The sequence below is a fragment of the Plutella xylostella genome, chromosome 20, assembly GCF_932276165.1.
Source record: "Plutella xylostella chromosome 20, ilPluXylo3.1, whole genome shotgun sequence".
NCBI classification, from domain to species: Eukaryota; Metazoa; Arthropoda; class Insecta; order Lepidoptera; family Plutellidae; genus Plutella; species Plutella xylostella.
Window position 1 is genome coordinate 4,613,355 of NC_064000.1, and position 208,051 is coordinate 4,821,405.

The 208,051-nt window shown below is 40.0% G+C and overlaps 14 protein-coding genes across 37 annotated transcripts; 7 read left to right on the forward strand and 7 right to left on the reverse strand.

Annotated features, from left to right (window-relative positions):
• Window positions 1–1,776: 1,776 nt before the first annotated feature.
• LOC105380983 lies at window positions 1,777–38,483 on the forward strand. 8 transcript variants are annotated; one of them, XM_048628382.1, is made up of 35 exons: window positions 1,777–2,081; window positions 2,868–2,982; window positions 3,168–3,243; window positions 3,553–3,588; window positions 3,795–3,937; window positions 13,443–13,636; window positions 14,321–14,446; window positions 14,932–15,076; window positions 15,416–15,580; window positions 16,698–16,880; window positions 17,139–17,291; window positions 17,664–17,773; window positions 19,074–19,192; window positions 19,947–19,994; window positions 20,660–20,772; window positions 21,221–21,340; window positions 22,284–22,390; window positions 23,240–23,347; window positions 26,005–26,150; window positions 26,630–26,738; window positions 27,088–27,250; window positions 27,653–27,844; window positions 28,325–28,474; window positions 29,396–29,493; window positions 29,934–30,013; window positions 30,774–30,908; window positions 31,261–31,423; window positions 31,769–31,906; window positions 32,126–32,199; window positions 32,425–32,564; window positions 33,075–33,260; window positions 33,477–33,647; window positions 35,838–35,943; window positions 36,254–36,446; window positions 38,114–38,483. In XM_048628382.1, the coding sequence occupies exons 1-35, from the start codon at window positions 1,951–1,953 to the stop codon at window positions 38,205–38,207; spliced, it is 4,530 nt and encodes a 1,509-aa protein (XP_048484339.1). In that variant the 5' UTR covers window positions 1,777–1,950; the 3' UTR covers window positions 38,208–38,483. The 8 variants fall into 8 exon arrangements, with proteins under 8 accessions (XP_048484339.1, XP_048484341.1, XP_048484340.1 ...); XM_048628384.1 differs by having other exon boundaries at window positions 29,949–30,013; XM_048628383.1 differs by having other exon boundaries at window positions 27,103–27,250.
• On the reverse strand, window positions 38,475–53,406 carry LOC105380981 (collagen alpha-1(XIX) chain). The gene is made up of 20 exons (XM_048628088.1): window positions 53,046–53,406; window positions 49,835–49,893; window positions 49,272–49,485; window positions 48,081–48,273; window positions 46,098–46,175; window positions 45,083–45,169; window positions 44,391–44,459; window positions 44,144–44,188; window positions 43,993–44,061; window positions 43,810–43,872; window positions 43,534–43,614; window positions 43,235–43,322; window positions 42,815–42,876; window positions 42,535–42,640; window positions 41,952–42,028; window positions 40,799–40,918; window positions 40,402–40,456; window positions 39,559–39,726; window positions 39,408–39,470; window positions 38,475–38,903 (listed from the first exon to the last, which is right to left on the reverse strand). The coding sequence occupies exons 1-20, from the start codon at window positions 53,057–53,059 to the stop codon at window positions 38,800–38,802; spliced, it is 1,815 nt and encodes a 604-aa protein (XP_048484045.1). The 5' UTR covers window positions 53,060–53,406; the 3' UTR covers window positions 38,475–38,799.
• A 2,009-nt stretch (window positions 53,407–55,415) lies between these two features.
• Window positions 55,416–58,894, forward strand: LOC105385975 (eukaryotic translation initiation factor 2 subunit 1). The gene is made up of 7 exons (XM_038109815.2): window positions 55,416–55,565; window positions 55,665–55,902; window positions 56,138–56,366; window positions 56,643–56,875; window positions 57,115–57,230; window positions 57,814–57,925; window positions 58,702–58,894. Exons 2-7 carry the CDS (start codon window positions 55,665–55,667, stop codon window positions 58,770–58,772), a joined length of 999 nt encoding a protein of 332 aa, XP_037965743.1. The 5' UTR covers window positions 55,416–55,565; the 3' UTR covers window positions 58,773–58,894.
• Window positions 58,895–59,616: 722 nt separating this feature from the next.
• LOC105385974 (endonuclease G, mitochondrial) lies at window positions 59,617–61,891 on the reverse strand. The gene is made up of 6 exons (XM_011556446.3): window positions 61,539–61,891; window positions 61,217–61,419; window positions 60,787–60,910; window positions 60,516–60,628; window positions 60,128–60,305; window positions 59,617–59,793 (listed from the first exon to the last, which is right to left on the reverse strand). Exons 1-6 carry the CDS (start codon window positions 61,761–61,763, stop codon window positions 59,698–59,700), a joined length of 939 nt encoding a protein of 312 aa, XP_011554748.3. The 5' UTR covers window positions 61,764–61,891; the 3' UTR covers window positions 59,617–59,697.
• Window positions 61,892–61,955: 64 nt separating this feature from the next.
• LOC105385973 (probable phenylalanine--tRNA ligase, mitochondrial) lies at window positions 61,956–64,106 on the forward strand. Of its 3 annotated transcripts, none has more exons than XM_011556444.3 (4): window positions 61,956–62,075; window positions 62,254–62,829; window positions 63,057–63,701; window positions 63,895–64,106. In XM_011556444.3, exons 2-4 carry the CDS (start codon window positions 62,311–62,313, stop codon window positions 64,060–64,062), a joined length of 1,332 nt encoding a protein of 443 aa, XP_011554746.3. In that variant the 5' UTR covers window positions 61,956–62,075; window positions 62,254–62,310; the 3' UTR covers window positions 64,063–64,106. The 3 variants fall into 3 exon arrangements, with proteins under 3 accessions (XP_011554746.3, XP_011554747.3, XP_037965446.2); XM_011556445.3 differs by having other exon boundaries at window positions 62,007–62,141; XM_038109518.2 differs by having other exon boundaries at window positions 62,037–62,163.
• On the reverse strand, window positions 64,096–73,527 carry LOC105385972. The gene is made up of 7 exons (XM_038109517.2): window positions 73,358–73,527; window positions 72,471–72,627; window positions 71,774–71,919; window positions 71,245–71,412; window positions 70,613–70,803; window positions 68,862–69,752; window positions 64,096–68,676 (listed from the first exon to the last, which is right to left on the reverse strand). Exons 1-7 carry the CDS (start codon window positions 73,486–73,488, stop codon window positions 64,310–64,312), a joined length of 6,051 nt encoding a protein of 2,016 aa, XP_037965445.2. The 5' UTR covers window positions 73,489–73,527; the 3' UTR covers window positions 64,096–64,309.
• A 6,997-nt stretch (window positions 73,528–80,524) lies between these two features.
• On the reverse strand, window positions 80,525–85,946 carry LOC119691718. The gene is made up of 4 exons (XM_048628322.1): window positions 85,791–85,946; window positions 84,349–84,516; window positions 83,712–83,870; window positions 80,525–83,544 (listed from the first exon to the last, which is right to left on the reverse strand). The coding sequence occupies exons 1-4, from the start codon at window positions 85,855–85,857 to the stop codon at window positions 80,936–80,938; spliced, it is 3,003 nt and encodes a 1,000-aa protein (XP_048484279.1). The 5' UTR covers window positions 85,858–85,946; the 3' UTR covers window positions 80,525–80,935.
• A 1,713-nt stretch (window positions 85,947–87,659) lies between these two features.
• Window positions 87,660–99,865, forward strand: LOC105385997. The gene is given in 24 exon segments (XM_048628377.1): window positions 87,660–87,952; window positions 88,347–88,501; window positions 89,036–89,176; window positions 89,358–89,439; window positions 89,525–89,620; window positions 89,724–89,941; window positions 90,049–90,274; window positions 90,379–90,494; window positions 90,584–90,832; window positions 91,034–91,185; window positions 91,277–91,407; window positions 91,627–91,712; window positions 93,156–93,317; window positions 93,786–93,974; window positions 96,129–96,244; window positions 96,519–96,645; window positions 96,647–97,421; window positions 97,520–97,662; window positions 97,918–98,050; window positions 98,332–98,428; window positions 98,554–98,637; window positions 98,745–98,854; window positions 99,086–99,188; window positions 99,563–99,865. Coding segments are annotated over 24 exon segments (3,975 nt in total). The 5' UTR covers window positions 87,660–87,819; the 3' UTR covers window positions 99,714–99,865.
• Window positions 99,866–103,494: 3,629 nt separating this feature from the next.
• On the reverse strand, window positions 103,495–120,478 carry LOC105380947 (far upstream element-binding protein 3). 8 transcript variants are annotated; one of them, XM_038109458.2, is made up of 17 exons: window positions 120,264–120,478; window positions 119,805–119,935; window positions 119,237–119,430; window positions 118,807–118,945; window positions 117,500–117,611; window positions 115,201–115,329; window positions 114,574–114,741; window positions 114,062–114,192; window positions 113,468–113,543; window positions 112,687–112,849; window positions 111,460–111,620; window positions 110,989–111,171; window positions 110,566–110,695; window positions 109,996–110,025; window positions 109,095–109,255; window positions 106,979–107,187; window positions 103,495–104,607 (listed from the first exon to the last, which is right to left on the reverse strand). In XM_038109458.2, the coding sequence occupies exons 1-16, from the start codon at window positions 120,345–120,347 to the stop codon at window positions 106,981–106,983; spliced, it is 2,199 nt and encodes a 732-aa protein (XP_037965386.1). In that variant the 5' UTR covers window positions 120,348–120,478; the 3' UTR covers window positions 103,495–104,607; window positions 106,979–106,980. The 8 variants fall into 8 exon arrangements, with proteins under 8 accessions (XP_037965386.1, XP_037965385.1, XP_037965381.1 ...); XM_038109457.2 differs by having other exon boundaries at window positions 115,201–115,332; XM_038109453.2 differs by having other exon boundaries at window positions 112,687–112,846; window positions 117,500–117,641.
• Window positions 120,479–124,578: 4,100 nt separating this feature from the next.
• LOC105380946 (protein DEK) lies at window positions 124,579–142,969 on the forward strand. Of its 4 annotated transcripts, XM_048628230.1 has the most exons (17): window positions 124,579–124,727; window positions 126,103–126,262; window positions 127,028–127,143; window positions 128,084–128,182; window positions 128,563–128,672; window positions 129,102–129,203; window positions 129,284–129,326; window positions 129,764–129,892; window positions 130,301–130,463; window positions 130,791–130,949; window positions 134,835–134,920; window positions 135,209–135,370; window positions 136,133–136,249; window positions 136,719–136,833; window positions 137,395–137,579; window positions 139,266–139,418; window positions 141,682–142,969. In XM_048628230.1, exons 1-17 carry the CDS (start codon window positions 124,686–124,688, stop codon window positions 141,694–141,696), a joined length of 1,956 nt encoding a protein of 651 aa, XP_048484187.1. In that variant the 5' UTR covers window positions 124,579–124,685; the 3' UTR covers window positions 141,697–142,969. The 4 variants fall into 4 exon arrangements, with proteins under 4 accessions (XP_048484187.1, XP_037965797.2, XP_037965798.2 ...); XM_038109869.2 differs by lacking the exon at window positions 129,284–129,326 and having other exon boundaries at window positions 129,102–129,249; XM_038109870.2 differs by lacking the exon at window positions 129,284–129,326 and having other exon boundaries at window positions 126,103–126,172; window positions 129,102–129,249.
• Window positions 142,970–145,639: 2,670 nt separating this feature from the next.
• LOC105393822 lies at window positions 145,640–165,144 on the reverse strand. Its single transcript, XM_048628185.1, has 15 exons — window positions 164,863–165,144; window positions 162,371–162,603; window positions 161,861–162,035; window positions 157,846–157,962; window positions 156,573–156,718; window positions 154,836–154,926; window positions 154,215–154,378; window positions 153,664–153,833; window positions 153,122–153,210; window positions 152,854–152,918; window positions 152,232–152,396; window positions 150,727–151,772; window positions 149,932–150,034; window positions 146,293–146,395; window positions 145,640–145,860 (listed from the first exon to the last, which is right to left on the reverse strand). The coding sequence occupies exons 2-15, from the start codon at window positions 162,566–162,568 to the stop codon at window positions 145,736–145,738; spliced, it is 2,757 nt and encodes a 918-aa protein (XP_048484142.1). The 5' UTR covers window positions 162,569–162,603; window positions 164,863–165,144; the 3' UTR covers window positions 145,640–145,735.
• On the forward strand, window positions 162,931–164,047 carry LOC105393813 (protein SREK1IP1). The gene is made up of 3 exons (XM_011565623.3): window positions 162,931–163,139; window positions 163,339–163,532; window positions 163,781–164,047. Exons 1-3 carry the CDS (start codon window positions 163,038–163,040, stop codon window positions 163,935–163,937), a joined length of 453 nt encoding a protein of 150 aa, XP_011563925.3. The 5' UTR covers window positions 162,931–163,037; the 3' UTR covers window positions 163,938–164,047.
• A 150-nt stretch (window positions 165,145–165,294) lies between the features above and the next one.
• Window positions 165,295–166,942, reverse strand: LOC125490081. 2 transcript variants are annotated; one of them, XM_048628170.1, is made up of 3 exons: window positions 166,046–166,942; window positions 165,893–165,949; window positions 165,295–165,442 (listed from the first exon to the last, which is right to left on the reverse strand). In XM_048628170.1, exons 1-3 carry the CDS (start codon window positions 166,779–166,781, stop codon window positions 165,414–165,416), a joined length of 822 nt encoding a protein of 273 aa, XP_048484127.1. In that variant the 5' UTR covers window positions 166,782–166,942; the 3' UTR covers window positions 165,295–165,413. The 2 variants fall into 2 exon arrangements, with proteins under 2 accessions (XP_048484127.1, XP_048484126.1); XM_048628169.1 differs by having other exon boundaries at window positions 165,893–166,942.
• A 6,462-nt stretch (window positions 166,943–173,404) lies between these two features.
• On the forward strand, window positions 173,405–177,049 carry LOC105393821. 4 transcript variants are annotated; one of them, XM_048628180.1, is made up of 4 exons: window positions 173,405–173,606; window positions 173,981–174,164; window positions 174,983–175,160; window positions 176,761–177,049. In XM_048628180.1, the coding sequence occupies exons 2-4, from the start codon at window positions 174,038–174,040 to the stop codon at window positions 176,900–176,902; spliced, it is 447 nt and encodes a 148-aa protein (XP_048484137.1). In that variant the 5' UTR covers window positions 173,405–173,606; window positions 173,981–174,037; the 3' UTR covers window positions 176,903–177,049. The 4 variants fall into 4 exon arrangements, with proteins under 4 accessions (XP_048484137.1, XP_048484136.1, XP_048484134.1 ...); XM_048628179.1 differs by lacking the exon at window positions 176,761–177,049 and adding an exon at window positions 176,259–176,428 and having other exon boundaries at window positions 173,406–173,606; XM_048628177.1 differs by lacking the exon at window positions 176,761–177,049 and adding an exon at window positions 175,806–176,009 and having other exon boundaries at window positions 173,408–173,606; window positions 174,983–175,167.
• The last annotated feature ends 31,002 nt before the right edge of the window (window positions 177,050–208,051 follow it).

Sequence of the window (208,051 nt, forward strand, 5' to 3'; positions counted from 1 at the left end):
AACTCAAACAGATCTTTATTTATTCCCGCCATAACACAAATAATAATATACATTTTTACTACTGGGAAAGAGTATTTGTTTGTCAACAACTTTATTCCCAATTTGTCTGCTGGTCTGAAAGTTACAGCCTGTTTTTTCCTTCGTATAATACTGTAATACCTATGCTGAGGACTAAGGTATCGTATAGTGATATAAATAGCGACGACCTCGCTTCTGAAAATTCGGATATTATTATAAGTAGACTCCATAATCTTACAAACTTGACTTACATGATAAACGCGAAAGTTTGTATGGATTACTCTCGGCACTCGTTGACGCAAAAAGTATTGAACGATTTTTTATAATTGATTAAGTTTTAATTAACTTTTTGGTCCACTATAAAACAACGCGAAACTAGAGTCACCACAACCGCGCTGAAAGAAAAAAATAACTCCACGCAGGTTTAGACGCTGCCTGTCCAATATTGTCAAAATCAGTCTGGCGCAAGACAGTCTGGAGAAAAATAAGTATGGAACGCGTACGAAAAATAATGGCGAGCACCGCTCACAGAGTACTTTGTACGCTATCATAGACATCTTTGGCTTTTGTCATCTGTCAGTGACAGTCAGTCAATCGTTTAGTTTGAAAAATAATTTTAAATCATAAATAAATTAAGATTTAACAGTTATTTATATATTATTATTACTGTGGATAAGTGCACTGTTTGTGTGTAGGTACCTAACTATTAGTGTTGCTTGATATTATTGATAATAATTATGTTTTATAAAACTTGTGAAATATGTGGTTTAGGAGCCGCTAGCCGGTCGTATAGATGGCCAAAAGAGAATTTTCATGGCCAAATTTCCACTGGGTGAGGAAAGGTAAGCTACAATTAAAGGCTAAAGCATAGGATTTAGATTATTTATATGTATAAAGAAGTTAAAGTCTAATAAAATAACTGGAGGGTCAGCACAACCAACAATTATAGTGCATGAATGTTTTTTTTATCGATATCGATATTTTTATTTATCATTAGTTCGCACAGCTCATCAATCAGAACAAATTTTGTCTACTAGTTTTGGAAATTAGCGAAAATTGAATTCGGATCTCCATACAAATATTACCAGTGACTTTTATTATACCTACTTAAATAATACATATTTAATTGTTTAATAATAATGATAAAAATGTTGTTTGCAGATGTAAACAGTGGGTTAAGATGACCGTTAAGGAGGATCTGGTTTATGTGCCTATTGAAAAGCTACATCAACTTAAACGAATTTGTGGCAATCATTTTCTACCACAAAATTTTAAGAACACTATTGAAAAAAAAAAAATTCCATGTGTGGGACTTACTGCAGACACTTTATTTTATAATAAAGAAATATAATTATATTTTTCCACTTTTATTTTATTTCATCATTATATCATAGCACTTATGTCAACGGAAAATCTCGAGTTTATTTTATGGATTATATTTTTGTGTTCAAATAGGAACATAATATAACGTTGAACCGATTGGTGTCAATGTGTAACACTTATTGTGTAAAACTGAAATTAAAGTAATACATACACTCGCACTTTTTTTTTTACTGGGTATCGATAAAAAATATCCATAAGAAGCACATCACTATTTCAGCGGGGCTATGTTGGCAGTTTTGTACGTCATAATTTTTGTTTTGTTGGTACCCTGTGTTAGTACGCGTGTATAAAAAAAAATACAAGTATTTTTTGCTTTTTTTTTTCCTTGCACTCCCATCTCTTAAAACGTAGTGTTCTTTTCTCTATGGTCAAAATTGTTATGACATTTAACTTATTTACCAACTTTTCAATTTTATAATTCATATTTTTACAGATTTTCCTCAATATTAAACTGGTGCATTCAGCTCACCTGAATATGGATAACGCTTCATAGTGTTACTTATCAGTGCTGATATATTTTTATTGTAATTTTGTTACTTTACCCGAGAAATGAATGTATTAAAGTCTATGTTCGGAGGTGGTTCAGGATCGACTGAAAAAGGGGAGGTTCACGACACAGTGAGGAGAATATTCGGCAATGAGATGCTGCTGAAGGACAACACGCATGACCACGACTCACAGTGAGACTAGTATATTATTGATATTGAAACTTCATCACAACCATTGAACTAATATTACTAGATTATAACCCATCACGTCCCCACTGCTTAGGCTCGGAGACCCTATGAAGGAAGGGTTTTAGGCCTAGTCCACCACGCTGGCATAGTGCGGGTTGTATTTTTTGATATTGTAACTTAGTAAGTTACAATATCAAAAATATAAATTTATAAGGGGCTACACATGTTCACGAGTGGAGACGGGAGGGTTAAAGAGTTACCTGTAGTCTGTTAGTTAACGAACGAACGAGAGCGGTCGTGCAGTGCACGTTTAATACAACGAGATAGAGCCATTGACTTATATATTACTAGCGTAAGGACAGGCCCCACCGCTGTAGAAAATGACACCCTCGCGTTGGCCCTAAAATCTCATAAATCTGTCATATTTTGTATGAATTAGGGCCAGCGCGCGGGTGTCATTTTCTTTTGACAAAACGGTCTGACGGGCGTATCCTTCCTTTTGAAATTATTGTATAGAGCCGTGTGGCTCGCGCAGTAGCACTCCGAATTCTTTATCGGCGGCCTTAGAGCGGTAGCCAGTAGTGGCTGGATGGGGAAGGCCGAGAACAGAGTATTGTGGCGCTCCTTGAGAGAGACCTAAGTCCAGCTGTGGACGACTACGGGCTGATAATAATGATGAACTTTCAGGGTTTGCACAAGGCAAAAAATCCTTTACCATAATTACAGGTAAATAAGTATATGTAAGTACTTAGATTTTTTATTTAATTAATCCCAACAAGCTATTTTTAGGAGAAGCAAATACCTCGGCCATATAAAGGAGAATCTGAGCAAAATGTTGGACACCAAGGTGGCGGCTCCCTCTCACAAATCTAAATCTAAGAAACACACTCCCGTGCCAGCTGAAGTGAGTCTATAATCTTCATCTATAAGACAGCATTTATTACATCGTGTTAGAATAGAATGATCTTTTTTTATCATGGAAGAACTGACTGTGAGTGATGCAAGAAGCACTCACACTTCATCTTGTTCGTATATTGTTAATCTAAGGCTATACCCATATTATCAATAAAACCACGATTACCTTCTAAGGGGCTGAATCCTGATGCAGCCGATGACCGACCCGGCAGGATCGGGCCGAAAGTAGTTGTCTTCGATGCTTCTACCGGTAAGAATGACATTATTATGTCATAAACTACAGCAATAAGGTTACTACTTAAATACCTTATTTGGCGATATCCACTACAGCGATAAACTTCCACTTTTAGCGATAAGGTCGCCCTTATTGTATTATAGATTTTAAGTAGGTATTAAATGTTATTTAGTGTTTTATGTACAATAAAGTTATACTACTACTATAATTAATTACTACTATAATTAATGGGTGAACAAGGATTTTACGGTTGAATTGCGAGACCGGGCTTTTTTACAAGTTTTATGTTTTTTATTGTTTTTTATTTTCTTTCTTGAATTCCAGCCTACCAATATGACAATAAGCTGTACGTTAGAATAGGTAAATCAAATATCATAAATAAAATAAATCAATTAAGTACCTACTTACTCATAAAATACTTGCTACAAATTTCGTGTAAATCGCTGAAGGAAATATAGAGCACCGTATAAGCTTTTAGAGGTCATCCTAAGGCAAGTTTTAACAATGATCAAAAATGTAAATACTTGGTAAAAGAAATCACTCAATTGTGACACTTATCCCCACAGGCACAGGGCGCCTGGTGCTGGTGGGTGACGAGCGGGTGAGCGTGCAGGGGTTGTCAAGCTTCGCCACGATCCGGGCCACGGCCTGCGCGTTCGCGGGCCGCTGGATGTATGAAGTGCAGCTTGGCACTAAGGGGATTATGCAGGTAATGTTTACATATACAGGGTGTTGCAAAAAGGGTATATCAAGCCGAAACCAGCATGTGCAGCATGTTATATCTAAGCCCGAAACTGAAATCAGAATTTCAAAATAGTTTACCGTTTTCGAGTTATTGACGATTGAAGTTTCAAAAAATCACGCAGAAAAAAAGTGGTCTAACAACCCTAAAACAGCTGATTACAAGACCCACTGACCTACATGTCAATGAACTCTGTCTCTGTTACTAGGACATCATGCACAAAATTTGAATAATTGCCATTTTACCCCATTTTCTCTTTTCCCTAAAAGTAGGGAAAACTAATTCACAACAGAATTTGAATTTAGCTACATTTAAGTAAGTGCTTACATGTGTGTGTGTTTGTGTGTGTCAAGTGTTCAGGAAATGTAAAACTAAGATAATTTACGTCATAGGTATAGGTACCTACAATTGCCTACTACAGCCTAGAATCAAATTAATCGTGTAACTAGGTATAGGTAGGTACTTACGTGCGACATCCAACATCCCGAATATTCTAATAAACACAAAACACAATCACACTTACCCACTATCACTTGATTTTAACGCACAATAAATTTACCTACCTATTTCTTCCATAGTAGGTACAAAATAAATTAAAAACTGTCTTTACAACAAACATTTCGCGACAGAAATATGTAAAAGCACTACACAGTCTACACTACACTTGTGTATGCTTAAAAGTTTGCAATGTGACTAAATCAAAGTACCTAAATAACAACAAAAATAAATGTGCATTTGTCAAAGCCGCCGCCCTTGGCTTTGATATCGCCGCCTGACGATGCCGATGCCGCCGCACCGCGCGCCGCGCCGCGGAACTTCTTTGATCTAGTTAGAAGAATAACGTATTTCCTATTCATACCTACCTACTGATTTTCTGTTAATCGCGAGCGCAACACACGGGTCAATGCAGGTGTGTGTACTTTACTTACTAATTAATCATATCTCCCCAGCGATCGGGTTCTGCCAAAGCTAGTTTCAGGTAATTTATTTATTTGATTCTGGTATCCCATAGGCACTATCTTATCTAAACCATTATTAAACAAAGATAGAAAGAAGATAAAAAGAGAGACGAGAGTTTTGACCAATAGCAAAACCAATAAAAATTTATTACTTTTGACCGGTGGCTCTCCAACTTTAAGAATTCGCGCGCGAGCAGCGCATAGGTCTCCTGGTAGTATGTCGCCACGCGACGCTTGTTCAATCAAACTGATAATCACCGAAAAATTGCATGAAAAAAGGCATTGAGCTCGTTTCATAGCACAGTGACGTGAGGGAATACTTAAGGATAACTCTGCTTCTAAATAAGCTTTCACCACTTAGGTAACAAAACAATGTGCAATGTACTATTGTAGGTATTTTATTCACGAATTCGATTCGATTGAGTGAATTACTACTTACTTTCATAGTGTGAGTAATGAGTATTAATACGTACTTTTACCTTCATAATCATAACCAATACCAACACGACAGTGACAAACCCTAGTTCAGGTCTAATATTTTCACCGACACGCTTAGGAGAAGAAGTAGGTACTTACCTACCTCAACGTATCTACGGTATCCACTTTACCTGAAAAAACTTTGAGAACCAATGAACTCAGATTGTCCTAGTAAAAGTAACTACATTATTAAGATAGAAAAAGAAAAAAGATATAACTTATCTATCAAGTAAAAGAGAGATAGATACTTCTTTATTTGTATTACTTTAAAGTATTTTAATGTCTAATTGTCTATGTATGTGTTAATATGATGATTTGCGTAAGAAAGAGATAAAACTTTTCGTTGTTAATAGCCTTCGCGTGAAATAGAAAGAAACAGCATAATAACATGCATTTTCGTCCTTAAAGCTAAGCCTTTTGTCAACACAACTGCATTTCCTCAGTGACGCTATGATTGGTTCGCGGCGCGTCAATATTTTCGGCGCGAAATTAGAAATTAAAGGACTCAAAGGAATGCCGCCGGCCGCCGGGCGGTCTCTCAATCAGTTCAGTTGGTTGCCCTGGCGCATAGCACCGCGAAGCATTGTTATGCTAATTTAATTAGTTATTTGGGTTTCTTCGCGTAATATTGGTGGCGTAATCCGTGTAATGTGAAGTGAGAGTTCATAAACAACCTGATTGTGTTTATTTGATACGGCGATAATTAGGTATCTAAGCATAATCTTTAAAAGTGTAGTGAAAAACCTAATATCGTATGGTAGACCTTGGAGTGAAAAGTAAAAGGTCAATTAAGTGTCCAAGTTCAGTTGTAATGTGAAGTGTTAATAATGATAAACAAAATCATGTGCCGGCCGGCGTTATTTCACGGTTACCAGAGGATTTTCCTCTTACCTACTATTGGATGTAAGAGGTATGCTACCTATCTTTATTTAATGTACGTAGGTAGTATTTTTTTATTATCTATGGTATTTATTTTGGTACTTATGAAATTCGTTTGATGAAGTCATTAGTAGGCAACTGGTTAGGTATCTAAGGCTTGTCTAGTGCAAATCCACGTTTAACGTAAAAAAATGGTAGGTACCAGGGTGGTTGAGCCGTGTCCGCCAGCCAGGAGATGCGTGCTTGTGCTATAGTGCATCTAATACTTATACAGAAGTGGGGTACTAGGGTTATAGCGTATAAGGTCGTCTGGTATGTCATGTTTGTAGTTATACGGAAGTAGGGTACCAGGGCTACCAGAAACAATCATCAGGGTTGTCAAAAAAGTTACAAATAAAATATGGATTAAGTTTTGTATGGAACTTTTTTTTATTCGTGCGCCCAAATCTGACATCGCCAATGACTTTTCCAGAACGAGTTGTGTGGACCCTTTTCGGCTTGATATACCAATTTTGCAACACCCTGTATAGATAGATTAATGAGGCGTTTGTTAAAAAAAAAAAAAAGTTCCTTTTTGGAGAAATAGATGGCGTTGTCTGGGGTTGTACCAATTTTCAAACCCTCAGAACACACTCAGATCACAATATGTTATTCTGTGAGGCTAACGAAATGTGAAAGTGACGTATAGTGCCACAAACTTATCTGTTCCGGTGAGAGCGAACTAAATTGGTCCATATAATCTATGTCAATATGAAATTCATTAGTACAGTAAGTAATGAGGTATGGACCAATTTAGTTCGCTCTCACCGGAACAGATAAGTTTGTGGCACTATAGGTAGGTAGAATTGTAGTATTATTTTCTCTATGATGTCGATGTCACTGTTGCTTCAGCGTTCAGTGCGATTGCGCGTACAGCCGTTCTTTTCAAGTTTTCTCATCAGTTCTCGCACGCAGCACCCGTTCAAACGGCGCGCATAGAGAAAAGAACACTACGTGACGGCGCGGGTAGAACTATTCACAGAATACTTAGCACTATCCCAAGCCACATGCAGTCTGAGCCTCGGAAGGATGGCTCGCGCTACCACCCGACATTTAATCACAACTAGTGAGTTCTTATTCTGAGTTTAGTACTCTTTGCTCTCTATGTAATTTTTGACAGTTGGTACACTGCGTTTTCACGCCATCTATCGGCTTACCCAAAAGCTCAACTGACAGCTGTCAAGGAAAACGGCTCATTGTTTATGTACTTATGTTGGCAAAAATATTATATTCCTACCAAAAAGTCCGGCTGTCATTGTTCCGAGGTTTATGCTGGCAGAATTATCTATTTCGGAACGCAGTCTACGGCGAGCGGAGACGGAAGTGACGTCACGCAACTGAACGGAAGAACAAGATGGTTGAACGAAGCCACTCTCGGTAATGGCGGTGTTGGCTTTTTTCTGCGGTTGCGGATATATTGGATGGTTTCTAAGAAGTGTGTTATGAACATTGGTTTTCTTATCAGCGTGTGGTCGGTGTCAGGTTATTTGGGCTTTGAAGAGCTCTCGGGACTAGTTTAGTGGGGTGTTTTGCAAGGGAACGTGTTTGTGCCGGACTTGGACTCGCCTATTCTAATTGGTTTAACATCAGAAGTGCTAACAATCAACGCCTACAAATGGGAAGACGATCTCGATCGCGGGTTCGTCGCGATCGTGATGCAGCTACGAGAAGCAAGCGCAAGCGATGCTCGTCGTCGTCGAGCTCGAGTTCTGCCACGCCCTCGCCACCACCTCCAAAGCGTAAGCGCAAGGTAAAAGCGCCGGAAAATGTGAGTACGCAGTCAATTACTTTGAACAGCATGATACCAGAATTTAACCCGTTAACAGACAATGTAACGTCTTGGCTAAATATAATTAAGTCCTACTCCACCACGTTCTCTTGGACGGATAGCATGGTTCGTTATCAGGCTTTGAACAAGTTAAAGGGTTCCGCTAAAATCTGGTATGATTCTTTACTACGTACAAATAATGATTGGACTACATGGGTTTGGGCAGATTGGGAAAAAAAGATTGCAACTACATTTCAAATAAGGCGAAATATGTTTCAGTTGTTGAAAGAGATTTTAGATAACAAACCGTTTGAAAATCAGTCCTTGTACGAATTTTTTTTCGAACAAAAATGCAAAATTGATCGGTTGTGCCTGAATTTTACGGAACAAGATATTGTTTCTATAATTTTAGGTAACATAGGTGATAATAATCTCAGATCGTCGGTAGAGGCTAGTAATTGTAATACTTGTGACAATTTAGCCGGATTTTTGCATAGTAGGATACATAAAACGACGAATTCGAAATTTGTTAGCTATAAAAAGGATAGCCATTTTAAGCAAGCCGCTACTATTGTCCAGCCGTCGACTAGTCAATCGAGCATGCCCATGGTAACAAAACAGTCGGATAATTCGCATCAAAAACCTATTAGTTGTTTCACTTGTGGTGGTGCTCATAAAAGAGCGCAATGTGATGTAAAATGCAATTTTTGTAGTAGAAAAGGGCACGTGGAAATAAATTGTTTTAAAAAGAAGAATCAAGAAGCAGCTAAGCAGGAAACAAACTGTGTTGTTTCTTCAAACTCGAAAAAGAAATTTCATAAGAGGTTGATGTTAAACGAATTTTCACATGACGCGTTCATTGATACGGGCAGTAGCTGTTCCCTGATTGTTGCTTCAATAGTTGAAAAGTACGCATTGCAAAAATATACTTTGGAGATTCCTGTTTTATTGCAAGGTTTTTCCAAAGAAAGCCAGAAAACTATTACGCAAGCGGTAAAAGTAGACATACAGCTAGATTCTGTGCATATAAAAGATGTAGAAATGTATGTGATTGATGAGTTAACTGGGTGTGAGATTTTGATCGGACGAAATGTTACGGAACGTTCAGATTTGATGTATTCTCGTATTGCGGATCAGTTAACGTTTGATTACGCCGAAAAATTTACAAATTTTTGTAATTCAATCTCGGAGGTAGAGTTAGATACAGATTCTCATAGCAGTGAATTGGTTGTTCTATTTCGTAAATATGAAGACTGTGTTTCGCAAACCATTGACAAATTGGGAAAAGTCAATGAGTATGAAATGAAAATATCTTTGTTGGATAATAGGCCGATTCAGTGTAGACCATATAGGGCTTCTCATGCAGATCGAAGCGTCATTCGGAAAACCGTCGAAGAATTAAAAGATAATGGTATCATACGTGACAGTAATTCATCTTATGCGAGTCCAGCTTTGCTTGTTAGTAAAAAAGACGGTCAGAAACGTTTATGTATTGACTATCGAGAATTGAATAAAATCACAGCTAAGGATAAATACCCGATGCCTAGGATTGAGGACCTAATTGATAGGTTAAATGGGGCAAAAGTGTTCTCAAATTTAGATTTAAAATGTGGATATTACCAATTAAAAATGGCGGATGACGCAATTGATAAAACAGCTTTTATCACAGAGGATGGTCATTACGAATTTTTGCGTCTACCGTTTGGTTTAGTGAACGGACCATCATTTTTTCAACAAGTGATGAATAAAGTGTTAGGTAGCTTGAGATTTGGCAAGGTAATAATATTCTTGGATGATTTGTTATTAATCAGCGAAACGGTTGATGAGAATTTAAATCTCTTGGAAACAGTACTTAAAATTTTTCGAGAGTACGGGTTAACACTAAACCTAAAAAAATGTCATTTCTTAAAGTCGGAAATTGAATTTTTGGGTTATAAAATAACGCAAGACGGAATTAAACCGAGCGAATTGAAATTAACAGCGGTTAGAGATTATCCTGTACCTAAAACCGTTCATCAATTGCGTCAATTTCTCGGTCTTATCAGCTATTTTCGTAAGTTTATTCGAAATTGTGCGGTTTTGTCAAGTCCTTTAACCAATCTGTTAAAAAAAGATAGTACATGGAAATGGGAGGACGAACATAACCAATGTTTCTTAAATTTGAAATCAGCGTTGACACAGGATAACATATTGGTTATATTCGATCCTGAAAAGGATTCTGTACTATATACTGACGCGTGTAGAGAAGGTATAGCGGGAATATTGATGCAGGTTACAGATGAAGGGGAAAAACCTGTACACTATTACAGTAGACAAACTACGGAAGATGAAAAGAGATATCATTCTTTCGAGTTGGAATTATTAGCCATAGTGGCATCGTTGCAAAAATTTCGGTTGTACTTACTGGGTTCCGAGTTTAAAATAGTTACGGATTGTAATGCAGTTCGGTTTGCATTAACAAAAAAAGAAATAATTCCTCGGATATCTCGTATTTCTATCTCTGGGTATTAGCAACTCAAGAATTCGATTATAATATCGTTCATAGGGAGGGTAGAAGAATGCAACATGTAGATGCATTGAGCCGCAACCCTGTACAGTCCGGTGAAAAATCTGAAGCCGAAATTATTATGTCGATTACTGAAGCGGACTGGTTGCTTTCGGTTCAAATACAAGATCCTAAGTTGACCGAAATTAGGAAGGCTTTAGAGTCAGGGGAGTCCGAGAAACATAAACATATTTACAAGAATTACGAGCTTTTAGGCAATAAAGTTTACCGACGTACTGCTCGTGGCCGACGTTGGGTAGTGCCTAAAAAGTGTATTTGGCAAGTAATTAAATGTAATCATGACGATCTTGGTCATTTTGCCGAGGACAAAACGGTGGAGCGTCTTGAGTATCAATATTGGTTTCCCCGCATGAGGAGAACGGTAAAAAAGTACATAAAAAATTGTTTGAATTGTATTTATAACAAAAATAAACATGGAAGAAAAGAGGGAGAATTATTCCCGGTGCCCAAGTACGCTCAGCCGTTTCATACCTTGCATTTGGACCATTTGGGTCCTTTCGTTAAGTCGCTGAAGGGTAACAAATACTTGTTAGTAATGGTAGACGCATTTACTAAATTTGTGTTTATATCAGCGGTACGCAACACGGATGCTAGTAACGTGATTAAAGAACTAAAAAGTCTCTCTAAAATATTTGGCCACTGTAGAAGGTTGGTAACAGACGCAGGGTCGTGTTTCACTTCTCACGATTTTATAAAGTATTGTACCGATAGTAACATTCGTCTACATACGGTAGCGACGGGAATGCCGCGATCGAACGGTCAGGTCGAAAGATTTAATAAAACTATCTTAGAGGCTATGAGAGCTATGGGTGCAAGCGTTTCGGATGATAGATGGGACGAGTGTATTCCCATTCTGCAGCAGGCTATGAATAGTACATATCATAAAACAATAAAAGCTGTACCTAGTGAAGTTTTCTTTGGCTATAGATTAAGAACAGATAGCGACCGTTTGGCTCCGGAGCAGGATAGTGACCATGCGATTGACGTAACCAAATTAAGATCGTGGGTGGATGAAAATATAAAACAGAGTGCGACACAGCAGAAAGAAAGATTTGACAGCACTAGAATGAAAGCCAGACAATATACCGAAGGGGACTTAGTATTATTGAAAATACAAAGTCAGTCTAATGATGGAAGGAGTAAAAAGATGCTTCCAGTATTTAAAGGGCCGTTTCAAATTAAGAAAGTTTTGGGTCATGATCGGTATGAGGTGGTGGACATGAGAGGCAGTGAGCGCTGTAACAAACCATACATTGGTACAGCAGCAGCTGAGAATATGAAACCATGGATTAGAATCGACGACTGGACTACAGAGTAAATTACCGTGTTGGCAAAGGTACCTACTTATTGTTATTTACTTTATAATTTAAAAATGATGTCAGATACAAAAGTTTTTTAGAATGAAATAGAATATTTGTGAATGGTTGTACTTATTTTGTTGGCTGTGATCTGGAAGGATATGAGCGTAGGTACTCCAATTGCCTAGGTATGGAGGTGGTCTTTGACGAGCCTGGGTTTCAGGTGGTCCTTGACGAGCCTGTTTGTCAGGTGGTCTTTGACGAGCCTGGGTTTCAGGTGGTCCTTGACGAGCCTGTTTGTCAGGTGGTCTTTGACGAGCCTGGGTTTCAGGTGGTCTTTGACGAGCCTGGGTTTTCAGGCGGTCTTCGACGAGCCTGGGTTTCAGGTGGTCATTGACGAACCTGGATTTAGAGGTGGTCTTTTGACGAGCCTGGATATCAGGTGGTCATTGACGAGCCTGAGTTATGAGGGTATTTCAGACGAGCCTGGGTTACAGGTGGTCTTTGACAAATAAAGTTGAGAAGAAGCTTTGGCGATTTTGGTTGAATTATAAAATGGCAATTTGGAAGGACCTATAATACTCATAGAATACCAGTTTCACACAAACCACACAGCAGCACATTCATTTATTTGGCTTTGATAAATACTATATGCTGTGTTTGTTACAGAAATGCTGAGCGTTAGTGCCTGAGGGCAGGCACAGCGCAGGACGGCCGTGTTGGCAAAAATATTATATTCCTACCAAAAAGTCCGGCTGTCATTGTTCCGAGGTTTATGCTGGCAGAATTATCTATTTCGGAACGCAGTCTACGGCGAGCGGAGACGGAAGTGACGTCACGCAACTGAACGGAAGAACAAGATGGTTGAACGAAGCCACTCTCGGTAATGGCGGTGTTGGCTTTTTTCTGCGGTTGCGGATATATTGGATGGTTTCTAAGAAGTGTGTTATGAACATTGGTTTTCTTATCAGCGTGTGGTCGGTGTCAGGTTATTTGGGCTTTGAAGAGCTCTCGGGACTAGTTTAGTGGGGTGTTTTGCAAGGGAACGTGTTTGTGCCGGACTTGGACTCGCCTATTCTAATTGGTTTAACACTTACTTAACAAAATACACTTAATATACTTAACAGACAGACAACAGATAGGCAACATGTGTATTAAGAATGTTAGCAAAAGGCTTCTGGCTCAGCGTAATGCTATGATTATTAATAAATAACTGGTATTCTGCCAGTACCGACTGAGTGAGTGACAAAGAAACTTCCACCAAACACAAAATTACAAAAATCGGTTTACACCAGTCAGTGAGGCGTAGGATGACGGGTTCTCGAGTGGAGAACATGAATAAGCGATAGTTTCCACAGACGACGACGTTAGACAGGTCTAGTAGTGACTGAAATGAAAAAGGCCATGAAATGCACCCTGAATGACGCCAAAATTATTGCCGGATGATAATGTTTCTCTCATATCTATTCCCTACTATCCCCTCCAGATCGGCTGGTGCACGTCAGCCTGCACATTCTCCATGGACACGGGAGTGGGGGACACGGCCAATTCGTACGCGTACGACGGCGGCCGCGTGCGCAAGTGGAACGTGGTCACCGCGCCGTACGGGCAGGCCTGGCTGCCGGGTGACGTCATCGGGTCTTGTATCGATCTGGATAAAGGGACCCTGGAGTATTACAGGTTGGGAATGAGGGATTTTACCGTTGATATTTTTCGTTTGCAGTGGTATCTTTTTTGGTTTTATGGAGGTAATAGTAGAAGGTATTCTTTGTAAATGCTTCATGTACATGTTTATGTATATTCGTATATGTATACACGCGTACGACGGCAGCCACGTGCACAAGTGGAACGTCGTGACGGCGCCGTACGTACAGGCCTGGCTGCCGGGTGACGTCATCGGGTCCTGTATAGATCTGGATAAAGGGACCCTCGAGTATTATAGGTTGGGAATGAGGGGTTTTGTTGTAGCATTACTATTCGCTTGCAGTATTTTTGTGTTTTATAAATAGTAGATGGATGGAATGCTTTGTAATTTACAGGATTCGCTTAGGTTTTAGAAGAAGCAATGCATAAATTCAATGCTTTGTGCTTGATTGCAATAGCTCAAGTCATGCTTTTGATATGCGTACAAAAGACATTCCCTAATTACTCATTTTTATGATATCGATCTTACTTTTTTGCGCTTTAACCCTAAGCTTCCCCTCAGTTACCGTACCACCCCCGACACATTAGCAATTAATAATACATAAGCAGCGGCAGCTAGGCCCGCCTGTCAAATATATCTGTCATATCCATAAAATAGTCACGTCAGATTAGACAAGTGAGCGACGCTTAAGCTAATGTTCGGTGGTGGTAACCCCACAGGAACGGCAAGTCTCTAGGCGTGGCGTTCGCCCAGGTGTCGCACGGCGCGGGGCTGGCGTACTTCCCCGCCGCGTCGCTCGCCATGCAGGAGCATCTGTACGCCAACTTCGGACACGTTCCTTTTGTGTGAGTCTACCTATGCATGGATTCTATTGCTCTATGTAATATGAGATAGATGATCAACGTGATATCTTCGCCTACGGGGTATAGCCGGTGGCGATGGCAGGAACAGAAAGGTTACTCTATACTGACGAAAAACGGACGAACGATAGCTAACGAGCAATCTGCACATTTAAACGAGGTAGAGTCGTGGCTCGGGCATCAGTGCTCCAAACTCTCAAACTTAGTTTTTCGTCATATAGAGTGACCTCCCTGTAGAGGACTATCGAAGGTCCACGAATATAGAGCACATCTGGCGAAAGAAGCGGTAGCTTTAAGCAATAGCGAGAGTAGACAAAATGCGATAGAAGACTCTAGCAGTGAGCGGAGCGCCTTACAATCTACAGCTTCGAAAATAATATGTTTTTTTTTTATTTGTGTAATGGATGGAGAATTTTATTTTTAAACGTCGCATACACGCTCCATTATTCCTATCCCAATTTCCTCTACAGGTTCCCAGTGGAAGGGTTCGCTCCTCTCCAAGCGGCGCCGGCGCGGGACTGCGCGAAGGCCGCCATCTTGTTCAAGTCTATAGACGCTCTCCTTGACGAGCTCGGTCGAGTCACGGACGCACCGGTCACTAACAAGTCCAGCAAGGTTAACATGTGCCCCATATTATAAAACGTAGACTGAATAAATATAGATCTGGTTTAGCAACGGTTGTATTCCACAGCTTTCTTACAAATCAGTAGTCTATAACGGGGTACCTGATTACTCTAACTACTAAATTTGGCAGCTACATTAATTATAAGCTGTAAGCTGTAAATGTGGACCACGAAATCCCTCTAATCATGATTGAATTAGTCTTCCACCGCTGGAAATAGGCCTCACTCTTCACCGAAGGAGCACCAACTGTGGGTCTTTATCAAGCTGTACGCTTCCATTGGATAATGAGGATGATGATACAAACATGAGTCCATCTCCCTTCCCTCACAGACGAAATCCGAGGGTTCCCGGAGTCCAGAAGGAGAGATAGCACTAAGGATACACAGCCGCGACTCAGCATACTCGGCGCCCCCGCCGTCCCCGACCAAGGACCCCCAGTCCCCGCCCGCTGGCGTGCCGAATAGCGATGCCAATGCCAAACGGATGTCCAAGAAGGTACAGTTTAGTAAATGCTACGGCTATTGGCCAGCATTCATCAGTAGCGTTGTAGTTCATGGTTACTTAAAAAGGACATAATAAGGATAAATAAATAAATAAATAAATAAATAAATATGTGGGGACATCTCACACACGGCCATCCGACCCCAAGCTAGGCAGGACCTGTGTTATGGGTGTCGGACAGCTGATATATAGATATACAAATATATAGATAGATAGATACTAAATATAAATATCAACACCCAAGACCCGAGTGCAAATATCTGTGTTTAAACAAATATCTGCCCCAGCCGGGAATCGAACCCGGGACCTTCAGCTCAGTAGTCAGGGTCACTAACCACTGCGCCATTCGGTCGTCAGGATATTCCAAATTGCGGAATTTCGTTGCATGATTTCGTCCTTTATTTGAAACTGCGGTTTCAGACCTTGTTATATGCTAATACTAAACGGACTCTTTTATAGCATACGCATAAGGAGAAAAGAGATTGAAATAAAAACTTTTCATTTTTCCGTGCCGCAAGTGTTAGAACTTTTGAAATTAATTACGTAAGTCGAAGACCCTAACATCAATAACATTTACAAATGAGGGCATAACTTTTGCACAAGAGTTATGTGACAAGCTAAGTCCCCGCACATGCTCGCACAGGCTAGGGCAACAGACGAGGATATTAAAATGTGAATGTGAGTATACGTAACAGCAACTCCAAACATACGCATTTCCAATTCAAAAAGAAATGAATCTACTTAAAAGTACCTACTTTTAAATGGAACAAGCTGATGAGCTGGTGCCTTTTTGACGCTCTGCTGGACAGCAACCTTTTATGTAATTCTGTACTGTTTTGTTTCTTGTAACACTGTCGTGTATTTATATAGTCAGTGTGTTGTCAGTGTGTCAAATCAATGTTTCTTTACCTTTATCTTTTATGTTACCAGGAGGATTACTCTATACTGACGAAACACGAACTAACGGGAGATGTTGTGTAATCAGAGTCATGGCTCGCGTACTAGAGTAGCGCTCCGAAAGTTTCTTTCTGAAATTTTCCGGTTTCATTATAAAAAGTGATCCCCAGCAACATTTTCCATTATTTTGTACGGCAATCCCATCCCTATCCAGGCGTTCCTGGTCTCCCTGGCTCGTATCCTGGTGACGGAGCTGGGGGCCTCCCTGCGGCTCTCGTACGTGGTGGTGGCCGAGCTGCTGCCGCGGTTCCGGGGAGCCCTGGGGCTGCGGGCCAACGGCAAGAAGACTGATGACGTCGCCAGACAGTTTTATAATGAAGCAAAGGACGCGAACTTTGTGAGTTTGTTGTTTAGTGAACAGTCTCATTAAAAAAAAATCTCTATTTTGTTCTTTATACGGTAAGTGTTTTGCTATTGCACAATGATATTGGTAACGGATATAAATGACTTTGCAGAGATGTAGAGCAAATGTTGCTCAGAATGACCATTGACCATCAGCCACCGTCTTTTGGGCTATCAATACGAGTCCTTTTGCCAACACCCTGTTCCTGTACTTACCTGTGAGCACCCAAACAATTTTTCCACTCTCACCCAGGTGGACCTGTCCTCGAAGTTCCTCAGCCAGCCTCAGCGGCGGCTCTGCTCGCTGCTGGACCTGCTCTGGACCTTCCTGGATGAGGCGGCTCTCTGTGACGTGCTGGAGCACTGCGTCATACGCGAGTGTCTGCTCTACGACCTGGTCTCACAGGTGATACACTCAAATGAAAGCCCTTAAACAAAAGGGTATCCTCTGACCATATGTTGATCATCAGCCCGTAATCGCCCACTGCTGGCTATCTGGCTTCGGCCTTCCTCATCCAATATCTACCGGATCCCTGTCTAAGGTTAGTTCAGCGGCCTCCGTGCCTCCTGTCCGTGGCCTCTACTTGAGAACACTTCTACTGTCACGGTCTCTATGAACGGTCTACAGCCACAGCCGATTTAAAGAGCATGTCAGCAAATCTTAACTTTCTAACAAATCACAACATTTCTGATGTGATCCTTCAGAAGACATATCGTTATACCTGTTTTCTGGAGTCTGTTGGCTTGGTCCACCGGTTGTTGACCACCTCTGTTGCAGGACATGTCGTTCTCGGCGCAGCTGCAGGGCGTGTTCGTTCTGTGCGGGCTGATGCAGCACCGGGAGACCAGGCACCACCTCGTCAAATACGTCTTCTTCAACAAAATCACGTGAGTACCATCAGTACCACGACCGGACTTTAGCAATTAACAATCCTAAGGCAGCGTCGCTCGCTCGTCATCGCTGTCAAATCTGACGTTACTTGTACGGATCTGACAGATGTTTGATAAGCGCGCTACGCTGCTTGTTGCAAGCTCCCCAGACAGTAAAAACTTTTAGGGCTGAATTTGAAGATCCCAATTATCGTGGTTCAATAGGTTTTAAAATCTGAAGTGTATCGTTCTAATAAATGTTATATCAGAGCGGACACAGAAAGCTGCAGTGTGAATTGGTGGGTAAAATGAAGGTGAAATGCTCAATGCATTCTCAAAAGTGTTTGAATAAGAATCACGTATCGAAGCCATTATTCTGGAGGTACGTTGAACAAGTGCCAACGTCGACCCCGCACTGGGGTCTCAAAACTTCCTATCTGAGAATAAGATCTGATTTATGATGTCGGCAGCTGGATCGGTCTCTTTATAGAGTTTGAAATAATGCGGATACCGTGAAAGAGTTCAATAAAATAAAATTCAGGAAAATTTAGAACTATACATAAGTACATGTACAGCATTTATTGAGGTGTGTATATGTAATGTTGAGGTAGGAATATAAACAGATAGATATTCTTTATTTGTGCGTAAGTACTCATAAAGAATATCTCTATCAGTCTATTCCTATGTAGGTAACTTTTCAAGACCTAACAGAAGAACTTACCTACCTGAAATCCTGCAAACATACATACCTACATACCTACACTATGACATCACAGTTTAAGCATTTGTTGAGAGGAAATGTTTGAATTTCCGAATGTCTGAACAACAAGAAACTAAATTGGCTCAGGTAAACATATACGGCGCTCGGCCTTGACCGAAACCGACGAAATAAACAACTTGTATGGAAACGATGTTTATACGAAAGAACCGTAATTTATAAATAATGAGTACGCTAAGCAGATCTGTACGCAAATATACAGAGTGATTCGATCACGTGTAAATGAAGACCACCTACCTATGCGATCGAATTGATCAACGTTTAAAAATAAAACTTTTATTACGATTACAAAATACCTCATTTGCGATTATGCAGACAACTGATCTAACTTTTATCCTTTGATAAGCAATACGAACTAGATGCAGTGTCGGTGAAAAAAGAAACACACACAACAGCTCACTTTCAAAGTGACTCTTATTTTGAATTAGAATGTCGATCGGAGTTGGGTTCGAAGATTTATGACTTCAAGCAGGTTGAATTAGGGCTCCTTTCGTGCAGAAATTCACTTTATAATTTTCACATCATTATCCCCTGTCCCAGGTTCGACAACTTCCTGAACGTGAAGTGTCCGGACGAGGCGGTGCTGCGCGCGCTGGTGCGGCGGCCGTGGTGGCGCCGGCCCACCTCCGTTCAAGGGGAGACCGACCCCAGGATCGCTGGTACTGCTTTTAGTGTTAAGTCCACCTGCTACAGTATCACCGCCATCACATTATCAATCATAACTTGTCTTTCAAACATCAGTCTGATCCATAGAACAACCGTCCGCGTTTTATAGTGTCGCCAGATTAGACAGGTAAATAATTTGTCGATTGCCAATAACACCGCTTTCTGTATAATTTAGTTAGGTACTTTATGCATAACATACTACTAAGGGTGGGTTGCACCATTTAACTTTAACTATTACAAACGTCAAATCCCTTGAAGATTGATCTCTCTCGTCAAGGGATTTGACGTTTGTAATTGTTAAAGTTAAATGGTGCAACCCACCCTAAGGGCCAGTTTTTTGATCCGTGGTCAACTTTAACCATTAGTCAAGTCACTTGTCAAGCATGACAGCTGCATACAAATTTGGGTGGTTTTTAACTAATGGTCGCCATTTTTGACCAATGGTTGAGTTAACTAGGGATCAAAAAACTGGCCCTAAGTTGTTCAATATTATAGCGTGTCGGCCACCAGCACTAAGGCTGGACTAGGGTTTGTAACCGTGGTGACAGGATATTTTGTCTGACTCTGACTACCCAGTCACTCGAAGACCCCGAAGAATAAATAAATACTTTCTGTGTCAGGTAGGACATGGCATTTATTAGTTATTTTATGCGACAACGTGTATTCTAGGTACAGCGAATCATTAGATTTTTCCATTCTCAAATAAAAGCTGAAATATACGTGTCCGAAATACATTTATATTTTCAGAAATGGCTGAAAAGGGCACCATAGAGCGACCGAAATGTCCGGCGCCAGGTGAGTGAGGAAGCGTGTTCCTGTCACTGAGTGTCACTCACTCACACTTCAATGTGGGGAGATCGCATTAACTGCGTGAATTATTTGCTGCCTAAATTGGAGTAAAAATACCATGATTAGGCCCGGTTTCCACCAAAGCGGAGAGGAGAGCAGATGTGTTATTTCCACTTCTCCTCTCTCAAATGCGGAAATAATGAAATCTGATTGGTTATCAAAATACATTTCCTCTCCTCTCCGCTTTTATAGAAACCGTGCCTTAGTCCACGTCGTGGTAACACTGACTGTAGGGCTTGATTCAAAAATAACTGGTTCAATATCATTAGTTCTCATGCCAGCCGTAGCGATATTATTTCCAATTTTCAATATCTGAAAGATTTTATGTATTATTTGTCTTGGGTCCCAAATTCCTCTAATCTTGGAGATTTTCTGTAGTATTGCTAATGGACAGTTATAACTATGTAGTTGTGTTTGTGTGTGAGCATGTTTTATCCTTCTTACCAAGATAGTGAATAATATGATCCACAGTAAGACATTGTGTACAATACATGATTGGAATACTAGGGCGCTTACATAAAGAATCGGGTTCCCTGTATCTACCCGTACCGGTAACTTGATTAGGTGTGCGAAATCGCTCCTCTCTAATCATCAAACAATATTTTTATCAGAAAAAGTATTGAAATCAAAGCCATCGCTCCAAGAAGACGCCCTCATTGAGAAACAATACAGAGAAGATTGTTTTAAGATCACTAAAGCTATAGAACCTTTGGAGGAGATACAGGTAACTTTAAACTTTGGGTATAGGTAGATATTGTAGCATCATAATATCGATTCACTATGTCCAAAGCAGCTATTTTATCTCAATTTCCAGTATAAGATGCGGCATTTTTATAAATTTTGAGTGTTTACAGTAAATTTTCAGTTAAATTAAACCATGCGCAATAGCATCTTATGAGGCTTATTAGGCATTCCCTTCATTCATTTTTAGCCGATGACAACCCACTGCAGGCTATAGGCCTTCTCCATGTTACGCCAAGATCCACGGTCCTGCGACATTCCTTTATGTGGGTTATGATGTCTCATGGAATATACAGGTGTTGTAAAAAGGGAAAATTATAAGAAAAATCGAATTATTACATTCTGATTTCATTTCCGGGCACACGTAGGTTTCGGCTTATTATACCCTTTTTGGAACACCCTGTATACTTACTTATACTTACTCTGAACAGTTGCAGTTCCTGCTGATGCTGCTAGACAACACTGACGGCACCAACATGGTTCCCTCCACACGCAAGATATTCCTCGAGAAGTTCCGGAGATACATCATGGACAATTGCATTCTTGATATGGTTTGTAATTATTATCGTCAACATTATCTTGCAGCAGTAATGGACTCCTCTAAAACCTTGGAGAAGTACCTACTTGAAGTAGCGTAGTGACCACGTCAAGTAGGTACTTCTCCAAGGTTTTCATCAATCGACTGTATCACCACTCACATCATAGGCCTCTCCCTAGTCCCTATAGAACGCACTACACTCTCTTATATAGGCTTACCATCATACGACAGCTGCATACGAATTTAGTTATTTATTTTACTAATAGTTGCATTTTTCACCAATGGTAGATTTAACTACGGGTCAAAAAAGTGGCCCAGTGATTCCTAGAACCTAACCTGACTAATATAGGTACTTATTCAGCTACCGAAATATTCTAATTGTTTCCGCAGAGGGATTAAAATAGTTAGCAACAGTTGGATACCAGCTCCAGACGATATGAAAACAAGCCCATTAGTTTAGATCCACAAATGTTTGCTAGCGCGCTGTAGCTATACATACCTACTTGCCTATCAAATAAACATAAATGTGCCTCACAAATGGGACCGCCCTACTGCTGCTGCTGGCCTCTAGTGAAAACTCATATTTTCAGTTGTAAAAACAAAACACTACATCTAGGTTGCTTTTATTCATCTTCAATCTGTTTCAGTAGATTTTCTAGACTTATAACATGAAGGTAATGTATGTTTTGTCAGATTATAGCGGGGTTATAACAAAAGCGTGATTTCTAACACGAGTCAACAACATCGGTGTATCTAGGGACCTAGATAGATATGAGATTAAAAGTGTGAAATAGAAGCAAAAAACTTTACAATAACAATAATGATTCATGGAAAATATTTTTTACCGGAGGATAATCGAATCAAAATAAACCAGAAATTACCTACAACTGCTTTGAAACTCATTTCAAATCAATTTAATATCAGAATAATATCCTAATGTTACCAGCTTATTCCAGAGGTTGTTCAACATATCGCGCAACTCCCCGGCGATCTCGTGGTGTTGCCATGCGCGCCTGCTCTCCGCCGTGTTGAGATTGCAGCGGGAAAACCCGTTGGGAAAACCGTTAGTGCGACGCCATGTTTGTTGATTCCAATTTTGAATTTACGCTTCAGTTGTTTACACTAGGACTTTGGTAATGTAGTTTGCGAGTGTGAATCCTTAGAGATACATGCTGGTTGTATGTAGTAAATATATGTATAATGCCTAAGTACTTTTCTGACAACTACTGTCTCAAATGATGATCTTAAAAAATCTCCGACCTATTTACTCGAGCGTCTATATGTTTTCCCAAACAATTTATTATTACCGCTTGCTATAAAACATCCAAACGGTCAATATCACCATAACTCATCAATATTTGGGACATTTAGTTACAGACAAATAAGCGAATCGATATAAGTAAGTACCTACTCTTAATTTGTATAGGTATAAGACCTAAAACGAGGCCATTACAATACCTAGTATTTACATTCTGGAACTAACGGAGCAAACTTTGATGGCGACGGCTGGCGCGGAGTTTTATTCAGAACATTGAAGACTCGAGAAGTGATCTTACAATGTCGTATTTATAGAAACAATCCGTTGTGGTTAACCATCCTCCGTATTTAAAAAGAATTCCACTGATAAACATAAGAGTTTAACTAGGGTTAGCCAGTTTGTCGGTTATCTGTCGCTGCCTGCCCAGGGTGTTATACCTTTTACCCGGACGGAATTATATGTATAAGGCACAGTATACGTCAATCGAGAAAGCTTATTGCGTCTACACCTTTATAGAAGTTACAAATATTCTGAGAGCCATACACGATTTTCTACTGTTTCTGTGGCCAAAAAGCCATCATTATTGTGCCACGTAGTCCCTTCCACCGGAACGTTTTATTCCCAAGTTTTATGGCAATTTGTAACAATTTCCAGAAACGTCCCGCCTCATATACCCACAAGGACGTTTATCGACGGTGAACTGGACTTCTACAACGTGGACAGACTCGGAGGCGTCCTGCCGTTCCTCGTCAGGACGTTGCGGTAACGTTATCGTTGTCGTTACTGTTATTGCGCAAGTTTTGAGCATTCATCTAGTTACCTAGTACACTTGGTGTCTCCAAGTCTTGGTAACTTGCAAAGTTGTGACTGCTTCAGCTATAAAGACTGTCTAAGTACTGGATGAAATTGTTTGTTTTGTATTTCACAAAGGCGTTTGAATGTCTCTGTAGCCTACCTATGTATTAGAAACAAAATAAGAAATCCATTATTTTTGAGATGCCCTCACAGTAGAGACATAATTTTACATCTTTTCCCAACATCGTATAATTGTTTGGCTTGTATTTAAACCTCCACCAAATAATATTAGGTCCTTACATATGAAATTGGCGTTTTGTCGTACTGGCCACTTTGATCTCAAATATTACCTTTATGGTTAGGAATTCCAAATTCAAATTCATACAGCTATTTACTCATGAATTTGTGTTTCAAACCCCCTAATTCATTTGTTTTTTCTTCTTTTGTTTTTTTCTTTGTGTCACTCTGTTTACAAAATGGAAAACTTGAAATATCGCGTTATTTACGAGTATGAGTTCCACCGTGGCACCAGTGCTGCATAAACGGCTCGAAGGATTAATGATGTGTATGGTGACGGTGTCGCAAAAGAAAACACAGTGCGTTTTTGGTTCCAACGTTTTCGTTCTGGAAATTTGGACCTGCAGAACAAGCCTCGTGGACGGCCGGAGACCAAAGTTGATAATGAAGAATTGAAGGCTGTTGTGGAAGCGGATCCATCGCAAACCAAGTCCGAGTTAGCTGCAGGCTCCGGTGTTAATGATAAATATTCTAATCCACTTGAAGCAAATTGGGAAGGTGAAAAAGCTTGAAAGGTGGGTACCTCATGAATTGAGTGAAGCAAACCGACAAACGCGCGTCGACTGCTGCGTTACGTTACTCAACCGGCACAATAATGAAGGAATTTTAAATCGTATCATTACCTGTGATGAAAAGTGGATCCTCTACGATAATCGGAAGCGCTCATCGCAATGGCTGAACCCTGGCGAACCAGCCAAATCCTGCCCTAAGCGAAAATTGACTAAAAAAAAGTTGCTTGTAAGTGTTTGGTGGACTAGTGCCGGTGTCGTTCACTACAGCTTTCTTAAATCTGGCCAGACGATTACGGCAGATATCTATTGTCAGCAACTGCAAACCATGATGGAAAAGCTAGCTGCTAAACAACCGAGGCTGGTCAATCGCTCTAGGCCACTGCTGCTTCAGGACAACGCTAGACCACACACTGCACAACAGACGGCTACCAGACATCCACCGTACTCTCCGGACCTTGCTCCAATAGATTACCATTTTTTTCGCAATTTGGATAACTACTTGCAAGGAAAAAAATTCAACTCCGATGGGGCAGTCCAAACCGCCTTCAAAGATTTTATTGATTCCCGCCCGAATGGTTTTTTTAGTAAGGGGATCAATGAACTACCTATGAGATGGCAAAAGTGCATACATAGCAATGGTACATACTTTGATTAATTTAATATATTTCATTAAAAAAAAAACGATTTTATGTTCCTCCTATAGAAAACGCCAATTTCATATGTAAGGACCTAATATTCAATTCTGCCTCCAATAAATTCGAAATCTCCGCCAAAACGGATAAATCGTCTCCAAATCATGTGTGCTATAATATTTCAGAAATGAAGCAATTATTTTTTTACTGTATACCATAAAACTATATCAACACCATTTAAATTTATTTTAAACCAGATAAGTTATATTGTCGCTAAGTAAATGTAACCAATATTTTATTTTATGAGTATCATTGTATTAACCCTGCGAAGCCAAAAAAAATTTATTGTACCCTAAACCAAAGTTACTTGTTAAAATACTTTTAGAATTAAATATAAATAACGATATATTATAGTAGGTAGTATATATTATAGTGGGGATAGGGATCGGCTCGGGCACCTTGGGCACCCTGGGGCACCTCTGGCACCTAGGGAAAATTGGGCACCTAGGGCACCTAGGGAACCTTGGGCACCTAGAGCACCTTGGGCACTTTGGACACCTGGGGCACCTTGGGCACCTTGGGCACCTTGGGCATTTCGGGCACCTTGGGCACCTAGGGGAATTTGGGCACCTTGGACACCTTGGGGACGGGACGAGGACGGCAACATACCTTATTTGGTCTGAAATAAATTTTAATGATGTTCATATATAATTTTTATGGTATGTAAATAGTGCCAACATTTCTACAATATTATAGGAAACATGATTTGGTGATGATTTATCCGTTTTGGTGACTAAAAAGATTATCGTAAATATTAAATATTTATCGTAAAAATTTTAATATTATTGTAAACTTGCAATTATTTGGAGGCGTCTTCATTTATTTTGGAACTTAAATGTTTTTTTTTGGGATTTCGACTTTGGAGTTGGTTTAATTAATTTGGTTTTTATTATTTTTTTTGGTGCAATGTATTAGCGTACAAATATTTTTTTTGGTGATGATTTAAATTGTTCCCTAATTGTTTAACCCTCCTGACACTCAATGTCGCGGTTCACCAACCCTCCTCCTTCCCCCTTATTATGTTTCACGTAAGATGTGGCGGTCAATAGTATCCGAAGCTCCTAGTGGCGTTAACCCTATTCTCTTTTGGCCTTAAATCCTCACCTTCCCCATAAATCCTCAGGAAAGAGCTGATAGAAGTCCTCGGCGAAGACAACCCGTTCATCCAGAGCTTCGAGCCGAGCTACAACCGCGCGGGCGGCGTCGACGCGGGTATCAGCTCCCTTAGAACCCTCACGTCCATCACTGCCCAGATCCATGACCTCCTAGGTGTGGTCCTACCCACTTGCACCGGCTTTTGCAGCGGTACACGCAAGAACTTTAGGGTTACCATCACCAAACTTGGCAATTAACAAACCATAAGCAACGTCGCTCGCCTATCAAACATCTGTCACATCAAGTTACATCAGATTCGACAAGCGAGTAGGTACTTAAGGATTGTTTATTGCCAATGTGTCGGTGATGGTACGGTAGCTGTATCTAGTAGACGATTTGACAGGCTGTTCGTAGAAGGCCTATTGGAAAAAACACAATGGCATTTTGTATGCATATCTTTTTGGACCAGAGGTCACCAGATAACATGGATTTTGTGTGTATCGATGCAAAGTTTTCTTTTAGCTTAGATATTATGGTCTAAGTAGCATTTCATAGTTTACTGACCCAATTCTTCCTAACCTAAACCAGTTTTAAAAGCATAGTTATGATAATTTCAATTGTCATTATTTGATCGATTTCTCTGTTCTTCCCAGGTGTGAGCGACATGCCGTCAGCCGGCTCCCCGGGGCTGGCGACGCTGCCTCAAGTCATATCCTCCATGGCCCGGTTCATGCATCCGCAGACTCTGCCTATGCAAAATAGGTACGAAATAATATGTGTCTGTCATTAGTGTTATAATATTTTTTATTTTTTTTCTTGTTATTTCTGGTTTCTTCATCATCATCTTCAGCCAGTAATTGTTTACTGCTGGACTCTAAGAGCTTAATTTTATGGCTTGCTTTATATGTACTTTTTATTGTATATATCTTATTTTTCTTATGCTGTCGTTGACAAACAAAATAAATACTTATAACATAGGATTGTCACCAAAAGCTGGCTGCCTAGGGTAATAAGCTTATGTGTTAGCTATGTTATGACATATTTAACCAAGACAAAGGCCGAAACAAGCTTTTTGCAGCCGTGTATAGAGACTCTAAAAACGTAAATTCAGCTTCGTCCTAACCAGGCCGACGGGCGAGACGGCGCTGGCGCTGAAGGGCACCCGCTCCGTGATGCCCGGGGCCGGCAACGTGGACGCCAGGCACGCCCACCTGCGATTGGTGGACGGACTGCTGGCGTTGTATCATGGGACGGCTGTTAAACATGCTGAAAAGGTAAGGATGGTTTATTGTAGAGAGGGAATTTGGATTTGCGTTCATTGTTATCAATAAACATAAAAACATTGTGGTAGCTCTCGAATCCCTAGCATTGTACATTGCATAATATATTGTATAAATACTTTCTTCTTTTTCATTATTTTAAATCCCAACCCAAAAATATTTCCATAATATTTTTAAATGTTTGGAACTATTGCTTCAAATCAGTTTTACTGTTCAAAACCAGAGCTTTTTCAACTGTTTAGTATATTTTTTCATAGCGGATACCAACCCGTTTTTTTTTGTAATAATTATATATCTAAACTACCTCGGATGCGTTTGTTCTTGACATCCACTCCGCATATATCCTCTAAACGCATGAAAGGCCCTTACGCTTCCTCTCTCTCTCTCCCTCACCAGCTGTGCGAGCTGCGCGACAACCAGCTGGACATGGCGGACTGCCTGCACGACATCGAAAACAGGATCCTCGCCGTCAGCCACGACCTGAGCACCCTGGGGAAAGACCAGGAGTTGTCGCAACAGGACCAGAGCAAGAAACTGCTGATGGAGAGGATGCTGGCTGAGCTGGAGATGTCTCGGAGCGTTTATGAAGTAAGGTTTTAAGTTTTTGCAGTTGTGGTAATAGTTATTGTGTAGACCGTGCGCTATCATAATCATTTGGATGCAGGTACAAAATTCATAAGGATACCTACCTTACTTCCATGAAGCTGATAGCACCACCAACCAATGTAATAGACGTAGCGCAGTAGATAATAGGCACGGAAGATAGCGGTCTAATCCTGATCACAAAAATAAGATTAGGTAGTCTAGACTACTAGCTTTACCTTTACACCTGCCTGGCAAACTGTCCATTTAAAATTCATTCCACATAGTTACTAGCTCCGTATGTTGAAGACGGAGTATATTTATTCTTGCTACATTACCACCACCGACACATTAGAAATTAACAAAAGCAGCGTTGCTCGCTAGTCAAATCTAACGTGACTTGTATGGATCTGACAGATGTTTGACATTTGCTACCCTGCTTATGGATTTGTTATTTTCTAATGTTTGGAGGTGGTAATCCCACAGGAGAAGCTAGACGCCTCAGCCCTGCAGATGTCGTGGGTGATCGGCGCGGTGTGGACGGGGCGGAGACAGGCGGAGCTGGCGACGCACTTCGCCGGGGCGCTGCACTCGCTACGGCTCGCGTCTGACAGCGACTATGTGGCGCATCATCAGGTAACCTTCACTAACTGGTAGGTCTTCTTGATGTTTGATGAATATTGCAGCAGTATACCGAGGCGCAAGACGTGCGCGTCAAGACGTGAGAAAAAGTTTCGCCATTCTTTCCTCCTTAATGACGGGCCTTTGTGAAATGGTGGTAGATTATGACTTTTGACAAGTAATTCTAATATTCTACGTCGAAAAAATAAACTATTTCATTTCATTTCAAGTTTCGATCGCAGAATAGCCTCGAGATTTCGAGATCGTTCGCGACGGAAAACTTTTGTCTGGACGTGCACGTCTTGCGCCCTATGTACAGTGCCACAAATTTATCTGTTCCGGTGACAGCTCACGTAAATGTGTAATATTTCTTCATTCTATATGATTTTAAGTTTGCCAGTAGTGGTAATTTGCTCTTGTGGTTTTAATAAATCTAATCTATATCAATATATATAACTCATTAGTAAATAATGAGATATGGATCAATTTAGTTCGCTCTTACCGGAACAGATAAGTTTGTTGCACAGTACCCGTATCATGAAAAACCGCAGCATATTCTATTCGATAGTCTATTCGAAAGTGCTGTCAACCTGTCAACAACAAAATGGCGGTGTATTGCGGTGTACAGATTTGCGAAAGTTTGACAGCTATCATTCCATAGGTCATTGTCAGAATAATATCATGTACTCTGTGGTCATTCTTTTCGAAACTCATTCGAAAGGTAAAAAGTGTTCGAAAGTGCTGTCAAGTTGACAATAGTCGCACTCGCATTCGATTCTATTCGTTAGTTCGAATTTTCATGATACGGGTACTGTACAGTTGATACGTCACTCGAGGAGGCTCCTGTCATGCACCCACCACTTATGATAATGCTGTTGAAATAAAGCTTGGCAATGTACAATTTTACATTAGGTGGGTTATTTTCGATGATTTCAGGTAGCCAGTAAGGAAATTCTTCCAGGAAAAAGTTCCTTGATCAAAGATGGCAGCTACGATTCCTTAAATCTTAAGTATTCCTCGGACTCCAATCAAAGGTAAACGTTAGATTTAATAATAATAATGTCCTCCTAGCCGAATTTCGACTACGGCGGCCAATCTCAATTGAGATCAGCCATCTACGCAGGAGTAGATTATAGTGCCCAAGTGTGTGCGCAGTACACAGGAGCACTCTCTGTTCCATCACTCTCATAGCCCAATGGGACGGATTGACCGACACGACTGGAGAGAGCTAGGCGCAGGACCGACTGCTTTACGTTAGATATATTATGTACTTAGATACAACACTCTTTGTTTGTACACCAAAAAAATATAATAAGATTTATAGATTACAATTTAATAGGGCGCAAAAGGCGAACTCTTCCAGAATATTTTTTTCATCTTACTCGAAATTGATCATTTATTATATTGTAGTTCTGTTTATTCATCTTTTTTTTTTGTTCATATTCAAATGGATGTTATTTCATTATTCAAACAGAGTGAATGTCAACAGTACGAGTCACTCGTCGACGCCTCATGCCGAGTCCGAGGCTGTGGACCCGGCAACACCATCCCCCAGTGAGTACAATGTGAAATACGTATATCAGGGCAAAGAATCGCGACCTCACAGGTTTTTTGTCCCAGACGTACTTTCCGAAAAGCGATGAACATGCAAAATACAATAAGTTCTAAGTGTTTTTTTTAAATAAAATGTAGATTGTAATAGTTGCCACAAATTTTACACATATGTAGGTAGACATTTTTATCCCGGGTTTCCCACGGGAAAACCTTTAAGCACAAGTGAAAATCTGGTTGTTTATTATATGCTTCCACATGCAGGGGTACCAGGTGCGCAGGAGTTCTCGGAGTGTCTGTTCGCGTTCGTGCCGGAGTACCACGTGGACGCCGCGCTGGAGCTGGGCAACACGCTGCGGCTGTACCTACATCCCACCGTGCCGCTGCACCAGCTGCCAGGTGATAATGAGGAAATGAACTGTCTAATGTAGCATGGAAGACGCTTGGTCAACGCTACGTATGCAACGCAACGCATCTTAGCGTCATAGCGCGGCGTCAAGTTAGCGCCCTGACGTGCGCTAGTAACGCGTGTTGTTTGACTAAGCCTTTAAATAGATAGTGTTTAAAGGCCGAGGAGAGGGCGGTGCAAACTTATGATTGCGAGAGCCCTGTAACTAAACACAGGCCCCCCGAAGAAGCTTTGTATTATCGACTTTCCTCAGGTTTAGGGACTTCAATCTTCAATCTTACTGCGGCCATGCTGATCCGGTTGTAACCGACCCTGCATTAGGCTAGAGGGAAACTATGTCACCATCACGTACAGGGGTACCAGGCGCGCAGGAGTTCTCGGAGTGTCTGTTCGCGTTCGTGCCGGAGTACCACGTGGACGCCGCGCTGGAGCTGGGCAACACGCTGCGGCTGTACCTGCACCCCACCGTGCCGCTGCACCAGCTGCCAGGTGATAATAAGGAAATGAAGGCTTTGTCAAACAGCACGCGTTACTAGCGCGCGTCAGAGCGCTAATTTGACGCTAAAATGTGTTGTACTATTATGGTAAAATAGTTGAAATACCGTCAAACAGAGCGCCAGCGCTAGCAGTTCGAACTGGCGCGTGTAGCGGACACTATGTATCATGAAACTGTATGCAGGTGACAGAAGAATACCTTACCTTTTTTCGTTTTCCTTAATTGAAAAACCCGTATTAATCAACCGGCTCCCTTAAAACCTGTATATAGTTACTTTCTCTTCCTCCCAGAATGGGAGGAGCTGGTGGCTCTGTATAATCTGTATACCCTTTCTCTCCCCACCAGAATGGGAGGACCTAGTAGTGTCCTGTGCAGCGTTCCTCTGCGCCGAGTTCGCGGACCCTCGCATCGTGCTGGCCAGCACGCGGGAGTCGCTGGTGCAGACACTGGCCTCCTTCGCCACGCAGCCGGCCACCATGAGGGCGATTGAACGCGTGCCTGTTAAACAGTATGATATCTTGTTTATTGAATAATGTATTTTATAAGGGCTTTTATGTTATCCTGGATCACTTAGTCCTGATGGACCTATGTCTCAGAGGCTTTCGGCTAAATAAAATAGTTGAATGAAGGACTTTGAAGCATCTACCTAGATATACTGAGCATTTTCAAGCAGTCCACCTTGTTTTAAAAGTATATTCATCCCAAGGAGAGGTTTCCCGATAGCTCATTAAAAAACTAAATCTTTCATGGTGCTAGTAACTGACCACTAAATGACCACTTCATTCTATCGTTGTATGAAGGCACTGTCATAAAACCTCCCATTCAACCCATCATCAGCTCCATATCCTTGCAGACAGATGTCGATGGTGCGCGAGCTGGTGCGTCCGTACCAGGCGCGCGCGTGGGCACAGTCCAACTGGGTGCTGGTGCGCTTCTGGCACGGCTCCGGCTTCGGCTTCCGGCATAGGCAGTGGCCGCATCTCGCCGCCAAGTAAGCATCGACCTTTGTTTCTTGAGTTATATCTTCTTCAGTTATACCGTTCAAGAGAAAAATTCACGACGCACGAAGTCGTACTTATACTTCATAGTTAAGCAGTGACCCTAACGCCCTAACCGTCGTGCTAAGTCATGTATAAGTTGTAGCTTACTATTTTCATGTTATGGCATTTTATGTTTTAGGTCAATTACATTTTTCACTTTATTCCTTCAGGTATGGCGATAGAGAACCCACGGTGAACAACTTGGGCGCCAAAGTCGACGCTGGTCTTATGAGTCAATGTTTCGGTAAATAGATTTTCTTCTGCTTCTTAGTATATCTGTTGCAGGCATCTGGTTGAATCTCTTTTTTGGTTGAATCACTAGCGCGTTCATTGGATGGCGCTGTTTACAATACTCACAGAGAACCTCTACCCTAGGCCTAATTGTTATTGTCTTAACAATTACCTAGCTCCGCTAATACTTTATGACTTTTTTAAATTAAATTATGTTCATGGTGATGCCATTCCTCAGGTCCGTGCCCTTCGGAAGTGATCCAAGGCAGGTTCCGTGAGTACCTCTCGGCGCACCCCAAGGAGGCGGCCGCATTCCTCAACTCTCTCCTCAGCCAGCTCAACTGGGCCTTCTCCGAATTCATTACCATGATGCAAGAGGTAAGTGCCCAGGTTTTTTTGTAGAAGAAAATTTATTAAAGCGATGGTCAAGCGACGGGAAGCTATAGATTACATCCAGTGGCATGCTATCTTGTCTATTATATAGTCCAGTAGTGGACTACTATAGGCTGATCATGACAATGATGATGTTTATGATGGTCAACCAAAGGTTTGACATCTCAACCTGCCCTAAGTGAAATGAAAATCCTACAGCGCAGCGACCGTATATTCTCATCTTCATGGTACTTCATACTTAACTAGTTCATATAGTTTCAATGTATGCATAAATTATAAGGTTGCTTACGATATAAACATCGCACTCCATTTTCCATCATCAAACACATCACAGTCTAAGGTAAACACGTTATAACTCGGCATGGATAATCATGAATTGGATTGAATTAGAAGAACGAGTGTTGTAGCGCTCCTTGGGAGAGCCCTATGTCCAGCAGTGGATGATTATTGGCTGATGGTGATGATTACGAGAATCATGAATCATGTCCTCATCAGATGGATCGCGTAGCAGTGGACGCGCAGCTGGAGTCCCGTCAGATCAAGCTGTGCGCCACCTGCTTCGACCTGTACCACGGGCTGGCGCGGGCCCTGGAGATGACGCTGTGCCTGGCGCCGAGTCTGCTCACCAAGCCTGAGGCTAGCGATAAACAGAACGAGCTGCTGCTGGGCAGGACTTGTCAGGTAAATGGTGCCTATTAGTGTAATGTTGAAAGGTATAAAATGTATCGAGTTTCCATCCCCAGCACCCCAGCACCATCAGTCTTTACTTGGTCTTATATAGAGCTCCGGTAATAAGCTTTCTAGATCCAAATTTTACCACCTTGCCTTTTGAAGGTTTATCATTATCATCTCTGCTTGCAGAAAGTTTCCCCATGTTCTTCCACCGTTCATCCTCAGATCCTGATGGCAGTAATCTCCCGGGTGTGTGTGCGCGGCGGCGGCGGCTCGGCCTTCGCCCGGCTGGTGGCCCGGGGGCTGCCGGACACGGACCGCGTGCACTACTACGTGGCGCTGGCGCCCGTCGCCGGGTGTCTGGTCCGGGTGCTGGACCCTAAGCTGCCGGCAGAGGTGAGGAGGGTTTTGGAAGAGGGAGTTAAAGTTAAAGTTAAGGAAGTACTTTTGTAGAGTTGATCAGCAGTTATCAAGCCCTCCGATGCCGTCTTATCCGGGTGTTCGACCCGAAGCTGGAGGCAGAGGTGAGGGGTGAACGTGTTCTGGAGTGGAGATCGCGACTAGGTAAACGTAGTGTACGACGCCCTCCGGATATATGGGGTGACGAATTGCGAAAGGTGGCTGGTGTGGTGGCTGGTAACGATTGGATGCGGAAAACTATAGATCACAACCAGTGGCTTGCGTCGGTATAGGCCTACATCCAGCAGATCTTCTTCCACCGTCCCTCTTTAGATCCTGATGGCCGTCATATCCCGGGTGAGGGTTCGCTCGGCTGGTGGCCCGGGGACTCCCGGACACGGACCGCGTGCACTACTACGTGGCGCTGGCGCCGGTCGCCGGGTGTTTGGTCCGAGTGCTGGACCCAAAGCTTCCGGCAGAGGTGAGGGGGGGGGGGGTTGTGTTTTGTAAAGTGTTTTGGAAGTGATTGGATATTTTGTAAAATTTATCATACTTATTAAGCCCTCCGCTGTCAAAAGCGTCATATTTGTAACTTCTGGTCACCTGAAATTCGCGCCATACGAATATTTTTTACATGTATCTTATGTGTAAATTGCGCGTATCCCTCATTCAATAGGCTACTTGACTTATATCGAATTTGGCGCCATAAATGAGTATTTGCTGTAGTATTTACCTTACAAAAACGAAATATATCGATTTCACGAAATAAATGTCTAAGATGGTTGCATAAATTGAATTACAAAACCAAAAAAATACATAATCAAAAATGAATGCTGAAAACACTATCCGGTCATGATAAAACGTAGGCCAAGATATATAGACGAAACTAAGACGGAGTCTTAGCTTAAGCACATGCTAAGAACACGAATTCACTATCATAGACACTACTTGAGCACAGACTATGCCACTATGTTCGCACTCTGACTAGCCGAGTTCGAGTTCACATTTGTCAAGACTTGGCCCTTGCTTAGCACGCTGTTGAAAGGAATTATTATTCTAAGCTCTCAGGCTATCCACAGACCACATTTATACCAAATTTGCTAAAAAACTATGGAATGAAACCATGACCACAGATAAATAAATATATATTTGACGCAGATTTGACATAACAGGTTCTAAGCCAGTGACTTAGCCGAGCAAACGCTAAGTAGTGTATATTTTAGAGACTCATTGCAACTGGACTTAGTTCAGGTGAAGTCGTACTTGGCTAAGCATTAGTTTGAGCAAGAGCTAAGCAACGACTATTTATCTGGTCCGTAGTGTTACTTGCTCTTTGTTCACGAAATGACAGGATGTGATATCAGAAAGGTTGTAAATAACTAATGTCACTCTGACATATTTTATCTATTCACGTAGCTTTGTTGTCATTAGTTAAATGTCAATTGAATTGTTTTCTACCCGTGTGACGTCACAGAAATCATAATTTTTAAACAAATATGGTGAACACCGTTTTTGCCTGTTTATGAAAAGTAGAACTTTTAATTTAATTTTTTTTGGTCTAATAGAGCAATTATTAATCATATTTATTTATTTAGAGAGGCACTTTAAAAAAGAGTCAAATAGCCTATTGCTTAGTTATTACGATCAAGGCAGTATAGATAAATGCCTACATCAACTAATCTGTATCCTTGATAGGAACTATGATTGGCATGAATAATGACTATATGCTTCAAATTGCCTTTTCTACACAACCTACCAACCTAAGCTACGTTTCTATAAATCCAAATGCATTTCTGGCATCCAAGGTCAGGTTATGACGGCAAACATGGCATTTGGTAATGAAAACGGCAGAAATAATGCCTTCATGAAAGAATCAAACAGTCAATTTCCCAGCGGATAGGCAATCAGCCAGACAATTTCCGACGCAGCGTGCATGCCCTTATGAAAGACGGAACACACTCGTAATATATCGATTTGGGAACCTATATCTTGTAGTTTTACGTATTTTCATTGTTTGTATCAATTTACCGTCTAACGTATGTAAATAATAATAATAGACTAAATAACAAGATTCTTTATTCCCTATTTATCGGTTAGTCAGAGCAGCAGTGCTAACATTGTTTTAAGAGCTTTTTTTCACTGTAAGTATTGGGTGCTATATCTCTTCATGGATTTATTTTTTCACAGCATCTGGATAAGGTGACAAAGGCTCTGGTATCGGAGCCACTATTCCGAATTGATGGTCTCGATTTCATGGTGGGAAAAGGTCGAGATAGATTTTCTTTTTACAAATGTAAGTAATGTTATGTGCTTCAGATACGATACTTTTTATACTGTATAAAGCGCAGGCCACACCGCTAGCTAGCGAAGCGAAGCGGGCTATGCCCCATTGCTAGGGTGCAGTGCGGTTCGGTTTTTTATATAAGTTTTTGTGAAATGCCGCTGAAAAATTGATGGCTGATGATGATGGACTAACGGTAACTTGAAATTAATGATGTTCGCTAGCTGGCCATGTTGCCTGCGGTTTATACCTATTTAAGTCTGGTACAACAATGATTTTCCGGAAAGCTAAAGCAACATCTAATCTTCCACCCCCCCACCAGACCCAGAAGACGTCTCCCTGGAAGAGATGGCAGCCCTCGAAGAGGTAGTGAGCCGGCTGCGGGGGGCCAAGGAGGCGGCGGCGCGGACCGCGTCCCCCCCCTCTAGCGGCGCGCAGTCCGACCTGCTGTGCACCATCTGCTATGCGAGACCAGCGGACACGGCCTTTGTGCCGTGCGGGCATCATTCTTGCAGGTTATTGAGATAAAGATGGAAAAGAGAGAGCGACAGAAAAAAAGAAAATACATTTATTACTAACACACACGGAAACAATAGAAAAATAAGTTTAAAACCAATAATACCTAATCAGTTTAAAAGGTTATTAGAAATGAGCATGTTGGTTTTGTGGCTTGGTGCTTTGGTAGACCATAGCTATATCATCATCATCATCTCAGCCATAGGATGTCCACTGCTAAACATTGGCCTCCCCCAATGATTTCCACCTTGTCCGATCGGAGGCGGCCCGCATCCAGTGCTTCCTTGCGGACTTGACTATATCGTCCGTCCATCTCGCGGGGGGCCGCCCAACACTGCGCTTGCCGGTACGTGGTCTCCACTCGAGGACTCTTCTGCTCCGCCGACCATCAGACCTTCGAGCAATGTGTCCGGCCCACTGCCATTTCAGCTTACTGACTCGATAGGCTATGTCGGTTACTTTGGTTCTTCTACGGATCTCTTCATTTCTGATTCGATCACGTAGAGACAGGCCGAGCATAGCCCTTTCCATAGCTCGCTGGGTGACTCCGAGCCTATTCAAGAGGCCTAAAGTTAGAGACCACGTCTCGGCGCCGAATATCTTTTACTGCTTCAATTAAGTACCTATATTATGTTCTTCTTCCATCACATGAAATACACCACGACAACTCTTGTTTGTTTGTTTATTTGTTGAGCTAGAGTAACCCTCATGAATCTGCTTGCTCGTATACGAAAGTGGCGTCGAAAACAATTTAATAAACGTCCAACACTGACAGTTATCCAGTGAGCAGACACTGGAATTCGTTCAGCATTTTACTCGCATTTTAGTTGTACTTTGCCGGCATGTTGTAGACTGTAGTCCTACTTGTAAACGGGTGGACGAATTCTCGATAGTAGGCCACGAATAGACAAACGTAGCGTGGGACCACCTCCGGAGGTGACCTTAGAAAGGTCACCTCCGGACCCTGACACGGAGGCTTGTCTTAAGAGTTTGTAAGCACGAATGGATGATTTTTGTGAATATTTCACAAAAAACGGATGAAGCAATTTTGAACGTATTTTGTATTCTGTATTAACATTCCTATAGGCTACGTTGAATTCCAACAGGAAAACTTTACTTCTTTAATAATAATTAATTAGCTCAACACGATCGACAGTAGTTTCCTTCCTGTTTTCTATTTACAGGTTTTTAGGTAGGTGCTTAATACACAATACCTTCATGAGAAGCGTTGTTTAATAGTGGTGCCAAAAGAGCACAAATTGTTTGAAACAGTTTCAAAGTCGCGGCGCGGCGGGTGCCAGATTTGCTGCCAGCATCGAAACTTTGCTGACCTTGTCAACATTACGCAACCATTTTGGTGTTTAAAAACTAATTCAAACGTGACTCCTATTATAGTATAATAATTAGGTATTTCATGAGGTTTTTGCTAAAATATTTTGTATGTTAAGGTCTAAGGGGTGAGCTTGCTTAAAAGCTAAAACTAAAGTACCTAATAGGGAGTAAAATAAATGGTACAGTCGACTGCTGCCCTTTTATTTAGACCAGTCATAAAACATCGGGTGTCACTAAGCACCGTTGCGTTGTCTAGCAAAATCCATTTTTAGCGCTTCTACATAATTTTTGATGAAGATCCTATACTAATAACATTTTATCTTAATTATTTCAGATCGTGTATCTTGCAGCACCTATTGAACAGCAAGCAGTGTTTCTTCTGCAAGGCTGAAATCGACTCTGTCAAAGAAATCGAACCAAATAACTGAAGTGAAGTAATAATATTATAATTAGATAGTTATACTTACCTGGAATCAATTGATGTGATGGTATAGTTTAGATTCTTGGGAAAGGGCCCCTTTTGTTTGCCCAAGGGTTAAGGGGTGTCCATTTTGAAATAAATGGCTTACCACTTATAGTGAGTCAAGATGATGGAGACAAATGAAATATTTATATTGTTTATGTTTTAGAACGTATTTTACTTAGTTACTTATATATTTTACAAGGTTATATAAACCTTTACAATAAATGCACTTATATTACAATGACTAATCTTATTTCGTATATACCCAAATCTCAAAATGCATAGCACAATTTCTGCCCATGAACATAGGTACCTACTTAGAACCAACATAACCCTGAAAGATCCTGAAAAAATATTAAGTATTGATTTCTCAATAAATTCAATATCTGTACCCTTATTTTGACAAGGCCCAAATACCTATGAGATTTGATTCTTCAAAACTTGCACCTGTTTCAGCCGGGCTCTTTATGATGGGCTATTCAAATGTCTGTCATATCTCTGATGCTCGGTGATTCACCAATCATCAACCTGTTGCTAGTCATCACTAATTGTCCTAACTATGGTCCTTTGCTGTTCCCCTGCGGTGCGTAGGCGTAGTAGGCGGGCGCGGGGCAGTCGCAGGCGCCCCGGGGCCCGGGCGCCCCGCGGGGGCCTAGCAATCCTGAGAAATAAAAATAAAATAAAAATAAAAAAAATCTTTATTGCGCAAAAGAAATGTTACATAATATTATACAAGGTATTATACTTAAACTATATCTATGCACACGTCTGAATTGAACATTAATCACAAGGAGCAGGGGTCCCCAAACTAGGCTCAGCCCGTATCTTGGGGTACCAAAAATGACTTGACTAAAGTTAATTTATATTAGTAAAACATAAACAGTGTGTGCCACACAAGAGTGAAATAAAATTTCAAAACAAAACAGAACAAACATAAAATTATCTTAAACAGTCTTCTTCTAAAGGGGAGGAAATATTGTATCAAGATAATTAAAATTGATTTTAGTATTTCCCAGAACTATCAAATAGGATTCTATAACTTTATAAGGTGTATCAGAAAGCCATATACCCCTTATACCGCATGGTGCGGTGCGTACTGCGTACAATGTATAAACGCTGATAAATAAGGAGATGAAGCAAGTTCAACATCCTTGATATTTCTTACCTTCCCGACCGGATTCGCCTCTAGGTCCGGTCTTACCGGGCGGCCCGGGCAGTCCTACAGCACCTGCAAAATTAATGTCACCAGATCAAGGCGGTGTAAAAAGGTAGTGAGTTCATAAAAAGTACTTACTTCTAATTCAACTTCAACATACCAGGCAAACCTCTCGGCCCTTCCGGTCCTGGTAGCCCTACCCCCTCCGGTCCCCGCTCTCCCTTCTCCCCCTTAGGCCCGCGCTCCCCGGCGGGCCCAGCCGGCCCGGCCTCCCCTACGGGACCGGGGTACCCGCGGGGCCCACTGTCCCCTTGTGGTCCGGGGATTCCTGCAATACAGAGTTAAGATGTGTTTATGTCACAAAAATATTTACTTTCTAATTGTATTTATGCAAAACATATTTTACCATTACATAGTTTTGTTAATTTCATCAGTCTATGATGGTGCCATTAATTATGTATTTACTAGGCATTTTATCATTTATCATTAAGCATAATTTGTTAATAGTACCTGGAGCGCCAACAGTCCCCGGTCTCCCCGGAGGGCCCCGCCGCCCCGCCCCGGGCGGTCCGGGCGGGCCCGCCATCCCGGCTGTCAACTCACTCAGCTTATCTGTAAGATAGTCATACTTGAAAAAAAAAAAAACACGCACTCACGCCTTGTACTAATGTACTCCCTTGCGGGGTAGGCAGAGGTGCATTGCTGCACCCACTTTTCGCCAGAGTGTATGTTAGTCCCAATGTAATAGGGTGCGGGCCTATTGCCATTTTACGGGCACATCCAAGACCCGAGAACAAATATCTGTGTTTAAACAAATATCTGCCCCGGCCGGGAATCGAACCCGGGACCATCGGCTCAGTAGTCAGGGTCACTAACCACTACGCCATTCGGTCGTCATACTTGATGAATTAAAATTATGTGAGTGAAAGAAAGGTAGGACTTATGACAAATTATTGGTGGTAGTCAACGTAGATCGGTGCTAATAAGTTATATGTTACTGTACCTCTAAATAAGTCTTCGCAGATATTTCGCACCATGGATTCCGTCATTTGTGATCCCTATAACAGAGAGGTATAAGTTTGAGATGTGTATAAGTCTGAGAAGTACCTGTATCTCATCATCACAGTCATGACTGGCATAATAACTGTGCGATTCTCAGGCAATTATAAATAATTCAAAAAAACACACAAAATAAATTGGTACAGACTAATAGCATTCTCTACCAGTTAACCTTTGATGATGTTACAAAAGTAAAGTTAGCATATCAGCATGTGTATTTCTTATCGTTATCACTTTGGGCGTTCGAACGCGTTCCTTCAAATAGCTTATATTTACAGAAAAAACAAATCACATCAGAAATAATCATTAGATATTTCGGTTCTATGTAACTGTTACCATACCATCGAGAGTGACGCGGCGCTGGTCCACATGGGTCCCGGAGGACCCGGCCGCCCCGGCGTGCCCGGGACCCCGTCCGCCCCCGCCCGGCCGGGGAGCCCGGGCGAGCCGGCTTCACCCTTCTGTAACGTAAAAGATATTATGTAATTCATGGATTACCACAAAAATGTTTAAACAACTTTTAACGGGTTTTAGGACGTTTTTTGACCCAGCCATTGGATGGGTGACCAATTTCAAGTGGTGCTTTTCTGGACGCTTCCGTGCTTCGGACGGCACGTTAAGCCGTGGGTCCCGGTTGCTGCTTCGGCAGCAGTCGTTAAGCCAAGTCAGAGGCCTTCGGGCGGCTTGAAAACATCTGACAGTCGGGTTGCCCACTTACCCGACAACTCTCTCAGCACAAGCTTGCTTGTGTTGGGGTCCACCAACCCGCACTTGGCCAGCGTGGTGGACTAGGCCTAAACCCTTCCTTCATTGGAAGGAGACCCGTGCCCCAGCAGTGGGGACGTAATGGGTCGTGATGAGGACGTTTTTTTGTCAGATTATGGCGCCTTGAAATGATTTATAAGGCATTTGACTGCGCTGAACATCTGTTAAACTTCTTCTAAGTTTTTGGAGTAGGGCCTAAACTTACCTATGTCCTAAATAAGAATACTTAATACTTACTCGTGTATTTTAAACATAAACTTCTTTTGTTGCGTGAAAAGGAAGTACTTATTCGTTTCTTTGTAAAAAAAATCTTGAAATAATTTTACCTGTCCTGCATCTCCTTTAGGTCCCGGTGGTCCGGGAAGGCTGGCTGTGGGACCCGCTGGTGCCGACGACCCCGGGGGCCCCGGCGGACCGGGCTCCCCTTGCGGCCCGGTGAGACCCTTCAATGTAAATAAATACAATTTTCAGAGTGAGAGATTACTAAATTGTAAATAACATACTTAGTGATATTCATACGGCAATCGATATTTTCTGTAACAGTTTCTTTTATTTTATACATATATTGCTTCGATAAAATTCAGCGTTGCAGCATTTTTGTTGCGTTAATACAAAGTTTCGAAATAAGTAGATTATAATCTAACAATATAAATAATTTTACTAATTACCTATATGATAAAAAAATAAATAAGTCATACCCGTGGTCCTTCGCTCCCCCTCTCGCCCTGCGGTCCCGCCGGTCCCGGTGGGCCCCGGGTACCAGGCTGTCCGGGGGTCCCCAACGGACCAATCAGTCCCGGTGGACCCTGTGTGTATATACAGTATAGTTTTTAATTTGTTGGGTGTATTTGTGCAGCACCAAATAAAATCTTTTTCTGTCTTTCTGTTTTACACGGATAAAGCATACAATATATTCCTGTGCAAACAAAGGAATTTCAAGTAATAACGGATAATGTAACAGAATTTTTTAATTTAGAGACAAGTGTCATGGTCCGCGTAGTTCTAAAAAAATACCTGTGGTCCGTCCGCTCCCGGACTGCCCCGGGGTCCCGGGTTGCCATCCTGGCCTGGTCTTCCTCGAGCCCCCCTTTCACCTTTTACACCTGCAATGCATTATTGTTGAGAAATTTGAAGGGGTCCACCCCCACATTTGATTATCCCATGTTTAACAGCTTAGGTTTCGGAGTCATTTTTGTTTCAGATAGATGCGCGTAGATAAATTAAAGGTTATCTGTACACATAGTTATACCAACAAATAAAGCTTGCTACTTTTTTATCAGATGCTAAACTTTGTATTTATACTTTAAATTACCTATTTGAGTGGTATTGAAGGTAAATACTGGTCCCGGCGGCCCGGGCGGTCCCGGGAAGCCGCGGTCCCCGGGCGGGCCCTGGGCGCCTGGCGGACCTTCTTGACCCTGGAATGATAATTAATGTATTTCGTATTTTTTTACAGTAGACTTAAGGTGGACCAAGTGGTGCCTTTGCTGCGTTGAGCGGATAACTGAAAGTGGGCATTTTTTCACTGTAAAATATACTGTATTTACCGGGAATTAGACGGATGCCTTAGAAGTCGGGTTTCTAATACTCACGTCTTTTCCGTCGGCCCCGGGCAGGCCCGCTAGTCCCACCAGTCCTTCTACACCCGGCTCTCCTGCAAAATAATCATAGAAAATTTTCATTATACAAAATACAAAAATATTTATTTCTTTAGCCATAGGTAGGTAATCAATTACAAGGTTGGAATCTCCTTTTAAGTGCACTAAGCACCTGTGCCAGAAGAAACCGCTCTTTAATAACATAAAGGTGTTAAGTTTAGGCTAAGAATTATCATTACTTTGGCTAAACCCTTAACTTTTTCATTATTATGTTCAGGACTTCAGGATATGGCGAAATTACTATATACCAACGTTTTTCAGAATTACTGTAGGTATACACTTTATTGCTGTTTCTGTAGTTACTTAAAATAATTTAGACCTACTCCTGAAACAATTTATGTAAAATTTACTTACCCTTCTGTCCAGGTTCCCCTATATCCCCCTTCTCTCCTTTCGGGCCCGGCTCCCCGGTAGACCCTTTCAAACTCGCATTACTGTATACCTGCAATACAAAAACATTGTGGTTGTATTAAACAATATTATTTGATTTACTCATTTAATACTTATAACTACTTTAATAAAATAATGTAAGTAAATGGGACAAGTAACTTGGGGATCCTAATCTCTTTTTCCAACTAGCCGTTGCACCGTCAGATCGACAATCGTACGGGGTAGGTAATTCATAATAGTATTTACTCGAACATTTCCCTCACCACATCTCCAGGGTCTCCCTTATCTCCCTTCAGCCCCGTCGCTCCCGGCGCTCCGGTTGGGCCCTCCGGTCCTCGGAAACCCTGTAGGGAAATTATAAATGCTTTTATACTACAGCTGGTTTCAGAACAATAAATCTATACTCGATATGTACCTATCCTTTATCATTTAAAACAGAAAGTTTTAACACAGCAACACGCGGTACAGCAATATTAAGTTCTTAAAGGCTTTCTGCAAAAGGCAAAAACTGGCTAAAAAAATCTTAAAAAATATCTTACCGGTAGGCCAGTGAAACCGCGGGGCCCCTGCACCCCGGGCTCGCCTGGAGGTCCGGTTGGGCCCTACAAGATTACAGAAAAACAGTTACACACAGGTAGTTCATTATCCATGATCCCAAAATACTAGAATAGTATTTAATGAGTTTTTCCTTCGTTATTGCGTCTGAAGCCGAAGATACTCACAGGAGGACAAGAAGCGTTGCACACCTGCCCCGCCGGAAGCAAACTCGACGATGCCGATGCGTCGAAGTTCTGTAACAATTTACATCATTTCTGCATCATTATGTGTTTTCAGCTAGGTTATTGAAAATTTGGTAGAAAAGTGAAATCTTACCGAAAATCCTTCAGTTGCAGTCGCAGTTATAGCTGCTGAACTTTCCTGAAAATTAACATAGGTATTTGGGGATTTATTGAGTTGTATATTACACAGTATATTATAATATTAGTGATAGCTAATATGTCCTTTTTAACTGCTTATTTATGTACTAAATGTAATTAAGTATGTACCTACTTTATTAGATAACAAAAACTTAGATTTTTTTAATTTAATCCTAAAATTTAGTAATGAATTGTTTACTTACAATGTCTTCACAATCCCCAACAGTAATGTTGTAGAGGTGGCAGCTCAGAGACAACCACTGCAGATCTATCTGTAAAAACAAACATTCATATAGTATACTAACAACTTTTCTAGTCCACTTCCGCTAAGACTGTGAGAAACATTAAAAAATCTTTTCTACCATTTGCTTATACCTACATGGTATCTAGACTTAACTGCCTCTGTGGTCTAGTGGTAGAAGCTTCGCTTCACGACCCAGAGGTCCCGGGTTCGATTCCCGGGTGGGACCATCAATTTGTGTTTCTAAATTGTGGTTCCAAGTTTGGTTAGGACATAGAAGGCTGATCACCTGATGTCCGAAACAGTGAAACGATCCATGCTGTCGGATGGGCATGTAAAGCAGTCGGTCCTGCGCCTAGCTCTCTCCAGTCGTGTCGGTCAATCCGTCCCATTGGGCTATGAGAGTGATGGAACAGAGAGTGCTTCTGTGTACTGCGCACACACTTGGGCACTATAATCTACTCCTGCGTAGATGGCTGATCTCAATTGAGATTGGCCGCCGTGGTCGAAATTCGGCTAGGAGGACATTATTATTATCTAGATATAGAACATCAAGTGCCAATTTCACCATTTAATGTGGAGATGACGTATAATTGATCAACCTTTACCTAGTTACGATCTAACCGACTATGGAGAAATTGGAGCTAAACTTACTTCTGCGGGAGTCCCATCGTCGTTGGAGATGATGGTGAAGGTGGTAGCATTCGAAGCGTTATGAGGAGCGATCGACTCAGGCTCTAGCTGTGGAGGAATAAGTACAGGTGTTAAACAAAACTTTTCTAAGTGTACTTAACTGTTCGGTTTACAGGTTTTGTTATTCAATATTACCTAATTACTTATCTTTACTTACGATACTGTTATTAGTAACTTCTACACTTGTTTAGAATCGTCAATCTAGGTACACAACAACTAATATTATCAATGAATATATTATTGCTTGTAATTTAGTAGATCGGAGTATTTTTTTCATTTCACTGGTTAGAAAGTTATTAATCCTTGTTAATTATTATACTTCACAGAAGTAGCTTTTTCCAGTAAAACGCAGCAAATACATACATAGAGGCCACCAAATATAGCAGAGTAGACATCCAGGCAAGGTGTCTACGATGAGATAACAAATTAGAGACATCATAAAAAATAACTTACTTATAGAAAGTGCTAACAAAACAGAGGCAGATCGTATACGACTCCTTACGTATAGGTACTTGGCCGGTATTTTTACATCATTATAATAATTACATGATTGGAGAACACCCTAAATTCAACATGTAGCCGTCATGCGTCAGACAGTCCGTTCATGGCTTTTATAAAGCCATGAAAATATAAAGTGCGTTTTTGAAAAGTCTTTCACTTCTTCATCTTCTTCTTGGCGTCCTATGACCCCCCCGTGGGGCAAAGGGCAGACACAACGGTTCTCCATCTCTGTCTGTCGACGGCAGCGAGCTTCACCTCGGACCTCACGAAAAGTCTTTCACAATTTCAGTTATTTATTTTTTATTAAATATTTACACTTGTTTCATATGGAATATCAATGGTAATATTGTGGTGTATGTGTAAAAGTAATTTGTGCATAAACAACGATTTACTTAAAATGAATAAGTATCCGTTTCCATGACTTTATAGGAGGACTGTAGGTCAGGTTTAATGATTTGTAGTGTACTCAACGTACCTCAACGCAGTCGACGGCGAGCCTGACGGAGTCGTTGGCAACTCCGACGTGTAGCTTGTGCCAGCCCGGGGCGAACAGCTGCGAGTGGAGGAATCATCATGTAAAAGCGCGTACAGACCAGCCCAACGAACGCCAACGAACGGGTTTCGTTGACCTTCGTTGCTGCAATCTGCCCTGTATTATGTATGATAAATATCCATCGTTGGGATAATCGTTGGCGTTCGTTGGGCGTTCGTTGGCCCGGTCTGTACGCAGCTGCACGTAAACCACACCACTCCACTGTGGTGTCGTTCACATTTTTTTTAGGTAACGACACTGCTACCTACTATTGCTGCAAAAACAATTCGATATGTGTAATTATAGTTAGTATATGTAATTTCTTATGATTTGTATTTAGAAAAACATTATGGTGGTGTGGTTACCAAAACAATAATTGTGGATCACAGTGGCGTGGTTTAGTGGTGTCTACAATAGATGGGAACCATCATAAATAAAATTCATTAAACAATGTGGTGGGGCAATGGCAGATTGAGAGCAGGCTGGGTGGTCCTGAGTGGCGATGGGCGATGGTTATTATCATTTAAATTATGTCTACACTTGTACTGTAACAAAGGGCCCTTTCCAAACGAATATGTTGTTTGTAACGATTAATAACAAAATATGACTTCAACTGTTGTGAGTATTTTGACTGTAGTTTCTTTATTTGTGACCTTTGGAAGATTTAACACGTTCACGGACAATTGAAGATTGGGAAATATTTTGATATGACACCTAAAAATCCCATACATTTTATCGTTACGCCTTGAAACGTATTGTCATATTTCACTATACATTTACGTAATGTGACAGTTACGGCCATAGACGGTATCGTCTATAAGCGGTTTGCCACATCATGCATATCGAACAATGCGTATAGTGACATCTACGGCTACAGGCGTTACCGGCAGTTATTTTCTAGGTCCGAATCCTCTTCAAAAATGTTTGTACGCTTTCCAGACCTCGGTTTATAATTTCTGCATGCCATTTAAAAAAATAAAGGTGATGTACTAAGAGTATACAAAAGGTACATCGACAAAAACACAATTATTTTCGTTCCTCATTACAGTTTTATACTCGCTTTTCTATGCTCTATCTAAGTAATTATAGTATTTAAATCGAATAGTAAGGTATCCTATATGCAAATCAGTATATTTTTTTTATCGATTTATCATTTATTTACCTCGTAATTTGCCACAAAATTACCAGCCCACCACACGTTTTACACAATATTTCCGCGACGCTCGCGCCGTGACACCAAAATTTTGGAAGATTATTTGTATTTGTAACGGTTACGGCTACAGGCGGTATGTCACTATAAAGTTCACTTATGTGTGGGCAAAAGAACCCCCCACAACTTGTTTGTTATGACACCTAGAAACAAATGAATTAGCACAATACGACATTAAACCATGTATCTCCTGTTAAGACTATGGAAATGAAACGGCTGTTAACGGATCGTCCGTTTTAACCAATAGAAGTTGGACGGCCACAGGCGCGTAGTCATATTGCAAGGAAATTTAATTACGGCTCTCGACGGATTGTCCGTGAACGTGTTAACAATTCCACATTTCTTTTAGCAGAAGTGATGTTGACATATTATTATTAACCATGGTATATTTCTAATTATCTTTTGCTAAGTATACCTACCTAACAACCACCTTTATAACCTACTAGCTGTACCCGCGAGCTTCGCTTCGCCTTAAAAAGTTTTCCCGTGGGAATTCCGGGATAAAAAGTAGCCTATGTTCTTTCTCAGGGTCTACACCATATGTATACCAAATTTCATACAAATCCGTTCAGTAGTTTTGTCGTGAAAGAGTAACAGACAGACAGACAGACAGACACAGTTACTTTCGCATTTATAATATTATATAGTTAGGATGTTGTTAGGAATCAAGTTAACTACTCTAAATCTTCATCTAAATCAAATCCTCCACCACCAACCTTCTCCGTGTAGAACACAGCCCTAGCTCCCCGCACATAGAGGTGCACCCTCCTGGCGCGCGGCACCAGCGTGAGCGTGAGCTGGCGAGGGGCGTCCCGCGCCCGCAGCACGCTCCACGGCCGGCGGGCGCCCCGCGCGTTGAATGTGCTGACTACGGAGAACTGGGAGGGCAGGCCGAGGGGGAATACCGAGCTGCGGGTAAAAAATGTGTTGGCATGGCATGGCATAGATCATGAGCTTAAAAACCTAAACCTACTCGTATTAGAAATGTTAAAGTAGTTAAAGAATTATTTAGCGCATGCATATTTTGAAGGGCTGAATCCTATGAACCTATACTATAAATACTAGTGTTGCCACGAATAGTGAATTGGCCGAATACCGAATACCGAATATTCGGCGACGCTGCCGACCGAAGCGCCGAATATTCGGCCGCCGAATATTCGGCGCTACAACCTGTTTTTTTTTCCTGGAACTGCTTTGAAGAAGTCGCTACAGATTATATGAGAAATGCTAATTATTAGGAGGCGGAATGCTGTGGCAAACGAGTTGAATTTTTATTTGATAATAGTTCGCCTAGATCGGATAGCGGATCCTTACAAGTGGTGGTCAGCAAACAAAAAACAATACCCGAACCTTTTGAAATTTGCAAAAACTTATCTTTCTTCACCTGGAAGTAGCGTTTATAGTGAGAGGTTATTTTCTGAGGATGGTTACAATGAAAAGCGCAATCGTGGGCTACCAAAAATGCTGAAATGCTCGTTTTTATCCAGCACAACTTACTACTGATTAATTTTAAGTACTAAAATGTTGTGATTTGGAATTAAATACACAATTTTGATTAAAATAACAAGTCATTTTTTACATGATTTACTATTCGGTATTCGGCCCGAATAGTACGCACTATTCGGCCGAATACCGAATACTGAAAAAACTGGCCGAATAGGCCGAATACCGAATAGTTGCCGAATATTCGTGGCATCTCTAATAAATACCTATAAACGCATACATATACTATAGAAGGATTCATTTATTATCTCCCAATGCATAGCTGTAAGAGAGTATAAGTAATTTACGGTCAAGAAATACCTCAATACGCTTCACTTTGCCGTAAAGGGTTTTTGCAATACTTTCAGTAAGTACCAAGTTTTACAGTTTTGCGCAAAGCAAAAAAAATAATATACTGTACTCACGTCAAAGGATAAGTCAAGTTAGCCTCCGCCCCGACCCTATAGGCGCGCTGCCACTGGCTGGAGCCGGGCACCACGCGGACCCCGGGTGTGGCGGCGCGGTCCAGCTGGTACACGGCGATGAGGTCCACGGTCTGGAGGTCCACGTCGCCAGGTCCAGTCTGGGAGCACGGGCCGCCAGGGGGCGGGGAGGCGGTGGCGTTGAGGAACGGGTCGGCTGGAATTGTATTGAGGTTGGTATAGTTGGTAGAGAGGTTGTCTGGTATTGGTTGATGTTTTATGCGCTAAATTAAGGAGGCATTTTAATTGATTTATTTCAATAAAGTAAAGAGTTATAAAAGGAAGACAACGAATGCAATGGTGCTACGGTTAGATTTGAGTCTTCTAACGATTGTGTTAATTAGTTCAATTCCTGGCATGTTCACGAGCTAGAGAACACTTTAGCAAATTAAATGTTGTGTCTATCGATGAAAAAATATTCTTCAGCTCATTTATCTATGGATTGGAGGGTGGTAGCCGATATGATTTGTTGAATGTACATTCAGCTACGACCGATATTTACTTACCAGTAGTTTGGGCTCTACACGCGGTGAGAATGCAAATAGACGTGACCACCAGATTAAACCTGTATAAAATAAAGAAAATTTATTAGTAAATAAGTATACAAATTGTGTATCTACCTATGAACAACAATAGTTGATTCTGAGGAATCCAAACAACATTATTTAGACAGTCCTATAAAGCTTTATAAACACTACACAAAACGGTTAGTACAGTTAGTATAATGCAACCAAAAAGCTTTGTGCCAATTTCTCCATTGTCGGTTATCTAACCGACAAGGATTGATTTACAAATTAAACGTCATCTTCATATAAAATTCATGACAGATGTGTCAAAAGTTAACCACTACTCCCTGCTGGTTATGCTCTAACCGAGAATGGAGAAATTGGCACTTAAACTTCAGATTGAACACAATGAATATGGCTCTACATTTCTATACATTTATATATGGCTATTATGGCTCTACATTTATGGATACAATATTGTGAGTGGCCATAGTTGAACCAGCTCATCATGGTGACCGCAACACGATGGTAATTCAACAGTTAACAAATGAAGCTGAAACCACAAAATGAGCGGGTACTTAATGCAAATACATACATACGACGGCGGTTTGCGTTAAAAAGGGTGCCATGTCGTTTGATTACCGATTGGATAGTGTCAAATAAAATAATCCGTCAGAGGCTCAATAAATACGATGTTTATAGTAGTCCTTGAAATATAATCAATAACGTATTTAAGCAATTTTAGAAAAAAATATCATTTTATGTTAATACCTAAAACAGACCGAAGCTCCATATCAAATATGTAAGTTTATGATAATAATAATCTTTTACCTCTCACATCCCGAGAAATCAGAGACAATTGAAAAACTATTGAGTCTGGTTTACCAATGGTTCACCGGGTCCTGAATGGTTCAGATCCCTATCCCTCCCCACTCCCTTGCTTCGCCTATACAAACTCCATAGTGCGTACCGATATAAGTGCCTTCCTACTTACACATACTTAATACATGATACATAATAATTGTACACACTTTAACTCTCACCAACACTGCGAAACAAATCAAACCTATACCATACGTACCTATCCTCGTGCCACATTTAGGACATCAAATCTCGATACCAGAAGCGCGGGGGTCAATAATTAATTGATCTACATAACAGTTGCAGATGTGACCCAGTTATAGTGACCTTCACCAGCCAATACCGGCCGTCAATCACTTGGGAGAGCTTATTTAATTGATCTGGACATTAGTGGGCCGACAAATCTGGGTTACGTTTCGTCCTGAGCTATCTACTTGAAGGATGGTTATGTAGGTTCTAGGCCTTCCCCTTAAGCTGATAAGTCTGATAACTTATGAGTGTCTGATCCTATTATCAAATAACTTATTGGTACATATCAGCGCCATTCAAATTTGCATTTCTGGCGTGAGAAGCGGGCGCTTACCCGACTGAGCTACCACCGGCACCGCTCTCTTAGCTGTAGCCATTTCATATATTATTCCACGGGAGTTGAAATCCAATATCCATAACAAAACAGACACCATGCTGATCTAAACTGGCAGAGGATAATTACTGAGCTTCTGCATGATTCACCGAGCACGCCATCAATGGACAACATTTCAAAAAACTAAAGCTGCTATAAATCGAAAACCATTTCGAGATTTAGCTCTAAAGGCCACAAAAAAAATGTTTTTGTATTTTTTGGATGTATCATTTTCGAGAAAATCATAAAATAGTAAAAAAGTGCTGATGACGCCATGCATCAGGTGCGATGCATTTTGATGATCAAAGCCCATAGATTTTAAAACAAAGTAACTGTCACTTTCATTTTTGATTGACATTGACGTTTTATCGTGACGTTGTTGTTTATTTGGGTCATTTTCATTAATTCTGTTCTGACACTTTCTGACTATTTTTTTTATTTATTATTAAGAGATGACCTCTATATAATATGTCCCAGAGCATGCCACCGCCTACACAGTTGAAAAAATGCTTCTGCTTATTTTTTTACATGATAAGTACCTACTTTCCATCATCAGAAATATCAATGTCATTTGAAAATGACCCATTTGTTGGTTGGCATGTAAACAAAGTTTAAATGTCACTTGTCAGTGTCATTTATGTTTTTTTTCGAGACTCAGGCAATAGACAAAAATAAAAATTGAGCCTAATATGTGACGTCACTTCCGGTTTTAAAATAATTAACTTTAAAGTTAAAAATAACATGCAAAAATTAATGTATATACAAAATAAAAAAATACGGGTTCACTAATTTTCTATAAACTTTCCGAATAGCTAATAAAAATATAGGGTAAAGAAAATGAAATGTTGTCCATTGCCTTATTGCTATTAACGACTGAACCGGAATATATGACTAATTGAATGAACACTCCAATTTCATTATATTGTTTTGGCCAGGGAGAATCTCTTTATTTCATTTAGCTTTATATTTGTTCAAAAAACTTAATTTGTTAAATATTAAGCATTTAATAGAGTAAGTTAAAGTGGTTTAGTCGAGGAAGTTCTTCGCATTTCTTGTCAGCGTTTTCTTAAATAATTATGGAGGCAAGAAGGTACTTATACGTATAGTCTTGAACTGTTCTGTTGAACATTGATTTATCCCTCTAACCTAACTGATGGCCAAGGTATTTTATACCTAGTGAAACTGTCTGCTGTTGACAGACAGATATTATTATGGAAAACTATTGATTCCTCCACGCCCATAGAACATCAAGAATAAGAAGATGTAGATACTTATCTTTATAGTTCATGGGTGTAAAAGGTTGAGGCCAAAGTGAAAGTTTCATAGTACATAGATGTATCCAATATTAACGTGTAGGTACGTTAATATTGGATACATCTATGTACTATATATACCATTCTCACAAAATCATGAAAGTTAGGAAAATTCAAATATTTTTAAAAATTTCAATCAGAATTTAGTTTAACCTCAGAGATGAAATAAGTAACATCTGCTGTTCCTTATCTTAAAACATCTGTTTCTCTTAAAAATAAAAACTTTCCTCGTCGCAAGACAAGTTTGCAAGAAACAGTTCTCTGAAAATCTGCAAATAATAGGAGCTGGGCGGAGAAAGCGCCGACAAAAAGCTACTTTATGCCAAACGCTGCCAAATTACACCGAATTTACAGGGTAATTTAACGGACGAACGGTTTTCCTTTTAAACGAAACAAAAAAAAACATTGTTCTTACCAAATTCTCTTCATTTTAACAGTTGCTTACACATAAAGTGACTAAGAAAGTCATTATTTTCACTTAGAATTTAATTAAAATCACATAACTAAGTAGTTTTCAAAAGTTGTTGGGAAAAGAAAGCTCTAAAAGGCTCACAAAACTTTTCGCGGTATATTTTTTTCACAATTGGCACATATTTTTTTATAAAGTACTTATTGCAACATATAATTTAAATAAACAAAGTTTTTACATTGAACGCAACCAACGTTGGTAGAGGTATTAATGAAAACGCAACTGGTTGTCGGACGCACAGTGATATATCAATTAATTTCTCGCATCACAGTCTTTTTAATATGCCAAGAGCTCTGACGAGCAAACCTATTTGTGTAAATGATATGCAACCAACACACGAGCAATATTATATTCATTGAATGGAAGGTTCCACCTAAGGACAACTACCTTCGATAATTGAAAAGAAAACATAACTTCCGTTTAAAAGCGCTTTTCCCAAAACGGCCATGTTTTAGGCCCTCTTCATATTTTATATTTATTTATTTTAGAACCTACCTCCCAATATCTATTACATACTTACGGGCATTTTAGCGTTTGTTACTCTACTTACATTACATTCTTGGTATACTGGACTGGGCATTGGGAGGTAGGCTTTTGGTTGAAATTTTTTTTTCGGTTTCAAAAGTCTGGTCCAATGTTATTTTATTATCATATCACTCGGTTTGAATAACCACTGTTTTATACATATTTGTTGAGAAGGTGACTTATCATTAGTCTTATTATGTATAATACGTACATTACAATACGATTCCAGTTTATCCCATGTTACGTCAAATCGGTTTTCAATATCCTCTTTATACAAGTTTATTTTGATCTGTGCTTTACTTTAGAGGTGTTGTTAAATTGGACTGATGCAGTTATTTTTCTCGCAGCATATTCAGTCGAACAATTCATCAAGTCTTCGTCAGATTCGGCCACCACGGTCAATGAGGTTTTATCCAGTCCATTTAGAAGAATCAGGTCATGTTCCTAGAAAGATTTATTTCAGATACGGCGATTGATTCTGCGAATATCTAAATAGGTAAGTATATACATATACTCCGCCTTCTTTAATTGTGTATTGATTTAGTAACTAACTATTATTAATGTGTACTTAGAATAACAGATAGTAACTACCTACTTAAAATGCGGTGATGACCACGGGCCAGCACTACTATCCAACTATAAAGTCGTGAAAATGGAAGTGGAACCTAACTAATTTTTAATACTTATCTTATTTAATCGATCTGTTATATTTTTTAAAGGAAAATTCCGTTAAAAATTCATAATCAATCGGTATTTTATTTTTAAAACGTATGTAAAATTAATAACTGATGATCATAAAAAGCATAGACTATAACCCCCTTATTCATAGAGAAGTTACAGAACGTTTTAACTAATAAACTGTTTTGTCCCTCTCTGTAAATGAACAAATTGTTCTTTGTCAGAGAGGGACAAAACAGTTTATTAGTTAAAACGTCTTGTAACTTTTCTATGAATAAGGGGGAAGTCTATGATAAAAAGTCTAAGCAAAATCGCACTCTTTGATGTCAGGACTTTATAGTTTGACTGTACACTACACCAGCATCCAGCATCCAGCAGCGAAGTTGGTGTTCTCGATTGTTGGGGTACCTACTTTGTTTATCGAGTTAGGTGCTAGTCCTGGATAACTCTATTTTCTCTATAAACGCCTTGATAGTATTAATTACTACGCTTACCTACGTCCAAAAATGCACTTCTGCTTATACATGAATATATGCTTAGGTGCCCGAGGCAGTCAGAGAGTCTTTAGAGAGTATAATAATAATATTATCAATCCTAACTTGCATTACATAGAAGTAGATTTTTCCTACTTCTATGGATACATAACTACATAAAGTTAGGAGTATTAGCCCTTCCCGTGTATTCCTTGAGGTAATCGAATATCGTTCCGGAGCCTAAAGTAGCTTATCGTAGACTGCACATGTGTAGGAAAATGCAAAATGCACCCATCTCAATGTGTACCTACCTCAAAAAACCCCTTTAACCTATCTACAGCAGCAGTAATTTCTGTTGAAAAATATTATGCTGAATTAACTTAAAGTAGCGCCATCTACATTCAAGTAGCAAAACTACTAACTATTAATAGTTAGCAACTGTTTCTAAATAAAATATTCCACTGAATTAACCTAAATTAGCGCCATCTACTTTCAAGTAGTAGAACTATCAACTAAACCGACTACTCAGAATAATCACTTTCTGAATTCTGGCAACACTCATGCACGTTCCATTCTACGTAAATTTGGCTTTCGGTGGTTGCTCCGATTCAAAACCAAAAATTGTAGGTAATCGTAGAATAAGTAGAATTCTATCTGAACAAAACGAAACGTAAAAGTTGTCCTGTCGTCGCGATTCAACGTGAATAGTAAAATATTTCATCATATCTTGAGAAATTAAAACTAATATAAACTCTGTACACTACAGAAATAGAAAAATTAAAGCTTCAAGGTAAATAACCGGTCAAAAACTTGACATTCTGGGCCAACTTTGCTTCTCTTTTGTAAGAAAAACTTAGGTTATAATTTTCAACTTTGATTTTGTTTGAAGATGCCGTTGTCGTGTCGGTTTTACCAAGAGAAGTATCCTGAGGTGGAGGATGTGGTGATGGTGAACGTGCGGTCCATCGCCGAGATGGGCGCGTACGTGCACCTGCTGGAATACAACAACATCGAGGGAATGATCCTGCTCTCCGAGTTGTCCAGGAGACGTATCAGATCCATCAACAAACTGATCAGAGTCGGCAAAACTGAACCCGTGGTCGTGATCAGAGTGGACAAAGAAAAAGGTAATTGTTTGTTGTGCATTTTTATTGCTTTATCAAGTTCCCAAGACGTTGAAATAAGTTTTCATGACATTTGAAGATATAGTATTCTTTTATGTGGATTCTCTGCCCTGCTGCTGAACATTTCTTTTATTTTTACTTTTCATAGTTGGATATTTAGTGCCCCATACTGAAACTACAAAAAAAGCAACTATTCAGAACTTTTTTTTTACTCTTACTATTTAAAAATAATTTTCAGGTTACATAGACTTGTCAAAACGGCGAGTGTCAGCCGAGGACATAGACAAGTGCACAGAGAGGTACGCGAAGGCGAAAGCGGTGAACTCCATCCTGCGTCACGTGGCCGAACTCCTGCATTACGAGAGCTCGGAGCAGCTGGAGGAGCTGTACCAGCGGACCGCCTGGCACTTCGAGGAGAAGTACAAGAAGAAGGCATCCGCCTATGACTTCTTCAAACAGGCTGCTGTGTGAGTAACTTTACTGTATCATCATCACAACCAATCATGTGCCCACTGCAGGGGCACGGGTCTCCTTCCAATGGAGGAAGGGTTTTAGGCCTAGTCCACCATGCTGGCCTAAATATTTCATAAATATACTTTACTTGTGCTTGTTATTGTCTATTGTGAAGCCACTTACAACTTTTGTAAAGCATAGCAAATTGTCATAAATGGTTAATTATCATCATCAGATATAACCACATGAATAGATTAACACAATAAAAATACAAATAAAATCAATTCCAGAGACCCCTCAGTCCTGAACGAATGTGGTCTTGACGAAGAGACCAAAGAGGTCCTGCTAGCCAACATCAAACGCAAGCTGACGTCGCAGGCGGTCAAGATCCGAGCTGACATTGAATGTGCGTGCTACGGCTACGAGGGTATTGATGCAGTGAAGGCTGCCTTGAAGACTGGCCTCACTGTGTCTACCGCTGAGATGCCCATCAAGATCAACCTTATTGCCCCACCCTTATATGGTAAGAGTGTACTGGATTGCTTAAGATCATGATAGGAAGCAAACACACTTATAATGCTGGACAATTTACACAGGTGTCTCCCAAGGAGCCCCAGAACTATGTCCAGTCCTAAAACAACCTAAGCTACTGCTTACTAATTTACAAAATATTACCAATGTATGTGTTCATAATAACAGTAATCACAAAGTACATTTTTTTTACTTTCATTTATCCACATAAATTGTATTAATAATTTTCAGTAATGACAACTTCCACCCCTGAAAAGACGGACGGCCTGAAAGCGCTGCAGGACGCCATAGATAAGATAAAAGAGAACATTACTGCGGCGGGCGGCGTGTTCAACATTCAGATGGCGGTAAGAAAACCAAATACTTGTGCCCTTAAAAATGTTATATTAAGTATGGGATTTCCAAGAGATCTGTTCTAGTTAAACTCTTTTTGGTCGGTTTACATGTATTTCTGTTTATGATATGGTTTGGTTGACTACAAAAAAAATATATAGATTATTTATCTAGCTGAAAGAACTATGCACTTACTAACATAACTGATATAAACTTCCACTAAGCATGCAGATGATGCAAAGTGTTGCAACGATCCTCTGTCCTCCGATCCTGTTTCACAAATTTCCACACCCCTTACACTTAGCAATGAATTTACAGTCCAACTATCAAGTCATGAAAGCAATGGATTTGTATAGACTTTGTATCATTGTCAGTTATTTATAAAGTTATACATATACATATATTTTATGACTTTATAGTTGGACTGTATAGTTACTTATCAGAACTTGAAGTACTTAATTCTACTTATAAATAATTGCTTTTTGGCAATAAGGGCGCCTTTGTAAATTGTTAGTTTTCTTTTAATGTTCTTCACCTTTTTTTTAATTGTAACTTTATAATGTACAATAAAGTGTTTATTAATAAATAAAATTGCAGCCTAAAGTGGTGACGGCGACGGACGAGGCGGAGCTGGCGCGGCAGATGGAGCGCGCGGAGGCCGAGAACGCGGAGGTGGCCGGCGACTCCGCCGAAGAGGACGAGGACCACGGTACACACACACATACACTCACACTATACAGTACAGTAATACAGTGGTGACGGCGACGGACGAGGCGGAGCTGGCCGGCGACTCCGCTGAGGAGGACGAGGACCAGGGTACACACTCACACACACACACACAGACACACACACACACACACATCATCAACATCGTCTCAGCCATAGGACGTCCACTGCTTAACATAGGGCTCTCCCAATGGTTGGCAGCTTGTCCGATTGGAGGCGGCCCGCATCCAGTGGGTTATATATACTATACAGGGTTAAAAAAGGGGACTAGTAAGCCGAAAGGATGTGACTCAGAAGGCAATTCGCATAGAAAAAATGTTTTTTATGAGTACAAAAAAATCATATGACTAAGAAAAAGTTTCTATGGAAAACCCCCTTTCGGCATACTATACCACTTTTGCAATATCCTGTATACATACACTATATTTTGAACATTATGTCCTGTCGGTGATTATGCCAACAATAACGAACTGCAGGACTTAATCCAAAATCTAAATATTCTTCCAAGGCGCACCACAAACCACAACACTGTGTCCTGAGCCTTCTTAATTTAGATAACCACCCTAAAAACGTCATTTTTTTTGTGAAATTTTAAATTAATAGTATATAAAAATGGGTCAATGTGGCAAGTCGATTATTTATATCGCTATAACTCGCACGAGACAAGCGTGGTTAGACTGCCAATAAAAGTAGCAGAAATCGTGCAATTTGTGTTGCAAATGTGGTAGGTTTTCTTATAAAACTGTTCTCTTCCCGCAGGTATGGGCGATGCTGGCATGGAGGACGTGCCCCAACAGAACGGAGCTTCCGACGAGGAGGAGGACAACTGAACACCATGTATACACACACTATAGCGTATACAATAATACAACACCCCTTACATACAGCTCTATATGTATTATGTACGAGATGTCGCGTTACTTCTTATTGAATATACAGATGTTTTATACAATACTTGCGTTTGTATGGAATTTATTTAGATTTCTAATATTTTTTAACATCATTTCTAAATCTCCAAGTTTAGATTTTAATTTTATTACTGCCATGTGGGTTAGCCTGCATAGTATTATCTGAGGCCTAGATAACTTTGAAAACAAAAACAATCAATATTTAATACCTTTTTATTTTCTATTAATTTCATTATTACTTTCATATTTACAAAATAATTCATGATATTTAACAAACAATAGTTTCATAGAATCTATTAGGTACATGGTAAATAGCTATTTATAAGGTACATGGCAAAAGGTCAGTGTATCTGAGTAAAAATTCATTAAATTGGACTAAGGCAGCGTTCCCACTACGCCGGACCGGCAGATCTGCCGAAAACCGGACACCGGACAGAGTGTTCACATTACATCGGATCCCGGAAGAAATTCAGACAGTCCTCAGTTGAATTTGGACCTGCGCGCACAATGGACGACGAAATTGTTGTGTTGTGGTGGTATCTTAATAGAAGGCAAAATAAAAGAAAACATTGGGTACACCCTATTTTACGGGAAAGATTTTCCATTCTTTTCATTTTACATCCAGGGGCGAGGGGAGCACGGCGCGGCAGATCTGCCGGTCCGGCGTAGTGGGAACGCTGCCTAACATAGAGAAAAAGCCAACTGACGAAAACATTGGCCGTCACAGATCCTGACAAATCAGAGAAGATGATTATCAAAATGGCGGCTGAACCAACTAATGGAACGGGAGTTTTTCGAACAGTGGCATCATCTACATCCCCATTGGCCACTACCAATAAGGTCGGTATTACACTTTCTTTCCGTTGATACTGGTAAGCTTACTTCTGTTCAGTTTGTCGAAGAAAAGCAACCCCGCGGCTTTCTCTATTGACTCCGGTGGTACCTGCAAACAAAACGTTTTCAAAATTCGATGATCGAAAGAGAACCTCACTATAAAGATGATGAAATCAAATTCTTTGAATCGACGACGCTGGTGTCGACCTATCGATGTGGCACAGAAACGAATTTGTTTGCTTTGTTATTGGGATGTGCAAAATCTGTGACTAAAACCAGCTATAAAGCGATCTCAAAGCCTATCTAGCGACGCCAATAAAAAATAATAACTTGTATTTAATTTCCTAATAGTGTTAGCAAAACTATTTAAAACAGTAGTTATGATTTTTTTTCCAACATCATAGGCGGCGCTATTTAACCTGTTAACAAACACAAATACTCACCATAAAAGCGCTAAGAGGCGTCTCATCCGGGATCCTCTGGTTGGGCATGACGTAGGCCTCCAACGCCAGCGCGCCGCCGCCCTCGCCCACCACCACCTTGTAGAAGTGCGTGGGCACCGCCACCGAGTTGCCTCCTATCACCTGGTAGCGGACATAGGATTTGCCGTCGGCCTCTTTCCTGAAGGTGAAGGTAATAAGTGGAAATTCAGTAATAAGGTACATTTAAAACTTAGGTATTCTGCAAACAATACATTACATAATACACAGAGAACAATATACATACATAGGCGATGCCAGCATAAAAGCAATTTCTTTGATCATTTTTTGAGCATTGTACTGAACCACTCTAATTAATTAGCCTTTCAATGAAGTTTAAAGTTGAAATTACCTTGGCAAGTAGAGGGGTCCCGTGCAGCAGTACACATTGTCATACACTTTGGTTAGTTTCCTGACGTGTTTCTCTAGATTATTCCACGCATGTCTGTTGAAGCCATCACCAACCTGAAAATAGTAAGAATGATGAATTTATTAATTTACGTTTTCTACAGCCAGCTATTGTGTGATTCAGTAATTTACACTCAATTTATCTAAGACTGGTTCACTCTTAAAGGCTGAAATATTTTTATTCATGGGTTATTATGATGAATTTGTTAACAAACCTGTGGAGCCATGTTGGTCAGGTAGAAGGTCTGCTCGCAGTGCTTCTGGTGTAGTCGGTGGTTGCCGGCCGCGGCCATGTGTCCCCGGTCGAACCCGGACCCTTTGTAGTCACTGTTGAGGGATCTGCAACACAAAAATAATAGTTTTTTTACAGTCTTCCTAACATGCAATTTGTGTAATCTTGTAAAATATAACGAATGTATAATTGTAATGAAATAGTGTATGGGTGATAGTGGTTTACAGGCTAATTTGGCATTCATATAACCTGAGTACCTGATGATGAAGATAAATAATTATGATGTTAAAAGTGAAATTAAAAAGAAGATTATCAGTGTGTTGTTATATTGAATTTATGGTTAAGAAGTTCTCCTGTATCATGGTGAATATTTTATTAATGTTATCTAAATTGTCTTGTAAATTTGGACTGACCTGAAGAATGGATGTATGCTTTCATCTGGGGTGAAGTCACATTTGCTGCGGTCGACACTGGGGTTCTTCTGAATGTGCTCTTTGGTGAGATGCTCAAACACCCAGTTAGGAACCCGGTTCCGTCTGTCATATGACAGCACAAAGTCATCATAGGACCGCACATTATCTAAACTTGGGAAACCATATTTCATTATTTGTGATACCTAGAAATTTTAGGAAAGAATTTAGAATGTTAATATAAGAATGAAAGGAAAGGCAATTTGTGTAAAATATATATATATATATATTTATATATATTTAAGAGAAGTAAGTATGACATTACCCTGCTTGTATCTTTTGGACTTCCACTATCAAAATATGGGGCCGCAGCAGACACGGTCCCGAATATAGGAAGTCCAGGTAAATTCTTCACGGTTCTTCCATCAATAACAACAGAGTCTACCAGAGATTGATTAGCACTATGTTTTTGTGAATATGAACCCGCATAATATCCAGCGAAACCAACGGCACTGAGTTGGGCTACTTGTAAAAGTTTTTTGTGAATCATTTTTTTGCTGAGGTTTGCCTCTTATGATTTATCGTTATTAAGTAGACTTAAGTAGTTACTTTATTTTATTATAATAAATAAATTAAATGAAAACTTTGTCTTCAAATTTGAGGTTATGTTATAATGTACACAGATTCGTATTTCTGACATTTCTTGAACATGTTGCGTAAGGTTTCATATTGATTGAACTTAATTTTTACTCTGGATTTATTTACTGTCAAAATAACAGCTGATTTGATTTGATTATCTCATACATTTTGCAAATCAAAATATTGGTGAATTTATTTTTAAGAAATCTGAATTCACTGAATGGTAACTTGTGACGACTTATTTTGCTTATGCTTGATACAGTTTTTCAGTTTAAATTCATAACTAAAAGTTAGCCCTTACCGATTTACCGGTATTACCTTTTTAATTTAGGTTATATTAGTTTAAATTTCACAGTGCTACATATTTGTTTATTAAAGTAAAATAACATTATTTATTACAGGTTCTACTGACAAATTGAACTGACATTTCTTGGTGAACTCCACATGCTGTATTCAAGATGACCTGGCTACCATTAAAACTTAAGACTTATCAGCTCAAAACAGTCTACTCCCTCCTAAACAGATACAGCACCGCTGCAAAAGCTGTAACCACCGTAAATGTAAATGGAAAAGCGTTTGAAGCAGATGACTACACCAACATAACTCCAAAAATAGCTTCATATTTAAACAGCAACTTGCATCTCAAAAAGAATCACCCCTTGTCTCTTGTCCGGCAGCGAATTGTGAACTATTTCTACACTTTCCGCTATGCGGGCAATCCAGAATTCAGTGTGTATGACAACTTGAACCCTGTTGTTTCCACAAAACAGAATTTCGATGATCTGTTGATCCCACTGGACCATGTCAGCCGGGCCAAGTCCGACTGCTACTACATCAACCGAGGCATGTTGCTCCGGGCGCACATGACGGCCCATCAGAGCGAGCTCCTGAGGTCTGGCCTCAACAACTTCCTCATGATTGGTGATGTCTACAGAAGAGATGAAATTGACTCCACACACTTTCCAGTATTTCATCAGGTATGTAGCCTATTTACATAATTTTTTACTTGAAAAGTTAAGTTACTGATTTATTACGTACTGGTAAATGTCTAGTCTCCAAAGGCAGCTGGAATAGCATCAAGCATAATATATGTATGCTGTCACCCTATTTTACAATAATTATTTAGTGGAGCGATTCAAGGTTTGCATTAATCAACTATTAATTTGAGTTTCAACTAAAAATGAAAACTGTCTCCAAATTTCAGGTAGATGCAGTGCGATCCCTTCACAAGGAGCGGCTATTCCCGAAGCAGCCAGATTTGGAGATATTTGAGCCCCAATATGACACTAAAAACCCCTTCACATTCAAAAACACTATATCAGATCCCATGAAACAAAGTTGCCACACTTTAGAAGCCACCAAAGTGATGGAAACTCAACTAAAGAACCACCTCATTGGTATGGTGAAGACATTGTTTGGCAAAGATATAAAACACAGATGGGTAGATGCCTACTTCCCATTCACTCACCCCTCTTGGGAACTTGAGATCTTTTATGAAAACAAATGGATGGAAGTCCTAGGCTGTGGTATCGTGAGGAATGAGATTCTAGTCAACGCTGGGCCCAGTAATACGATTGCATACGCATTTGGGTTAGGTCTAGAGAGGCTTGCCATGGCTTTGTACAAGATTCCAGATATTAGACTCATGTGGAGCAATGACTCTGGTTTCCTGACACAATTTGAGAACAAAGATTTGGATGCGAAGATTACATACAAACCAGTGTCAAGTTATCCTCAATGTACAAATGATCTCTCATTTTGGTTGCCAGAGAACCTTAGTATTGATACTTTTATGAACAATGACTTCTACGAGCTGGTGCGTGGTATTGGCGGCGATATTGTTGAACAGGTAGTTTATCCATCTGTATTATTCTATTCTCTAAACAAAATAATCTACCGCTATTTAAATTTTATCCGAATTATCCAGTGTCATTCACGTTTATAAGTAACAGTTGATTATAATCACGATACGACTCACTTGCCAGATAAAAATCCTTATAGCATCATGATTACCTAACTACATCATGTTTTTTTTCTTACAGGTGAAACTAAAAGACAAGTTTGTCCACCCAAAGACGAAGAAGCACAGTTTGTGTTACAGCATCGTGTACCGACACCTGGAGCGGACCCTCACTCAGGAAGAAGTCAACAAAGTCCACAAAGATATAGAAGTAGCCGTGGCTACAGCATTTAATGTCGTTATTAGGTAATCGGTTTATTTATTAATAAATTAAAAACTTAAATACTGTTTCAATTAAGAACATTTATTTACCATTGGTAATCAAAACCACACATTTAAAACTAATAGGCAGTACCTACCTATACTCTGAGAAAAAAACTAAACATGGGTACCCTTAAAATGTATATCACAGACAGTCTTACCGTACATTGAGTTAAAAGCGTATACTCTATCTCTTAATTAAAAAATCTAAATCTAAACTTAAATTTAAAAAATAATTATGCTCCTAAAATACATTCTTCTTCTTCTGATTCTTGTGTATCTGGCGTGTCTTGTGATGCATCGTCGCAGTCTAATAGATCCTCATCTAAAACTTCCATTACAGGCACTGCAGGATGAGGTAATCCGATAGGAACTACATTAGATTCAAGTGTTTCACTAGAATTTTCATTTATTAGAGGTATAACATCTTCATCACCACTAGCACTAGAAATACCAGGGACGGGTGGAATGACTTCAGATTTCTTTTTAACCTTCTTAGCCAAAGGTTCATCATCGTCGGACGAGTCTGCAGTTATTATGCCGGAGTGAAGCTCAGCCCTGCGTTTCTCTATATCTCTTATTAATTCCAAGTTAGAATCGACGAAGCCCTTCTTGCTACTGTCATCGTCTGATTGGCTGTCCACCAAGTATTCTTCCTCCATGGCGGGTCCGTCTGAATCGTCCAAGTAGATCTTGGCTTCGATCCTGGCTTTTCGACCGAGTCTCTGTTTCCGTAGCTCCCTCACTTCACGGTTGAGTTCGCCGCTCACCTTCTCATTGACAATCTTCTTCAGGACAGGCGGGGGTGGCCGGTAGCTGTCACTGTCGTAGTCCTCGTTCAGTATGTGCGGGAGCCGCGGCGGGCGGCCCCTGCGGCGGTGGCCAGACATGATGATAGGAGGCTTGGCCAGAACTTTGGAAAGCCGCGCCGGCCGGCCGCGCCCCCGCCGTATCACTTGGACGGGGCGAGGGCTCTCAGCCTCTGTGCTGGTCAAGTCGATGAAGCTGTTTCTAAGAAGGCTCGGTGTGGGACGCGGGTTCTTCTCTACTTTCTCTATGGTGACCTTGATCAGGGTGACGCTCCCCGTCTTGAGGTTGTATTTGAAGAATTTACCGTCCACCTGGGCAGCGTATTTCAACGCTTCGACGGTTTTGACTTGCGTGAGCTCGGCTCGCATGGTGTATCCTGAGGAAGTTGTATCGGGCACGTTCACGGGAGCTGGTGTTTCAGGGACCATGGTAGGCGTTTGTACCACTTCTGCCGGCGCTTCGGCAGGGACCATGTCTTCAGAGGATATCCCAGACATTTCCATCAAGTCGGATAGTATAGATTTCTTGGTAGCTGCAGGGGCAGGGCGCGAAGATTCTTCCGTATTGGTTTCCAATTTACTTGTTGTTTCTTCACTGACATTTGTATCTACATTTTCTCTATCTTTGTCGCCTACTTGTGCATTATCGTCCAATCTATTTTCAAGTGTTGTATCTATATTATCTTTATCTTCAGTTGCCAAATTAATGGTTGCGCTATCTGGCACATCTTGCTTTCTTTTATTTTCGCTGCTTTCTTGTACACCTGTATTTTCAACCTCGGAACGTTCTGTAGTCTCTAAATCGTTCGTTTTTGCTTGGGACTTTTCATTACAATTAGATTCGCCTTTTTCTGATTGAGCTTCAACTACAGTATCTTCATCAATATGAATTGGTTGTTTTTCTTGTGATGTAGCGAGTGATGCATTGCTCTCCGTTTTGTTTTCCGCTGAATCAGTTGTAATACCTCCATCTTTGGCAGTAGTTGGTTCGTCTGTGAGGTCAACACTGTCTGTTACCGCTGCCGCTGGGGGCTTGAGCGACATGCTAATTTGCTGTTGCACGATACTGACCACGCTTTGCATTTCAGCTATAGTGTTTGCATCATATTCGACATCAGCAGACAAGACCGCTGATAGATCTCCGTTTGGACCTAACATCAAGCTGACTCCTTCAGGCAACTCTAATCCGGGTATCTCTATTTTTGTAAGACCCAGTAAGTTTGTAGCGGGGCCCACGGTCGGCAGCGGTGCCGCGGGCGGGGGCACTGGCGGAACCTCTGGGGTCGACTGATGAGGTATAACTTTAGGATCCATCAAGTGAGGCGGTATCTTAGCCGTAGTCAATAATACTTGTCCGGGTCCCAAATCTATGGGGCACGTATCTGCCAAGTCTTTTCTACTGTTAATGACATAATTAGTTTTCCAAACGCCCTTCTTCGGTGGTGGTGCTGGTTTCGGTTGTAGCGGCAGTTTGCAAGGATCGTGAGGTTTAGTTGGCGAAGATTTAGAAGATGTTTCTGATTCGTCATCTGACAGAATCACATACTGGTTGGAGTCATTGGAACGGTTCAACAGAGTTTCCGAATGTTTTTTGGCTGAAACTTCAACGTTAATTCCAACAGCAGGTGCAATTTCGAAAGTGTATGGAGTATTATTTATATTTGCTGTGTTTTCTGGTATCTCATTGGTAATATCAGTTTCCGCATCCATAGTTTGTGTGCTGACTTCAACGTTATTTCCGACTTCAGCAATGGCTGGTTGATTAGCTGATATTTCATTCATACAAGGGACATTATGCTGATTCAGAGGCGTAATGGTAATACCGGCGATTATTCCGTCCATGTTTTGTTGCTGGTCAGCGTCTGAGACTTGTGATGTCGGAGGACTTCTTGGTTCCAGGTAAACTTTCCTTGGTCTTCCTCTACTCGGCGTGGACTTAGCTGGCTGTATTCTGGTTTTGGCCCGACATTTATAAGTTTTTTTAATATTACTTAACTCTGTGTTATCCTCTTCTATGGACTTTGATGATCTTTTTCGCGCAACTGGTTTAGGTTTCACAGGTTCCTTGGCCTTGGGTTCACCACTTTTTTCATCTGTTGATTTAAATCCTAACTTTAATTCTAATTCGTCTAAATTACCTCCTGTTAGTGTTGATTTACCTTTGCGAATCATTTTTACTATATTTTTTGTCTTGATAGTTCCATACACCTTATCTACTGGCGTGCCCATTATTATGTGTAGCATCCGGTCCAGAGTGTCCATTGCTATGAGACTGTCTGTGTTTTCGACAACGCCGGTGTTTGTATCTTTAGGTGTGGCATTAGATGCGTACCATGGCACTCTTGTGGCCTCAGGCCGTTTTTTTTTAGGTTTGTTATTTCTTCTCGCTGCTTCTGCGGGTTGTGAAGACGTTACAGATGGGCCAGCCACCGCCGGCACTGAAGTTACAGTTACTGGAGGAGCCTGCGTCCGTATCGGAGATATCTCCATTGTTAGAAGTGGTTGCGCAGACTGTAGTGTAACATTTGGTTCATATTTTGTTTCTATCGCTTTACCTGCTTCGACTACAGGTTCATTAGAGACTACAGTTTCATTAGAGATTACAGTAGTGTCTTCAATTGTGGTTTGAGCTGCTTCAGGTAAAGCTTCACATGGTACTACAGCAAGGTTTTCAATAGACGGTTTAACCTCAACTTCATTTTCAATGTTGTTCCCCGTATCTTGTTTTTCGGTTTGTGCTAGCACGTTGATATCCGGCTTAACATCAGGTTCTTCAACGGTGTTTGCGTCGTTTACTAACTGGATTGGTGCTACTTCAGCTGTCAACAGCTGTTGGTTAAGTCGCCGAACATTCACAATATCTGGTAAGCTAATCACCTTATTCTTCCTTTCTGTCACTAAAGCATGATCATGACCATCCGTTAAATTAATAACATCTCGCTCATTAACACTTTGGGGCGTCGGCATCAGGTCTTCAATATTTGTATTAGTTTTATCGACGAGGGACTGCACCAGCATCGTGGAAGGAATAACTGATTCAGATGTATTAGTATACGTGTCATTATTGCTTACTTTCACTGAGGTAGTGTTATTTTTCTTCAGCCTGACGGTGTTATTGACGAGTTTGGGTTCAAAAGCCGAGTGAAGATCAATAGTGACCGGGTGGCATGCGTTGAGTAGGCGTCGATTGCGTTCAGAAGCGAAGAATCCTACAGACAGCCACTTTAGTCGCGTGTTGAAGTCGGGATTCTTACAGAGCTTGATAGGATTGTAGTCACGGACGCGAGGCTTTTGGAACAAGCTGCTGGTTTCCGGAATCGTCTCATAATCGCTCTCACTGTCTTCACCGCTATCCTCTTGTTCATTTATTTCTGGTCGTACATTTATTGTATCCTCTGCGGAGAGTGGTAAGACTCGTGATTTCTCTTCACCAGCGACCGGTAAAAGTGATGTACATTCAGGGGCGACTGGTAATACTGGTACATTCTCTTCAATGACGTCCGACACAGCTGGTACTATTCCCTCAGTAGCAACCGATAAAACTCTTGATGGTGTCTCAATAGGAGTAAGTATGACAGATTTAGTGCTGATAGGTTTGCTTTCTGATAAAATGCAATCGATTAGCTCAACAGTTTTTATACTTTCGAAGTCGTGATCTTTGCATACAGACATGTGGTCTAACTTAGTGGTATACACGACGGGAAACATCATGAGTTTCAGGTCGAATTTTCCTGAAGTTTCCTCTTGACCTTCCTCGCTGGCTCTAGATGATTCTTCCGGTTCAGGTTTGACAACTGTAAACAGAAAAAATACGTTAATATTGAAATTATTCCTAAGACATGCATAAAATTACTTTCAGAGCACATTAGGAGTTTAAGAAGATGAAATGCTATACATATAAGTACCTACATATACATACGAGTATAATACATCTAAAGAAACAATCTAAAGATAAAGAAAAGATAAAACATATACTTACTGCTGTCTATTTCGCACGATTGAGGTTGAAAAATATCATCTTCATAATCGTCAACATCTATTCCATCATCAACTATTTCAATATCATCTGGTATCTCGAAAATTGGTGACTTGTTTGTGTTAAGTTCTGATTCAGCAGGCTTATCAACTACATCTGCAGCGGTGTCAATAATTATTGGATCATCTAAATTGTCATCTTCAATTATTTCTGGTTGTTTTGAATGTTTTGTAATAATATTATCTGTCAATTTGCCCATCAGGGCATTATCAGGATTTGGCACTGCGTTATTATCAGTCTCGGTCAAATAATGCAATTTATTGGTATTTGTTTCAGCATCTTCTGTATGAATCGATTCCTCGTGGTTTGGTTTATCAACGGCAGAATTTGCATTTATTTCAGAAGTGTTATCATCAATACCCGTTAGTATACAGTCATCCTCCAAATCACTGAGTACCACTTCAGGTGTGTTATCAATAAAATTGTCTAAATTATTGTACACTTTTTCTAGTTCTTTAGCTGCATTTTCGGCTTCGTTTGATTTATTTGATGTATTGTGGTTATCATCGTCTATTTCTTCAGTTTGAACGTGCGTTGCTTCTAGAATTTTAACGTTAGATAAGCCGTCTACTTCACTGTCTACTACTTCTTCAACATCGTCATCCACTGGTTCTTGCTTCACTTTTGGAGCTTGAGATACGCTTTTCTCAGTGTCTTTGTTAACATTAGCATCAGTCACGGGTTCTTTTTCTACTTTTACCTTGGTCACTGGTAAATTGGTTGTATCGTCGTTGGTAGTGGTAGATTCTGGTTCATTTTTGTCTGCCTCTTCGTTATCGGAGTCATCAACAGCTATCGTGTCTATTTTAGGCTCTACTAGTACCAAGTCCGGTTCTGAAAACAGAATAATTCTATAAGTTATAACTTATAATATGTAATGAGGAGCACAGGGAGCGGTGGTAGCTCAGTCGGGTAAGCGCCCGCTTCTCACGCCAGAGATGCGGGTTCGAATCCCGGCGCTGACATGTACCATTGAGTTCTTTCAACTTAAGTACAATGTATACCATCGCTCTTACTACGGTGAAGGAAAACATCGTGAGGAAACCTGCATATCTAGATCTAGCACATCTAGATATGTGAACCCACCAACCCGCAGTGGACCAGCGTGGTGGGAAATGGTCCAAACTTAGGAAGGCAGTTAAGACCTTGGGGATATGCACAAAGGTTCCACTCGAGAGAGCCAGGTGCAGGTACTTACACCCCCGCAGAGAATAGAATAGAATAGAATAGATACGTAATGAACTAATAACTTTTAAAGCATACATTTAGTATTTGACACAGGTATTATGCCTTTGAATTTCATGAACAGAATAATAGTTGTTTTATTATACTAAACGACCTTATGTGAGCTCATACAAGAAGATCTCTATTGTAAGTCAAATTCCAATCCATAATAAAACCGCTATGAAATAGGTCATTGCGTCAATACACACAAACGGCAAAACACATACACACACACACACACTCAAAACTATTAACACCTCTCATAACATAGCTTTGCAAAAAACTTAGTTAACTTAGTTACTAATTTTACAATACAATAATGAACTTATTGAAAAACACACACCACAAATTACATTACAACTTAAGAGTAAGCACTAGAAGAGACCGCTTGTAGCGATAAGGCCGCCTAATGCCTTATATCTCTACATAATAAGCCATCTCTTCCAGGCAACCTTTGTCAAAAAACTCACCATCACTGCTCTTCTTAGCGTCCCTATGCACGTAGCTGTCCGGCGGCAGGAACCGCCCCGAGTCGAACACGCCGCGCACAGCGTCATTGCCGTCAGTGGCGGAGGCGCCCATCTCCTCGAGCGTCACCACTAGGTGCTGCTGTATCTGCTCCTCCCACGGCACGAATGGCATTGTTATTAGGGTTGGGTAGCTGGAAAGGAGGAAAATTGGGAAAAAATTAATCAAAACCAATTCAATTATCTCGTAAAAGTTTTGAGTCACACTCTATCGATTGGCTTATTAGTTAATATAAGTAGGTAGGTATGTATGTACTTTTGAATAATTCTCTACAATCGTTAAAAAACATTTCATCTAGTCCGCTGCGACGCGAGTCGCGACGGTCATTGGTAAGGTTTAACGGGATGCGCATTTTTATTAACGCAAGATTAACATTGCGGTGACAAAATTAGCCAATCAGATTTGATGTTAATAGCTGACTTTCTAAGGTGCGCCGGAGGTAGCTATCGGTACATACATACATTATCTACTTATAAGGTAGAGTTGATAATAATTATTAACCCAGCTAGGCTCCTTTCGTGCATCCCAACCTCGTAACAATAAAATAGTTAAAATGTCTCATAAAGCCACTAACCGCTTAGCAATAACCGACTGCAGTTGCGACGGCATCAGGTGCTGCGCCTGTTCGAGGTTCCTCTTGTTTCCTCTGAACTTGGACCAGAACTGGTAGAAGACGGCCCTCGTGGTCTGCTTCAGCTGGTACCAGCGTAGTTGCAGCAGCATCGGGGAACACTCGCGGCCGCTGCGGATTGAAAGGGATAGGGGTTAATTGCGAATATGGTGCAGGGAGGATATTTTTCAGTGAACTTCAATGAACTAATAAGTTGACCCGTCTAAGGTAAGATCACTAACGAAATACTTAAGTACTCCATTGCATTTACGGTACAAATAAAAGAACCACGAACCACACGGCAAATATGACCAAAACATATTTGCTGTGTGGACATTGGTCGATAATACGTCAATTTGATAAGAAGTACCAGGACAACATAATCACACAGGCTGTGTGATTATGTTGTCCTTCTGCTTAGCTTCTCGATGTCGTACTGCTCCACCAGCACGATCTTAAACTACCAGGGCAACATAATCACACAGCAACATACTCGACGTTATAATCCGTGGTGAGCGCGGCCCAGGCGCCGGCGCGCGTGTGCACGTCGCGAGGCAGCTTCTCGATGTCGTACTGGTCCACCAGCACGATCAGCTGCTGCAGCGCCGAGATGCGCACCTCCGACGTGTTGATGTTGTCCTGGTAAATGGAACAATGGTTTTAGCACTTGATGTCGTGGGATGTCAGCGGCTGACTACTACTAATATGCAGGCGCGGGACGGGTCTGTTATCGACGTAAATAAACAACAATATATCGCGATTCGTCATAAATACGGCGCTGTGATTTGTGGATCGCGCATAAAACGAGTTTATCGCCGTCGATAATCGATAACGATGCCGTGTAGCGGCCGCTGAGTGGCTAATTTTGTCTGTACTTACAGGGCGACAAACAGAAGTAAAATGGAGTGGAATGGAGAAGAAAATATGGGTGTTAATCACAAGAATATCATCTCTTTATGTGACTTTCTGTTATATCGCTTCGCTTGCAAGCGGATAAACAAATAGGTACTTATTGCTTCAGTTTACAATATTGAATAAATAAATTTTACATAATACAGGCAGTTGCAAAAGGGTAAGTATACTAAACCGAAAGGGGGTGACGCAGGGACTTATAGTACCTCATTTTGCAATACCCTGTATTTTAAGTCATAAACATTAGAAATAATATTAAAAATGAGGGCTTTACTCACCGGTGTACAAACATCGGGCTTCTCATGCACCAGCACAGCGTCAAACATCAGCCAATCAGTGGGCGTCATTCGTGCCACGTTGCCGACCTGCGCCGCGCTGTCATTGGCTGCCAGCAGACGGGAGAGCTTCTTCAGGCAGAGCACTTTCATCCGGTTCCTGGATTAGAAAGTACCGTTAGCATTAGAAGGCTCAATGATGTCTCTGAAATTCTAGTTTTAGAGCCGTCAAAACATTAATTTCTTTAGCGTCAATTCACACGTACCACAACCACACCACGTCGCAGTGACATAATGTGGTCAAGCTGTGGTTACGTGTGAATAGTGTGACAGCATGTGACAGCGGCTTTTTGCAGTTGCGTTGTGGCAGCGACAAAATGTCGATGTGGTTGCGTTGTCATTGTCACTGTCATTGCGATGTGGTAACCAATCAATACAAAATATACGCCCGACCACACCGCGTGGTTGTGGCTGTGGTGTGGTCGTGGTACGTCTGAATTGAACCTTTACTAAAGAAATTAAAATTCGACTCAGTGTTTAGTGTTTTCGTACTAAATGTATTTTTTTGCTAGCAAAATGTATAGCTTTACAGCGTTAAAATTAGAAGTTCTGCCTTGAGAATAGCTACCAAATGTACCCTGAGTATGAATTCATCATCATCAGCCAATACCAATAGTCCATCGGTGGGCATTAGGGCTCTCCCAAGGGATCACAAGAACAACACTGCTGTCGCCGGCCACCTTTATTTTGCACCATTAAAATAAAATTACAAAAATACAACTTATTAAATGAAATTGTACAAAAAGGCGGCCTTATTGCTTAAAGCAATCTCTACCCGACAACCTTTGTACCTACTTATGAAAGAGACAATTATCACAACACATCCTCACCACAACTCCTGGCTGTCCCTGCCCGTCTCCTTGCTCAGCGTCTCCCACATGTCCCGCTCGGGGACGCCCTGCCGCATCAGCCGCGCCACCGCCCGTATGAACCGCCGCTTGAACCGGTCCAGCTCCGCCATCTTGGTGTTTTGTAACCTGGTGAAACCAGTAAGTGCAGAATAATAAGACGCACCCTAGACCTACAATCATATTGTGCAATATATGTATTGTGCAATTAGATTGAATTGCGTTTTGTATCCAAATGACGTTTACGCAATCTTCAATATTAACCCTACACGATCAATTATATTGCACAATCTTCAATATTGCGCAATATAATTGATCGTCTAGGGTGCGCCTAACATTCATAAATGTACCTAACTACTTGTAGATAAACGTACTATACTAAGTCTCATATAGCCGAAGCGTGGATCTACGTGACATGAAATTTTTTGGAAGCGGTTAAGTAATATAATAATGGTATGTATGGGAGAAGGGGGCAGTTTTGAATGGGGGCAGATTTGAATATTGAAAATTTTGTTCTCGCTACGATGAGCAAAATTGGTAGAATCTAGTTTTCCGTGATGGCAACACCTACATTTACGTCACTGTCATTTGTCATTAGTAATATTTGAGGTTTCATTTGGACGTTATATGGTGGTATTTTTCAAGAGGTCAAAACGAAATATTTTTTTCGGAAAGTTTTTAAGTTAATGTTTTTGCCCAAAATATATACTTGTGATGTAAGTAGAAGTGTTCTTACATAAATGTATATATATTTAAATATTGATTGCAGTGAAAATCTGAATTGCCATACTTATATTTGTTGTGAATTTGGGATAATGATTTTGACCTGGGTAGTAGGGGCAGTTTTTACAAAAAAACAGGGGGCACATTTGAATTTGTTTCATGTTCTACTTAATCATTAATCTTTTCGTATTCTACAGGCAAAATGGTTCTAAACTATAAGAAAAAGATGTTAGTACTTACTAACTAAACTGTCTCAACCTGTTGTTGCTCCGGGTACCTCACGTAAAATGTCGATGTTCTCTTTGAAATTCGATTTCAGCAAGTTCAAATCAGGATAGTTATCATTAAATTTTATGTAGGTATTTCGGACTAGTTCCTGTTCCTTCTTTTATATCGAAAGTTCCTATTATTCATTTTATAATTTCCTATGGAGATTTTTTTTGGATTTTGTTTAATAGTCTATTTCAATTTGTCCATGTTGCATAGCACATAATCTTGTAAGCTAAATTTTTCTAGTTTCAAAAGTGTTCTTTATATTTTTACGTATTTTCACCATTCACTTTTGATTTTAAATACGGGTTAAATATAACTAAAGTTTTATTTTGTAGACATTTAAAATAAAAGCCGATCCGTTTTAAATTTCAAAAGTGCCCCATGCATGATTTTCTTTAAAAAAAGTTATAATTTAACATGGTTAGACATTTTGAATTATAAAAACTGTTTAACATTTGTAATAAAATATGCCATAATATAACATGCCATTTCTAAAGTGCCTCGGGTAGGGGGCACATTTGAAGTTTTTCCTGAGCATGAAAAAACTGTAATAACATATCAGTGTGCGATACTAACACTTATCTGATATAGTAATTACATAATGGGTTAAACTACACGAGTGTCAGTGCAAAAAACATTACCTATGAAATATACAATGAAAAAAAAGTTACAGATGATTTATTAATGAAAGTAAAATAAGTGTTGTTATTAAATCTTCTTACCATTATCTATGTACCTAACTACCTACATTGTGGCCGCTGATCGTAGTAGTAGTAGGCCTACATAGATAGTCAGGGGGTCACTCTATGTTAAGTATGTAAAACAATATTTTGGATCGCGGCTGCGCGAGCCACGACTCTATCTCGTTGTATTAAACGCGTCGATTGCACGATAGTTCTCGTTCGTTAGTTTTTTTGGTTAGTAAAATAGTAACCCTCCAGAACCGTGTGCACAAAGGGTTCCGTCCGTTTCCATTATCTGTACATACAAGTACTTATGCAGGTAAGTTTACCTAAATGTAAATAGTATCTGACTACCTACACTTACTTAAATATTTTACCACTTCAGAAGTGTCTCATGCGCAAAATACCTATTCAGACAAAAAAAAACAGTAGGTAAGTACGTATCCATTCACACCACACACATACTTACTTAAATGTTTTTTTTTTAATTTCAAGTCAACACTTTCTACTAATTTCAGAACAAAAAATCTTGTAACATGCGCCATTTGGCAACGGAACCCTAAAAACTCATGGGTAGAGCTCGCTTAGAGAACCCTAAAAAAACTCTAAAAATTTATTTTGGAAATACTTAATAAGTAATAAGTTTATTTAATATTTAGTCAGTAATTTATAAACCTACTTATTTAACTGAATATCTAAGTAATACCTATTTTATTACTGGCTGCCTAATTATTTCAGGATTTCTACGGTTTAAAAGGTAAGTACAACTATAATGGCGCTCGCTTGTATCATAATACGAGTCCATACGAGTCGTATCTCGGCAGAGAAAACGAATGCATTCCGAATGGAGCGGACGTGTCATGCCCAGCTGTTTAAAATAATAAATATTATCAATGCCTACATCGTTAAAACGCCGGATACCTTCCTAATATTTAAATATCTTCACATTTTGTTTTAAACACTTTCCTATCCATGATAAGACCACGATGTTGATTATTTTAATAAGATAGGTTATGTATGTATGATAGGCACAGCCGCACAAGTATTTTTCTGAATATTTACCTATTTCTATCACAGCCTTTTCATTTCTTGACTAAATCACACCACATTATCCTGCTTTAACTTAATCACACTGATTTACAACCAAAAGTACACTTTATCCATTTTAAAAATGTCCAAAAACGAGAGATATTCACCGGTTGGCGTATGAAACAGAAGTGGCAAAAACAGTCGTTGGAAACCGGCTGCATGACGCCACGACCCACGAGAGCGAATATAGAAAAAGATATCGCCTTCCCGCTCGCTCCTCAAATTGCAGCAAGAATTTCACTTGGTGTTCGACCGCCGCGGCGCGCGGACGTATGTTCAACAATAATGTATCGATCGTAATAATTATCATCAAATTCTTTGCTAATAAACAACCAAATAACTTCCTCATGTTATAGTTATTATCTGGTGCAAGTAAAGTAAAAAAAGGCATCACGGTTTACCCATTTTGGAACATAATTCAATGACTAAAGTTGAAGTTTTGAATCGAATGATGCCAACCAGCCGTATCGACCGAGAGCGCGCGGCAAAAGGTGTTTACCTAGTTAGTATACGTGTAGGCGAACTGGCTATAGATATACAGTCTTGTTGTAGTTCTTTTATTCTTGCGAGGCGTGTAGATCTTTCTTGTAAAAGTCCTTGGTCTCTTCACTTCGCAGCGGTAGACGGACTGACAATAACCAAATTTAATTGCACAATAGTAGGTTTGGTAATTATAAATATTATAATCATTATAGGTACTTATACGCATTAAACTAACTACTTTTATAATTTAACATAGGAAGATATATAGGTAAGTAGCTTATAAATGCGAACGATATTAATAGAACATCACATCATTTTATAAGTAACTTAGAATGTAGACGACTGACTGCATCTTTTCCTTTTTAACCGACTTCGAAAAAAGAAGGAGGTTCTCACTTCGTCCTGTATGTATGTTTTTTATACTTTGGTGGGTCTGGGTACTCAAGTCAGACTCGCGTAAACTGTACAAACTTTTCTGTAGTACACTCACGAGTCACGAGCAATGAAAAAGTTCCACTCCCAAAATGACTCCAGTTTTTAAAAATTAATAAAATAAGTGAGTAGTTACTCAATGAAAATATTTACTTAGTTACGTTTTACTTGGTAATCATTAAACTAATATTGCGCTAGTCAGTAATATTAGCTTCAATGTTGGTTAATATTATTATGCGCTGTTATTTAGCAGTTAAGTAAGCATAACATTTGTACCTCGTTATACTTACTTAACTACTTCAATATAGCAGATGGCATTTCATTAAGCTAGTCTTTTCCGTTTAGGAGTAATTTATAGCTATTTTCAGTGGAACTTTTTCATTGCTAGTCGTAGGTAAGTGTAGGAACTATTAAACAGTGAGTGCAGGGTCAGTGAGTCAGTCGGTGGCCACTTAGTTGACTTCTCAACTTTGGTTCATGAAATCAATATTATGATATAAGTAGTTAGATATACTTACGCAATATAAGTACAAGAAATGTCATTGTTGTTTCATTTCAATACCTCTATCTACCAATAACTACAGCTGCGTCCGCACATACACATACTAGGTAGGTTGAAATAAAGTTAGTGTGGTGTGTGTGACACGGACAGACAGACATTCCGTATGTCCGTGGAAACCCTCCGAGTCGAGCGGCCGCCGGCCCCACCCCAGCACACTGACGCAGCTAGTTTATTTTCTGGGTTCCGCTCATCTGGCATAATCTTTATTGACCAAAACTCATTTCGCATAACTCGTATGGTCTAAACTTTTTTGGCCGAACCATCACTTTGCCAAGACTTATGTGGCATAAGGCTCGTTTCGTCTAAAACTCTTTAGGCACAATCTTTTAACACCTAAGTTTCGTTTGCTCAAATTTATTTTCGTCTATGCCTATGTATAATCTTGTTTCTCCTAATGTTATTTTAATAAATAATATATTAAGTATGTAGTAAATGTACAAATTGTGGTATTTTTCTCCTACATCCCGAAAATCACGATATTGTATGATCAAAAAATCGAAAGTTAACGACCAATATAATTATTACAAACCCCATGAGATCGAAACCTAAAAATAGGTGCGACGACGAGCAAAGCGAGGAGGAGCGTGTTAGGTGCACATGTTCGTCTAAAGCAAAGCGGAGCGCAGCGAAGCGGAGCGGAGCGTTTCCCACATAGCGGAAACAATACATGCAAACTGAAGATGCGCTATTTAGGGAGACGCTCCGTCAAAGTTAAAGCCAAACGAATATTATTACTTTGTATAAACCTATGCCATAGCATTATTAGGCTATTCAAGATTTGGCCATAGCATTATTAGGCTAAACAATGTTATGCGAAATAACTTTTTACTAAACGAGATTTATGCCATACGATTTTCGGCGTAACGAGACTTTGACCAAACGTTACTATGCAATACGAGATTAGGCAAAAAAATCTTATGCCAAAAAAGGTAGAACCTTATTTTCTCTATGGACGCGGCAACATTCACGTTTGAGCGCAGACACTGACTTCACTTGTCTTGTCACGAAACGGTATCGGTACTATCGGTAGATCGTAAGTATAGTGCCACAAACTTATCTGTTCCGGTGAGAGCTCACGTAAATGTCTAATATTTCTTGATTCTATAAGATTTTAAGTTAGCCTGTAATGGTAATTCACCCTTGCGGTTCATCTAATCTATATGAATGTATACATATATGTATAATTATGTATAATTCATTGGTAAGTTATGAGGTATGGATCAATTTGACTAGTTCGCTCTCACCGGAACAGATAAGTTTGTCGAACTATAGTAGGGTCTTAGCACTGTCATATCCATAATAACACTCATAACTTCAAAAGAGAATGGCCAAATCTGACCCGCTTTGCAGCCACTCACGAAACCTATTTTTATTCAGTGATAAAGGTGTTCTATCTGAGGGAAAAATATTTTTAAAAATCTGAACCACTTTAAAAAAAAACTTACTATGAGGGAAACATCTACTCAGTACAAAGACTTGATCTTTCTGCACTATATCTTCGTTCTCCCATGCCTCATAATAATAAAGTTTACACCAGGTAGGTAACTGGTTACTGCAGTCATGGGCTACACATCAGTATAATTTTATTTCATCAATGACGAAGACCTCTGACTAGGCTAAACGATTGCCGCAAAGCAGCAACCGGGACTCATGGCTTAACGTGCTGTCCGATGCACCTCACTTTAGTGTACAATTAAAGTTAATACTTATGTCTTTTAGCAGTTAACCCGCGTACTCATCAATCAATCCACCTCATATCATTTTAGCAATAAATATTTTTTATGATAAATAGCTATTTTTATTTGATGTAAGAAGTAACGTCAGTTCAGTACTTAACTAAGTACTTCCATGATTTGCCAACTGAAAAAAAAATTTACGTTTTGATGGTCCTTATATCGCATTCCACGGGGAAAGACATATGACAGAACCCTTATTACATTTGAATAAGGGTAGTTTTTGTTTGTATCAGATGTCTTTCCCCATGGAATGGGATATAATTTTTAATAAATTATAAAGGGTGTTGCATAAAGGGTTGACTTACGCTGAGTTGCATAAAGGAACTTTACGCTAATTTCGGCCAATGTATTTCTGTCTTGCTTTGACAGTAGTTAAGTATACGGACAGAAAGAGACAGACATAGGTTTGAAGCCGATATTACTTAGCTATAGTTCCTTTCTGTAACTCGGCATTAGAGAGTCAATCTGAACAACCCAGGCCCCACGACTTTATTGGTCACGAGCTTTTTTTCACTATAGAGAGCCGTTTGTTTTTTACTTAATTCCAAAAGTCGTAGAACAAAATAAACATAAAAATTTATTAGAAAAACTTTCTATGTGTGTGTTAAAATTTCTTAAATTAGGTACAGAGTACAGTCCAGCTATAAAGTCCTGAACACGGATCTATTATAATTATTTAGGCACAAACCCGTTAAAATCCTTCAATCGATATTGTATTTTTGAAATGAATGTGGAGGTGAGTTAATAACTAACAACGATTTTATTTTCATGACTTTATAGTTGGACTGTACCTTTAATGAGATATTAACAAGTAAGGAATTTAAGTAAGTGTATGTATAATAATAATAATTGTTATATCACGTATTTATACAGTGAAGGAAAACATCGTGAGGAAACCTACAGATTCTACATAGATGTGTACTAACTTATGAAAAACCATACATACGGATCAAGGCTCGCTAATCACGTGAGTAACTGAGTACAAATTTAATGTACTTACAGCGAAAAGCACTTTGTACTTTTATTTGTAATATTTTTACAGTAAAGAGTTAAATAAATAAAAGCGGATGGCTCGCTTGCTCGCTCTTGGATTATAGTAGTGAGCCTAATGTATGTATTTAATGAGAATTTAATACTTAATTAAATTACAAATAAGTGTAGAAGTATTATAATAATAAATATTTATTTTCAGACCACATAGTCCATAGTAAGTGTTAGTAACAATGCAGAACAGAGTTAAATTACTAACAATTATAAATTATAACGTGAGCAGATAAATAATAAATATTAAACAACATGAAGCAGGCGCTAGGCGGGGGCGATCGCTGCGGTACCTACATAGTGGACAATCACTTCTAGAGGACACTAACGGAAGGAGATTCAAATAATTATTGTAATAAAATTGTGGATAAGTAGCTTTATATTACCACAGATAATATAAACTAGTGAGTACCTATAAGTATATTACACTTTTTTAACAATTATAATTCAATATTACTTCAATTCAATATTACTAACATTGATCACAGATTTTAAGTTACCTTATCTATAAGTACCTACTTATTTAATTAATTTACCACTACTGATGGTCAATTTTGTTGATATCGGATCCATATTCACTGATTTGATCTTCCTTTATATCTATCATATCAGAAATTATGTTCTTTTTGAGCGTAGCTAAATCCCAATCATCATCAAAGTTTGTTTTGACTTCTTCGCCTGTCTCAGCATCCAGTAAATTTCGTTGATATTCTTCACTATTCACGTTGTATACTACTGATTCCGTTGCATCATTTATGTCGTCTGTAATAGGTTTGTTATCTGGTGTTTTATACCACAAACCAGCACTTGTTGATGCTACCGGCTCAGTTATTGTTTGCGATTTACATATTTCTTTGCGGACTCTGATGACTGCCGGTGTTAAATCTTTTGAAGTTTTTGTAACTGAAGGTGTTAGATTGTTTGGTATTAGAACCGCTGAGGAGTTGCCTGATCCAAGACTTGTGACACTAGTAATTATAGGCATCGTTTTGATAACAGTTGTATCGGAAACAGTTGCTTTAGCGAGTAAATTTACGGCTCCATCAAAATGCGTAGGTTGACATTTTGGTGTGGTATTGGTTACATAGACAGCCTGCTTTTGAGTAACATCAGTAGGGATCGGTTTCATTTTTATAATGCAGTAATTTGGCTTGGGTTGCAGTGGCACAGGATTCGGCAAGGAGGGTGCAGTTGTGATTACAGGCATATCTAAGGCAGGCTTCTTGACACAAGCAGCAGTTACTGGAATATTAGAGGGAAGTGTGTGCACAGGACTTACATGCATGCCCAAAATATGAGCTAATTGTGTACCAGATTCAATATTATAACGGTCTGCAATAACTTGTGCTTGTTCAAGAAGCGCTTTTAGTTGAGACAGTGCCGTGGTCGAAAGAGCTGCAATGTTTTTTACGTTACTTAATAATGCTTGAACTTTTTTATCTTTATCTATAGCTAAACGCAAACCGTTAAAGTTTTTAATAACATTTGCTACATTATTTTTATCATTAGTAGTCATTTCCTTACGTGCATTAACTATAACTTGTTTTCGGCCGCAGGGTGGTGGTGTCTTTGTAGTTTTTTTAGCTGGAGCTTTATTGCTATCAATTTTGGGAGGCGAGACTTTTGATGATGTAGTATCTGTGCACAAGTTAGATTTGACAGCACGAGGGCAACAACAGACACACCATTTAAAAGGACAGGTATGTTTTGTCTTTATCAATTTGACTATCTCTTGCGTTTCATGGCTCGCTTTTAGATCGTATAAAATTTTTTGGCGTTTGTTCCAACAGCATATATTATTAAAAACTGTACAATTATTAGTCAAAGTTTCATCTTTTTGTAAATTTGACTCGATCCGTCTTTCCACCATTGTGTAAGTTTCTATACCATTTACGTTTAGAGTCTCATATCTTTCAACTTTAGTATACGATGTGGGCCGATGATAAAACTCGATAACATGATCTGTACTTTTCTTCGTTAATGCTTTTATTTTAGTCTCAGCCGTGTGAATAATACTATTTGCTTTAGTTAATATGCTTTTCTTGATTTGTGATCTCTTAGTAAACATCAATGCCCTATCAATTAATGTCAAAGGTTTACTCGGTGGATTATGGACTTCTTTGTGCCGTTTGTTCAGTAGATCTCGGAGTGTACAATCTTCAATACTCGGTGAAATCACATAATCTTTAACTGTAGAAGTTGGTCGACAGTTCTCACAACAGCCACATGTATCTGAGCATGCATGCTGTTTTTGTACAAGATCTAATGGAACACTTTTTAGCACGGATTCTTTCTTCAATAGTGAATTCCTGTTAGACCAGCAACATACATACTTTGCAAAACACTTTAAATGTTGTGCCAGAAATCGTAAAGTTGATTCACTGCAAAGACTTGGAAGGTTGATTTTTTTGATGCAATAGGTATTGGAAATATCGCTATCATATTGAAAAAATTCTGCGGTATTTGGGTTAGAGCTGAAGAGTACAACTTGGTCTGGGTCAAGTCCTGTTTGAAGTTCATCAAGAATTGTTTTCCTTAGATAATTTTGCTGTATGCTACTTGTAATACGTTGAATATCGTATATAGGATTTAAGCTTTTGCTTGAAACCGCATACTTACGGAAATCAATTAGCAGGACTTGAAGTTTTTTTTTAAGTTTGGTGTAATGTCTGGCACCGGTTTGTTTTGTATTAGATTCATCTATATATTCTTCTTTAGTTTCAACATGTTGCCACAATGCAGACGTGCTGACGTCTGACGAGCCTGTGACACCACGATGTTTAGGAACTTCATTACTAGTTTTACATGGTCCCACATTAAAATTTGGCTGCACAAGAAGTGACGACTCTGGAGTTTTAGTAGTATTATTTTGAATGCCATGATTAAGTTCCCCAATTCGTTCTTGTAACTCATTGAAATCTAAACTATTTCTCTGCTCTAGAAAATCGCAAGCTTTTATAATTGTCGGTCGACTTTCAATATCTATTGCAGCGAATATTTCTTGTGGGGTCAATTTACTTTCCATGTTCAAAACAGCCATGTCATTCAGCCTTGTAGTACTAACTATACATTGGGAAATATTAATGAGTACGTTTGTTATTTCTGGTGAACTGCGGTGACTCGTCTCCAAATCATGTATGATGTATTCTGTAAGACATATACTATGTTAGTGTTTAGGTAAGTATAATTGTTTTGTGTTACCCGGGTAGGCAAGAGTTTATCAGATAATAGGATTAAAGTATTTTTATTGCCAGGAAATTTAAAAAAATCTAAGTAAGTATGTATGATATAAATATCTTCAAATGATAATTTACCTGTTTTAATATTTTCGTCTTCTATTTGCTCTATAAGATCTTCGTCTTTTATTATAGTTGAAGTAATGTCTTGATCATAATCGGCTAAGGGATCATCAGTCGCTGGATTTGGTTCTTCTGCGTCTTCACAGATAGCTGTTATTACTGCAGTGCTTTCTGAAAAAAATGAACATATTGAGAACTACACATACTCTATTCTAATGAGTATCTAGAAAAATAAGACATAAAATACGAGTTGTAAGGTTGTGGACAGAAGTAGACTAGCTGGAACTATCTATTATTTAATTTGTTTGTCTTTATTTATTTAATTCTTTATTGCACAAATATTAAAAATACTGCATGTATTTTTAATATTTGTGCAATAAAGAATGCAAAAGGTGGGCTTAATGCTAAGAGCATTTTCTAATGGATGTGCAAAAAAAAGGAAAAAGTATGTAAGATGAAAGAACTAAAAACTAAATAGTCACTTTATAAGGATAAGTATATTTATGAAAGGTCATGGAAGCGGTGATATTTATAATTATTTCTATGGTTCAAACCACATGGAAGCGGCGCGCCGCGCGGCTTTTTTAAAGAGCGGCGTGGCCGTAGTGCGGTTCAACCTATATCATAAAAAATATTATTATTCATTATCAACCTTTATTGGAACTGCGCGACGATGTTTTCTTTTTCCTCTGGCTGTGTAGCTCGTACCAGTCATCTTCTTCATCTGCAATAGTATTAAAAGACTGCTTTCTTTTTCTTCCGCGAGGTTTCTTATTTTTACAAGTAAAATTCGTATTATTTTGTGAATCTTCTCCCACACCTGAAATTTATTTAAGTAGGTTTAAATACATAGATGGGACATGGTTACTGTATGGGATTTTCCACGGCGATGCAACATGTAGAACCGTGACTGACTTAAATACCGAAAATATGGTACTTAGATTATTTTTTATCTTTAACTGGTATCCCTAAATAATTAAGAAGATCGGTCGACACATTTTAGATTGTTTTATTTATTAGCGCCGCTTATAACTTCTAGCTGTTCCCGCAAGCTTCGTTTCGACTTACGCAAGAACGCGAAGAGCGTGGTGACGGGGGAAGCGGAAAGCGGGCTGGGCTGTAGGCCCGTATTCATTAGTGAAAGGATCGCGAGTATCGCGACGTTGTTTATCTAGAGATGACTATGTAATGGGAAGTTGGGAATTTGAGGACTGGACTGAGGGACCCCAATTTTTTTATTTTTCAATTTCAATAAGTTTCGTTTTTTTTTGTAAAAATCTAAAAAATAAGTTTTCATCATTCAGCAGTAGGTAAGGAATAAGGAAATAAAAAAGCAAATTCAACTAGTGTGTTTAAGACAGTAAGAAGTTATACAGTAAGAAAGATACGAAACAGAATTTTGTGCACGAGCCAACTCGTACTTGACCGCTTTCAAAACACCTCAGAATTTAAGTAAATTGTATACTTATAATTATAATACTCACTTACTACTAGTAATTGTATACTTAGTAGAATTTCTACTTCCATGACTTACTACCTAAGTAAATATTTTTTATTTTGATTATAGAGCTTCTATTCCACTATGTTATTGTATTTTTGACGTTTCCTTATGTCTGGTAAGTAAAGTTGATTTTCCTTTCCAGTCATCAAATATGTACTTATGGGATTTTGAATGTCAAAAAACCAATAATATAATGGACAGAGTATAGTAAGCCACCAGAGCGAACAATAAGTTAATATCAGAAACGAAACACCCTGTACAGCGTAAAATGTGTGTACCGCAGCTCCCCTCCCCCCCCCTCGTCCTGTCGCTACGCTCACACCGTATTTGACTTGCTTTTGCGCCCGTGCGCCGCCGCCGCCGCCGAAGCTTCATCTTCAATTTTATTCCAGAAAGGAGAACGCATTGCAATCGCATTATTATTAGTGAATCGCGGCTGGATTATCTCGAAAATCTACTAGTTAATTTGTTATTGTTCAGAACAAGTTTATCTTTCTTTATCATACGGACCGTCTTTTGAGGTTATAACTAAGTACAAGATGCAACAACAATACTGCACAACAGATAAGTAGCTGAAGAAAATGGTAACTTACCAACATTGTTTGTTAAGTTCTTTGCCGCAACAGCTTTCAAAAACTCGTCTTGAAATGAGCGTTTCATTTTGTCCACATCATTTTACAATTTACACTCACAACAACAACAAACGAAAACGTTCACTGGCATGACACTGACAGGCGGGCGCGGGGTGCGGTGCGGGCAGGGGGAGGCGGAGCGCGGTGCGGGGGGTGGCGCGCGGCAGCGGGGCGGGAGGTGAAGTGCGGGGGGCGAGGCGACAAGCGCGGAAAGAAGCGAAGGGGGCACGATTTCGCGCTTGCTTTTCTATCGGGCGGGCGGCGGGCGGTTGTCTCGTTCGCGCATGCGTGCGGTGAGGTTAGCGACCCGGCGGCGGCGCGCGCCGCCCCCCGCGCCCCGCCCCGCCTCCGCAGAGCGCCGGGCGCGGGCGTAACGACCTTGATCAGCTGTTGGCTTTAATTTGCCGTATGTTTAGGTATTGGGTCATTTGATTGTCCCGTTAAAGAAAAAGCATTATTAAGTTAGGTCGCCGCATGACTATGGCATCGAAGGTATTTAATTCCTATGATCTGAAATACTTACCCCTCAGACGTGCGACGCTATAGTCACGTATTGAAATACAGGGGAGTGGGGCGGGCGGGGGAATAGAATGTATGTACACGTCATTCTCCGAAAAATACAATCTACCTTCATAATCGTTTGATATAAAACCAAGACATTCTTTGTTAGAAACTGTAATAAATATTAGGTAAGTACTTAGATCTAGGTGCTACGAAAGCTACGATGCTAGTTTTCACTTATGCATAACAAGATCAATCGATAGCGATATCGATATTATGGTATGGTATGTCGGTAAGTCGGTATTACTGTATCTATGTATTATCTAGAATTCTAGATGAATGAAGCTAAAAAGGCCGACCCCCCGACCGGCGACCTAGTTGTGAAAACCACATGTTTTTCAGTTTCAAAGTTAGGCACAGCGCACACTTTGTACAGTAAAGAAGCTGCATAAGGCCCGGGTCTCCTATTTACTCCGTTGGTCGCGTCAAGTGTCACCGCCGTAGGCCGCGTCGCGATGCTCATACATCTACGCGCCAAACGTCGGCGTGTGAGGGAGACCGCATCAGTACATTTCTATAGTGAGCATCGTGACGCGGCCTACGGCGTGACGCTGGACGCGACCTACGGCGTAAATAGGAGACCAAGGCCTAAGTAAAATAACGCTCACGCTCTGGAGCATGTATAGCAGATGTCAAACAGATGGTGTAGGCGGACACGCGGACAGCCTTCGTGTGATGGATGTATAAGCAAGCACTAAGTAACGAACTAACTACCTATGTATGTACTTACGTTAATAACATCTAGGTGTTATTTATGTATAGTTACTTACATGATCACCAAAGTTCAGTATCACTTTTAAAGTAAATGCATGTTATTAGGCAGTTACTAGGTACATACTGTAGGTAGGTTATAAATACCTACTACTCTATTCGAGTAAAATAATAGTAGGAAACGTTACCGTTGTCATGGCAACTGAACTGATTTTGTTTATTCGCGCGTAGGTACTTACTTCGTTAGAGTCGTAATTTTATTCTTTTGTTATTGTTATTATTACATATAACGCTACAACCAGGTTTAATTTCGCACTTTAGAGATAAAAGTACAAGATTTAATTTCAATATTTCAATACAATTAACTAAACAGTTACCGTGTTAGTTTGTGTAAAAGTGTGCACTGTGTGTTCATTAAAGATACCTACTTAAGTACTTATTAGATTTCTAAGATCATTATTAAGTAGGTAACTAAGTAAGTAATAGCAATATGTACTAAAGTGGGAACTCTACCAATTAGTACCAATATGATGATGAAGAATGACGATATAAAACAGCTATGTGATCACGATCACTGATCAGTTTTCAGCACAGGTGAGTCAAGAATTTGACGATCTACTGGCTAGCTGGCTACCTAACCTAATTAAAGTAAGTACTTACATATTTTTTACTATGATTCAAAAAGAGGTTGAAAATTTGTAATGTGTTTTTTTCAGTGATGGGCGCGTCTTGCCGTAAGTTACTGTCGTCCAATGGCGTGCAGGCTGCAGGTTCGGTGCTCGACCGGGTCATCTCTCAGGCCTCTAGTGAGGACAATACCGTGCTCTACAAACTTGCTGATTATAAGAAAGGTAAATTTGGGTTACTAATCGTAGTTACCATGCATTAGTGCCTATTAGGCAAGCGATGCAGGATACAGTGGAAGTCTTTAGATATTATACTTATCCAAAAGGGGGGTCAGAGTCAGACGAACAAAGTTTGTGATTTAGTTGGATGAAAAAATATCTCCATACATTAATCTGTTAGATACCTAACCTATCTATTCAAGCAACATAACTTTTACCGTGCAATCATCACTAGTAGAGTTAACTAAATACAGTCATCTGGACAAAGACACCTGGGGCACAATCTGGGGCAAAGAAACCTGACCGCTCTCAGTGTGCTAACTGGGTCAGTAAGTAGGTAGTCAGGTTTCGCCGACCTTAACTGTACTCACATACTCCAAACATCCTTGCTGGTCCCCAGGAGGTCTCCTACTGGAGGCGTACGCGAAGGGCGGCATGGTGGCGGCGGAGAAGCTGATCCGGGAGCAGTTCGCGGCCTACATGTACGCGGGGGGGCGCGGCCGCGTCATCAACCGCGCCGAGTATCTGCGCTGGAAGTTTAGGGACCAGGAGCAGGTAATGGGCAATATGGACATGTAACAGTGGGGTCACTTTATAGCCGAACGTCTACCGCCGGCTAAACTAAGTTCGTTTAGTAGCTTAGCTTGCATAGTTGAGCCACGAAAGCTCTCGTTCGTTCGTTTTTCGTCAGTATAGAGGGTTACTCCAGTTGAAGTGCTAGGTCTGCTGGCCTTTTACTTCGCGAGGGAATAAAGAATCTGGGTGGTATAAATAATGTGTGTCCGAAGAGCACTTCCCAAAGCTGGCAAAGTATTTCTGCAAGGGTGGTTGATAAAGAGTGAACAAAAATGAAATTGAAATATTGTTTATTCGACGTAAAATTTTACAATCTTAAAATTATCTATTTATTGATAGTTATTTATAATAAGTATTTATTTTTCTACCACCATTTGACAAAGGCACCGCTCCGCATATAGTACTGCGAAACCTCCCTTATAATAGGGCTGAGGAAACTAAATGGTTTGCCCATTTTTTCTTCTGTAATGATACAATGTGTAAAACTGTAAACACAACTTTTCTTCCCCATAGGTGGTGCTTCCAATAGAGGCGTCGCTGTCTCCGTACGATCCTCTGGCGAAGTGGGAGGACCACATGGCATGCTGGCAGATGTGCTACCGAGGGGCTCTGGGAGAGTCCCTGTTACACGTCCTCATCATCTGTGACACTAAGGTAAATCAAATTATGCCCAATTATCAGTCAAAACTGTCCACTGGTTCCCAAGAAGCTCCTATTGTAATGGGCCATGAGATATGGCCTATGACCAATCTTTAACAACCAAATGAAAGGGATCCATGATCCATGAGCTATCGTAGCAGCTGAAGTATTCAACAGTGCACTTTTACGTCCCCAGATACACACCAGATTGGCCAGAACATTAGTGAAATGCTACCCGAAATTGTCATTGGATGTTGTGGAAGGAGAAGAGTATCTAGGTAAGTTATGGATCTGAAACATAGCTAGGTACCTATTCTATAGGCAAGATTCCTCAAATTTTCTCTATTCTATTGTTTTTTATAGGCGCAAGTTCTCTGCATCTAGCAATAGCTTACAGCAACAATGAACTAGTCCAGGACTTGGTTGAATGTGGGGCTGATGTCAACCAACGAGCTATAGGTGAGTGAAGGTAAATGTTATGCTAGTGTTAGCATAACATTTACCTTTGCTGTTTGAGGAACACATTCATCACACTTCTGAATGGAAAATAAACTTTTTCCAGGTAGTTTCTTCCTTCCCCGAGACCAGCAGTGCAACCCACCGGCCAGGAGCACCAACTACGAAGGTCTGGCATATCTAGGAGAGTACCCCTTGGCCTGGGCAGCGTGCTGTGCGAACGAGGCGGTATACAACCTCCTCCTCGACTCCACGGCAGACCCGGATTCCCAGGACTCTTTTGGAAACATGATTTTGCATATGGTGGTCGTTTGCGACAAACTGGTATGTTACTTTACATTCTTACAAATTGATGGGGTAGAGAAAGCCATAAGTAGATAGCTATCACATAGACCTCAGATTTAAGTACTTATACTTATTAATTCTTCTAGGATATGTTCGGTTATGCTCTTCGCCATCCCAAAATGCCAGCGAGTAATGGTCGCATGAACAAGGCTGGCTTCACACCGCTAACCCTGGCCTGCCAGCTGGGTCGGGCTTCGGTCTTCAGAGAAATGTTGGAGCTGTCTGCTAAAGAGTTCTGGAGATACTCCAACATCACCTGCTCAGCTTATCCTTTGAATGCTTTGGACACACTACTGCCTGATGGAAGGACCAGTAAGAATATTTTAAATGTAGGAAACAATAAGTGGCCTTTATATTATAACTTTTCCAAATGGGTAACTACTTCCCTACTTTCCTCTACTTACATTTTTTTTCAGACTGGAACTCAGCATTGTTTATAATTCTCAACGGGACTAAGCAGGAGCATTTGAACATGTTAGACGGGGGTATAATCCAGCGATTGCTAGAAGAGAAATGGAAAACTTTTGCCAGAGTAAGTAAGAGCTAATAAAATTCTCTAACGAATTATTATTACTGTTTAACACTACCTACGGCCATACTATTACACCTGTCTAATTCCAGAACAAGTTCCTGAAACGGCTAATGATCCTGATGCTGCATCTGTTCCTCTTGTCCATTTCCGTGTATCTTCGCCACAGTAGCATCGAGGCTGACACTCACCCCAACTGGGGTTTAGAAGTAGATGACGTCAGAAGTGGGGTGCGATTGTCTTGCGAGCTTGGCACTATTGTCAGCACTCTGTGCTACATCATACTACAGCAAGGGGATGAGTTGAAGAATCAAGGGCTTGTGGCGTATTTTAAGCAGCTTGTAAGTGTCTGAAAAACTTTATTTATACTTAACTACTTAGCTAACTACATTAGGTAGAGGTAGTTTACTACAGTATGCAATAAGCATAATACCTATATGTCACTCTGGGGTCAGTTTTCTTTGCCTCATTACGTACGCACTAAGTTAACCTTCCACAGGCGCTGCATGGTAGGTGCTTTAACCATGGTTTCGTTTTGTCAGATCCATGAGCCGGCAAAGTTCATCTTCCTGGCTTCGAACCTGCTGCTCCTGGCCTGCATCCCAGCGCGGTTGAGCCTCCAGACCAATCTAGAAGAAGCCATTTTGATTTTCGTTCTGCCCGGATCCTGGTTTTTGCTCATGTTTTTTGCTGGGTGAGTTTTGTAAATACACCTAGGATTCTTGAATTAAGTAACTTGCTTCGTTTTCAATAGGCAGGAATCTAATGATGAATGAAATTTTCAGAGCTGTTAAATTGACGGGACCGTTCGTAACTATGATCTACAGTATGATCACCGGAGACATGTTCACATTTGGCATCATCTACTGCATCATTCTGTTTGGGTTCTCGCAGTCTTTCTTCTTTCTTTACAAAGGTTTGTTTGGTCACTTCAAAGCGTAGGTAATGAATGTAGGTATATATTTAGTTTAAGTACCTAAGTATCTATGTACTTTTTAAGTAGTAGGTAAATACCTAAGTACTTAACTAATACTGGTCATAATTATAATCTTAGAACTTAACTAGTTATTCTCTTCCATCTTAGGTTGTCAGTTGTCTTCCAACAAATATTTTATGATGCAAAATGTTGTTTTAGGTTTTCCAAACGTGCAAGGAACCCTATTCTCCAGTTACCCCAGCACTTGGATGGCATTGTTTCAAATAACTTTGGGAGATTACAGTGTAAGTGCATTTCTACACCTAATTAAATTATCTACTAGTAACTAGTTAACTACTTACTAATTATACCTAGGTACTTACCTATATTTTATTTTCTTTTGTTTTATTTTTAAAAATTTCTAATTTTGAATTTTTAGACGTCGGTGCTAGTGGTAAGTTCTTGTTATCTGTCTGTCCGAAGAGGTGCTATCGGTTCTTACAACTTCTTACTGTTGCGTATTTTTGTTCAGGTTTTGTGTGTGAGAGTCTTGTTATGTGGGAGGTGGGAGTACCTAACTATGTTTGTACACTATGTCATGTGTGATGTTTAAACAAAGGTTCTACCTTTTTTGGCATAAGATTTTTTTGCCTAATCTCGTATTGCATAGTAACGTTTGGTCAAAGTCTCGTTACGCCGAAAATCCTATGGCATAAATCTCGTTTAGTAAAAAGTTATTTCGCATAACATTGTTTAGCCTAATAATGGTATGGCCAAAACTTGAATAGCCTAATAATGCTATGGCATAGGTTTATACAAAGTAATAATATTCGTTTGGCTTTAACTTTGACGGAGCGTCTCCCTACATAGCGCAAACTGGTGCCATGTATTGTTTCCGCTGTTTGGAAAACGCTCCGCTCCGCTTCGCTGCGCTCCGCTTTGGTTTTGATGAACATGTGCACCTAACACGCTCCTCCTCGCTTTGCTCGTCGTCGCACCTATTTTTAGGTTTCGATCTCATGGGGTTTGTAATAATTATATTGGTCGTTAACTTTCGATTTTTTGATCATACAATATGGTGATTTTCGGGATATAGGAGAAAAATACCACAATTTGTACATTTACTACATACTTAATATATTATTTATTAAGATAACAATAGGAGAAACAAGATTATACATAGGTATAGACGAACATAAATTTGAGCAAACGAAACTTAGGTGTTTTAAGATTGTGCCTAATGAGTTTTAGACGAAACGAGCCTTATGCCACATAAGTCTTGGCAAAGTGATGGTTCGGCCAAAAAAGTTTAGACCATACGAGTTATGCGAAATGAGTTTTGGTCAATAAAGATTATGCCAGATGAGCGGAACCCTTAAACAAATTGTCGTAAGTACTTAACTACCTACATCTCGGCGCGGCGGTATGAGTCAGGTAGGTAGGTGTGAGCCGTGTGAGTTGAGCCGTGCCAGCCACAAATAGTTCCCACTGAATGTAATTTGCTTGGAGTCAAGTACAATTTCAAATATCTTAACTTCTTAGGGACTTAACTACCCTACCTACTTAGTTACGTAAAATTTTGAGTTTATGTGACCTTTTCCGTCTCTACTAACTCTTCATTCTACCTACCTTAATCATCAGCCCGTAATCGTAACTAATCCTCATCAAGCCAAAGTGATAAAAAACTAAAAATGCAGAAAAATTTTGACGGAATGATTTTTTTAAAATTTCCACAATCCCCCTCCCAGTACACGGACCTCGGGCTGACGACGTACCCGAACCTGTCCAAGACGGTGTTCGCCGTGTTCATGGTGTTCGTGCCCATCCTGCTGCTCAACATGCTGATCGCCATGATGGGCAACACGTACGCGCACGTCATCGAGCAGTCGGAGAAGGAGTGGGTCAAACAGGTGAGGTGGTGGGTTGTTTCAGTTGTGAAGGCATCTGAAATTCCACGTTCCTGAAGTCATGATAGGTAGGTACAGTCGTATCCTCATATAAGTATAGTGTCATGGTCAGAGTGCCTGGCAATATTTTGCCTTTGAATAGTGGCCACAAAATGGAAGGCGCTCCTATGGGCGTTCTGTCCAAACGTGCCGCCGAAGCGTTGAAAGCGAGCTGGATATTAAAAAGTAAATACAGCAGTAACTAATAGGAAGAGTGCAGAAGTTAGTGAAAATACTCCCTGCACATCTGGGGTGCCATAGGTCACTAACCACAACATAGGTGGAAATTTATGATATTTATAGTGACCTTCCCTAATCTAAAATACTTAACTACTTAAATAACACACCCTACATAATGATAGTGTAAGGAAGACAACTTAATAGTACTTATAAGTCCTAATTAACTACAACACTCACATCTTTGTTCCCCAGTGGGCGAAGATAGTGGTGTCCCTGGAGCGTTCAGTGGCGCAAGAGGACGCTCACAGGTACCTACAGGAGTACTCCATAGGGCTGGGCCCCTCCGACGACCCCCGCTACGAGCAGCGAGCCGTCATGGTCATCAAGTCCAAGGCCAAGACCAGGGCTAAGCAGAGGAAGGGCGCACTTACTAATTGGAAGGTGATAATGAGAATTATTAGTTTAATTTAGGTATTGACTTTGTGGATGTTATTTTCTGAGCGTATTTCAAAATTTCAAATTTCAAAATTTATTTATTTAAAAAAACACATGCAACACATATTACACATAATTATGTTAGTTTACATTTACTGCGTTATTAACATAATTTAAAACAATTAGAAATCTATAGGCAGGTACTTACTACAATTTTTTATGAAACGCTGATAGGTACACAATTTAAGACTTAAGTAAAGTAGGTACGTGTAGATTAGAATATGTTGGATACAATTTTTATTCCACCTAAACTAGGTCTAGCCTGTACTATAGGAGGAAATATGTTTTTAGTCCAGTCAGGTTACATGAAGTGTTGACAATAAATACCTATATTATGTGAGCTAGTATCACTTGATTATATTAGATGATAAGTTTTGAAATTTATAAAAGCCTCATGAATATCATAACGACATAATGGTAAAAATTAATTTGAAGAAAAAGAACAAAGATTAATAATATTATTACTTTATCAAAGCAGATATTAATATACGATTCTACTATTTGAGTTTATGTTTATGTATTATGTAACAACAACCAACAAGTCCTCAGTCTCATCATCAGTGGCGGCTGGTGCCTCAGATACCCGGTGGTGCACTTTATGGGTTTAGTAAATTTTGCATGAAAAATAGATTATTACAATTAGAAGTGAAAAAAAATATAAGTATATTATACCTTATTCTTTTTTTGACGCGAAATTGCTTCTTTGCCGAAACGAAAACAACACACGGAAAGCAAAATAAAGCATTTATTCTCTCACATCCACATAACAATTTCTTTTTATTGCACATTTCACTTTTGAAAATTCAGGTATAAGTACTTATAAGTTTTATTTTCTGTTTTGCACTCCTGTTTTAAGATGAGAAAAGGCCGAGGCGGCCCAGCAGATTTACCCCCTTATTCATAGAGAAGTTACAGAACGTTTTAACAAATAAACTGTTTTGTCCCTCTCCGACCAAGTACAATTTGTTCTTTGACAGAGAGGGACAAAACAGTTTATTAGTTAAAACGTATTGTAACTTTTCTATGAATAAGGGGGTTAATGTCCAGTCTATTTTGAAATGTCCTAAATATTGCCTTTTATGAAGTCAATATTGTATTTTGCACTTATTTTCACTCACACACACATACACACTCACGAAATCTTTACTACTTTCTTAGTTAATAAGTAATTAGAGTAACAAATAAATTAATTACGTATTCGCGCGCGAATGACATGACAACTGTAGTGTATCGTTCGTAGGTCACCGCCACTGCACCGGTCAAGGCCGCCGCCCGCGCCTCCCGATTCCCGTGGCGTCATTCGTATTCTTTCGGCAATGTCCGGTCGCGTGCGGCGCACGAATTTATCCTAGAACTGCATACAGTTTGTACTGAGCATCTTCCGTCTCACGCGCCGGGCAATTTCCATCCTGTTTCATACTAATGTAGGAGCTCGCTCCGTGCGACAATCCGAGCGCACGAGGCCGTTTTTGTTCAAGCAAAAATAAGATCTAATTCTTTCGCAGTAGAAATCAAAATAGGCCGGCTCGGTTTATTTTAACTCGTAACGATAATCAGATTTATGTAATTTCTGTTTAGGGTAGGTATTACGGTTGTTATATTGGTATTTTTTGTGAAGTTTTTTTAGACGTACCTAGTATGGTATAGGAAGAAGGAAGGTACATATTTAGAAGGTTTTTAAATGGTAGTGCGTTGCACGGGCGCACTTGAGGTGCAGCCGCCACTGCTCATCATATGTTTTATTTAAAAGCCACTTATGAAGTGATCTTTTAACTATATTCCTCGTATAAGACACTGCAATGGATAATTTTTGTATAAAAGTAAATTTATGTGTGGCATGGGTTTTATTAGCGCGCCTTGCTAACTATATGGTCGCTTAGCGTGAATCAGTGAAGACGGTCCTAAATATGTTATAACGTTTGTTTTACTAAGCTACTCACTAGATGGCACGCTTACGTCTAGGCGCTAAGCAAGCCGCCTGCCTGTCCGGTACCGGCCTTAAATATCTGTGTTTGCTTCGTTCGGGAATCGCCCCAACGGTCGTCAGACGTCAACGATATATTCTGCTAACTAATACTGTTTACTGCATGTCTGTTCCAGCGCGTGGGTAAAGTGACGATATCGGAGCTGCGCAAGCGCGGCATCTCGGGCGAGGATCTGCGCCGCCTCATGTGGGGCCGCGTGTCCATCTCCAGCCCCACCAAGAACCCACTACCGTGAGTAGCTCCACTATTGCTATACTACCAATTGCTGTAGGTAGGGGCAATAGGCACGCTAATAAGATTTAATGTAGCATCAACAAGCTAGGAGAACAGGAAGAATGAAGTACCTAAGTACTTATCAATGTCAGTCAACATCAACAGTCTTTCAGTCAGTCAGTTTTCTTGCGGTTTTTCAAAGACCAGATTGATTAGGGCTCGCGAAAAAAAAAACAATGACATTGGATAACCTAACTAACTAATTACCTATTAAATAAAATATGCTCAACAGGAAAATCCCGCCGCCCGATTGTGTGATCGGCAGTCAGACTGGCGACACGGTGCCGGGGGTGGGCTCCGCGCTCTCCTCCTCGCTCGGCGTCATGACTGCCACGCATCAGCTCAATCTGGGAGGTACCTAACTAGAGCCACTTTCCTTTACAAGAGGGCCTAGTAAATTCTATAACGATCCTTTCATTATGTTTCCGTTTTTCAGGCACTGACCCCATGCAAAAACTGCCAACCCCTGACCTTTTAGTCAACGGGAAAACCAGAACACCAACGGCCCCTGGGCAAGTCCTCGGTATAGCCTCACAGCCAGCCAGGGTTCCGCTAGGCGGTGTGACTCCAGGGGTGGTCCCGAGCCAGATGACCGCCCCCGGTCAAGTTCTCGGCCAAATGGCGGCCACCGGCCTCACGTCGGGCCAAACAGGGGTGCCAGGGTTGCCACAAGGACAAATGGCAGTATCTGGGCAGATGGTACCGATCAGGCAGCCCGTTACTGCAGGGCTTATTCAGGGATCACAAGCACCCGGTATAACTCAGAGACAGTCGGCACTTGCAGCTGGACAGGTGGTCGCATCTGGATTGAACATTCAAGGACAGATAACCGCACCTGGTGGGACTTTGCAGGTTATGCCACCCGGATCAATGGCTCCAGGGCAAGGGCCTCTAATGGGTATGCCTTCTCCACTACCTCAAGGCCAGATATTAGGTCCAGGAGGGATTGGTCAAGGACCACTGATGATGTCAGCAGCCCAAAATCAATTAGCCCAAGGGCAAGTCCTAGGAGCAGGTCAAGTGATGGCCCCAGGGTTTGGGCAAGGAGTGATGATTCCAGGAGCGCAGCCTGGTTTTGGACAACCTGTGGGAATATTCCCAGGACTGCAACTGCCAGGACCTCCTATACCACAAGGTAGGTGCCTAAGGAATGCCCAGTACTTATGGCTGCCTCCACCAAATTACTTACCATAATTTTATACTTTTAAAATGATTTCTGGTCGATATTTTCAGTTAGTACAGAAGTCTTCAGAGACTATCTGCTTGAGTTGGTGATCCTAGCGGAGTCCAAGGACCCTAAGGAATCTCAGCTAAAAGATCTCGCTGAAAAGGCTGCGAATCTGAAGAACGTTCCGGAGATTGATATAAATATTAACGTAAGTTCCTTCTCGCAACCTTATTTACTAACAGCTATAAAATAGGACTAGTTATTATACTAAACACTGCACCTATAAGTAGGTACTATATGCATCTATCCCTAGAGGGAGCTCTCGATTTCGAGATAGTTACTCATTCCAATACAAGATAAGAATTCGCGACTAGGTAACTGCCATTTGGTAGGAGTTGTGCCTACTTTTCACGCCCTTTCAACCCGCCTACCTTTTATTAATTCCCCCTATATTCTTCAACAGCTGGCGGCCAAGTCAGCTCGCAAGGTGGTGGCCGGCGCCATGTCGGGGCTGTTCGGGGTGGCGGCCGACGCGCCCGCGCCCGACAGCTGGCGCCGAGACCGACAGGACCACAGTGACAGCGACCCTATATCAGGTATGATAATGGAAGAGAGTCTTCCCTGAACTTCGAACAGGTAGTAGCCGGAAGTGGCTGGGTGATGGAAGCCGAAGAAGGTGAAAGCAGTGTTGTTGCACTCCTAGGAAGATGATGACATACAGGCGCTGCAGTTTAGCGTTTGAAGGAAGGAAATTGTAGCATTTATTGAAAAACCGTAAAACTTTTGGATGCAATAAACGATTGAATATCTATAGCATTCAGTGCAGACGTACATATATGTCGTAAGACTTTTTATATCAAAGTAATCCATGTTCCAGACACGGTGCTCCTAGGCAGGGCCTCCAGGGCGCGAAGGGCGCGGTCAGCATCCCGTCGCGCGCCTCCGCCGCCGCCGCACCTTTACGTACCAGCCAGGTACCTATACGATTTCTGCGCTATGACAACTTTCATGTAACCTATATACCGCTTGCCCTACTGGCAGACAATAAGTTTTGCGAAGGTAGCATTCACTGGAAGTCTCAATAAGTACGTTTTTGCAGGTCCATGTATTTGGTGGCGTCAGAGAGCAGTGCAGTAGAGAGCGATGCTCCCTGGGATGACCAGCCCAGCTCGGGAAATAACTCGTAAGACCATTATAACCATTACCTACGTATTACCTATAGAAAAAAAATACGACTATCTCAAAGTCTACCTCAACCCCTTACTAATACCCTACCTAAATGTCTTCCAGAACATTGAACGTATGCCCAGAAGACCTCTCGCGCATGCGCGCTGCCCGCCCGCTCTGCATACAGCACGCCACGGGGCAAGTGCCTATTGAACACTCCGTGTATGTTGTCGGTAAGTTAGTTACCCTAACTATGTACCAATAACGCCATAATGGTGCGTACAGACCGGCCGAACGATGGATATTTACCTATCATACATAACACAGGGCAGATTGCAGAAACGAAGGTCAACGAATCCCGTTCGTTTGGCCGGTCTGTACGCACCATAAGAGGCAGCTGTACATACGCTGTATTTACGCAGAATTTTAAGAGTACCTAATAACGTTATCTTGCAACTTTATAGGTTCAGGAAGTGGAGCGGAAGTAGAAAGTGCAGCCCCATCCCAAACGAGCAAGCCAGAGCGGCGGAAACCGCGACCAAAAACAGCAAGAAACAGACGAAATAGGTCAGTATTCTAAGGAGCAAAACCTAGACTTCCGGCTTGTATTGAACGCTTCCGGCATTGATAGTCTATGCTTCCGGTCATAGACTAATAATTAGTCTATGCTTCCGGTGAATAATTCAGTGTTGCCAGTGCGGGAGAATTAACCCCTAAGGTCGAGTTTTTTGATCCGTGGTCAACTTTAACCATTAGTCAAGTCACTTGTCAAACATGACAGCTGCATACGAATTTTGTTGGATTTTAACTAATGGTAGCCATTTCTGACCAATGGTTGAGTTAACTAGGGATCAAAAAACTGGCCCTAAGTCGGGCGTTATCTGTTTGTTAGATGTGTATGTGATGTGATGAATAATGAGAACTATAACTTTACCCTGCAGAGTGTCTCCAGTGCAAGAGACCGGGAGCCCGCTAGAGCCGTGGGCCACGGCGCCTCTGTCGCGAATATCTCGCATGATCCGGTCCTCCAGCGCCTCCACTGCCTCTCTTAGATCGGAAACCTCACAGGAACATTCGCCGCAGAGATATTAATCATCTACCCTAAGTGTTTCCGGGAGATTTTAGAAGAATTTATTTAATGGATTATCAGCATTCCAGACGAATGTTAATACCTAATTCTGTTAGGAGTGTTACAAGAGTATAACTTCATATTTTTGGGACCTGTCTTACTGCCTATACCAATATTTCTATGTCCAATAATTCTACTGTTTGCCGGAACACCAAAAAAGTTCAATGTAGGTACAGCAAGTAAGTATTACGTAAGTCGTACAGTTCTCCCATATTAATAATGCGCATGCAAATCTTCGCAAACTGTCGGATTCCCGGAAACACCCGAATCATTGAATTAAACAAAGCACTTGCATTTTGATCCTTGTTCGAAAGAAATAGTAGTCAATATCATGTGACACATAATCGAAAACAATTTGGGCGGTCGGTGGCTGTCACCGATCAGTCAAGGGTCTCAAGGTCAAGATCAATATTACTTTTGTGGAATTATAAAGAGCTGCAATTACACATCGTTCTTGTTATTTTTTTCAAATGTGAATTTAATTTCAACTTTAATTATTTTTGACGATGTCATATTATGAGGTACATTTAAGAATAAAATATACGTCACATTGATAGACTTCACTTTGCCAATAAAGCCACACCCAAAAGACCAAGTTTGTAATTGTAATATTATTGTGAATGATCAGCGCTGTAAATACTTTTGAACTGAGATTTTAATGTAAACATGTTTATTGATGTGAAATAATCAGTGCTGTAAATACTTTTGAACTGAGATTTAAAAATTTTAATATAAACCTGTGTTTGAAATCCATTTCTCCTTATAATATAAACCTTGTGTTATTGAAACCTTCTTTCATCCATCTTTACATCAGCTTCAGTAAGACACTTGAAAAGTACCTACTGTAACATTTTCGAAGTAAATTTTAATATTATGGAATATTATGAATTACTTATCGAATCAAATTTCGTTACTGATAAATTAATGTTTTACTTTTTTTATACATGCAAAGTCTTCTTGAACAGATTTGATTGTATCGCTCACGAGCACATCCCTAGCCAACATTTTTTTTATCGATTTTAAAATGTATACGCTATTAGATTTACTAGGCTCAAAATACAATGATTACACGATGAATTAAAATAAAATAGAAAAACAATGTCACTTAAAGAATTACAACATAAAATTAATTTACAAATAAACATGCAAAATAACAAAATACTTCACCTAATCAAAAAGACCTCCTCTTATCGTACCTGGCTCAAAGGTTCCCATAATGCTGGCTGCATTGCCTCGCTGTATGGCTAGGGAGATTCTTTGAGCCGATACGATCCCGAGCGTCGGTCTTGGCCTCGCTCCCTGAGGCGTCGGCTGAGGCTCGACAAAAACTGATAAATCAATTATCTCTTTTAGCACCAATTACATAATTCTACTAAAATTTCATGAAGAAAATGCACTTAACCACTCTAAATACATAATAGTTTTCTAACGCTCGGGAATACGACCGTTGCCGAACAATGGCGAAGATTTCTATGTGCATTATCAATTTTGGGGAACTGTACATAAATTTATATTTGCCTAATTTAAAGAAACATATACAGGGTGTCCCGTAACTCAACGTCATGCCTGCATGAGGTGATTCTTTAGAAAGTTGTTTAGAATGACGATTTGAATCACCTACCTGCATGACGTTGACTAGGCACACCCTGTATTAAGCCTGCTGATCAATTCATCCCAAATTCTTCATCTCAAATCTATAAATAATTACATTGCAAAAATGTCTCAACCTATGCAGCTATTTAGTTTGAATACCGAATTGTTATGCTCTCTTTACCTACTTACTAAGATTAAGTTAAATTGTGGAGAAATAAAACATACGTAAGTGCTGAGATGATGGCTTTATTACGGATGAATAGTACGAGACACTGTGAACATAGTCAAAACACTGTCCAAAATTGTAATTGTAGTCATGTTCAGGGCAGAGATAAATACAAATAAAATCATAAAAAATATTCTTAATTGCAGTTAAACTTGATGTCTATCTAAATAAGGAAGTCACTTATCACCAAAATCATAATTAGATGGCTATTCCAAACAAATCTGGATTGAATATTACCAATATATCATTATATTTAAAGAATGTTTAAAATTTACAATAAGTAAATATAGGTACTTAAAACTTAATTTAACGGGTCTGGATGTGTTTGAATTAGCACTACAGGTCATATTTTTTTGCATTGTAAAAGAACTTGAATTTTATACAAGTTTGTAGAAAAGCAGTCATTTGTTTCAAACATTTATGGTATTCAAACAAAAAGCGATCAAGTTTTTATATCATCTAAAATGACGTCATCTTCATATTACACACGAATACTAGTAAATACTAGTCGCATGAGGTTTGAATTTAAATTGTAATAAATAGGCTAATCAATAGACACATTTAATATTTCTTGAATAACAGGGGATAATCGCGGCTGCAGAAACCTAACTACGTAACCGTAAAAAACCCATTAAGTCTCCATAAAAAAACATAATCCAAAAAAACAGATTTAGCTCCTTTTTTTCTTATGTCCATAATTTTCCGATAACAGTTTTCAGCTTATCTATGTTAAGACTATCGAATGACGAGTTGTTATTAAAATATTTAACAGTCAGCACTTACCAAACATCATACTACCTCTTGTCTGTATCCTTTGGGTCTCTGCTTTCTCACCATAGTAAAATCTCATGTCCGATGGTGGTTTTAATATTATTTTCCCATATGATCGTTCAAATTGAGTAGGCATACCCCACCTTTAACAGATCGACATTGAAGAAGTGATAAAATCACACAGTGAATAAAAGTATTATAAAATACAATGCATACAAACATCAAAATGTCACAGATACAACCAACACAATGTAAAAATGGTGTAAAATCAGGGGGAAATATGATGAGTGAAGACGAGGGCCAATATGATACTACAACATGTTATGAAATGGACCTTTGAAAATGGTATAAATAACACATTTATGACAAACAATAAAGTTATGCAGTAGACGTTGCAGAAATCATAATTATAGTTTTAAATCTAGATTATTTAAATCACAGCAGAAACATATAAGTAATAAGAATGTTAATGATAAGAAATTCTAGATTATAAATAATAAGGCAAGAAAAAGATAAGTCTTAAGACAAGACCAAACATTATGTCGTTCCTAAAGTATGATAAAAATGTCGACCTGAAAATAAGGGCATGTGTACACCCTACAATTTGATTGAAACACAGTCTAAGGATTACTGTGTTGTCACTTTAAACCAGTAAATGCATTTTATGTAATTTGTTCATAAATCATTGAAAAGTGATCATATATTTTGCAGTCAAAATGTACAAGCTTGTCCATATATCTGATACAGATTATGAACGCATTATTATTTTACGTAAGTGTTAATATTTATGCAGAACTATAAATATTATCCCTTATCCAAGGGACATGAAGAAACTAAAGTCAGTAAAAGGTGAACGATCGAGCACTTTCTATATCAGATAAATAGACGTAGCCAGCTAATCATCATAAGTAGCAAGAAAGCAGCATCACGACACCGATATTAAATTATGTAAATACCACAATACACTATCTTAGATAACATTAATAGTCATTCTGTTAATAAATTCGCACTTTTCATTAACGTCTTTAATGTTGTAGTTATTAATGAAGATTTTAAATTCAGATGCCGTGATACCGATATCTTGTTAAAAGGGAGACTTACCGAGGGTTTCTGTGGAGAGAAATGAATTAGTCATAAATAAAATGAACACGGTATTCAATGAACATACACTTTATATCTTAAAAATTAATACAATGACTCGGGTACGAGACCCGGTGAAGCGAACAGGTAGCCCCCGCGTAAGTAAGTATATGAACAATTTTTCAAATTTTTCTCAAGGAATGTATTTACTCACACATTACCTTTTCGATTCGCAAGTTACACTAACACCAAAATTATGAAAGCTAATTTTAAAAGTACAATTTCTAAACCGTACTGAAACGACCATTACAGCTATCAAGAGAGGACCTAAAGTGGTATCGAACATTTTTACTTAAATCTAACGTTTAATAAGCAAAGTGTCAGATTGAATTCTCGTCCGCGCATTTGATTGGAGATTACGAATTTCGACATTTCACTACACTACGAATTGGAAGATTAATTACTTTAGAATTGTAAGCTGACACTTGGCACTCCACTGCGTGTACCTATACGCAAAATGTCAGACACAAAATTCAAGTGCAATATTGTAAAATTCACTCAATACAATGACATTTACCTCGACTCCTGTAGCGGGCGGTGTCTATCTCTCTCTAGCTTCGGCTCCGCGGCTCTTACTCTCTCTTACATCGGATTTAGGCAGTGTGGCCTTCTACACTTAACCTGGACAGACTGACATGTCAATCATCAATATTGGCACAGCACAACTATGATTAACAATAGAATAAAGTTTGTTCCAGTGACATAAGACAAGCGACACAATACAATAAACCACACGGCCAATAAAATCATTAGAAACATTTCAAACATGTAAATATGAGTCAGTAAATTCTACAGCTAAACGTTTTATCATAGAGGCGTTTAAATATCGAGTGAAGGTTTCCGATTAGTGCACCGTCCGGTAAATGAGAAACTAGTGCTTTTGTTCGACATGATTAGAGCATTTAAAAGGTTTAAAAAAAACACGGAAGCTTAGTTTCAAATTTGCCGGGTTAATACTGCTATGTCGTCGAGTGTACAGACGCTGAATCTAAAACGGATGGACCGGCCCGCGGCATCGAGGGCAAGCTTCGGAGTCGCTAGGGCATTATCAGTGGTGGCTTATGTTAAAATATTATCATCTACAATGAAGAAGTCGTTATGTCGGCTCGGGGCGCGTCCCGCGGCTTCTGCAATCAAACAGACAGACATGGCAGAACAATAGTGAGGGGGGGCGGAGGACTGGCCCGCAGGCGCCCGCAGCAAGCCTGCAACACTACACACACTCACACAATGTTTACACATTCAACTTGTGGAAGCAGTAGGTTTATCTAGTCTAAACTACACAGTACACACATAAGGATTGCATATCTTGTACACTGTAAAACCAATATCATCGTCATGTAAAATATAATTACAATTGTAGAATATATTATGTATACGACCCGTCAACTCAGACTCATGCAACTGAAAGAGAATCTAGTTATAGTGACATGCGGGATCATACAATATAAATAACAGATAATTAATTGACCCCAACTAAATAAAGTTCACAATAATTGCACATGGTAATATCAATTGACCGTCACAACCAAAAATATATAAGACATAATAACATGATAAAATTTTATAAAACATGGAACGTATTAACTAAAAATAAAATATGTACATATACCTGGATCTTTTATTCGACGGAATTCTGACATTTCAAAAGTGATGCTACTTAAAAAGCTCTTAACCGAAAAAAGGAAAAATTTTGATCCATTTCTGGGCAATAAAAAAATAAAATGACAGATAATGTATGGAATTCATATTAATTACTTTATTTTATTCTTTAGCTGGCATCACTTCCTACTAAATTCAGAGATAGTAAACCTTTTTAATCGATTTCAAAAAAAGATTCTTTATTCGGTACATACTTGTATGTACTGATGTAAGTAAAATTTTATAGATGTATGTATGTTTATAATGTTTGTCCACGCATATCTCCGAAACGATTGAACCAATTGCCACTATTAATTTTTTTAATGGCTTACATTGAGCAGTCTAAGTATCATCATAATCGGTTAGTATTAATAATGATTAGATATTCTATTCTATTCTCTTTGGGGATGTAAGTACCTGCACCTGGCTCTCTCAAGTGGAACCTTTGTGCATATCCCCAAGGTCTAAACTGCCTTCCTAAGCTTGGACCATTTCCCACCACGCTGGTCCACTGCGGGTTGGTGGGTTCACATATCTAGATGTGCTAAATCTAGATATGCAGGTTTCCTCACGATGTTTTCCTTCACCGTAAGAGCGATGGTATACATTGTACTTAAGTTAAGAGAACTCATTGGTACATGTCAGCGCCGGGATTCGAACCCGCATCTCTTGCGTGAGAAGCGGGCGCTTACCCGACAGAGCTACCACCGCTCTTATTACTATTTAATAATCGATTAGATATTTTAATAATCAATTATATTTTTTCTTTATTTATTAATTTATACTTTAATTAAGTATATTATTTTTGTGATGTAAAGGGACGTAATTATTACTCACCGTAGGTATATCCCCTTTTAATTTGGAGCGCCGCACTTAATAAAATGGATAGGTACATTCACTAACAAATAAAATGTATAGAGTAGTTTAGACTTAGATGTTCAGGGGGGTCACTCTCTAAATCGACGAACGAACGAACAAGAATTGTCACGCAATCGGCACGCTTAATACAACGAGATAGAGCCGAGCTCTTGTTCGTTCGTTCGTTTGATTTTGGTAGTGGCCCTCCAGACTCGTATTGAAAAAAGGGCTCAGCCAAAAAAGGTTTGTGATCTCTGACATGTCAAAAGTAGATAACTGTCAGAATTCCGTCGAATAAAAGATCCAGGTATAGTATATTGTTTTGTATATTGACAATTATGCGATGAGAAACAAATAGAGGGATATATTCACAGTAGGGTATTTATGGTTATAATAATTAATTGACGATCGACATAATTTCATAGTAAAGATTCAAATAAACAACGAAACTACAGGTGATCACTACATTCAAAGCAAGGAACACGAGTCTGAATATTAGTTTAATAGCCAGTCAATCAGTGTTTTGGACTATTTAGTGCAGTGTAGGCAACACTGGATATAACGATACTGGATAGCTAGAGCCGTTGCTTGGTTTAGATCAGTTTTTTGTAGGTAATATGATGTTGATGGTGTATCTTTTGAATGAAGGCTTTTAGGTAAGATAACATTCCTATCATACTGGATCTATATTTTAGAGCAAGGCTTATTTTTCACATTATAAGAACCGCATGAGTCAAGCCAATACGACTCATAAATACCTATAACACGCAACAAACGAAATTTCTGTAAAACTACAACCACCTCAACATCCGTATTACCGATACACAAACATAACAAGCAGTAGCCAATATGATATTTTAAACAAAAATTTAGGTCTCACCTATATTTTATGGTGGCCGTTTCTAAAAACGCAATGTTACCAACCAAAATCGGTAATTCCACCACGCCAAAAGTATGTTTTTTTATACAGGACTAAACAATCAATCAGCCAGTACTCACATCTACTGCTGGTGGTGGTCGGGCGGGCCGGCGGGCGGCGCGGCGGCCCCGTACTGCTGGTACGGGTTGTAGCCGGCGTAGGGCACGGCCGCGCCCGGGTACGCCATGCCGTACGGGTACTGGCCGCCCGGCATCATGGGCGGTGTGGGGTTGTTGGATGGCGCCGGTTGGGCCGGTTGGGGTGTTGAGGGTGGCTGCGATGACTGCTGCTGTGGACGGGGTTAAGTGTTAGCGATATTGGTGATCTATTATATGCTCTTGCGTGTGGTATAATTGGTGTCCGATTAAGTAACCTAACACTGAGTTTCAGAAAGGTACTTTACGCTATTATCGACCTTAACCTCTAGAATGCCGTGTGCCAGATCTGTCCCAACCCCCCTTGTCTGCCTAGTGACAGATCTGTCCCAAGAGCACCTCATCGCGATTTTTGTGATTTTAGTTATTAATTACCATGAAATAGAGTACGAAATCACCTGTAATTTATTCTATATGAATGAAACAACCATCGACAACATTCATTGAGTCAAAAACTTCACTTGTTTACTAGTAGCGCGAAATTCAAATTTTGGTACCTTGAACAGTCCTTGTACTCGCGACTGTTGGTAATAAAATAGTGATTTCGTATGGAAAAAACGTCAAAAGGTAAGTAAATACTATGTTTTCTTGTTATTTATTCAATTTTGAAGGTATAGTGATAAATCAATAGTATAAAAAAATACAAAAAATCTAGTTTTTATCGATCTAAAATTGTACCGGATTATTGCCTGAAGGGTGCGTAACTTTGTAAACTGTTTTCTACACTGTTATGTAAAAACATCAATAAATAATTTATTTCATTTATAAAGATAATTTTATTGATAATACATATTTATATCGGTTTATTCAATAAATAGCCAAAATATTAGAGAAAATCAATATTTATCAAGGTGCATCCAAAATTCACACACACACATACGCAAACAAAATGGCCGCCGCTCGTGTATGTACACAAAGTGCGTTGGGTTGTTATACAGCGTGTTTTATTTTTTAGGATTATCGCTCTAGTGAACGTGAAGTTTAGGCTCTTTAGAATGATATCGATGTGTAGATGAGTCTGAGAGGGTGATTACCTGTCCTATTTATATAAATAAATATATGTATTTTTTATATGTATATATTTATAGTATCATATTTGTTGAAAGTAGGTTAACACATAAGTAAATATGATTAAGTAAGTAACTTACGTTTAAGTTTTTATAATTTAGTATGCTAAAATACGAAACATTATAAAAATATTATCATTCTTGTTTTATTTCATCAAAATTGAACACCCTTGATTTGGGACAGATCTGTCACACGGCGCACTGGAGCAAGCTCTTGTCACGCACACATGCACATGTACAGAAAATTGAGTCATTTGAAATAAAGCAAATTATAGTCTGTTTTCAAAATATAAATTATGAATCTATTTCCTCTAGAGTTTATACTTTATTGATATCAGTGGATAGCTTTATAATCTCTTCAAGTAATAAGTATAAAAAAACCTGGATTGTAACTAAAATTATATTGAAATAGATGTATTTTTCTGTGATGGGTGCAGTTTCAAGTAGAAATCTGTAATCAATGGCCTATAAAGATCAAATAAAACTATTATAACCAATAAAATTCATTGTAACACGTTCATTAGCTATCTGACAATAAATAACAATCGATACATTATTGAGTACCAAACAATAATACCCAAATATTCATATAAATGTGATTCCCGCGCGGGCGCTCTCTACTGTTAAAAAGCGCCGGCAGACGGCAGTTACATGTGTGCGCGGCTGTTCGGCATAGGAAAGGTTAATCTAACCTGTATTCTGTCTACCTTTGACAGTATACGGACAGAAAGAGATGAATATAGATTGAATACAGACATTATCTTAAAGATCTTTTCTGCAACTCAGCATTAGTAAGTATGGTCAGCTTTATAAATACCTTTGTACCTTTCCAAACTAACAAACCATCTATAAATTCATTTAAGCATTGATGCTTTGTTATTTTAACAAGGTACAAAAGTATAGCTTGTTAAAACTAAATTGGTGACCCCGACATGATACACCGAACAACCTAAAAACCACATCCAAAGCCTCACCTTCATCTTAATCTGCTGCTCAATGGCCTCGGCCTCCTTGAGCTTGCCGATGCTGCGGTAGTAGTCGGCCCACTGCGCGCTGTAGTCGGCCTGCGCGCCGTTGCTGGCCGCGGCCGCGTGCTGCGGGGCCGGCGCGGGCGCGGGGGTGCTCGCGCCGCCACCTAGGGGGGAATAGGGGGTTAGTTTGGTAAGGAATTGCGTAGTTGTAAGTGGGGTAAGAAGGGGTGAGTTTGGGCAAATAATGATATAGTTGTAAGTTTGGATGTTGTATTCCCCTGGATGTCTACTAGTAGAGACAAATTCATGGAATGTTGTGATTGTAATGACTAACGAGTAACGACAGAATAGGGGGTAAGTTTTGAAGAAAAAATTGTATTGTTGTAAGTGTGTATTCCCCGCTCTGTCAACTAGCATAGACAACTCATGGAGTGTTGTGCTTGTAATGATTATATTTTGTAGAAGGGAATCATTAAAAAGTTGTTAGTTTCCAAATTGAATTTGCCGCGCTGTCAACTGTGTGTGATTGTAATGACTATTTGTAGAAGTGTAGTACCCAGCGAAACCACTTTTAATAACTCATTTTCAATCGATAATTTAGGGGTATGCAGCAATGAAGTAGAAGGTGATGATTGTAGTCAGAAACGAAATAAAAATGAGATATAAGTACATCGAAAGCTCCATAAAAGCTTAAAAATGCGAAAAAATCTATATCAGTAAATAAATAGCCTATGGCAAATAATTATGCTATTACCAACATAAAAATATATAAACCTTTTCAAACAATACCGAATTGCAACTGAAATACCCGACAAAGAATGAATGAAATGAATGGACTTCCCAGTGATATTGATGATGCAAACAAGCTTCAACACAAACATCAAGGTAGGTAAAGTTGTCTTACTATCAAACTCTTCCGAAGGTGCGCGCAGACCTAAAGGGCATTACAGGGTATATTTTACAGGAATTTTACTGTTTTAATTTAATGGTAAAATTAGCAAATAGGGAGGACTCACATGAACACGGCCAATATAAAACAACTACAAAAACTTAGGGCTGTGGTGTGGTATAGGTAATATGGAATCGGATTTTAACTAGAGTGCACATTTAAAACATCCGCTTACTCGCCCTTCTGACAACCGCGCGAGTATAATAATTATGCACATTTAATTAGATATCATTATAGATAATAATAATGTTTACACTTTTTCTACACTCGCAAGGCCCGCAAGAGCGAAGCACTACGCGAAATATTGAAAATTGACAGAAAAAAATCCATTATGCGGTCGCAAAGACTTTCAGGGCCTCGATAGCAATTTGTATGACAAGTGACTACGTGGTTGGCGTTGATCTTTTCCCATATGTTTGTGTAGTATCGTACAACGCTAGCGTATTATTGCCACGATATCCCGTTATAGACACACTGCATCAAATTTTGTATATTAACATAATGTCGTATATTATAATGTCATACCTTGCTGCTGCTGCTTAGCCTGCTGCTCGATGGCCTCGGCCTCGCGCACGAGCCCCAGCGAGCGGTAGTAGTCGATCCACTGCTGCGAGTAGTCCGGCTGGCCCGTCGCCGGGTTGATCTGCACTTGCGGCTGTGGGGAATAAGGGGTGCTTTAGTAAATGAAGAAGTAATTGGACCGATGCGCAGTTTAGGTGCGTGCGGTGAGGCCCGTGTGAGATGTATCAAAATTTCGTATGTATGTATGACAATGCGTCCATCTTAATCTCAATAACACTCTATGCTACGATTGCAGTCTGCCCGTCGATGTTGGAAACGCCATTTGTTTTATATGTAGGATGTATCAAGTATGTCTTGTTTACCGAACTTTACTTCCATAATGAAATAAAATATTATTAACAACGTATAAATAAAACATTAAATCACTTGTGCCGCGGGTTGCTGTTGGTTGGCATTGGCCGGGTGCCAATGAGGGTTGTACCCCCAGGCGGGCGGACCACCGCCGCCGCCGCCGCCGCCACCTCCGTAGAAGTCTCCGCCGCCGTTTCCGTTTCCGTTGCCGCCGCCGCCGCCGTTTCCGTTACCGCTCTCGTTGATGAAGTTCACTGGCTGTTGGGGTGAGGGACGGGTTAGTAAGTGATTATTCGCATAAATTCTATATATTTACTATTTTCACAGCGAATGCCAATGCTTTCCTGTTGATTTACGTATAAGATGCTATGCTGTGGGCCTACTGATTATTCCATATGTTATGTAGTGATGTGTTGTTCCACAGACATCAGCATACCCCTCCAGAACGATCGCCTGGCCTGATTGTTTCACCTTCCCCACTTTCCTACTCAGTTTACCCGAACGTTCCACTTGTCATACATTCCCAAAGACCTACGCTCAACTCACCCCGCCAACTTTCTCCATAATGATCCGCTTGCAGTGCTCCACCGAGTCGGGGTGGCCCTTGATGAAGAACGTGCGGTTGTTGCGGTCCGCCGTCTGCGCGCGCCGGTCCAGCTCGCAGTGCGCGCCCGATTGCGCGTTGATCTGCTTTATCACTTCGCCTCCTGGTGAGTGAGATGGTTTGCATTGCTAATACCAATAGCCTTATCCCCACCAGACGATACAACGTGATCCGATCGCGCGATCCAAGGATTTTTACATATTAAACTGCTTGGATCGGGCGATCGGATCGCGTTGGATCGTCTGGTGGAGATCCGGCTAATGGTGAAGACAGGGTGTATGTATCCTCTATGCCTTCTACGAGTTATAAGTACCCTAGTCCCTAGGCAGTAGGCTAGCTCTCTACATATACTAACGAATCAGGAAGAAAAAGGCCGAGGGCTGTGTTGCAGCATTAGTTTTATCCGTTACAGGCCAACTGTCCAGGCCTCGTCCTCGACAGCCAAGTATGGACATGGACCAAACTGTCCGTGTCCACGTGTCCAGATATTCATGAATGAATATGCCGCAGGACTCCAAATAAAAGGGACAGCGTACCGCATAACAATACCGTCGCTCTGTACATATAAATAACACAATGCAAATACATTGCTTTGTGATAAATACACACCTGAAGGGTTACTGACTCACGAGAACTTTTGACTATCACTCAATCGGCACGCTTAGGCCGGGGTCTCCTATTTCTCGTCGTAGGTTGCGTCCAGCGTCACGCCGTAGGCCGCGTCACGATGCTCACTATGTCTACGCGCCAACGTCGGCGTGTGAGGGAGACCGCATCAGTACATTTCTATAGTGAGCATCGTGACGCAGCCTACGGCGTGACGCTGGACACGATCTACGGCGTAAATTGGAGACCCAGGCCTTAATACAACGAGATAGACTGGTTGGTTAGCTCTGCAGATTTGCTTTTCCAAAGTTTCGTAGCGCTGCGCTAACTACGGCTCTACCTCGTTGTATGATGTTTAGGTATAGTATAATGTTAAGTTTACATTTTGTAGTGTGTGTTTTTAGAAATAACCATATGTAACGCCATAGGTCTCTAGCCTGTAATGTTATGTATGATGTGAAAATAAATAAATAAATGTATTAGGCATATCGATTGCATGACAATTCTTGTTTGTTCGCTCGTCGATAGAGAGTGACCCCTCTGAAAAGTGCTACACAACTCACCTCTCCCAATAATCAGCCCGCACTTGAGGTTATTAACCGTGAAGGTGACCCTCGTCTCGGGCTGGTCCTGCCACTGCGCGCCGCCGCCGGGGTACTCGCGGTCGCCGTTGCGCTGCCCCCCGCGCCCGCGCCCGCCCCCGCGCACCTCCTGCTCCCGCCTCTGCTGGGGCATGCGGAGAGAGCGGGTTTTAGGTCTGTCATCTGTTAGTAGACTAGGCTATACTGTGTAAGATATAATTATAGCATGATTCTTATGCCAGCTCTCAAATCCATACATTTTGTTTGTCGACTTTATTTACTATGCATAAGGATTTGTCAAGCAAACATCATAGATTCATGCTATACTTGACAAAGTACGCCTGCACAAAACTGGAATGCAACTCGCATTAGACTCATTTATATGGAACAACTTGGTGTGGGAGTAAGATGTTTTTGCGGTGCCGCACTAAGACCAACTAGGTGCCGTATCGCAGTTTTGTGTCCAAAGTGCATGGAGAACTAATGTCATAGGTCGTATAGTGAGATTCATAATTCTTTCAGTTACAGTGACACTTTCACAGGTTTCATTAATAGGATAAGAAGGGGGTGAACTGAGCTGAAACACCTATTTTCACTGACAGGTTACAGAAAACTTAAAATATACAATAGCTATGTGTCATACAGATAAAGATAAATAATTTACCTTATTTCTGGGGATAGTCTAGTAATTAAATTATCCTATTGCCATATTATTCTATGTTATCAGTATCATTAAGTAATTATGCAAGATAATAATACTCACATTTACACTTGCTATTAAATCGTCGATCATCTGCCTCGCCTGTTCCACTTGGTGAGGTTTGCCATTTAAGTAACACCTAAAAGATAAACACGGTATTGAAACTCGTTTGTTTTGACCAAACTACTGCAGAACCAGTGCAAATTGCGGGAACAATCAAATACTTTGCACACATTTGATGATAATTAATTCACCTAATGGTGCGTACAGACCGGCCCAACGAACGCCCAACGATGGATATTTATCGTTCGCTAGCGTTGGCTTGCGCACGGTCGTTGGAGTTCGTTAATACGTCCTAAAGGTGAAATAATTACCAAAGGAGGTATAGAAGTATTTTAATGTTCGCACCAGTTTACAGTATCCTAACTAATCCTAACTAATATTATAAATGCTGTGTCTGTCTGTATGTCTGTTACTCTTTTACGCCAAAACTAATGAACGGATTTGAATGAAATTTGGTATACATACGGTCTAGACCCTGGGAAAGAACATAGGCTACTTTTATCCCGGAATTCCCACGGGAAAACTTTTTAAGGCGAAGCGAAGTGCGCGGGAACAGCTAGTAATACATATGTTACAAAGTGTCAATCTACTCACCGCTTGTCGCCGGGCCCGTCGTCTCGTTCCTGGTGGAACTGCACGCGGCACCCCGTCTCCGCCTGGATCTTCTTGATCATGTCGCCGCCGCGCCCGATCACCACGCCTACTGCTACCTTGGGCACTAGCACCTGGGGGTGGGAGGAGTTGGTTGGATTATAGGCAGAAATAGAGGGACTTTTCGTGTAAGAAGTGCAACATGGGGGTTGATTTGGGATAAGGGGCAGAAATTGGGTGACTTTTCTGGTGGATGGCGCAAGAATGTAAGGAGAAAGTCATTTTTGGTATTTATGCTTGAGAGCTGCGGTGGTTCAAAAGCTAGCTCTATACGAGTATCCCCCAGCGTAAAAACGCTTTAATTTTAAGATCCAATATGTTAAATGTGACTAAAAATATCAATACATATCGTTTATATCTACTTATAGATAAAATATTCTTTAGTTCATCTATCTCTATATAAAATGTTTATACCTATACTTTTAAACTTCCATTTCCTGTGTGGATCCTCTTACCTCGGTGGAGTTCCCGGGAGCGCCCTGGTCCTGCTGGTAGGGTTCGTCGTAGGCGCGCGCGCCGCCGCCGCCGCCCATGCTCATGTCCTTCTCGGCCAACAGTTCAAACACCAGCTGCTTGGCGTGCGCCACCTTGTCCGGGTCGCCTGATATGCGGAGCGGTTTCTCCTGTTGGGATTTTGGGGTTTATGGGTATGTGTTGTGGTGTAATAAATAGATAGAAGATTTTAGGACAGTGTTGTAAGAAAAGTTAAAGTTAGAAATGTAACAAAAAACGAGAAATCGTTGATTATTTCCTTATTATTTCAAAGAACATTGACAACATTGTCATAATTTGACAATTTGATGACAATGTCAACGTCACGTTCACGTCAAATTAAAAATAAAAGCAAGAAGCATAGAAAAAATAACACTAGCAAGAAGTTTGTATCATTAATTTTTTTTGCAAAACACACACACCACGGAGGTTTTAAATGTCTTGTCTTAGAATAATAACTATTTCGCCCTTCAAGCAGTTCGAGATGGTCCAAGGAAGGCAGAGGATGTACTCATTTATGTGGCGCTTCTAGGGCCATTATGACCAAAAGCAGAAGTTTATAAATACCAAAGCTGAAGTTTGATACTTACGTATTCCGTGTTGGGCCCGTCCTGTATGACCACCATCTTGGCTCCAGACTGCTCCTGCAGCTGTTTGATGGTCTTGCCGCTCTTGCCTATAATCAAACCGACTTTCGGCCCCGGAAGCATTATTTCCTCCTGCTGAAATATACAAAAATGTTGTAATATTGGTTGAAAGACTATTTTATTTATTACGAAATTATTTGGGGATGGTTTCAATGGATTTACATAGAAGTTAACTACAATTTAAAAGATAAACCCTCCATAAGTAGGTAAGTACCTACATAGGTACATAGTTTAGTAAGAAATTAAAAGAGTTTAGTTATCTGCATTTAATATTAGCTTCATCTGTAAGTGAGTATTCTGATTGCGCTTCTTGATTCTAATTGTATTTATTTATGCAAGACGCTGCGATTTCTAAATTCTCGATCATGAATCATTTCGAAGATAACACAAATGTCATGTAATGAGCAAAGACTTGATCAAATTTATTGAAAAATTGGGCTGATAATCCTCTCCATCTAGTTATTTCTCCAAAATCATCCATTCGCAGTATATGTAGTAACCTACATTACCAGACAGACTGATTCTAGTACTGATATGGGGCTTAGTGCCAATAGGGAATATGCAAGTGGTTCAAATAAAGGTCAAATATTATTTATAATAAACTTTCTTGTTTCTTAACTACGACTCCATCATTATTTTTGATTATAATTTATTTTTGAGCAAGTAAATGAAGTTGAAAAGTACAAAAAAACTTCGGTAAATTCTAACTTCCGAGAAACGTCACCCATTTTCTTAGGGCGGATGTGACGTTATAATTATTTATATATCAATCTCAGAATAATAACTTCTTTGCGTTTGCGTATAGTTAAATAAATGTCAAGTGTAAACAAAGAAATGTTAATGTCACCGAGTATTTGTGATGCTCGTTGTGATCAGATACGATGGATCACATAAAAATTCTTCCAATACGAGTAGATCCTAGCCTCCTATAACCTCTCCACTTCTTGTTTGATATGCTTGTTTGTTTGCAAAGTTTAGGACTTTTTATAAATTTTTTTGGTAGTGTATGGGCTGCCACTAGTTGTTCTATTGTAATGAGGCGTAAACAGCCATTCGCTAGTCAACGAGCCACTCAAATATGCTCCATATTGCAACACAATAAAATTAAATTTGTCTTGTAAGTATTATGACATGAACATGACACAAGTTGCTCTTTCTACTTTTAAGTTATAATGGCAGTCGTTAGTATATTTCAAAAGTTGTTATTTTTTTCTAAATTAAGCTATGGAAGAATTCTCGTAATCAGAAGAACTGGACACATTAAATTTATTACGCAGTATGAACGAGTAAACTGTGGCCAGCTGCGAAAAAGGACAGCAAAGACTATTGAAAAGTCGAGAGCCGTGTGCCCAAATATTAGGGAATATGCATATATTTTTATACTCTTATTCGATAGTTTAGATAAGGGGGTTTAGACCTTTGAGATATGCACAATGGTTCCATTCAAGAGAGCCAGGTGCAGGTTCTTACACCCCCACAGATAATAGAATAGAATGACCCACTAACCCTAGTCTCTCTTACTGAGAACCAAAGTTACAGTAAGTACTTACATACAATACAAATATTACTTTATATTCATATTGCCATAATAGCGTAATATTGTGTACAAAGGTCCTCTGGTTTGCGCGCTCCCATTTCAAAAGAGCTACTAGCAGCTATTTACGAGCTCCCATTACAAAACAGCCACTGGTCACACTTTATTACCATTACAAAACAGCCACTGATCACACTTTATACACTTCCTTTTTCGTTTGTTACCATGACAACATTGGTTTGTTGAAAATACAAAAGAACTCTGTGATTACTTGATTAGGTAAAAAATCTATGCCGACTGACGGGACTCATTATTCTGAGCCGTGAAATTAAACGATTATGACGTCACGACAGCCCGCCATCCTGACGGGAATTTCAAAGTGGTCGTGATGGTTGTAATTTTTTAACTTTCTTTAAAATACCTTAAATTACTTATTTTGGCGTTGAATTTTTTTTTACTATAATAAAGTGATGTAAAACTATCCAATAAAAGTATTAAAAAAAATTACGCATATTCCCTATTTCTCCTTAGTCGGTTAGAGCATGACCAGGTATTAGTGGTTGACTTTTGACACATCTGTCAAGAATTTTATATGGAGATGACGTATAATTGATGAACCATCCCTGGTCGGTTAGATAACCGACTATGGAGAAATTGGGGCTTAGAATATTGTGTGTGGTGTATAAAATAAAAAAGAGTTGGACTCACCGAAGCCCCCCCGAGCCCGCCGCCGCCGCCGCCGCCCTGGCCGCGGCCGCCCCCGCCGCCCATAGGGGGCGGGGGGCTACCGTCCTGCGAGTGCGACGCGTTCTCGCGCCCTCTGTGGTTCACAATCTGATTTACTAGCTCCCTGCGGCAGACATGCACATTTATACTACCTACTCGAGCGCCAGTGGTCGAGTTTAAACCCTGATTACACCTACCGAGTCGCGTGGCCGAGACAGTATCCTCGGTCGAGCAATCGGTCAAATGTTAGCCGTTCATTAGCCGAGGATACCTACTGTCTCGCCCCTCTCCTCGATAGGTGTAAGGGTAGCAGCCTCATTCACACATCGAGTATTGTTGTGTAGAGTCAATCACAAGTGACAGCGGGACGCAATGTTTTGTAAGCCAGTGTGTGTATGTAAAATCGCGATCCGGCTATTTGCATTTAGAGTGAAAGAGACGACACCAAAAATAACATATTTGTACCTGTCAAATGCGTACTATCTACTATGGTCGGAGATATTGACTCTACTATAGTGGGAGTGGCAAGTAGAAGTACATTGCTGGCTATGCGTGTCTCTTCAGAAATGCCTCAAATATTTTAAGACATTCCCAGCAATGTAACTTGGTAATAAATGTGTAAATGGGGCTGACGGCTTTAAACTACGTTAAGCAGACACCCGCGTGTAGGAACCCCGCAGAGGTCTGTTCAACGAAGTATCAAGTCGAAAAGCTATGGAACAATTCCAATTTACACCGCCACCTTAAATTTAAGCTCATACGGAACTAACTTCTGTTGTCTATCGCTGTAGAGCTTTCTTATGGCCGTTTACGTAAGTATTGTATGTAAGACATATGATTTGAAAAGCCTAATCAAAATGGAAAGACATGAAAGTTATTTAAAAACCAGTGCCCTATCCTATGCAATTATAAAGTGCATTTAAGTATATAAGTAGACCAGACCTGTGAAAGCGGATACCTACCCTCAAGGCAATAGCCAGATTATTAATTCATATCTTATAGTTGGCTTTATTATGCTGATTAAAATTCAAGGTCAACGGTTAATCATTATCTAACTATAACGAGTTTTAAATGGACTGGACTGGTCTCACTAATTTAATATTTATTTAAATAATATTATGTTATCTAAGTTATGCACCCTCAATCTAAACATCGCATAATATTTAACTATTACCAATCTATTTCACAACACTTATGGCTGAGCTTCGTCAGATGAGCCAGCAGATGATGACTACTAGCCTCATCTGACGCAGGCAGCTTTAAGCAACATTGATTTAAGCGACACTAACCTGGCTCGGCCAATGGCTTCCCGGGACCCCGTCAGTGTGCACACTCGGTCCTGCTGGCCGCCCAGGTCCGGGGCCATCTGTATCTTGCAGCCAGACTCTGCTTGCAGCCGAGTTATCTGCTCTCCTCCACGTCCAATTACTAGGCAAAGGTGGATTATGATTAATTTCTAGTCAAGTGCAAGGGTGAGTGTGCTGTTAAGATTGTTATGGTTAGTGCAAGTATTTAGTTTTTGTGTTGTTGACCGATTCTCAGCCAGTTTCAGATCGGAACCTGCGAACCAACTTTAAATTGCATTTAGAATACAAAAACAAGGATTTCAGAAACAGGAATTTCTATAACAATCTACAAACATCGCAACTTAGCATTATAGACCACATTAACAATACACATTTACTATCTTTCTAAAGAGAAACTCTACAACACACTCACTTAAGCCAACCATTTTATCAGGCACCCTGATGTACTCATTGAGTTGGTCGGTCATGTTCATGTTTGGGGGTCCACCACCCTGGCCGGGGGGAGGGCCTCCCTGACCCAGCCCTGGGCCTCCCGGGCCACCGGGGCCTCCACCGCCGATGCGCGCTGCGGCCGCCTGCGCCGCCGCCGCTGCTGCTGCTGCTGCACTGTAATATAATAGCATTGTTAGGTAAACCATGGATGAAAATAGTCCAGTTAGTAATAGGAGTTATGACATATGGTTAAGTTACACAGCATTAATTGTATAGGATTATAATTTATTGGACTTATAGGTCTCCAAAATAACAAAACAGGCAAAAATACTAGTATTCTCATGAACAATAACTGTTGTAGTTGATAAGAGCTAACTGAGCAGTATGTAACTAATCCTTATTCAGAGAGTCTGGACTCAAGACTGAACTGTTTTTGGTGTAAACAAGGGTCAGCGGGACCTGAGTGCTTAACCAGACATAAATAAATACCCTTGTTGTACTTATATTGTATTCAATACCAACTATCAAATAGCTACTACGTTTCTCACCTCATTGATGATTGTTGTTGTTGTTGCTGTTGTTGGTATCCTGTGTCTACTGACGCTAGTTTTTTAGCACTTGGTTCCGATCCGTCTTCCAATGGTCTCTTACCCCCTGCTCCCTCGATCTTTGCAGCCACCTAAAACAAAAACATTGCATTAAGCTTTAATATTCGTTTAATCAACTAGTTCAGAGCTTTGAACGTGTGAAGATCACTCTTAACGTACTTGCTATAAAATGATAGTGAAGTTATAAACAATAGAGACCTAACAATGACAATAGTCAACCGAAAAGCCGACCGAATGTAGGTTAACAATTAGAACAATACGTGGTCAAAAGACACGAGCTCATACGTGGTAATTATAAATAACAGGAGGTAGCCGAAAACTTTATCGTAATATTTTGTAACGGTTGTCTATGAGGGTGGATTGCTGATAGATTTCCGAAGTGCCACCCTGCCCACTCACCAATCTAGCACGTTGTATAGCCGCTGCTAATGCCGCCGTCTGGCTATTGTTTTGAAGCGTAGCCATAGAAGAATAATCACTCATGTTTGGATTGAACTGCGCATTCAACCGCTTTATACGGCAGCCATGAAAAAGGATCTAAAAACTAAAAAGAAAGATCCAAAATAATTCACTACTCGTCCCGCAAACTCGGGAAAAAGACGGACGCCGACCATAGACAAAATAAAAAGGTTAACGCATTTGTGGTGTTTCAAATGTACAACTTTTCAAACAAAATTTATACACTGTTTTTTGTAAATTTAAAAAAAAAAACTAAAGCCGTAGTCGATACAGAAGTAAAATCGTTTAAAATATATATTTTTTTGCTTGATATTTTAGTGTTTGCTCATTATAATTATTTATCCGATTATTTAACAAATTTTTGTAAAATTAGGCACATATGAAAAACTCTTCCTGTTTGTTTTTTTTGCAGCATCTGCAGTTTTGTTATTGCACTGCTTTTACATTTATGAATAGTAAAACTACCCATACACTTCTATTTTTCGCAGTTGAGTATACGATGGCAAAATAAATATATAGATGGCTCTGTATGATTATCATGGATCAAAAATACAGAGGGAAAAAAGTTAAATGGCACTCCCAAAAATATGTTACGGGCTGTAATGTAACATTCCCAGCGAAAATAATATTATGCAACGCTGTGTTCTGTGTAGCGAGCATAGGATTCGATACTATTTTCGAATCTACTCGAAGGGTCACTTTTACCAAACGCTAAACGTATTTAAATAAAATTTTAAATACATTTTGTACTAACTGACAGACGTATGACAGGCTACTAAATACGTTTAGCGTTTGGTGAAATTCCACCTAACATATGGAAAAAACAAATGTCACTTTTGGAACTAACTTTGCCTTACATGTTGACAGTGACAGTTGACGATACGCAACGTTAACGGAGGTTCGAAACTTGTGCTCGCGACTCTGAAATCTCGCTGGTTTCCCCGTAACATTACGTTCTGACTGCGCGAATGCTCAGTGTCACATGTTACATACATTACACTTCGTAACGTTGGTCAGTTACCCACCTTTTAGCGTGTGGGTGACAAACTCTAGATTGATAGTTACTTAGATAAGTCTTGTATACCTACTTATTTGTAGTTTTGTACCAAATCAAAAATAGGATAAGTACTTAAGTACATTATAGTTACAACTTGTAACTTACAAGCCATTTCTGCAAGGCAGGCAACCAGGCAACCATTAGTTAAGCTCAAATGAATAGATTACCTATTCACTAGAGTTATCTAACTAGGTTAAGTATTTTTTTAAGTAAAGTACTTAAGTGTTGTTTCTGTACCTACAACTAAATGGTATTTTTGACTAAGGCATTTTCAGTCGATTGAACCCTATTATTTAATGCCATATCTGAAACTCAACTATTCAAACCTCTGATCAATCGCAGGTGACGACGGCAGCGAATAAAACAAAACAAATTCTACCTTTAGGTAGTCTGTTTCAAAGCCATTATTTTTATCATAATATAGTACGATTCATGTATTTTGCTCGCATAATTTGGTATTTGTATTAAGTAGTATAGTATTAGAACTACCTATAACGATATAATTAAATCGGTTCTACCTTTTTTGGCATAAGATTTATGGGTACAATTTAAATCATCACCAAAAAAAATAATTGTACGATAATACATTGCACCAAAAAAAATAATTAAAACCAAATTAATTAAATCAACTCCAAAATCGAAACCCCAAAAAAAAACGTTTACGTTCCGAAATAAATAAACACGCCTCCAAATAATTGCAAGTTTACAATAGAAAATCTTTTTCGTCGCCAAAACGGATAAATCATCACCAAATTATGCTATACTAAAATATAAACTTTGACACCAAAACTAAGTGTTCAATTTTTTTTTTATATCACCAAATTATCCTACCCAAAAACAATATAAAATATAGTATAAAGGTAATCGATTTACCTGTTAATTTTAATATGTAGGCATTTACGGCTTTAAGAGTGGTGCGGCATGAATTTTGAATTTGCGCGATGCGATTTGTGGACGCAATGTATTAATGTCTAGTACATCGACCTCAATACATCGCGGCAAATTCACCCCTTCTGGACAAGGTCAAATTTGAGCGGCGCCATCCCCCCGCGCCCGCATACTCATATACATACATTTACCTATCATCATCATGATCATCAGCCAATAATAATCCACTGTTGGACATAGGCCTCTCCCAAGGAGCGCCACAACACTCGGTCCTCGGCCTTCCTCATCCAACCACAACCCGCCTAAGGTCGTCAGTCCAGCGGGCAGGAGGGGGTCCCACGCTGCGTTTGCCTGTTCGAGGTCTCTACTCGAGAACTCGTCTACCCCAACAGTTATCGGTTCTTCGGCAGATATGACCAGCCCACTGCCATTTCAGCTTGCATATTTTGACAGCTATGTCAATAACCTTAGTCCTCTGACAGATAACCTCATTTCTGATACGATCCATCAGAGAAACCCCAAGCACCAAGCACTTAACTATAATAAATTGTATTTCAATTCCTTATTTCTACAGAATTTATTGGTACATGGCAAAATTCAAACACTCGGCCACACGAATGGGAGTCGAGATGGCGTAACGGATAGATTTTACTAGGCACATACTAATGATTTATTAATTCATAAAGCAATTTAAAAAGTGACTTTGTTTTGGGATAAGCTTTTTATTATTTGGTATAAACTTAATTTTTAATATTTACTTTTACTTTTTTTGGTTAGAAAGGATTATTAAAATGATACTAATAAAAGAATATATTGGTTACATCTATATAGCGATGATATACTTTATTTGGTTTGAAATAAATTTTAATGGTGTCAATATAGTTTTACAGTATGCAGTAAAAAATAATTTGGTTAATTTCAAAAATATTTTGGGAAGCATGATTTGGTGATGATTTATCCGTTTTGGCGGAGATTTTGAATTTATTGGCGGCAGTATCATATAATTTCTGGTGGAGGTTTAAATACAAGCCAAGATTTATTTGCCTAATCTCGTATTGCATAGTAAAGTTTGGTCAAAGTCTCGTTACGCCGAAAATCGTATGGCATAAATCTCGTTTAGTAAAAAGTTATTTCGCATAACATTGTTTAGCCTAATAATGGTATGGCCAAACCTTGAATAGCCTAATAATGCTATGGCATAGGTTTATACAAAGTAATAATATTCGTTTGGCTTTAACTTTGACGGAGCGTCTCCCTACATAGCGCAAACTGGTGCCTTGTATTGTTTCCGCTGTTTGGAAAACGCTCCGCTCCGCTTCGCTGCGCTCCGCTTTGGTTTTGATGAACATGTGCACCTAACACGCTCCTCCTCGCTTTGCTCGTCGTCGCACCTATTTTTAGGTTTCAATCTCATGGGGTTTGTAATAATTATACTTATTGGTCGTTAACTTTCGATTTTTTGATCATACAACATCGTGATTTTCGGGATGTAGGACGAAAATACCACAATTTATACATTTACCACATACTTAATATATTATTTATTAAGATAACATTAGGAGAAACAAGATTATACATAGGTATAGACGAACATAAATTTGAGCAAACGAAACTTAGGTGTTTAAAGATTGTGCCTAAAGAGTTTTAGACGAAACGAGCCTTATGCCACATAAGTCTTGGCAAAGTGATGGTTCGGCCAAAAAAGTTTAGACCATACGAGTTATGCGAAATGAGTTTTGGTCAATAAAGATTATGCGAGATGAGCGGAACCCAATTAAATCATTAAAAGAAATTAAATACTAAAAAATAAAAATAAGGGGTTAAATAAATGTTTTTTACATTAAAATAAGGGGTTATTTAAGCAGATACATAATAATATTAAATAAACTAATAAATTTTATCTTTTAGTTCAGTTTTCATAATTTTATTTACAATTAGGTTAGGCTTCATTAGTTAAATGTTAATTTATATTATAACCTTGAATAAAAAAAAAACTTATAATAGAAAACTTATATTTAACTAGATGTATAAATTTACAAGTTACATTACCTAGTTTTAAAAAAGATTTTTCCCTTAGTTATTTTAAAAAATTATAGGACGCATATTTTTTTTCCGTGGGAAGTATACCCGATGCTTGTGTTAATTAGGTATTGCTTACCAATTTTCATGAAAATCCATTCAGTATTTTTTTCGTGAAGCTGAATTTTATAAAGATAAAAATATAATAAAGATAAATAAAATTTATGCGACTTGCGCGGTAAAGTTTATATTGTATGATGTTGTAATAATTTAGGTAGTGCACCCAAACATTACATATAGAGGGAAACCACGGTGAAACTAAACGCACTTTTTTTATATCCGTGTTGTCCGGTGTTTGAAGACGCTTTGAAATCGCTTTCAATTTCTTCGTAGGAAAAATGTCGGGTGATACCGATAAAGCGAAAATCAGTGATAATCAGGTATAGTTGTGCAATATTAGTTTTTAGTATTTTTCTACCGGTCAATGTGCGTCTATTAAAACAATCCAGTGTTGTGAAATGGTGTTATTTCCGTGTTATATCACAAATGTTTGCCTGCGTCTCAACATGGCTGACAGAACGTTTTGCTTCCCGCTAAACGCGGGAACTGCGCCACGGAGGGATGTGATAATAGTGATTTATTCGCATTTAAAACTGTGAATGCCACATTGATCAGTTATCGAAACTGATTACAACGATCTAGGTTTCCTTATTTTGCATATTTTGACCACCCCCGCCCCTTTTGCATTTCGTTGCAGGGCCTTTGTTAACGTGCACGAAGTGTATGACATTGATAGGAAATCCGCATGACCTTGGTATTTAGTTTCTTGCGATTATTTAATTTATGAATCGCGAAAATAAGTATCTCCATTGAGTGGCGGCCTCGCGCCTGGCTTCTGCCGCTCGGAACTTGGGCGGCGATGTAAATAAACATAAGTATCCTCACCGGGGCCTTTATTACTGACATGAACATTTTTACACTTACATTTTTTTCTTCTGATGTATTCTAACATCGCAATTTACATTTGTATTTCAATACATTGACTCATATCTGATTGGGACAAAATTAGATTATGAACATTTACATAAAAAAATGAGCATAATGTGACTTGTGCTCTTGTATGGACTATGTTGCTATATGTATACAGCTGAATTTACTGTGACTATCCTAAATTGACGCGCAAAACTATACCTTAGTGTTAAGACTTAAGGTTCAAATTTCTTAGAGCTGCTACATTAGGTAAAATTGATTTGTATTGAAGAGTGGTGGTTGGTGTAGTCTATAATTTATTGTTTGCTGGCAATAAATATTGCACTTAAGATATTGGTACTAATTAAATTGCTATTTTGATAGTAACTTTGTTAACCTATCTGCTGCTATGAGTGTGAGCATCTAAAGGATATAATATTATGATTCTTGTCAGAATCTATCTATTTTTATTACTGTACTAATGTACTTAAATAATATTTAGATATTCCTTCATTCGAATTTTCCCGCCTTTAAACTTATACATGTTGTAGATGTTGAGGCAGGTCAGGTATTGTTACAATTTTATTCAGTTGTTCTCTGAACTCTTAATCATCCCCTACCGAATGGGCTTGTAACAAAACTCTATTAGTAAAAACCTCACAGTAAAATGTTTAATTAGTATTATATTATATGGCAATGTCATGATTTTTTTTATCATCATAAAAGAATAATAGAATATTAGAATCAATGTAATATAATAATAGAATATTAAAGGATTGCATTAAGTACTATGAAAAATGAATGCAGTATTTAAAAAAAAACATATATTTCTGATTTCCTGTTCAGGATGAAGACAAGAAGTCTGCAGCCGGTGACGGACAGACCACCGAGGATGAGTCCTCACAAGACTCCAAGGGTGAGTCTCTACCGCAACCGTCGGAGTCAAAGCCCGAAGGTAACACCGACGTAGACCCACCAAAAACAGAAGATAATAAACCACCAGAAGGTCAGCGTTGTAATGTTTTATTCCAAATTGTGATTGGGTCCCATGTTTCTTACACCGCACTCTCATCTACATCGCTAACTAATCTGTGGGGCTATGTGTGTGTTCATTTGTCATTTTGTCTAACCTGTGACACATCATTTTATGGTACAGTTGACTCCATAAATATGTACAGTCTGGGGCAAAAAAAACTAACCCATCTCAGCTAGCACTCTGAGAGGTGTCAAGTTTTTTTGCCACCTACTGTACCTTGTCAAAACTAAACTTCTGCATTTTTATTTTGACACGGTAATAAAGTGTAGTACAGATTATGGAGATAACTGTACATTTATGCACATTGCCATCTTGGTGAAAATTATTGTGTGTGGTAAGTATTGGTTAAGTGTGATGTCTAAATAATTTATAAACAAGCACCTACTTATTAACATTCTCATATATATATGTATAACTCACGGTGGAAATTTAAATCACTCATAAGTTTAGTTACAAGAATTCCCTTTTAGATAACTTTATTTTCCAAAGTATCCAAAGCCGAGACTCTTACATGAAAATAATAATAAATATCAACTTAAGTTTGACCAAACATCTTATACTTAAAGGAAATGGTAAAAATTTGTTAAAATGAATTTCAAGACGCTTTCACTGTATAATTTGGCTGTTTTAGCAAAACAGCCAAATTCACCAGTTCAGATTATCTCTCCCGCTCTCGCATACGCTCCAACTCTCTCTCGCCTATAAACAACTGACACTAGTGTTGCGTACGCGCAGGCGAGTCGAAGGAGGCGACGTCCAACGGCAAGTCCGTGCCCGAGACCGCCGAGGCCGACAGCGAGTCCAAGGATGACGACGACAAGAGCGACATGAAGCCAGACTCCAATAATAAGGTTAGTGTGGAAAAATGCAGGAAAAAACTTGTGTTGTTTTGTCTTGATATCTATTAGTTATCAAGGAGTCTACACACCAAACCCGCCGACCCGCCGACACAGCCCGGCGGCTTGGTGTCGGCGACCCAAACCCGCCAACCCGCCAATATGTGTCATGGGGCTGTGTCGATGAGTTAGTCGGCGGCAAGAAATCAGTACAACTTTTTTAGTTAGTGATTGCAGTGTGTACGAACGTGACGTGTTGTTTTTCTCAAATATTGCAGCCTACAATAAACATGGATACTGATGCTGATCTAATAATAGCAGCATGTGGAATAATTTTAGCTGGGTCCCTGAAGAGAAAACGACAGTGTTGGGTTAGACCAAGCTTAATGAGTCGCAGTCGTTACAATAACAGTGATAGAATAAAAGATTTAAGAACGGACGATTTGATTGTAAAAAGACCCTTACATTTTAAGACATTTATGTCGTTAACGTTTACCGACTTTGAATATTTACTAAGCATTGCACGCGCGGGTACGAGTCGCCGACATGATTCTTGAAACAAAGTCGCCGACACCAAGCCGCCGGGCTGTGTCGGCGGGTCGGCGGGTATGGTGTGTAGACTCCTTTAGTCTGTTAGAAGTTGCCTAGTTGTGTTAGGAATTCTACTAAACAAAGTAGCCTATGTACCTATCATTATGATAATATATCAAAAGCAGAACAGCCTAGCACGGGACGCAAGCCGCGCACTTCAAGACGTGACAAAAGTTTTCCGTCGCACTCGCTCTCGAAGCCCTGCGATGTGAGTGAGCGCGACGCAAAACTTATGTCGTGGCGTGAGCGTCTTGCGTCACTAGCTAGGCCTTCAGTATTACTTACTGTTCATTCGTGAAACAGTAAAAACATACGCATATATACTCACAAAGTATCGCCTTTACAAGATAAGTGTGATATTCAGGAGGAGAACGGAGAGACTCACGATGAAGAGGACGACGTGAAGGAGAACAACAAGGCCGCAAAGAAACCAGCGCCGCCCAAGAAGAAGGCCAAGAAAGAGGTAACACATGCTACTAACAATAAATAAATGCATAATAGTATAAATAAGGGGCTACACTAGCTAAGCTGAAAATAAGGGGCTACACTAGCTAAGCTGAAAATGAGGGGATATGTATTGTATGTATATTAAGGTCCATTTGAAAAAGCCCTTTAGGTACAGGAACTTCGCACCATCTCAGAATATAATAGAATAAGAGGATCGGAGATAAAGAAGCAGTAATGAAAATGGCGAATGAAAAGAAGCAGTAATTTACATTTTCTTTGAGCGTGTTAGTAGTGTTTGAATAAAGAGATCTTTTGAGCTCGTTACTAGAGCGCGATATAATAACAACACTACTATTGTACTCTTAACTCCATTCATGATCTCCACTATTGCTTCAGGATACTGAGGAAGAGGACGAGGAAGAAGAGGAGGAAGATGAGGAGGGCGAGGAGGAGGAGGAGGGCGAGGAGGGGGAGGGCGATGAAGAGGCCGATAAGAAGCCCGCCAAGTGAGTACCACGTCTACGGACCACTTTCAAGCTTAGGGACTTAGGGACTACTATTTGGCTGCAATATTTGCTAAAAAGCAAGAACATTATATACAATATTACGGATTTTATTGAATTAATATACAGAGGAGGTTAGTATTAATATTTATGTGGGGATAACAGCACAATAGACGGCATTATCGCTGAAAGTGATCGCTTCCAGGCATTACGTCAAGCCGCAGCGGTCACGGCCGCACCGCAAAAGTCGCTCCAATGTGTTTGTAGCGGGCCGCATTGTCATGTAAAATACAGACGAGCGCTGCGGCTCCACGTAATGTGCACGAATCTTAACTTATTTATGTTCGCCTAATCACGATCGATAAATTCTCGAAAACATATTCTATTCTTTTCTCTATTATGTAAGTATACTAAAGTCAGTCTCATCACCAGGGAGAAGAAGCCTCCAGTAAAGAAGGCGAAGAAGGACGACGACGAGGAGGGCGAAGACGAGGAGGAGGAGGGCGAGGACGAGGAGGGCGAGGAGGAGGAGGAGGAGGAGGAGGAGGAGGCCGCGCCCAAGCCGAAGCCTAAGAAAGAGGTAGGTGCTCATTGTATTGTATCTTTATGTTGGTAGAAGAGGAGGAGGCCGCGCCCAAGCCGAAGCCTAAGAAAGAGGTTTGTGCTCATTGTGTTGTTGTGTGTTTAAGTTGGTGTATTTGGACTATTGTTTCAGCATCATCAAGTATTTCGGCAAATTTAGAAGCTGTAACTATTCTATTCTTACACTCAATTAAAACTTTCACAAAGTTCACAGGTCTAGAAATCTCTAATGACAATATTGCTTTATTTATGTATGTAGATATACATACCTCGAATTGTCGAGGGTAGATGCCTCCTCATCATCAGCCTATAATCGTCTACAGCTGCAGCGGCAGCACCTACCTAGAAGTACTTTTCTTCTGTCATCTGCATACATTATGTGTCACAAGTTTGAGTGCGTGAAAACGTAAACTAGTGAAACTAGTGATAGTTTTCGAGAAACTATCAAACCTGTACTACACGTGCAATCTAACTCCGATATTTTTTGTAACATGGTGTATTGACCTCCGCAGCCGACAGAGCCGCCGGTGCCGGTGCCAGCCGGGAAGGGAACCCCGCTGGGACACATCAGCAACGTCGAGATCGCGCTCTCCAGGTTCAAGATCAACGACCAGAAGATGATGCACCAGTACCTGTATGGGGTAAGTGGAGACTGTGGAATCGCTGTCTTTGTATAAGTACAATGCGCTTAGGGTAAACATCTAGATTCTAGATGTGCAGGTTTCCTCACGATGTTTTCCTTTTTTGTAATGCTAAGGATACCTGGCGACACAAGACACTCAGTGTCACTACATAAATAAAATATACATCAAATTTCTACGAGTTTCCACAGTTGCGACACTGAGTTAAAGATGTAAATGCGTACCGTGTGGACCGACCGACACTAATGTAAAATTTTGTGTCGTGTGTTAGTGTCGTTTATCTTTACTTTAGATTAAGGGTATGTGGTACAGTCGTACATAAATTCCTTATTTACAAGACAAGACCTTATCCGTTTCACCACCGTTGTGGTCTAACACACAATTCTAACATACACCTGTATTACACAGCAACTGTGCATGGACCGCAACGTGAAGCGCAACGTGAAGAAGTTCAAGGGCTACCCGTGGGCGGCGGGCTCGGCCGACTACAAGGCCAAGTTGGAGGAGACCTGCAAGATGGAGCCCAAGCAGCTGCGCACCATGGCCGAGATGCTGGACCTGGAGAAGAAAGGTACACCATCAATTGTGCAAATTCAGTTATACAGTCTAGGGCAAAGAAACTGGATCCTTCTTCTCTTCCAAATAGATGTCAAAAGTAACTGGTCGTGTGAGCGTATGTGTTTGTTATTAAACGCGCGGGCAAGTGCTGGTGGGTTAACACTCTAGGAAGGTCAGCGGTCGACTCTCCTATGGTGACACCGCTACTGAGGGTAGGTTCTTTCTTAGCGTGTTATTTTTTAAGGAAAAAATTAACTTAATTTATCTGTCTATCAAAGTCTTGCTTTATTTTACAACAAGTTTTCACCAACCAACCCTAAAACCTGCCTATCTCCCCCAGGTTCAACCTCGGAGCTGGCGGCGCGGCTGGTGGGCTTCCTGCAGCAGCCCAGCGTGAACTCGCCACACGCACGCGGGTCCGCCAAGCCGCTGCCGCCGCCGCCCGCCAACACCCCCGGCGGCCGCCCGCGCCGCTCCGCCGCGCTCAAAGTCAACAGAGGTAACTGCGCTCTTTATAGTTATACTGTAATTATTAATTACGCTGCAGCGGCTAGAACCACTGCCCCATGGATCCCTGATGTCAGACTGCCGTCTGACTGAAGGTATAGTGCCTGTAGTTTATGACCAAGTCGTCGGGAATTACTCACTATAAATAAATACGTAGTTTAGAAAACGGGTATCGTGTACTTTTTCATTCTTATTTGGCACAAAAGTTAAACAATCTTTGTGTGTCTTTTTTGTGGAATTTCCAAAAGTGTAGAAGTATAGAATGACCCCTGAGGGTCACTCAGGCTTTCGGCTTATTATAACGAGCTATGGCGTTACGTTGTATGCCTTAAAACCTGATCGTTCAACCTTAACATAAACAGCGCGACAATGCCGCAAGTCCGCAATAGACAGAGCGGCTGAAATTATCCTGTAGTGAAAATAGCAATTGTAATCATGTTATCTTTGTAACAAAAAACTGTATTTAAATCGGTTCATACATTTCGCCACTACAATGTAACAGATAGACGCACGCATTACCAAATTATCATAGATACTCATCATTTGTTCAGTTCGGTCGCGGGTTAATAGAGCAAGGCCGTTCTCGAGATCATCAGTACAGAAGGACATAGGAACAAATAGGATAGACTCGCTCGGCATATATCTACAGCTTAGCTTCCCAAAGAAAAGTACAAAAGAATAAATGGACAAAAGAACACAGATTTCTTCTACCGGCAGTCCGCCCCTGTGATTCATTGCGCATGGATGCGATCGATGTTGGCTCGTGTGAATTTGTGAATACACTAAATATATTAAAAACTTGGTTTTTCAATGTCCTATTGACTGGAGCACTTGCACCAACAGTAACAAGGACTATGGCCGAAGCAGAAAATCATCTCTCGTTTAGTAACGAGGAGTATACGGAGATGCTTTTGATGTTCGGCTATGCCGACGGCGACGCGCGCGCCGCGAAACGCGAGTATCAGAGGCGGTTCCCGAAGCGTCGTTTGGCCGGCAGTCGCCTGTTTGAAAGACTTTACTACCGGCTCTCTGAGACTGGGTCTTTACGAGGTAATTTATCTGAGGGCCTAGTGCGAGTCTCACCGAGTGGAGAAAATTTAATGTGCGATGTATGGCGCTGAGGTAGTGCAGTACCGCTAGGTGGCGACTCTCTCGCGCCAAAGATTCGCGTTTACTTTTCACTGTTCGAACGGTGTAAAAACTCGTACTTCGCATGCTGATGGACCTCTATAGGTGGATGAAGGTTACTAAGGGCGGCTTGCGTGACTTCCTATTTAAAGATATTTTAATTTTAGTTAGCTAAACGCATTTATCTCAATAAACGTATTTATACTAAACACAAATTGTATTGTCTTGCATGGCTCATTTGAAGTTGTAATTTAGCTAAACGTATTTAGCACGTGTTACGTTTCATTCTATGCATATTTTCATCTAAACTTTTAAGTTTTTAAATGTTTACGGCTAGAAAAATGCGTAACCAGAAACAAATGCCGTCAAAATTTTACTGACACTGTCACTAAGTGACACTTGACACTACACAAACCATAGACCTACTACCTCTAGACTGGCAATCGCCGTGTGCACTATTCTCTTTCTCACTCAAACCATAGATGTTGCCGACAAAAAAATTAAACCTAAATATGGGGAAATTTAACTTATCATTATAACAAAAACAAAACTTGAGTATATCGTCGGTTGATAGGAAAAAGACACTAAAGGCTAATTTTTCAATAGCCAGATAAAAGTTTTGCTGGGAAATAATTTTGATGCTGTTGCGTCTCAATGTTTCTCAATGTTTGTATTACCCAGCTAACATTTATCTGAATATTGAAAAATCTGCCTTAGTGAGTTTTTCCTGTCAACCGACGATATAAGAAAAAAAACTTTACTCATACTTATTTGATTTCAATATAATTGTTTAATATACACAAACTGAGTTGATTGTATGATTCATTGTCTTCGTCCAATCGAAACAATCCTCTTCAAAATGTGCCGAACACAATTTTTGTATGTTTCTTTGGTTCCCAATTTGTGCGACCGGTAATGTCTATCCATTTTCTTGATATTTTTTTTTCTGTCGGAAACCTATGAAGCAGAGATAAATGGATGAGCATGAGCATTATAATCGTGGGCCAAATATGTGATGGGGTTTTTTTTAAAGGAAACACGTATTTCGTATCAATACAATAAACTTTATATTATACAGAAGAAATCACACATAGAAGAAAAAAACGAAACGAACGTTTCCTCACAATGAGAGGCACCTCATTTGAAAGAGGAGAATGACTTCTACAAAATACAATCTTCACAAAAACCGAATTCGTGCGCCCCATTTGTAAACCCAACCCGAGTCCGTTACAATTTCTAGTGTTTTCTTTGCATACTATAATATTTGTGGGTAAAATAAATTTTCAATAACTTGCAACACCATGTGATTTGTTATGATATGGTACCTCGTAATTTTTACTTAAAACTGATACTAAAAGATCTTACAGTATTAAAATTAGTATCGTTTTATATTAAAATCGAGCCAATAGATAGTACTATGATGAATGTAAGCTTGTTAAACTTGATAGTATCTACTTACATGTGAAAATATATCTCATCCATCATTCCATCGTGTTTTCGTTCAATATGCTCTATACAACCGAACAAAATCCACCCACCCATGTCACACACTCGTTAAGTGATGATAATAGTCTAATAAACTTAATAAACACCCACAAATCACTAGCAAATCAAAAATAAATAGCATTTAGAAAATTTTGTTGTAACTGTCAGCCTTTGTTTGGCACAGATTTTTCATTTGTTTCATTGTTTGGCACAGAGAACTGACGTAAACAGGCGCCTCAGCAAAAAGGACAAAAAACATTTACAGCTTAACGTTTCTTTCTTACGCTTAATGTAGCTAAGCGTCTCTTTTTCGCAATGTCAGAACTGTCACGATTATACCCCTGTGACACAAACAATAACAATGCCAAGATCTGTGTCAATGTCTACAACATAAGAATTGAATTGATTTCTCCCTCTTCTGCATCTCCTCTGTCCTCTCCATATCCCCTCTAGTTCTGTTCTCCTATGAAAGCGTTGCGTTAGCATACCTACAGATGTTGGAATTTCATTTCAGTTTGTGATAAAACTCAAAGTAAGTATGAGTGGAAAAAGTGGCTCACCAATATCAAGCAATACCATGAATGAAGGAAAACATCGCGAGGAAACCTACATATCTAGATTAAGCACATCTTGATATGTAAACACACCAACCCTCAGTGGACCAGCGTGGTGGGAAATGGTCCAAGCTTAGGAATTGTAATGGTACTAAGTATAGGTACGACATGCTTCATTGCCGCCATTTTTGACAGATACAATGCCACTAAACGTATTTAGCGGCGCTAAACAGCCAATTTTGGGTATTTAACTTTGACACTTCGATAAACGTATTTAAGAACAAAATTTTTGCTATGCAAGACGTTAATTGCATTTAACAACTTAAATGTGTTTATTTTACCCTTAAACACAATTATCATACGTTACGCAAGCCGCCCTAAGATTTGCATGTATAAAGAACTGGGGTATTCGGTGATAGGCACATGGTAAAGAAAGATAAAGTACATCAAAATATTATGGAAGGCACGTGGTAAAGTGAAGATAAAGTACATAAAAATATTATGGACTATCTACACGCTTCAACTGTATTGTATGGAGAATCTAAATACAGTTTAAGCTATAAATAAGAAATATAAAATTGTGTTGTCTATCTGTTACACTAAAAAAAACTACTGCGGGGTTTACTGTAAAAATGTATCTAGCAATAAGTTCGCCTGTATTATATATTATGTATGATATCAGTGACCGTAAAACTGTCTTTTCCTTTCAGGTTATTCAGATGAAGAATACGAGTCAGACCCTGAAACTAAAGTAAAAGGACCCAAACCAGTCAAAGATGGCAGTGAAGATTCTGATGTAAGTAAATAACATAATAACATATCACTACACGTACATACAGGGAGTCTCGTTATGAAATGTTTTTTTTTTGCATTTAGTGCAGATTCGTCTGTGTATTCATTCATTTGTTATCAGATCAGATCATGTTTTAGCTATAGGGCTGCCTATTGTGTAATGTAATGTAATGTATCCACTGTTTTGTGTTCTATTTGATCAATACATTTATAAGTCCACCCTTTGTACTTTTATTTGTAATATTTGTACAATAAAGAATTAAATAATCATAATACTCCATTCTATCCTCAGGGTTCGTTCAACCCGAGCGGCTCCGAAGAGGCGGACTCAGACTTCGACCCCGAGGGCGGGGAGAGCGCGAGCGGCGGCGCCACGCGCAAGCGCAAGTCCACGGGCCGCCGCCGCTCCAGCAAGGGCAAGCGCGGCCGCAAGTCCAAGCCGGGACGGGGGAAGGTATGACTCATCACCTATTCTATTCTATTATGTGTGGGGGTGTAAGTACCTGCACCTGGCTCTCTCCAGTGGATCCTTTGTGCATATCCCCAAGGTCTAAACTGCCTTCCTAAGCTTGGACCATTTCCCACCACGCTGGTCCACTGTCGTCACATATCTAGATTTAGCACATCTAGATATCACATATCTAGATGTGCTAAATCTAGATATACAGGTTTCCTCACGATGTTTTCCTCCACCGTAACTTAAGTTAAAAGAACTCATTGGTACATGTCAACGCCGGGATTCGAACCCGCATCTCTGGCGTGAAAAGCGGGCGCTTACCCGACTGAGTTACCACCGCTCCTATGACTCATCACCATTATTTTAGTGTTTTAATAACGTGCGGATTTGATCACGCATCCCGCATGCGATCATACAAGTATTCATCGTAACGCGTAAAATATGCACTTTCGTGCTTTTTTTGGGTCCAGTCAAAATTACTATGTGTTATGAGAACCCTGAAAGCATCCGAAGTTCTTATATTATGCCATTTAAATTAATGTGCTGGATAGTAAACAACACATGACACTTAGGGCTTGTACACAAAACTGCGTTGACGTCGCATCGCAAAAACGTGCTACAGGAATCAAGCATTTGCCCTAAAAAAAACTGGCGACTGTTAGTCGCAGATTTTGCGATGTGACGCCGCAACGCAGTTTTGTGTACAAGCCCTTAGGACATATTTACCGCAGTTTGTAATGGGCGGCTGTTTCCCCGCAGGGCAAGAAGGTGGGCCGCGGCAAGAAGGCGCGCTCGGACAGCGAGGAGGAGAGCGACAAGTCGGAGAGCGACAGCGACGCCGAGTCGGCCAGCGACGCCGACGACTCTGACGCCAGCGTACGTATCCTACTTCCTACTAATATTATAAAGGCGAAAGTTTGTGAGTATGTGTGTGTGTATGTTTGTTACTTCTTCACGTCAAAGCGGCTGAACCAATTGTAATGAAATTGGGTAGGTATGGAGTTAGCTGACACCATGGATTAACACAATACTTTTACCGCAGAATTCCCATTATTTCAAACGCAAACGATTTCTGCCATAGCGCTGTCTATAGGTTGTGGTCTGTGGTGTCCTGTGTAAAGATGAAAGACTATACTGAGAGCACAAGAAAAGCTTTACAAGCAGACTAAGACTTTCTACATAGTATTATTATTCTTGGTCAGATTTTTTACATATAATCTGCTAAGCGTGGAGATTATTGTAGAACCCTCAAGATATATTCATTATGTTCTGCGATGGACGCAGTTAGTTCATTATGCAAATTATTTGTGTCTTTCAATATTAACTCTTATGCGTATCACAACAGGAGCCGAAGTCGAAGCGCGGGCGCCCGGCGCCGGTGGCCAAGGGCCGCAAGGGACCGGTGGCCAAGTCCGCCGCCAAGGCGACACCAGTCAAACGGAAACCCCCCACCCCGCCAGGTAAGCTTCACTACTCAATCATCATCAGCCTGTTATCTGTTCTGCAAGTCACTCTACCGCTCAAAGTCACTGATTATGGTTCAACGACTAACTGATCGCATGTAAAAGCACAAACAATGAACAAAAAAAAACTATTATTTTCTCTGTTCGACATACGGGAGCGTATAACCATTAACTGGCTACGGTATTTGGCAAACTAGAGGGTGCCTCTAGCGTTCTTAACTTTAAAATTTAGAAAGATAGATAGAATATTCTTTATTTGTACACAAGAATAGATTATACAAAGCTTAAATACAAACACATAGGTACAAAAAAGCGGTCTTATCACTAAAAGCGATTTTTTCAAGACAACCTTTGGGTGGAAGAATATTTAGTATTTTTATGACGTCTTGTGCCTTTCTTGGGCCCTGTGCTGCGATTGTCTATTGAGCGTGAATGTTAGATGTTGCTTCTAAATTTTTGCCTTAATATTTTGTTGAGTACAAACATATCCACATCAATTACTCATATTGCGTCTCTTTCTCAAATTTCACATAATTAACAAACCCATTAACCCTCCAGCCAAGAAGAAGCCGGCGGCCAGCGCGAAAGCCAAGCCAGTGAAGAAGGGCAAGAAGGCGTCCTCGGAAGAGGAGTCTGAGGACGGCAGCGGCGAGGACGAGGACGCGGGCAGCGAGGAGGAGGAGGAGGAGAGCGGGGACGAGTCCGACCCGCCGGCGGACAAGAAGGCCAAGCGCCCGCCCACGGTGAGCTGAGCACTTGTCTCTTTCTTTTGCACTTATTCACTTCACTACAGTCGTCGAAATACATAGAACAACGCGGACTCGGGTGTACCCTCGGGAAGCGTCATAGCGATCTTTCTTGATACAAAAAAGTCTGCCAATTTTTGCGGGGGGAAATTTTACCGTTTACCATGATTATGTCTCATGGGACATATCATTATGAGTTTTAATTCCCAGCAATAAGGGTTACGTGAAGTGACATTTAATAATGAACACAGTGTCTTCATTTTTCTTGCCAATGGATGTAACAATTATCGATAAGTGTTATCGATGAATTCGAGAACATGGGTTAGAAATACTAATTTCAAATTAATTAGGTATAGTTAAATTTAATTAGGAATGATTAATAAACGAAGTCACCCGCTTTACGCTGTACATTTATACTCACGTGATAGGTCGCGAGCCTTCGGGCGGCCTCTGACTAGGCTTAACGACTGCTGCCGAAGCAGCAACCGGGACCCACGGCTTAACGTCCCGTCCGAAGCACGGAAGCGTCCAGAAAAGAACCATTTGAAATTGGTAACTCATGCTGTACCTGCCAATGGCTGACCGTGTCAGTTGTTGCTTAACCTCAGTGATCAGTTACGATTACTGAAGCCAATTCGACTACGGACGCTTCCCAACTATGACATTTTTTGTCGATTAATACATATCTGCATATACCGGTACATCACTATTGCATTTTTTTTACATAGGTTGCTAGGAAACAGCTAATAACAATAAACCATGACCAAATCTGTGATCAAATCCTGAATCCGGATATTCTATGAATTGAAGCTGTCATTTTAGTATGTAAACAAATCATTTTCTATGAAACGAACGCTTTGCCAACTAGATTGAGTCTAGTGTAAATTGAGACTGCAACTAGTTTTTATAAATCGGTGGGCCTTTCTGGCCTACCACCCCGCCAGAGGGGAACGTCTGCCTATTTCGTCTCCAGACCATTCATACTCAATGTCGAAATATAATAGGCCCGTTTGGACAGCTAGAAAATGTATGGGATGACAGCTGGTGTCAAATCTAAATCATAAAAAAATCTAAACAATAAGAGTAACTTTCGATGCTTCTAAAGTTATTTTTTCTTTCAGCCGTTAAAAATAAGCCAGATTATGTATCTTTTTATGTATTTCATAAAATCAAGAGTAAATAGCAAATTTGTGTAGCTGACCAAACGGGCCTATTATATTTCGACGACGTTATACAACTTATTATTATTTCTCCCGACACGCTAAACCCGTGTAGCCATAGAATGCGCGCGGCACGTCGCAGCTCGAACATTGCCGTCTGATATATAGGTTTGCCGCGGTCGAACATGGCTCGCGCGGCAGCATTCGATAAGCGTTTTTAGTAGAAAATCAAATTTATTTCCACTGCCACCCACGACATCGCCAGCCGATGTTACAATGGTTTTCTATACAATCTATTCTATTGAGCGCATTTTTTATTGACAGCAAGAAAGAGTTCATAGTTAGTAGAGTAATAACATAAATTTACCTCTATTTTACTGTTTTATTGCGATAGGCATTTTAAGTGCGACGCGGATGACCTATGATGCGACGGATGGCAGGACGTCAACGTGCGGACGGTCCGCATCGCACTGAATCGGGCCTAATGCCCTTACCATACTAACACTTAACATCTCGTGTGCAGGACGACGAGATCAAGAAGTACGTGAAGCAGATCCTGGAGGGCGCCAACCTCGAGGAGATCACCATGAAGACGGTGTGCAAGCAGGTGTACAGCCACTACCCGGACTTCGACCTCGCGCACAAGAAGGACTTCATCAAGGCCACCGTCAAGTCGGTAAGTGCTGTACAAGCATCATCATCATCAGCCTATAGCAGTCCACTGCTGGACGTAGGCCTCTCCCAAAGCACGCCACTGGATGCGATCTTTAGCTTTCCGCATCCAATCATAACCAGCCACCTTTCGCAAGTCGTCACCCCATCTAGCCGGAGGGCGTCCCACACTACGTTTGCCTAGTCGCGGCCTCCACTCCAGAACACGTTTACCCCATCGGTCATCGGTTCTTCGACAGATGTGACCAGCCCACTGCCACTTAAGCTTACTAACTCGGTGAGCTATGTCGGTGACTTTAGTTCTCTGTCGGATTACTTCGTTCCGGATGTGATCTTTCAGAGCTGTACCACTCACTCTATACAACTATTTGTCAGTGAGCGTATGAGACAGGTTCTGAAATAGAAAATGAAAACCAACGGCTCCATTCGTTCGAGTATTTCATCATCATCATCAGCCTATAGCAGACTACTGCTGGACGTACGTAGGCCTCTCCCAAAGCACGCCACTGATAGCTTTCATATCATCAATTAGAGGCACTATGGCAGAACGGTTCATGGACCAGGCAAGCAGACTAGTGATGTAACGAATATTCGCATTCGCATTCGCGAATATTCGCATTTTTTTGGATATTCGCATTCGCATTCGCAAAATTTTGTGCGAATGAATGCGAATATCAGTACTTATTAAAAAACTATTTGAAAATAATGGTAGATAGGTTAACAAAATCTAAATCCATTCGTCTATAACCTTTTTATTACAAGTTATCCTGTTAATCACATTTCCAGTCTTACTTTATCATTTGGTATTATTTATTTGCTTTGGGAAATTAAACTTTACATATTATAGTTAATAGTTTTATAAGACCTAAACATAATAAAAAAAGCGTATTTTGACAGTATACAGGGTTATTTGCAAGTAGACCTGATCCTTTCAGGAAGGTGATAGAGGAAGGCCTTTTTCAGTCGATTGAACCCTATATTGCATTAGCCAAAACTTAACCATTTCTAAAATATTTAATATTTAAGTTTTTTTTTATTTTTTTGTCAAATTGTTATGCTTAACACCGAAAATAAAAAAAAACTAGCCATATTTCAATATTTTTTTGTTGTTTTGCATAAAATTCGATTTTTTTGAAAAACATAAAAAAACTTACATATTCAATATGTTAGAAATGGTTAAGTTTCGGACAATGCATTATAGGGTTCAATCGACTGAAAATGTCTTCCTCTATCACCTCTTGAAAGGATCAGGTCTACTTTACCAATAACCCTGAATGTCAGAGCAAGACAGCCATAGATTTAAATATTTTAAATGTTTCGTGTAAGTCGTCCTCAGAAACCGCACACAGTCGCAATATGTCGTAACAGTTACGGGGCTTACTAAAGTGTACTTTAAAAAAAACTGCGACAATTATTGGCTAGTCTGATTCGGAATGCGTCTTGAACGGAATGTACCTCGTCCAGTACTAGATAGTCACCAAACCATGCAAATGGCCCCAAATTTTAACACAAACTGAATATTCGCATTCGCATTCGCGAATGTCAATATCAGATATTCGCATTCGCATTCGCATTCGCGAATGTCCAAAAACACACATTCGTTACATCACTAAAGCAGACATTTATGACCAGGCCACTGCCTCTTTAGCTTGCATATAAAATATGACAAATGTGTTATTTTATATATTTTTTATAATCTATTCGTTTTTTTTGTTCTTCTATTTTATGTTCTATTGTTTTGATTTTCTTTTTTCTTTGTTACAGAATATTTAAGATGTTAAAAGTTAAGGGCGCAATGTAGATGTCGACATAGTGTATACCTACTAGAGTTACAAGGAAAATAGCTATATATTATTACAATAATAATATATTTTTAAAATTAATTAATTTGCAATCAATATGTGAAATGGAAATCGCCCGCTTATTCGAAAAGGTAGTGTTTTCGTTTTAATATTTTTTATCTGCATGCATATTTTTTATTTCTTTTAAGAATACAATTTTAGTTTGTTTTCATTTAATTATTTGAAATCTTCATGAACTTCTAATTTCACTCGTATTGCACTCATTTGGTAGAATACGGTAGACCAAATCAGACGAAGTTTTTTTTGAGGCCAAGACGTGGTCGTGCTTCATATCTCTACCCTTGGAAGTAAATACTTCTACCTTTACCTATATCTATTTAGAGTTGCCTCCATTATTTGCCCTGTTGAAAGACCAGAAGTGTTACACGGGTTCATTTTACTAACATGTATTTATTTATATTCCAGCTCATATCATCGTGAGCAGTGACCATTCGGCCGCCATCACGTTCATAGTCAACTAAGCTCCACATTTAAACAAAACTTAGCATAAACTGGCACCGCGCTGGCTACGTCTCGAGATCGGATACTTTCGCTTTTTAATATCAAAAATAATACACTACTTTCGGACACTCGCAGTTTGTTATCCTCTTTTAAGTTTTAAGTTTGTTTCGTCCGATCTCGGAGCTCAGCGGCGCGGTAAAAGAATATATAATTTAATGTTGTAGGAATAATTTCCCTAGGATAAGAATAATTCCGTAAGACAGTCACGTAAGGTTTGTTTTTATTAAGGACATTATATTTTGTATTTTGTGTCTACTATTGACTTAATTTTTTATATATTGATGTGATAGCGAATATCACAGCCTTTAGTTGAGTGACTAAGCAAATTCGGGCTTGTGTGTCCACCAATCAAATGAAGTTACTTATTTTTCCACAAAATTATATAGTTTGAACGGGACAGATCGGGACCATTTTGTTTGACAAGAGCGCAGCACGAGTCTGTGAAATTTGCGAATCAGTCACCTACTTATAGTACATAATACTATGTATGAATTATTTGACATCGGAAGGGTATCATTGTACAAAAGTCTTTCTATATTTCGGCTAAAATACTAAGATTTAATTGTTATAATATTGGTTTAAAAAATATTTCGTAAATTTTTATTTTTTTATAGTAGTCTGCAAATTGCAGTTCAAAATTTGGCGTAAACCTACTTATTTTAAGTGTATTTTAAGGTGTGTAAATAATACACTCTGTGTCTAAGTTTGTATAATTTTGGGATGATTCAAAAGTAGTTTACACCAAATAATTACAAAAAATAATTTGCCTACATAAATAATTTACACCCTAAATACAAATGCGTCCCGCCATGAATTTCATAATGATTATTTTTTATACCCAATGGTAAATGTTATCAAACTTTAGGCAGCAAATTGTGGATTATTTTAATCTTCAAAAATGTTTAGTTCAAGATAAGACATCACTATCACAGCTACTATGTCATAATATGCGTATAACATTGCGAATGTTGAAATAATCGACAATGATTCTAGATGTACCTATTGTTATTGTATTTGTTATTATTTACCAAGCTATGTTCCAGTGTCTGATTCACTCAGGCTCTTTATTGTGTTCATTCGTTATGATTGGTTGGCTTATTTATGATACGCATAGTAATAGTACAATTTGGAAGCGCGTAGATACAGTAACATTGTGAAATGACGAAATACCTAACCCATATTTAAATGGCAATCCATATCAACACTATTGAAATACCGCAGCTCAGATCACAATTTAGAATAAGTTACATATTCGCTTGACGATTTGTGGGTGCTTCTTGGCATTTGTAGCGTTCAATATGTTGTCATGTAACAGTAACCTGTGTTGTTGGCCGATGCGTCAGTCCGTGGGTGTAGCTAGGCTAGGGGTTGGGGCGCGCCGCGACCCGCTATTTTTCGATATCTATAAACGCACGTCTCTATTTTTGAATGCATTTACTACTAACCTGAGTCTTCATTATGTTTTTATAGACTAAGGTTCTTCAAATGACCTACAATTTTAGTTATATCTTTGTTACTGCTTCAACACTTCGCTTGCCTCTCGGCGCGATCCAACTCTTCGATTATAAGATAGACATTAAATGTGTATTTGTGAATTTTAATCTTATTTTGGTTGACGTTTCTTTATTTACGTGTAAATGGCCGAGATCTGTAGCTTAGTAGCGACGGAGTGATAGCGTGTGATTGGTTCCCTTTTACAATTGGATAAAATAGATAATGAAGTAAAAAGGTAAATAAAATAATAATCGCTTTTTTATTTTACTCCCTGTCCTTTTGTACATATTATAAAATATACAGTATCATACATTAATTAATAGATTTACAAAATATTACAATAAGTAGAAATAGTTGTTATGAATTCAATTAAGTACATTACAGTACACTAAAGAAATATCTTAAATTATTATGTTATTTGTATAATCAGAAATTTGAGTAATTCAAAATTTTATACAGTGAGATCCAATAATTTAAGTCTGTTCTTGGACGGATTAGTTCAGTTTAACATTCTATAAAATATTAACTAGTCTCTAATATCAGACTTTAAACTAAGGGCGACCTCATAATCTGTCCCTTTCAGTATGTTACAGCAAGGCAGCAATAAATTCAGGTCGACCTTAGTTCCATCATGCAACCTCAGCGTAACTGCCTTGCCTTATTCTAAATCTAGTCAAATGTCTTTACAGCGGTCACCCTACATTGGAATGTTCATTAAAGCTGAGAAACGTTGTTAGTATACAAGTAATAATAACATACCATCCATGTAACAAATGGAGGAACTATATGAAAACTTTCGAAATTAAATAGGATTTTTTTACGCCTGCCCCTGACCCTAAAGTGGGGTTTACACTATATGAGTATGCTACCTCGGTCTGAGCCCACTCTTATTACAATAATCATCCGATTCCAAAGATATTTTTATAGTGCGCTATTCATAATGTGATTTACCGCCGTTTTTATCTCATATCCGCGCACCGAAATACGTGCAGTGCAGTCGTATACACTCATACATGTTATATTTCGGCGACAAAGTAGGTAATGCACTAATCTCTAATCTTTTATCTCACGGAATTCTGACAGTTATCAATTTTTGACATGTCAGAGATCACAAACCTTTTTTGGCTGGGTACTTTTTTCAATACGAGTCTGAACATCAGTTGTATCCGGACAATTTTCTATATTATATTTTTAAATATTTAGAATGATGGTCTTTACGTTAGGCGCATAAGAACCACGAGGACGCTTCTTACTGGGAGAGAGAAAGTCTGACTCTTGTGCTCTGTCAGATGGGGCCGCTTCCTGGGAAGGGCCAGGTTGTGGCTCCATAACGTTTATAAAAATCAACAAACTATCACAACGCGAAAGGTCAACGATAAGAAACCGGCCAAGTGCCAGTTGGACTCGCGTACTGAGGGTTCCATACAAGTCTACTTACCTGAGATATTTTTCATTTTAATTTCATTATTATGTACATCTATATGAAATATTAGCTTGATATCTTTAACCGTTTCTGAGAAAAAGGGTGGTGACAGACAGACGGACAACAATAAGGGTTCCTTTTTTCCTTTTCAGGTACGGAACTCTAAAAAAGAATAGTAACAATCGGATCAATCGTTTCCGAGATATTCGTGGACAAACGTACAATACCAACAAACATATAAACATACTTATACAATAAAAAAATTCATATTTGTTTATTAGGCTTAATGGATTGTCATATGTTAATATGGTGCAGTTTCAATAATCTTTCATAGGTACCTTTGAGTACCTATATACCGAACATATTATGTACTTACCAAATTGAGAATCTTTTATTTGAAATCGATTAAAAAGGTTTGTTATCCCTGAATTTAGTAGCAAGTGATGCCATGCTAAAGAATAAAATAAAGTAATTAAAATTAATTCGATACAACGGTCGTGAGTCGTCATTTTACTTAATATTATAAATGCGAAAGTTTGTGAGTATGTGTGTACCTTTGTTACTTCTTCACGTCCAAACAACTGAACCGATTTTAATGAAATTTGGAATGGATTTAGCTGACACCGCGATAAAAAGTAGCCTTCCCACGTGGAATTCCCACGGGAAAACTAACTAAGGTGAAGCGAAGCTCGTGGCAACAGCTAGTATTGAAATATTTGTTATTTTTGTATTGCCAACTTCACTTGAGCAAGTAAATATTTAGATTTATGTTTTTCTATGAAAACATTTAAAAAATATTGCCCTTAAATGGATCCAAATTTTACCTTTTTTCGGTGAAGAGCTTTTTTAGTGGTATCACTAATGAAATGTCAGAATTCCGCGGAATTAAAAATTAGAGTATACTTAATAAACGCTCACCCTCCTCCCATGCGTGCCGTAAATACTGTGAAAAGGCCATAAGTACAAGGAACATAAGTGCGTCTCTAACGAGAAGGGCCATCATTATATCTCATTACGCCTATATTATAACAAAGACAGTCATCACAGTTTGGTCTCCGGTTTGATGCACAGTCGGCGCGCGGGCCGCGGCTCGCGGTGGTTCTGTCGCTGCGACGAGGAACTGTCGCTGCGGCCGTCGCTGTTATCGTCGCCGCTGTCGACATCGCCTGCCAGGTGTAAGTTTATTAGTGGAATGTTTACTGGTGTAATGGTTGTTGATTTAGAAATAAGGATGAAAATGGTGGCTGGTAGGTATATAAGTGGGACTATTAGGGAGTATGTATTGACTACTATAGACTGTGCGATTACTATGGTGACTCTTGCCTCTTGGCCTGTAATCAGACGCTGTAGATTACCCACATACTATTTATTCCAAAATTTCCACGGGAAAACCTCAGTTGCTTCACTCGCGAAAGTAAATCGACGATGGAATTTCCAGCGTAGACTTGTACTTCCTGCGAGCTTCGCGACGTATAAAGTGAACTAATTTGGTTGCCTAAAAAAATTGTGAACGACACCCACACGACACCACAGTGGTGTGGTTTAGTGGTGTCGTTTACAATACATGAAGTAGTTGAATAAGGTGGTTGGTGTATTACCGTCGCTGCTGTTGTTGCTGGGCAGGCGAGCGTCGCGCAGCCGCGGCCGCCGCCGCCAGTAGCGGAACTCGCGAGGCAGCGTGTACGAGCGCGGGAGGGATATCTGCAACAAATAGCATGATTAGGTAATCGGAATTCATAATAATAAGGTCATCAGCTGCTACACGGGTCCGTTATCCAGCCATCCACCAATCACAGCGCCTTATTTATAATAATAATAATAATAATTTATTTATTTCAGATATAACAATCCACACAATGTGTTAGTAACAATGTATCCTTAGTCAATGTTAGTAAATTATATTCATAAACATGCATGATATTATAAAAAGGTCTCTCTCTCTCTTTCAGGCTATGTGTCCCATATGGTGGTGGGGTCTGCCTTCCTCGTTTTCTCTCTCCACTTCGCCCTGTCTCCAACGTCGTCTTCAGAGACTTGGCAGTGTCGTAGGTCTTTTTGCACTACGTCTATCCATCTGGTTTTAGGTCTTCCTCGGGATCTCCGACCGGGGGCGGACAGGCGCAGTGCTTCGTTTCCAACATAGTCAGGTGGTTTTCTCTTGACATGTCCGAACCATCGTAAGCGGTTTTCTTGGAGTTTGTCGGCGATGTCGCGTACTCCCAGGCTGCCGCGAACGTACTCATTGCGGATTCTGTCAAGCCTTGTGACCCCGCACATCCACCTCAACATCTTCATTTCAGCCGCTTGGACCGCTCTGACATGCGTTTGCGTCGCTGCCCAGGTCTCACTGCCATACATTAGGACCGGGCGTATGATGGGCGATGATATTATAAAAAGGTAAATAAATAAATAATTTCAGATGTCAAATAGTTAATATTACAATCATAATCAGCAAGCAATTAGGTGAATTAATAAAAACAATAACAAAAGAATTTTAAATTTAAATGTCAACAAAATTTAAGTGCATACATAATAAATTTTTATGGCGTATCGCGAAATAGTAATTTTTTATCTACGTCGATAACGAAATCGTGTTGCAGCAGAAGAGAGGGGCTGTTGATACTTTTAGGTCCTAAAATATCTGCCGAAATATATAGGTAGGTTGGATAGACAATTGTCACCAACAGCTAGTGAGTATGTAGAAACTGGGAAACCGCATACAGAGTGCTGTTTTGTCACTCCTTAGCAAAATTATAAGTCAGCAATGGATGGAACGGGCTGATGATGATTACGATGCAACAATATCCTCTACATAATAATGATAGGTACTATATCTACCAAGGGCGTACCCAGGATTTCAGCTAGGGAGGGGCAGCTCATACCTGTTTCGAAATGATGGTCGGTCGGGTATATTTAAACAAAAAATCATGAAAAATTAATTTTATCATTAGTTTGAGTCAATGTATCATTAGTAGTAGGTAACACGCTATCACCTTAAATCATAAACATCCTAACTCCGCGCGAGCAAATTTTACAGAAGACAAAAAAATGTAGGTACTTCTACTTAGGATACCCCCTAATGTTTTTTTGTTACTAGACTAAAAAAGTGGTTGTGGATTCGACGGCGTTGTGAAAAATAAGCTATTTTACTTACTTTTACTGACTAACCATCTTTGCCCAATATCTATGTGAATATACTATTATTGGAGATACGTGTTTTTCCTGGAAATACGAGTTTTTCGGACTTCAATTATGCAAAATACTTTTCTCTATGATGGACTTACGCTGTTCAAATATAGATTAACCATACTTTTACCTATTACTTAAAATTTTGAGTATTATTGATGTACTTAATAAAATGATTATATAATCAGCAATCATCTTTATAAGCAGTAGACATCATAAATCAGTACTAGGCAAGCTGAGTCCATGGTCCCGCCGTCGCCGTTGAAACCCTAGTGGTAAGCACGCTGTTTCCCAGGGACTAGGAAATGACGAGCAAGGAGTGACAGATCGAGAGTTGGAATGGAGCACAAAAATAGTTCGTAGCCCCGATGGCATACCAGACCGTGTGTGGGTGCTGGCGCTCAGAGCTGGTTTGTCTGTCAGTTTATATGTCTGTTGAACCGTAGCCTGAGTGCCAGTGAAATCTCCACTGACTGGAAAGAGGCCACGTTAAAGCTCCTGAAGAGACAGTACTGCAGATTCTTCTTCTGTATACCGACCCATCTGCCTGCTGTAAGAGGCTGACAAGCTCTTTAAACTAGTGACACCCCTGGCTGAACAGTCTTCACCTTTCGAATTGTCAGTTTGGCTTACGAAATGATACAATACGTATAAGTAGAAATTCTTCTGCGTCGGATGCAAATGGGCACCGCGGGGATAGTTGCGCTTGCCTTGGGGTACGTTTAGGGGCACTCTTGAATACCATCAATTGCCTTCCTACCTCCAGCAAATAGTCAGAGATCCAACAGGTACATTAAGTTTGAGAGAGAGTTTATTTTCGCAGAAGGAGGTCAGTTGCGTAGTTCCACAGGGGTCGGTCTTAGACACCTCTGCAATTAAACTTGGCATACAACACTGTCCTGCAAATCAAGCTCGCAAACGGCACAATGCATGCTGGTGATGACTCAGATAAGGTGCTGAGCGTCCTCCAAGGATGACATCCCAAAGACGAAAGTTTCCGTATTCGGCATGGTCCACCGCCTAGGCCTAAAAACAACGCCCCTCCTGACACCATACAAACTCCTAATGAGCAGGGAGCCACCAGATCGGTCATTCGAGGAGCATTTCAAGACGTTCCCCGGAATCAAAAAGTAGCTGGTGCTCTGCACGCCATGCAGTGCACGGGCTACTAACAAATCTGGGGGCCCTCGCAAAGGAGTCCATCGCCTCTATACGAGTGCCGTGCAATCTATTTCCCTCCATGGAGCACCTTTTTTGTCAAGTCGAAGAGAATGACTGTGATGGGATCGGTTGGAGGAGCCAAGGATTCGTTGCTAATAAACAGCAAAATTTTACTTTAAATTGATCAATAACAATGTTAAGTTAAAACAAAGTTAAAAACCTAGTTTTATTAGAAAAATTTACGTTTAGTCTCGCATACATTGCTCGTTGTATGGGAGTAGGAGTAACGAGGTTTTTTTATTCAAAAATCATGAATTGGAGTTAAAAAAAAAAAAAAAAAACACGCACTCACGCCTCGTACTAATGTACACCCTTGCGGGGTAGGCAGAGGTGCATTGCTGCACCCACTTTTCGCCAGAGTGTTATGTTAGACCCAATGTAATAGGGGGCGGGCCTATTGCCATTATACGGGCACATCCAAGACCCGAGAACAAATATCTGTGTTTAAACAAATATCTGCCCCAGCCGGGAATCGAACCCGGGACCATCGGCTCAGTAGTCAGGGTCACTAACCACTACGCCATTCGGTCGTCTTGGAGTTAGGAGAAAAAAAGAACTTAATCTGCTCTGAGTTCAGTTTTTTATCGATTTACGAGTAATACGAAAAGATGCGCTTTGAAAAAACGCTTCTATTGATACCAAAAAGTCTTTTTCGCCAAAAAGTGAAGTTACGACGTTTACGATTTAAGGTGCTTTTATTAATGTGGTAGTAGGTAACACGTTTTAAATTTTAATTCCCACTTGGCAGGAAAATTTTAGTTTATTTTATCTTCTAGGGGGGGGGCAGCTGCCCCCCCCTGCCCCTACCTGGGTACGCCCTTGATATCTACCTGACTATCAATATCGCTGGGCGGGCGCGGCGTGTCCCGTGGGACGCCCTCCGGGCTCGACTCCTCGCCGCTACTCGCGCCCACTCCATCCTCCTTCTTTCTGCTGTAAAACAAACATAATAGAGGTAAGTATTTTCAGAATCCACAACCCTTCGCCGACGGCCCACCATCTGACACTTTGCCGACAGAACCTTCAAAGTCAACGTCTAAATTTTTTATTCATCGTAAAAATAGAAAATTTTCCGATGAACGTAAATTTTTACAAACGGAGAGTAGCTCCGTTCGGATAAGGGGGGCTCTTTCTGTCTAAGGAGAAGAACGGAGGCAAGAAACTCCTGAGCCATCTTTTCAAAAAAAAAATTTAAAACTAGTTAGTATACAATAGGTACTTATAAGCTTAATAATAATAATTATAATAATAATATGAGCAGAGCTAACTATTTATTTCCGATGAACGTAAATTTTTACAAACGGAGAGTAGCTCCGTTCGGATAAGGGGGGCTCTTTCTGTCTAAGGAGAAGAACGGAGGCAAGAAACTCCTGAGCCATCTATTCAAAAAAAAAATTTAAAACTAGTTAGTATACAATAGGTACTTATAAGCTTAATAATAATAATTATAATAATAATATGAGCAGAGCTAACTATTTATTGCATGCACAGCCATGCCTTAACGTCCTCTAAGTAATCATCAATTTTATAATAAGCTTTTTTACAGAGTTTCTCTTTAATTCCTTTCACCTATGTCACATTTTTTGTTCTCGTTACACAAACGACAAAAAAATACAAAAACTTACCCATTATAAGGCTGCGGTGCGCCCCAATGGCAGCAGACTTGCCTATTACAGCCTTCTAGGTAGTGTGGGGCTAGAAGGATCTCCGGCGTCCGGCATCGCTGCATCTTCCTCATGACCTCCAGCTTACTCTTAGCTACACTGCTGTAGGGAAATAACCGGTCCCCATTCTGCCCGTACCCAGGGTTACCCCCGTTCTGCCCATACCCAGGGTTACCCCCGTTCTGCCCGTAAACAGGATTGTTAGCGTCGCTATACGTCCGAATATCCACCCCTTGAGCGTTGGATAACGCCGTCTGTATCGCGGCTACATATTCACCCTTATTATACATATTTTGGTTATTATTCTCGCAATACCCCGAGTATTCTCCCAAGTTCTGTCTGTCTTCGTATATGGGGGTGTTTTGTATGGGTATTCGCGATTTATCTAACGAGGGTCGTTCGTAGGAGTTGTTGGCCGAGCTGACGTCACCCGCGTACGCTCTCGGGCTATTATTTAGCGCGTTCTTTGGACTGCCGCATCCGTTTGTTTCGTAGCTCCTGGTCTCTCCGACCAAGTACGTCCTAAGCGGCGTTCGATTCACTTCTGCCCTCCCATTCGCGGGACTCTCATAAAAAGTCCTACCTGGATCTTGGCTATACACCCCTCTATTAGGTATCCTCCTGGCGTTTAACTGTTCATTGAGTTCACTCCCCGTCCCGTTTTCCGTTCCATTCGGAAAGTTATACGTCTGTTTGATTTCTGTGTAAGTGGGGTAAATATTGCAGGTGTGGGGTAAGACCGGGTAGTTTTGGTAAGGGTGCGTGATGTCTAGGGCGGGCCAGCTGGGCGGGTCCGCGTGGGTCTTGGCCCTGGGTATGGGTTGTCTCTGCAGACTGCTGTATATTTCCTCGACGGCCACGGGGGTGGTTTTGGCCAGTTTCCCCTGTTTGATCTCCTCCTCTATGACTCGTAGTTCGGCGAGTTGCTTCTGTTTCTTCTCTTGTAGTTTCTGTTGGATGTTGACTCGGGAACCGACGCTTGAGCCTTCGTTCTCTGATGAACCGCCCTGCAAGAAAATGATGTTTTTTATTCGTATAAGATGACGTCATTTTTGGGGTGGCACGAACGAAGAGGTTTATTCTTGCAAGTGTAAAAAAATATACTTATACACAGGATTTATTTTAGCGAAGCTAATGATTACTTATTAGGTAGAAGTATATGGGTTTGTCTTGAAATATACGCTTCTTCTTACCAGCGTTTCCCTTCAAGTGGTTCTAAACTCTAAGGTACCTACTGGAAAGTGGAAGTAGGACATCTGGTCCCTATAGTGTTTCTGTACTTTAGTGTAAATACGTACCCCCTTATTCGTAAAAAAGTTAGTGGACGCTTTAGCTATTGAACTGTTTTGTCCCTCTCTGCCAAATAACAAATTGTTCTCTTTCAGAGACTGACAAAACAGTTAGCTAAAGAGTCCACTAAAATTTTTATCAATATGGGGGGTAGTATTTAATGGTAGTGTACTCACATGGTGGTTATGCGTGGTGGGCAGCGGGCGCCTCCAGAAGGCGGCGGCGGGAGCGGCGGGGGCGGGGGGCGCGGGGGCCGCGGGGGGCGGCACGAAGGACGAAGGCTTCTTCTTCTTACGCGCGTTTGCTGCACTGTGGAGGGAAAGGTGTTGTAGATTTTTAGGCTAAGTACATTACTCACAACGCGATGTAAAAAGTAATAGATGAACTATTTCAATTTGAATATCTCACTTCTTCATCGATACGGACTAATTTGACAGATTCTCATTTTCATTCGAGGAAGACGGAAACGGTCTTAAGTTATTTGTATATTTTGTAGATCCCCAGTGCGGGATGGGTCTTCTAATAGAATGTGTCTAAAACGCGCGACGCCATTGGTTGGCTATGCTACTTGGCCACTATTCGTTGAGGAATGGTCGCTCTCCGAATCTATCACTCTTTTCAAAATGAAGTCACCGACTGACTATACTATTCACCGCGCCGCGTAAAACCAAACCAATTTTTTTTTCTGAATTATATAAGTTTACAAATCAAATTTACTCCCACTGGATTGGAGAAGGCGTAAAACCAAACCATTTTTTTTCTGAATTATATAAGTTTACAAATCAAATTTACTCACACTGGATTGGAGAAGCGACAGTTAAAGACACCCGGGATAGCCGCGGCGTCTGTGGGCATCTGTTTACCTGAATATAAACACAAAAATCTTTTGAAAATACCTAAGTATTTGTAATCAATCACATAGGTAGGTACGAAACAAGGCGTACAAACATAATTTAAAAAATATGTACTTAAGTAATAATAATCCGAGTCTGGACTGTATAAATAAAGGAACCTTATTATGTACAGCTGAGTTAAAGAAATAACAGGTGTTATAAAGTTAATTTACCGTTTTTGTTTTGGCTGGAGGCGTTGGTGCTGTTGGTGCCCTGCTGGTGCTCGCGCAGCATGTAGCCCAGCCGCCGCACGTGGAAGAATCTGGAAACAACATTATAATACTTACTTCACTAATATCGAAATAATGTAGGACGACCGGACGGTCAATAACTCTAACCCTTATGGCGAAGGTTCCCCTGTAACAAAGACACGTCTATTCTATTCTATTCTGAGAGGGGGCGAAGTTCCTGTACGTGGCTCTCTCGAGTGGAACCTTTGTACACATCCCCTTGATTTCAGCTCAGCCAGCCTAGCTTCCGAGTAAACTGGAGTAGCAAGCCTGGGTGTTGCAATATCTGAGATAAAGACACGTCAACTCGCCATCTTTTTAACCTCTTTAGTTAATAAATACCCTCTTTCATCTAAAGGTTTTCTAGTAGAGATTGCTATAAGCAATTAGGCCGTCCTCTTTGTATTGTTTAATTTTTTGTTTTGTAACTTTTGTTCTTGGTGCAAATAAAGTGTACCTATTGTAAAAATAAAGGCAGTACCCACCTATAATACAGCATCATGAAGGCGAGCCCGGCAGCCGTGGCGCCGAGTATGAACACAAGCGGGAGTACACCCCCCGCGCCCCCCGCGACCCCCGAGACCCCCGCTGCGCCCCCCCAGCACGCCAGCACCAGGATGCAGTTCTCAATGACCATCACAGAGTAGAATGTTATCTGTGGAATTAAATGAGATTCTGAAACGGTTCATCCAGAGTCGATTCACCCATCAACTGTTATGTTAGCTCACGAGATTTGTGGGTTAAACGTGATCTAGGATGGTAGGTATAAGCAAACACATACACGGTCGGGACCAGTGCAGACAGGTACAATCATTTACAACAACAAGTAGCGAGCGACTGTAGCCCCTAGGTGCATGCAGCAAGACTATTATATTCTATATTGTTTATTTAATTAACACAATACATACACAGGTTACACGGAAATATTAAATTAGGTATGATAAAGAAATATTAGTAAAACAGACAGACAAACAACATGTGTATATAATTATCATGTTAACAAAAGGGTCCCCCCTCAGCATAATGCCATACTCACCATCTTCTGCCTCGGATGTCGGTCCTGCAGGTTGATGTACGCGAACACGTGCACAACAGCTACTAGAGCCGACAGGTAGGCGCGCCGAGCCGCCCCGAGTCGCTCGCCGTGGAATATGGACTTGGGGGACATCAGCCAGAGGAACATTGAGAACCAGTGGAGACCTGCGGAAATGGATGTTAGTTTAGAAAGATGAAACATTTTATTGGAGTCACTGACAACAATGACAGAAAATTATACAAAAACAAAATAAACAAAAGTGGTTTTCCAGAGCATCAAAAAGGCACTAGCTCAGCAATAAGGCTACAGCGCTGGTTTTCCGCTGGCTCTTATACAATAGCAATAAATATTGCAGAAGTCAGCTTCTAAAAGTTAAAATGGGGTAGGTAATACACCTGCCATTCTGCTTGATATACTAATATTTCCTGTTGATTATAATAAAATTATTACTTCACTAGACTGTGTACCTACTGTATTTGAAGTCATTTACTATCACTACATTTAGAGTTTACACATACCTTGTTAGATCCTTGCAGGCAGAAACATTGAAAATGGTTTATCATTAATTTGGTAAAAGACACGTCTTCGAAAAAGTAATAAAATTCAATAACAATGACTCACCTATAACTAAAAATATATAATACTCGTAGGACAGCGCGTAGACTGTGAGCGCGCACATTCTCGCAGAGATGGTGCCCAGCCGCCATAGGAACTGGAATGGAAAAATACATTCATTAATACATTTCATTAATACATTTATGTAACAATCCTTTTTATTAACCGACTTCAAAAAAAGGAGGAGGTTCTCAATTCGTCGGGATCTTTTTTTTTATATTTTTTTTATGTATGTTCACCGATTACTCCGCCGTTTATGGACCGATTTTGAAAATTATTTTTTTGTTGTATTGGGTTGAGCTTCCAGGTGGTCCCATTTTTTTTCAGAATTTTATCTCACCCCCAAGGGTGGGTAAAGGGGTAAAAACAGGGTATGAATTTCCATTTTGGGCACATATTAACCGATTCTAATGAAATTAAGAACGTAAATATAGTTCTTATAACAAAAAAATATGATGGTGACCTTGAGCTGATCTGATGATGGAAACGGAAGGCAGTCAGGGGAACTCCTCAACGGTATATAGCAACTATACTTCGTGTTTAGGCTTGAATGATTCGTATTGATTAGTAGGACTTTTTGGTATCATTTGCACCTTACTTTTGATTGAAAATTATTTGCAAATAAACTAAAAACTATAAAATAAAATAATAATTAAAAAAATTAAAAAACCGACTTTACTTTTTAGTGGTTTTTTGAAGTCGGTTTTTTAATTTTTTTAATTATTATTTTTTTATATTCCGCAGTCAGTAGCAAATGTTATACAGTTATATCCGGTAGTGATAAGAGTGGTTGGGTGAGATAGGCTGAGGAGAAAGTAATGGCGTTTGCTCCCTGGGAGAGGCCTATGTCCTGCATTGGAAGATTTTTATCTGCTGAAAATTGAGCCGTCGTATAGTTAGTAGACTATTTGTGCCGAGGATTCTAGGCTTTTTAGAAAGAAAGAAAGAAAGAAAGAAAGAAAATGTTTATTCAGGCATGGCTAGTTATTTCCTACTCTATCGAATGTTTCCCATATGGTCACTACAGAATAATTCGAACGAACGAACGAGCTGTCATGCAATTACGCTTTATAAAACGAAACTCAGACTCTCTCTGAAGCTTATATTTTTTTTATATATAATGATATCCGGCTTGAAGGACCAAAAAAATGTAACTGTTCCTTCTTGCTGAAAATAATACAGTCCTTATTCCGTAATGACTAAGTCTGACCTGGAAGATGACCCCGAGCCAGGTGAGCACGAGGCGGTGCACGTGCCGCAGCCGCACGTTCTTGCTGAACGACGCCAGCGCCCAGCACACGGAGAACAGCGACAGCGACGCCGATATCACGTTCAGATGGGCTCGCATGGGGCGCATTTAAGACGTGACAGTTTTGCATTGCGCTCATTCACTTCGCGCAGTCTCAAGAGCGAGCGCGACGGAAAACTTTTGTTACGTCTTAATTGCGCCCCATGCTAGGCCTTCAGAGGCACTATAGAGACGAACGAACGAACGAATGAGAGCTGCCATGCAATACGCTTAATACAACGAGACAGGGTTAAGCCACATTGGTGCGTTGCGCCACGTCGTCGATAAGGGAAAGTCATAAAGATTATAGTCCCAGCAAATACGCTGAGACTATGCAACGCACCAACGTCGTGGTTACCACAGCACTCTTAAGGTTATCCGGCTCGTAGGACCAAAAAAGGGGTTGCTTCTTGCTGTAGGAATATAGCGCTTATTCAGTAATCACTAAGACTGACCTGGAAGATGACCCCGAGCCAGGTGAGCACGAGGCGGTGCACGTGCCGCAGCCGCACGTTCTTGCTGAACGACGCCAGTGCCCAGCACACGGAGAACAGCGACAGCGACGCCGATATCACGTTGAGCTGCGCGAACGACTTGTTGGCTGCAACAAAGAAGTAACTAGTAAAAAGTTGGGTATTGCAAAGAGATAATTGTGGATAAATGACAATGGGCAGATTGGGAGCACCCTCCAATAGCATTAAGACTAACATCGTTGGATAGGCCTTGTCAATAGGAATAACTTTTGCTTTGACAGCTTTGTTGTCACAGTTGTCCGTTCAGAGATATTTGACTTATAAGTTCCGATACTCGTCAGTTCATCTTACTGCTATTGGAGGCTGGACCACCCTCCAATAGCAGTAAGACTAATGTCGTTGGATAGGTCTTGTCAATAGGAATAACTTTTGCTTTGACAGCTTTGTTGTCACAGTTGTCCGTTCAGAGATATTTGACTTATAAGTTCCGATACTCGTCAGTTCATCTTACTGCTATTGGGGGGTAGTCCAGCCTCAGTATCGGAACTTATAAGTCAAATATCTCTGAACGGACAACTGTGACAACAAAGCTGTCAAAGCAAAAGTTATTCCTATTGACAACGCCTATCCAACGACGTTAGTCTTACTGCTATTGGAGGGTGGTCCATCCTCCAATAGCAGTAAGATGAACTGACGAGTATCGGAACTTATAAGTCATATATCTCTGAACGGACAACTGTTACAACAAAGCTGTCAAAGCAAAAGTTATTCCTATTGACAAGACCTATCCAACGATGTTAGTCTTATTGCTATTGGAGGGTGGTCCCAGCTCCCATATATTTTTGCCCATCCTCTTTTCTCATGTGCAGGTTTAAGGTAGGTATAGTGCCACAAACTTATCTGTTCCGGTGAGAGCGAACTAAATTGGTCCATACCTCATTACTTACTAATGAATTTCATATTGACATGACATAGATTATATGGACCAATTTAGTTCGCTCTCACCGGAACAGATAAGTTTGTGGCACTATATATGGTAAGACTGTCAAATATCAAATCAAATCGCTCTATGTCAATTTGACAATCGGTAGCTCGCTATTCTATTGCAGCATTCCGACCGCTCTCTTACCATTATTATTTCTTTTTAAGCGTGTCTCTTGCACCAAGGTCAACATTTTATTGGTAGGTACATATAATTTCTACTGTTCATTAGCACGAGCTGCTGGACAACTCTTGTTGTATTGGCATATCTCACCGGCGGGCTCTAGGCGGGGCTCGTCCGGCAGCTCGGGCGGCGCGCTCAGCAGCACGTGTAGCTGCAGCAGCAGCATGGGAGCAGCGGAGCAGAACGCGTGCACGAGGCGGAGCATACCTGCAGGAAATAATAATTTTATTTTATTTTTATTTTATTTTATTTTATTTCAATGGAAAACTTACAGCTAAAGTTAATGGAAAAATACTAAAAGTATGTAGTTGAAAGCCAATTACAAGTTTTCACTTATTTCAAACGGAATATTACAAAAATTAATCCTAAATGTGCTAAACACGTTACTAAACACAAAACAAAATAGATTACTACTTACAATTAATTACTTAAAAAATATATAATATAAATAATAAGTATTTATTGCTTGCGTGTTCATAATGCAGATGCCAGTCACAATATCCAGTAAGTAAATAAATAACAGCACGCCATAATAAGTTGTCTTAAATAGAAGTACTAAACTTATTGGTTAAATAATAGCAGATTGAACGAGCATTACTACAAAAAATGTCTAAATCTAAAAAGTCTACACTAAGTGCGTTAAAAGAGCGCGAAGCTCTCAAAAGGAACGAGTTCTGCCTATAATTCGTATGAACGAGTGGAATATGCAACAGTGATTTGTGACGTAGTTGACGCTCAGGGACAAATATATCGATTTTTTCAAGTAAATCAGGACAATCAACACTATTCTGAGCTATTTTTGTGAGGAAAGTTATATCTGCTGCTTGACGCCTGATTTCAAGAGGAAGAAGATGAAATTGATTGCAGTGATACTCGTAGCTGCGCCTAGGAATTTTAAACTTATAACACAGGTATCTAACAAACTTTTTCTGGATGGACTCAATTTTAGAAATATAAACGCCATAACGTGGGTTCCACACCTGCGACGCATATTCCAAGTTGCTTCGAACAAGAGAGCAATAAATAATTTTAATAGATTTCATTAAATTGAAATTTTTACAAGAGCGTATAAGAAATCCTAGTAATTTATATGCTTTTTTTACTATTTTATCAATGTGATTGTTAAAGAGCAATTTGGAGTCCATAATAACGCCCAAATCCCTTATCTCGTTGCAGCTGGAAATAGACTGATTATTAATATTATATGTACTTGAAAACATACTGCGTTTACGTCCAAAAGATATAGAGAAGCATTTAGAGACATTGATATCCAACCTGTTCACTCTGCAGTAGGTATTAAGTTTGTTGAGATCATCCTGAAGTAGAGCAGAGTCCTCCGGACTATTAACCACTCTGAATACCTTCATATCGTCGGCAAACAAGAGGAATTGTGAGTTGTTAAAACAGACGTCAATGTCGTTAATAAAAATAATGAAAAGGAGGGGGCCCAATAACGATCCCTGTGGTACTCCAGAAGGAATGCTTTTCCAGGTTGACGTATAACCGTTTAAAACCACCGATTGCGTCCTATTAGATATGTAAGACTTGAACCAGCGAAACAAATCACCACGAATTCCGGCTGATATAAGTTTTTTGAGCAGCATTTCGTGATCTATGCGATCAAACGCTTTGCTATAATCGGTGTAAACGGCATCGATTTGATTGCCGTTATCCATTTGTGAAGTTATAAACTCATTGAATACAATAAGGTTGGAAACTGTTGATCTTTTCTTAAGAAAACCATGTTGCTGTGAGTTGAATGTTAATTTCAGCGATGCATAAACCTGATCATACACAATTCTCTCAAATATCTTGGCAATAAGGCATAGTTTGGAAATTGGTCGATAGTTCCCAATTATATTTTTTGGGCCACTCTTATGAATCGGACTGATGAAAGCCGACTTCCATAGTGACGGCATAACGCCCTCGACTAAGGACCGTTTAAATAAAATTGATAACGGGACTGATAATGATTTAGAACAGCTGGCGAGAAATACTGCTGGAAGTTTATCTGGGCCAGCTGACTTGTTAAGGTCCAGAGACTTAAGGAGTTTACAAACCATATCACCAGATACTTCAACTGACGCGATATCAGCAAGCGGAGCTGAAGTATCAGGCTGTAGGTTATTATCGACCTGAATGGACCCAGGGTTAGATTGTAAGAACGTTGAATAAAAGTATTCCGAGAACATACTACTAATCTCGTGTCCAGACGTGGATGAAACATTTAAGTGCTTCATACACGAAGGAAACGAAAATCCCTTGCGTTTACCCTTAATAAAGGACCAAAACACTCGAGGGTTTGAAGAAATGGAACTTTCGATATGAGTCATGTAATTATTGTAACATACACCTTCGAGACGCTTAGCTCTTTCTCTTAGCAACTCAAAGGTTTGTTTATCACTTAAGTTGCCGTACATTTTAAACTTTCTATGAAATTTCATTTTTTCGTTTATTACTTTAATAATGGATTGATTGTACCAAGGTGGGTATTTACTTGCTTTTACATCACGCTGGGGTATATGTTTAATTTTAATCTCGTATATTTTGTTATAGAATTGACTTACAGCCTCATCAACCTCGCCCACACTAAGTATATTATCCCAGTCAATAAGATTAATTTCGTTATTAATCTTAGTAAAGTCCGCACGGTTATAGCGGAAAACAGAGCGCTTACATGGTACGAGAGGTTCTAGATCTGCAAATGTGGCAGTAATACATAGGGCCAGGTGATACGGGTCTTCTGGTACCAGAGGATCAGTGCACGAGTTACCTAGAACATGGTCATTTGAAAGAACTAAGTCCAATATATGATTGAATTTGTTAACAACTGGGTTATATTGCTGTAATCCACAAAAACTTACCGTATCTAAAAAAATGTTTATATGTTCGCTTGAAACAGAGGCTGCCTCGAGTCCATAATCGGAGACCACCCAATTGATGCAACTCATGTTAAAATCACCTAAAACAATAAACTTGTCCGACTCATGCTCCGTAATTATTGACTCAAGTTTATTACAAAAGTTTTGTAACTGATCTACAAATGAGAAGCCTAAGTTTTCGGTACATAGGTATAAATTACATATATTTAATTTGTAATTAGATTTCGAAATGGGACAGCGTAACGTAACTGAGACCCAGATGTCCTCCGCGGACGAGTGCCAGTCCGGTGATCCAGCTGATATTAGATTATTTTTTATGGCTATCAGGACACCTCCTCCGCGCTTTTGCTGAGTACGTAAAAGATCACGATCACGCCGCCACACAACGTAGCGACTATCGAATAATTCCTCGTCATAAATTCCTTCAAGCAGCCAAGTTTCGGTTAATGCTATCACATCGTAGTTATTTAATAATAATAATAACAATAATAATAATATTGCAATGGGGAGAAAACCTTAAAGCTTATAACAAATGGCGCCTTATGCGACTATGCCTAATTCCTCAGTTCTAATTGTAATTGGTTGGTTCAGTCGCCATTTTTTCTCCCCAACAAGAATGAACACAATAACATCTGTCAAAAAGGTTGTCAAGAGTGCCAATTCACAATTTGGACTCGATTTTGATGGTTTTCGACGGAAAACCGCTCAATAGTTAAGACAAGATGGCGCCACCGTCGATTTCGGGAGTGCCAAATGGCGAGAAGGCAAGATGAAACCAATACATTGCGTGCCAAGAGTAGGGCTACAGGTCAGAACATTCAGAACCACAAAGGCACACTTGCTGGTGCTGCCAAAGTTTCACTTGGTTTTCTTGATGTTCATCCCCATTGATGAAATATCGCTGACCTTACTGGCTTAGTCAAAAAGGGGGTTACGAAAGAGAGCACCGATCAAACAAATTTTCATACGTGGTCATCAGAAATGAGAGCGTAAATAGCTTAATTTTCACTAGCGGATTCTGGCTCATCTTAAAGGGTCACAAATCACTCACAAACAAGTACAAGAGCCTAGAGTTTAGCACCCTGGATTGGCCAGTTAGATCAGCATCATTCACCATTGAGTATGAAGAGGGTACACTCGAGTCCGCGTTGCTCTATGGTCACTTATGTCATGGTGCCTTACAAAGGTGTAACAGTAGTAACAAAAACAAACAAAACACTCACACAAGTCCCGGACCTGGTGCTTGACATGCCTCAGATCATTAGGCACGAACAGCTTGGCGTATCTCCAGAGCACTCCCAGCTGGAGACAGTGCAGGGCGACGGGCAGCCAGGGCGCCGCCCGCCCCGCGCCCCCGCGCGCCGCCCACACGTGGAGATGCCAGCGGAGCGATAGCACCTGTAAGGGGAGATAGATGAGATAAGATAGAGTTGAGATCGAGTTGATTTTTTAAATTTTTATAGGGTTGGCGATGAGTTTGTAGGTATTTCTATATTCCGGTGTCCGACTCGACAACTAACGTGTATCGTAACAAATATCGAAATATAACTCAAGACTCTTAGCAACAGCCTCCACAGCCTTATCACTATCACTATTAAAATATGTATATACCTATGTATTTTTTAATAATTTAAAATGGATCATGTTTTGTGTCCCTCCTTGGGAGAGGCCTATGTCTAGCAGTGGATGATTATTGACTGATGATGATGAATTTAAAATTTGCAAACACAAACCTGCGACACAACCAGCGACGCGAGCACAATGGACGCGGCCGCGGCGGCGGCGCCGCTGTGCCCGCGCTCCAGCAGCGCGTACGCCATCACCACGTCGAACACCACGTCGCAGAAGTAGCCGGCCAGCGAGATGACGTTGAACAGCACGTCGCACAGGGGAAGGAACTCCGCCATGGCGCCGCCGCCGTCGCATCTCATGACAAGGGGGACGGCGGGGGGGGCATTCGGTGGTTCTGGGGAAAAGGATAAGCTTCATCATCAATAATATCGAAATTACGAATGAAATAACAGTCAGGTTTCATTTCATTGCTGCAGTGCATGCGCTGCGCTGCGTTGTTTTCCACGGACGGACATGATACTGTCGAATATGATGCGATCGGCGCAGCAATGGGGCCTCGCCCTAAATCAGTAAAGTTCAGTTGAATTTGGCGCCTTTTTGTAACTGTTGTAACGTTCCGTTACAGAAAATTATTCTATTTTTATTTCGATATGTCGATGTGCGCGTGGCGCGACCGTGTTAGCGTAAAACGGAACGTAACCTCAAACGTCATTTGCAAAGGTCATTTGCCAAGGCGATACATTTTGTTTTGTTTGTTGTCTAATATTTTCTCGAAAAACTCTTGCTTTTTATAGGAAAGACGTGTATTGTTTCCATATAAACTTGAACATGGACCTAGCTAGTAAATTTGGTAAAGAAACATCAAGATCTGCGTGCAAAAAGTGTGGTTATGCTGGACACCTAACTTTTCAATGTAGGAACTTTATCAAAGTTAGTGGTTTCACATTAATTTTAAACTTAATACCGACCTAGTCTGCATTTATTTTAATAACTAACATATTCATTGATATTTACAAGAAAATTTATAGATTTATTTCATAACCTTATGAAATTGTCAGCCCCAAACCCGGCTGAAATCAAAATATTCCATATTTTTTCACAAGTACAAAATTAATTAATTGCATTACAGGTAGACCCCAACAAAGAAATAGTCCTAGATGTAAGCAGCACAAGCAGTGACAGTGAAGTGGAGTATGCCACACCGTTGCAGAGCCTCCGAGAAGCTGAACTCAAACAGAAGTTACAGGAAAAGCTGCAGAAGGCCAAAGAAAAGCTCCAGAAAGCTAAGGAGAAAAAGAAGAGTAAAAAACGCAAGAGATCCAGGTATTAATTCTTTTTTCTAGTAAGTTGTTAGTTTTCAGTTAGAATTTTGTTTCTTTTTTTTTGATATAAGTAATATACTTAGTGTGGCAATGGCTACCCCAATATACATACATATCCTGATGTAATTCTGGTGAAAATGAGAACTAGGCCATCCCACCATCTTCAGTATTTTCTACTTAAATACCTTCTTCCGTTACTCATCCTAAGGTTAAGTAAATAAATAATTTTAATTAATTTCTTATTTACAGGTCTTCAAGTAGCTCATCATCCACCTCATCATCAGATAGTGACTCAGACAGTGACTCCGAAAGAGATCACAAGAGAAAGAGTAAGAAGCATAAAAAGAAGAAATCTTCCAAAAAGTCCAAGAAATCTCATAAGGAAGACAAGAAGAGTAGAAAATAAGAATTGATATGATAAATAGAGAAATGTTTGATGTTTTCTATGTACAAACCTGACTAGTTTTAATTTGTATATCTACTGACCGATATTAAATTGTATTTTTAAATATTTTACTTTTGTTTTTACTGTACATACTTTACAAAATTATGATATATTGATGTTGTGGACCATGTTCATGTCCAGTAGTGGATGGAATAGGCTGATGTGCGTAGATAGTCCATATAACTTATGTACATCGTCAACCTCACAAACCATAATTTATAAATTGAATTTGAATAATGTGGGAAGTACTATGCAACAGAAAATTATCTAATTTACTGAACTTACATCAAACATAAAATATTTTATTCATAAATCACAATTGTTTAAGTTTCTGGCATAGATCTGTTGTTTATTACATACTACCTTCCATGCAAGCTAAGTATTGTTTTCAAAGTCCTTCCCGTGGGATATAAAGAATCCTAACCCATCAAATATAATGAATAAGTAGCATTATAATGGCGAAAGAATTTTTGGAATCAGTTCAGTATTTTTGGAGCCTATTCAATACAAACAAACGATCTTAATTTTAGAGGTAGACATCACAGATTTACACTACACTACTAATGCTAATATTGTTACTTTTGTAGCTTCCCCATCAACCTGCTTCATCTACGAAATGAGATCCAATCTACGAAAGGTGCTGGCATGCTCAGAATACAAGTAGAACAATGATTAAAGTTTAAAAGGAAAAATATTCACAAATATGTACTTTGATATCAACTTAGTTATCTCAGTAGAAAGTGTGCTACTTCTATGTTTAGAAACTTTCCCTATTACTTATTTATTCATATTAAATGAGCTAAGATATCTTAAACACACAAATTAAGCGAAAAAGCTAGATAATACCAGTGAAATAAAGGTATTTTGTACAAATTCCACAACTTACATTTTTCAAAGGCGATTCACAAAGTTTTCATTATCACTCGTGTACATGGTCATTATAACACTTAATCACTGGAACTATTGGAAGAAAGTATTTTAAGTGTCCACACTACTTATTTAATATATTAAAAGCACTTTAAATATACGGTTTTTATTCTAAAAAGCTTGAATATTTTGGTTAAGTTTCACTAAAAGTTCACGTCAAAAGTTCAACTAAACTAGCGCTATCTAGCTCAAAAAATGTGAACTACTACAAAAGCTTCTTGCTTTTTGTTTGTCCCTCAGAACAATAAATTACGTTCCATTTTACGAATATTCTTCTAAGTCCTACGGTTTACTTTTTAATCTCGGAAGAATAACTGTGTCATACTAAGGTCATACTTATTTTTGATGACTGCAACAGTAATATATACTCCAAGGGCGTCTTGCACAACAAAGTTAAATAAATTCAATTCAATTTTGGTTGAATGGCTCTTTGCCGTGTGTGACTAACACGGCTAACTGGGCCAGAGTCACGTGACCAATGCTCACAGTATTGGAAAGCAGTCGTTACGGTTATTTTAGACTATTTACACAGTTAAAACCTGAAACAACCAGACAAACACAATATATACAAACAATAAGTGGACATCACAAGTAATGGTTAGATTTGTTAGTATATATGTACAAACACATTTACAGTTTAATATTGTTAGTCTTAAGGAATTTGTACAGTATATTAACAAGGGGAGTATGTACAAGGGTAAGAAGATAGTTAGTATTTACAGGTTTGGGAATGGTGGGGGGGAGGATGTCATATAGGGAGGTTTGAAGGTTGGGACATTCGAAAAAGAGATGATCAACAGATCCTTCACTGGCACCGCAGTCGCAGACAGAGCTATCACGGACCCGAATCCTAGCCAAGTGCACCGGTGTGCACGCGTGGCCCAGACGCAGTCTACAAAGAGTGGAAGTTGCTGGTTTATCTAAGTGTTTTGCTTTAAAAAACCATGGCTTTTTTGGAATATGAGGTTGGATATGGGAGTAAAATTTACCTTTAAAATTCCTAGAAGTGTCCCAGGACACTTTCCAGGATCTATCCAGCCTCGGTCCTGCGAGCGAGGCAAGGTCATGGGCAAAATTTTGGTAATGAGTGTCCAGGCCCAAGCTAACGGCATCCTTAGCAAAGGAATCTGCACACTCATTACCAATAATACCACTGTGCCCAGGTATCCAAGCGATAGCTACTTCTATACCCTGAGTCATGCAACGGAATAGGGTTTCTCTAATTTTTAAAATGATAGGGAATTTGGATTTGGATTTAAAGGGAAAGGAAATAATTGCTTGTAATGAACTGGCCGAATCAGAAAGGATAATAGTTTTGTTAAGTTTGTGTGACTCAGCGTACAGAAGCGCCTCGAGAATAGCTGTTGCCTCGCCCGTGAAGACCGAGGACTCAGGGGGACGCTTAAAACTGAGTGCAACTTTGTACTTGGGCAGCCATACGGCCAAACCCACGTTGCTGTTTTCGGAGAGTTTGGATGCGTCAGTGAATATGGGGAGCCAGCCTGGCCACTCTGAATTGAGTTTCGCACTTAGAGCTTTTTCAGCGGCAGGAGAGTCTTTACTGATACCTAAATCCATTACTACATTGGGCTGAAAAACTAAGGCGTCGTAAGGAACATCAAACAGAGGGTAAATACTAAATTTGGATGTAGGGTGGGGGAGGTTAGAAGAAAAGATATAAGTTTTTAGTAGATAGGAAAGTCCATGGGTTTCTTGAGCATTACACAGACGCTTAAGGATATCAAGTTTGGGCAACAAAGGATGGGAGTTAGATTGCCAGATTCGAAAGAAAAACCGATCACATAAGTATTGTCTCCGAAGTGAGAGAGGAGGGTCAACACACTCAACCTGGAGGGCATTGGTAGGGGAGGATTTCATCGCACCTGAAACTATGCGAAGGCACTTGTACTGCACTTTGTCAATTTTCTCCAGAGCTGCTTTATTGCAAGGGTCTATAATGAAGGCAGCATAATCGAAATGGCTCCGGACAATCGCATTATATAGCAGTTTTTGTGAGTAAGGGTGGGAACCCCACCAAACACCCGACACTGATCTGAGGACGTTGACACCCCTCTCACACTTCCGAGCCACATAGCTCATGTGATGGGTACCTGATAACTTGGAATCCAATATCACGCCTAAGAATTTTACTTCACTTGATACAGCAATTGAATCTTCTCCAATAACGATGTCCACGTCAGGGACGTTGCGCTTCTTGGTAAATACGACTGCTGTACATTTTTGAGTGGAGAGGGATAAGCCATGTCGAGTCAGCCAGTCCGAGAGGTATCTTAGGGCCAGGTTCAGCTGGACATTTGTCTCTCCTAATGAAGAAGAAGCGTGGTAGAGTGCAAGGTCATCAGCATATTGTAAAATATCGCAAAAGCAGTCAACGGACCGTTCAAGATCGTATGTATAGAGGCTGTACAGGAGAGGGCTCAAGACTGATCCCTGGGGGAGGCCTTTCCAAACAAATTTTGGGTGGTCTAGGGAAGATGATGGGGATTTTATAAATATGGATCTCTCCATTAGTAGGCTGCAAACAAGACGGGTAAGCTTCACTGGAATACTCAGCTGGCGCATTTTCTGCCTGAGCACAGGAAGAAGTACGTTGTCGTAAGCAGATGCTACATCAAGAAAGACACCCACCAGGTATTCTTTCCTCTTAAAGGCAATTTGGATGTCTGTAGTGAGTATCGCAAGGCTGTCCAAAGTACTCATGCCTTTCCGAAACCCAAACTGGGTTTTGGCTAAGATACCTTTGTTTTCGACTAGCCATTCGAGCCTGCACTTTATTATGTGTTCGAGAATTTTAGCCAAGGAAGAGGATAGGGCGATCGGTCGACGGGAGTTTGGATCACGAGGGTCCTTTCCGGATTTCAAAATAGGTACGACTATTTGTTTACTCCATGAGCTCGGAGTAACTCCGTACTCAAGGAAGTAATTTATCAGCTCCAAGTAGACCTGCTTGACCTTGAGGCTTGATTTTGAAAGAAACGAATATGGAATGCCATCAATGCCTGGAGTTGAATCGGATAGACCTGATAGAGCAGATTGAAGTTCGTCCATAGAGAATGGTGAATCCAATCTGTCTGAAGATTGTATAATAGACGGGGGAGGAGGAAGAGAATCATAGTGTGGGACATATGGAGGGGCCATCTTGTCGCTGAACCCTTCGAGCCATACAGAGGGATCATTGGATGTGATGTTTTCGACGTTCAGAGATCCACGGAAACGTCGAATGTATCTCCACACTAAGGAAGGGGGAGATCTGGGGGAGAGACGTTCACAAAACCTGAACCAGCCCTGTTTCTTCTTTTTTTTAAGAAGCCTTTTAGTGCGAGCCGCAATGTGTTTATAATTAATAAAATTGTCCATGCTCATGTTTGAGAGATAAACACCCTCGGCATTATTGCGCTCGTCTATGGCCGTGGTACAGTCGGAATCCCACCAAGGCGGTGAGACTCTTTGGCATTTGCGAGTTTTCTTGTTTTTCGCTGAGGATGTCAATGCTCTCTCAAACATGTCGTAGTTGGCGAGAAAATTGTCACTAGTACAGGGCTGGATCAGGCTAAGTTTATCTTCTACTGATGAGATGAAGTTGGACCAGTCTTTCTCGCCAACCATGTACCTTGGAAAGGCACATCTGTCGGTAAGAATGCTGGACCTGTTGGGAATAGTGATTGAAATGGGAAAATGATCACTTCCAAAGGTATTTGGAAGGACCCTCCAGAATATTGATGATGAAAGAAGAGGAGAGCAGAAGGATAGATCCACTGCACTTTTAGGGTTTTGATGAGGATGGACTCGACGGGTTGGAGACCCGTCATTTAAAATGCAAACATCTAAGGTATCAAGCACGTCTAAGAGGGCGACAGAGAATGAGTCAGTACGATAAGAGCCCCAAGAGGAATGGTGGGCGTTAAAGTCCCCCATGATCAGGAGGGGATGAGGGAGGGAAGAAATTAAATTGTAGAAAGAAGGAAGAAGAGAAGGGTGAGGATCAGGGAAGTAGACGGACACGAATGTAACGCCTATAGCCCTAAGAGCCACGACGTTAAACTCCTGCCCGTGGGGGGGGATAGGGATAGAAGAAAAGGTAAGGGAACGCTTTACTAGCAAAGCGCACCCAGCATACCCGTCATCCCTGTCATCCCGCAGACATGAGTAACCAGAAACCCGAAAACGGGAACCCGGCACAAGCCATGTCTCCGAGATGGCAAGGACAGCGGGCTTGATGTCATCAATTAATGTGAGCAGTTCGCTTTTCTTGCTGTTAATGCTCTGAGTATTCCACTGAAGAACCCGGATCGGGTTCGCAGCCATTGGGGATGGGTTCAGAGCCATTGTGGCATAGAGACGAGATAACTTGTAATTTTTGGGCAACGTTGGGCGGTAGGGTGTCACTGAATTTAGCCAGCAGACTAACAACCAGAGACAAGAGGTGGTCAAGCAAATTGTCGTTAGGAGTGATTACACTCAGGGCACTTCCATTAGGAAGTGAAGAAGATGGAGAAGAGATGATAGCCTGATGGGCAAGTTTGTCGTATCCAGGACGAAGGGGAGACCTAGGCCTGCGTTGTGTGACTACAGTTTTTTTGTAGGAACGGTTGGGAGACTGGCCATTTGGTTTGGTTGAAGCAACTTCAGCAAAAGACTTTTTGCTTGAGGGTAAGCGAGCATCTGCCTCAGCAAATGAGATGCTGTCCTGCGACATAAGCACTTTAATAGATTTTTGCCTTGACTGTTCAGGGCAATTCTTGTCAGTTGAGGGATGATTACCAGAACAGTAAAGGCATGTTGGTTGGGAAGTATTGCACGATTCACCCAAGTGTGGTTGAGCACACTTGAAGCACCTTGGTTTTGAACGGCATTGAGCCTGGGTGTGTCCAAATCTACAGCAGGCATAGCATTGAATTGTGGGGTAAGTATACCTCACAACTTCTACTACAGCCCGGAAGGAGTAAATTTTCTCAGGTAGATATTGTCCCCTGAATGTAATCACTACATTTTGTGTTGGGACGTGTGTTGTTACACCTTCGTTGACCACCTTTCGGCTGAATCTGCGGGCTTTCAGGACAACCCCGCAGCCATGTGGGAGATCAAGGGAGTTGACAAAGTCATCTAGTGATAGATCCACCGGGACTCTTTTGGCAACACCCATTCGGGTTATGTTGTATGTGGGGATTTCAGCTTTAAATTTGTTTGGTGCAAGTGCGGGATGGTGGACAAATTCATTGGCTGCCTTTGCGGTCTTAAACTCAACTGAGACTCTGTTTCTACCAGTCATTTTTACACCATCTCGTGTTATGTCAGCTACTTTGTTTTGATATAAAAATTGACCAAACTTGATAGCCCTAAGGGGGGCACCAGAAGCAGGATTTCCTGATGGGATCTCCTGACTAACATTAACAAGAAATGGACCTGCGTCTGTTTCGTCGTACACCTTGGTGGCGTCGAGGCTTGGGTGGGTATAGATAGTCTGGATGCTAGCGGATGCCAGATCTGGACTAACAATAACGCGCTTACCTTGCGTTTGCGGTAGTTGATCATCCCTGGGACGCTTTCGCGTCTCCTGGGACGGTTCCGTGAACATCGGGGGGGATAGCGGGGGTTGATCGGGTGTAAGCATTTCGCCATCAGGGGGATCCGGCGGGAGCCGGATCGGAGGATCCGAATGATGCTCCATTATTTAGAATGGAACCGACACTTTTAAAGAGAAGGGATTTATGGACGAACACAACACTAAACACTTACCAGCACCACAATTACGACAAAAAACAAGAGTTAACTGGTTAAATTGACCCAGAAAGGGGTCCAAGAAACGCGAAAATTGAGGAACACGTGAGCACCAACCAACGCGAACCCCGGAAAACAAGTTAAATAAAATTAAATCGTTTGTCTCTTGTCTGACAGTATAATGCATGGAAGTAATAATACAACAGGAATGCGCACTGCACCAAAAAAAACGAGCCGACAGAGATAGTCAGCACGGAGCCCTCCATCTCTTTCTATTTTTGGTAACCATAATTTTAGGTAATTCATGAGACATCACTTCTAATCTATCATGTCGCGAATAGGTGTCGATGGTCTCAAAGTCACCTATTATTCGAATAATTCGATTGCAATGTAGGTACGAATGTATTTTGGTGATATGACAATTGAGTAAACAAATGGGGTGAAGGTAAAATTTGTATACGTTTTACTCTCTAAGAGTTAGGATTAACGTAAATAATAAGATGAGCGAAATCAAACAACACACATTTTTATAATAAGTATAATACAATGTATTTATTGGATCTTCTTTTATTTACACGTTACTATTCTATTCTATTTTCTGTGGGGTAAGTAGGTACCTTATTAAATTAAATTAAATCTGTCCTTCAATACGCTCCGCAAGGTTAAAATATCTCAACCTAAGTGCTTCCGCCGGTTTTAAGCTTGATAAATTATCTTATAATACTCATATCTATCACCAAGAAAATCAACAGCTCATAACTCTTTACCAGCCTTATAAGATAACAGCCACAATAATACCTAATGATACTTAGGTATAAAATAAAACAAAAAGTTGAATGAAACAGGTCCTAATTAACGGAAAGTGATTCAAAAGTACGAATGAATGGTCACCCTAACCATAACGTCTTTCACAACCAGTATAAACGTCATCCGTCATCTTGACAACTTCGGTCTTGTCGTAAAGTATTTAGAAAAACTACCAATATTTTTTATGAAATTTCTATTCATACAAATACCAAATATTTCATTAAAATTACATGTTTATAATGATTTATTATAAATTTGTTTTTGAAAATGATATGATATACAGTAGTCTATGAGTTAATTTAATATTTTTTTGCATAGCTCTCTTCGTTCAAAATCTACTAAAGTTTGGGGAATTATAAAACGAGCGAACAAAAAAAAACTTTGCGACTGATGATGACATACTGTTTTAATAACTTGAGCGGTATGAATTTGAGTAAGCGAAAAATTAACTAAACTGACGACGAATATTGATTTATAATAAAATCCAGAACGAGCTTACAAAAAGTGGACTGTGATAAATCCATTTCAGATATTAAAATTTTATCCGAGCGACTTAATTACTAAGTGAGCGACTGAAAATACAGAGAGGGCAACTTCAATATTAGGATATATTCGATTTTTCTAAGTGAGGTTATACTTAGCGAACTACTAAAAAGTTCACTTTGAGCAAAGTTTTGTATGCTGCTTTATTAATGATTATTGGTTACTGATATTCTATTTGAGGCCTTATGTTTTTTATTTTGATACGCTTTTTAATGAAAACTACAGATTTTTAAATGCACTGGCAAAAAGGATTGTGCAACTGTCCCGAATTTTTCAATAGATATGTATGCAAACACGTTTTGGGGCTAGCAATTCGGCTCAAACTAACAACACCACCACTGGTAGCAAAAATGATACCCATTGGACAAAAAAGAAAACGAGGCCGCCCAATAAGTCCAAGCCCGCACTTATTTACCAGTGACGATGAGTAGTAGGGCTCCTCATACCTATCAATGTTTCTTAGCATTAATAAGAAGTTTTTTTTTAGTTGACTAAAGCGTCTTATTTTAATTTTTGTTCATTTTATTGAAATAAATGCATGCATATTACTTTATTTTTATGGAGTACATTGTTTTATTTAATTACCCTTATATTTCAATAATAAAATTTCTCAACTAATAGAATAGTGTTTCTTCAAATAGTTATTTCATATTATTTTTATTTTTTAAATGTGAGCTCATTATACTCTGCTCATTAGTGTATTTTTCAAAGTGGTTTTTGTATTCGAAACACTTCATTTAAGATAAAATGCCGCTCAGTATAAAAAATACATTTGCCAAATATTGAAAAAAATGCAGGACGTAACGTTGACACTCAAACAAATATTAGGTCGCTCAAATATTATGAAGCTGCTCATTTTGTATTTTAAGTAACTCAAATTAATGTTTGTAAGTTGCTGTTCTGTTGATTTCTCGTCACTCGCAGTCAGTCGCTCACTTAGTAATTCTATAACCCAAATTAATTAATTTTGAGAACTTAGAACTGTAATTTACAGTCACTCGTTTTATTGCTACCCCTAAAGTTTACACAACTAAATCCTGGCAATTGTTAGAAAGAGAGGAAGGGCTCTGTGGTAACCCTCTCTATCGGCTCGCGGCCTCTTCCACTTCAAATATAAATCTTAAGGTGAATTCGTTAGGTTTATTTTTGTTTGCATCATTTTGGCGAGTGCGCATTCCTGTTGTATTATTACTTCCATGGTATAATGTCAGAGCAAGAGGTCATAGATTTAATTTTATTTAACTTTGTTGTGCACATGGAAGTAATAATACAACTGTTGTATTATTACTTCCATGTGCACAACGCAAGACGCCCCAAGAGACAGTATTAATACGTTAATGTACTCTGTGATTTTCATTATTATTTTAATTATTTTAGATTTTCATTCATAACATTTTTATTTCAATAACATTTATTCTTAAATTTATCATTACTAAGTACTTACCTACCCAAATACCATTTTTTATGGTATCAAGGTAACCTCCTACTACATAATAATTTGGTAACCGTAGGGTAAATAATAATAATAAATTTATAACACACCACACCACCTCTACCACTTGCAGGCTTCGTTCCCAAATATTTTCCATGGAAATCCTCGCCTTGGGATAAGAAGTAAGAATATGAAGATTATATCCTTACAGAGTGACATAACCCGTTTGTTCCAGGGTTCCAGTGTAGTCAGGTACCTTTCACCACGGCGAGAAACCACAGTTTAGCTCTAAAGTCTGTTTTTAAATCTCAGTTACTAAATAGACAGATTCTGAAGGGCTAGCACGGGGCGCATTTTATTTGTGACAAATTAAGTATTGCATCGCGCTCCCTCACATCACATAGCGCAGTCTCAAGAGCGAGCGCGACGGAGAACCTTTGTCCCGTTAAATACGCCTCGTGCTAGCCATTCTGTACGGTTCATGAACAGTCGATTGTCCCGCGATTAAGTGACGTAGGTACCTAACGTTTTATTGGTCCTTTCCATTTTCCGGCAGGGCTAACATCAACATCAGCAGTATAATAACCTTCAATCGAGAGCCATAGACAACAGGATGGTGGGTGACGGTCGTTGCACTTTCGGCACGCGTATGCCCCTGGACATCCACATGCTCAATGAGATGATACACCGGGAGCAGAAACACTTCAGAAACTACAGAACTTACACGCCAAACTTCGGATGTTAGTTGCTTCTGTTTGCACAGTATATGCTGTCCACTGCAGGACATGGGCCAATGGGCCAATGTGCCTCTTCCAAAAGTAGAGAGCTATAAAACCATATTTTTTAACCTCGACGAAACAGATGGGTGTTATAAGATTTACGTGACTGTGTGTATGTGTAATTGTGTAATGTATCTGTCTGTGGTAGCGTAGTAGTTCCAAACGGCTGAACCGATTTTTTTCAGGTCAAAGGTAATGTTAACCCGAGCTTTCCTAGCCATATTTTACCAAAATCAACTTAGCTGGAAACGGACGCTTACTATTATACCTTCGTTATCTGAAGTTAAAAGCGCCAGTCAGCGTTTCCCTGGCGATTGTTACCTGTGTTAACTTTCGTGAGTGCAATTAACGTGACAGGTTCTGCTGACTCTTTGCAAGTTGGCGCAAATCAGAGTACGGTACATGAGTACCTATAGCTATAAGTAATTTTATAAGTACTTAAGTACTCTGTTTTAACTTAGGACTTTGGCAGTCGGGGAAGTATACTGCCCCATTTCAAAACATTACACTGTGCGACCGCGTATGTGTAACTATGTGAACATACGGTCAAGTGTTTCAAAGCTTTAAGGTATGCCACCGGCCGATTTCGATTGATGACTGTATAATACCTTTTATAAATGTGAAAGTCTGTAAGTATGGATGGATGGATGTTTGCTACTCATTGGGAAACGGGTGGACCAATTTTATCCCGCAATTTGCATAGGAAAGCCTTTTAAGACGACGAGAAGCTTGTGGTGAAAGCTAGCACATTCACAAAACCATCCCCTTTCATTATCCAGCAATCCCAGTGACTGGCAAGTTCTACGCGAGGCACGACCAGCTCCCAGACGACCAGACCGACGCGGACGGGGGCGCGGAGGCGGCGCGGCGGGGAGAGGAGTACTGCGAGCGAGTGGCGCAGGCCAGAGCACTGGGCCCCCGCGCCCGGTGCGATTACCCGGCCACGGAGAACCAAGTGTCAGTGGTTTGTGAACCTGCTTCTATGTCATCATCATCACGACCTATCACGTCCCCACCGCTGCGGCCTCCTCCTAATGAAGGAAGGGTTTAGGCCTAGTCCACCACGCTGGCTTAGTGCGGGCTGGTGGACCTCAACGCAAGCAAGCTTATGCTGAGAGCGAGTGTCAGACGTTTTTAAGCTGCCCGAAGGCCTGTAAATCTTTGTATTTATGGATGATTGCCTCTTGGCTGATCATGACTAAGAACTTTACATTTACACACCTGTTAAATATATAATCGTTTTGAAACTAGGTCCGTACAGACAGCTGCATAAGTAGCTATACACTTTTGTACCTAGTTCTAGTCAAGCTACCTTTACTAAACAAAACGTCAATGTTTAAAGCTACTTATGCAGCTGAGTGTACATTGTACAATGAACTACACGCGTACTATTATGGAGTTCTGGTGCAGGGTTATTGTCACCGTGATAAACACTAAAATTGGTCTAGGGTTTGTTAAAGTAATTAATGGAATGATTACCCAGTCTGAATATACCTTAACCTACCTACTGAAGCCCATCTGAAACATAATACCAAGATATTCGAAATTTTGTTTTGAAAGAAACTGCAGTTATTTTCCAATGATCCGTCATCAAATTTCCAGTTACGGCTGGTACCCGGGCCCCATCTACCCGCTGGACCGCGGCGACCGACGCTTCTTCCATCCGCGGCGGGAGAGCGACCACACCAAGGTGGCCGTCGTCATCCGGACCTGCAACCCGAGGGACAGGAAGCAGGGGGCCTAGTACCAGAACACGGGTCGACACTGTAGCCACTGCAGCGTGCCTAGCACGGGGAGCAAGATGTGTACGACGAGACGAAACTTCACCGTCGCGCGCGTCTCCTTCCCCCTGCTAACTCTGTGGTGCCTATCTAATCTAAATAAAGCTGATTGTTTTATTTGATGATAGATTTTGGCATTTATTTTTCAATTACCAATCACATGGACAAAAAAATCCAATTTTGTGACTTGCTTGTTATAAACAGTTAAGAAATATTTGGACCAGAATAACATCTATCGTAGCAGGGTTTCTCACATTAGGGTAAGCTTGTTCAGTTACGGCTGGTACCCGGGCCCCATCTACCCGCTGGACCGCGGCGACCGTCGCTTCTTCCATCCGCGGCGGGAGAGCGACCACACCAAGGTGGCCGTCGTCATCCGGACCTGCAACCCGAGGGACAGGAAGCAGGGGGCCTAGTGCCAAAACACGGGTCGAAACGTAGGCACTGCAGCATATCAGGCACGCGGTGCAAGATGTGCATGACGAGGCGAAAGTTCTCCGTCGCGCTTGCTTTCGATCTTTGAAACTTGTGACGTCTTGTCACGCGCGTCTTCCACCTCGTGCTATGCTGTGGTACCTATTCTATACCTACCCTAGGTCCTAGATACATTCTGATAAAGCTGATTGTTTTCATAGATCGGCATTTATTTTTCTATCACCAAATGAATGAATATCGAAATGTTGAGACTTGCTTGTGATAAACAGTTTTAAACATATTTGGACAAGAATAACATCTATGGTAGCATGTGAGAAACATAGTAAGGTAAGCCTGAGCAGTTACGGCTGGTACCCGAGCCCCATCTACCCGCTGGACCGCGGCGACCGACGCTTCTTCCATCCGCGGCGGGAGAGCGACCACACCAAGGTGGCCGTCGTCATCCGGACCTGCAACCCGAGGGACAGGAAGCAGGGGGCCTAGTGCCAAAACACGAGTAGAAATAAAGCACTGCAGCATACCTAGCACGGGGCGCAAGACGTGTACGAAAATGCAAGAGTTCTAATCACTTGTTTTTTGTTCTATTTAAAATTGCATGTTTGTGAAAATTTAAATTATTAACTTTCCTTACATATCTATATTTATTTATGTGCTACCTTTAGGCAGACATATAATATAGTACTGACGAATTAAAAATGAGATTTAATCAGATAAAATATTTATGTACTTTATAAGTACGTAAACAATTTAAAATATCATGGAAGGCAGCAGGAAATTTTTTAAAACAATCGCGAATATAAAAATGAATTTTCAATGATAGCTATGGAATACTCAGGATCATGAACTTTAAAAAGGACTTACAACACCTATCACGCTGCCTAAGCTCGCCTTTGGAATTACAAAATGCTGTATACAGGATGTAGTGGCTGGGTGTATATACAGGGTGGGTACATTCAACAGGTGCAGCGGTAAATTTTAATGGTCCCGTAACTCGTTTACACGCTGGGGGCGGCTCAGGCCCAAGACAAATTAACCCTAGATTGCGGATAGATTGCTAGGCTTAGCCTGGCTTAGGTACGTACCTGGCTTTTAAGGAAACGCTAGCGCTAAACCTGTATAGGTCTGCGGTAGGCGCTAGATTACATATGTTCTGTAATGAAATTGTAAGTATGGGATAGGTGGACTTTCACCAAATCACGTATTTAATCGCATGTAAAACATCGGGCAGAACATACATAAAGTTTTTAAAAATTGCAACCAGCATGCAAGACCTTTAAATGTTTGGATCTTAATTTTTATGTGTATTGTCTGCTTGACTATCTAGGAGAAAATACAGGAGAAATGTGTATCTAGTACCTACATATAAAAATACTTAACTTCCCGTTCAGCACTTTAGGCACATATTTTGGATAACCCTTGGCCAGGCTATCCGACATCCTAACAAACAACGACCTCGATTTAAAACCTTCAAAAGCTTAAACATTCTTTCAGGCTCAATAATTTTTCATAACCACCAATCAGCATCGAATCGATAATAGGCATTCCGCACGTTCTTAGCAGAGCCACCTCGGAGCAGGGCAATGAAGAGATGTGACCAACCATTGTCTGGCACTACTGCCAAGATATTTGAGGTACCTAGGTATTGCTCACACACTGTACTCAGAGGTCTCGGTACTGACTAGATCACAAATGTATCGATTCGACTTGTCTCTTTAATACTCTTGTCTTTTCAACACTTGCAGGAAAGTTATGAGAGCTTTAGGCTGGTTACTGGTGTTTGTCCCCGACCCCCGACACACAAAATAAATAAATATGTCATAGCCATCAGCGAGCGCACTGTCGCGCTCCGAATCTTTGTATTTCGTAAAGCAAGATTACTCCCCCCAAACTTGAGTTGCCACATTACGTTATCACAATTATTATTGTCATCAGGCTACGTAGCCACAGAGAGATGCTCACGACAGTCGTTCCTCTTCCACCACTCCCGCAGTTCCAAGGAAGGCACCTTAAAAATTCCGATCGGCCACCCTCGGCGCAATATACGAAGCATCCGCGGAACAGCCGTGGCGGCTGCCAACTATTTCATAAGCGTATAATTGGAATTGCCGCGGATCCCGGCACTAGGCTTCCGCTACGGCTGCACTCGCCACTGTCTTGAGAATAGTGTGCATGCGCCTTAGAATATTGTACAAGAACAGGTGTTAAAGGAAAGGAACCTGTGCCTTCCATGTTTGGATTAATAAATTAGGAAGTCTTTAAGGAACATGCATATGGCATTGTTTCATTCGTATTTAGTGCCAGGTGCACTCTGTTTCATATAAAATAGTTAGGCAGCGTTCCCACTACGCCGGACCGGCAGATCTGCCGAAAACCGGACACCGGACAGAGTGTTCACATTACATCGGATCCCGGAAGAAATTCAGACAGTCCTCAGTTGAATTTGGACCTGCGCGCACAATGGACGACGAAATTGTTGTGTTGTGGTGGTATCTTAATAGAAGGCAAAATAAAAGAAAACATTGGGTACACCCTATTTTATGGGAAATATTTTCCATTCTTTTCATTTTACATCCAGGGGCGAGGGGAGCACGAGCGGGGCGAGCGGGGGACAGATACCGGCACAAACTCGTTCACATTACTCCGGGCCCGGTCGTTCTACCGGAAATTCGTAGTGACAAAACGTTCGGTAGAAATGCCGGGCTCGGCAAAAATGCCGGACCCGGGATAATGTGAATAGCTTCATATAAATTGTACAGCCACTAGCTCTTCCGGCAGATTTACCGGCGCGGCAGATCTGCCGGTCCGGCGTAGTGGGAACGCTGCCTTATATTTTTTGACAAGCTAGGGTAACTCTCTATCGTAGTTACATTGAGTGGTTATCGTTATCGCAATAAATTATGACGCTTCATTATAAAGACAAACAGTACGAGCAATTATTTCAGTTGAGTACGTCGTGGATATTCACCGCATCTCTAAGGAATGTTGGGACGTGATCACACTGCACTAATCACTCTTATAACGCGCCCCTACAGGTGTCCTAGATCTAGACTCCAAGGACGACGGGATATGCGCGGGAATGCTCTTGCGTAAACAATATGGCGCCTCTACACCGACGTGGAGAGTGGAGTGCATGCAAAGGAGGAACCTATACAGGATATTTATATCTGTTCTCAATCCGAAGGAGACAAGAAGATTTGTTGAAGGCCTACGATGGCGCAATCACGTTGGCGTAACTTTGAATGAACATTGCTTAGTGCTTTCACAATAATAGTTTCAGTTTCAACGCCTTTATAAATCATAATAAAACATCTGTAATTAATAACTGCTGGCCAAAACTGGAAGCGGGGGTTTGGGTTTTTGCACGGACTTTTATTCTGAAACGGATGGACAATTGCTTTACTCACTTACATTTAATCAGATTGTACAATAATAAGGACCTTATTATTTTGCTTAATTCATTGCTTTTACAGTCCCAAATATACATTTCAATAAAATCACAAGCAAAATCCGTCTTTTAAATGAATCAACTCCCATTAATTTTATAATGGGCATAAAATTTTGCCGCCAATCCTTTCCTTTTGATGATTGTTAGCAATTTTCTCGTCGTTTCTCTTTTGTTTCGCAACGATGGCATCCGCTTATTTAAATTATGTGCAATTAACTTATATATCAATCGAGCTGATTATTATAAATGGTGGTAAGGAGATAAACAACCATCAGTCACAAATAATTGAATCAGGTGCTCATCACACGATATTTGTCCAGGAGGGTATACTCTATACCTACTGAGGAAAAACGAACAAAAGAGACTGTCGTGGCTCGCGCAGTAGCGCTCCGAAACTTAATTTTCGTCATATTAGTGTAACCCCCCTGTTCCTGCGGCACGGGTTCGTTATTGCCGTCGATAAACTTTACGCGTTTCAGCAATGGTAGCGCCGTATTTACGTCCATTACAGGCCCGTGCAGCGGGGACTGGGCGGGATCCGAATAGCAAACAAGGTCACCGCCTGTGCTACGGTGTCTTTACATTTTAAGCATCTGCGAAAATATTCGACATTATCAATTTATTAGTAGTTAGAGGTGTGTATAGGTAATAAAAAAAGCATAGTGCCTACCTTTATAAAAGTACACAATCGTATTTCGACACATTAATTTTGTTTAAAAATAATAACGAGGAATGTCGATTTTATCCTCTTATTTAAGTAAAATATGTTTTAAAAACTGTACATTAATTTTAAAACTGCAAAAGAGAATATCATGCATGCAAAAATGCCAACGGAAATAAATGAAAACATTCATATCGGGAGAGACGTAGCTCTATTAATTTCGCTCGACAAAAAAGAAACAAAAAACTATTTTTCAGGGTCATAGCCGTAGCCGTGATATTGAAACATGCAAAAATTAATATCGCAACGCAGCTTTATAACCCTTGCTTACGGGTCGGTGGTTCCACCCTAGAACAACAGAAAATAAGATGGTCTTCCAAACCTAAATTTAGTTTCATGAACACGAAACTAGAGAACTGTATATCTACTCCTTTAATTGTTTTCAATGATATTAAATCTATTGGTATTAACTGTACTTAGTAACCTCAATTTATTCCTGTTTTTCATTCATATTGGGAGACTTAAAATCATAAGTTATGAACTCATTTAACCTTTTGCGTCCCAAAGTCGCGATATTGCGCATGAAGACAATTGATTTTTGTTGTGTCTCATTTCCCGCCATTCAAACGGTTAAAAGAATTGAAATTAACTAGTAATTAAACCGCCAAAAGTGTTTAACTGTGGATCTCCCCCAATCAGTGTCCGGGGCAGTGCTGATCCGGCAGACGGTATTAAATTGTGCTCTTCACTGTTATGAACGAAATTACTTTAATACATTTAATAATACATTTTTATTTACAATTACTTTATGCTATGTTATCTGTTGCAATATTTAAATAGGTATGGAATTATGTAAAGGTGTGTTAAGTTCAGCCATCATTTTCAAGTTCACAAGTATATCCATTTGAAAATTATATGGTAATATTAGACAGCGTTCCCACTACGCCGGACCGGCAGATCTGCCGAAAACCGGACACCGGACAGAGTGTTCACATTACATCGGATCCCGGAAGAAATTCAGACAGTCCTCAGTTGAATTTGGACCTGCGCGCACAATGGACGACGAAATTGTTGTGTTGTGGTGGTATATGTGGTGGTGGTTTGGTTTCAGTATTAAACATACTTCACGCCATGCTTTAAGTTTTTGTCTTTATAGACGTCTTCAGTCTTATTCCACAGAACAGGTCTCTCTTGGACAAGCGTAATTAAAGTTTCTGCTTGAATATCCATGCTAAACGTCTACTTTTACCAGAACATGCGAGCCGAATGACGTGAGTGGAACACGGGCGGGGCGAGGGGAGCACGAGCGGGGCGAGCGGGGGACAGATACCGGCACAAACTCGTTCACATTACTCCGGGCCCGGTCGTTCTACCGGCAATTCGTAGTGACAAAACGTTCGGTAGAAATGCCGGGCTCGGCAAAAATGCCGGACCCGGGATAATGTGAATAGCTTCATATAAATTGTACAGCCACTAGCTCTTCCGGCAGATTTACCGGCGCGGCGGATCTGCCGGTCCGGCGTAGTGGGAACGCTGCCTAGAGCTTTTTTTTTCAAACATTAGCCTTAGGCAGCGTTCCCACTACGCCGGACCGGCAGATCTGCCGCGCCGGTAAATCTGCCGGAAGAGCTAGTGGCTGTACAATTTATATGAAGCTATTCACATTATCCCGGGTCCGGCATTTTTGCCGAGCCCGGCATTTCTACCGAACGTTTTGTCACTACGAATTGCCGGTAGAACGACCGGGCCCGGAGTAATGTGAACGAGTTTGTGCCGGTATCTGTCCCCCGCTCGCCCCGCTCGTGCTCCCCTCGCCCCTGGATGTAAAATGAAAAGAATGGAAAATCTTTCCCGTAAAATAGGGTGCGTAGCGTCCGTAGTCGAGCGGGCCTCAGTGATCGTAACTGATCGCTGAGGTTAAGCAACAACTGACACGGTCAGCCATTGGATGGGTGACCAATTTCAAGTGGTGCTTTTCTGGACGCTTCCGTGCTTCGGACGGCACGTTAAGCCGTGGGTCCCGGTTGCTGCTTCGGCAGCAGTCGTTAAGCCTAGTCAGAGGCCTTCGGGCGGCTTGAAAACATCTGACAGTCGGGTTGCCCACTTACCCGACAACCCTCTCAGCACAAGCTTGCTTGTGTTGGGGTCCACCAACCCGCACTTGGCCAGCGTGGTGGACTAGGCCTAAACCCTTCCTTCATTGGAAGGAGACCCGTGCCCCAGCAGTGGGGACGTAATGGGTCGTGATGAAAATAGGGTGTACCCAATGTTTTCTTTTATTTTGCCTTCTATTAAGATACCACCACAACACAACAATTTCGTCGTCCATTGTGCGCGCAGGTCCAAATTCAACTGAGGACTGTCTGAATTTCTTCCGGGATCCGATGTAATGTGAACACTCTGTCCGGTGTCCGGTTTTCGGCAGATCTGCCGGTCCGGCGTAGTGGGAACGCTGCTTTACGTTACAATTATTTATGTAGTTTTTTAATGCACTTTGTCACCGGATACGCGGTGGCGGCGCCGGCTGCCCGGCGACCTGGTCGGATGTAAAAGCACTAACAGTCTAGAGTCTAGACTGTAGTTTATGTCACGCGGCACCAAGTTCTCACATGTTTCCACATCAAACGGCTGCCTGTTCGGTTTTAAAGTTCCAATTAAACTATTACTATTCAATCATTCTCTTGGAAACCTAAGAAAACACTTATGCAGCCTTACGCATTACGCTCTACTCAACCGACCTGCGTTATAAGTACTTTGTCTTTTTTTACCTTTTATTATTAGTGGTGGGATTTATTAAATCATTTAGCAATACTACATAAATTAAATAAATTGAAGCTTCTATAATACCTTTGCTACGCAGCAATGTTGTATAAAAAAATATATAGCTTCAAGTAAATGTATTCATATTGACTGTATAATACATGTATCAAGCCCACCTTTGTGTATTTTTTTTCTCAAGTTGAATTTTTGACAGTGTCTGTTTTTTGTATACAATAAAGTGTCTATAAATAAATAAATATTTAAATAAGTATCCGTATGTATTCAAAGTGTAGAATCTAAAATATTGAGATATATTCAATGACTTATTATCAGTTTCGATTATTTATAATCCTTGAAATGTGAAATAATCCAATACTTTTATAATGTCTTCCATAAAAATTAAATTATTTTCTACTACTGCTACGAAAAGGCTACGGTACTACGCCGTAGCCTCGTAGCCCGTAGCAGCGTAGCATATCGCTGTTTGACCGTGTAGCAAGTTTGATCAAACATTGGATCAAACTATCTGTACTAAATAGCAGAAACATTTCGGAATCCGATATCAGCGACCTTCAACTTTCGTGTGGATATCATGTTTTGTATCAGATGTGTGTTAATTTAAATATTTTGTTAAAATTTTTTAAAAACGTAAGTTTTGGAAGTATATTAATGTTATCGAGTTCACATTCACAGTACGTTTTCTATAAAATCATAAAGGTATAAATAACAATAAGCTACGTCTCCAGTTGGCAGACAGTTTTCCGTCAACTGAATTGGTTCAGATCCACAAGCAAGCAAAGTGCTGTAGATGCGGCCGCCTCCGAACCGGCAAGATGAGAAACATCACAGGAGGTTTACGTTCAGCAGTGGACGTCCTATGGCTGAAGCTGCGTACAGACCGGCCTAACGAACGCCCAACGATGGACATTTATCATACATAATACAGGGCAGATTGCAGCAACGAAGGTCAACGAAACCCGTTCGTTGGCTTTCGTTTGGCCGGTCTGTACGCAGCTTGAGATGAGTGTAAAACTGTGAACTCTATTGAATGTATAATGGAAGGGCATACTAAACCGATACACGATGCGCCGCTACATTCGCAGGCAATGAAAAATTTCATCCACGAAATAGTTATTAAGTTTGACATAAAAAAAATATTCTGATGCGCTGTTTAATGTTCTCCGATATCGCAGACGGCGGCGGTGGCGGTGGTGTGATTAAGGCCCGGGTCTCCTATTTACGCCGTAGATCGCGTCCAGCGTCACGACGTAGGCCGCGTCACGATGCTCACTATAGAAATTTACTGATGCGGTCTCCCTCACACGCCCACGTTGGCGCGTAGACATAATGAGCATCGTGACGCGGCCTACGGAGTGACGCTGGGCGCAACATACGTCGTAAATAGGAGACCCGGGCCTAAGCTAGCCTTGTGCAATGTCACGGGTACTTTTTCATTGCTCGCGAGTGTGATGTACTCAAAAATAAGAAACTGTGCGTGAAGAGGCAGAGCTAGAGTGGAGCCTGAAAGAGAGGCTGGATAAGGGAGTCCGAGGATCAGGCTTTGTTCATTTTTAAAGATGTGCTCCAAATGTACATATACATACATGCTCACGACTGCAATCCCCGAAGGGCAAGTCAGACGTGACTCGCAAGCGAGCCGCTAGCTTTTCGCTGTACATTTGTACTCACTTGATAGTTCACGAGCCGTATCGCCGTTTTTCACTGACTATCACAATTATTCATCATCAGCCAATAATCATCCACTGCTGGACATAGGCCTCTCCCAACGAGCGCCACAACACTTGGTCCTCGGCCTTCCTCATCCAACCACTACCCGCCACCCGCCTAAGTTCGTCAGTCCAGTGGGCAGGAGGGCGTCCCACGCTGCGTTCACAATTATTAACGGCTCAATTATTACAAAAATGAAAACATAGATATGCTTCGTACTATAGGGTGATGATGATATCATAATTCAACCAATTATGCGTTTAATTAACTGAATATTTCACGCACGTCGAGACCTTGACTTCAAAATGAACATTTTTTGAATACCGTGTGGTTCTGCGAATCACATACAGTGGACGTGAAAAGTGCATGATTTTTAAACTTTATAAAAGTATATTTCACTTCATTTCTGGTGAGAGCCTTCGGAGATCAGATTGTAGCCTTTCCTATCGTAAGCTGAGCGACTGTTAGTCTGTAAAAAAATAAAAATTAAAAAAAAAACTTATTAAGTACTAACTTGTGTTTTAGTACACAGAATTTTGTATTAAACAAATATAAACGTTTGCCATGTGTCTAAGTTTAAACCTTGTTTAAACACTAAGGGCCACTTGCAGAAACAAATTTAGTTTTAATCAGTGGTTAAACGTTGTTTAAAGTTTTTTGTGGTAGCACATTTAGGGCCACTTGCAGAAACATATTATTATTATTATTATTATTATTATTTAACTCTTTATTGTACAAATATTACAAATAAAAGTACAAAGGGTGGTCTTAACATGTTCTGTGCTACCACAAAAAACATTAAACACTAAGGGTGGGTTGCACCATTTAACTTTAACTATTACAAACGTCAAATCCCTTGACGAGAGAGATCAATCTTCAAGAGATTTGACGTTTGTAATAGTTAAAGTTAAATGGTGCAACCCACCCTAAATCTAAACAACGTTTAACCACTGTTTAAAACTAAATTTGACAGGTTTTGTAGGCGTTTGACAGCGCTAAACAACTGTTCAACACTGTCTATGTTTTTGTGGTAAGGCCCTAAACCCTTTAAATAAAAATAAAATGTCAAAACCACGTTGTCATCGCCAGTACTCAACCAACATTGGTCCCAATACGCCAAGCCTCCCTCATCAAGCCTGGCCTGGAGTCGGAAGCCCAGTGTCTATGGTCGAGGCGAGCGGGCCGGTCGCTTCGCTCGCTCCTGAAACTTTCACGACTTCGCAACTTCGACGAGTGTTTAACTTTAGTCTAACTGTGGACTCGCGTGGACATTTGGTGAAACTGTGAGATTTAGGCACTGACGTGTTTTTTATGTGAGTATTTTTTATTGTTAAAAGTAGTTGAAATGTACATACCTTGTAGCAATCAAAGGTTGGCTGGAAGAAATTGCTTTTGTGAGTAAGTAAGTTATCTCTTGCAAACTGTACTTTATGCCAAGTGTACCTTGGGCAGTCAGTGACTTATAACTTATGTGACTAGTCCTTCACCACGGTGACAAGTGACAAACCTGTCTAGCTCTAGAATAATTGTCACCGATGTATAGGCCAAGAAGAAGACTGCGTTTTTAACTGTGGTAAACGCATTAAGTATTAATTTTAAAAGATTTTTATGCGATCCGTTGACAAACAGTTGCACCTTGTTTTACGGGGAAAGACATCTGATACAAACAAAAACTACCCTTATTCGAATGTAATAAGGGTCCTGTCAGATGTCTTTCCTCGTGAAAAAAGGATAGGTGGTATGTTTGAATGCTGAAATGACGATCTGCAACTGGTAGTCATACAGTTGGTACCTAGTGGCTACACTATAGGACGCTAAACTTTGAACTTTAATGTAATTAAACTTATTTATAATTTCTTAAAATATGCTTATTAATAATACTTATAAATATGCTTTCTACTCATAATTACAGGAGTAGGTTGTACAGTCGAGACTATAAATAGCAAGGTATATCATTATTTTTTTGATCGGAATATTGGTAAGTATAATCGGGTTTGAACAACTCCTTTGTACCTACATCTAGGTATGTAAGTATATACCTACTTGTTTACAATTTTACGAATGGGACGAAAACTGGGCTTCAAAATGCAAATAGACAGTAGAGAACCCCGTCATCTTCGCTTTGTTTTGCTACGTGAATCGGATCGATGTAAAATTTAGACGGCCTGGTGTACTGGTTAGTGAGTGACCATGACTACTGAGCCGACGGTCCCGGGTTCTATTCCCGGCTGGGGAAGATATTTGTTTAAAACAGATATTTGTACGTGGGTCTTGGGTGTTGATAATTATATTTAATATGTATCTATCTATGTATTTGTGTAGATATATCAGCTGTCCGATACCCATATTACAGGCTCTGCCTAGCTTGGGGTCGGATGGCCGTGTATGAGATGTCCCCACATATTATTATTATTTAAGTAAGTAAGCTTAGATTAACAATATACGAACAAGATCGTGTGTCACATACGTGTCTCATCACCCGGATTTTGTTTACTGTTAAGGCCTGGGTCTCCTATTTTATGCTATACGCGGCGTCCGACTTTGGCGTAAATGTTTCAATCAACTTCATACGGCCTACCTACGGCGTCTACGCGCCAACGTCGGCGTGTGAGGGAGACCGCATCAGTACATTTCTATAGTGAGCATCGTGACGCGGCCTACGGCGTGACGCTGGACGCAACCTACGGCGTAAATAGGAGACCCAGGCCTAAACAGTTTTAAGTGCAACATAGTAATAACCATTACGTTAAATAAAGTTACAAAAACCTTCTTATCAAACTAATTCAAAATAAGAGCTCATCAATAGAAGTAGGGTGTCATATTATTTTGTCGAGACGTTTCTTTTGCACTGACACTCCATCTAGTTTGTAGGTATAAAAATATTATCGTTGCAAGTTAGAATCTCGATAATTATGGCGTATCGTACAAAATTCAGTATTAAACTGAATGCATAATCGGTGGCGCTTCTCAAGGGGCAGCCTTGTGAGTCACGTAATTACTCTGTCAGATCCATGCCTGATGCGTCCTCGCGACCACATTATGAGAAGACAGGTATCTGACAATATTTAGAAGGATTTCCGAACTATGAAGCGTAGAGTTAGGATCAATGAAAGGTACAATTTTTATGTTACATATTATAAATAAGTGCTAGATACATGACGTAACTATAATTCAATGTAAAAACTTGTAAATTAATTGAACTTATGAAAATTTACAAACTTTTGTACAGGTTTTTTTACCTTTCTCATGTGCATTCAGTCATTCTGCTTGGAACTACGGGTTCAAATACAGGATGTCGCGAGAGTTGCATAGTAGACAAAATGGGGTGACCAAGACTCATTTTAACAACTACCTAAAGTTATTCAGTCACCTGAAATCACTTTTTCGGCCTTCTATACCTCTAGTTATCGGAACTCCACGATACGCATGACACAATGAACAACGCCGTAAACTTACAACACCCCTCATTCTACCATTCTGGTTAAAAAGGAGACTTGAAGAGTGTTCATTAACCATCCGTTTAGTCAGCAAGTCACTCCGCGGTCGGCTGAGCCCGGGTAATGTTCCATACGCGGTAACTCACACTAAGGGCTGAGATAGGCCTACGCCCATTAAGTATGTGGCGACTACTAAAATCAGTGAGACGTAGCGACGGCCTGATAAGATCCATTACGGTGACGGTATGTTAGGCCCGGGTCTCCTATTTACTCGGTAGGTCGCGTCAAGTGTCACCGCCGTAGGCCGCGTCGTGATACTCACTACGTCTACGCGCCAAAGTCGGCGTGTGAGGGAGACCGCATCAGTACATTTCTATAGTGAGCATCGCGACGCGGCCTACGGCGTGACGCTGGACGCGACCTGCGGCGTAAATAGGAGACCCAGGCCTTACAGTTGCGCTGAGCTAGAGTTTTTCATAGATCTATGAAAGCGTGAAAGTTGGTAATTACTCAATTGGTGATCGTTTCGGATTTATATAAAGGGATATGCATGCCCTTCAGGTATTGGGGGGGTAAGTTAATTATAAATGAATTATTGTGGAAAAGTTGCCCTGTTAAGTAAAGGCTGGATAAGATTTCACTGTCTATTATTAACAAGTGGTGTTGCCATTTATATTTTTATCGAGAATTAATGACGTGGCAACTACTTACTTCTCTTTAAAATTAATTAGATATTTAATTTAGAAGCATTTTATGCAACTTAAATTTAATACGCGCTGGCGATTCGTTTGGGGATTAAATTGGTATTCAAACATATGAATTTATAATCCTTGATGATTTTTAAGCATTTCAATCATGTTTTTATTTAACTCCTGATCAAATCACTTATAAACCAAATACGAATATGTTACGTTTTATTTGTATATGCATGTGTCAGATTCAAATCTTAGTAAAGTTTAAAACAAACACCATATCGCAGTATTACACTTTGAGATTCCAATACTAATCAATACAAACTAGACTAGAACTGTAGTTAGCAGTAGAGCCGAGTTCAGTCGAAGTATGCGCAAGTTTAGGTCGCACGAAAGTTTCAGTGTAACATCTAGGGAGAACTGACGACCGAATGGCGTAGTGGTTAGTGACCCTGACTACTGAGCCGAAGGTCCCGGGTTCGATTCCCGGCTGGGGCAGATATTTGTTTAAACACAGATATTTGTTCTCAGGTCTTGGATGTCCCCGTAAAATGGCAATAGGCCCGCCCCCTATTACATTGGGACTAACATAACACTCTGGAGAAAAGTGGGTGCAGCAATGCACCTCTGCCTACCCCGCAAGGGAGTACATTAGTACAAGGCGTGAGTGCGTGTTTTTTTTTTTTTTAGGGAGAACTAACAACACCTATAGAGAGTTTTCTGTATCTCACAACTATGCAAGAGTGTTTGAGTTGTGAAATAATAAGTTTGTATTTGCAGTTATTTTGATTAGTTACAATTATTTTTGTATACCTGCAGTACAACTCCAAATTTGCCTTTTTCAGCTGCATGATTTCTAGACGTGGCTCACTCAAGTGAAACCACTGCCACTGTACCTAATCAGAATATTTAGTTTTTGTTTTTTTAATTTAGTAACTACTTTTTTTGTTGTTGCACCTTTCTACTAGTTGTTATTTACCTCCTGTAGGTTGGCTGGTAGAAAATGCTTTTAGCATTAAGTCCACCTTTTGTACACTTATATTTCATATTGGTGCAATAAAGTATCAAATAAATAAATAAATATTTTTACCTCCTAACTCTCTCTTCTCTCCAAAGGACATCGGGTCGAGATATCTATGTCGCAGTCATTTTGTAAGATCTCGCCGTTTACATACGGCGTCGTCAGTTTACAAACGCTCGCTGTTTTGTAATATGCCGAAGGCAAAATGTATATTGCCGTGTCATTTTATAATATGCCACAACATTTCATTGACAATCCATACGCCGTTTACATAATGCCGCGGCATAAGCAATAAGCCATTTGGTACTGTTTTTCTTTTTAAGTATACTTTTTTGTATTGTATTATAATTCCACCCTGTATATCAGTTGAGCAGGTAGACATTTACGGTAACATACTGTCCCTCTAGTACGGGTTTTGCTATTTATGAAAACGAAAAAAGTTTACGTTTTCTGCATACATTATCTGTCAAAAGTTTCATGATAGTTTACGTTAGAGGCGCCACTTAGTATGCGAGAAAACGTAAACTTATATAGTTTTCGACAAACTATCAAACTTGAACTAGACCCCCTGTGGTACAATCATGTACTGAATCTGTATACGTCAATATCCTACGTGCAGTTACCGCTATGTTCGTCGCATCATTTTTGTATGCAGTGAACTGTAAATTTTCATATTTCAAGCATTTCAGAATCGCGTCAATGGTTTAATATTTCTGCACGAGGAATATAAAGATAACAACTTTATGAGATGAATATATGGAACATGCTACTTAGTAGGTGACTAACTGACTCAAACAAAACCTGACACGATAAAGCCTTCTATCAAGAGATCAAATTTTTGGAGATTACACTCCTCTATCTGTGTGTGGTAGGGAGCTCCCAAACGACTGTTCCGATTTTCGTTTTGATTTTTTTAACACCCTGACCCTGTAAAACTTTAGCAACATTCTGTTAAGAGTAGGTAGAGGTACTTACATACCTGACAAATCACTTCAATATGACCTCTTACTACATATATCAGTAGAACCGGGTGAAATGACGTCGTTACCTATGAAAAGAGTTCTTGCAAAGCCTTATCGCTTAAAGATACCTTTATGAGATTCCTATATCACAATCCAATGGGGCGGAGGACCGACACCTAAGACCACGTAGTTTAGGGCTGATTTTTCAATGGTAAGATAAATGTTATCTGAGGAATAAAATTGTTGCTGTCACTGTCACATACAAACATTCAGTCGTGATTACTCGTGATAGCATCAGAATTATTCCTCAGATAACTTTTATCTGACTATTGAATAATGAGCCCTTAGATGAACACTATATGAAAAAGTTCATATATATGCCACATCTAAAACGAAGCAAAATAAAGTCCTCATGAAACTTTGCACCAATGAATAAAGTCACAAATCTTCTAACCTAATTCAAAATAAGAACTCATTGATAGAAGTGAGGTTTCCTTTTTGGAGAGGTTTCTTTGGAACTGACACCACCTACCTAGTTCGTATTAAAATATCGTGGCCACGTATAGAGCCTCCACTAGTTATGTTATTGTATTTTTGACGTTTCCTTCTCTGGGTCTCCTATTTTATGCTATATGCGGCGTCCGACTTTGACGTAAACGTTTCGATCAACGTCCTACGGCCTACCTACGGCGTCTACGCGCCAACGTCGGCGTGTGAGGGAGACCGCATCAGTACATTTCTATAGTGAGCATCGCGACGCGGCCTAAGGCGTGACGCTGGACACGACCTACGGCGTAAATAGGAGACCCAGGCCTAAGTATAGTTAGTTTTCCTTTGCAGTCGTCAAATATGTATGGAATTTCGAATGTCAAAAAACCAATATTATAATGGACAGAGTAGGTATAGTCAATGTTTAACATGGGAACCATAACTAGCACCATAGACCTACTTCACATCTAGCGCATATTCTTCACTCACCTTCATCATCAGTTGAAGTCTTCAGTCTATTTTATTTGTTGTAGATAGATAGATAGATAGAATATTCTTTATTTGTACACACACACATAAAAGAAACTTATATAACTTAAATACTATAAACTATGTACAAAAATGGCGGTCTTATCGCTTAAAGCGATTTTTTCAAGACAACCTTAGGGTGGAAGGATATTTTGATTAAAGAGGGGTCAAGTGTACTAAAGAAAAATAAAGGAAAAATTAAAATAATTATTTAGTTATTATATAAGTCCCTACAAACTAACCCCCTTATTCATAGAGAAATTACAAAACGTTTTAACTAATAAACTGTTTTGTCCCTCTCCAACAAAGAACAATTTGTTCTTTGACAGAGAGGGACAAAACAGTTTATTAGTTAAAACGTGTTGTAACTTTTCTATGAATAAGGGGGTAAGTCTTTAAACTTACATGTATTTATACTTATATACCTAAAATAATGATATATATTTTATAATAGACTACATAGACCTACATAAATATAATAATCAGATTTAATAGGATATCTATATGTAAGTCTGAAATAGTATAGGTAATAGGAGCTCCGAAAACAAGACAACATGTGCAGTTAAATACTAAGATAGTGTTCCTTCAGCATTCTTTTAAATGAGACCAGTGATGGTGCTTTACGGATGTCTAATGGGAGATCATTCCATAAAGTGATCGCCTGTATAGTAAAAGAGTTACTATAAAATTTTGTGGAATGGGGAGGAATATTTAGGCGTAAGTTGTGGGCAGAGCGCAGTGTGCGGTTGTGTGATTCGTACCGGAACTGAAAGCGCTCTTTAAGATAAGCCGGGTATGATGGGTTAAACAGTATTGAATACAAGAGAGAAAGAATGTGGGTATTCCGGCGGAGGCGAATGGGGAGCCACTTGAGCTTGGTGCGAAACTCGGAAACATGGTCATATTTGCGTAAGCCAAATATGAACCGTATGCAAACATTTTGGAGGCGCTCAAGTTTGTTAAGTTGCTCTTCGGTAAGATCGGTGTAACAAGAGTCGGCATAATCTAGAATAGGAAGAAGTAAGGATTGAGAAAGAACAATTTTGGTGGCCGTGGGTAGGAAATTCCGCAATCTCCGGAGTGAGCCTGCAGAAGCGAACACCTTCCGGCTCACCTCGTCGAGCTGATTCTTCCAGGTCATAGCGCTGTCCATGTAAACCCCCAGATTGTTCACACATTTACTCCAATGTATGTGGACTCCGTTAAATACTATTGGAGGCAGGGTATTTAGGTCGACGAGTGACGTAAATCTGGGGCTGCCTAAAACTAAAATGTTAAAAATAAATGTTGTACAATATTAGTTGTACAATATTTATTATAAAACGTCTAACATTCAAGTAAAACATTCAGATTCTCTCCAGCCGTGGTGAGTGGATAGGATGCCTTTGAGAGGCACTCAGGAAGCGCATCTAAAGATCGTAATATGTGTGTGACTGCAAAAGTAATATACAAATGTCTCTTCACAAAGGATTAAAAGGTTTTTTGCCGCTTGACGTTGTGCAAGGAGGCACTCGGGCCTCTTTTATTATTTGTCGGTATAGATCTATGGTTGTAACTGCATATGTCACACTCCTTTGTCATTATTTAACTGCGACGGTGTTGGTATGTGCTGGTATCAAATATGTATGTATAAGTAGTACTTAAGTAGCATAAATATGTATGTTTGTTGTACATTTAAAGTTGCATTGCATTTTTCTAAGATCTTTTTTTGCCGGCATGCGGTAGTTCGTATCGATTGCATTATCGAACATAATTATACATTCATGATCAATTTCTGTATACTATATATAGACAGACAGATCACAAAAACGTAGGAAAGGCAAACAAACTGCCCGATAAAAAGTTAATAACAATATCTAAACACACTAAACACCAGATGCCTCAAATAGATTTCTCGGTAAAGTTATTAAAAGACGTCAACGAGTATTTTTACGTCCTAATAACTGGTTAACGATGTCGCGGCGAGATCTCGGCGAGTCAGTGTTTGGCGGCCGGAGATTGGCTTCGCTACGGAAGTCTTGTTGTGGCTGGCGGGTAGGGAATACAAGCCCGGGATCCCGCTCCCCGGGATCCCGGGATCCCGGTCATTTTCCAGTCCCGAAATTTTTGAGATTAAAATTTTCCAATCCCGGGATTTTTGGGATTGACAAAAAAAGGGTAAATTAGTATGTAAGGGTATTCTCGTAGCTTTTTTGTCATTACTTAAATGTGAAATGATTGTTTTCTACCCGTGTGACGTCACAGATGTGATAATTTTTAAAAAAAGTTTTCGTCTGTTTATGAAAAATTTTACTTTTTTTTTAAGTTAAAGTTTTGCAATTGGCAAGGTCCAAAAAAAAATAATAGATTATTTTGTTTGGTCTAATAGGGCAATTATTAATCATATTAGACCTACTTAAAAAAGAGTCAAGTACCCTATTGTTTATCTTTTTTTAAGAAGTATATTTTTTTTTCAACTAAGTGTAGTCTGACAAAGTTAAATTATAAATACTGTGTCTCCAATAAACCTAAAAACATTGATTCGTTAGACGTGTTTTTGTTTGTGACCTTAATCCCGGGACTATCCCGGGATCCCGGGATTGTCTTCATCCAGTCCCGAAATCCCGGGATCCCAAATAAAGGCCGGGATTGTATTCCCTACTGGCGGGTCACTCTGTACCATAGAACAACGCGGACTCGGGTGTAGGTACCCTCGGGAAGCGTCATAGCGATGTTTCTTGATACTTATTTATTTTATTTTAACACTTTATTGTATACAAAATACATACTTAGTTACAATAAAAGATGAAGAGAAATAAACTTAACTACCTAGTATACAAGGGCGGACTTATCGCCTAAACGCGATCTCTTCCAGTCAACCCTGAAGGTAAGGAGACAAGTGTCTAAACTCTTAATAACTAAATTTATGTTTGCATACAAAAGTAACATAACCTAATATTTACACATAACATCTTATAGAATTTAATTAGAATTAACTATACCTATTACACGTCTATAATAAAATATATATTTACAAAATTAACAATATATATCCAGATAATAATATATATTTACATACATAATAAATAAATAATAAAATATAAACATACATAAATATTATAGTAAATTTCTACCAACCTAAGGTCGTAAAGTAATATTTTTTCAAATTGTTTTTAAATGCGTTAGGTGATGATGACAATCTTACATCCATAGGCAATGCATTCCATAGATTCACCGCTTTAATCGCGAATGAATTACTGTAGGTGGCACTATTATGTGACGGTACACTCAGCATCTTATTCTCCTGTGATCGCAAAGCACGGCCGTGGGAGCACAAGTATGTGAACTTGCACCGTAAGTAGTGGGGAGCAGCAGGATTATTAAGAACATTGTACAATACAGTTAAAATATGAGTATTCCTTCGAAGGCGAATTGGGAGCCACTTTAGTTGAGCACGATACTCTGAAATATGATCATATTTACGTAATCCAAAGATAAAACGGATACATAAATTTTGGAGACGTTCGAGTTTACTAAGTAGCTCTTCAGTTAAATCGAGATAGCTTACATCTGCGTAGTCGAGGATGGGAAGCAGCAAAGACTGCGCCAGCGTAATTTTAGTGTGGTGAGGAAGGAAAAACTGCATGCGCTTGAGCGAATGAAAAGATGCAAACATTTTTTTGCTGACTGCTTCCACTTGGGGAAGCCAGGATAGGGTGCTGTCCATTATGACTCCTAGATTCTTTACCGTATTCACAAAGCGTATTTCAGTGCCGTCATAAGTAAGTTTCCCATTAATTAACATATTTGTCTTATTTAACAATCTGGAACTGCCCAATATAATGGCCTGTGACTTATCTGGGTTAAGCAAAAGTCCGAACTTCTTTACCCACTTCGATATGACTTCCAGGTTGCTATTAATCTCATCAATTGCCAGGTTTATGTTTTCCGGAAGAACACTTGTGTAGATCTGGAGATCATCTGCATAGAGGTGATAGAGAGAAGTAAGTTGTTTAGCTAGGACATTAATAAATAGTGAAAAAAGTAAAGGAGAAAGTACGCCGCCTTGCGGGACGCCAGCTAGTACCGGACACCAGGCAGAGCTCTCTGCGTCGGTGCGCACACACTGCTGACGACCCTTAAGGTAAGATTCGAACCAACTGGTGACTGTCGGAGATACGTTAAGAGATTGTAAGATGCCTAAAAGTATATCAAAGTTCACCGTGTTGAATGCGTTACTAAAATCTAACAGGGTTAGAATAGTTACTTGATGGTTATCCATACTAAAGCGAATGTCATCGGTGACCTTGATCAGAGCAGTGACGGTACTATGTCCTGTTCGAAACCCGGACTGAAATTCATTAAGTAGGTGGTGAGTGGAGAGGAAGTTGGAAAATTGTTCAAATACAAGGCGTTCAAGGACTTTTGAAAGGAATGGTAGGATAGATATTGGGCGAAATTGGGATAAGGTGGAGGGATTAGGGACTTTAGGAAGAGGAACAATGTAAGCATTCTTCCACATACTAGGAAACGAACTAGAAAGTAAAGAGAGGTTCATTATATTTGTGATATGCGGCAGAATGATATCTAAAATTGGATTAATCATAAGGACACTTACATTGTCAGTACCGGTTGCCTTGCTGGTAATGTTAGAAATACATCTCTTAACGTCACGACCAGATACCAATTTAAAAGTGAATGGAGGGCAATTAGGCAGCGGTATAGAATCAAGATTACTCAGAGCCTCGGCCTTGTTTTGATCACTAAGGGTCAAAGGAGGAGTGGAGAAATGCTTATTAAGTGCATTGAGGTCTGTGTCAATATTAGAATGCGTCTTAGATTTGCCTATGCCCAACGTTTTAAGGAATGACCATAACTGTGAGGTGTCACAGTTATCAATGGAAGTATGAATGTATCGGCGCTTTGCATCTCTACACACTCTATTGCACCGATTCCTCAGCTCTTTATATTTCTGCAAGTGTTCATCTGTCGGTTGCTTCTTATAGCAGTACTTAGCATGATCTCGCTTCGACATTAGGGTTTTGATATTATCAGTAAGCCAAGGGGCCGGCAGCTGTTTCACACGAACTGGACGAAGGGGTGCGTGTTTGTCAAATAGGTCGGTCAGGAGAGAATTAAACAACTCAACCCTTGCGTCAATGTCGTCGATGCTATTTAGCTGCGCCCAATCTATGGCGTTTGCATCTTCGCAGAGCCGCTGCAAGTCCATCCTCTTAAAATTACGCTGGAGAATTGTACGCTTCTTTGGTTTAGGAGTACGAACCTTAAAAGAAAGGTAAAGAAGATCGTGATAGGAGAAACAGTCAGCCGTTAATTGGCCGTGCTGAAGTACAAGGTCAGGAGAAGAAACGATTATAAGATCTAGAAGTGTCGGATCAGAGTTCGGAGGATGATGAGTAGCATCAAGGGGTAAAATGTGCAGATTTTGTGCAGTTGTGATGGAGTACAATGATTTAGAACGATGGTCGTTTTTTAAAAGACAAGTATTGAAGTCGCCCATGACTATGGTGTTATCAAAATTGGGAGTATAATCCTCAAGAAGTTTCTCAAAAGATTCGAAATAATTAACAGTCATAGAAGGGCTATAGTAGACTCCGAGAAGAATCCTACTGAAGGCGAGACGCACTTCTAAGAAGAGATGCTCAGCCTTCCCAGAATACTCACTCGGAGACCTACTCACAATGGTGTAAGGAATGTGACTGCGAAGGTATATTGCTACTCCTCCACCACCTTTGTTGGTACGATCGTTGCGTACTAATTTAAACCCAGGTAATGGAAACACAGAGGAGTCAAGCGACGGTTTTAACCAAGATTCCGAAACGAGGATAGCGTGTATGTTATTGTTGTCTAATGATGCAAGCATATCAGAATGATGTGAAGGAATACTCTGTGCGTTAATATGGACCACATTCAATGCTTTGCGATACTTGGAGAGTTCCGTATTAAGGCTAGCGGAGAGAGGAATGTATGACATGTCAAGTGAGGTGGAACCTACAGAAGAACATGATAAAAAATCATCATCATCACTGGCGGCAGAGTCATATATACTCATAAAATATACCTATATAGATTATACTATCAATAAATATTGCAAAATACAATATAAATACCTAACTAGTTACTATGTATAAATGTAATGTTTAATCAATACTTTAAATTTAAAACTATGATTGTTGTAATATGTTATCTTATAACGCATAATATCAATCCGCACTGTCCATGCGATAAAATTGTAATTACAAATAAAAAATATGCAAACCCCGGAACAAACAGTTACTTGAAAATAGAAAATAGATTTTTAACAAACCAAACATACCATAATATTTTAGTATTTGATTTCTGAACGCAGCCTAAATGTTAATCTGTGCAAAACAAAACTTCAGAATCAAATCTGTCAGCTGTCAGTCAGTGTCAACAAAAAGAAAAATATGAATAAAAATCAAAACAGGGTAGGATACAAAATACAAAACAACGGCAAAGAAAAATATGAAAAAAAGGAAACTAAACTTGCATAATCAGGGGCAAAGAAATCTACCGTACACCTGGTGATTTTACACTCGCCTATCTTTGGAAGATGCGCCCGTTTTGCTCCTCGTCGCAGGCGCAGCAGCAGCCGCGCTCGCAGTGGGAGTGATCTTGCCGGCCTTGGTCGCTGGCTTGTCGCCGGGCGTCCTGGCGGCCGTGGAGGTTGCTGGAGCCACTGCAGGATGCTTCCTGCACAGCTCGTCCAACTGCGCGGCCGAGACGATCTGCACCCTGGTGTTGTCGGGCAGCTTGACGAACACGGCCCCATTCATGCTCCAGCACGCATTCATGCCGAAGTGTCGCCGCGCGCGAGCGTAGTTGTCCTGGCGGCTCTTTGTCAAGAACTCGCTGACCACCATGCCGCTCGACTTCAGCTGCTTCTTCCTGTCCCATACTGATGCCTTAGCAGAGATGCTGACCAGCCGTACAAGAATTGGACGTGGCCTCTTCGGGTTCTTTGCTCCTATCCTGACGCAATGGTGAATCATAGATTGGTCAAATTCAGCAAATCCCATCTTGGTCACAATAATGCCAAAGATTGTAGTGGCTGGGACCTCGTCGTCCTGTTCCTTGACACCAGTGAAGACCAGTGCATTCCGACGACTCTGGCAGTCAATCTCGTCCACTTGACAGGCCAAACTTGCCACTTGTTCCTGCAGGAGGCGTAGGACACTGAGCACCATGTCCTTGAACGCAGCAAAGTCTGAAGCAAGGGCGCTGAGGTCTGACTTCTTCTCTGTGGAGCCCAATGCCTTCATCCTCATCTCGAAGTCATTCAGTCGGGAAGCAATCATAGACTCCATGTTAATTTGCTTCTCTAGGACTTTCTGAGCAGTGGCCATATTTATTATTTTGTGTCCAGTGTATTGGTGTTATACTGTATAGATTAGGCCAGCAGGTAAGGCTTAATTATTTACTGCTTGTAGGTATAGGACAGTGCAGATAACAATTATTAGTTAACTTTGTACATATCCTGATTGTAAATATTTCAAGGAAATGTTAAATTATTGGTTTTTATTAATTTTAATTAAAAGAGTTTTAATTATTATGTGTCACTTTTTTTGCACCTACCGCCCAAAAAAAGAAAGATACAAGAAAGTCTGCCAATTTTTGCGGGGGAAAATTTTACCGTTTACCTTGATTAAGTCTCATGTGACATGTCATTATGAGTTTTAATTCCTAGCAATAAGGGTTATGTGAAGAGACATTCATCATTCTTTCTTGCCATGGATGTAACAATTATCGATAAGCGTTATCGATGAATTCGAGATCATGTGTTGGAAATAATAATTTTAAATTAATTAAATAGAATAGAATAGAACATAATATATGAAGCATTAATTTCTATAACTTATCTTTTAAAGTTTTTTCATAAAATAAGTACTTATGGAATGTAGATGAAATGCTTTCAAAAAAGCTAACCTATGTACCTAGCTATGATTTACTTGTCAAACTAAACATTTTTTTCTATACGACAAAAATGGTTTTTCTGCTCCATAGAAACTTGGTTGGATTTTACATCTTGAATTTCCTGCAAGCGATGACCAAAAAATATTGAGGGTGACCCCCTAGTCAACCCTGTTAGCTTACGTTCACCACTTTAGTAATATCTCGTACATCAGAGCAAATTTTAAAAATAAAATAAACTATATGTAACCTCCTTTAACTGTGACCTTTTTTGTCGATAAGCACATATTTACATACCGGTATATCACTATGGCATTTTTCTGACATTGGTTGCTAGGCAACGGCTAATAACAATAAACCATGACCGAAGGCGACCAAATCTGTGATCAAATCCGGAAATCCGAATATTCTATGCAACGAAGCTGTCATTTAGTATGAAAACAGCTCATTTTACACGAAACGAACGCTTTGCCGACTAGATTGAGTCTAGTGAAAATTGAGACTAGATTAGTATATTTAGTATATATGTAGGAATGTAACATTATCGTTTAATAATATTTGATAGTGCAGAGTGTATGATAGGAACTATTGTCTATGAAAGCGAGTATTATCTATGAAAGGAAGTATTGTCTATGAAAGGAACGAAGAAGGAGTGAGTGAAAGGGAAGAAAAGATGGAGGATTAGAAAAGGTTGTTGTGCTCGAACATAAAATTGTTTTTAAAGGATGTAATACTGGAATAAACGTGATTTAGTGATTAAATCAAATTGGTTTTCATTTCCACCGCCTGGTCCCACAATTTTGGGGGCTCGTCCGGGATACAGCGTGGAAATGCCAAAAAACGACGCGTGATGATGATGAGCACACAGGACGACGACGGCCATTAAAGACGGAAATCAAAAAACTACGACGAAATAAAATAAAAGTTGAAAAAGTGATTGGTCACTAAATATAAGAAGAATATAAGAAGAAGAAGACGGAAAATGACGACGACAACAAAAAACGACGCAAGCAGCAACGCGATGCTTGGTAGCATGGCGTCAAACGACGGATTCAGCGGAATCACCAAATTTAATGGCGAAGACAAGACGTATTCCTCGGCGAAGTGGGCCGCCGACATAGAGGATAATGCCGAGATATTCGGATGGACTGCTCAGCAGAAGCTCATTGTCGCTCGACGGTCGCTTGTTGGTACGGCTGAGTTGTGGCTGAGGACGGAGAAGACGTTTAAAACATTCGATGAACTGAGTGCTGCCTTGCAAAAGGAATTTCCCGATGCATTGAACAGCAAGGAAATGCACGAGCTGATGGCTACGAGGAAGAAGAAGAAAGATGAGACGTACTACCAGTATATGCTAACTATGAAGGAGTTGGGCAAAAGAGCCAAGTTTGCCGACTACGTTGCGATTCAATATATCGTTGACGGCATTACTGACTATGAGAATAACAAGGCTATCTTATACGGTGTCACTACCTATTCTGTTCTAAAGGAGAAGTTGGCCATTTACGAGAAGATGAAATCCAAGACGGTAAAGAAGACTGAAGTTGAAAGTAAAACACAAAATGTGTTTTCATCTTCACGTGAGAAGAAAGAGACGGCGAGACCCGATGGTCGCAGTTGCTACAACTGCGGAGACAAGAATCATCTCGCAAATCGGTGTCCCAATGGCGTGAAATGTTTTCGTTGCAACAATTTCGGCCATATTGGAACGGAATGCCGATCTTCTACCACGACGAGGCATCAACAACAACAGGGCGGGAGCCGCGGAAGCGGAAACGGCGCCTCCGGTCAGCGGACGATGTGCGTATCGGTCATTCCAGAAGATGGCGCTGCCGCTGCAGTGAACGGTGAACGGGAACGACGCGGAACGAACGAAGTGAACGAAGCCGAAGGAACGGGATCGTGTAACTGTCAATGTCAAAGTCAAAGTGTCATGCGAGTAAATGTAAACACAAACAGTGCGGTCAGTGAATCTCTGTGTAATTCGAATAAATCAGTGAAATTAGTCAAAATAAGTGATGTAGACGTTGAGGCCTTGATAGACTCGGGCAGCGATGTCAACCTGATGTCGTCGGAGCTGTTGTCCCGGCTTAACAAAGCTGGACATGACGAGGACAACGAGGACAAGGTGGTGCTCACTGGACTGGGTGCATCTAGGGTATGTTCCGTGGGAAAGTTCCATACTACGATCAAAGTTGATGGTAAATATTTTGATACTGTATTCTATATTGTTCCATGCGGTGTTATGCCATACGAAGTCATATTGGGTCAACCATTTCTGTTGAATACAACTGTGTTGTTAGACAAAGGTACAGTTAAGCTCATGGCACAAACTGAAGGTGGTCAGTACATGTTGTGTTTACCTATTGAGGCTGATGAACCTTTATGTAGTAATCCAGAGGTACAGGAACTTGTTGCTAGTTACAAGCCCATGTTTACTAAAGAGGCTCCAATAAAGTTGAAGATTATTTTAAAAGATGAAGTGCCTGTAGCTCAGCGTCCACGAAGGTTAGCTATCAAAGAGGAAGAAGTTGTTAGGCGTCAGGTGGAAGAGTGGTTAGCTAAGGAGATAATAAGACCTAGTTATTCTGAGTATGCAAGTCCTTTAGTATTGGTTACAAAAAAAGATGGTAGCATTAGGGTTTGCGTAGACTATAGGAAAATTAACCAAAAGATGATTAAAGATGAATACCCATTGCCGGTTATAGATGATCACATAGACAAGCTGAGTAATTCTAGGGTATTTAGTACTTTAGACTTGAAAAACGGATTTTTTCATCTGCCAGTAGAAGAAGAGTCAGTTAAATACACGGCGTTTGTGACAAGCAGCCCTGAAGGACAGTACGAGTTCCTCCGAGCTCCTTTTGGACTTTCTATATGTCCTAAATACTTCAGCCGATTTATTAACATCATTTTCAGAGAGCAGATTGCTGGTGGAATAGTGCTAATATTCATCGACGATGTTATAATTCTGGCAGAGAATGAAGAAGAAGCTATTGAAAGACTAAAGATAGTATTGAAAGTGTCGTCTGAGTACGGACTTGAAATTAATTGGAAGAAGACACAGTTATTACAAAGAAAAGTTGAATATTTGGGCCATGTCATTGAAGATGGTACAGTGAAGCCTTCACCAAGCAAAACGGAAGCAGTCAGATGTTTCCCAGAGCCAAAGACAGTAAAGCAAGTTCATAGTTTTGTGGGTCTTACCTCATACTTCAGGAAGTACATTGAGAATTATGCAGTGATAGCGAGGCCTCTCACAGACTTACTTAAGAAGGAGAAAGAATTCTACTTTGGTGAAGAGGAAAGACATGCTTTTGAAGTATTGAAGACTAAACTATGTAGTGAACCGGTACTGAAGATATATGAAGTTGGTCTTGACACGGAAATGCACACAGATGCCTCAAAATATGGATATGCAGCCATTTTGATGCAGAAGGAGAAAGATGGGAAGTTACATCCAGTACACTACATGAGTAGAAAGACTAGCGAGACGGAACAAAGAAACTATACAAGTTATGAACTCGAAGCTCTAGCAGTTGTCGAAGGAGTGAGAAAATTCAGGAAGTATTTGTTTGGAATACACTTCAAGATAGTCACTGATTGTGCAGCATTTCAGAAGACGCTTTATAAGAAAGAAGTATCAGCCAAGGTGGCAAGATGGGTTTTATTCCTACAAGATTTTGATTATGAAGTGGAACACCGAGCTGGAGCTAAGATGTCTCATGTGGATTCATTAAGCAGAAACCCTCACTGTTATCTGATACATTCAGAATTACATGCACGGATATGTAAAGCACAAAAGGAAGACAGCGACTTAAGTGTGTTAAGAGAAGTACTGAATGAGAAGACAGAATACAAGGATTTCTACATAGAAAATGACTTGATATACAAAGGTGTAGAGAAAAAGTTGGTAATACCTGACATCATGGAGACCGAAATCATAAAGAGAGCACATGAAATTGGACATTTTGGGAAAAAGAAGACCATGGACATAATAGATAAAGACTACTACATAAAAGACCTAGCAAAGAAGATAGATAGAGTGATTTTAGGATGTGTACCATGCATATTAGCAAGCAAGAAGGAAGGGAAACAAGAAGGATTTCTCAGTCCAATAGACAAAGGAGAGCTGCCACTAGAGACGTTACATATTGATCATCTTGGACCATTGGATGCAACCAAGAAAATGTACAACTATATCTTAACAGTAGTAGATGCATTCACGAAGTTTGTCTGGATTTACCCTACTAAGACGTTGACTGCAAAGGAAACTGTAGAGAAGCTGAGGCTACATCAGAAGGACTATGGTAATCCAACGAGGTATATTACTGATAAGGGAGCTGCCTTTACTGGACAAGAATTTAAAGACTACTGCCAAGAAGAAGGGATTCAACATCATGCTGTAACAACTGGTATACCAAGAGGAAACGGCCAAGTAGAACGCATCCACAGGATTATCATATCTGTTTTGACCAAGATGTGCATTGAAGAACCTACTCACTGGTATAAACATGTTAGTAAGGTGCAAAGAGTGATAAATGGCACGTATCAAAGGTCGATTAACACATCACCATTTAACTTGCTTACCGGTACAAAGCTGAAGCAGAAAGAAGATATAAAGCTCATAGAATTATTAGATGAAGAATGCAGACAACATTTCATGGAAAGGAGAGACAATGTAAGACAAGCAGCTAAAGTACAGATATTGAAGGTTCAAGAAGAGAACAGAAGAACTTATAATAGGAAAAGGAAAGAAGCTCAGGACTATGTAGTTGGGGATATTGTAGCCATACAGAGAACTCAATTCGGTAATACTTTGAAGCTTAAACCAAAATTTCTCGGACCTTATCAAGTAGTAAAGAAAGTAGGTAAAGGTAGGTACCATGTAGAGAAAGTTGATCTTAATACTGAAGGACCTAGGAAAACCTCAACGGGTGTAGACTACATGAAAATGTGGCCATGATTTTAATTTCATAACAGTTTGGTTGAAAGAGGTTTACCCAATATGATTTGGTATAGGTATCAGCTGTTATTTAAATTTCTATTGTGCTTAAATTTAAAATATGATAATAACATTAAAGTTTAACTGTATTTTTATGTGTTGAGTAAAAGTAGTTAACATCTTTAAATATGTAACATTGTTTCAATAATAATAACTTTATTTTCAGAAAAATAAAGTTACAGCTGTTATTTTGTTAGGTAGGGATATAAAATGTTTATATTGGTATTTAAATGTTGTGTTTAATATCATAATAAGCTTGTATTTACTGAAGTCTAAGTAAGGGTGTGCTATGTTATGTGTAATAAGTAGCTATGTAGTTTAACAAGGTAAATACTATTGATTTAACTTAAAGATTTTTTTTGCAGTGTTATTCTGTAACTACTTACTATCATTTTATGGTAAAGAATGTTTTTTTTTTTTTTTTTTTTTGTGTTAGATGTTAAGAAGTTCATACTTTTGTTGAAGTACTTGTTGTGTTTTAAGGGTGATGTTTATTCCCTAGCTGATGTTAACATAACTTTCTTATTTAAGAGTAAGGTAATTTGTTTATTTTAAATGTTTGTGTAATTTAGGTAGAGGTCTATTCTGAAACTGTACTTAAATTATATTTTTTTTGTGTGAATGATTAGAGTCACTTAAGGAAAGTTATACTTAACTGTTAGATTAATATTTTTTGTTGTTGAAAAATTGTAAAGTTATTTAATTGTTGTTTGTTATTGAAGTTAAAGTTGTGTTAGATTATTTAGAGTAGCCTGAGGTCAGACTACTATACAGGATGGCCGAGTTGTAGGAATGTAACATTATCGTTTAATAATATTTGATAGTGCAGAGTGTATGATAGGAACTATTGTCTATGAAAGCGAGTATTATCTATGAAAGGAAGTATTGTCTATGAAAGGAACGAAGAAGGAGTGAGTGAAAGGGAAGAAAAGATGGAGGATTAGAAAAGGTTGTTGTGCTCGAACATAAAATTGTTTTTAAAGGATGTAATACTGGAATAAACGTGATTTAGTGATTAAATCAAATTGGTTTTCATTTCCACCGCCTGGTCCCACATATATGACACTAGATTCCAAGTGTATGTACTGCGCGTTTCAAAAGGTATAGTGCCACAATCTTATCTGTTCCGGTGACGACGTCGATGTGATCGAATTCAGTGATGCCATCAATTAAATTTTGCCTATTTGTGGTTTAAACGACAATGCATTTATGCTATTACCTATTGTTATAATTAGGTACATTCATAAGTATAAATAAATCAAAATATAGGGCCGATAGTAAATGAAAGAGGATATAATATATCAAACGAAACTTGTTGTATGGAAAATATGTCCACGGCGAACAGAAACAAAATTAGTTCTGATTATGTTCTGATATAAGAGGTTAAATCTAGATTACAATGATATACCTAGGTAATATCTGTGGGTCGTGGGAATAACGAGATAGATAGACTTAAAAAAAACTATTAAGTAATTATAATTTATTTATTTATGAACACTTTATTTTACATTTGCTAAAGTAACAAGAAACAAGAGCATAAAATGAAAAGATATTCAGACAATGTACAAAGGCTAATTGCCAAAAAACAATTTCTTCCAGCCAACCCTTGATACTCGTAGGTTGGGAGAAGATGTCATTAATCATCATTATTTCGTCTAAAATCGCTGCAAGTGCGCGAAATTCTTCTTGGTATACTGCCTAAGGTACGCAGCTTCACTCACACCTGTAATCAAAGAAAAATAAAGATTATATACTTTCATCACGACCCATCCCGTCCCCGCTGCTAGGGCATGGGTCTATCGGGAAAATATTATAAAATACATGTGAGTATATGGGCAAAATTATTCGTCATATTTGGCAACACTAACCTGTAGCCGCTGCAACTCGTTCTTCCAATTTTTCAAACAGAATTAAAGGCGCCTGAATACGTTATTCTTCCTGCATAAAAGCCAATATATCTAGTATTACTTTTCTTGCATTACTTTTCAGCGCTTTTGGAATTATTTCACCCAGAAAACCACAAAACAAATTAAATAACGTAGCGTCAGCGTCTTCGCAGAAATTGACAACTCAAATAACGCACAGAGTATGAAATGACGTTTGACAATGACGTCTCGTTAGTGCACATTTTGACCACCGGAACAGATAAGATTGTGGCACTATAGATCATAATGATCAACGTTTGGTTCATACATTTAGTTCCGGCCAGCTATCAGTATCAGTGTCAAAAATAATAATTCCTCGGCACTTGGTTCTCATCGCAATGAGTGCATTTGTGGCATCTATTCATATAGGTAGGATAATGAGAGCTGGTTGTTGTCGTATAATCGGCACGTTTAATACAACGAGATAGAGTACCTGTAGAGTACTGTTTAAGTTTTGTAAAGTCCTACCAATAGAAGAAAAAATTAAGTTGTCAATTTTAAAAGAAGAAAATCATCACATTTCCCAAATAGTTTATAAATCCCGCCCCAAAGCACTTCGAATTTTAACATCAACAAAAAAATGTATCTTGCCTAAATATCGGAATTGCTTTGGGATGAGACATTGGAGATACTTACTGCCCAAAACCATTAATGAATTGCCCCTAGATATGCAAAGTGTATACTTAAATTGTGGTTATAAAAAACAACTGAAGAGATGTTTCATAAAAAACTTATTGTAATCTGTACTGTATTCTTAACTATCTCATTGAATTGTGTTAACTTAACTTATAATATTAAATAACTAAATACCTACCATAAGTGATAACTAACTACTAGCTAATTACTAATATACCTACTTGTTAAATAATGCATGTGATATAAAAATATTTTACTATTAAGTAGCTCTTAAACCCTTAATGGATTTCTGCTGCTTGTATTAGGCATATTGTATTTTTTTGTGTAATTTCTTATTCAATAAATAAATGAATGAATGAATGAATGACCTAGCTACCTAGGGGCTTCCGTTCCGAAACTTAGTTTTTCGTC

What these genes read in the sequence shown, in the direction of transcription:
- LOC119691718 (XM_048628322.1), bottom strand. Translation starts at nt 85,857, where the DNA reads ATGAAACGCTCATTTCAAGACGAGTTTTTGAAAGCTGTTGCGGCAAAG. An exon ending in GAACTTAACAAACAATGTTG is followed by an intron (nt 84,517 to 85,790) that starts GTAAGTTACCAT and finishes AATAAATTTCAG; the next exon opens with GTGTGGGAGAAGATTCACAA. An exon ending in GTCGCGCAGTTCCAATAAAG is followed by an intron (nt 83,871 to 84,348) that starts GTTGATAATGAA and finishes GTTCATTTTTTT; the next exon opens with CAGAAAGCACTGCAGTAATA.
- LOC105393822 (XM_048628185.1), bottom strand. Translation starts at nt 162,568, where the DNA reads ATGAGATGCGACGGCGGCGGCGCCATGGCGGAGTTCCTTCCCCTGTGC. An exon ending in TTATATATTTTTAGTTATAG is followed by an intron (nt 154,379 to 154,835) that starts GTGAGTCATTGT and finishes CCATTTCCGCAG; the next exon opens with GTCTCCACTGGTTCTCAATG. An exon ending in ACTGTCGCTTCTCCAATCCA is followed by an intron (nt 152,397 to 152,853) that starts GTGTGAGTAAAT and finishes TAATGTACTTAG; the next exon opens with CCTAAAAATCTACAACACCT.
- LOC105385972 (XM_038109517.2), bottom strand. Translation starts at nt 73,488, where the DNA reads ATGGCGGAGCTGGACCGGTTCAAGCGGCGGTTCATACGGGCGGTGGCG. An exon ending in AGCCCGATGTTTGTACACCG is followed by an intron (nt 71,920 to 72,470) that starts GTGAGTAAAGCC and finishes TCCATTTACCAG; the next exon opens with GACAACATCAACACGTCGGA. An exon ending in ACCACGGATTATAACGTCGA is followed by an intron (nt 71,413 to 71,773) that starts GTATGTTGCTGT and finishes TTCAATCCGCAG; the next exon opens with CGGCCGCGAGTGTTCCCCGA.
- LOC105385975 (XM_038109815.2), top strand. Translation starts at nt 55,665, where the DNA reads ATGCCGTTGTCGTGTCGGTTTTACCAAGAGAAGTATCCTGAGGTGGAG. An exon ending in TTCTTCAAACAGGCTGCTGT is followed by an intron (nt 56,367 to 56,642) that starts GTGAGTAACTTT and finishes AATCAATTCCAG; the next exon opens with AGACCCCTCAGTCCTGAACG. An exon ending in TATTGCCCCACCCTTATATG is followed by an intron (nt 56,876 to 57,114) that starts GTAAGAGTGTAC and finishes AATAATTTTCAG; the next exon opens with TAATGACAACTTCCACCCCT.
- LOC105380981 (XM_048628088.1), bottom strand. An exon ending in GCGGTTTCACTGGCCTACCG is followed by an intron (nt 43,615 to 43,809) that starts GTAAGATATTTT and finishes ATTTCCCTACAG; the next exon opens with GGTTTCCGAGGACCGGAGGG. An exon ending in CTGCGAAGACTTATTTAGAG is followed by an intron (nt 39,727 to 40,401) that starts GTACAGTAACAT and finishes TCTGTATTGCAG; the next exon opens with GAATCCCCGGACCACAAGGG.
- LOC105385973 (XM_011556444.3), top strand. Translation starts at nt 62,311, where the DNA reads ATGACCTGGCTACCATTAAAACTTAAGACTTATCAGCTCAAAACAGTC. An exon ending in ACTTTCCAGTATTTCATCAG is followed by an intron (nt 62,830 to 63,056) that starts GTATGTAGCCTA and finishes TCCAAATTTCAG; the next exon opens with GTAGATGCAGTGCGATCCCT. An exon ending in GCGGCGATATTGTTGAACAG is followed by an intron (nt 63,702 to 63,894) that starts GTAGTTTATCCA and finishes TTTTTCTTACAG; the next exon opens with GTGAAACTAAAAGACAAGTT.
- LOC105380946 (XM_038109869.2), top strand. Translation starts at nt 124,686, where the DNA reads ATGTCGGGTGATACCGATAAAGCGAAAATCAGTGATAATCAG. An exon ending in GCCGATAAGAAGCCCGCCAA is followed by an intron (nt 128,673 to 129,101) that starts GTGAGTACCACG and finishes TCTCATCACCAG; the next exon opens with GGAGAAGAAGCCTCCAGTAA. An exon ending in CGCGCTCAAAGTCAACAGAG is followed by an intron (nt 130,950 to 134,834) that starts GTAACTGCGCTC and finishes TTTTCCTTTCAG; the next exon opens with GTTATTCAGATGAAGAATAC.
- LOC105385974 (XM_011556446.3), bottom strand. Translation starts at nt 61,763, where the DNA reads ATGATTCACAAAAAACTTTTACAAGTAGCCCAACTCAGTGCCGTTGGT. An exon ending in AGCATACATCCATTCTTCAG is followed by an intron (nt 60,911 to 61,216) that starts GTCAGTCCAAAT and finishes TTTGTGTTGCAG; the next exon opens with ATCCCTCAACAGTGACTACA. An exon ending in CGCCTCTTAGCGCTTTTATG is followed by an intron (nt 59,794 to 60,127) that starts GTGAGTATTTGT and finishes TTTTGTTTGCAG; the next exon opens with GTACCACCGGAGTCAATAGA.
- LOC125490081 (XM_048628169.1), bottom strand. Translation starts at nt 166,781, where the DNA reads ATGAAATCCTCCCCTACCAATGCCCTCCAGGTTGAGTGTGTTGACCCT. An exon ending in CACTTCTAGGAATTTTAAAG is followed by an intron (nt 165,443 to 165,892) that starts GTAAATTTTACT and finishes TGGTTGTTTCAG; the next exon opens with GTTTTAACTGTGTAAATAGT.
- LOC105393821 (XM_048628177.1), top strand. Translation starts at nt 174,038, where the DNA reads ATGGTGGGTGACGGTCGTTGCACTTTCGGCACGCGTATGCCCCTGGAC. An exon ending in TTACACGCCAAACTTCGGAT is followed by an intron (nt 174,165 to 174,982) that starts GTTAGTTGCTTC and finishes TTCATTATCCAG; the next exon opens with CAATCCCAGTGACTGGCAAG. An exon ending in CGGAGAACCAAGTGTCAGTG is followed by an intron (nt 175,168 to 175,805) that starts GTTTGTGAACCT and finishes TCAAATTTCCAG; the next exon opens with TTACGGCTGGTACCCGGGCC.
- LOC105380983 (XM_048628382.1), top strand. Translation starts at nt 1,951, where the DNA reads ATGAATGTATTAAAGTCTATGTTCGGAGGTGGTTCAGGATCGACTGAA. An exon ending in TCTACGACCTGGTCTCACAG is followed by an intron (nt 17,292 to 17,663) that starts GTGATACACTCA and finishes CCTCTGTTGCAG; the next exon opens with GACATGTCGTTCTCGGCGCA. An exon ending in GCCGCTGCACCAGCTGCCAG is followed by an intron (nt 30,909 to 31,260) that starts GTGATAATAAGG and finishes TCTCCCCACCAG; the next exon opens with AATGGGAGGACCTAGTAGTG.
- LOC105380947 (XM_038109450.2), bottom strand. Translation starts at nt 120,347, where the DNA reads ATGAGTGATTATTCTTCTATGGCTACGCTTCAAAACAATAGCCAGACG. An exon ending in AACAGCAACCCGCGGCACAA is followed by an intron (nt 110,696 to 110,988) that starts GTGATTTAATGT and finishes TATTCCCCACAG; the next exon opens with CCGCAAGTGCAGATCAACCC. An exon ending in ACCTTCGGAAGAGTTTGATA is followed by an intron (nt 109,256 to 109,995) that starts GTAAGACAACTT and finishes ATTCCCCCCTAG; the next exon opens with GTGGCGGCGCGAGCACCCCC.
- LOC105393813 (XM_011565623.3), top strand. Translation starts at nt 163,038, where the DNA reads ATGGACCTAGCTAGTAAATTTGGTAAAGAAACATCAAGATCTGCGTGC. An exon ending in AATGTAGGAACTTTATCAAA is followed by an intron (nt 163,140 to 163,338) that starts GTTAGTGGTTTC and finishes ATTGCATTACAG; the next exon opens with GTAGACCCCAACAAAGAAAT. An exon ending in AAAAAACGCAAGAGATCCAG is followed by an intron (nt 163,533 to 163,780) that starts GTATTAATTCTT and finishes TCTTATTTACAG; the next exon opens with GTCTTCAAGTAGCTCATCAT.